This window comes from Chaetodon trifascialis, chromosome 22 (genome assembly GCF_039877785.1).
Source record: "Chaetodon trifascialis isolate fChaTrf1 chromosome 22, fChaTrf1.hap1, whole genome shotgun sequence".
Classification (NCBI taxonomy): Eukaryota; Metazoa; Chordata; class Actinopteri; order Chaetodontiformes; family Chaetodontidae; genus Chaetodon; species Chaetodon trifascialis.
In genome coordinates this window covers 10,006,234-10,294,591 of record NC_092077.1, presented here as the reverse complement: position 1 = coordinate 10,294,591, position 288,358 = coordinate 10,006,234, and the positions used below count along the sequence as shown (strand labels likewise).

The 288,358-nt window shown below is 43.9% G+C and overlaps 6 protein-coding genes across 10 annotated transcripts; 4 read left to right on the top strand and 2 right to left on the bottom strand.

The window, feature by feature from the left end:
- Positions 1 to 10,520: 10,520 nt before the first annotated feature.
- mdfic (MyoD family inhibitor domain containing) lies at positions 10,521 to 32,587 on the bottom strand. Its single transcript, XM_070992126.1, has 5 exons — positions 32,288 to 32,587; positions 31,829 to 31,988; positions 29,775 to 29,885; positions 17,311 to 17,700; positions 10,521 to 12,725 (listed from the first exon to the last, which is right to left on the bottom strand). The coding sequence occupies exons 2-5, from the start codon at positions 31,920 to 31,922 to the stop codon at positions 12,475 to 12,477; spliced, it is 846 nt and encodes a 281-aa protein (XP_070848227.1). The 5' UTR covers positions 31,923 to 31,988; positions 32,288 to 32,587; the 3' UTR covers positions 10,521 to 12,474.
- A 23,344-nt stretch (positions 32,588 to 55,931) lies between these two features.
- Positions 55,932 to 145,481, bottom strand: foxp2 (forkhead box P2). 4 transcript variants are annotated; one of them, XM_070992008.1, is made up of 18 exons: positions 145,440 to 145,481; positions 144,662 to 144,727; positions 113,099 to 113,285; positions 95,329 to 95,418; positions 86,120 to 86,257; positions 84,391 to 84,480; positions 82,111 to 82,300; positions 80,694 to 80,979; positions 78,877 to 78,981; positions 72,951 to 73,038; positions 71,122 to 71,205; positions 66,944 to 67,154; positions 65,781 to 65,884; positions 65,521 to 65,622; positions 62,870 to 62,991; positions 62,605 to 62,674; positions 61,383 to 61,690; positions 55,932 to 56,810 (listed from the first exon to the last, which is right to left on the bottom strand). In XM_070992008.1, exons 3-18 carry the CDS (start codon positions 113,273 to 113,275, stop codon positions 56,666 to 56,668), a joined length of 2,310 nt encoding a protein of 769 aa, XP_070848109.1. In that variant the 5' UTR covers positions 113,276 to 113,285; positions 144,662 to 144,727; positions 145,440 to 145,481; the 3' UTR covers positions 55,932 to 56,665. The 4 variants fall into 4 exon arrangements, with proteins under 4 accessions (XP_070848109.1, XP_070848112.1, XP_070848111.1 ...); XM_070992011.1 differs by lacking the exons at positions 144,662 to 144,727; positions 145,440 to 145,481 and adding an exon at positions 124,015 to 124,351 and having other exon boundaries at positions 65,781 to 65,857; XM_070992010.1 differs by lacking the exons at positions 144,662 to 144,727; positions 145,440 to 145,481 and adding an exon at positions 124,015 to 124,145.
- Positions 145,482 to 159,209: 13,728 nt separating this feature from the next.
- On the top strand, positions 159,210 to 165,082 carry LOC139350679 (uncharacterized). The gene is made up of 4 exons (XM_070992200.1): positions 159,210 to 159,910; positions 160,944 to 161,002; positions 161,103 to 161,200; positions 161,742 to 165,082. The coding sequence occupies exons 1-4, from the start codon at positions 159,222 to 159,224 to the stop codon at positions 164,976 to 164,978; spliced, it is 4,083 nt and encodes a 1,360-aa protein (XP_070848301.1). The 5' UTR covers positions 159,210 to 159,221; the 3' UTR covers positions 164,979 to 165,082.
- Positions 165,083 to 195,589: 30,507 nt separating this feature from the next.
- LOC139350693 (small integral membrane protein 30) lies at positions 195,590 to 197,758 on the top strand. The gene has a single exon (XM_070992228.1). The coding sequence runs from the start codon at positions 195,638 to 195,640 to the stop codon at positions 195,824 to 195,826; it is 189 nt and encodes a 62-aa protein (XP_070848329.1). The 5' UTR covers positions 195,590 to 195,637; the 3' UTR covers positions 195,827 to 197,758.
- A 319-nt stretch (positions 197,759 to 198,077) lies between these two features.
- gpr85 (G protein-coupled receptor 85) lies at positions 198,078 to 201,366 on the top strand. 2 transcript variants are annotated; one of them, XM_070992063.1, is made up of 2 exons: positions 198,078 to 198,317; positions 199,611 to 201,366. In XM_070992063.1, the coding sequence occupies exon 2, from the start codon at positions 199,762 to 199,764 to the stop codon at positions 200,893 to 200,895; it is 1,134 nt and encodes a 377-aa protein (XP_070848164.1). In that variant the 5' UTR covers positions 198,078 to 198,317; positions 199,611 to 199,761; the 3' UTR covers positions 200,896 to 201,366. The 2 variants fall into 2 exon arrangements, with proteins under 2 accessions (XP_070848164.1, XP_070848163.1); XM_070992062.1 differs by having other exon boundaries at positions 198,078 to 198,631.
- Positions 201,367 to 246,989: 45,623 nt separating this feature from the next.
- Positions 246,990 to 257,922, top strand: tmem168a (transmembrane protein 168a). The gene is made up of 6 exons (XM_070992013.1): positions 246,990 to 247,199; positions 247,568 to 248,528; positions 248,746 to 249,021; positions 251,050 to 251,192; positions 253,842 to 254,119; positions 256,257 to 257,922. Exons 2-6 carry the CDS (start codon positions 247,695 to 247,697, stop codon positions 256,805 to 256,807), a joined length of 2,082 nt encoding a protein of 693 aa, XP_070848114.1. The 5' UTR covers positions 246,990 to 247,199; positions 247,568 to 247,694; the 3' UTR covers positions 256,808 to 257,922.
- Positions 257,923 to 288,358: the final 30,436 nt, after the last annotated feature.

The window sequence follows — 288,358 nt, the reverse complement described above, 5'->3', positions numbered from 1 at the left end:
TCAAGTCACCGCCATGAATGTATGCTGTGTAGTACAACCCATCAGACTATGTAGCGCCATCTGGTCGACATGGCCTATGGGCTTTGTGAGAATTACTTCATGGAGAGAGTCCAAGTCAAGCAGGTGAAGCAGTGTTTCGGTTGCAGCGAAGCAGCAGGCTTTAAAGAGTGCGTATTTTTCTATGAGTTGAAAAATTTGTGGGTTAAGAAAAAAGGTTGAAAGAACACACTGCATGAGAAAACAAGATAAAAAAATAAGGTCAAACCCGAATGGACAGAGGGAGAAAGAGAGGAAGACACTCAAAAACAGCCAAGAATGAGCAACACAATGAGGTGTGGCTTGTAGCCAAGTGAAACAAATGACATGATGCAGCTGTCTGCTGTCTCCTAGTAACACAAAGCCCAAAGAAATAAATAAAGAAAAAAAACAAAACAGTGGATAAATACAGATCATTCCCGCACTGGGTTAATTTTTCTCCCACGACAGGAAAGATGACAGCAGTGAAGGGTACCTTTCTCACTGCATAAGGCTTGCTAACATGTTTGATGTTAGCTGTAGTTGTTAGCTAAGTTGTTAGCATCAAACTTTGGTTGTGAGCTGAACGAGTGAATACAACTGGACAACTGAAAGACAGCCGATCAAGCAGCGAGACACCGGCTAGCAGTAGAGACTAAAACCAGCCACAAAATGAATCTTTCTAGAAGACCCTGAAGGACAATAGGAATAGGGAAATATATAACATACAATGGCTTCCTCTTTGCTCAATAAGCAGACAGGAGGAGCACAGTGGGGATGACATGCAGCTAAGGGGCTATGGTTGGAACTGAACCCAGCTCACAGCAGCGAGGACACAGCCTTAGCCCATAGGGTGCATGCTCTACAGTGTACAGTATGTAGCATTTCCCCTCTCAGATGAGGGCCCTGTGCCAAAATATGCTGGTAGCTGTCTTCCACATTTGTTTTTCTTGTCACTTGAGCACCGAGTGAAGAAGCGACACGACAATTACAGTACAGTTTATGAGGCATGAAAGAAGCATATTTAAACCCTCCGCAGCTCGCTTTCTTAATAACTGCAAAATTGCAGGGTACTGTAGCACAAATGTCCTCGGGTCTAACAACTCACTGCAATGAGACATATTGAAATTAATGTCTATTTACACATGTATACCTCCCACAATGTCCAAAACTATCAAGTCATTACAGTGGGTAACATCACAGTTTGTCAGCTTGACTCGATAGGAGTTTAAAACTCTATTTGTGGGGAACAATATTGTGTGGGGAAGTACACTAAACAGCCTCTACTGAGACATTCAATTGGACTTTAAGCTGGAGAGTCCCTCATGGGTATGAAGGCATTGTGCCTTGGGGATGGAAAACTGCATAGCTGAGTGAAAAGCGATAGTGAGAGCTTGGTGGTAACATGTTGCAGCATACATGACTGTTTTTATGACATGAGATGCTCATTTTAAAGACAAGTTTCGGAGGCACGGTATGGTCACAGTGGAAGCAGAGCAACCCAATTCAATCATCACGATACGCTTTGATCATACAGCTCTAACAGGAAAAGTGTAATGTTACACACTGCAAATAAGCAAAAACACAGGGAAATATATACACTCCAAAGGGATACTGGCAAGACTGGCACAATTAGTGGAGCAAAGTTTGGTCAAATTATACAAGAATCAATCTCAGGTACAGTCAGAGAGGGGAAGCCAGCAGATGTTTCCTTCCACCTGTCACACACAGCCATTTCCTAATTTCCAGACTATCATGAACAAGGCTCAGGCTTAGAAACAAAGGGCCCGCTAACAAAGCTTCCCATGGAGAATTGACTGCGGCCTTGGTTGCTATTTACATACAGATGCATTGGCGAGAATTTGCATAATGTTTTTTGTAGCTGGGTGCTCAGGGGAGCAGCATTGTAACATATTGGTGCCTAATGAACTCTGAAAAAAATTGATTTTCCACAGAGTAAATTAAGAAATGCATTATAGCTGTTAAAGCAATCTTGAGGGAAATCGGAGCGTTCCTCTGCTAAACTACGCTTGATAAGTAATAAATTACATGTTACACTTATTTGCTTTAATTCATGCTAATTTTGCCCAATTAATGTATCACTGTAGTTGTGAGGGCAGCCACTGGAGATTTAATTATTTATTGGATTTTGGCGTGTGTGTGTATGTGCTTGGTTTGTATTGTTGGCAAATGATGTGTGTATGAATATAGCAAAGGATTATTTTTGGATACGGTGTTGTACTACATACAATTATTTTAGCAGCTTTCTGCTGTAATTGTAAATGTTTGTTTGTGTGTGCGCGTGTGCGTGTCTATCAGCAATGGAGTTAAATCCCCTGTCTGCCGGGACTTCCTGACAGAGGCCTGATTGTCTGTGGCAGCAGACTCTCAAGGCTCTCTCTCTCTTTCTGACTCGTTCTCTCTCTCTCACACACACACACACACACACGCACACACACACTTGGACTAGTTTTGGCTGTCTTCCTCCCCTTCCTTCCTCCCCCTCCCTTGCTAGCTCAGGGTGAGTCATTGTTTACAGGCCTTTCACTCTGCTGTCCTATCACCCTGCTCCTGACGCTACTTTTCCATTCAATCAGAGCCCCTGCATGTGGTGACACGACACCGGGCCTGGCCTTGCGTTTCCTCCCTGAGACATCTCCCGGGCCAGACTGCTTTGGTCCTCATGATAATCTGAGACTGCAGCTGGCTGTAGCTTTCCACCACTTATCTTGGAAGTTTACTTTTTAGCCTGCACTTTAGGCTGAGCGGCTCCTGATGCACATGCATAAGGAATTTTGTGCGTTGCTCAGACTTTTCAGTTGATTGAGCCTGTGCCTTCCACGTCCTCATAAGCCACCAGGCGAACCTCATAACCATAAAACACAGCAAATGTCTGATAAAATACGAAATAAGTGGAAAAAGTTGTTTTTCAGGAAGCGAAAGGGAAAACTGTGCCCTTATCTGACATCAGGACAAACACACATATGTATCCACACACACCTCACTGGAAGAGTGAATGGAATCTCAGGCCCGCTGCTGAATGTTCCTATGCGAACGTTTGGCGAAGCAGCTGGAAAAATTTACTGGTGAATTAGCCTTTTGTTTCGGCAGGCTGAAGCAGAGAATAGCCCTCTGTTTCCCTCCTCATAACATGCCGCTGAAGACATTTATCCCCTAATAGCAATGCACAGAACTGCTAATATGAAGTAAGTTCAAGCCGAGAACTTGATCCAACTCAGAAACTATATGCAAATTCAAGTTTCACTCAGGAGATCTGCAAGCACACCTGTAAAAAAAAAAAAAAAAAACACAAACGCAAACAAGGACGACATGATGGCCTAGTTAGCTATCAGCCTGCTGTCAAACCTAATAGGAATTAGAGGGAGTTAACGCGACTTTGTTTCTCTCCCCTTCAAGTACTCCCTCTACCCCTGCACTCACTTCTGAGGCATCCACTAAGTATCCACCCTCATCACACCAATATTAAAAAGCTTAGCTGACGATGGTTTTTCAAGTAAATTAGAGAAAACAAAATCTCTCAGATTAGTCAATTAAGTGGCACATTAGCCCAAGACTTAATTAAAAGATAGCAGGGCATACAGTCTTTAAGGATATTGAGAGGCGACGGGAGTGTTTAAACAGCAGATTGAACAAATGGCACTTATTAAAAACTTGACTGTGAGTCACTTGACACCTCACATATCCCCTGCACCTTGAGCTACATAAACAGAGTGTCAGCTCCCTGGTTTCCTGCTATGCAAATCTCGGGGATGAGGCGAAGAGAGGAAGTGCACTCGTCACACAGCATCCCCGCCTGGAACGTCAAGATGCCCTCCTACAATCAGCGGCTTAGCAACCACTGCAACCGGAGCGGAAACATAGCGTTTACTATCTCACACGTTTCTTCTCAACTCACACGCTACACCACTTCTGGATGGCGATTATCAACGTTTTTGATGGTGAAAAGCGAAATTAAGCTTGTCAAAAGAAAAAAAAAAAAGAAATTGAACTTAGGGTTAAGATGCATGTTGTGCCTTAACACAGAAAGTGTGTTAAGGTGGTATGGTGGAGAAAAAGAAAAGATGGATTCTCACGAACCTAAACCCCTTCTGAGATAATGTGTGTGTGCATGCTCAGTGTCAACCTCTCTTTGAAAAGCATCCTTAATTAAACCTTTTGTTCTTCCAAAATGACAAAAAAAAAAAAAAAAAAAGCAGAGCCCAGGCGAGCAAAAGGCAGTTATTGTGTCGGAGTGCTGAGACTGAAGAGCAAGGTACACTAAAACATCACAGTTCACTGCTCATGTTGCCATCGCAGCGTCACTTTCTATCCGGAACAATGCGACAGCTGACAGCTCGCACCCAAGAATTATCACGCTAAACTGAATTATTTCTGCCACGTGTTAATTTATTAACAACCTGTGCATGCTCTAATGTAGCCTGCATTTGCATATACATTTTTAACCTGCGAGCTCAATCGTCTTGAATATTCTTCCGGGGGATGAGAATATTTCAAACTGCCTTTTGTTGCACCACGTTTGAATTTTGAGGACTGGGGTAAAAGGGGTTGGGAAGAAAGACATATAAATCTCACACATGTCCGCAGGGCGCATATTCTTTAAGGGCAGATATCTGCACTTCATCACCTTGCAACATATGAGATGTGGCATCTCCGATCTGAAGCCTCCTCCTTCTCACTTGTTCTGCGCCTTGCTGGCTCTCTCGCTCTCTCTCTCTCTATCTCAAAGAGGCACCTATGACTGCCTTCAGATGGCTTCAAATACTGCGAGCTGGCTTGTTTAGATGGCTCCCCAGGACTTTTCTGTTAGAGAAGAGCAAACATACAGTATTAATAAGCACCAATGAACTATTCATATTTGGCTTCAATGCAGTGAATACTCCAGATATGGCTTATGAGCTCTAATCAGTGAACCTGTTTGTGTTTGTGTCACCTATATGGCACAAAAGACAGAATAGCCATGTTCTAACAAAGCATCCAATTATATCATGTCAATTATTACCTGGCAGACAATGAAGGTTAAAAAAAAACAGGTGTGGGGGGGGGGGTTCACTCTGACACCTTCCTACCTAAAGAACCACCTTCGCTTGCTCAGGATGCACCACTAAGCATGCAGAGAAAATGACTCTCCAAGCACCCTCATACACAAACTGTGAACAGCTTGGGACTGGAACTACTTTCTACCAAAGAAATAGTTCCAATGAAAGGAGTTTTAGGAAAGAAATGAGGACACACTGTCTGGGAAGAGATGTTCTTGCTGTTTTTTTTTATGTCATTCTTCAGTTTTGTGAACACTGTATTGGGGTGTACACAGAAATTAAACAGATATCTCATATACTGATGGTACGAAAACATGGAAGGTTACAAAATATGTTTCATTTTTCTGTAATGAGGATGTACAAATCCTTTAAAACCGAGTCAAAAAGCGCAAAATCGACCTACATCACCTGTATGAATGAATGGTGTGCATGAAACCTGACACTGACTGATACCAATCCCCTGTATTACACATGTTAATTTACACTTTATGATGTTCTCTTCCGGATGAGGATGTGAGCAGGTGTTGCCGATGCACACCTGCAAACTTTCCCGACATATCAAATTCCCTGCGGCGTGTGTACAAAACACCCTGCCAATGCCTAGTTACCCTTCTTTTAATCCGCGCTGCACATTGCATAGCATCACAAACAAACTGCGTAACGGCGTGTAAACAAAGATGCAACAGGAGATGTGTTTATTTGTAGCAGATGAAACAATTAAGGCCGCCTGACAGGCAAATAAAACACATTGAGGCAAAGCATCTGGTCGTATGGGGGGTTAACGCCGCTGTGTTGTTGTTGTTTGTGGTGGAGCTTGTGGAGACAAGCTTAACAGCCCAAGACGTACTACGTAGCAGAAAAACAATTTAACAGATCTGACGAACGATTAATTCTGCATTTTATGTGTTAAAGGAACAGGAGAAAAGGCGGCTTTGAGTAAAATACAGGAAACACTCGTGTGAGCGTTCGTTTGATCTTGTGTTTTTGACTGTTGTTACAAAGCATGTTAGAGCCAGCCTATTTGTGTGTGTATGTGTGTGTGTGTGTGTGTGTGTGTGTGTGTGTGTGTGAGGGGCTTTGCCTGTCACTCATGTTAACTCAATGTGAAGAGGCTGCTCCAAGCGGAAAGTTGAGTCCTATATATTTGCCACAATGGCTGGTGTTATTAAGACCTTGATCCGTGTTTTCTTTCTGCATGGAGGGAAGTAAGCTACTAGATGCTCTCCCTCTCCCTCTCTCCTCACTGTGTGTCTGGGCGGGGCGGCATGGTTGAGTCGGGTTAAGAGGAGACACACACAAACACACACACACACACACACACACACACACACACACACACACACACACACACACACACACACACACACACACACACACACACACACACACACACACACACACACACACACACACACACACACACACACACACACTTCTCGGCTCTGTAAACATCCCTTTTTTCAAGCCACCGTGAGGGAAGTTTTCCGTTTGTGCTTGTGTTGATGCCCAATTGGAAGCATTTTTGGTGGAAGCTGTGAAAAATGAATACGGTTTGATGTACAAAAAGGCCTCAATGGATCTCAAAAGAACATAAACAGCCTAATGTATAAAAAAAAGGAGTAGCGCGCGACGGAGCAACCAACTTTCTCTGCCACTGAGTCGAGCATCATGAACTGTTTCACTTGGCAGTACTAGAAAATCAAGGAAAATTGCAAAAGAAACCGACTGACTGAAACCCAAATTGCACAAGACGTCTTTATTTCAAAAGCAAATATTTCTGCGTTTCTACATAACAAAATTGAGTGTTTTCATAAACCAGGCAGCTGATTTGATCATAAACATACCCTGCTCTGTATGTGGTTGTACAGATAAACTGCAACAGAACAAGCACGCCTGCCAAACAACCTGCCAATCACCCGCGAGATCAAGATGACTGGAGGCCAGCGGAGTCCGCGTTCATTTAAGTGATGTTAAGAACAAACAATCAAAAGTGCTGCTCGGGAGACCGCAACACGTCCACATCAGCAAATGACATGTAACAATGGTGACATCTAATTTATAGCTCAAGGAGCACGTACAAGCAAATAAACAGGCATCCCTGGTCCGCACGTCCCTCTCAATTTGCTTCTCCCACGGTCGATTGCCTTTCAGATGGAAGGGCGGAAGGAAAATAGAAAAGTTGAAAGTGCACAACTTAAAGCTGATGTCTTCTTTACAGGTCCAAGGCCCCGGCTTCTGTTACTCTCTCCAGGAACCAGTGCATGCATCCGTAAACGTCCCTGAACACAAGCACACAAACAAAAATATTCCACTTGTACGTACAGTTCAAGATACCATCTCAACTGTGTGTGTGTGGGGGGTGGGGGGGGGGGGTGTTTTCAGCTCTGTCGAAGAAGAAAGGAAATGATTTGAAAACATCTCAGCGTCTCTTCCCTCCTTTCATTCCTCTCTGATTCTTGCGTTCTCCCAGGCAGATGTTGGCGGCGCTGACTTCACGGGGGCACGACGCGTGGCGGAAACTTTGAACCTCACCGTGCCACCCCATCCAGGAGGTTTTCAAACTCCAGTCTCGTGATCTCGCTTACCGTGACGCCTCCAGGTAACAAGGAGATTAGAAGCAGTCAGAGGCCCGTGTACCACAGCAAAGCTTTACCAAAAGGGGGTCTTTAAATATTTAAGGTACGAGTACGATCACACATTGTTACTCTAAGAAGAGGGAGGAACAAAGAATACAAATTTTTTCACTTGAAAATCATTTACATTCCATTGCTGAGACAATTTCTGGTAGCTGAATTGGAGTTTTCCTGCATAAAATGCACAGAAATTTTAACAGACATGCAGCACTTTCTGCTGACGTAAAATAAAAATCATTTCTTAACAGCAATTTAATGCACTGTTCATATGCAACCACATCGATAACTCTTACACCAAATAACACGTGGTGTAAGAAGGCAGGCTTCTTCGGCCTCTTGTCAAAGTCAATTAGACTCCTCAGGTAATGACCCTATTTGCATTGTAAACCAGGCCCTTGTGTGAGAGGGCTAATGGGGCCACTACCTGAGGAGATTAATTGAAAGTGACATTACTTGAACTCTCCTCTTTTTTTCTTGCGCAGCCCTCTGAAAGATCGTCTCATCTTATTTTAATGTCATGCCAAAAGTCTAAACAGCGAGGTCGAGCCTTTTCCAACTTTGACACGCGCAAGGAGGAAGAGGAGGAAAGAGAACATGGTGGTATGTTCGGGTAGCTGCTTCCGTTGAAAGAAAAGAAGGCTTGGATTTAAGATGACATGCTTTATGTAGTTTGGTATTAAACAATTAAGCGACAAACTTCTGGGTGAACTGCTTGGCTGCGTGACAATCACGCACAGTATCATGTTTACAACCCATTATGACACCATCATGCAACAATGCGTGTAATTTTTCTGATGCGCTCAGGATTCAAAACAGATGCTGCCAGGATCTGGATCATTATCTTTAATGACTCACAACACAATATCATAAATATATTCCAATGAACCAACCCAAAGCTAACAGCCAGGTAATGACTGCTATTATAGATCGTATAGATTGACAGAGGACTTCGAGGGGGAGAAAAAACATGTGCATGTGCTGTTTTCTGCTGTTTGACAAAAAGAGGCATTGATGTTCCATCTGGAAAAAAACACAGATGGTGAATAAAGAGAAGTGTCACACATTACTGCCACCCCCTCTTGTCCTGTCTAATTAGTCATATTATATGTAATTATAATATGGTTATAATCTTGACAATATACAACTCTCAGGTCTACCTCCAATATGAAAATGAAGGAAACAAAACACCATTAATGCACCCATCTGCTTTTTTCCCCTCATATAAAGCAACAGCAAAAGCAGTAATTTGTTCTCATGGCCGAGGGCAGGAGACTTTCATTTTCTGAGTGGAAGAGTTGTATCCCACCCAATTGAGCAGGAAGAGGGGATGGATGGATGGATGGATGGATGAATACACGGCTAGTCAGCGGAGGTGGCCGCTGCCACACTCTAATTTATTTAAAATTGTAAGAGAAATGACCTTGAGATCAGAGAAGTGTTGAATTTCTCCCCAGACGGCAAACAGAAACAATGGAGCCATCCTAATTGTGACATTACAATCCGACACACAGTGAGCGATCAGAGGGGGATTGATTAGAGGAGTGGAAAGGTGGACGACTTTGTGAAAAGGTCATTGCACACTCTACCTGGAGTTTCTAATATTTCTAACCTTCCGTCGCCTCTGTGAATGTGGAATAAAGTGAGAGAAAGACAGAAAAAGTACAACTCCTGTGTGATTACCGACTTTCTGGACAGTGATATTTTCCCCAACGCATTAGTGAAATAAGATGGTAATTTCCTGGGGCCAGGGTGTATCCAGGCAGAAAATGATAAAAGGAAATAAAGATAGAATGAAAAAAAAAGGGGGGGGGGGGTTTCTTCCTTTCTGCTCTTTCAGCAGGGGTGCTGACGTGGAGGTTAATTGAAGGGTTAACAGGGGGTGGTGTCAGCTGAAGGTCAGACTGCTGTTCCAGCCAGCAGGAGGTCCCTGCTCTCTGATGACCTCGCTGAGTGTTGCTGGCCATGTTCCCATGTTAGCGCTAACGCTGCTGCCAGGTGAGCACCTTCTCTAATAGAGAAAGGACCAGAGGAGGAGGACCGTGCGGCACAGAGCTTTGAGGGGCGCAGAGGGGAGAGGTTACAGATGTGGCCACCGTGAAACTCACACTTTCTGCTGCACCATCGAGAGAAAGAACAAGAAAAAACAATGCAGCGTTCAGAGCATACAAGTCTCCCGTGCAAGTCCGACTTTATAAGATTGCAGCAATTTGCTGCCATAATAATCCACACTGAGCAACGTCAACCAGGATTAGGATTAAAAAAGAACCCCACAAAACCAGCAGTAGCAGAACTATTACTCATGAGACAAGTGGAGGGAAATGGCAACAGCTCATGTAATGAATTGTCTTCCAAATGCATTTAAAATCAAGGCTGCAATGATTTTCACAATCAACCAATCTGCAAGATTTTCTTGATTAGTCAACTGGGCATTTGTTTTACAAACCATCAGAAAATAATGAAAAATGTCCATTATAGTTTCCCACAGGTCAAGGAGATGTGTTCAAATGTCTTGTTTTACTGGACCAACAGTCCAAAACCCCAAAATATTAAGTGTATTATCATATCTAACAGGGAAAAGCAACATATCCTTAAATTTGAGAAGCTGGAACCAGCATTTTTCTTAAAAAACATAACATTATAACATGTATCTCAAGATGCAAGATGCACAAGACTCCATATTCAAATGGAAGAGAGCTTTTCTAGTCTAACAACTGGAACATGATGAAGAAATGATGGCAACAACATGTATTGTTTAATGAATGCGCGCAAAACAATCATGGTACACTTCTTTGGTAATGTTTTATTTTTCAAAAATGGTTTTCTTTGAGATTGGAGATAATGTACAAAACTACTACAATGAACTCCTAAGTTGAGAGATGATGCATCGAGATGAAAAGGAGAAGGATCAAGTGTAAGGCACAGAATACAAAAAAACACAACAGTATAGCATGAGGACAACTACTGCAGTTACATGTATACACTTTGTCTTTTTAGATGAATTCTTCACATTATTTATATAGTGTTTTCTTGACACTCTTTAGCCCGTAAAAACTGGTGCGAGTTAATCATAAACATGAAAATGAGGTTGACTTTCTGCACATTATCTGCTGCAGAGGTGCCTTTCCAACCTCCTCACACACAATAACAGTGCGCCTTTAAGACGAGCTGTACATGACAGCACATTATCTTTGTTGGCGTTAGAAAGGCACATTTTTTGTTACCGTTTAGCAAGCAGTGCTAATGAGGGCCAGCATTAAGTATCATCACTTAAACAACATCAAAGCGGATCTCCAAGACAAGAAAATGACTCCATTGGTGATTCACCACAAACTCATCTCGAGATACACAGAATTAAGGAGCAGAAAAAAAGAAGAAAACTGCCTTTACCCTGCATTAGTTTACCATTTCAACTTGACAGTTCATGATTCCTTTTTTGTATTGTGAGTCACTGGGCTTGATACCCAAAAGCCGCTTATATGGCAACCAGGGTCACCATTTTTTAATTCCTTATCACACCCCTCATGCAGAGTGCAGTTCAACAAGTCATACTTACACAGTACGTATGCAATGTAGCATCACAGAAAAGACCAGCATATGCAGATGACAAAACCTTATCGTTGATGGCTGAAACTAGACAACTCTCCAAAAGACATGAACTGTACACATTGTTTATCTTAATGTTGCAGAAAACTGTACAGTGAGCTGGTCCAAACCTTTTTGTGTGTGTATTAAAAATATGAGTATCTGCACTGTATTCCCAATCAACCCAAAGCTTCAAATACTACAAATCAGGAGATGAGATTCTTTGGTACAATATGTTTTCATTGACCTTCCAGTATTTGAGTGAGATTTAGCAAACAATTCTGAACTCACCAGCAACTTTGTGCAGGTTTTCTGTCCAAAAAGCCTGCAGTAAAAACAACCCTTAAAGAGGCACAATCTATACCTTTGGTTTTAGAAAGTAGCAGATTGTGTGATGTCCTGATTCACCTTTGATATTTCACCAGTTTCAGCTGTTCTACAGTGCTACAGTAGATATGTGGAAATGAAAGTCTGTGTTGCAAAACTACAGTATGCAACTAATAATGTGTCACATAAACCTTTTACAGTGTTGTAAAGTACAAAGACTGCAACCTCATTTTTTTGAGCATCGAAAAAAAAAAACACATGGAAAAACAGGGAAATGGTCATTTTGTTTAGTGTACACAACACATTGATCAAAATGACTAAAAAGAGGGAAGATACAACTACACAGCATTCCTTAGGCAGTCTGTGATAATACTTCTTATGTAAAGGATAGAATACTTAACAGAAGCAAATGACTCTACACTGAAGATTTAACTGAAATGTTCATATATGTGAAGTTACTTCTAGCCCCTGCTGAGCTGGCTTTGATGCAGGAGCCCAGTGTCAAAATACGTCTTTCAAAGAATGCTTTACTCAACCACATCATACAACTGCACACACACTCAACAGTCATCACAGTCAACAAACATATGTCGACTATCACACACACACACACACACACACACACACACACACACACACACACACACACACACACACACACACACACACACACACACACACACACACACACACACACACACACACACACACACACACACACACACACACACACACACAAGCATTCCCCCTGTCTGTTGCTGAATTCAAAGTGACAGCAGCAGCAGTTTCCTTCAGTTCTTCTATCCAGGGTCCAGTTATCCTTCGCAGACGCACCGTGGTCAACACCAGCTCAGGCCTCCCTATGTGGGGAAGCAGATGCCGCAGCACTCCATACAGATTTCCAGGCAATCTGAGGACTCACAGCAGGCATCCATGATGCCACAGTCCATGTCACAGGGGCAGTTGCAGTCGTCGCCCAGGTCGTCGCTGCAGCAGCAGCAGCAGCAAGCCTCCGACGTGCATGCGCCGCAAGAAGCCTGCGCCACCACCATGTTGCAAAGTGTCAGGAACTCACAGAACAGGCAGGCCAAGATGCAGTGGACACAGCAGTCTGGGTCAAAAACGTCAAACCAGCCAGGGTGATGAGTTGTAAGCAAGTGAGCAAATCAAACCAATCAAAAACACAGACATGAAGCAAATATACAAAATAAAACGTGTTTGTAATATATTAATCTGTAAATATTCTGAATTCGATTTTCACCTAAATTAGTGCCTGTTAAAAAAAAAAAAGAGTAGAGCAGAGTGAGCGAGCGAGGTCTTGCATGCTCAGGAGGCCGACAGGTGGAACAGAGTAGGTATTTGGTAGAAGGGCGAGGGCTAACTAGGCAGGGGGGCAAAAGGAAATAAGAGAAATTCAAAGAAATGAATTCCTCTCCTGCAGTTTTGATTAACAGACGGTTAAATAATTGTGGCATTATCATGCAAACTGCCAGGTTGATCACACAAAGATGATTAGCAAAGTCCAGGAGTCTCTCCCGGTAAATAAGTGGATTAATGCTGGCAATGCTCACACCTCTGATTAACATTTAACCTCCTCACAGACCCTCGTTAAAGAGCTAGTGGATTGTTTCAGCTTGTTGTTCCACAGTAATCATGAGTTCCCCTTTAAATCACCAATATACCGATTAGCCATCACCAACCACTTCATTTACATGTTTTCCTTTTAAAATATGTATTAACTAACTCCAAACTTATATGTCACTTCATAAAAGCTGAAGTTACGAACAGTTAGGTTTGGAATAAAACTCTTTGAGGATGCAAAAATGTGGGAAAAAGAAGCGGGCAGTATACAAGGTGAGATTAAATACAGAACAGAGACTGTTTCTGCATGGCCCACAGATACACGACTGCACTAATAAGAGATAAATGTACACAATTTATTTTGTCATCAATCAAGCTGCTCCACATCAGAACTACTGTAGTTGGATCCAAGTCACTACATTATGTTAAATATCATTCGGTAACTGCGCCTGGCATGCACTCCTTGCAGCTGTCTCCTTTTTTGAACTAAGGCCAGAGCAGCGCCACAGCTTTGGAGTGTTAAAAAGACATGATGTGGATGTATGCAGAAAAATAGCATTACAAACAGGGCACATTTGCATAACTTTCATCAGCCCATCTTGAGCTGTCAGAAGGGGCTGTTACTGATTGGGTTAGAGGGAAAGCGAAAGGAGGAGAGTGTGGAGGACGGCATGGGAAGGCAAGCTGTGGACCGCTGGATGCTCATGTTTGATTAATCAAAGTAGAGGGGATTTTTTTTTTCTCTATTTTTGCGGTGCTCAGGGCTGCAGAGCTGACCAGAAGCAGCTAGCTGACTGTGATACAAACAAGATAGAGAAGGGAACATGAAACGAGCAAGTGTGTGCGGATGTGTGTATGTGTGAATGTGTGTCTGTGTGTGTGTGTGTGCATGTGTGTGAGGGTGCCTGAAGTTTGAATGCATCTTATTATCCTTATCTGAGGCCATAACACTGGCAGTGATGGAAGATGCATGAGAATCAATCCTTCACTTCTGAACATCACATGTGGACATGCAGTAAATTACCGTTGGGCAGGTTTGGGATATGTTTCATGCTGGCAAAACAAAACACATATCACTTTGTCTCGTGCCATCTGCTGCAGTGAACTGCCATCTGAGTGCGACAAAATACCATGCCAGTGAGGACAATAAACACCGCTCCGCCACAGCTCCGTGCACGAAACCTCAAAGTTCAGCCTAACAAACTTCGAAGGACCCAGAGGGTATAGCCATGCCAGCGTTCAGAATGTAACAGTAGACTGTGAATATGGTATAAACACAGTACATAGGCATTAAGCAGCAGCTGGGCATCTCAGCTATTCACTTGGATGTATAATTTAACACCAGCGATTAGTCTGGATCTTAGAGAAGCTAGCAAGGAGGGGGGGAATGAAAAGGGGGGGTCGTATACTGTACACAAGAGAGCTGGACGCAAGGCACATCTCCATGAAAACAGAGAGAGACAGATAGAAAGGTAGACAGAGACACAGAGTGAATCCAACCAACAGACAGACAGGACAGCACACACTGACACCGCTCCTGTTTAATGTCAGCGAGCGGCAATGAAGCCCGGAGTTTGTAGGGCCAAAACCAGCGTCCGGCGCCTCTGAGGAAATAGTTTGAGACATCTGGAAAGCGAACATCAAAAAAAAAAAAAAAAGGGAGCGGCATGACACAAAACAAGCTGGATGGGCCTCAGAGCAGCAAGCTGTTGCAAAACATTCAACCTCACAAAGGGAGAGAGAGGGCGAGATGGCTAGACAGACAAAAATAAAGAGAGAGAGAGATTGATCAGGAAAAGCCTTGGTGGCCATGGGAATGCACAGAGGGCACACATGGGAAAAGAGGGCAGAGGATGTGGGATGGATAGTAGAGGTCCACCACATGCACTTTAAAGCAGGCCTGTTTATAATGCATGACTGAGGGAAAAGTCAAAGCTGGAGGACTAGTGCTTATACACACGCACGCGCGCGCGCGCGCACACACACACACACACACACACACACACACACACACACACACACACACACACACACACACACACACACACACACACACACACACACACACACACACACACACACACACACACACACACACACACACACACACACACACACACACACACACACACACACACACCAATGTTTATAGCTTACACAAAGAGATGCTTGCGGCCTTGCCCCTAAATCTCTAAATAGGCTAAAGCAGCTTGGAGGCCTTAACTGATTACACACAATTAACAGAAAAAACACAAACTGGATGACAAGAGTTGAGGCAACCCACCCGGCTGAACAAAAGCAGTGTGGCAAATGACTCCTCAGAAGCTGCAGTGTTATCACAGATTGGCTACGGTGCCAACGGCATGTGCCAAGAAACACAGGGAGCAGAAAAATCCCAAGAGCTAGCTCCTACTAGCTTATGCCTTTTATTTCCAGTGTTCAGGGGGCTGTTTAGGAGGCTAATTTCACAGGCAAACAGATTATGTTAATCCGTGTAAACATTCAAACACCACAGCTTGGCTGTTTTCCGGGGGGAAATAAATAGTTGAGAGCGAACATATTGATTCTGAGAGCTCTTGCGTCTGCAAATAAGCAACACAAAAGCCATAATGAGACAGACTTGTTGAGCTGCTATTGTATTTTTTTTACCCTCTCTCTTCTGTTCTTTACCAATTGAGATGTTGAATGCATGACGTGTCTGGAATATCACTGACGGATGCATCCAACCTTCAGTGGAGATTTGTGTGCTGGTGTTGTGTGGATGTGAGCGCGTGCCTTCTTGTTTTGTCCGGCTTGCAACTCAATCTGAAGCACAATTCAAGCAAAGCACCATGAAATAAAGATCTGACTGCCCAATTTTCTTCTTCATTTAAACATATGTCTCAACCTGACCATTGTGAATCTTTTAAAATCACATCTTATTTTCCGTCTTCACCTTGGAGTAATAGCCCGCATAACAAGACAAAACAGCAAAGGCCTCGAGTTGGATGAAGAGGTGGGACTTGCCCCTCTGCTTTAAAGAAACATGTCTAAAGCTCTCATATCGTTCATGCTGCAGAACACAGAGAGAACACATACATGTCCACAAACACACGCACAGCCACATAGTACAACAGTTGGAGGAGGGATGCGACGGGGTCCTGTTAATGAGGGCCAGGGTGGTGCTGACGGGATGTAGGGAGAGCCAGAAAGGGCCCAGAGAGGTGTGAGGGGCCGTGAGGGGCCCGAAGAAGGTTGGACACGTCTTTTAATAGGCACCCCATGCTCTCGGGCCTCGTTAGACGGTCACACCTATCTCCCCAATGGAAAAGGACCAGCCAACCACCTTCATTACTGGACTCACCTCGGCCTTGCACCTGACAATGTGACGGCTTCCCTGCATGGCAAACGGATTCTCTGACTTGTTGTTAAAGAAAATAAAAGCCACAGGAGCAGGATAAGATGTCATTTGCTTGACGGGGGTGATAAATATGAGAGGTCATGCACTCCCATCATTAAAAGGTGAGAGAAGGCAAGAATTTATTATCAATATCTCATCAGGGATTTTTTTGGCAGTGCCTCCCAAGCATTGCCACTGTAATGGACAAATCGCTTTGATGGTATTTTAGCCTCTTGTATTTTCCAACATAATGCAGCTTCACAGTATAGAACTGATCATTTTATAAGACCAAGAGCTTGTTACATTCAGTCTTTTCGTTTTTGACTAACTACTCAAATTATTTTCTTTTCTAACTACTTAAATCTACCAATTTACTTATTGAATTTAGAGTGTGTTTCTTATATGCTAGAAAATGAGTATACCAAAAATAATGGACTGCAAGTTGGTGTTTTTGAACACTGACGTATCTGGAGGACAATTTCTTATGATACACTGGATCTGTCCTTTTATACACAACACAAATCATTTTAAAAATGCCCAGACTGGCCTCAGAGACATCCCAGTGACCGATGGAAGGAATTTATGACCAACAGAAAAAGGGATGCAGAAAAAGAAGCAAGCAGGCAAACGAATGTTAGAAAAGTTAGTACGAGTATCAACGTGTGCATGTGTGAGTGAGTGTGTAGGTGTGTGCTCTCTTTTACTTGCTATCATGATCGCCTGTGTGAATACTCACCCTCTGGTAGAGGAGGCTTCTGCGACCCCGTGGAACTGCCTTTGCTGCGTCTGCTGCTGTCACTGTTGACCGACAAGCTGGACCTCAATTTCCTCTGCATCCTCTGCGACACAGGCGTGGACGGCTGCTTCCTTGGCTGCTCTGTCGTTGTCGTCGCAGTCGCCACTGATCTCGTGCCAGGGCCAGACCCACCCATGGCACCCACGCCGATGTTGGCACCGCAGGAGCATGTGCGCATGGCCCCGGCCTCGCCGATGCCAGGGTGGATTCCGTTGCCGTTACTCAACCCGGGTGTGCCAGTGCTGTTGTGGCGAAAGCCATTTTGGTCTTTGCCAGCTTCTCCCTCGGCAGGCTCCGAGGACACTGGCTGAGACTCAGACTGAGGTTGAGCTGAAGGGAGACATGAAGAAAAGAGTTGGGTGTGTAGTTTCAGCACGTTACTTCAATCAGTATTTAAGGACAGTTTGTCTGGAGTAATATAAGCGAGCTAAGGCTCTTAAAACAAGAAAATCAAATATCAAATCATAAATGCACAAATGGACAAATCATTACCAAACAATAAAATACAACAACATGAAAATGAACAAGTGGTTTAGTTTAATAACTAACACTTGATAAGCCTGTAACTTTCTTTTAACGGGAGATAACTTTGTCTGCACTCTTTGCACCTAGCACTTCATACCTTTTACTCACATAAAGTCATTGCTGCTTGTCATGTTCAGCTCTTACACCCCGAACACACCAATCTCTGCTAAATAATTCTCAGCAAATCTTGCCACCATTTCCTAACACAATAAATATCGATCATATGGCAAATATTTCAACCCGCAATGACAGAAAGGAAGCAGAGAGAGACAGGAACCTCATATGTGACAGGTTCACAAAAGCCACTGCTGTAGGCAGACAGACATTTGTGGGAGCCGTACGCAGGTGAGTCAAGACAGTCTGCGAGAAAGAGAGATTAATGCAGTGAAAGAGAAAGAGAGCCTGTGATACTGTGCATATACAAAATAGCTGCTGTCTGCAACAGTAATGATCTCCTTTCCTCTGAAAGCTCAGAGATGGCCTCAACTAGTCTTTCTAAGTGCATGTTTGACAGCCACAGAAAGTCAGGAGACAGCGACCTGTCTGATAAGAAAGAAGGCGAAGGATGTGAGTGAGCAAAGGAGGTGGCATTTTACTGAGAGGAACACCTGCACATTCAGCTCTACTGGGAGTTACTCCTACATTACCTTCCCTCCACATCAGAGCCACTGTGCATGTGCACGCACTGCCAGTGCATGGTTAACTTGAGAGTTTGTGAATTATTCATCTCTTTTTAAGTCTGTCTGAGTGAACCACAGTTATTCTTTTTTCTGCTATTCTATACTTTCTGTATATACATTGAAAATGTGGCATCACCACAAAAGTTTGCCTTATTGAGCAGCTGTGTAGCACAAGCTGAAGACAACATCTGCAGCCCTGTTGAAATGTTTTGCAGCTGTCTAAATGTCAACAAATTTTCCAAAGTGGACGCAAACTTAATATAGAACTTGGTAATTTCTTTCCATCTCTATTTTCTTTCTGTCAGCTCACCAACAAGCGCAATTACGGTTAACAAGAGAGGGAGAGAGTGTGGGAATCAGGGCTTCATGCTTTTTAACAACACATCACCCTGGGAGAGGCCGGACGTGAATGTGGATGTAAAACAAAGCAATTAAATACACACACTGGGTTTTGCCTTCTCCTCATTCAGACTTCTGCATGCTGCTTCGATAAACAAATATAGACTTTAGGGATCAGGATTCCATGCAATTTGAATTAGACAACTGGGTAGCACACGATAGAATTCATTATGCAGTGATTTAAGACCAGGTTGATGGATTTTCCTCTCCAAAAGGCAAAAGCCTTGCAGCCTGCCCATGACAATGTGGGGAGAGGCTAAGGCTTGCTAACAAGGAGACTCAGAGTGAGCTACATCTGTTGTTGTTCCTCATTTTTACCCCTGACAGCTACAATTTGCTATATTTTTTCACTCCTTCTTAATATATGCACCTTGTGTTTTTTTTCTTTTCTTTAAAGCTTATTAAACCATTACTACAAAGAAAGGAAGGAACAGACACTCACACACACACAACCCATGTCGGGTGTTCTCCATATCAACACAGTGGGCTTTTCTTAGGTGGTCAAGGAGGATTTTTTTTGCCTTGGCAGGAAGATGTTTTCTTCCAAATTGAATCTCTAATTTGTCCAAGTGGTATCACATTATAGTGATCTGATTCTGCAGACCAGTGCTACATATTTTTCCCACCCTGGAGTCAGTTGAGTCAGCTCACTCAGTGTTATAATAAACAAGAATATCCAAAAGTTGGCTATTGTGACCTATTTCAAGAAACAAACTGAGCAGAAACTTCAATTTATTCAGTTAAATGTGTCTTATTTCCACTTCAAAAAGGTTGGATTACTATTGGAAATTCATGTTTAAACATTGGCAGAATCCAGAAATGAAAATCAGAAACTCTTTTAATCACACTACTCGTGTTTTCTCACGTTATTCGAAACCTCAGCTGTAGCTACAGACACAAAAAAACAGTGGCTGACATTAATGGGGCTGACGGGGGAAATCCCTCTCTATCGCTAATGATTAACTTGTCCAAACTCATTTGTAGAGACCTCATACACACACACAAACATAGCACAACTCACATGGAAAACTATACTGTGTGGAGTATTGTCCAGTCAATACCACACAGCAAACTCCGGTCTAGAGGATGACAGTTCCTTAACAAATCAATCACCGATAGTATCTCGCATAATAACAGTCATTTTTCCAAATTAGATTAAACAAACTAGCCACGCGAGCTCACACACACATTTAAACAAACGTTCATGCAAAAAAAGGGCAAAGCAGACTCGGAGGCATAATTACCTTTCCTTTTGAGGAAGTCAAGCTTTCAATTTACCAAAGTATAAATAGTTATTAAGAAACCACCACATAAAACCCAGATCACATAAGCGGCGACTCAGGTTTCTAACACGTGGCAAAGCCCTAAAAGTGGGTTCAAATCTGCAGAGAAGTGTGCAGTGGCAGGTTCCTGGATAGTCTTTGCAGTCTTTATTTTTATCCTGATGAACACGACGACTAAGATTAATGGACACAATGGAGTAATATTCATAATCATTGATCATGATAATGATGATACTGTCAAAGATGGCAATGACAGACTTGTACAGTCACCACGAGACAAATGAAGACGTAATGAGAGAAAGCAGAAATACAGTAAGTCCTGCTGAACTGCACTACACTGGTTAAGTTGGAGCATCAAAAACTTTCACTGTGCATGCAGTGCAGTGAATTCACACTTAGGGCATTTATCAAACAGCCATTGTGCATTTTTGTATTGTGTTAGTCAATCCAAAATAATCACAGTAGATGGGACTCAAAATAATATAATCTGGTAATGACAGTTTTGAACATAAAGTTTAATGCTGTACCTGAGGATTCAACTGATAAATGCAAAAATGTGTGCTGAGCCTGTTAATAAATCCTGACAGGGCAACACTGACGCACTGCTGCCGCATTGTTCTTATAGCGCAGCAGGAAAACACAACCTGCATCAAAATTTGATATGAACAACTCCCACCAAGTTTTTTAAAAAATCATACGAACTGTGCCACAAGCTTGAGGAGATGGGTAGGTGTCCCGAGATAACCGAATGCACACAACCTGACAGGTTGCATTAAAACACCATGTTTTGGAGGAAGAACTAGACACATACACACACACACACACTTCAAATTGGACTTGTAACCTCCCTATTTCCAGCACATCAACAACTGTTGAGAGTGTACATTTGTAGTTGAATAAAACATGGTATTCCCCTACACACGCTGTCACACACATCACAGGGGAAACTAGGGGGTGAGTGGTTCTTGAGTGTCTAAGCAGCATCCCAATTTGGTCCCAGCTACTAGTAGCTGACAGCCTCAAATATCTGGGGAGCATTTTTAAAAGGCCAGTGTTTGATGGATTCATGAAGAACACACAAATATAATTGCCATTTGTCACTGAGTCTTCAGTGGCTGCGCCACACAGGGACCAAGCACCGGAGTGCCTGGAGAGCGCTGGAGCTGCGCCAGAGCTGTGCGGGGATCGCTCTGTATGTAAAACTGAGTATATAAACACCTCCGTTTTTGTCACACAAAATAGGTCCTACAGGAGGAAGCTGGAAATTGCACCCAAAAGACAGAGAAAAAAAGAAGAGGAGTATATATATATATATATATGTGTGTGTGTGTGTGTGTGTGTGTGTGTGTGTGTCACAAGCCAACAGGATCTCACACCCACGCACAAACACACACACACACACACACACACACACACACACACACACACACACACACACACACACACACACACACACACACACACACACACACACACAGAATAAGACCTACCAGGAAGGAATATGCATGCATGCATGTCAACTGAAACAGAGCTGTATAAACAAGAATTCTAAAATAGTCAAGAACATGAAAATATAACACAGAGGTCAAACAGGGCAGTATGGAGATCCTCATTTGCACACTGCTATGCTGAGAGTCGCAGGTAAGGCAGGGAGCGGATTGAACAACCACACAAGCGCCGTGTTTCTAAAGCTCAGTCCTTTTTAATATTAATGCCCATGAGACAGAGAAGAAGAGGGAGAAGAGAGAGGAAAGGTGTTTGCCTAGGCTTATTAGAATGCCCATTCAGAGAGCATAGTTATTCAAATGTCACATCATGTCAGCCAAATAAACACAAGCCATATCTTGTATTTATCTCCTAATAGCTGTTATTACACAATGCTCTGAGTTTGTGAGTTAACACTGAATGAAATATGAGAGCAGAAGAGGAACCTTTATTTTTACTTATGAGTCCCAAACAGCAACGAGGAGAATACACAGTGACAGTTAGCTCTGAAATGCTAATTCCACTATCACGGTCAGTGTTTTGTTTATCTTTTTGTGCCTCGTATTAGAAAAACATGTATATTTTCTGCTCGGCTGGCCATGTACCTGCATGATTGAAATGCTAATTTGTAAATGTGCAATGACCTAGCCAGACTCCTCTTACCACCACCACCACCACCACCCCCTCCTCTCTCTGCCAAAACAGCCTGAGGTATCATCTCTCCTCCTAACAAACAGCAGTGTGTGGAACAGCCCCTGCCTTTCAATCCAAAGGGATATATTTTCTCATTAGAAATTATACATCTTCCCTGTCCATATTTATAGACGCAAAACCAGGGGAATTATACTGCAGAGAGAGTGTGAGGGACAGAGAGAGAGAGAGAGAGAGAGAGAGAGAGAGGAAAATAGTACAATGAATGTTATTACAAAGGGCTCTGATTGAAAATTTCCTTGGGCGTATCAAAGCCTCGTTTACCGTTTGACCTTCCAAACTACGGGACAAGGACTTCCTTTATTGTCTAGAAGGACGCATCAGAAGGAACAGACAAGCGACTCAGGGATCATCATTTGAGTGTCCCAGCACAACAAAACCCCCTAACTGTGATTAGCATCAATATAATGCAGATATCAGCAGTGCGAAATGAGGGTAAATTGGTGATGTCAACTGGCAAACAAGAACTAGCATCTGATTAGAAAATTAGACTGCTGTTAGGGCAAACATGTGGGTGCCATGCAAACTCTGTGGTCTTGTCTTGAGCGTTTGCACAGTGGATGGCAACCTGACACGGGCTAACAAAAATGTCACTTGTTCCAACAGACATGAATAAAAATGTGACTCCGGACATCACACAGCAATCCTGGCCCTGTCACTTCATACGCACGCGTCACAGTGTTTTGTATTTATCCAAGATAAAACGACGATGATGGCAGCGGCACGGACGGTGATGGCCGCTGAGAATTGCTAAATTACCTGCTCTGATATTGGATCCTCATCAGCAAAAGTGACGTGCTCTGTTGGTGTGCGTGGGTGTGTTACCATAACCTGCAACAAAACTCTATTAGCTGTCTTCACCTGTCAGCGCTGTAGCATCTCATTTACGCAGGAAACATCACATTTTTGTCTGTTTTTCTCTCCCATTTCAGGACAGCAAGCCTATAGTGCTCAGCTCGACACACTTATTTTCCACCCAGTTTTAATTCTCTGTGACAGTCATTCAAATTTGGCTCCTCCAAACCTGCTGCAGGAGAAGTGACACATGAAGACAGAGCTTAATATTATTTCCAAACCCCTCCTTACCACCGCCGCCTCCACTCAACAAAGAGAGAAGCAGGGCGTCAGGGATTTACTAATTTCAAATTTTGCTGCTGATTGAGTGGAAAAAATAACCCCCTCGGACCTTGTTCTGCTTAATTACATTTTACAGTAGCAAAGGCAACTTGAAAGACAAGAGCTTGATTTGACGACACAAACCTCTCAGCGTATTCAGTGCGTGAGGCTGGTTGAGGTGTGTGCGCACGTGTGTGTCCGCGCTGGGAAGGGGAGATGGTGGTGGGGGAGAGGGGGGGTCATCAATTATCCTTTGATTTCAAAACGGAACATTTTCCCAGATTAATATGTCTGACTGCTATCTAAATCATTGAAACTCCCAATGAGATGCCATTTTCTCTTACATGAATCATGTTGAGGGGAAGTCATTCACACTCAGCCCACCCCCACCACCCCCAAGCCTTGACCACAGAAGTCTCTGGTCTCTCCACTGTTTTGTGGAATTTGGCATGGTGCTAATTTGAGGTGCTGCTAATGTAGCAGAACGCAAGACATCAAGGAGTGTTCAAAGCCTCACAACCTGGCTGCTGTGAGAGACACTAAATGGTGTCTTATTCTCTTCCTCTCCTCATTTCTGAGATGAATTTGTACGAGCCTGTTTCTGCATTAAGCTTTGTCAAACGCCTTTTATTCTCCCTCATCTGTTACTTACCATCCAAGAGGGGAGAGAGAGGGTAGCAAAAACACAGCCCAATGCGCGAGTGCAGTATCTTTAAAAAGCTGCACATCTTGCACGGATTTAGACTTTACACGGCTAGCTACCAGAATTTCTAGAAAGATCAATTATGACGTGACTCAGAGCAGGCCTGAGGGAGCTGCCAGGCTCCATACTCCAAAAACGTGCTCCACCCTCTCCTCGCTGACGACTCAAAACAAAACCGGAGCAACAGAGCGGGAGTGAACGGGAGGAGAAGGGGGAGGGAAGGAGGGGAATGGGGGTATTTTCAGTTTCAGTTACATGGATGACTCAAATATTCCACCAGCTTCAACATCTCCTTGCTGAAGTAGAAGTTCCACAGGAAACTCATTTGTTTGAAATTCAACGGCAAGCGCGCAGACCTGCACATGCGCACATTCGAACTTGTGCACGTACACAAAAGACATACACATGCAGAACAGCAGACAGTCAACCACACGCACCAAATAAACACAATGCACACCTGCAGCAGATCCACTAACGCAGCCACTACTAGAGTCAGAGATGAGGATCTGGCAACCACTCCCTAAAAGCCAAAATACAACTGAGGTCTGTCTCCGGGTCACAGAGGGGATAGGCAGTCTATCAAAATACCCCCAGACCGAGTTCCTTTATTTGCTCAGTATCAATCTCAGCATTAACCCTCTGCTAATGGGACAGCTGTGGGTCAGCGCCTCACATCTTCGGGATGCCAATCAAGGTCTTAAGCTGAGAGATCAGCCTTTGGGACAGATGTGCTCGTCTGCCTCTGAGTGGCTTTTTAAACACGGAGACGCCCGCATCGATTTTAGCTCTAGCCTGAAAGAGAGGAGGGAGGAGGTGGGGGGTGTCTTGCACTAGTCGGGGCCTGCGTCAGCTGTGGCTGTCTGCTAGCCTGGACGGGAGCCATCCCCTGGTCCCTGGTCACCCTCCACTGATCAGGGGGCCTGACAGAATGACCTAGCAGAGAGGCACTGAACCTGCAAACACGAAGGGGGCAAGGAGCTGGAAGCTCGAGGGGGTCGGGCTGGTGGGGGCAACATCAGCTGAGATCTCAGTAATAGAAAAGGGTTTTAACCTTAATGTTGGAGCCAAAACCCTGTTAGAGGCCAAGTAATCCCCCCTGCGCTGCTCTCATTTGAACTGGCTGATTTTTTCTCTCTCTCCCTCTCTGTGAGTGGCCTGTGAAAGGGACTGACACTGTCGAGCGTGGCATTGGTGAGGGAGGCGGTAAACATGAGCCAAGCAGTCCACCTTACCTGTGCTTAACAGACAAAATAAGGTTCAAAGATAGAAGAGGGTAGGTTTATTTAGTCATCTACCGCAAGTATTGTGTATTATATATAAAATGCATTGTAAAACAATGAAAATGCAGAGGTGCAGCGGTAGGAAGTTCCTCATATATTCAAGAACTAAACCTATTATGGTACTTCTGCTTAACTTGGGTGTTCCCATTGTATACCACAATCAACTTCATTGATTTTTGCAAACATATGCTTATTCTGAATTTGACGCAGCAACACATTTCAAACAAGTTGGGACAAGAGCAACAAAAGACTCGTGAAGTTGCGGAATGCTCCAAAAACACCTGTTTAAAACATTCTACAGGTAAACAGGTTAATTGGTAACAGGTGATAGTATCATGATTGGGTATGAAAGGGGCATCCTGGAAAGGCTCAGTCTTGATGCGATGTCATAAATTCAACTGAACAACAACAACATAGAAAATAGTTGAAAGTTGCTCCACCTCCACCAACTACAACATTAAATTGCTGCATCCATGTACAGTAAATATACATGTTTTCTGTTAATTTTCCGCAGCTACGATTTGAAAAGCAGAACTTTTCTTTTAGGGACTTTTCTTGAGTAGTTTCATACTGCAGTGTTGTCCCTCTCATTTAAGTAAAAGATCTTAATATTTCTTCCACCGCTACAGATTCGTGCTGCACTAGAACCATTTAGACACGAAGGTCAATTGGTGTTTGAACGACTTGGAAAGATTACTCTTAATACCAAAATTCTTGGCAAAAATGCACTTTTCTCCACAATCAAAGTCCATATATGTCGCTTTGTATCTAACATAAGCACTTAAAAGACTGCAGTCCATGAATTGAGGTATGCATATCTAATCATTTGGCTCAAGTATTTTGAATATTAAAAAAAAAAAAAAATTAACAGTGAATAGGCTCGGGCACTTCGGGTAAAATATGCTAATTAACACACTTGAAATTTCCCATATGAAATCTATCTGCACCAAGACAATGAGAAAATAATTACAACAGAGGTAGAATTACAATGGCCATTTTAATCAACCCCTACACTAGCATTTCACCCTATTTATACAGTTTTTGATTCCATGACCCACTGGTAAGTAATCACTTGAAAATTATGGTTCCGTTTATAATAGGTCTATGCTTTTTAGACACATTATTTCTGCAGAGACAGGGCTCTGAGGATTACAATAAAGATATGAATCTTGCATAACAACAATCACCATGTACTTCCTATAGCAGAAGAAAAAAACATTCTGGGAAAAGAAAACTGGCATGAGGTTAAAAAGTCTCTTAGTACTTAAGTAACTTTGGAATATACATGAGGTGAAGTGTGACAGTCTGAGAATGTTGATTCCACACTTGGGCAGCAAAAATATTTCAGCACTGATGAAGAAAATGATGATGAGGAGTCACTTGCCCTTTGTTTCATCTCAGTCTAACTCCTCCAACTGTGTGGCATCATAACGTTTTATAGTTTTGAATATAAATCTTAATTGTTGCACTGTCAAGGAATATTTTCTTGCTAGAGAGGTGCAAGTATGAGATACTCTCCATTTAAACAATCCCTTTTACTGCATTTATTAGGGGTCACAAATTCACTTCCAAAAGGTCAATTCTGCGCACAGGTAATAACCTTGAAAGTGTGCCACTAAAGAGCCCAATCAGGGATTCACACAAAGGCCAGACTAATGTCTTTCTTAAAAAAAACGGGAGTCATGTTATTTGACCTTCCTTTCTCACTGCAGAATTTCACTGAGATTAAAAAAAAAAAAAAAAAAAAACAGACCTGTTCTTCGGAAGCTAGTAAGGTCATCTTTATCAACCACAGAAGCATTTAAAAAAAAAAGTATTTGACAATCCAGTGAATAATGTGACGATTAAACTCCTAAAACTGGTGCTGGGTGGTAGCAATTTATTCTGAGGCAGGGGCTGGAGAGCCGAAGCCCTGTTTGCAGGAGATATCAGCTGCTTGAAAACCCAGAACGGTCTCCTGAGGAATGTCTGTCTCCCCCACAAGATTCTCCCTCCTCCCCCAGGATGGCGCAGCCACAGAGGAACCGCTCTCTGACAACGGCCTTACAGGAAGGGCAGAATGGTACTTTTTTTTGTCTAACAAGCCACAGTGGTTGGCAATCCCGGGAACCACTGCGCTTCAACTTTTTTTTTTCCACCATGTGACTTTGTGAAACTTCGCTTCATAATGAAAATTTCAACTTTGTAGGTCACACGTGATGATTAATTGTGTGGTTACTCTGTTTCATGTACCCTCCTGAAAATGCAAGCTATGCTCCATGAGGAACAGTTTCAAATTAATACGGAACCGCTGCCATGTTTACTTTCCTGTTTTGAGGGGAACCCACTGGTTAAAAAGACAGCTTGTCATAACAATGTTATCATAACTGCAATAGGATATGTGCTGTTATTACAACATTACAATAGGCTTCCTCTTGTTGTGAAAAGTCACCGTCTGCATACTGTACACAAGCTTCAAATCAGACATCGGGGGGGAAAAAAAACAACAAGGGCCAGGATGTAGGCAGGCAGATGATTTCTTATTGATTTCCTGTTTCTGCAGTGGAGGGCTCTCAATTACCCGTACCAGCAAGCAATCTGATTGGTCACCTCAACAAACAAAACCACAGTGGGACTATGACATAAATAGGTTCCTTTGAGCCTCCGCTAAATGTCTGAATTTCCAACCTTGCTTTAACCACAAACAGACAGGCATAAATAAAGTAAAGAAACTTGGCGGTTTTGCCTTTATTTGACATGACCATTTCATGTTCTAACTCTCTCAAAAAAGAAGTAACATAGCTTCCTCTCACTAAAATTCCCTTAGCAGACAGTTTGTGTGTGTGTGTGAGAGAGAGAAAGAGAGTATGTGTGGATGTTGAGGGGGTGACATCAATTACAACACAAAACTGTTGTCACAGGAGCTTATCTGCTGAGATGAAAGAAAAGCATGCCTCCCTCCAGAAGCGCAATACTCCACACACCTGCCAAGGTAAAAAGATCTCTTGACAGAAAATCTTATTACTATTTTTTTTTTTTTTCAACTGAGTCTCTTTTCCTGGCTGATTCAGTAAACAAGCCACTGGCAAGTAATTAAGCTTAATACCAAAAAAAAAAAAGGGCAGGAAAAGGCACCCTGGAAAAGTTAACAACCCAGAAACAAAAGAGGTGTTGTTGTGTCAAATGCAAATGCAGTACTTATTACTGCTAGGCACTTCCATGGATGGTAGCAATCAATTGCTATTAGTCTTTGATGACACATCTTACTCTTCTTAAAAACAATAAAACACACACACAAAGCTATCAGCCAGTTTTCTTTAGTGATCTGCAATCCATAACTCAGTATGAAGTCATTTCACTGAACAAGAGTGCATCTACATTCAATTAGACCTGCTAATAAGTCCAGCAGTTTGATGCCATGTAATTGTTTTGTAAAACCTCCCTGTGTAAAGATTATTTGCAGTAAACAATATTACGATTTCAGTGTTACAATACAGGTTAACCAAGTTCTAAAATCAAATTATAGGACATGGAAAAAAACAACTATTGTTTTAACACTGAAAACATATGTTACTGGTATGGTTGATTATTGCTAAGGACAATACACCCCTGCAATGTTGTCTTAGCCTGTAAGATGAATGACACTGAAGACAGGAATGCCTCTAGCAGCTGGCACAGGTACTCTCCAATAGGTAAATGTTTGGTCAGGGGTCAAAACATTGTGGCTAAGTTGCAATCAGTGCATTAAAACAGGCAATGCCAGAACCACAAACAGGATTTCCCTACTTCCATAACAGAGGGCTGAGGGTTGGAAGGAGAAGCAAAAATGGAGGAACGAGCCAAGTCTCGGTCATTACGGCGGAATGAGAAAGCACGCACGTTACCACTCGCTCGCCAAAAGACCCTGGTGCTATCTTGATATTATTTTAATTGGAAACACCGAAGCTAATATTTTAGTTGGCCAACTGACCCTGCCTCATGCATGTACGCTGTGCAACTGTCATAACAGCTAATCTTGACAGTTGGAGCGTGTTCATAAAAAAAAGGATGAAATTATAACAATTTAGATTCTAAATAAAACATTCCTGAACAGCAGTTAAGCTGGACCATCTGACCAAGCAACCAAAATATGTTAATCATTTTCACTCTCTCCAATTAAACGGCTCATTGTTGTTTATCATTAAAAATAACACCAAGATATCCTGCTGTCCACCCACAGCTTTCCCAGGTCGTTAAAACTTACTTCTTACAGGCTCGCGATAATTAGGCTTCTCTTCGGTCACGTGACTTTGTCCTTCAGAGGCTGGTTTCCTGGGAGACGGTGTTCTTCCTGATGATTCACTTTCACAAGCATCTAGGGTCACAAGCATTAAAGTTTAAACATGGTCGAGAGAGAAAAACCTATTGCACAAACAGCTAAAGCAGCAAAATATTATGGTGTGTAGTGACGAACAGAAAGGGCCTCAGCTGCTTACTTTAATGTTATCCTATTATGAGCTCAACTGGTCTAAATTAACGCATATTAGTGCCATTCCCCCCAAAAACAGATGTAAACTTTTACTGCAGGGTCAGCCACAGTGTGGACAAAATATCAGGGACAGCTGGAGGAGCCAGAGGTGCAGAGGCCGCTCGGCCTATTTTTGCCAGAAAAAGCACAGGCCGCTGGCAAATGGTTGCACAACATGGCGGGGCGGTTCAGGTAAAGGCCTTGCCAGAGCTCTGGATCTCATTTTCTCTCCTTCTGTTCCCGGGTGTGCTCGACCTGCCAAGCTTCTTTTCACTGCCATAAAGGCTGCATTCATCTAAATTGGAAAAAGTATGTTGGTAAAAACTCTCGGCCTGATAGCTCTGCAAAAACACGAGGGACAGTTCCACTCATCTCTCTCTAAGCCGTGTCTTCTGGCTTCTTGACTTCAAGACTCACTGACGCTTTGCTCATTGCACACTGCTGCTTTGTTCAGTAAATAAACCTTCCACAATGACTTTATTCACTGGTTTGGTGCCAGATGCCTGCTCATAGCCCACAGTTTTTTCTCATAGCCTGTAAGTTTTACAGTAACACACTGTATCTTCAGCCACTTTTTGCTGTGATTCTTAAGAAAAAAAAAAATGGTGAAGAATGATTCAGCAAAACCTAGTAGCAATCACGTTTACCAAAGCCTGATGCGTTTGTTCCAATGCTACAAAACTCTCTGTTTGTACGCAGTGATGGATGAGAGGAGCCGGACAGGTGGGCGCAGGCCAGCAGCCCGAGATAGATGTGGCACATATCTCAGCTTGGAGCTGATGTATGGTAGCGGCAGTTGCTTTAGCAGCAGTGCTGTGTGATGCATCGCAGTATTTAGTGATCACAGTTAGAAATAAATTGGTCTATTCTCAGTACATCTATAGTCCCCTGAGAGGGGAAATCCAGTCTTAACTGCAAACGCCTTTGAAGGTCCAGCGAAAATCCATTCGCAATCCAGCAGCCCCTGTGATTGCTTACTTTGTCCTACTTTGCTATTTTTTGACAGTGCCATAATGATGCTTGGTATAAATAGGATGGTTAACGGTTCATTGCTTGTTTGAAGAAAAATGAAAAGGGGGTGTGGGGGTAAGCTTATTTTACATGTGATAATCTTAGGGGCAACTAGAAAGTTAATTAAAAACTATAATTGGCTGTGGTTGCTGTTAATAGTCACCAGGGCGTTTCTTCAGACTTTATTGAGGAAAAAAGCAAAAACATTATCAAGGCTTAACATTGGAGCACAGATACCGACGTATCGTAAAAGTCACATGAATATAATTTAAAAAGACAAGGCTGACATTGTCGCAAGCAGGCCAATAAACGCTGATACGCATCCATTGACTAATTTTCTATATGCAACTTTTCCCTTGTTTTCTCTCGTTTGATTGCAAGAACATGACTTCTTGACAGAATATGTCACTGATATTTATAGCTCAGTTTCATTGTCTGAGAAAAAAAAAACACTCCAGACATTCACATGAGAGAACTTCATGTACACATGAGCTGTGCATCTGCATCGCAGGGATTACTACATGTTTGAAAGTCACTGAGAGCTTAAACAGGCACATTTTGGCTGAATTACGTTGTTAGATGAGAGCCAGTGCAGGGCCAGACACATTTAGTCTTTGGGGGGGTAATGTCTTCTCACACTCCCAACACTTAATGAAATATGAGTTAAATGACATCTTGTGACCCCTGAGACACCCTCATGCACCCTGGGGAGCCCCAGAACCCATGTAGGTCACCCTAAATGTAACTTTTTCTCTCATGCCACTCTTGTGTGCCCTTACCTTGTGAGGCTGACAGCAGGGGACTTGTCTCTCGCTGAGGGCCCTTTCTTGGCCCTGCCGGCCCACCCGGAGGAAAGACAGTCTCCTTGGACATGAGACAGTCGTCTTTTTTGGGACACGCACGGCAGAAGAAGTTCCTCCCTTTCCTCAGCCCTCAGCGCTGTGAAAACCAACGTCTCACCATCAGCACAGGCTTGAAGACGCAAAGCCACACCGTGTAGCTCATTACTCAACATGAGTCGTCCGCTTATTTCACACGCCGAGAAAAGTGACGTCGAGCAGCAGTAAAACTTAGTGGAAATTTCCCTTGTCTCGCTTTTTACATAAACTTGCTGAAAGGCTCCATATGCAACCCATTTGTTCACACGCTCCCTTTCCTTTATCAAAAAGCGACGGACCCTTGCTCAGAAGTGCTGTTTATAGCGAAAGCGGACATGTTGTTTATATAGCATAACTTACCTTTCAAACATGTCAACTGCCCTGCTTCAAATCTGACTTACTCCCATCCTTCCTTCCTCCAACTCTTTCCCGGAGACGTTGGGACGAAACAAAAAGGGACACCGGGTGAAAGAGCAACTTGGAGCGTCCAGAAACTTTTCCGGTAACTTTGACTTGCCAGTGTGTCCCGGTCGCACTTTGTCCAGATGCCGTTGACGTATGAAAAAATATATATATATCAATAATAATCCTCGCGACGCCTCCGACGTTCAATGGCGCGTAGTTCGCTGAGGATTGTTGCGTCTAAAACATTTTCATCATATCCGGATTCCTTTAGTAAAGCCAGCCAAGTCGCTCTTCTCTCTCTTTGCTTCCCTTTGCGGCAGAGAAGTGAACAAAGCCCTCCCTGAACATATGTCCTCAAAATAAAGTGAGGAGAAAAACTGGAAAATAAAATAACATTTGTAAAACAAAACGTATTCTAGGGTTTTTAACTGTTGCTTCGACTGTACAGTAAAACATGTGAAAAATGTTATGAAAACAAACAGCTAAAAGTACACTGAAAGTAATAAATAATTTGACAAAGAAAAGTTTCAAACTTAGGCGACATGTGTCAACGTCCCTCGTGGGCATGGAGTTGCTCGGTTGTCATGGAGATGGTTTAATTGTTATCACGTGACTTAAGTATGAAATTTCGGTCACGTGTCTAAGAGGGACTTGATGCAATGATGGGAAGGCCATAAGATGTGCTTGAAAGCCGAGGAATTAGAGAATTGAACCTGGTGGTGAGATTTATTTGTTATTCTTCAAAGTCAAGAATAAAAATTAATGTTCAAAGTACTAATGATTTTTTAAATGTTAGTATACAAAGTGCTATTTGAGCATTTAGTAGTGACTTCAATATGGGATTCAGTGGATCAAGTTTTTACAGAATCTTATTGCATATAATTATTAATTTAAAGTTGTGGATGGTTTAAAAGAAATGGAATGAATGACTTCTAAACATCACAAACTAAACTAAGAAATGTTTCAAAAGCTTACTTCAGATACCCCAGCGGTAAAACAGTTACATACAACTGACTTTCATATGCTCTATAGCTGGGATTGTGTTGGCAGCACTTTTTAGCAAATCCTAGATACAGACAGTCCATTAGGATTTCTGTTATATGCGTTTTATACCAGTTGTTGTGGTTGTAGGTAGGTGTGAGGTCAGGAGTTAACCTCTCAGCGGTCCAACTGACCCCATAGTTATGTTACCATCCATCCATATTTTTTTATGCATAGCTCCTTTACAATATAAAAAATTACCTATTTCTTTGTTTGGTGCAATAACAATGATTCATGATCATTAATGATCATCATGATGAAACGAAACACAGGTCTTCACTCTAATTTTACTTCCCATAGAGCTGTGCGTCAGTGAAACCTCCTCTGTGTGAAGTGTTGTAGGTTGGATCCTTGTCAGCTTCAGTTACAAACCCAGTCACTGACCAACCTTATCTCTGTGAAGAACATGAACAAAACTCTTGGAAAGTTAGCCAAAAAGTGTTAAAAGTTGGAAGAACTAGAATTATAATCTAAACAACCTCATTGGTGCCAACATCATCTCACTTTTCTCGGCTTGAGTTCATGTATAATTCACTTTAAATAAATGGTGATGCAGCTGCACGGTGTGTCCTCTGCGTAGTCAGTAGGGTATTGTTTAGTTCAGTGTCTTGCTGATTGCCATCATAGCCATTGAACCCTATTGGTAACAGTATAAGTGAGATTTAAGCCTTGGTAACATGAGAGTGTGGAGGTGATTGATGTGAAATATGCCCTCCCTCATTGACTGGCTGAACTCCATTTTCTGCTCCTAATGCAGAAATCACTCCGGGTCCCCAGCATAATGATTTACGATGAATCTGTGTCAATGTTGAACTCGGCAAACCCCACATAATCCATCTTGCAGATATACCTACCCACCCCGCCCCACCATGCCTGCTCTCACCCACCCGTCCCCTTGCCTTCGTGATGGGAAGGTAAGGAATGCAGCTCTCTCTCTCCGTCTATAAGTGTTGAATCCATTACAGGGCTGATGTGTAATCACAGAGGACCTCTGTGCCCCCTCAGACTGTAATTACCTGGATACAGATACTCCCTCACTCCATCCCCTAGAGCTGCTCAAAGCCAAGAACTCTGTTAACCAGCATGCAGTGCTTTCAGTCTGCCTATCTGGGTGGCAATGTGGAGATATATTTGAGAGATGGGGCCTGTAAGAAAAAATCATGGATAAAATTGCATTTAAGTAATGGGATTTTGACCTTGCAGTGTGTAATGGCCATAGTTCACCTTAGAGATTGAATCATGCACAGAGCAAATCAAAGCCTGCACCTCAAAAAACTGACTCCCTCTCACCACACACACACACACACACACACACACACACACACACACACACACACACACACACGTACACACACACACACACACATATGGTAATCTTTTAAGGACTGTACATGCAACGTGACTGCACCGTGAAATCAACCCCCGTTGTCTGTCTTTGTCTCTCTTTCATAGTGACATTGCTGTTGCTGCTGACAAACATTATCTTGTGTGTGATCATGTGCATAGTATCATCCCCCACTCCACACCCCCCCCCCCCCCCCCCCCCCCCAACCAGCCCTCCTTCAAAATAAGTCAAAGTGGAGCCGGCTGTGTAGACACAGTAGGCTGTCACACTGTGTCAAGCGTCGGTGTCAGCGTTGCATCTGTTGCAGTCACATCTCAGAAGACACAAGGAAACAGATCTCTGTTGACTTCATCTGTTTGTTTGGCAGCCTGCCTGATTGCTGGAGTGTGTACTGCGAAGGGAAGCGCCGGCTCAGTCGGTGCACACGATGCCGACAAGCCTAATCCTCCTTTCGCTGGCCCCAAACAAACACGCATCTCTGTTTGTGGCTTTCCCTTCCACACACACAAACACACACAACCCAAAAACAGTCCCATCGCAAGCTCCCACACTGCAGTAATCCAAGTATCCTAAGTCTTTGCTGCTTGCCTTGAATACATTTTATGAACAGAATAACATAAAAAAAAAAAACAACTGTTTTTAAGCAGAAGTTTGACTTTTGGGGAAATATGCTTATTCACTTTCTTGCAGAGAGTTAGATGATGATTGATATCACTCACATCTGTGTAATAAATATAGTATGTACAGGTACTCTATATAGCTGGATCTAGCATCCTGTTATTTTATTCTAGCATAAGGCCTGGAAACGGGGGAGAAAGTGGACATTATTCTATCCGAAGGTAACAAAATGCACCTGGCTCCAAAGAAACTGACTGAGGTTCTTAATTAAATTGCACCTCATTTATATAATCAATATAAAACCTGAAGTGTAAAAGCATTTGTGTCATTTTTGGTTTTAGATGGGGATTATATGACAGACTATATTGCATAATTGGATTTACCATACAGACTTGGGAGTGGTATCAATCATCTCATCTAACTCTCTGCAGAAAAATGTTGAACTATTCCTTTAACACACTGATGATGGTGGAGCGCTGCAAGTGTTTAGTTTGCTGATACACCTTAATCATTATCTGTGAGCTGCTTGCTCACCCACATTTGTTTTTTGTTACAGAGTAAAACTTTTGCTGAAACGTTGAGTTGAAAATGAGAAATGACTATAACACAGAACATCTGTAATTATCTCTAATGAGCTTATTCCTCAGCAGGCTGCGATTCTAATAGAAATGCAAAAGTTGGCCCACATTGGCCTTTACGTCGACTTTAATGGCCAGGCGAAAGAGTTGAGGTGTCGCTTTGAACAGCAGGAACCGGCACCTGTTCCTGATCAAATCTTCAAAGATTTTACACACAAGTCCACACAGAATGAGTAGAACTTAATAAGTAAGGCTTTTTGAAGCTGACCATGACACCGGCTGAACTCCGACGCCCTCACATGATTAATAGCATTATGGTAACTCCTTTTTTTTTTTTTTTTTTCCTCCAAGTAAAGGATTGTTTGAGGCTGTCTGATCAAAACATTCAACCCTTTATTGGTCCAACTGTCAAAGGAAGCAGACTTTGTGTTTGGCAGTTTGACTCATTCTGTCTGGATGGGGACTGGACATGAATAGGGGGATGAATTGATGGGCTCATTAAAGAAAAACCTCTCTATGATAAGAATGAAGCCTGTTACTGAAATTGATCGTTTCAATGCGAACAAACACCCTATTCCTCAAGGAACAAGGATTTTGGGAGTTGAATGATGACTGAATTTCTGCTTATATAGCTGCACATCTGGATTCCAAGTTTGAGTGAGAAGACCGCACATAATCAGTTGCAAATGTTCACACAAAAGCATCAGACTTCATAAATATGTATCCCTCGGATAAAGAAAGAGAATAGCAGGTGATTGACGATTAACACTGACGTTAGAAACAAAAAAGCCCACTCGGCGGGTTATCACAATAACTTGGGCCAAGTGATGCGAAATCCACATGTGAAGAAGACGCCTGCGTCGCAGCCTGAGAGAGGATCCAAAATGGCTTCCACCAGCTCCTGGAAGAATATGAGATCAAAGTTGACGTCCATCTGCGATTAATTTAACTTTATTGACAATCATCCAAAGCCACCGAGACAGAAACTGCATTTGACCCATCATTCAGGCTCATTGTTCTGCCATATGCTGATGTTTTGATGATATGTAGAAACCAGAGAAAGGTGGAATCTGGCTTCAAACTTAAAGAGACCACTTGGTATGACGAACATAAATGCTCCCACATAATACACTCACGCGCATGCCAGCACCATATCCGCCCCTCATTAGCCACCCTTTCAATGTCTCCAGCATCATAACACATGGAACAAACACATCTTACATGATGACATTTTATTCTGTGGGAGTGAGTTATGACATGCTGCTTTACATTACATACATGCCACTCAAGCTTACAGAGACATCGATTTATCAGACTATATTGTGACAATTCATGCAATGTTACAAGTTCGTGACAAAGATGATTTGTGGCTGCTTATGTGAGCTGAACACTTAGTGAGAAACGCTCATGATTACTGCAACCATGAATTAGGAGTAGCAGCTTAATGCTCAAATGAAACATTATTCTTCTTTTTCATATTATTTTATGCATTTCTGACTGGAATTCCACTAACTGAATGGATTTAATCTCTGCAAATGTTATGTTTTTACTCCTGAAAGTTTGGCGTCTTCTTCGTCCTTTGCTGCCTTTGTTGTCCAACGTGGAACGATAATCAAAAATGTCAGACTGTTTGGATTTCTATCATCCTTCACAGATTTATGATTAGCATAAACCATAAGCCAAGCTAAAGCGACACTGGCTAAAATCACAGTGGGATCCTTATTTGTTAAGGCGTGTCGCCTCATAGCCTGTGTGTCCTGCTTTGAGCTTTCTCACATGGTGCCAGCATGTACCCCTGAGTCCTGTTAGTGAAACCCCTCGGGTTGAGGCAGATCAAATTTTACCCACAGACGCTCGCAGCCACCCGCGTGCACTTAAACCCAAAAGCACAAATGATACACAACGCACAAATATGTTCCCATATTCATGCAATCACTCTCTCTCTCTCTCTCTCTCTCTCTCTCTCTCTCTCTCTCTCTCTCTCTCTCTCTCACACACACACACAGACACACTTTCCTCCACAGTCTACAAACATACCTATTTCTTGATTAATTGGATGCCCTGCCTAAGCTTCCTACATTAGGCTTTGACATAGGTTATAATTAAATAAGACAAATTCGGGAAGTGTATGAAATCTCTCATTTCCTGAACAGAAATGGGAGTTTTAATTTACCTCATGCCGAGACGAGCTGTGGTCACCTGCAGAGAGCCAATTCACTGTGCATCGCTCGGTGCATGATGTCTGGCTTGGACAGAATGCGTCGTTAAAATAAACCCCCAATGCCAATTTATGGAACAGCGGTCAAATATTTATCCAGTTGATGAGCTGGGCTGTGTGTTCCTCCCCGACAATAATTAAAGACAAACCCAAGTTAAAGGTGAGCAGCAGCCATGACATCACTTCGCAGTGGCGCTCAGACGGCCTGGTTTGAGCAGGGAGTAGTGGACAATACAAAAGTGCTCTAATTTGTTTTTTTTTTCTTCTCCCTTTTGTGAGTCATGCATAATAAGTAAAAGGCGACTGGATGCGTGATGCAGCCTCGGTTGTTTTTATCTGTTAGCATGTGCCGATGCATGCTGGGTAAACATCCCAAATGTCAGAGTGACTGCTTATTCAAACTAATTTAACCTCCTCAACAGCTGTGGCGAGAATAAGCACAGTCTGGAAAATGGAAATAAATGAGTTTGCCTTGTTGATCTGAACCTCTCACCTCCACCAAAGCACAACAACCCCCTCGCTCAACATGACGCAGTGGAATATCAGTCTAATTCTCTCATCTGGAAAAAGGAGGATATTCCCCTTCTTCCACTGCACACACAATAGACATCAAAGATGTGAAAATGAACCTCGATGCCCTTATTCCCTTATGGTTGCCTGCTATCTCCTTAGCGGAAGCTATTGAGACGTAGGCATGAATGGGTATGAATGGGGCGCTTGGTTGTATGCTGGGGAAAGGGCCTGTTGCGAGAGCTGGGGTTTCTCAGACAGGGATCACAGCCTGAGGTGCTGCGTGTGTCCAATGAACAGTGCTCAGCACCCTGGGATAACAATGAGAGCAGAGCAGTTCTGAAAATCAATAAACTGCTGGAGCTCTCCGTAGTCTCCCTCATAGAGAAATAACAGCACGCCAGAGTCTATCAGTGTCTCTTTCTTTTTTCTTCTATCTCTTTTTACACCCTCTTTCTCTTCAGCTCTTGTTTTATATAAAAACACTCACATAAAATCACAAAATCAGACACATAAAGTGAAGTACATAAGGTCAACAAAGTGCCAGTGTGTGCACCACATACAGTAAACACCAACTCCTCTAAATGTAATCTTTATGCAGCGAGGATATTTTCTATACATATTTCAGTTAAATATGCCCTTATAAATGTCACATCTAATCCATGGACTCACAGCATTAACGTGAAGATTGCGAGACGTGCATGGAAACAAGTCAGGATGGGAGAAAAGGGGGATTTTGTAAATCTCCCATCAAAGTTGTCTAATTATGTTAATCAAGAATTCTCCAAATGTCAGCGTTGCTGAAGAGGATGAGATTTGGAGAGAGAGCACTGTAAATGATGAACCAACCAATCAGCTGGACCACAATGATAGTAATGACATTAATTAATCTAAGTTGGACATACAAAAGAGACAGGCTAAAAACATGGGCACACTTCAAGAGTGAACACATGAATTAATATCAAGAATCAATTTGTTGCAAGATAAATGTTTTCTTACGCTGAATCAGCATAGATTTCGCTCAGCGTTTATGGAAATTAAGAGTTTTGCTTCCGAATGAGAAATCTGCCATCTGTAGAGAGTGACATCCACAAGAACTCTCTGATAGAACTAAATTAATAGAAGCGTGTGTGTGTGTGTGTGTGTGTGTGTGTGTGTGTGTGTGTGTGTGTGTGTGTGTGTGTGTGTGTGTGTGTGTGAAACATTTCTCCCCACCTCTTCAATAATAAAATTGGAGAAAACTCTTGAAATACTATGTCTGAGCATGCATTCAAAATAAGGGATATTGAACGGAATTGCCAGATAAGATCACTCCGCAAGGCACGTGCTAGCCTGAGACCGATCTGACCTCTACACAAAGAAGTTTAGAGCTTTAACCCATTAATATTCAAGAAGGAGCTCAACATCTTGAGGAATACACTTATTTGCTTTCCAGCCCATAGTTAGATGAGAAGACTGATACTATACAATATGTTAAATATAAGCTTACAACCAGCAGCGGGTTAGCTTACGTAGCATAAAAGCTGGAAACATGGGGAAACAGCTTTTCTGAAGAACATCCACCAAGCAGCACCTCTGAAGCGCACAAATTAACGCTTTAAGTCTTATTCATTGTGTACAGTGTGTGAAAATGATGGCTATGTGCTGGACGGTTTCTCTGTGCTGGTGCTAACAGGTGGATGGTTACCTTTGAACCTAGCTGGATGAGCTATTTCCTCCTGCTTCCAGTGTTTATGCTATGCTAAGCTAAGCTAACTGTCTCCTGGCTGTAGTTTCATAATTATCACACAAACATGACAGTGCTATCATTTTCCCCCTTATTCTAGTCCTTACGCTAAGTAAGCTAACATGAAGACCTCACTAGCTTAGCTTAGCTGCTAGTTGTAGCTTCATATTTATTGTGCAGACATGAGAGCGGTATTGATATTTTCTCTTGGCAAGAAAGCAAACAGGCATATTTCCGAAAATGTAAAAACGATATCTTCAACAACTACTGCGACTATTTTGTTCTGAAAATATTCCCTATTTTTCCAGTTTTCTATAAAATTCTGTGTTAACACACAGTAAAATGTCCAGCTAGGGTGTAAAAAAAAATCATAGTCAAGAAGTTTATGATTTAGAAAATATATAAAACAAAAGAATTCTCAATTTATTCTGAGAAATATATATATAAAATACATATAACCATGCATTGAGAAAAGCAGGCGGGTTGTGTGGCAGGAAGGGTGCAGTAGCAGACATTAAAAACAATCAAGCTGTTTATTGTGTTTGCAATAATTAGATCTTTAACAGCGGGAGGCGTTTTCCCTCTGATTCACTAATGTGATACAGTAGCGTCTCATCACCATGCCACAGGTTAGCCACATAGTGAGAAAAAATTAATTTAATCTAACACTTTATTCAAAACTCCAGGGGATCTCTCCTAAGTGTTGCAATCTTTGACTATCAAATTAATGTTGCTGTTTGTTTCATGACGGAACAAATAGGATATTCTTGATGAATTAGTTCCTTTGCTGAGCAGGAAATTGGACAATTTAAATGATGCGTCATAATGGTTGCGGCATTATTAACATACCTGTGGGCAATATTGGATAACTAACAGATTGGAATTTAAATATAGTGTTCACTTAATATCAGTATTTATATCAATTTGATGAAGTGAATCATTTTGAGTCTCGGAGCTTTTCTGTGATATATGATCTTTCCAAAGACACATTTATAATTTGTCAGATCAGCTGCCAGCGCACTCTTGTAATTCTTGATTACTGACTGCACGTAATGAAGATGATTAAAGCTCTTGTTACATGCATTGTAGCTGGGTGACAGTGACAGATAAAATGATGCCTAAAATGAACTTTTTCATTTTAATGCTCACAATTAAATTTCTTTGTGGTTTTTAGCAATCCGTGATGGGTCAGCCATTCTTTAGGACACACATATAGGCTGTGATATAATTCCCATAACACCGCAGAACTCTCTGGAATGGGCTTGAGACAGAACAAAACATTACACCCTATTTGCATATCATTAGGAAAATGGAAGCCACCTCCCCCCGTGGGTTTAACCCCTTATAAATATATTTAAATATATAAATATCATGAATACATTAATTGAAATTGCCCTCACAACAGACCCACTAAAAGCACGCCACAGTCCCACTCTAGAGCTGCTTTGCCCCTCTTGGGAGAGGTCATGCGTGCCGACGGCTGCATACGCACCTGGAAACATGCACACGCACAAACAAAAATCATTACAACTTTGCTGCACATTTCACCCAACTTATCCCTGACCTTCTCATAAACACACACAGAGGGCCTCACACTCCACCCTCTGTAAAATAGTCACACACACACATCCATCCTCACCACCCACACCTCCTTGTCACATAATCCCAGCCCTCGCTCTGACTTTACAACACAGACTGTCTCTCTCTCTCTCCCTCTCTCTCTGTCTTTTGCTACTTTTTCTCCCTTGCCTTTCTCCCTGTTTTCATGGATCAGCGGAGAGAGCAATTACATCAGCGTCGGTCTGGCGGCCTGGAGATGAAGAGCTGTGTGGCTGTGGGCAAACACCTGGCCGCGGTTAGAGGAGCAGAGCAGGAGGAGGAGGAGGAGGAGGAGATGCAGTGTAGACAGATGTGCTGCAGGTTCTTTGGGCTGTGAGGAGGCCTGGAAGCACAGTGTGTGTTGGTGGTTGAGTTCTGATGGAGAGCGCTGAAGCACAAACGTGTGAACCAACAAGATGTGTGTGCGCGCGCGTGTGTGTGCCTATTTGTAAATCATGTGTGAGTGTGGTTGAGTCGAGTCAGTGAAGCCCTAAAACAACCCCCCATCACAAGCAGTTAACATTACAATCCTTCACAGCAGTCAAAACTCTGCCCCACCAAAGTTTCAGGCGATCCATTCAGCATGCGTCTGCCTTTCTGCTTATTGACAGAGTCACGGTCATTTGCATTACAAAAGGAAACTGTTTGAAAATATGCACAAAACATGTCATCTCTGATATAGCTTCAAAAATGCTTCAAACATGCCCCAAAACAGCGGAAAAACTGCACGCAAACTCAAATGTAAAGAGGACAATAGAATGTAAAACACCACCAAATGCCATTTCCTCTAATCTGTTGCTGAGGGATATTGAACTTTAATGTGAAGAGAGAGGGAGGAGAGAAAGAAAGAATGTGTGAATGACGTGAAACAAGGCAGAAAAGCAGCAGTGAAAGAAACGGAGCAATAAACGGAGTGAGGGTTGCGTGTCACTGATCAGCTCTTTGACCTCAGTCTAACCTCCAAGAGGCCGGAGACAGACATGTGGTTGCCATCTGGCCTGGCTTACCATGCTATTATACCAGCTGATTTATTCTTAAATGTTGCTTGGATCGTACCGCTATGGCTAATTTAGCTTTAGTTTTGTTTGTGGCAAAATTTGGTTTAGCTCGTGTACAGTACATAAAAACACTTGAAAAAAACAACTTGAATTTTAGTGGTTATATGAATGAAAGCAGTTTTCCAAATTTTGGTTCACCTCAAGCGTAGTATCTGTTTGATTTGATCTGATTATATTGTCGAAGCATATCAACATCATTCATTTAAATTTTCATGAGAAATAAGCTCAAAACTAGGAAGAGTGAAAGTGTTCCTTAACTACAAATACGGTGATGTGGACCTAAAACATAATTATTGGATACATTTTGCAGCTGGAATGACAGATCATGACAGCTCAGTATGTAAAAGCATTGCAGCAGCTGGATTATCGTTCTAGCGAGAGCCACTCTGCCCGAGGATGCTGACGCTCTGTCTGCAGCTCCAACCAACTCAGAGGCACTTGTTGCAGACGAGTGCAAAGCCACAACATGCCTCCTAGCCAATTAACAGTAAAATCAACCCAAACAGATTTCCAATTGATAAATCTTTAATGATACCAGGGATTTTACACCAATGCACACTTGACAGTGCTAATTTAAAGCAAATAGGAAGCTTGATTAAAAATTCCCCGGGCATGGTGGGGGAAGATAAATGTTTGAATAATTTATCAGATTTAATTGACACGACTGCGATGTTGTAAACAGAAATGTTTTGATGTTCATAATGCATTTTGACATGATGAGATTTTGGGATGGAAGGAAGACAGCAGTGGAATTTGTGAGATTTGGGGGGGGGGGGGACTCCAGGAAGTGAAACAGGCAGAGGAGGAAGAGAATAGGGCGGGGAGTTGTGGGGGATGAAGGGCATCCTTAGTTCTCTCTATTTACATATTATTCCAGATCAAGCTGCTTGTACAGCACTACTGGGTATTTTATCATAACGAATAAAAAAATAAATGAAAATATAAAATAGGCAAGGAAGGTGCAGGGCTATGATAGGCGGTGGAAGTGATCAGCAAACACAATGATACACAAGCCTGGGAGCCTGCCTGAGGCTACAGCACTTTGGTTTGACCCAAGCATGTGACACTAAACAAGGATGTAAATACGGTGACAACTGAGAGAGGAAAGAGGAAGAGATAGAGCACGCAAGGGGGGAGGACGGGGGGGGGATTCGTAGGCCGAGCACATATGGTGTTTGTCGCAGCGCTGCGCACAAAAAAATACAAGCACGCATCAAGATAGACAGAAAGGGAAAAGCATCAGAAAGATGGCGTGAACCTTGTCCTATTCCACGTGCTCATGTTCCGCTGGGGACCTGGCAGGGGTTACATGGCCGGCAGGTGCAGGGCCACCACTCGCCCGATAAGAAACCGATCTGCATGTGTCTGTCTGCTTTCCCGTCCGCCCGGCCCCTGGTAAACACCCTGGTTATCTGCAAACAAACAGAGTTTACCAGTGACTATGAATGAATACATCAAAATTTGATGGAATTGCCATGTTGGGCTCCCCCGCGCGCAGAATGCATCTCCGCCATGATACAATGTACACCTGAATACATGAATAGCCAACAAGGAGGCCCTCGCTGTTTGTAGGGGTAATGTTGACTGCATTTTTAAAGATGTTATTTTGATTTGACACGACTGCTGGCTCAGTGGAGTTTGGAGGGGGGGAGGGAGGTGAGATACAGACAGCCAGAGGAAGAGACTAAAAATCATACAAGGCGGCCTGTGTCTGGGGAAGGGCCAGGATAAACAGCAGAGGGAGAAGCTCGCGAGGACGGAGACAAAAGACAATCAGCAGGTGAGGGATGCAATCAGCATACTGACTGTCATGGGGACAGACAATATGGAAAGAAGGGGGAGACAAAGATACAGAAGGCAGCAGATAAACAGGCCCAGAGATCTCACAGTGACAGTCCTACACATAAAGACATGAAAGCTCTAACACATGAAGACAGCCAGATGCAAAGATATGTCGCAGAATCAGCATTACAGACAGCAAAATAAAGTCACCCAGACTGCCTGCAGGTGATGTAAGTAATTGCCACCATTTGTTTTTTCTTACACCTTCAATTTCTTCCCAACAATGACAGTAAGAGTCAAAGTGAAAGCCACAATGCGCCTCCGCACCGCTGCTGCATGCACAATGCAAAAAAAGGGGGCTAGGAGCGAAGCTGACACTACAACAAATGCATTTATGTTGCCTGACAAAGTATCGCTTCCACATCAAAGGAAGCCTCACCTTTTGCTAAGGAAGCGAGGGCGAAATAAGTGGAGGCCCTCGCTTTATTAACTCCCAATCAATAAACATGCAGTCGGTGGCAAGGTAATCAGGAAACACTGGCAAATGGCCTGACAATGTATCAAAGCCGACGCTCCGAGGCAACGGCACAAACTCTAACAAGCATTTTATTACCGGTAGCTGTTACTGACATTAGTTAAAAACCAAGAGAGATAAAATAGAATAAGGAATGCAGCGTGGCTGGGTGAGAGGGCCCCTCGGCTGAGAGTGTGTACCTCGCGCGTTTGATAGGCGCACGCCTCCTCTTTGATATGATAACAAATATAAATTGTTTAAAAACATCAAATGGCCAGCGAGCTGGAAGCAGACTTGCTGTGGCGGGTGTCTTGTCTAGGGGGCGATGAAGCTGCTCGTACACAGACGTGAGACGACGCTGCTGCAGCTCTCCACCTGAGCCGCGGGATGTTAGAGTGAGATGATGATGATGATGATGCAGAGTTTAGTTTTTGGCAGAAACAAAACCACCCTGCATTTGTGCATGTCTGCACTGGCAGGAGTATTCTGATCCTTTGCTTAGGTAAAAGTGCCAATACATGAATGCAAATTAAATACATTGCAAGCAAATGTCATGCATTCGATCCTTCTTGAGCAAAAGTGTATTTAAATCCCAAAATCAGTGTCCTCTTTCTGCAGATAAATGGCTCCTGTGAATGAAACATTATATATAACTTAATTAGATTACTAATTCTGATATACCAGTTCGGTGAGGGTCCCAAATAGAAGTAAAAAATTTTGGGAGACAAACTTTTAAAAACATAGTTGAGCAGACTGATCCCACTCTGGTGCTAGCAGACTGGTAGCCGCTTAGCTTAGCCTAGCAGAAAGAAGCAGGAGGAAACAGCTAGCCTGGCTCCATCCAAAGGTAGCCAGCTGTCAAATATGTATGGTGGAGTAAGAATTTAAATGTTTTCCTCTGAAATATAGCACAGGAAAAGCATAAAGCAGCATAAAATATACATAAAGAGTCAATTTAAAGTAGCTCAATATGGTCCTTAAATACAGTCCTTGAGTAAATGTACTTTCTACCTCAGCCAAGGTCTACCTCATCCCATTTGTTTCTAGCTTTGCTCTTACTGCTTGGGAAGCTTGTTCGGACCCTGCTTCTCACCCCAAGGATCGCACACACACACAGGTGAGGAGCCAAGATTGAGGCTCACTCCTCCCGTCAGCTAATTTGTTTGTTTCGTTCTGGGGGCATAGCTGATATTAAAAGGAGATCCTGAGCAGTGCGGCAGCGGGGGAAAGAAGGATGGAAGGGAGCTGGAGAAGGAGGGAGTCAGGGAGGGGAGGGGAGGGATGAGTTTACAAGCCCCAGGTACGGTGAATGGGTGAGTGAGAAGATGCAGAAAAGAAGGCAGTGAGGGAGAAAGAAAAAAAAATCTCATCCAAATAATTTTCACCCCGTGGGCGCTAAAATGCAAATCACAGATCAAAGAGGTTTGGAATGGAAACTAGCGAGATTGGGAGAGAATATCATCAAGCCGAGGTTATATATGTATGTTCAGGATGTGAGACAGACATGCTGGACCCAGGTAATGGAGCTGACCTGTACTTGAACACTGCCCCCCACTGCCACTATCATTTCCCCGCCTGCCTTCTCCCAGGATTATAACATGTACAGTACACTGGAAAGTAATTTACTTCCTCCTTACAGTACCTTTCTTCCCTTTCTGTTTCTCTCAACCTCTGTTTATAAAGGCTTTTCATAAGCCAGTGAATGTGCAGTTTGCACAAACCTCCCCTCAAAGCCGTGGCGAATTCCCCTCTTACATGTTGACACTGAATTGATGTTTGAGAACGGCACGGCGGCCTGTTTGCATGTCGCCCTGTGCAGCGAGATGCTTTTCAATCAGCCAAGCAGCCATGAGAACAGAACAACAGCCGGCACTGGTATCCAGAGAATGAAAAACTTTGGCAAATGCAATCATTCCAAAATGCAAAATTAAAAATGTTAATAGTCAACTTCACATCTGCCTCTATATGCACAGGCAAGGGACAACATGCAGTGGGTGGAGGGGGAGAGAGAGGGCCCAACTACAGCTACAGGCACGTAGTAGTGAAGGATGTGACTGGGAGAAGGTGAGGGTAGACTCTGTACAAAGAGTCTCCACATTAATGCCTAATTAATGTCTGTCTCCCCATTAATGTCTAATTCATTATTCATGTCCGTCTCATCCACCTGAAGCTGTCATAACTTTTCTTGTTTTCTGACATGAAATGTGACAATGTTGTCTTGCAGGGCATACTTTTGTTATCTGTTCCTACTTTTACTTCACAACATTTCAAAGGGAAATGGAATACTTTTTATACTTTGGAGCCTTTTTAGCTGATTATACTTTTGCATTCTCTCTGCTTAAATAAGGTTTTAAATGCAGGACTTTCAGTTGCAATTGAGCATGTTCACATTGTTGAACAGGTGCTTTTTCTTAAGTAAAGGATCTGAATACTTCTTCCATAACTGGTTCCTTCATTGTACAGGAAGTGGTGAGAACCTCTTGTCCTTCTGAGGGGAACAAAAAAAGATAGCGTAGTATCGTCTTTGCCACCACAGTCTATGTCACCTGACTCGATGCTAAACAAAAAGGCTACCATACTCTCGCGCAACGCTGCATTCTTCCACCTCTGCATCCAATCTAAAAAAATCCCCACACATCAAAAGAAATACCCTTCTGCCTGCACAAAGTGAAGGTTATTTCTCCGAAGCTTCAGTATCTCTTTTCAGAGACAGAGCAGGTATTCAGCTGCAGTTCTCCGTGTGCCATCCAAAGCCGTCCACTGATGTGGATTAGCGGTTCGCAGCACTTTGACTCTCCCTACCACAGGATTCCAAACGCAGCTGGTTTTTATAGCTGGTCAGCACAACCTGCGCCGGGCCACGCTCAGTCTTCTCCGTCTTCATCCAGCCCTCCTCAAAGACCCTGTTTCTTCAGCACTGTAGTCTCTTTCTCTTGTGGTATTTGCTTTTGAATGTAAATCCTCAATCCTCCCATCTTTTCTCTCTCTCCACCTTTTCCTCTTTTCTTTGTATTTGTCCATCCATCCTTCTGTCTTCTCTCCCTGTGAACCTCTCCTCCCCTGCGTTACTGCCAGCCGTCCAAATCTTTTGCACCCGGTGTCACCTGCTTTGTAATCTGATTACTTCACGGTGGAATTAGTATGTATATTTAATGCAGTTTTTTTCTTTTCTCCTCTGTGTCTTTTATTCTTTTTAAATCTTGATGACTGATGCGGGGAGGAACGGAGATGGGGTGGGGTTGCTCTTCTTGCATGTCTGGCGGATATGCCAGGGCCATGCTAATAAATGACAGCTGATTTATGCGTCTGTATTCTTTTATTTATAAAAAAATAGCAAGCGGGCTGATTTCTGATATTAATAATACAAGTGGATCCACTTTGATTAGGCTTCTGTGGAGAGCTGTGCATATTCAGCATTACAATTAAAGCCTCTGATGTGAAATAGGAATGACACGCTAATGAAGCGAGCTAGCGAGCCTGAACCGCGACTGTCCAACAGCATTACGGCCCATCTCGGATGAAGAGTAATTATACGAGGAACACTGAAATGTCATTAAAAATCTTCAGTAAGTGATTTAACCCACCATTCCTCACTAATGCTAGATATTTCTTTTTTTCTTTACCACCTCCCACAACCCCCACATGATCAACTCCCAAGGTTTTTCCTTTTTTGAAAAAAAAAAAAAAAAAAAGTCTTTCTTTTCCATGAGGCCAAGTCCAAACTTCTCCTTCAGAAGTTCCACAAACAAAAAAAGGGCACCAGACTCCTTAAACACAAACATATTGAGATTTGAGACAAAGACATACAATTGCATTGTCCTAATTTAATTGCAGAACTCAGTGGTGCCGGTGGTGGTAGGTAATTGAAATCATTCCATTATAAATTCCATTATGAATTGGTGATTAAGGCCAGAGGTGATTACCATGGATTAAAGATGTTAGTTGGGATTTTTTTTTCCAGCATAACCTCTTCAGCCACCTGCACGCTATCCACCTCAAACAGCTTGATTTATCTCAACCAACATGTAAGAGAAGAAAGCAATACGAGAGAGAGATATAATGTGTGAAAAAGAGGGGGAACACGGGCGATAAAGGCGAAGAGTGTGTTTGAGGGGAGTGTTGTTTCTAAGAGGATTTAGTTAATCTGATTCTACCCCTTCATTCTTGTTTGATGGGCTCATCTTCGCAGGAAAAAGCAGCCTAGAAGGGTTGTTTTTGTTGTTGCTAAAGCATGAAGAAAACAAATAATGAGCTATATCATGTTACCATATCATATTCATTAGAGCTATTGTCAAACCTGTCTCTGTGCTTGTGTGGGTGAGAGTGTGTGTGAGACAGGGGGGGACAGAGAACCTGATAGGATGTGTGTATGTGTGTGTGTGTGTGTGTGTGTGTGTGTGTGTGTGTGTGTGTGTGTGTGGTAGATAATGCCACAGGCAAGAATTCATGAATATCAGCAGTTTCTCACCATTTTGTTGGGTTAATCCCTTGTTTCAGTTGGAGAAATAGGCATGTCTCTTGCATACATTACACCGGCGCCTGCACATCACATCCACACAAAGTGAAAAGTACATTTACGTCAGGTGTCTCTGATGTAATGATGAGTGAAGTTTTATGTATCGAGGTCACAGCTTTTTTTGTCTATCTCAGCAGCTCCTTAGACAGAGTGGAAAATCAGACTTGTGGCGGTGGGGCAGCTGAGTTTGGATTCGGGTTTACACTAAAACAAAGTGACCAGTGGAAAACACAACACTGGAACAAGCATGAAAGAAGTCTGACCTCATGGGAATTTTTTGTTCTCATTTGAAAGTAGTGTCCTTGCCTTCTGATTTGAGTGAACATTTGCTGACTGTGAGGATGGCTTTTACATGAAAGCAGGCAAAAACATGACTTACTCAAACCACAAAAAGTGGACCAAAAACTCCACCGCTGCTGATGAGGCAAACACGTGACAACCTCTGATGGCATCTGATAAGGAGCACAGCGCCTTGTGGCACCCAACCAGGCACCGGCTGGGCGGCTATAGGAGCTGGGTGGGGTGAGGAGCAGGCACACGAGTCCCCTCGCCCACCACCGAACCGAGCATCATGCCTCCGAGCTATGCAATTATTTTTGCGCTGTGTCCAATATCAACTTGAGAGCAATGCAAATTATTTAAGACGCGCTTTTCAGGGCTCGCAATTATAATAATGATGATCTCAATTAGCGTTGCCATTGCCTCGGACTATTTAGCAGGCAATTTTGCAGCCTGGGGGCGAGGGTCTTCTAGGGAGCTGACATGCATCGTCAGGTCAGAAGGGGTGGAGAGAGGAAGAAAGAGACAGAGAGAGAGTCAGTGCCCTTAATCAATAAACTGTAAGACCGTGAGATATTTACCACCCAATCCCACAAGGCAACGGTACATAAATTGACCTAATTGGTCAGTGTTGGAGATGAAATGAATGATGCCAGGATGCACTGTCTGACTCAAAGGGCAGGCTGTACAGTACAGCATTTGGCTTCTTACCATTGTACTGAGATAAACTGAGATGTAACTCATGTCAAAGAGGTTCCAGGAATAGTGACAAACGTGCTCATGTCCTTATTCCCAAGAGTCTGACGAGAAAATTAATAGCAGTCTCTTGCCTGTACGGTAAATATGAAGCTACGACCAGCAGCCAGTTAGCTTAGTGTAGCATAAAGGCTGGAAACAAGGGGAAACAGCTAGCCTCGCATCTTCCAAAGGCAAGACAATAGACCCACAAGCAGCTCTTAAACTCATTTATTAACATGTTCTGTGTGTTTTTTAACCTTCGGACTGAGTCAATCTTGGTGTTTTCCTGTGTTTCCAGTCTTTATGCGAAGCTAAGCTAAGTCTCCTAGCCGTAGCTTCATATTTAACCTTACAGACATGAGTGTGGTATCAATCTTCTCATCTATCTGACGACAGGTTTCATTTCTATTTATTTGTGAAGTATTAGTAGTAGTTCCAGTCTTAAAGTGGGCCTACAGTCATTATTCAAGTGCCTGGCTAATGCTCGAAGTCCTGTGTGCTCTTAGTTTTTGGGCAGCACACACACAACTGTTCTGATTGGTCAATTTAAAACCATGATTACTACTGTTGAACTACTGTCTCAACAAGAAAGTTAACAAGCAAATTTCCCCCAAATTCAAACTGTTGCTGTAAAGCTTTCCGAAACGTAAATCCAATTTCATTGCATTCTCTGTTTCCCAGCCTCTCATGTAGTGTACTGCACTGCCACTGTATATTAGAGGGACTTCTTTCCCCCCACCATTCATGTGGAAAAGACTTGCACCACCAGCTACCCTTTCTTTTATTCATCGTACTGTAAATAACTCCACTTTATGAAAAGCAGCCAGTGTGACTCACGGATACCTCTCTAACCACAACCCATTATTATTTCATGGCCTTTGAAAGAAGGGTCTATAGCAGGCGCTCTCACACTTTAATGTCGGAGCTCCCTCTGATGTTGTGTAGTACACAGCGGCCCTTGTTGCACTCCGTATGCGATCCCTCACTTGAATTCACAAACACTTCCAAGTGCATAAATAGCACGGAAGACGAGTGCCTCGCGAGCTAGCTAATGCTCTGGAACGCCATTGCTGAGGAGATAACAGGAGCCTGCCATGGCTGATGCCTGGGACTGTCATCGGGGGGGAAGAGAAAGAGAAGTGTGTCTGTGTGCCTTTATGAAAGATGCTGTTGTTTTCTGACCTCTCATGGGACATCATATGGTAAGGAAAAAAGAACATGCATCAGCGTTACGACTAAATGACCAGCGGACATGATTCAAAGGGTCCCACGATGTCCCTGAGCACCCTTTGGAACGTGTAGAAGGCTCTCGGCATACAGACGAGCTAATGGGCAACCCATTGGTCATGGTAGATTCAGTTTGAATCTCAATGAGGGTGTCAGTGTGTGGCTGCTCCATGACCGACAAGGTGTGGTAGGCCTGCTGGAGTTGATTTAGCCACGCAGCCTGTCATAGCGTTTTACCAGTCAACATCCATCAATCGAGAAGGCTAAAAGGCATGTTTTTTTTCTTTTGAAGTGTCAAGAGGAAACTGCTGTCTTGAAGACGGGTGGAAAATAGAAGACGTCTGACGAAATTTCACATCATTGTTTTCTCGACACGGAGCAGAACCTTGATGGTAATAAGGCAGATATTTTTTACATGAGCATGACAACAGACTTAATAATGTGGTTTGTGCCAAAACCACTTTTGCAGTATGTAACCCAGAAATGAATCCTAGCTGGGTAATTCACTTCTTACAAAAGCCTTTCAAACAGATACACAGCAGTGCTTCCGTGTATACTGGGACATGCTTGTGGTACATGAAAGCAGTGGGCTTGAATCATACAAAGGCTAAACCCATTACAGGTCCAGAGGGGTGGGCAATACAGTGCCTTGTCCCGCTCTTCTAAACAAGACTCTAGGTGCTGCAAGCTGGAACAAAGCCTTGTAACATATACATTAAACTTTAATTGTTTTTTTCCAACCCCTTCCTTCACATCTCTGAAGCAGCAGCTCCTGAAACGTTAAAAGTGTAATGCCAGCTAGATTTTCATGGCTGTGCCTTTGTAGAATAAAAGATATATGTGTAACAGTGGAGGGAAAAAAAAATACTCTCTGATGCTGGAGGTAGACAGTTGCTTTTCAAATTCCAAGTTTTGGTCCTTTATTTTATTCAGCAGTGAAATGCCATGAATACAGAAAATAATAACGTCTGTTACAATTCTCAACCATGACCTTCTAATGTCAGAGAACCTTTAACGTATGGACACAGTACACAGTAATGAAAAGTATCAAAAAAAGTAGTTGGATCTCAATCAAAAGGAAATGAAACAAACAAAAAAAAGTCTTCACCAATTACATAAACATATGTTTGCTACAGTCCCAATTTACTGTATACATAGGGGGATCATATTCCCAATTATTAGAGAAGGATAGCAGTAGAAAGGATACATGACTCAACTGCCAGACATAATGCTTCATAAAGTATGCACAGAGGTACAAGCAATAAATACACACATTAGGTTAAGCCTTACAGCTACGCAAAGCAGATGCAGAAAAAGCAGGTTTGCTATTCTTAGCGAGCAATGAGAGAGAAACAGTAAAAATTCAGGTAAGTCAGAAAAGAAACACTGAGATTTTTTTTTTCCTCTTAGAAAAAAGTCTGGTAAATTTATGGGTCCACCAACATTTTTTTTACATAAGTATGCACAGTTATCAAAATACAGACAAAATCAACCCAGAAAATCCAGACAATCCTAAAATCTAGTGGAGGAGCAGATCGCAGTTCTGGAGGTCTTTCTGGTATTATGTGCAAGCAACTATTTTAGACATTTTTTTTTTTACTTAATTTATACAAAACCCATGCAAATCTACAGGTAATATGCATTCTGTGGCTGACAGGTTTTATCCCTCCCAAAACAGTATATCTGAGGTAATGCACTCCTATGCATTGTACGTACATTTAGGCCATCGTCCCGATGATTTTTATTATATTCTTTTTATTGGTTCTTGTTTCCAGTCCACCAAATGATTTTTAGACATGCATTTTTAAAACACAATATTCCCTTACAGGTAATCTATACATTATCATTCTACAAATGTTTGAGGACAACCTATTACAATGCAGATCTTCCATATCTTGACGCAGGGAATGTAAACGTTGGTTGGAGCCACGTCCTATGAGACAAGCGTAGTAAAGTGTAACAGCTCTTGTGGCATTCTAATAACTCGTGCAATCTGTCATAATTGTTCTGAATCTGTTGTGCAGAGGTAGAAGCTTTTAGAAAGCCTTTTTGGGTAAGTGGGAGAACCCTTTTTTTTTTTTTTGAAAGACGCAGCGTCCTTTTTATTTGGTGTGATAAGATTATTAAGAACGTCGTCTTCAAGTCGTTTTGCTGACTCCAGCTAAGTATTGAAGGGATAAGCTTTGTTCCTGGGCCCAGTACCCTCTTGACGTGGAACTGGCGTGTGTGTGTGTGCGTGCGTGTGTGTGTGTACAGTACTTTACATGCTGTGTGTTTGTACAGTACTGCACGTGTCTGCGTGTTAAGCTCTTACAGCCAATTCCTTGGCTTGGCACAACACTTGAAAACAACATATGCACAGTGTTTCCACTTTGGTCAAAGCAGGCAGACGCGTTGCTCGTTACAGCACAATACAAAGCCACTCGTCGGTTCTTTGACAGCGCACATTTTCTGCAGCTGGAGAGTTAACCGAAACAAGAAAGTTGGCAAAAGCTCGGGGTCTGTGTGTGTGTGTGTCTGTTTGCGCATGTATGCTAGTCTCTGACAGGGTGTGTGTGGTTGTTTTAGCATTTCTTTATCCCATACAAGAGGAGGCAGAATTTTGTGTAACTTTGGTTTACTGAAAACAGAAATGACCATTAAAGCAACAACACTTTTCTAGATGACATTAGCTGTGAGGGAAATGATGGGACGCAGTCTCCACGCTAACTACATCTCTTTAGTCTCTTTAGATACCGAGTGTGTTATAAAAAGCTGGCTACCTATACAGAGTACTTCAGTGCGGGCACCAGTTGTATCCATATACTTTAGATGCTATGCACCACACAATGAGTATTTGATGACAGGTTAAAGCAAATATCACCTAGAAAAGGTTAACTTCCATCCTTATCCTTAGATATCCTCTTCTGCAATGGCTATTATTATTTGCTTTTATATGGTAACCGAGCCACATCATTTCATGTCAACTTGAAATTATGACTTATTTGGCTTCACTAGATATTTTTCATGTTTGGTTAGCGATGTTTTCAGTTTCGGTTTCGACGCGGCTCGGAACAAAAAAACCGCCACGGAAATAAGACGTGACATTATTCTGACAGTCCTACTCAGAACATTACATATTCACCAGGTTAGGAAAAGAAATCGTAAAAATGAACAAAGAAATGACTTCTGATGTGTTCAATGCGTAACGGAAAGGAAAAAGGAAAACTTCACAACAACACAATGCTTCTGCACTTCCATTGAATACACAAATGTTTTGTTTTGGTCATAATCCACTTTTACAGTTAGCTGCTCTCCACCAGTCAAGTCACCAGCGCAAAAATGCCTGCAGTTCAAATGTCACATCACTTTTTACCTACAGTACGTCTGGCAGAAAATCTCCAAAGTGGACGCTCTACGAGTTATCAAATTACACATCAAAGTCAGCATTTATTTCCCCTCTCTCTTACTCGTGATCATCTTTGTATAGGGCTAAATGAAACAATCCCAGAGGTTATTCGAAGGTAGTTTGCGGAACAAAAGCTTCTCTTTGTACTAGTTTAAAGTCACAGAAGACGGACCAAGAGGAGTTTGGTGGCTTCTGTCTATAAGCTATTGGCCATTGCTAGTGTTGGCTTTGGTTTCTAGCTGTTGCCTGTGACTGTTTGCAGGTAGACAAAGCTTTAGAACGAGGAGGTAAGGAGAACAGCAAGAAGAAAATTATGCAGAAATGCATTTGTTTTGTAAATGGTGCTTTACACAAACTATTACTTTTTACCCAACTGAATTTTTTTTTCTTTTTTACTTTTAAATCACAAACAGATAATAGACTGGAAGCCAACTTTTTTTCTCTTTTTTTTTCTCTTTTTTTCTGGACAGCTGCAACAGTTTTGGTACCGTAGTTCCGTTACTGGTGTGATTCGGGGAATGGCATTTACAGTTGGTGGTGTCTAAAATCATATTTTGAAATTAACGATGGTTAAAAAAAAAAAAAAAAAAAAAAATCAAATCAAAATCAAATAAAAGCTAAAAAATAATATACTGGTTTTCGTAATAGTAGCAACATACAGGCAGTGACACAAATTTCTGAGACTACTCCTGTGCAAATGATAACAGAGCAACAACTTGAATTGAACCAGCAATTGTCTCTAGACATTAACAACTACTGGGGGTTGGATTATTCACAAACATAAAACGTCTTCCTTTTTGGCAGTATATGAGGCCGCTAGCTTTCAACGGAACATGATTTGCTCGTATGTTTCACGTTTTTTCCCCCCATCCATGAGTCCATCATCCTTGTACTGTATGTGGCCACGCCATCTCCAATGAAATAGGTCTCAAAGAGTTAATTTTCTTTTTTTTTTCAATCAGACATTTCATGCCTGTCGCGTTTGGGGATCCCAAAGGGCTGCAACAAAGAGTTCCTTTGGACCGGTCTCCATCTGGATGCATGCTCAATAAATAGTCCCAGTGGTGAGAGAGACAAAGAGAGAGTCAGCTGTGGTTGCTTGGACTGTGGAGTGGTTTCTAGTCTTGCAGGAGGTCTGTGTGAGAGAAACAGTGCGGCTGGGTGAAGGGATACGTCGACCAAAAACTGTATCCTAGTCACTCCAGTTCTTCTGATAAGTTCCCTTCCTCCAGCTCCCGCTCATCGTCCAGCTCTGGACTGTGATTGGCTGTCGTCACCAGTGACATCGGACAGTCGTCGTCATCCATGTTGAGTGGCTCCTCCTTCACGTGAATGGGTGGCCTATGGCACAGTCACATTGGCAGCAAATGTTAGATTTTTTTTTATGTGTTTCATGACAAATTCTTGCAGCCAATAGCTTTTATTTGACCAGGAAGTTATTTTTTGTAAATGACATGCGAAATGAACCGCTATCAGAAGACACCTGAGAATAGAGACAGCAATCAAATATAGAAATGGTAATTATTACCATGAAAATAAATATAATGCAAAAGAAAGAAAGGGTTTACGGTAAGTCATTCCCATCGCTGCACATGGAATACACAATGTGGTGTTCAGCTGAGAGATAAATATTGTGCCGCATTCACAAACAGGCATATAACAGCCATTACATGCATTATCTAGTGAAAGTAACAACCATGTTGTTTGCGAGACGCTAATTCGACATGATGCCTCACGTCTACTGTAAGTAAGCGCATGAAAATTGCATGAAAAACATGGCCTCTGTAAGGCCGATAAGCTGTGATGTTCCAGACATGTTTGGCATTTAAAAGTTTACTGATGACACCAGGTTGAAATACATGAAAAAGGAAAAAGGGAAGAAAAAAAAAAAAAACAGGCCACATGATAAATAATGGAGAATTTCTCATCCCTGAGCCCCCTGGAGCAAAGGCAGAGGAGAGGCTTTTTTATCTAGTTAATAGAAAGCGCAGCCACTCGTTAATATGCAGGGGCTGTGCATGTCGCTCCTCAAGAGGAAAAACCGGCAGCTAGGTTCTGCCATTAATCAACTTCAGCCCCGGCAGTTCGCTTGGACACCATGATACATGTTTTTAACTCTAAATGGATGAATATCTTTAGCCACTGTCAATAAGCAGGAAGCAGACGCAGCGCTGTGAGCGGGACGCCTTTCCCTTCAGAACAACAGAAGAGTGGGCGGAAAAAAAAAAGAAAAAAAGAAAAAGTGTTGGGTGACTAACAAGAATAATAATGCTGTCACACACAAACAAGGCATAACATGATCTGGGGCCCTAGTCGGGGAGAGGGGTTTGTGCCACGATGATAAATCTGACAAAACCTAATTATTTCTGACACATCGGATGCATCAGAAAATCCCTGCAGACTTTGAAAGGGGAGAGTGGGGAGAGAGAGGTAGACTTATCAAGTGGTAGTACGTTAGGACTCGTCTCATAGCCTCTCTCCTGGGCTGCCTTCATCAGTGGAAAGGGGGGGTTGGGGGGGGGCTTTGAATTTGAAAAGAATTTTAAAAGGTACAGATGACTTTAATATTCAGAGCCAAATACTGTAAATTAATATTCTGATGTGGTGGGATGAAGAAAGGAGGCTGATCTGAGCAGGATGCGAGCCGAGCGATGAATATTTCTGTTTCTGCCCCTCAAGATTCATGGAGGCAGCGGGAGGCATAAGAAAAACACGTCGGCCAGAGGTTACAGAAACAGAAAACACTAACTCTGCTCCCTCTGACCCGACAACAGGCTGCTGAATGCAAGGACTCAGCTGACTTTTAGCAAAATAAAGTGAAACCAGACTGTGCTCATTTTAATTCTTTAGTAGTTAAAGGTGCTAAGGTCTGAGATTCAGCTTTTCAAATGTGTCAGCTGGCAACTTTTTAATCAGTGTAAACTGAAAATATTTGTTTTGGACTACTGCACAAAAGCAGTGTGAAGACCTGATTTTTGGGCTATTTTTCCTGATTTATTAGCATTTCATAGCGTAAATGACAAAACCTTAATGTAGCTGTACGAACTAGACTTACATCTTTATGTGATTATTAATGCACAGATGTTAACAATTCTAACATCTCCTATGAAGACATAATATAGTATCACACCTGTGTTTTACCATCTCGTCATCTCTTATCTGTTTATGCAGCAGCCTCCACCTATGGGAGCCCGCAGGAGGAGTAGTTGATAAATACATGAATACAGAAAGAGCTTCAATTTATGAAGCATAAAACCTGGACAATGCTGTCACAGTTCAGCTCTCTTAAAAGATCCTGGTCGTCTTTTACTTAAAAATTGATGTGTACCTGAATGCATCACAACGATAAGTTGACAGGGCTGAATGTGAGATGTATCACAAACCGAAGCTCTCCGCTGTTATTTTAATATGCAGCTTATTAGGTGTTTGTGTGGCTTTGGAGAAAAATATGCAGGACCATATTCACAGGCCTGAGCTTTCTGACACTTTATTAAAATATGTGGATGAGCCATTTAGTGCTTAATGGCTAGCTGCCATTATCGAGTCACTCAGGAGTAAACGCCGGACTTTGCCGTGTAATAAATACGTGGCGCTTTGTGGTGTGTGCGTGCTCTCGAGATGCCTGCTCTCACATCAATTGGAGATTAGCACCAGCAATCATGCAGAGGTATGTCGGGGATGCAAATAAGGTCATTAGTCCACGGGCCTAATGGTAGGTTGGGGGACAGGAGAGGGAGGTGGGGCGGGCGAGGAGAGTGGAGGACGAGAGGGGTGGGGGAAGGAAAGGGAGGTGAAGGCAGGGGTGAGGACTGGGGGGGCAATCAAAGACATTCATAACATCTCACTATGATTCATTAAGTTACACCAAAGAGGGGTGGTCACCAAATTATTAGATGTGACAGCACAGATATTAAAGACGTTTTATTTGCTTTTATCGGAGCATGTGAAGAAGTTGGTTACCAGGAGAAATATTCTGCTCTGGCTTCTGTGTCAAGTTGCTAATTTGCTCACCCAAATTTAAGAGTTTTAGTCTTTCCCGGTTTACAGTACGACTTCTTTTACCCCTTAGGGTGTACATGAGTGTATTGCGCACACATACACACATGAGCAAACACACACACGCCTGGCGTGGCCTGGGGCGATCTGGTTTGCGGTTAAGCAGATAGCATTAACCTTTAGACGTTGAGGGGAAGGAGAGGTTTGTCTAATTGTTGGATTGCCTTGGCTGTGCTGAGGAGTCGCTCTCCTGAGAAAGGCCCTTCAAGGTGATGTACTATTTAGTTTAGTGCTACCAGCCACTCCATTATTTAAACAACATCCTGGAAAAGCCGGTCATGAAAAACACATTTCTTCCATTTTGAGGTTGTCGTGGCGGTGTAAAGGCAGGCGGGGATGGAGGGACGGGAGGGAGGGAGGGAGGGATGGATGAATGCGTCTCGTCCTCAGCAGCCACACATGTCGGTATCAAGGCTGCGTGGCCAGAGAGGAAGAGAAAGCGAGCAACAAAGAGAAAGTCAATGCTGTCCGGTTACTAAAAGTTAAATGACCTGGGGGAGTGGTAACACTGGGATTCTGGCTAGAGCTGGGCAGATTTGCTCCACTTAACACCCCATTTCAGAGAGGGGTAAACATGTCGAAATAGATTAATGTACAGACTTGTGGCTGGGCTAACCAAACACTCTTCTGCTCCCTCTCAGAGAGACGCATGGAGCCTGAGTGCATCCTTTATCCATTACAGAAGTGCTTCCCTGATGTCGGCTGACTTTGCAACACAAGCTCTGATGGACGGCGGATGAGAATCATTGATGTGTAATTTCTGTTTGTCTGAGAATGTGCCCTGTGTGTGTGTGTGTGTGTGTGTGTGTGTGTGTGTGTCCCTGCATGCTACCTTCACCACAGTGTGGGCTCACGCAGACCTGTGTGACACCGCTGGGTTCAGGTTGTTGCAGACATTCCTGAAACTCGCGCATCAATTTTTTAAAAACACACTCTCAGCTCCATTAACACAGAGATGGGGAAGGGGGAGATTTTTAAAGTAATTAATGCCACACTTGCTCAATATTAATGGGAACAGCCTTGCATAAAATATAGCAGCTAAACCCCTATAATGCAGACAGTGGTGTAATTAAAGACGAATGTGTAATAGAGCCTATTTATAGAGCTATCCAAAAATCTCACCTCAGGTATGAGGACCATTCAAAGCACCACAGCTATGACAAAGACGGGTCTGCTTATGATACAATACATACTAGAAATTGAACCTTGCCCCCAGGTCATGGCAAACCGAAGAACATACTGTTACTGTGGGTTAAATATCAGGCAATTAAGCTAACAAAGGGCATGAGGACAGCGAGTGAGTGCAGTGCAGGAGTGGAGGTGGTGGTGGTGGTGGGGGGGGGTTGAACATGTGCTTGCATTCTTAGATAGCAACTCATAAAAATGTGAGATGTGTGATACTGCGTGTTATCTCTCAGATACTGCTGTGAGTGAGCTGGGAGAGACCGTGGGTGTCAGTGGCCTCCATGGCTGCTGTGGGTTTAGAGTCGGTGAAGTTTGGTTGGTTTGAACACCATTCAGGTGCGTTATCAAGGCAGCTTCCTGGATTTTCCTAATATTCACCAATAACCGCATTATTTATAATGATGCAAATCACTTTAAAAGAAAATCAACCAGACTTTATGGAGCCTGCATCCAAAAACTGCTGACAGCAAACTGTTGACCAAAAAACCCAACGGAGTGTTTAAGCTGCAAATGATAAACTCTTATTTTCACTTTCAAAACAATTACAAACAGTTCATAATGAGTCCTAATTATCATGTAGTTATCATACACACGCATGTTTGTGTGCAGCTGCAATGCACACAGTACTCACACAGTACCAGTTGCTGGAATACTTCCATCTGATGAACTTACATGTGTACTGGTGGGGAGTATCCGGGGCTGCTGTGTCCGTTGGTGTCCAGGTGGTCGAGTGAGCCGTTGAGCTCCTCGTGGGCGGACTGCGTCAGGTTCGGGGGGCTGCCGCTCAGTGTACCTGGAGGGCTGCCGCCCAGCAGTCCTGGCGGGCTCCCGCCCAACAGCCCAGGTGGACTACCGCCCATCAGGCCGGACGGGTCTCCGCCCAGGAGGCCGTGGCAGCTGCCTCCCATCGGGCCCGTGGAGCCGCTGTTCATGAGGCCGGGGGTCCCCAGCAAAGGCAGGGAGGTCTCTGCCAGGGCAGCCTGCAGGAGAGAGGGAGGAGGAGATGTTGAGGATTAGAGTTTGAAGGGAGGTTGTTGGTAAAATGGTTCAACAGTGTAAAGTGCAGGCGGCAGGACAGGCGTACGGAGGGAGAGGGGAGGCATAAAGAATGATACAAGGGGAAGAAGTGGCAAGTGAGAGAATGATAAGATTTAACACAGTAATTATTAAAACACAGTTGTCTCATGCTTAAGTTTTTCATTCTGTTGCAGGCTATTTTCCCCCTGTGACGCCTTGCTGACAACTACCTCCCCCCAGCTGCCATTCACATGCCCTTGTGTGGTGTGGCTATTATAAAGTCCCCCCCAAAACTTTACCTCAAAATAATAAAAAAAAAAAAACTCCTGACACTTTCGCCTGCTGCGCATTAAAGTTATATACAGTGATTAAATTTTTAAAGTTTTTGCCATGAGCACCTCACCGGCGTACACTATGAAGCCAAATCATTTATGACAGCTTAGATAAATATTAATGCACATGCCCTTGCATTTGCACATGCTGCTATCAATCTGGGGTGGCTGCCGTAGCTGAAAGAAGGTAAAAAGAGTGGAAAGGAGGAGGGAGAGTTGCTTCCTGCTTCGACCACAGGGTGGCCTTCTGAGTCTGACTGCACAGGAAGGAAGGATGGAGGAAGAGAAGGAGAGAGGGAGGAAGAGAGGGAGAGAGGGAGAGAGAGAGAGAGAGAGAGAGAGAGGGGGGAGATACAGAAACACAAGAGCAGAGAAAGAGGCAGAAAACTGAGTTAGAAATAAAAAAAACTTATGAGTGTGAGTACTGTGGAGACCTATTGTTCACAGCAACCACACTCACTCAGTCATTCAATTGGTCAGTCAGGCCTGTCAGTCAAACACGCAGGCAGCTGGTGAGTCAGAGCTTCTCTGTGGCTTTTGGTTACCTGTAAGCTGGCGTTTAGTGCAGTTCCATAGCCAAGACTGGAGGGCAGGTTCTTGACAAGTGATGGGCTCCTGGATGCAATGTAAGGAAACACAAAACACATCAGGTATTAGAAACTAAAGAACAAAAGCAGGATGCATGAACAAAGAGAAAGACAGAGCAGTGTTTCAAACAAGAGGACAGAATCCGGCCACTGATTCTCTCTGATCCTCTCGATGTCATTGACCTTCAGATCTAGATCTGAGGCGAGGCGACAGAGTTCGTACCCTGTGATCTTCTGCGACCTGCGTTTCTGGTACTCCACCTCATCCACCGTCCACACCGCCCCCTTCACGTTCTCCACGCGCACAAAGCACTTGTGCAGGCTGAGGTTGTGGCGAACGGCGTTCTGTGGAGACACGAAACACAGGTCAGAGGAAAGAGGTAAAACGAATCATATTCATTCATTAACCGTCAAGGAAAAAGGAAAAAGAAAAAGAAAAAGAAGGAGGCTTGGAAATTGATTTTTTTCTTGCATTTTGAAGAAATTCTTAACATTCACGCACCATTGATTTAATTAGTAAAAATTGAGTGAGAGCGAATGCTCTTACAAGTCCTGCACACAGTACATATCAATCAGAGTAAGTAGGCTAAAAGGAGGTAATCAGCATAGCGAATGGCTTATGGTGGTGACAGAAGTGGTAATGCCGGCCTTGATAATGGTGATGTCAGTAACCCTTTCTGCTCCGGAAAAAGCATTTCTCTTAATGGACACATCGCTTTAAAGATGACAGCACTGCAAGAAGAAAGGCAGTCATCAGGAGACCCTTGTGTCAGTGTGTGCTTGAGACGGTGTGTGTGCAAGCCCGGATAAGGAGCATTAAGGTGAGCTGTATCTGACATCTATATGTCCAAATATTCTATATCTGGTGCTGAATATGTGCTTACACGACACAGCCATCTCTCAAATATATTATCAAAGCTGTGTTTGACTTAAAGCAGGGTATATCGGTCATACAGGAAACCAGTGAGGTGTTTTCATTAATTACAAAATAAAGAAAACCCAGAGAAAAAAAAAGCCTTCTCATATTAATATGACCATATGACCATAATTAAAACATGCATCAGACTCTACAAATAATAACCTTGGCTTTAATATCTCTGCCTCTCATATTTATCATCTCCCTTAGCCTGGTGTGTACTGCTCTTTCTCCAAGAAAAAGGGATTCAGAAAAAAAAAAAACCTCATAAGCAGATCTCGCATCTGACCTGAAAATCCCAGGATTTGATTGATCTTAATGCCCATGGCTCTGAATATGATAATTTTAATATTAATGAGCAAATGAGCAGTTTTATTATGCATGCTATATAGTTAGAACTAATAAGCTTCTGGGTGAGAGAAAAAGAGAGAGAGGAAAGTGGGGTGTGGGGGGGGGGTAGATCCCTCTTTTGAGCTGATGAGACCAAGCTGAGATATTAAACTACCTTTCATTTCTTTCTTTTCGCCTTTCTTTTTTTTTTTTAAACAAATTCTCTCCGTTAATCAAACGACAAGCCCGTCGCTGATCATCCCACTAATACTTACAAAGGGAATGGTGGAGCTGCAGCTGTAAATAGATCGCCCTGGTTATTGTGCGTGGTGGAGGAGACACGGAGACGAGATATTTCTAATGTCACTGTGATATCGCTGCTATCGCATCACGGGAACAAAGGGCCTTTTAGTTTTTTTTTTAAAGGAAACCAAGACCAAAAACATTTGACAACGGTGCATGCGCTTGTGTTGTTTCGTGCTGCAAAAGTATCAACAGCCACAAAACCTCTGAGAAACACATCTTGTCACAACATTATTACGCAGCAAAACATGGCTCGTACTGTACCGAACACACTGGAAAAGGGCACCGATCTTTTTTGCATGCCCTCCTGAATTGGTGATCACACGCCCATGTGCTTCATTTGCATCCCAAATCCAAATTAATTCACTTTGCTAAATCTAGTGCTAGCGCCATGTCTTGCATACTGATGAGCGGCTGGTTTGAGTTTTCCCTCCAGTCCTCGTCGGTGCAGCCACAAAGGCTAAAAGGCGGCTAAAGGATGACGCGCGGGGGCCACGGGATAAAATGCTGGAGACGCCGACGCTCGAGCGGGGCTTTCTTTATCAGCAGGCAGACACACTTCTGGTTAAAACATGTACTGGAGGAAAAGACATTTTTTACCATCTTTGTGGAGGCAGACAGGACAATAAAGTTGTCGGGACAGATATACAAATGGGCTCTTTTGTGTAGGTAAATAAAGAGTGCTCCCTCTATGACAGGCCAATTCTCACTTTCCTCCCTGCTTTAGTTCCACATGAACACACCCTTAACCCCTCTCTTACATGCAGTTTATGTGTTGGTGTGTGTGTACATGTGTCTTCAGCCTAGCCCCCTCACGTGGCTGAGAGCTGGTTAACAGGCAAACAGCCATCTTTCTTCCTAATTAACCAATGATATGCGAGAGAAGGTGGTTTCAGGAGTAGGAGGTGGGGTGTCTCTCCTAACAAAAGGTGCTGATGATGGAGTGGCTGCTGTATAATTAGTGCGTCAGAGCACCTCTCCTCTCCACGCCAAGCCTCCGCTATTAATTGCACCAAATTAGAAAACGATATCTGAGGCAGAATAATTCTTTCGGCTGTCATTTCCAAACAGAAAAGGCAGAATGCCGGAAAAAATAAATAAGAGACAGAATGAGCTCGACTCGAGAGGAAGGGGTGAGGAGCACAAATTGCTCAGGGCTGAGTAAATATGTGCTTTTCTTCAGGTTTTGTTTTCGACTTCAGCGAGAAGAAGGAGTCTCTTGTCTTAACTGTAAGAGGAGTGAAAGGGCACAGCAGGGTGCAGGTGGAGGGATGCATGTGCCTGCGTGTGTGTGTGTGCAGGGGGGGCAGGTTCATCAAGGTTACCTTCCAAGTTGCAGCATTGCGTCTGAAGTAGGCGAACGTGCGTGTGAACCAGCTGTAGATTTCATTAAGCGTTAACTGCATGTCGGCAGAGTCCATGATAGCCTGAAATGAGATGACATCAAATAATGGTTTACTAACGAGACCATGTAACTGACACACACACACACGCGCACACACACAAACGGATTGAGGAGCTGCCATGATTCATGCAGCAATTAATTTTAATCTAATCAGGCAAAGTTAATTTATTTCCCACTCACCTGTCTTATGAGGGTTGCATAAGTAAATGGCGGTCTGACATCTGCGTTCTTATAAAACTCGTAGTTTGGGGCGATCTCTGGAAAAATAAATACTGTGTCACCACCTGAAATAATTGGTAAATTTTATTCCTTTAGGTATTGAATTTACTCAAGGTTTCATCAAATTAAAAGGGGTTGGGGGAGAAAAAGGGGAGGGGAGAAAAAGAGGGTGGGGGTGGGGGGGGGGTTAGAGGGTGCACATCAAATCAGCATTTTCCATGTCTAACAAAATGCATTTTTAATTAATCTCTCTCGTGAGAGATCTTAAACACTAATACATCCATAAAATGAGATCCGTGTAGTTAGTTAGGGTGAAGTTGAATAATTTATGTGTCTTCACACTAAACACAGAGAGAGTAAATATAAACATCAAAGACAGACCGTTTAAAATGCAAAGCTTAACACATGGAATGTCTTAATGTAATAAATATTGTATTTTTTCACCATTATTTGAACTTAATTAACATTCATGTAATATTTATGCACAGACGAAATTCTTGTCTATTTACATATAGAGTGATTAAACACAGGCTTGCTTTTAGAAACCAACCAGACATCACACATCGGCTAGATCAACAAGCCTCTGTGGTTGTGTGCGTGTGTGTGTGTGTGTGTGTGTGTGTGTGTAGACATGCGTGTCTGTGTGTGTTGGAAAAAGTACTAGAACACCATTATGGGTTGAGTACTATTAATAGTGCAGTGCTCAGAGTTTAGGCATCACATGCAATTAGCTGCTTCAACACTGTGATGTCATTAAATGTGAACAGATTCGGTTCATTTTAAAGGAAAACAATCAAGTTAACAAGTTCTGAATTTTATTTTAATCCGAGTCAAATTAGTGACGCAATCTTGTGTCTTAATGCGTGTGTTTGTGTGTGGACGTGCATTACTCATGTTGTGGGGACATAAATCTGCTTACACAGTCACACTGTGGCAGTCCTCATAATGTAACACACTCAATTTTAGGCTCTACGTAATGTAATGGAAACATGACTGCCTGTGTGTGTGTGTGTGTGTGTGTATGTGTGTGTGTGTGTGTGTATGTGTGTGTGTGTGTGTGTGTGTGTGTGTGTATGTGTGTGTGTGTGTGTGTGTGATGTGCAGTGCTGAGTAGTTGGTCCTACCTGACGAAAGGGGCATGGAGTATTTGTCCGAGTGGCGTCTGCGCATGGCTCCCATACTGGGGACATTCGCTCCTCCCAGTACTGACGGCACCTGGGGCATGGCGGCCATGGGCGTGATCGGCGCGGTGGGCGTGGTGGGTGTCTGAGGTAAATTGGGGGGCGATGCCGAGGGCAAGTTCTTGGACATGGTGACGCTGGACACCAAGTTGAGCTGGGGCGGAGGAAGAGCGAGCGCGGGCGGGAAAGAGACAGATACAAATGGAAGTAGCAGGGAGGGGGAGGGCGGGAGGGAGAGAGGGAGGCATTATTTTGTGGTTTCTCTGACAGAGCCGAGTGTCTGCTCTCCTCCTCTCTAACACAGCTGTGTTTCCACTAACAAGGCTCGTGGAGAGGAGCCAGCCCATCTCCACTAATTACAACCACCAAATTGTATCATAAGAATTCTAATTAGAGCACGCTGTTCAAGATTATCCAACGATCAGCCTGCGTGTTATCCCGGCCCCATCTCTCTTTATCTCTCTATTTATCACTCCCACCCTCCCTCACCCCCGCCCTCCTTCTCCTGCTCCCCCACTGCAACCACCCATAATCCCTTCACGCTGAGGCAATGAGCCGGTAAAACCTTGTTTGCTGTAGGTGTGAATTGGTCGACCCTGGTCCAGAACCAGCACCCTACTCGTGACTTCATGTTCCCCTCACTTTGACTGCAGCGCTACCACTGTGACCCTGTTGCGTTGGCAGCAAATCTAAGCCACCTCAGCCAAAAATCCTGCTATTACAAGTGGAACCAGTGAGTGGAGTGTGCAGTGAGAGTGGAATTAGACCTAGCTGACCGACCATTCATACAAGGCTAATACTGCATCATGGGTGAGTGGCAGGTTTATGACTTCTTTCATGGCCTTTTGCTGACATGGATGATCTAATAAAATCTGTTTTTGTTATTTGGTTGCCATTTTTTTTGGTCATGCAATAGAGCTGTTTTTAAGCATGCTTGCTATAAACAGGTATTTATAGTTGAGAGGGCTAGAATCCTGACAAATGCGCAGTTTAAAAGAGTTTGCACAACACTAAAATACCCCTTGAGTTACTAAAGAAACCTGCGAGCCCCATTTCATACAAAAGCCCAGCAAGTTTTACAGACTTGGATTGGACAATTTATGTGGACTCCATTGGCATTACTTCCTCACTAAGAGAGCAGGTCCTGGTCCTGGATAGGACCACAAGCAATGCAAAAAGTCTTTGTAAATTAACATCAACTAAAACTAAATTGCTGTGCATGCAAAGCAAGTATTGTTTTCTTGACACTAAAAGCCTCAATTGATTGGCAGAGTTTCAGACTGTGGTCTAATTCTCTAATTGAATGGACACTTGTGAGCACAGAACTTCAATCATCATCAACAACACAACTGGAAATCCTTAATAATGCACAAGATTCCAGTTAGTTGATTCACAACCCCTAATCAGGTGAAGAATCATAATAAGCAGAAGTTCATGCTCTTTCTCAGAGTAAGGCTGAAAAGACCCTGCACGCACAGTTATGGTGACACACACACGCACACACACTCTGTCTTCGTCTCCTCCACTCCTTCAGCATCAGGGACCAGAGAGTGTTAGTCACCTCTGGCACGAATGCCGACTGTGCTTGCTAATCGTCCGGCTTTTCCACCACTTTCGCGTTTGCTTCCCAAATCTCATGTGAGAGGCTCTAACCGACTGGAAAATTCCTAACTGACCTTTTAGTCTCTGCGCTAATTTAGCTGGAATGGTAATGACATCGTTACATATTCAAACCAAATTGCCTTAATTGTGAGTCTACAAGTGGAATGCATCCGTTTGCGAGAGTTTGAATTAAAACCGACTTGAAAGATGGAGAGCCTGGGGGGGGGGCAAGGCGCTGGGAGACGAAGGAGCGAGGCTGAGGAGAGGTATCAGCGGTCATTTGTGGCATGTGTTGATAAATACGATAAAATGTCAAGTTTGAGAGACTCTGGTGGATGTAGAGGTTTACGGGTGATAATTATATACCATATTAGCTGTAATGAGCTGCTACAGTGATGTGCTGGGACAAGGGCTGGTTGCATACTCTGCTGAGGCGAGAATGAGGACGAGGCTATGGGAAGGGTATACATCTGCATATCTGTATCAATAGCTCTGATTGATTACATACAGCTAATTCTCAGATATATCTATTCTATATGACAGACACGCACCACACATGCACACACTTTGCCACTAAAACACAAATATTCATTAATTTCTCCACCAGTATTGGAGACATGGAGGAATATCATGTGCAAAAGGACATTTAATTCATTGTGCTTGAGGTCATGACAGCGTGCCTGCTGCTTTTACCCAAACCAGACACTGAACTGCGAAATACAAACTGCGTTGTCCTCAACAGGCAATCTGATAAACACTCACGTACTGTGTGGCAGCAAAACACCTCAAAATATGCAAACTAAATTCAAAATAAATGCCTTCATGTGTGCGTGCGGCCATGTATATTTAGAATGCTAAAACATAATTTCCCATCCTTTTTGCCGCCTCTTCACCTACGAGACAAGGCAACAAGCGTGACATGTTTGCAGGCGTGCAAACCCCCCTTTTTTTCGGTGAGAATAGAATTGATTACAGTCAACCGGATGGAGGAGTGAGCACTCTGTCACCTCTCGCTCATCTGAATACACACTCAAGGTTGTGAGAGAGAGATCTTATTATTCAGAACTTGCAGCCTTGCTAACTTTGATTCTCATCCATCCATGGCATGGCCAAAAGGTAGCATTTAATGAAGTGTGATTCAGGGAATAAATGGGGTCATATTGGAGACAGTGCACCGGCGTCTTGTATTTGTCTGGCTTTGGTTTGTTCGTGGGCTTCACTAATGAAAAAATAGGACTTATTTCCAGCCCTGATAGGCTAACGCAGCCTTCTCATATTTATTAAATGTCTCTGTGTGATGCTGCTGGGTTGGAAATCCATCCTGCCATTTGAAATCCGCCCAGCCATCTCTCTTTTGTCACCCACTTTTGCACAGAGGACACACACACGCCTTATTCCACGCACCGAATCCTCATCTTACCTCCCCTTAAAAAATGGGGGGAGCCTTAAAACTGAGGACTTAACTGTTCGTTTAAGAATTCTGTCTGAATTGCCCCCACCATCAAATGCAATTAGCTGCTCTTTCATGTGTGCTTTATGTAATGCAATACTTCATTAGCATCATTCATTCATATTCAGGCATGGATTATAGGCTGCAAACTCTTTATTGGACGAGATGGAACCAAGCTGCTGGAGTTTTGAAGATTAAAAAATAAAGCTACAGCAGAGAGACAGAGAGAGAGAGAGAGATTGAATAATAAAAAGGGAGTTTGATTCCTGATGGAATTATGGGATAATTATGCTATCTTGTGATTATCTACATTCTATGATGAGAGGTGATGAGGGAAATTATTCTATTGAAAGTAGGCACTTACTAAGCAGCAGAAACACGCTAACAATGTTTTGCTCTCAAATATTTCAAAACGTCTAAAACTGGGAGGAAATAATGTTTGCAAAAATGCATCGTCTCAGTGTTACATTCGAAGCATTGCTCGGGAGAAATGGATTCGCAATCATTCAATCGAAAAAGTAAAAGGCAAAGAGAAGGTAAATGTGGAATGACATCATTTTTCTTCTTCAGTGACCCCTTTCACAATTTTGGATTTTTCTTTTCTGCTTTTTTTTTTTTTTTTTTTTTACTGTCTCCAATTCCAGCAGCACTGTGGGTATTTATGTCAACATCACGCCGTCTTCACCACTCGGCTGTAATTTTCAGGTGTTTGTTGTTAAAATGACACATCTTCTCCTCTCTCATTCCACTTCTGAGTGCTGCTGCGGCCACAGAGCCAAACAGTCATCAGCAGCCAACAGGTTGTTTTGGCTATTATATCTATCACAAAGAAATGACCCTGCGTTTTAGCTGAGGACTCCACCGCTCTGCCATCTAATACACCTTCCAAACGCCATCGTCCTCTAGTGGCGCACAATACCTGATAAGAAGCAGATGTAACTCGGTATTACAAAATCCCATTCTCCCCTTTTCATCTTCTGTCACTCACTCGCACAACTGCCGGGCGGGTTAAACTGTTCATTTTCTGTGTGGGGGCTTGTTTACGGTAGCTGGAGCAATATGCACTCACTGGTTTGGGAGATGACTTGGGTTCCGAGGGCCGCATGTGCAAGTGGGCCATCATCGCCTGAAGACGCTCACGTTCTTTAGAAAGCTGTTAAGAGAGAAGAAGAAGAGAGTACATTAGAGTAGATTAGAGTGGAGGAGAGGAGAGGAATAGCCAAAAGGACGAGAGCGAAGAATATGAGATGTGAGACTGGGCTGGTGGAGTGAGAAGAAAGACAGACGGTTTGATATAAACCAAACAGTTTGGCTGGTGATGTAAGGAGAATATGAGGCTGGGGGGGTGGGTGGGTGGGTGGGGGGGGGAGTGGGTGCAGACAGGTCAGGCAAAACAAATAGCATTTCATCTCTTTGTCAATAGCAAAATTTAGGTCAGCGAGGCTCTGACAGTAACAAGCTAGTCGGGCCATAAATTAGGTGGTCCTGAGTGTCTGCTCAAAGTCCTGTGGACACTGTTAGGGGGAATGGAGCGCAGCCAGCAGCTGCTGAGAGGTGAAGGGGTCTTCCAAACAGGGTGCCAGGTGGCCCCGCCTCCCTGGTCCAGTTAGTGGCCCCAGCCATCGCCTATCATCAATCTAATTCACAGGGAGTGACAGGGACTGGACCATGTGAAAGGCTCAACTCACCCCCTCAACACACACCCTTAATATACAGACACACGCACGCACAAACGAGGACCAAACACACGGGGAAACAGGCAAGCAAGTAGGCGTACACACACACACAGAGCTGGGCCTCATTACTAGTGACGGCTCTCGTGGAAAAAAGAGAGGGATGGTGGGAGTAAGGAAGGAAAGAAGAGGCAGAGAAGAGAAGAGACAGGACAGACAACACAAGTGCACAACTGTAATTGGTCACACTGTAAAGCGCAGGCTTCGATAGCTTTGTGTTTCAATGAAAAAACAAAGGAAATGAAATAAAAATTAAATAAATAGCAGGAATCCTTTTTTTTTTTCCTCCTCTGTTCTTTTTAACATGCCAACAGAATCCATTTCGTTTTAAGACCCCACCAGATGCCGAACAATTAAATACAAACTGTTTATTGGACCAGAAAATAAGTATGTGCAGGAGGACATGCTTGGCTTTACGATTCTAGTGGAGGGAAGATAAGGGAGGGCGAGAGCGCAAGTTACAGTTAGATCTCTTAATAATGTGCATTCCACATGTTTGCCATCATATTCCTAATATATTTCTTTCTACATTGAGGAGAACTTGTCAACTTTGACCCAAAACACGCTACTATGCATGAAGGCCTGGTTTCCGACCGGCAGACTGAACATTTCCAGCTGGCACTTTGTTTGAACATACATATGTATTTGTTTCTAAAGGAAGAGGAGCGCTTGTCGGCAGTGCTGAGTAATAATGTCGCTCAATCAGCGCTCTCATTATCTAGCCAGCATGACTTCTTAATAAGGTCACGCTCCACCTACTGAAAATAGTTCCCTCCTTTTGAGCTTTCTTCAGGTGCAAAGTGCAGTTAATTAACACAGCAGACCGAGAGAGATGCGCTCGCTATTAATTGGAAAGAAAGAGAGAGGAAAAAAAAAAGAAAGCAGAGAAAATAAAGCACACGCTTAATTCAATTAAAAGAGCCATAATGGCTTTCGTTGTAAGGCCTCAGGATTCCTTTGTTTAGTGGCTTTGTTGAATTCAGCAGGTCCTGCTTGTCTGGAAGTATTAAGCAGACCACAGTATGGCCTTTCTCTCACTCACACAACTTTCAAAAAATAAAGTTTGGACCGGATGATTAGTGGCTTCAGAGAGACATAAGTTGACTATAGTAAAGTGTGACAATGGAACAAATGTAACAATACATATAGCTTTGTTCAAACTTACTTGTATTTCCAGCTGCTGTACGACTTGCATCTGGACTCTACACTGGGCTGTGCTCCGATCATCGAGGGCATGTTCACTGTTTAGGTGCCTGGAGGTGGAGGGACGGACAGATGGACAGAGAGATGTCAAACAATGACTTTAAACCAATCAGAAATGTCAAAGCTAGCGGGAGAAAGCGAACTGCATGTCGCCATCGTCAAAACAGTGGAGGATGATAATTACAGTATCATCTTCACCACCGTTTTGTTTTAATGATAATATTTCTATACTGGGACAATTATCTATAGGATCCTGTTAGGAACCATTGTTCCACCCTGAAATGAGGTAATTAGAAGTAACATGACGGTGTGCGGGGCCATGTTTAACATGACAATAGGCCCGCTCCAGTATAGATGGCTAACTTCAGTGCCACCCTGAGCGCTGCTGCTGCTTTCAACAGAGAATAAAAGATGCTAGCCCAGCAGAACGGCTTTGTCTCCCTCGTTTACCGAAAACAATACACACAATTTAACACCGGCAACATTTGACACACAAAAGCAGCTCTTCGACTGAAGGTGCATTATCCAGCGGCAGACATATTAAATGTATCTGGTGTGTTCGCCTCATTAGAAGAAAAAGGCAGCCAGACAGCCATAACAGTCAATGAGGGTTTTTGTCTTGATTGGATTTCGTCTGTAGGACACAAAAGAGCCTCACCATTAAGACAGACCTTTATTCCTGGTAAAGCACACATAGGCAGGCACACAGCCGCACACGCAAATATGGGGCGAAAAAGGGGTTTCTAAAGTGTTGTGATGCTGGGTAATGAGCCTCTATCTAAATGATCATTGGTGACAAACTCACAAAGCAAGCTTTGAGGAGGCATGCTTATGAAATGCCAGAGCTGCCACTTTATCTCCAGTAATTATAGGTTAGCTTGCAGACCCTTCAATGATCATTTACAGCGCTGCCTCCAGTGCATTAGAGGGAGTACAAAATCTCTCTCTCTCTCTGGCTTTCACTTTATCTAAGAACACACACACACACACTTACATTATCATGGTACACACACTGGTACACAAACACACAGAAATGCACGCTCCCAGCCACACATTCCTCCATTCTCTTCCCGAAAACCCCTCACTTCTTGTTTATCTGCAGCGTGCAAAACAAGAACTCATTGAGCCGGCTTCTCTTGGCCTGCCAATCAAAGGCTGAATGGAACATTTGTAATCACAATAGCTCTGTACCTTTCAATTACGCTGCACACATTTAAAACCATTCCATCTCATCTCTGCTTATACTTTTGTAAGCATTTCATTATAAATCAAGAATGAGGTAGCATTAAGAGGGGAGGGGAGGGGAGTGGGATGGATGAGGGATGGCGGCGGAGAGGGGAGGGACGGACTGGTGGGGTTCTCCAGCCCTGTGCCTAATTGCTGTTTCAGAATGCGCATGCAAAAAGGGGACATTACATTAATCATTTAATCACGTCCCTCGCAGGATGAGGGAACTAATGTTGCAAATACCCTTTTCATTTCACTGCCCATAATGCTATCTTATGCACTTGATGTATGGCGTGTGTCATGAATTACAGCTGCTTCAAAAGCACAGAGCGGCCTGCTCGCTGTCCCTGAAGATACCTCATTACAAAAAAAAGAAGAAAAAAAAGAGAAGGGGGAAAAATCTTTATTAAGTTTGCCTCTCATCGACAAGCAGCTGGCTTTTTTTGTTGTTATTTTGTCTTCAGCCCTCCAGCATACACATGCACATCTTCCACCACTGGCCAGTTAGCAATGTGATTACAGGCTGATTGCTACAAGCATTTATGAAATATTCAAATGGCAGCATGTCCTACCGTGCATTAATAATGCCACATGAAGACAAAAAAAGGAGGCTTGGAGACAGACGGACAGACAGAGATCAATAATGAAGGAACATCTTATTTACCTTCTGAGCTATAAACTGTCTCCTCTAATGACATAAAAATCCCTCTCTTATAGGCTGATCTTTTCTTCGCCTCGAATCATAAACAAATCTAAATAATTTGTTGGTGAAAGTGGAAACGGGAAAGGGAAAAAAAGAGTCAGAGTGACTCATCTGAACTGCAGCATCCAGGTGTAATCCTTCAGACCTAGAGGTGGAGGGTACGTGTCTCGCTGTCAGGCCTGGCTGGCTGCTGTTTATGTTTACTGTTCATGGCTCCTTTTAGAGCAACATTGATTTCTGACTCGAGGAGAGAATTGCTCCTGTGATGAAGGCCTTGTGAGAACGGGAGGGGTGAAGACAGGATGGAGATTGAGAGGAGTAGCAAAGGTAGAGAAATCAGAGCAAATAACAGCAACTAAAGAGACTGATAAATGGGGGGGGGGAGACACAGCCGTTGTTTTCCAAGATGAAGACTTCTCTTTTTATTGGATGCTGCAGTTTCTCTCTGTTAAAGAGAAGGGAGCTAAACATCTCAAAGGTCTCCCCCACAGCTGTGTATATGAATATGTAACGTCCACTAAGGGCCCAATAATAAATCTACTCAAGCCAGCGTATATGCATGATACACTTCTGCTAATTGTCTGTGTGTATTATCAAGGGCCACGGAGGCCCAGCAGAGAACAGCAAGCGAGGCCCCCCTAACTGTCTACATGTGACACACAAACACACAGCGACACCGGTTCAGTCAAACTAACACACACACACACAAAGAGAAGAAGAAGCAGCCATATGTGCCTACACACACACTGTACACCTACTAGCATGCATAAACAAGCACATATACGCACATGCTCTCTCTTCCCATGCTAGTGGTGCATGAGTAATGCCCCCCGTTTTAAAGGTCTTGTCACAGTGCAGCAGACATGTGGAGCAGTAGAGGGGAGCTCAGCCATCCAGGGGCCAGGGGCCTGCCTGCCTCCACTTTGTGTGTGTGTGTACATGATATAGAGACGAAGACACTTGGCTGCTGCCTTGTGGGTTTAATTAGCAGTGGGTTACAGACACCAACGTACAGGTTAGCGGCTGAGCTTGCCATTTTAACATGGAGCCTGCCTTCCTGCCAGTAATAAGGAGAGCAGAGTGGTGACAGTGAGTGGAAGGAGTTAAGTGTGCGTGTGTGTGTGTGTGTGTGGGAGCGAGCATGTGTTTATGTGTGGATGGACTGTATCTGACTGAGGTGGGAGGCTGTGATATATAAGGTGAAAGGGCAAAAGAGAGGGGGGTAAAGCTTGAGATTGGGGGTGATTTCAGTCAATAAGTGTAGCGTACAGACAAATACAGCTTCATATAACAATGCAAATGATGCATATGAAGTGGCTAAATGTTCAAGCGTTAATTGCGTTTTCTGTTCTTTATATTTAACATAAAGGCGCCTCACAAAAATAGCTCCAGAGAATGCACTAATAGCATTAATGTTCCTCCTACTCTCTTTCTCATGCAACTGACACAAATACACACACACACAAACCCCAACACCCACCACTCAAGAAACATTCCCAGCAATATTATTTCATTTTGAACTTCAGAGAGCTAATTCAGGGTGCCAGCCACCTCGCGGCTACCTTTTCCAGGTGAGAACACTTAAAAGCACACTGAAGAGCTATTAAATGCTGATCTTGACAAGTTTCTTCATGCAACAAAACAATAGATGACTAAACGTGTCACCGCCGCTGAGCTGAGCTCCTACAGCGAGCTGCGAGACGCCAGCTTGACTTGAGCCCCCCCCCCACCCTTCCCTGCTGCCTCCTCCCTTCCCCGCACACGTAACCCACACCCAACTACCTAACATCTAAACTGTCATCTAAATCTGACACCCGCTTTATGTAACCCCGTTTAAACTGTGCCTGTGTGTGTGTGCGCGCGTGTGTGCGGCGTGTGTGTGTGTGTGTGTAGCCGACTGGCATCTCCGGAAACATAAAAGGACTCCCTCTGACACCGACAATCACTGCTCCAAGGCACGCCACCGAGCAGCCATCTTTGTTCTGATGACGAGTCTGCCTTCTTTGTTGGTGCCTGTTTTCATGTGCTGGCTGGGTTACAGTATAGAGCCAGCCTCTGACTTGCAGGGATGTGTGTGTGTGTGTGTGTGTGTGTGTGTGTGTGTGTGTGTGTGTGTGTGTGTGTGCAGGGGGAAGCTGAACCAAGACAGTGCTCTGTTTTGTAGCAGCCAATGTTCTGGCAAGTCTTCTTACAAAACCATCTGCAAACCTGTGTTCTCACTTTCAAGTTTGAAATCTACCTGTTTTCTCTCCGTCTGTCTTCCCCGCTCTCTCAGTTTGCCTTTACAACCACGCATCCTTCTGCATTGGCTTCCCAGCTTACCGGATTCGCTTGATACAGTGCATCTCTGCCCCTCACCTAAATAACCAGCTAAGCTACCCAGACACAGTATCCTTAGAGCACACAGACTTAGGTTTTGTTTGCGTGTGAGCCGGGCGTAGAGTGCAGAGGGATAGGCTGATGTCTTCTTTAAGTAAGTGTACTGAGGTGGATAGGACAAGATATCAGAAAACCTGCTAATCCCACACAGACTTGCCTTCTCACACACACATTTGTTCCCAAGCTGCAAGGCAAACTATTCCACCTGGACTAGTGCACATGTAGTACAGGATGGACAAAGCATTGCAGGCGGGAAAGCTGGCTTTCCATTAGCATGGCTTCCAAAATTATACTGCATGATGCCTCTGGATTTGCACCGTCCTCTGTGGAAAACTGATAATGACAATGACATGTACTGTGCTGTATTCGTCGCGTTTTCCGCAGGGGATAAGCAAACGCACTTACAAACACACTTGTCAGGCTGCTGTTGTAACATATATTCACCTCTGATTCGTTTAAATCCAACGATGTCAATTATGGCTCCTTTGAGTGCATTGTATGCGCTGATAGAGTGTGAAAATCCAGCTTAATGTCACATCTGCGTGTGTCTCAAATACCCGGTAAACACTATGTTTATTAGAGTCATTTCATTTCACAGATGCACCTTTTAGCTTTAATTCACAAGCTGCTGTAGAATTAGTAAAAGCCTGACCTAAATCCTACAGCAGCTCCCTATGGGTGGACTAGTTTCTTGTATCAGTACTTTTTTTTTTTTTGCTTTCTGCAACTTATTACAGTCACTACTGTAGAGAAATGCATAATTTGGGAAAATACGCCAGAACAATGTCCTGATTTCAAGAGTTTATGCGAATTCACATGGACATTTACAGCCCGTGAAAAACACTCGCCAGATCGTTATTTCACAGTTAATTACAAATCTAATTAGAATATTCAAATTAAAGCTTTCCCTTTCTTTTCTTCTCTGTGTGAGAGCAGGGAGCCAGGGAAAGAGTGATAGTGAGAGAGAGAGAGGGAGAGAGAGAGAGAGAGCGAGGGGGAGAGAGACCCAGTGAGTGGCAATGCGATAACCTGTAATCGGCAGTGCTGCAAACACCTTCTTCCTTTGATGTCCCCCCGCTAACATCCTGGCAACAAAGCTGGCCAATTACAAATGAGCTAATTAACTAAATTGTTGATGGAGCATGAAGAGTTCATTCGCTCTGGCGCCTGCACCATGACAACAGTGAATGGGGGCCTTTGTTGTGGAGGTAAGTGTGCGGCCGTGCGAGTTGCCATTAGCTTTTGACGCTTTTTCACAAACCTATCAGGCCCCTCCACGCTGGGAAGGAGATTTGTTATGGATCAGAGTTGGTTTGAATCCTGCGCTGCTAGAGCTGAACCCTGTCAACTGGCTGTCTGGAAGGTCAAACTGTGCTCTTTGAAAGGCAGTGATGTTTTCTTTGTTAGGCCCCTCTGTACCCACAGGAAGGAGGAGGTGCTACGGTCTAAGGGGCTAACTTCTGTGTGTTTCATAATAAAATAGATATTAGCTTCTTGCACCGACATGTAAAATCCCACATGGTGTTAACAGGGAGAGGTGAGGAGGTGTCATCTGCACATCTGTGTGCCGTGCTCTTACTTCAAAAACTGTCCAAAGTCCTCGCAGATGTTCTCACAGCCGGGCCACTTGCACACGCCGTGACCGTACAGGGGGTGGCTGCCTCCGCTTTCTTCATGTAGTGAACTGAAAGAGAGGAGGGAGGTCAGCAGAGTGAGAAGGGGGTGGCAGCATCGAGTTCATCGCAGGATCTGCAGAAGAGGCTTGTGCGTGTCAGGCTACAGCCAGCAGGAAGCAGGAAAGGGGTCACAACAGGTCAGATCAGTCAATGCGATCACAATATGCAACTACATTCATTTAGAGAGAGTGTAAGCTAGACTTCAGCTGACATCCCCCAGTGGAAATCTACAGTGAGCTGTAGCTTTGTCTCCACCACAGCCACCATCCCATCTTGTAAAGCTATTAGGAGGGAGGAGGGAGGGGGGGCTTTCAAGTAAACATTAAAAATCCAGACAGCCATATAATTTTCATCAGGAGATTAATACTCTGTGTAACTTATGTTCTGTGAGGACAGGGGGAGCAGGGGTGCTCTGGCGTTTTTCAAATGGCACCCAAATAAGTTACGACCCTGCCTAGACAGCACATCCTATTAAAGATGACAGTTTAACCTTTAGGCTTGGCACTGGTGTGTGCGCGCGTCTGTGTGAGGACGTGAATGAGAGTGTGTTTGTCTGCTTATAGAATGTGCGCGCACGTGTGTGGTCGATGCCTTCGTGCGTGCATGCCCACGTGTGTGGCCCATGAGTATGTGTGTGTGTGTGTGTGTGTGTGTGTGTGTGTGTGTGTGTGTGTGAGTGCTGGCAGAGCTCACACTGTGTTTTACGGAGGGGCTTTCCCCGCATCGATCCGTGGCATGTTAGTAAGCAGTGCTCCTGACAATACTCCTTGTTCGATCATTATGAGACACCACACACCCCTCGGGATGCAGGCAGATAAAAAGTCTTTTTTTTTTTTTTTCCTCCCTTTTCTTCCTTCTCTTCTCATTCCCTCCCTACCTCTCTCCTTCTCTCTGTCTTCCTTCTAAAGGTATCTTTTTCAAGCCTCCTTTTAGTGGTACTGGAGAGATAGCATCTACTTTAAACCAATTACACAGCACTTCCACCTCCATCCACACACACACACACACACACACACACACACACACACACACACATACACACACAGACACACACACACACTGCTACCCTAAGTCCTTATTATAATATCGCCCAAGAAAAGCCTTTGAATAATGCATGGGCCAGATAGGCAGATATGTGAACAGTCAGTGTTTTGGTGCTGGGTGCATTTATAAAAGACGCCATCACAAGGATAAACATCCTGGAAACGCCACTCAAGGCATCATGTATTCTGTTTACATGACAAGCAAGCAAGGAAGGTAATTTTCAAAAGAGGAAAAAAAAAGAGAGAAAGCACTAAATACTTAATGTACAAGGTGGTTACCTTGTCTTGCCTGCCAGAGAGGCTTGTTGTAAGTGCGCCTGCCTGCATGGCTTCCTCTTCTTGCTTTTGATATCTGTGTGCAAGCTAAATGCGTTCAGTGGCGCACGTGGGCCCCCTGGGAGAACACGGCTCTTATTTTTTTTTTTATATTACCAAGACTCTAATAAACTATTGAACAAATAAACAAAACATCATGTTTCCCCTGTTGCAACAATGCTGTTATTTTAAACGAGGACAAACACTCTGGATGAGGAGTTCTGATGTGTTCCTGCGCTGAATGGTGGCACAAACAAGCTCGTGTGACGGGTAGCAGACACACGGCGAAACTTTTCATCTTCTCTGCTTCTTTCCCGCTGTTACAAAAAGGTGGGTGGATGACATCTCAATTATTTCTTTACCTCTCTCGCTCCCTTTCCCGTTCCCTTTCCCTCTCTCGTCTGTGGTTGAGGACGGGGGACTGTCCGTTGGCGATGGAATGGTGAGAGATGGGCGGCGATGCTTTGGCGGGATTAGAGGAGGAGGTAGTTGAAGAAGAGTTGTTGGTGGAGAGGTCTAGGCCGCCGCCGCCCCCGCCGGTGCCAGTGCTGCTGCTGCTGTGTTTGATGCTGTTGTCCTCCATGCCGTGACCGCCACCTCCGGTCACATCCTTCCACAACTGCTGGAGCTCTGCGGGGCTCAGGCCAGCTACAGAAACAAAGACAGAGCGAGAGAGTAGGGGACATATCAATACAGCTGCTCCACAAAAAGCAAACCCTTGTATCAGGTGTGAGATGAAAGCAGGAGCCTAAACTCTACAAACTTTAGAAAAGTAGCACAAAGCTGCATGACTCAAGGCCTTCCTCTCAGTGAGTGCGGACCTGAGCTTGACCTCACGCTGTGCTGATCAATGAAAAGAAGTGTCGTCTTATTATTCTTCTCTGCCCGGTAGGATACTGATTTTAACCTGTTAGCAGATGTGTGTGTTTTCAATGAGGAAGAACTATGAAACATTGATTACGCTGAATGCATGTTCCATCTGAGAAAAACAAGCTTTGTCCACTGCTTGTTTTCGGCTTGGCAACTAATTAGGAAAAACTCACTCCTTTGATTTCCTTCTAAAACCTCCCTGCCTGTTGTTTTTCGGTCTCCGCCATTTTGGTGGTAAACAACAAACATAGGTGTTTACTTGGCTCAGGGGAAGAAAATGGAGCCTGCTCTCCCCTCTCTGTCCTTTCATTCTCCTCTTTCTCCCCTCCCTGGCTCTTGGTGAAGACAGTAAACAACAACAACAACAACAACTGAGGCTGGAAGGAGGGGAGGCTGGGGAGCGGGGGAATAGAAACAGAGATGGAAAAACAACAAACACAAACATAGGCAGAGCGGAGCTGAGAGGGAAACAGAGGTAGACAAAAGAAAGCCACAATCAGACAAGGAGAGAGAGAGAGAAAGGAAGAATGGGAGACTAAACAAAATGATCATGTGTAGAGTTAGGGACAAAGTGGATGGCAGAAGAGCATACCAATGAGGGGGAAGCAGACAGACAGACACACTTAGAGATAACACAGGGGGGAGACAGGTGCATACCAATGAGAAAAACAAAGACAGGCAGAATGGAAAGACAGAAGAGGAGTGGGACAGACAGGCTTGGAGATCTGACAGCAGGAAGGGACAATGACGGCGACCTAAGCAGCAGCACTTACACCTGCAGACAACACACAGGAAGCACGTGACCATCGCCGTTGCAAGTCACGTGCTGCGCATTAACACGGCCACATTCCCCCTTCTCCCTCTTCCTCCCGCTACCTCTCCCCTCTCCACTTCCTCCCCTCCTCTTACCTGGCGGGGGCAAGGTCTGTCCGGGCAGGGCGGCTTGGCCGGGCGCGGGCCCGGGCAGCGAGAGCAGGCCCTGCCGCTGCATGTTGAGCAGGTGCTGCTGCTGCTGGAGCTGCTGCATCTGCAGGAGCTGCTGCTGGAAGACGAGCTGCTGGGCGGCCAGCTGCTGCTGCTGCTGCTGCTGTTGCTGTTGCTATAGAGAGGAGGAGGAGGAAGAGAGGAGCAGGAGAGGAGCGGAGAGGAGAGGAGAAGAGAGGAGGGGAGGGAAAATTACAGACGAATTAACAACTGAGAGAGATAGAGAGAGAGCGGTAGAGGAAAGAGAAGACGGAGTGCTGTTTGTGCTGTGTGTGTGTGTGTGTGTGTGTGTGCGCGTCTGCACTCACTCGCCTGTGCCGTGACCTTAGCTATACCTCTCTGCCTCTTCTTCTGTCTCCCTGCATGCTCTCCCTCTCTGTCTATGCTCACTTAGTCTTCCCTCCTGTTTTTTTGGGCTGTACCACGCTGCTGTTGCCTTCTCCTCTCTTTGTGTGTGTTCAGGTCTGTGAGCGCGTGCACACACACACACACACACACACACACACACACACAAACACACACAACGCTGCGCTGATACACCAGCTCTCAAGCCTGTCAGTGTATGTGGCTTGTGATTGTGTATGATACTAAGCCTCTGGTATAATCCCCCGTCCCGCAACCCCCTCCACCACCCCTGATAGTTAATTGTCTCGCCTTCACTGATGGTCTGTTACAGCTTATGTGGCCAGAGGGTGCTGGCTGGATGAGAGATTTACAGCATCACATGCATGTGAATGCATAGACACAAGTGCAAACATGTGCACACGCACAGCGCTTCAACCCCCACCCCGCTCTTTTCTCGCCTCACTGAGTTGTTTATCGCCGGGCCAGACAGCCGATTGCGTAAGCCCTGTGCCAAAACAACAACAAAAACAACAACAAAATGAAAAACATCAAACTCAGCCACCGCGGCAAAGAACAAGTCAGAGAGGGATGGAGTTTTAGGGAGAGACAAAAGCTTTGAATCTGAGCTGCAGCACGCTGGACTGTCATACAGTAAATTATGAAATGCACACAGAAAACTCAGGTAATAACTGGCTTTCAGTGCACAATATTAGATTCGGTGGCAGATATTCAGTCTTTCTAGTCAGTAAGAGCAAGTTTGTTCCCCTCTCCTCTACATATACATGTGTATGTGCATACAGCGTGTCATGCTGCTGTGTTTCTGTATGTTTGTGTCATGGTGGATCTGGAGAAGCATGGAGGTGGAGGGACGGGGTGGGGTAAAACTTGTGATGCGCTCACTGGAAAACAGGCTGCATAATGGAGTGATGGAGGGAGGTAGTTTGCCCCCTCCACCCTGCCTCAAGAGAAATAAGGGAGCAATTTCTATTCCATATTTGATGGCGGGGGCCCCTGAAAAACTCCATTCGCAAATCCAAACAGAAACAAAGCCGCCGGGAGGTCAGCGGCGGCTTCCTGTAGGGGCAGCATAATGGGCTGCTTGAGGAGACACTGAGAGGTGCAACGCAAGGAGAGAAAAAGAAAGACGAGTGTGTGTGTGTGTTTATGTGATGCCTTTTTTTTCCTGATCAATTTAACTGCCTCCACACGCACTGTCTTGCCTGGATGTGGCTCTGGACTGCCTCTCAGAGTTCAGCGCTGTGTGGCACTCAAACGCGGCTACGTGAACGTGGCTAAGGCTGTCGTGCTCATCTCCTCCTCTCCGATAGCCAGCGGGAACAAGACGGAGCCGTGTCTGTCGACCGGCTGCCTGTCACCGTGATTTATGAGCGCTGTGCGCTGTAACTTTAGCTGCGGTGCGTGTGTTCGAGCGTGTTTGTATGCCCACGGAAACAGTTCGTTAACGAGTTGGACCCAGGACCCTTTGTCTCTGGTCTTCTTTTTATAAATCAGTGAGAGACTGTGTGCGCGCCGCATGTTGTGTGTGAACATCACTCAAAAGAGTTCATTAATGGACTCAGTGCCTGTGTCTACATACTGTGTGAAGGTGGCAGGAACAAAAGTATATTTGGTGGTGGTGGGGTGTGTGCGTGTGTGTGTTTGGGGGGTTTCTTCCAATCACTAATACCAAATTAACCAGCTGATTTTGTTCAGTCATCATGACTACACAAAAGGAAAAACATGCGCTTGGGTGACAGAAACATGAACAGATTTACTGGCTTCACTTCAAACACGCATTTACAATCAAATGTTCTCTTACTTCTAATCTTCAGTGCGAGTGTGTGCATGTTGTGTACCTACCTCTTTAACCTGCTTGCCAGGGTGCTGCTGCTGGAGAAGCTGCAGATGAAGCTGCTCCTGTTGTTTCTTATAAAACTCCTGCAGGTGTTGCTGCACACACACACGCACGCACACACACACACACACACACACACACACACACACACACACACACACACACACACACACACACACACACACACACACACACACACACACACACACACACACACACACACAGACAGACAGACAGAGGATGAGAATGAGTTAATACATGTTTGAGCAGTCTCTACATTGTCTCATATATAACCCTTAATAATGCTGTAGTATTCACAGGCTATGAACCAGGGTTCCTCAAAGATTTATCTGATTTATTTTCAGTGCTTTAAGTGACAGAACTCTGACTTTGTGCCATTTTGGGGATGTATAACTAATTCTAATGGATTTACTTTTAAAAACCATCAGAGTAGATCCCTACAGTTAACTAGACGTTTTCTCTTAATCTCGCCTGCTTGCTCCAGCTGCACTTCACATGTTGGTTATGCAGCAACTGTTGCACATCATAAATAAAATCTTCTACTGCTTTTGGCATTTGTATCCTCGCTGTCTTTAACAGTCCTCTCCATATGGACTTTTAATCGTCCCAGAGTTCTGTAGGGGGCAACAATTCATCATATTAACTACGCATTTGGCAGCCAGAGTGCACTGGCTCCCTTTGGAGTGGCTGAAATAAACAGAATAAACCCTCTAAGGAACAAGTCCGCTACATTGAACTGATTCCTTTAACACACACACTGTGACAGCTATTTAGAAGATGATTTCAGTTTTATTTCATGCAATCTTCAGATGGCGTTTTGGCCTGGAAGAGAGGACCGTGAGGCAGGCCAGTGGAACGCATGGTCCAGTTCTCTGCTAACTGCCATAGAGATATCCACAGACACTCATATTAAAAATGAATGGGAGCCCTTGGAGCAATTGCAAAATGTTCTGCGTGTCGCTGTAGTCACTCAATCAACATAAATACCCCTAACTTTACTCTGTGCTGACTGTGGATGGGTTTTCACTGTGTGACTGCTGTTGATTTAGGATTACAAATGCTTAATGTGTAAAATTCTGTGACAGAATCCATCCAAAATGTTTACCTTTGCTGTGTTGACACTGACCATGTAATCCTTGTAGCACTGCACAAAAAACTAAAATGTGCCTTTAGTTGCTGTAAAAAAAAAAGTGGACAGACACTGCACTGAAATTAAATCTAGCGTCTGAGCGCTCTTAATGAAGAGGAATAATCAGAATGACTGACGCTCTTAATTAAACAATTCTCTTTCCCTTAATCAAATCTATGAATGAGAAATGCATTTCAACTCTGACACGCGCCGAGTGTGCCGAGTGTGCGCTTTCTCAAGCTGATTCCAAACATTACATCATCCATCACCTATCGCTCAGCCTCTAGTGCTCAGCCCAACTGTGCCCTACTCTCCCGGTCCCTGATGGATGCCTGTCAGGGAATTGAACCAGCGACACACCGGAGACGGTTAATTAGAGGTGACGTGAACAAGTGCGTCAATTTCTCCTCCTCTCAGTAAGCGTGTCAAGGACACAGGGCCGCGGTGAGCTGGCATCAGCGGCTGGTGGCTGCGGTAAACCAGTGCACGGGAGTGACTCAGGGTTGTGTGGGGGTATGTGTGCGTTTTTGTGTGAGCTTGCACACACATGATACAGCAATGCATTTCGGAGTGAGTGCGCGTACCTGCTGCAGCATTACAGCCTGCTGCTGCTGGAGCAGGGCCTGGAGCTGCTGGGGGGAAAGAACCTGCTGCTGGAGGATCTGCTGCATCTGTTGTGGCGTGATCACCTGGGGACTCATCATGGCCACTGACACTGGAACCTGGACGGGGAGGATGATGTAGGAAGGGGTGGAATCAGAAGACAGTAAGCGAGAGACGGGCAGAAAGGGGGGGTTGACAAACAGGTGAGGGTGGGTGAGAAAATTGGGAAAGTAGAGGAGGGTAAAGAAAACAGGAGTGAAATGGATGGAGGGGAAGTAAAGAAGGAGAAATAGATTATTAGAGACGTGCATCAGGCCTACTGGCATAGATCTACTGGGAGTGTGATAATTGGTGACTGAGAGGTAGGGAGAGCGGGCCTCCCATGGCCGTGACGCTTGGCAGCCTAGAGGAGATGCTGAAGGACAGATGGGTGCTGTGCCTTTGTGTTGCTCATCTTATTTTGCTCTGCCTCCACCCCGCTGGGAAAAGTAGGAGATTTAAATAGACGTAGACCTTAATTAGCAGGACCCTTGAACTCCCCCACTTTAGTGTGCCTATCAGTGCTGCTATTGTGAAAGAGCGTGAAAATGCACAACTCTCTGAAGTTGATTAAAGCTGCGCTGATGAAGTGGACTCCTCGGTAGGATGTGGTGGGCTGTGGTCGAGAGGTTGGGGGTTCGTCCTGAGCATGTTGGGAAAATGATCCCTGGTGCATTTTTAGCTTTGTGCAGTTTTTTTTTTGGCCTGGTGTTGAAGCTGTCAATTGAGCCCTGGTGCAGACCAAACATCCAGACCAAGACTCTTGAGAGGGCGATGAGCGGTTCTTTTGTGGTGGGAACATGATCTGACCACGATCCCATCCAACCACTAGACGTACTCTGCAAGTTTGAGCGAAATGGCTCATGCAGCCAGGTGGCTTTGCATTGTGGGATGCAGATGAGAAGAATTCAACAGCTGATAGCAACTAGCTGAAAGAATGAAGTGAGGTCGGGCCTGGACTGGTGCACTGTGATGTGTTGTATTTGGCCAGCGGACCTCCGTCAGGACCTTCTTTCTGAGTTTATACTCTTGCATTTTGGCTCGCTTGGATTTTCTCCATAATCAACTGATTTGAACCACAGCAAGCGAACTGTCCGTGTGTAAATGCTTCTTCCATACATGACCTTTAAAATATAATTTAAACAGCTCAAACACAAAATAGTTTGATGTTTCTAGCACCACAATGTACTAATGTAACATGTTTTAGGGCTGGATGTTGCATCTTGACAGACAAGCTTCACGCTACTGAAACACAGTTAAAATATCAACATGTAGTAGCACCTTCACGGACGCTAATTGCGACAGTGTCTGGCATGGAGCTGCCTTGACAGTAGCTAGCCTATATGGTGTGTCAAGGGGCCAATAAGACATCCCTGTCCTCATTGCCAGCTAATCAAGCTGCCTTGATTACTTTCCATGCATGTCTGTCCTCCCTCGCTCCCTCTCTCTCTCTCCGTCAGGCCTTGACACGTCCTTGTTTAGCTCTCCTCTCCTCGACGCCCACCCCCACCCCAGGTTTTCCCCCCTCTTTGATTAGCCGAGACATTTGCATGGTCACTACACATTTTTCATTTTAGAAGTCATTATGCATTAGTGGCTCCTGATCGCCCGCCTTGACTAATCCTGATGAACTGAAAATCACAGCTGAAGGTCAACTTCCAGCCGGCCCCGCTGCACATTCATATTCATATTCAAACAAATCCTGCCTCCATTGTTCATTAGGGTCTTAGAGAGAAGGGACTCCATCTAAGGTGGAAGAGGCAGAGGAGGAGGAGGAGGATGTTGTGGTACATCTCTTTTCTTCTCTGGACTCCTCTATGCAAGGGTGCAAAAAAGAAAACGCATTCACAATAAGCGAGGTGCTGAACAAAAGCCGTCAAAAGTTGCAAATTAAACAGTCCATGTGTAATTATGCAAATGCTCTGCTTACACCTTCAATGTTATTAACCCTTAAAGGTACATTTGCTAGGTAAGTAATTACCCCTGCAGTCACTCCTGGTTTTGTGTTGGATGCCATGACAATGGGACGAGTGCCGCTGAGAAACAACATGAGTGATGCACTCATTAAGACTATTAATTGGATGCCGGCTCAAAGATGTTTTGGTTCACAAAAGGGATGCAGGCTTAGACATGTAGGATTTAACACAAATGTATGCGCATGCATGTATAAGGTGGAATTAAACATAATTTCTACACTGCACTTCAAACAGTTTCCTTGTTGTGTAAGTGGGGAAATACAAGCATTCGTAGTCAGATACTTCAATCAGTGGATAATGCAGGATTTCAACAACAAGACCTTCAACAAAACAGCTAAACAGCAAACAACCAGGTTATGAAACTCGGAAGTTCCTTCTACACTTTCATTGGCTTTTTTTAGAGACGTAATGAGCAATAATCATCTTCATTGCACCGCTGCTCCAAACAAAAAGAAGAGAAGAAGACGGTGGAAAAGGCAGGAGGAAGACAGAGAGGGGAGAAAAGCCACTGGCCCACGTCCATTGTGAAATGCAGCACAATGCTAATTCCAGCATTTAACTGCATGCTTTTCTGCTTGACGTATCAGAGGCTCTGAGATGAAAGCAGATAAGTAATTGCTCTCCTGGTTCTTATTCTTCACTGACAACCCATAAATTTAATTTTACACACACGTTCATTTACATTTTCGAGTATATGACATGATAATTGCAGGAATATAACACCTCCATTTTGCAGGATACTGCACGAGGGCTTGATTGACGGGAGCGGTGAATTGAAAGGAACAGGAGGCTGAATTGCCTCTCCTAGAAATGATTTTGCCACGAAGGGATAAAATTAATGAGCATTTACTCGACGATGGCAGCGGCGTAAACACCCGCACACCGTGGATAGGCTCTTCTCTAGCAGAAGAGCCAAGATATCCAATTGGGCTGTGCCTCTGTTTCTCTGTAATCCAAAAGGATATATTTCCAACACTGGTGCACAAAAAATATTAATGGGATTTAGTAAATTGTTTGAAATTAGCTGCAGCTGATGTGGCCATTGGGGACCTTAATGACAAAAAAGGTGCTTCTCCTGTTTTTAATAGTGCAAATTTGGATGGAAGAGAGTCGCTTGCAAATGATTTTTCTGTCATTTGAGTGTAGCTCCAGCTTTGAAGCCATTTGTAAGAAACATGCAAGATTTTAACTGGCTTCACCATTTGAACCCCTATTTGTTTATGTCCCCTGTCTTAGAGAGAACGATGAGCTACGTTGACATGAACTTTGAAGCCATGTGGTTTGCCCTCAAAGTTGGAGAGCAAAACAAAGGACCTTTAAATTGGCTCCTGATGTGAAAACACTGATGGGGCCCTCACCAGAACAAGCAGATCATTACACCACTCTTGTCACGCCCGCAGCATGTAACCAGCCTCTCCAATGCCTCGCAAAAGGTCAAGCTCTTCCAGAAAGAGCTCAGGTATCTCTTCCAGGCAAAGCTGGCACCCAAGTCTCTCCTTATGTTTGATTTAAATGGGCATTCTGGCATTAAATGCAGAACACACGCATCTCCGCTGTATGCAGCTCGCTGGCTGGCTAACCCGGCTGCCTGCCTCGAACCATCTGGACCGATGGACAAATGCACTTCCAGCAATTATGTCCACTCCACTGTGTGGCACTTTATCTTCACAGCCACTCAAATTACCTAAAGCGGGAGATAAGTGCTGTATCAGAGTTCAAACTTAAACAATTAAAGCAGTCCAGCAGAGGAATTCCTTTTATTCGATTTCTCTCCATACAATTCACTTAGTGGTAATAAGCGGGGGTCTGGGGAGGGGGTGGTGATTAGATGCTGGACATAAACATTGCAGGGGCAATGAACACGGGGTTATCAACGACAGAGGTTGTTCCTGTAGCACTGGACAGGGGACTGTACTGCGCAACAGACGCTGCTGAGATAAATGCAATGAGAAATTGAAGGGTCCTAGTCGGTAATTACTGTGGATCCGTGGCAGGGAGAGTCACTGCTAATTAAGCCACTAGCTTCGTTTTAAACAGAGGGAGAGAGAGAGTGAGAGAGAGAGAGAAATCGAGAAAAAAAAGAAGGGAGAAACTACACCGCCAACCCCCGTCCCCTATTTCATCTCAATCTCCAGAGCATCCCAGGGGGTGCGGGGCCCAAACCCAGACCCCCACTCGTGGACTTCTGACCTCTCAACTCCCTTTCAGCTGACACTGCTCATTTACCGGCCAATTACTGCCAAATATGGCCACGCGATTATTGATAGATGTGACTCTCCACTCGAGGACCGCAGAGGCTACAGGGCGGCCGGCCCGGTGAGAGCCTCGCTCTGAAGTTCAAGTGCGCGGTCCGCGAGAAGCACGTGCGCATGTTTACCGTGTGAAACAACATAGGTGCGCGTGCACGTGAGGCGTGCTGCCTCAAACGCATGTCGTGTTTTCAGCTTAGGGAGATCAATACTCCAGATTGTCAGGACTGAAGCTAAGTGGATTACTGAATGTTTTCCTAAATCAATTTCCATAGCACTTTGGCAGCAGTGCATGGGAAGTGCAATTTATCATAACATAAAGACCCATCATGTAAAAGCCTCTAATAAAAAGCCTGAGGAGATTGGGACGGGCTTAGCACAATTTCCATATTGATTTATCTCTACATGCAGATAGTCATTGATTAAGCCTCTCCAATGTAGCGCACGCTCACTGCAGCCGCTCCTGCACATTGTTTGTGTCATTATCGGTACAAATTGTCACACCTTTATCATTAAACTGGCACAATTCAGCCCCGACTGATGCCTCCCCGCAGGTGCACATATTTCCAGAGCAAATGGGAGTGACAGATAGAGGGGGGAGACTTAAAAAAAGAAAGTGCAGAGAGAAGCGAGTGCTGAAATAGAAAGAAAGTGAGAGGGAGAGCACAAGTGAGAGCGAGAGGGGGGTAGACGCTTCCCTCTGATGTTGCAGGTAATATGGCCTCCACTGGATCAGCCTCTTCATCAGTGACACACAGTAAATTACAAGTGCTTCAAGCAGCTCAGTGAATTATAGTTCATCACTTGGAAAGGCTTTCCCCCTCACCACCGGGGCCCAGGCGTATCAGATCTGCCGGTTAGGATCCAATTAACACCCTGGCCAGAATCATCTGATTGCATGTGTAAGGGCTGGTATAACTCGTTTATTGCACCCATGTATCTTCTGTCACAAGGTAAATTTGTTGCTGCTACATCAAAGGTCTGAGCTACTTTTTTTTTTGCTATCCTTCCCTCCCTCTCACTTTCTCTTGATCCCCCCCCCCGACTCCAAACTCAGCTACCTCGCCTTGGGGTTGCATTTCAACTTCTTTTGCATCACAATGATGAACCTGCTCTGTCCTCGCAATTTAGCAATCTTGTCCTGTAGGTGTTGTAAATGCAGGGGGGGAAAAAAGAGAGAGGTGGGGTGGGAGATGGGGAGTGAAAAAAAAAATCTTGTTTTCTGGTTACAAAAGCAGTAACCAAGGGTGTTTGACTTAAAATGTGCTGACGTTTTTTTTCCCCTCTCTTTCTCTCTCAGAGTCAACAGAAGTTTTCCTCATGAATAACATAATATTTTCCCCCACTCTTCCCCCCCCCCCACCGCTTCATAGTGATAATTTTTCTCTATTTTCAGATCCAACCAGAGGGGATGCAGTGGAAAGATATATTCATAAATGTAAATGTGAACTACCATCCTTTAGCCACGCACGCTGGAGTCAGCTAACCTATGCTGAAGCCTAGCGTCGCAGCCCTTTTCCCCGCATCTGTGCGTGTGTGTGTTCCGGATGAAAGCCAATAAGCAGATGAGAGCTGCTATCGAGGTGATATTGGCTCATTGCTGAAAGTGTGGACCTGACCTTTAAAAGTGTGACACTTCCATGGATGGCCCAGTGCCCAAAAGCAATCTGACTGGGGTGGGAAGGAAGGTACAGAGTTTATGGAAAACAGAGCTAAACCAACATCTCTGCCAATCCATAAACCATAGAACTTTAAATATTTTCATTCATACTTAGAGCTGAGCCTTGCACAGATGGGACTGAGGTTATGAGGGTATTCGCAGCTTGACAGTGCACCAGAGTGGCAGTCACAACAGCTGCTCTCAGCGGTTAAGAAGTGGACGCTAACTAGTGGGAGGAGTGGTAACTTTCCCGCATGTGACACGCACACACAAGACAGAGTAAGGGGGGGGGGGGTCACTGTAGTCTCGAGGCAACATGTTAGGAGCCACCTAAATACCTGGCGGTGTTTGCAGATGATTTTGTGGGATTTCTGGAGAATCTTGAGTCATTCCTCCAAACACAGAGCACAAAAATCTGCTCACCCGCCACGTGTTAAGCTGCTTCAAGCCCGGCTCTGCCCTGTTCTTCATCAATAATGATCAAGGGAGCCACTCGCAAACAAAACTTTCCCAAAGTCATCATTTCTGGCGATGTGTGAACTTCATCTGTCACTGTGTTTGTGCGTGAGCGCGGGCTGTGTGTGGATGCATTACGTACGTGCACGCGAGCGAAACAACTGTCAGATTCGTAGGCCACTGTAATCCTCTCCGCCTCTCCTTGTCCGCGTTTCTTTATTTGTATTCCAAATGTCAGAGTATAAATGCCTTGCTGGGGGGGTGGGGGTGGGGGGTGGGGGGGTATTGCCACAGAGAAGAGGAGAGCGAGGAGCGAGGAGAGTGGAGCAGGGAGGAGAGGGTGTTTGTGTGCCTTGGGAGAGCCGTGTAAGCAGCATGGCAGAGGCAGGGGGGATTTACAGGGAGAAATAGGTGTTTATTGAGTGCTCCCGTGGGCTTACTGTGTAATAATAGACCTGTCACATTACGCAAATGTGGAGAAGCAGCTTGTGTGTGTGTTTGTATGTGTGTTTGTGAGACTGTTTTTTTTTTGTTTTTTTTTCTTAAACTTGTGTGTGTGCGTGCATGTGAGTGCCAGAGCTGCCTGCCTTCGCATCATCAACTACTGAGAGGCAGCAATGAGCGAGCGGATAGAATTAGTCAGGCGAGAGCCTTTAGCCGCTAATACGCGTAATTAAAACTGCAAGCTGAGGCACTTAGATGCTTGTGTACTAAATAATTTACATGCCATGATCTATGGATCATTTCCCGCTCTTAAATACCAAAGATGGGAGAACAAGAGGGAAAAAAGACTGGCAGAGGATTTATCAGTATCTCTACCATAAGCAGGATGTCATGGTAATATTAATCCTTCTCCCCACTTTCCACTGCGCTAATCATACAAGGGGATCAATCCGTGTGATTCCTCCGGTGGAAAATATGCAGCTTGATTGCCATTGACTCTTATCATTTCGTGAAGCTGACAAATACTGCACTATAGCACCCATTGTGGCCTCATAATCCAGGTAAATAATGCAGCGTTATTGGGTAAACTCCCCCCAAGACAAGAATAAAATAAAGCTGGTGCTGATAAAAGGGAATAAATAGAACAATAAGAGCAGCAAAACAAGGCTTTTTAATCAAGTAAGAGTTTTGACTGCTTTATGCTGATATTTGCACAATGTGAGTATTACAGCTAAAATGTCATTTGGAATGAGTGGATTCAAGGGCACGCAGCAGCACATTCCCACCGAAGAAACCAGAAAGCGCTGAGGCCCTGTTTGTGCTAATGTGCATCCCTGTGCCTCTGCCATGACTCTTTGCATGGAGACTTTTTTTTTTTTGGGGAACAAAGAGGTGAAGGTGTTAATAAAGGCTGGATCAACAGATGGATTAGCAGGGAGCTGAGGACGGGCGAGATCGGCAGGCCCCCTGATTCACATTGATTCATATCGCCAACGAGAAGCAAGGATGGAGTAAGCAAGTGTAAATATTCAATATTTACCATCTGCTGGTGTTATTAGAGACAGAGGCTTGGACATGGGCTGACGGTTATCAGGCACCCAACACTGCTCTCATTCAATATTGTTCTTCCTGCCATGTATGTATTGTACTTGGTGACTATGCAGGCATTTGTAGATCAGGATCCCATTTGTTTGAATCCATTTGCCTCGGCATACAGAACCCCAAATAGGAGAAGTGAAATGGAGCCCAACAGTAAGCTACAGAGAGCTTTGGGCTCTTCTTCCCCGCACGGCTACACAAATAAAAACAGCCTTTGAAAATAGGTTTCTAATTCTAATGCCATACACTGATAATCTTAACACTCTTGATGAGGTTGAGTTAGATTGCAAAAAGAGTTAGAAATGCAAAAAGCATGAGTGAGCCTTGGCTAACCTTATCTCTGCGCCAGAACGCACTGTAATTAGGTATACAGGGGTGTGACTCCAATTGAAGGTGTCGCCATTGTTAGACTCTGAAAATATCAACGGGTGAGGTTAACGCCAATTTCCCTGACATTAATGAAATGCACAGAGCCCCTAATGAGGTAAACCATTGCTCCTTGATAGTACTTATTAGCCGAGTGGAGGGCACAAACTCCCACACTCCAATTCCAAACGGCTAAAAATAAATTAAATTCAAGAAAGAAAAAAAAAATACTAATAATAAAAACATGGAGCAGATGTCAAGGGGCCTTACATAACTAACCGTCTTGTTGACTTAAACGAGCAGAATGAAAAGAGTGCGAGGAAAATCTTGACACCAGGAAGAAAGAGGATTGCAGGCAACGTGTTAATGTGTATTTACGTGTGTGTGCGCGCGCATGTGTGACCTTTTCCAAGTCACTGACAACAGAAATAGACAGCTCCACGAATCAATAAGGCAAATTAGCGTTGAAGAGTGGAAATGACAGGCGGTTAAAATTAGCCATCTGCGCGACCCACTCGTCAGGCTGATGTGTCTTTGAAATGATAGCTAACCTCTGGATCTTCAGCTTCTGGATCAGCAGCAGAGTGCACAGGTCAAGGAAATTGTCATGCTACCATAGAACCAGTGGACAGACTCCAGCGCGCATCAGGCGAACAAAATGTACACTTGAAACGAGACAGAAGGAGGAAACTTTGCTCTGAGATCTGCATCTGTTGTGTTTTTCTCGCGTCCGTGTGACGCTTAGCCTCCGGGGGACTGGCTCGCCTGGCTTTAGGATTCCAACGGCAGGTCCGAGGATTGCGTTGACAAATCAAACACACTTGTGGAACAGAGGAAATCTTCTTTTCGGAGGCGCATGCATTATGGATGGACTTAAGAGATTAGACGGGGAGCTGCTTTACCTGCAGTGGACGCTGCTTGTCCTGGCTCTTTGGAGATTTCAGGCCACTGCCTGGCTGCTGCAAGAGTAATTGCCTCGCCGCTTGTAGGGCCTGAGAAGAGAGGAGCACAAGACAAAAGGAGGCGTGAAAAAAAAAAAAAACAACAAGAGAAAGAAAGAGGAGAGGAAGGAAAAGAGACAGTGGGAATAAACTATTAGATTTCCCACAGTCGACAGCAGATATAATTCAAAAATTTCAGGGGCAAAAGCGCCATCGCAGACCGAAAAACCCTGCTGAATATCAGCTGGCATTTTCCCGCAGCACACCCTGACGTGGTTAACACTGCGTTGGAGACACGTTTTAGTAACAATTCACAGAGCTGTGATCAAGGATAAATACAGTTTGTCTGGAGCACCCATGAAGAAGAGTGTGGAGGGGGTGGTGCGGCTGGGAAATAAAAAAAAAAAAAAGGCAGAGCGTCAGTAGAATTGACCTGTCTAGTGTGTGCTCAACTGAAATACCCACTTCTCTCGGCAAATTACCGCCACATTTGCATATTCATAATATCAATTTGAAGTAGAGGCAGCACCATGTGAAGTGTCCCTAGGAGCTGTAATTAAAGTTGACAAAATCAACATCAGATTACATTTAGAGTGAATTAACCAGCAGCACAGGTTTTACACTATGCACAACATGTTGCTTATGAGCAGAGGATGGGAGAGAGATGGACAGACAGAAAGAGAGACCTTTCCCCGCCTGATGAAATTAGTTCACTGTTTACGCATGGCGCCGAAATTTAGAAAAATCTGATTTATAAGTTGTAAAAATTTGTCAGTGACGCCTTTTGATGTGTTTGCCAGACGCGCAGACGATACGAATCAGAGGGGCTGGGATGTGGCGTAATTTATTTCTCTGGGGTTTGATGGGATTACAGATCCCCTCCCGCCTGGCTGTGTGTGTGACGAGCAGGCTCCAGCTTCACAGGTACGGCGGCAGCTGGGCGAGCAGCTTCACTCCAATTCTTCAAGAGCAGATGGATGAAAGAGTGTGGCAGAAAAGAACATTGTGCACAGCTGCTGCTGCTGCTGCTGCTGCTGCTGCTCCACACAGCCGTATATACCTTGTATTCTTCAGGCCCATGAGCATCAAGTGGGAGGAAAAAAAAAAAACAAAAAATAAAACAGGTATGCACACTCACAACACAACAACTTCACAGGTGTCTCTTTTTTTCTTGATGAAAAAAGAAGAGGACGAGTAGGAGGAGAAGCAAGAAATCATCCCAAAATAAATAAATAAATAAATACTCGGATGGAGAGTGACACCTCCTCAGGAATCAGGGGTGCTCATTTTATTTTCTGGTGCTTGCCAGTATCCATGACAACAGCTGCCTTGACAGGGCGTGCATATGGCGCAGCTCTGCCAGCTGGTGGGAACAATGTTTGAACTAGTACATTGAGATCCTGAGCAAACAAGAGGAGGAGACGGGAGAGAGGGAGAGAGGGAGAGAGAGAGAGGGAGAGAGAGGGAGAGAGAGAGAGAGGGGAAAGAATGAGAGGGAGGAGAAAAAAAAAAAGTTGCCATGTCTTAACCCCTCGGGGAACGCAGCCACCCCCTGATCAATTATGAAAAGACGGAGCTGAGGAGGGGGGTGCTTGGAGAGGTGGTGCTGAGGGGCTGGGGGGGGCTGGGGGTTCTGTCTGTCTGGGTGCTCAGGAGGAGCCAGGCTTTCTGAACTTAAGTAAACAAACACATTACACCGGCACTGGGTCCTAACTGCATTGATCTGTCTCCTCGGTAAGAGGAACCTAGTCGCCACCGGTTTATGTGTGTGTGAGTGTGTGTGTGTGTAAAGTGACATCTGTAAGCTGAGACGCTTCTTCAGAACACACACATGCAAAAAGTTGCCTGTAGCACACACTTAAGCACCTGCATGCAGCTCTGTGTCTTCCTCAAAATGGCTGGGAAATCAAACATTGCCCGACTTCCTTTCACTGAAGGCAGAAAGACGAAACAAATTCCTTGAATGCAGCCAATCACTCTGCTAATTAAAACACAGGGCCTAATTAATCTCACCACGATTGGCGAATCAAAGTAATTATAAGGTTTATTGAGTCCCGCACACAGTAGTTAGAGGGAAGGCTGTGTGATGAGTGCGACCCGACGTAGCTGTCAGGAGGAAATGTTTATCCATGTGTGAATCAATAATGACTCGCTGCGTTATATCCAAAGTCAAGAGAGCCACTCAATATGTTACACGCAGTCAAGAGTGCAAAGAAAGAGATGTTTTTAATGGCAAGTCCAATATCCATGCCAGGTAAATATGGAGGGACGTGCAGGTGTTGCAGGGGTGAAGCGGAGAGATCAACTTCCACCCGGCTTATTAGAAAAGAAGGCTGCTCAGACTACATAAAGAGCGCTTCTCCAAACACAACACGGACCCCATCAACACCAGGCAAACTTTTCCAGAGCGGTTTATCGTTCCTGAAGCTGTCTGTCACCTCTTCTATGGAAGTGGGGTTAGCCATTTTTTTCTGAGAGTCTGCCACGCTGTGTGGAAGGTAAGGGAAGGGGGAGGAGGGGAAGTCCTGTCCCCTCCCTTTCACTGGCTCTGAGTATTCAGCCATTACAGTAAAAAGCACCAATTTGTGCCACCCACTTCCCACTCCAGAGAGATGGCAAGCTGAAGCCCATCTCAAAGCACAAAAAAGCACAAAATGCCAAGGCAAGTCATCAAAAGTTTGCTGAAGAGCTGCTGGAGCGCACAAAAACGCAGACGAGTGCAGGCGCACCGTCTATTTAACCTGGGTTGCTATGCAAGAAAAAATGACATCCCTGGTCTATTAATGCACACATTGTATAAACAGCACAATGTGACACATTCTTCAGAATGAGAGAGCGAGCCAGAAAGAGAGGGGGGAGGGAGAGAGAGAGAGAGAGAGAGAGAGAGAGGGAGAGACAGGGGGAGAGCCAGACCCTGCTATATAAATAACAAGGCACTCAGAGGCATATTTGATGTTGATATCCATCACTGAGGTTGGAAAAGAGGAAAAAAACAAGAGGAGGGAAAATAACACACAGAGTGACCAAGACCGCGACATGGGGATCCTTATGAAAATAAGATTCAGCCCAAATGGATCTGGTGTAATTGGTTTCAGATAGTGGGGTCAGGAGAAAGGCGATACAGGCAACTATTATGCGAAAGGGACTGAGAAACAAGAATGTTTACACAGGCATTCCTCTGCTACATTAATAGGCATGCAGAGATCACTGGAGAGGGAGAAAAGGAGAGAGTGAGAAGAGACTGACAGAGAGGGGGAGCTGGAAAAAAAAAGAAAAAAGAAAAAACATATCAGCCGTCCATTCATCCCTCCCCTCCCACGATCCTCCACTCTCGCAGCCCCAGTGTTTAGACACCATACAGAACAGGGTAATAAGGAACACCTATCACAATGCACCTTTGTAAGGAGCATGCAAAGATCTTAAACAAGCATGAAATACATTAGCAGGCGCAGGCAATACTGGGCCAAACCATTACAAATCTTCAGCTTATTGTGTGTGGCGGCGAGGGGGAAGAAATAAGCCATCCGCCAAGAATGTCTCTCTTTCAAATCCACCTGGAGACTGCACGATACGCAGCCATGACATTGGAATTGGATATATGTGAGGGGCTGTGACATTGTGTTTGGACAGTGCAGATCACTTCCTGGCTTGGGTCACATTGGGGGTTGTTGTTATTAGGGGATATGGCAGATATTGGAATGACGACACGGGTATGAAATAGGCTGCCCTCAACAGGTGCGTGTTCGCAGCGCCGTGGCCTCTCCAGGATGTTCCAGAAAGCAGCTGTAAACACGGCGTGTCAATTGCTGATCAATAAGAAATGGCTTGCATCACCATAACACAGGCTCAGTGCGGTGTGCAGAACAGATGTTTTGTGTGTATGCATGTGTGTGTTTGTTTCAGGGAGGAAAGGGCTGCTGTTCAACACTAGGCTGTCGGCCAGAACAGCTCCAGTCATGCTGACAGCTTTGACAACTCCCACACACACACACACACACACACACACACACACACACACACACACACACACACACAGCACCACACCACCAGGCTTATCTATCTTCGCTTCCAGGAAACGCAGACACAGAAGGAGGAGGGAAGGAAAAAAAAAAAAAAAGAGAGGCAAAAAAGAAAAAGTGTGACACTTTATCAAGCCGGAGAGAGTCGCACGCCACGGAAAACAAGGCACAAACAGTTTAAGCTGAACAAACAAACATGGCTGATTGGACTGAGGCAGTCGCCCCGCTGGTGGGGGAGATATGCGCTGACACTCCACACCAAAATATTTACACCCTATCTTCTTATATAAGTGGATTCAGGGCAGATGGATGGATGGATACGGATTTGGAGGGGCTGGCTGGAGAGGATAGACAAATGAGAAGGGGGGGGGGATAAGATGCCCCATGCAATGTCTGAATACAAAAGTGGGGCCTGAGTTTGTGAAAACAAGCAAAGTGTGACCAGGGAGCGGAGTTGGTAACAGTGGAAGCTCTAAACAGTCTGTGCAGGAATCAGAGGGTGGATGCAGCTGGGTGGCACTGAGATTTGAGAGTGTCTATTAGAGCTAATACCTGAGATTGGACGATGAAGGTGGAGCAAAGAGCAATATGATTACTCAAGTACGGGCGAGAACTTTATGTGACGATGCTTGGAACGCTCATGCAGCTACTACAATTTTTGTTTGGGATGGGATCAACGCTTGATGCGTGCGGGCTTCTGTGGTCGCCACTGATCTCATTCACCTTAAGTAACTCAGCCGGCAGAGAGCAGAAAGACTCCTATCCTTTTCTAAAGGTCAGAACTGGTGATGGCACGCCGGTGCCTCAACAATGGCTGCAGATTCAGTTCCCTTATCGCCTCCACAAAGCCCACACAGAGCACAATGCACACCTGGAGCCGGTCGCCTCTGCTTGGTGGAGCGCTTGGAAGGGAAATACTAAATCACAAGTCTTTTTGAACAGCAGTTGCAGGCGTTGATAGCAGCTGGAGGAGACGCGGGAATATAAATAAACACATGCAAATGTTGTCAAAAAGCTTGTTGCAATGTGACAAGATTGGATTTTTGGTAACACTTTAAGACACATATGTTCACCATTAACTAGTCGCTTGTTAGCATGCCTATTAGTAGCATTTTGGCTCTTTAGCAAGTACCCCACTGCAACCCCAATGGCACTGCTGAAAGTTGTACTACCAAAACATATTTAGGCTAAAAAAAGGGGGCACTGCAGCAGATATTTGCTTGACTGACAAATATGCAAACAAGTCAAAATCAGCCACGGTGCTTGCAACTTCCCCGTCACTCCTAAGGTCCACCCAGGCTCCCTCCTTATTCCCAAAATGTGGATCATCTGGCTCCAATAACTGCTGCGATGGTGGCAAGCGGGCCACCGAAATGCAGCGCTCCAAAAAAACAGAAACCTACGGATTCTCAAACGGTGCTTTCATGAGAAACTGGAGTGGGAGATAGACTGGAGAAAAAGAGATTTTGGAAAGTATGTAGGAGTAATGAGCATTTTAATGTATGACTCAATAAATCAACAGTGCGCAGTGAACAAGGGAGGGAGGGAGAGAGAGGGAGGGAAGGAGGGAGAGGTCCATGGAGAATCTGCCTGGGCCTCAGGATGGAGGTAAAACTATCCAGCAGAACAATGGGCTTCTGTGTCCTGCTCTGCTATCTCTATCTCAGGATTTTTCAGCTTCTTCAGCTTCCTCTGGCCCTACGTATGAAGCGCTTCATCCAAACAATGAAAATCTGCCTTTTGTTGTTGTTGTGCTCTCTTTTTTTCCAAAGTGGATAATAAGTCCATATTGATCACTCGCTCTCTTCCACCTCTTCACTGCACTTTGAATTCAACTCCACTTCTCTCTCCGCTCCCTCCCCCACTCATATCACATTATTCATTTCTTCCCCTCATCCTTCTGTCTTTCTTCCCCCTCTCTCCCACATCTCTCACCCCTTGTTTATTGATTCTCTAGATTAAGAATTCCTAGGGTGGAGGATTGTAACACACAAGCATCAAATTATTTTGGGGTGTGCTTATTTGCCTTTCCCTTGCATCTATTTGGCCTGTGTCTGTAGACAATTATGCCTACCCAGCCCCAGACTCAGGTGCTAATAATGAAGGACAAATAGAATCATATGTGTAAACTTCCCCCACTGATGAAAATTTATATTAACTTTCTGCCACAGTAAACAGAGCTGCATAGCTACACCCTCCCGGGAGGATTGACGAGATGAATTTGCTCGCTCCTACCCCAGGAAGAAAGCTCGTATAGGAGGGAAGAGTGGCGGTGGTGGCGGCTCAGGAGGGCTGTCTTGCTTCATTGTGTAACCTCACACTTATTTTTCCACTAACGAAGACAAAACATGGGCCTGCTTTGCTCATCACAGATAAAGTGTGTGTGTTTATGTCTGTGAGAGGGAGTTGAAGGGAGCATATGCGCCGATACATATGCGCCTGCTGAGACGCTGGGAGGCCCGTGCCAGCAATAACAAAGAGCGCGGTCTGCCGTCGGTCACCGCAGCCGCTAAGATTCACTGGCATCCCACCTCCTGCTGTTATCGCCATGGATATTCTGTGCAAATATAGTGATATATGTGTTCTAGCGAGGGGGAGTAATTGTTTGCAGCTACCTTCAAGCTGAACCCCCAAACTGAGGTTGAATTTGAAACAAGGACCGTCTTTGTCAGAGTGCAAAAACGCATTTTGACAATTTCTATCAGGCTTGAAAGTTGGACCATAATATCTGATGTGACATGGATTTGCATGCTAAATTCTTGCTTATTAGCTCTTAGTCATCCAGATGTCTGCAGCCATTCTTCGGGCCATTGTCTTCATCTCCTATGAAATTCAATTGGCCCCACAACACCCCTTTTCCCCCTCTCTCTCTCTCGCTGCTGGTGGCTCCAGCAAAGTCTTTACTGTGACCTGTGCTGTACCCGCTACATTTAGATAAGGTGACAGCAGGCCCATTCAGCTCCGCTCTTTATCTACTGCTGCTCTTAGGAAAGTCCTTTAGAGCCCGACAACAGAGAGCTACCACAATATACTATCACAAAGAGGACAGAGAGGAAGAAAAACAGAGAGGCAGAGAGAGAGAGAGAAGAGGTATTTGTGTGGGTGGAAGAAGGGAGAGCGTGTGTTTGTTTGACGTGGACAGTGAGTGTGTGTATGTGCGTGCATGCGCGAGGTCAAGTATTCTCTTTGCAAAAAGCAAAGCTGGCATGAAGCATGAGTGTTCAACTGTGCAGCCCCTCCACGAGCCTGCAGCCACACACACACACACAAAAAAAAACACAAATACACACATTCTCTCTCGATTACACACTCTTTCTCTGCCCTGAAGCGCTTGATTTCCTCTTCAGGTGATTATGATCCCTCTCCTTTTCGCAGTTCCAGGCGAGTGGAGGTCACACAGCTGGATGAATACCTGATATCAAATGTTGCTTCCAGGCCAGCCATAGTTCATTTGGAAAAAGGGGCTGAGCCCAATGGAAATACTGGGATCATGAGATTGGAGGAAGAGCTCAAAAGTCTTAGCTACTTATAAACTGTACGCAGACAATCTGAACATCCTGCAACACGCTGTTGATATGACACTATATAAAAAAACAAGCCTGCCGCAGCTACCCTGTGAGCTTGTACACAGCTGCATTTCAGCGCCAGCTAAGGTTTCCTCATCATTCTTGTCAGAGGCTCAGGCGCAGAATGAAGTTGTTTCTCATGGTGCTTGTGTCTGTCTTTGTTGACAAGAACTGATTAAGAGGCTCCCAATCCAAAAAACATGGCCAGAGGCGACTAGCAATGTGACTGTGGCACCGGAGAACAAGCAGCCTGTGTTGTGCAGGATGCCAATACTGATGGATGCTGGTGAGAATGTACGAACGCAGATGTGTGCATACGAGGCACATGAACAAACATAAGGAGCGGGGCTTTGGTGGTAAATAAAAGGCTGCTGCATCCTGGGAAGGTAAACTTCATTTAAGTGCGTTTACCCTCCAATAAACCGCTGATAAAGACACACACAGCATGAACACATCATATACACTCAAAGCCAACACCAAACAATGATTTGGGAAAACAGGAAAGCTTCTTCGTGTCGCCGTCATCCATCTTTATGCCAACCAAATTGAGCCAGAAAGGGGCAGCTGTTGTTCAAAATGCACACTGCGTCTGTGCATGCGCACCAGCACGACCATGCCATCTATATGCGGGTGCATGTGTGTGCATCAGATCCCGTCTTGGGGGCTCTGCTGTTGCGGGTCAATAGTATGAGTGTCTGTGTGTCTGGTCCTGCAGAGCTCAGGTTCAGTGCTGAGTCTGAGTGCTATCCGGCTCTGGGGTCGATGAGAGAGCGCCATGACCTTAGCTGTGAATGAGCGCGCCTCACCCGCTGCGTGGCGAACCCTGCAGCTGTCCTGCAGCTGCAGTGACACACCTAACAAAGCTGTAAACGGCAAATTTTCTACTGTGTTCATCTATTTTGAGCTTCAATGATTATGTGTTTTTTTTCAGCTCAACTGTAGTTTATGCAAGTTTATGTGACCACTTTGTCTCCCCATTAGCTCCCAGTTGAGGGTGATGAGTCGGCCTATGAACCCCACACTTACTCCTGCCCGTGGAAGGCCAATGGATTACCCCCCCCCCCCTTTGCTTATGTAACACCGATCTTTTCCTTTGCAGCTCCTCCTCTCTGTCTTCCCTCCATCCTGCATTGTACCTTGGTAGTTGTCTTGTGAATATTCCAATTACAGCGCTGTGTGTTTGACCTTTAAATGTCCTGTAGAAGATATAGTTATCTGCCTTCCACTCTGACACCCAGTGTCTATCAATCAGTGTTGCACACCCCCCACCGCTACCCTCACCAGAACGGGCTGAAAGACTGAGCTGGTGAAATGTGTGTGTGTGTGTGTGTGTGTGTGTGTGTGTGTGTGTGTGTGTGTGTGTGTGTGTGTGTGTGTGTGTGTGTGTGTGTGTGTGTGTGTGTGTGCGTGTGTGTGAAAAGTGAGAAAGAGATGGAGCTATCATGAGCGCAGACTGCTCAGGTAAGGTAGGCAAAGAGGCAAGGAGAGCCCCAGTGATAAAAAAGGCGAAATGAATAAGGTTTGTGCGTGAATGCATAAATGTATATCGCATATACACACAAACACAAAAGAGAGAGAGAGAGATGTTAAACATTTTTTTTTTCCTCTAAGCTGCCACCAGCCTGACTGAGCCTTCCTTCCATAAACAAAGCCTTTTTTCCAGCAGCATCCTATATCACGCTTCTAAGAGCAAGCAAGCGGGAGCAGAGTCATACTTCTTTAGTTTCGTTCTCGTTCCCCGCCCTTTTCCAAAGGGCTAATCTACATCTTTCATTGAATCAAGAATGGAAATTCACAAGAAATGCTTCTTTTTCAATTTCATGCTGAAGTAGCTCAAGTTAGTGGATGTAATTTCTCCTAACAAGAAAATTTATCACTCTGTCGCACACTTAGTCCGGCTATGTGAGAAAAGGGCCTCCTTTCTGCAGTTTTTTTTTTTTTCTTTGGGCTTTGATAAATGTGCCAAAAGCATGATCACTCCCTTCATAGCACTCAATACAAGGACAGAACAATTACAGAGGTTATTAAAAAAATAAAACCTCTAGCTGAAATTTGTATGAAAGATAAATTACATATCATTTAGGACTGTGAAGGCATTACAAAATTAAGTCAGGACTAAGCCAGGAGGGGGATGGGGCTCGCTTTGTGGGGACCTCAACTTCTGAGTCTGAGAATTATGTCATGGTGCAGGCACAGACTGGTTGGCACACTGCTAACACAAAGGCTATGGAGAGAGTGAAAAGGAAAACAGCTTTCATTGACTTTGAAAGGGATTCTCTCCTCACACATTTGAAACTTGTGCCAACAAAGAAGTATTTCCTCTCAGCGACACAAATTCTGGGAAAGACTAACGATGCACAAAACTCCTGCAAATCCATTTGAAGTTTTCGTGCAAATTATGATTATCGGGTTCACACTGAATTGGATGATGAAGTCCAAACAGGTGAGAGGGAATGCATGAAGAATAGCATCACTGAAACAATACCACGCATGGCCAAGCCACTGGGCTAATGTATATTTATCATGTAAACTTCTGATAAATGCATATGCAGAAACAATCAAATCTCCCAGTTTCAATTGGAAGATTTTTGCACCATGGACTCAAGCGTGAAACCAATATCAGCTTAGTGTCTAGTGGAGCTTGAAGTGCTGCGCTGAGCCCGCAAAGCATGTTCTGCATATGCTCATGGGCGTCACTTTTATCAGGGTGGAACAAGCAGCTTTCCAGTGCTATCGCTGATCAATTCGTGTGAGTTAAGTCCCCCAGCGTGGGTAAATAAGCAGCGGTTAGGACTTGATGAGGAATGGCAGGCTGTTTGAGCGCCCACATAGGCTGGAGAGAGGCGGGCCTGTCTGTCTCTGCTGCGATGGATTCCTGGTGTGACTTCCATCATTAACCTCAGAACTGGAGTACATCTAATTCTATCTGCCCGAAACCAGTTCAGATCACCCTCCCATAGCATGAGTGCATTTCTTCTTTCATAAATCTATACATGCCAAACTGTTTGCCCACATTATATATATAGCTAATATGCCTGACGGCGTTATGAAGTTGTAAATGATACAGATGTCAGTCCACCTTGACAGCCACATGACGACCCGACCTTGGCTGATATACTGGAAAACTCAGCAGCTTCACTTCTAAAGCCTGCAGTGAGGAGAGCCAAAGCCAGCGCTAAGTGACATGTCAGTCAGTTCGCCTGTTCGGAGCCTTCAATTCCCCACGGCCTGAGCTTATTTACTGCATTTGTATGAAAAGCTGTGAAGAGGAGAGGACTGAGAGCCCGGCTGGCTCTCTTACATATGTATACAGTGTTTGGAGGCAATGCGCAAAGAGCATCCCCCCGCCCACTCCTCTCGCAGCCTGGTAGCGTTACAACTACAAACAACTTGGGAGAAGGCTGGAGCCATTTATATATTCAGAAATGGGTCAGGGATGAAGGTAATCGCAGCAGCAGAGAGTGTTAACAAGTGCAACACACAAGAAAAAAAACTGTGATGATACCTGGAGCCCTGATTCCGGGCGCATTAGAGAACGAGAGCGACGGCGACAGTAAAGATGCTCCTGTGTTTTGCTAGTCAGCTTCTTAACCAGATTTGAAGTCATTTTAATATTAGTTAGAGAAGGGGAGGAAGGGGTACACACAACAAACCATCAGGCATGCGTTTCAGAGTCTGATTTGTTACTATTCATGGCTAAAGCGGAGAGGAACTGTAATACTAGACATGCTTGTTAAATTCACAACACTCCAAAGCTGCCTTCTAGCAAATCCTGTCTTTTGGTTGTCAGCTTAAGACACCCCGGCATATGCATATGTAGGATTTTTAAGCTCTGTTAAATGGATAGCGGTGTCGTGGCCTATCAAATGACTATAAGCCACTTGCCTTTTTTTTTGGGGGGGGGGGGGGGGCATTTACAGAAAAAAAGCAGACAGAAATGCGTTACCTTGCATGCATTGGAAAGCACCCTCCTTCCACACACACATGCACCAGTTTTCTCTATCCTCCTGTTAACTCCACATTAGAGGCAAACAGAGCCATTTACATGTATGTTTCCAGGCTGCGGGTGACAGTAACACTCCACCCTGCCATATTAACGACTGGTACTCTGTTTAAGCCGACGACAGGGGAGTGGCAACAAACAATGACAGAATGCCTGTTTTCGATTGTGAGGCCACGAAAGATGATACGCCATTCAGCACCGAGGCAGTTTGCAAATAAATTATTGTGCAGGGTATTGAGCCGAAGCAATTGCTCAGTCCACTCGGAGAATGTGCGAGTGTGTATTTGTGGCGAGTGTGTATGCATGTCTGCGTATAGGTGTTTGTGTGAGTGGACTTATAGATCCAGTGCCATTTATTTCCCAGAGCTGGAGCGGGGCAGTTAGGGAGGCGTAAAAGGAAATGAGTTGTGAAGTGGCCATTGATCCTGGCCTGTATGAGTTTGGCTAGAGACTGTAGGACGACCGGCCACAGTGTGTGCCGCTGAATGGCTGCCTCTTATTTACACTGAGGTGGTTAGCCCTGGCCTGGTTCACTTATCACCGGGCTAATGCACTGCGCAGGAAAAGAAAGTAAAGAGAAAATGTGCCAGGTGAAAAAAGAATGATGGCTTCCATTGAGCGAATTTATCTTTGCCATTAAAATATATGAAAATGTTGAAGCACATGTGGTTTCTGATTTACTTTATATTCAATTTCTTCTGAGCAAAAAAAGCTTTTCACAGCAAGTGACCTCTGTGGTATTGATCTGATATCCGGCATGCACACACATACATGCAGCGCAGTGTGTTTTTTTCCCACCTGTGCCGCCCTTCGACCTGTAGACCGCACCGCTTCCTCCTTAGCTCCCAACTGCTTGAGCATAAAAATACCCATAAGTGTTTATTTCCAGCAGACTTCACTCTGTCTATCTGCCTCATCCTCCGCTTCGCTTGCTCTCTCTGTCCCTTTCTCCTCGGCTCTCTTTCAAGCCTTGCAGCTTGACATTTCGCCGCGCTCTCGGGGGACTCCTGTGCGAAATGGAGTTACTGGGAGAGCGCCACTGTAAATTCCAGGAGGCCACATGTAATGTGTCTTAAACATAGATGGACAGCCCAGGTTTTGAGGAGCTGAAGAATGAGATGGGGGGGGGGGGGGGGGGGGGGTTGGAGAATGGGAGAGGAGGAGGAAGAGGTGGCGTCTAGATAGATAATAGAATAATACTGTGTTTTGTCTGGGGAAGGGTGAGCAAACAGTAGCTATGCTGTCATTCACACCCTATATCTTTAGTGTCATCGCAAAGGGGGGAACTACAGGCCTATATGTCACAGGCCTGTATGTACTATTCTGTGGGGACTGTCTGCAATAGCCAGGCCCGAAATAAAAAGAAGGATGGCTCTTATTGTAAATAAGTCAGACATGAGGATTGCCAGGGAAGAGCTGCCTTTTCACTGAAAAGGGGAAATCATTTTACAAAGACATACAGTACACGCCGCTTCCCTAATGCTCCTCCAGCCTTTGCAGAGGAAGCTTATCTTCGCACAGATGACGATGCTTCACAAAAGGCTCCTTTATGAAATCGTTCATATTTCAGGCGAGGTCTGTCTCCTGTCCTGAGAGGTGATTGATGCGTCAGGCCAGGGCCAGTGTCTTATTTACACAGTTGAGTGGGGCAATCTCAGGCCTGAAAGATAAACCTAATGAGCTTCTTTGTGTCAGGGTGCAAATGAGAGACACCATCCACGCTCCCTCCCTCGCTCCCTCCCTCCTTCCCTTTTCCATCCAAAGGGACAGTCTGGGTGATTAGGCCTTTAAATTATGCTCAAGGGCAAAGCCCAGATTTGCATCTTAGGTGTGTGTGTGTGTGTGTGTGTGTGTGTGTGTGTGTGTGTGTGTGAGAGAAGCAGGTGAAGGGCAGAGAGAGAAAGATGCTTGAGGCTTGTTTGTGAGAGGTGATGGGAGGTGAACGCTGTGTGTCAGTATTTTAAGCATTTACCGACACTAAACAACAAACCCGAGTTGTTGTATGAGGGAGTCGAGTCTGTCAACTGAGCGTGCACACACACATGCACAAACACACACACACACACACACACACTGTCATTTTGTCCTTTGTCTGTGGGGTAACTTTCTCCCTAATGACTTTCATTTTGGGGAGAATTTCATTTGCCCCTAAACCCTAAATATTACCCATCACTTGCTGTCAGATTTCTCATCCCTTCCATTTCCTCCAGCTAAACAGCGAGGAAGGCAGGTTAATTGCTGTCACTCTCAAGTTGGACCACTGCCTAACTCTCGTGTAGCGACAGGGGTAGCCTAGAAGTAAGATGGCACCTCGGCGCACTTATTGTAATTTATGTCAGAATGCTGCAGTCATTTAAATGGGGTTGGCTCGTTTGCATTGCGCTGCATCACGTGCTCCGGGAGAACACAGCAAATGCACACCTGACCAGTTTACCGACATGGAGACCGCCACAACACTCTTGTAAACTGCACATTTTTGTGCAAAAGTCAATTTAATCAAAACGAGTGCACCGCTCACATGAAAAACATACATGAAATAAACAGCCAACAGCAGATCCCCCCATTGTGATTAAGCTTAATGAGTCAGTGATCTGGATGAGTCGTGGGCTGCACTGACAGAAGGTTGTCCCCACGGCGATCCAGAGGTTAAAACGACTGGCCCGGCCACAGCAGATAAACCAGGGCCTCAATCTTGCTCTGAATATCAATACACTCCAGTGAAGCAGCAGCAGTCGTGGTGGAAGTCAGTTGGGGGGGGGGGGCGGGGGGGTGGGCAGTAGCCTTGCGTATTGGCTCATCAATCCCACTGATAACCCTGGCAGGATTAAGTCCACAGACCACTGTAATCAACTAACAGCGTCATTATGGGACATTATGGTATAGATCCAAAGATCAATGCATTGCTTCCATGTACATACACAGCAGCATCTAATATTAAAACATAAGCCTGACGATGGTCAATGATAAATTGATTGGTAATATAAGCTCAGCACTTTTTTTTTTTTTTTTAACTCTGGAGCTTTTATACTGATCATTTTAGCATAGCAATTAGGGCTGTGCAACATTCATCATTTGCTCTGATACATATCTGCAGCTGGCAAATTGCAATCAGATACAGTGGGTATCTAATCTGTGATCTCAAATCAAATTAGGTCTATTTAGACAACCTTGGGAATGGGGGGGTGATGAAACCCGGACAGAAATTAGGGGTTGAAAATTCAATTGTGACACAGTACTTATTATTCAGATGCACAGATAACATGGAGCTTTCACACTGAACGCACTGACCTGCATGAACAATATAGACTGTATGCAGGATTTGCAATCAAATATAAATAAGTGCATGATTTGTGCAGAAAGGGGGAAAAACTATCAATATTTGAATATGGAAAAATTCCTCCTGTGTAACTTGGTCTTGATCTGTGTCCTACAAGCCTTTGGCCGAATCTAAGGCGACAAGACCTTAAGATGCTGCTTTTCTATTATAGCTGCAGGTGGTATTTTGGAGCTGCTAGGTAATGGCAGAACCCACAGGGACAGTGGAGAATTCATCAGTGCTTATTATTAATCATCCCCCTAGCAGCATGATGAGAGACTGGAGCTTCTATACCCACCGGACCACTCAATGTCATTCCAAATATGGGTGGAAAATTACACCCACCAGCCTTCCCTCAAAATGGACTCAGAGCAGACGTGGACTGGAATTTTTTAGCTGCACACAGGTGGAAAAGAAAAAAAAAAAAAAAGAAGTGCAAGCATGGATGGACGCATGAATATATATGCCTAGATGACCACACAGATGGATGCTTCACACACACACACTGTGCAGGCGTTGCATTGTGTCACTCGCATCACCTACTTCAGATGTACAACTGCAAAACAGCTCTGTGCTAACAAACGCATTTAAAAAAGAAAGAAAGAAAAAAAAAACCTCCGTCTATCGCCCTCTCCTCTCCGAAGGGATGCAGGGTGAGCCCGCCACAGGAAGTGTGTGTGAAGTTAACAGCACAAGGCCCCTGTTTTAAAAGCCTCCAGAGACCTGTTAGCTGGACTGCTCATTTCAATGTGTCTGTCTCTGGGCTGGGAGAAGGCCTGGGCTGGCCTCTTTACAAGGCGCACACTGTCATACACCCCCACCCCCAACCCCCACCCACCCACCACCACCACGAAGCTCTTAGCCGTACGTCCATCTCAGACACTTAACTAGACACTTTATGCTTACGTAGCTTTTCTCCCTCTCAGTGCTGTGGCCCTGTTTTTAGACGTAGAGTTTACACTGACATGCACGCGTTCGTACACTTCATCCAAATATGTCTCAAATTAGACCTCTAAATGTTTTACTTAAAAAGTCAGAAAATATTGCACACATCAGTTAAAACGATTCCTTATTTCTGCTTTTTGTTTTAACACCATCTTCGACGAATTGCTATTAAAAAACTGTGAAATAAAATCGAACATAAAAGCGCTGAAAAACAGTTCCTTCATTGCAGATCCCTCTGCTTTGTGGAGCGACGTGATGCACTACGACACAACAGTTAAACAGGATCTTCTTATCCTGCTCTCCATCTGCAGAGACAGATAGGAAGCAGCCCTCTACCCAATACCTTCAAATGTAAAAGAGTGATGACAGAGAAGGAGAGAACTGACCCCAATCAGGTGTGTGTGTGTGTGTGTGTGTGTGTGTGTGTGTGTGTGCGTGCGTGTGTGTGTGTGTGTGTGTGTGTATAGGAGGAGTGGCAGAGTGGTGATAAATGGGGGGTAAGGCCACAGTGCTATGCTGCCACCGGCACGACCACTGGTGTTGTCCTGTGAATGGAGGATGGAGGGTGGGGGATGGAAGAGGTGGCGCTGAGGGAGGGGTGGCTGCAGGACATGCTTCTTTTTTTAACCCCCCCCCCCCACACACACACACACAGAATCACCATCTATTGCACTTGCCCTGACCGAACTGACCACAGGCTTTCAGCTGCCTCCTGAAGCACGCGTGCACATGGATACACGCTTGCATGAAAATTCCCATCGAACAAAAAGGACAGCACGCATCGTTACGAACCTGCGGCGTTGTCCCCCATCCACCCCAAAGCGTGGCCCTCTGACCTCGTCTCCCACTGCTCTTTTGGCGAACTGTCAAAGCCATCATTCACCGTGAAAAGACACGAGAGACACTTGACTCCTTTACTCTGCTGGCGACTGACTTTCACAACTCTAGCCCCCCCCCCCCCTCTGCCGCCCACTTGCAGTTCATGCACCCTCAACTTGCTCTGACTGAGAAGAATAGAACCAGCACAATAAAACATGGGTGTGGAGAAGGAAAAGTTAAAGATTTGGGATTACTTCGAAGTGCCTCCAACCGAAACAATTCGGTGCAACCAATATAACAAATAACAGACGGAAAGGAAAAGGGAGAAAATTATGAGAAAGTGTGTTTAAAAAAAAATCTCAACTACTTTCTAATGAACAAATGAGCCTCTCAAAAGTGTCCCGGTCAAAGGTTTGTGTGCCGCTGGTGGGTCTGTGCTTAGAGCGCCTGCATCTGTGTGTGAGCCTCCAACTAGTGCCGAGTTAGGAGGCCCTCTGGTGGATACAGCGCTGCCATGACACACACACACTCTACCCAAACGGGTCCATACGATGCTCCAACACACAAATTCTTTCCCTTCCTCCGTCAGTCTCTTTCTCGCGCACGCTCGCGCACACTCCTGCATGCACGCACACTCTCTCACACATGGCCTCACATGGCTGCTATACAATACCAATTGAAATGCCGACGTGAAAAAAAAATCCCAACAAAAATCTATAACCAAGTGAAACACTGCAAAAACACTCTCACCACTCTACAGGCAAAAAGCTTCAGGCGAAACACGCCGAGAGCACAGCAAACTACCGCGAAAATTTACCAACAACACAAACAGCCGATTATATCAACAATGTTTTCTCCCCCCACGTGCTAAAAAACACATACACACACACAAAAGGCAACATAATATTTCACTGTGCCTCCTGCCTATGCAGAAAACCCCAACGCTGCCTGAGAAGAGAGCAGAGCAGAGTGGGAGAGCGAGGGGAAAACAGAGTGAGAGAGAGAGGGAGAGGGAGAGAGAGAGAGCGGCAGAGAGACGAGACGGGGGAGAAACACAACTTACCTGCTGTTGTTGCAGATGCAGCAGCTCGACTGTGCTTACTTCGCTGCTCGTGTCACCAGCGCTTGATCTCCCATCTCTACTGCCAGCCTCTAATTGGCTGCTGCTTAGGGTGCTCATTCCATTTTGACTCATTGAACTGTTGCTTATTGTCTCTGTGGCCGACTCCTGCATCATCATGATTTAAAACCTAGAAGTGATTAAGAGGCACCGGTTAGGGCTCTTCTTGTTACAATTCCCCCCTTTTTTCCCTCCTATTTTTTTTTTTTTATGCTTCCATTATCAAGCCCTCAGTCCCCCTCTGCAAATTAAAGCATTTAAAGAAGAGGGAGGGGGGGAAGGAGAAGAGGGGGAGGATGCAGGAGGAGCAATTATGCATTCATTGTGTAAATGAAGCAATACAAAGAGATGCATGTCCTGGTGCTATTTAAAATGGGAGGGGTACCTAAATGTGGCTTTCTTTTTTTTATATATATATATCCACTAAAATTTGGGTATAAATCGAAGCATATGGCTTTCAGAAAAAAGTTCTTTTTGTCATTGCTGTTTTCAATAAAAATACATTTGTGGGGAATTCAGACAAAAATAAGCCTAAACAAATATGATTCACAAACGAGCATGTGCTTAATGCTCGACATCTCCCTCGCACTTTAGGACAGCCAGGCTGCACAGACATAAAAACAGACGCACAGGCAAGCACTCCTAAAATATTTGCCGTCTTGAAGCTGTCAGATTTTTAGTGTGTGTCGCGTCTGAATGAAGTTGCCTAATGACGCAAAGCTAATCATGCAAAATTAAAATTTGGTGGCGGGGGGGGGAGGAGGAGGAGGAGGGGGAGAAGGGGGAGGCACCCAATCACATGGTGCAGGGCTGGTGATGAACACTATAATGGGTTTGTCATCTTTGCTGTGGCTAAATAAAATCTGCCTCACAGGCTTCCATACAGGCAGGATGCTCATATGTCACTCATTGCCCCCCCCCGCCCTACCTTCATTAATCAAACCTCATATACTAATTTATTTTGCGACACTGAAAAAAATCATCACTTCTCCCAACAATTAAAGCAACACTGAGCTGCAATCAAACTTTGTGGTGGGAAATCTACAACGTGGACAAAAACAGTAAATAAACACAGGATTCTGAGTTAATTCTCTCGTCGTCTATTAGGTATGGAAAACTGGTGAAAGAGAGAGAAAAGGGACGGGAAGAAAAGGGAAAAAAAATCTATCACGAATATCACTAATGATTGTGCTAAAAACAGCATAAATTATGCATATTACCTCCTCTCTCTCCAGTAATAAATGTTTTATCATTTCCCCCCGCATTTAATGCTCTGTACCTTCACTGGGGCAGAGAGGAGCCCCACCAACATCAGTCGACACTCTCACAATAAATAAAAGACACTCGGCAAACCCAAAAATTCACTCCGGAATTACGGATCTTGTGCTGGCTCCATTTGGAAACTAATTATTCTTAATATTTAAAAAAAAGAAATTTGAAGAACATTTGAGACAATTAATGTTTTAAAGGATAAAAAAAATCTACATCACTGCCTGGTGGAGGAAGTTTGTTTTCGAAAGCTGGGTGGCACACCATTATTCCAATTCCTGTTTTGCCACTTTTACATTTAAAAACACATATTTTCACAGTTTCTTTAAATATAAAACAGCAACCTAATGCCACAGAAGCAACACTGGTGCAACAAAAGACGGACGGATGATGATTTTTGTGAGCATTTGTGCCCAGCCTACATGGGTCCTGTGTGTATTCTTTGGCCAGTAAATACTATTTTAATAGAAGTGTGTACATGTCCTTCAATGTGTTTGTGTGTGTGTGCTTGTGTGTGTGTGTTTGACGAGGGGCAGATACAGGACAGGCCTTAAAGGATGTCCACAGCCAGGATAAACAGGATCCAGGCAGGGAGAACAAACAGGGCTGAGCTGTTACACAGAGCAGGGCGACAGCTGCCCGGGACACAAGTAAATAGGGAAGAGGCCAGGACGAGGCGAGCTTGTGAACAAACAGGCCCCTGTTTAACACCACACCGCTCACTACTGATGGAGAGAGACACACGGGGAAAAAGACAGACAGAGAGAGAGAGAGAGAGAGAGAGAGAGAGAGAGAGAGAGGAGCAGAGAGGGTGGGGGGTGACGGAGAGAGACAGATGAAAAGAATGAGAGTGAAAGAGAGAGAAAAGAAGAGTGAGTGGGAGGGAGGAAGGTGGAGGTGGCGGTGGTGGTGGTGGGGGGGAGACTGGCACAATGTGACATCCAATCCGGTGATGAATCTCAGCATAAGAAACTCAAGGCTGCAGCCGAGATCAGCCGGCTAATAAGTATTCAAATTAGGCATAAATTTTACATGCCCGATGTTTAAAATATTCAGAGAAAGACTGTCTGATTGCCTTTACTACAATTTTATGAACATTCTAATGGAGCCTGGATCTCTCCCCTTTTTTTTTTTTTTTTTTTTTTTTTTCCCCGGCTTTCTTTCTTGGACCCGCAATGGATGTTCAGAAAACTTGGACGATATATGAGACAAGGAAATAAGGATTTTTAATAACATCTGAACACAATGCAAACCGCTGAGGAAGTCCGAGGAAAATTGCTGCTTTGATATTAACAAACCAATGAAATTTGCTTTGAGTGTGCTTATATGTGAATGCTGATGTATGAAAAATTAGATTTTTAAAAGAAAAGGGGCAAAATAAAAGAAACCACACATCATAGCTGGAGTAAATAAAAAAATAATAATCAGGAAACATAATTTGAATTTAATACACAGACTATAAAAACCAAACGCCCGGCTTAATCTCGCCGCCTTAATCTTCCCTCCCTCCTCCAAAATAAAGTCTGAGCAATATGTCTAACTGCAACATAATGATAATGCAGATGTATGCAAAGTATATTCGCAGAGATCAGATGGTGCTTTAACCTTAATGACAGCGGTGAGATAAATTAATTAGCCATCTAAAGGCGGCATTCAAATCTGCCAATTAGAATGTCAATTAGAAACACAGCCAGGCTGCAATGATGAGCCGGCTACTGAGCGGTGGATCTGACTGTGGGGGTGATGGAACTGTCACAAATAGACGCAGGCGCGCGCACACACACACACACACACACACACACACACACACACACACACACACACACACACACACACACACACACACACACACACACACACACACAATACTCAAGAGAGACAGATGTGAAAATACTCAGCACCTCAGGGTGTGACTATATGCACGCTTGTATCCGCATTTGTGTGTGTATATATGCATGCGTGTGTACCACCGTGCCCTGTACCCCCTCCCTGAGGGGTACCAGCCCTGACCCCGGCTCAGCCTGTCCTAAACCAACTGGGTCGGAAGGAGCCGCACCACCCCCAGCGACAGCGCTGACCGGGGCCCTTGCTCTGATCTTGAACGCCGCATGAGTGAGGGCTGCCGGCTTGCCCGCACGTGTGTTTGACATCCCATAAATTGCCAGTGTCCTGCATTTCAACACACCCGCTATTTGATGCCATTTCCTCGAGCCATAATCTTCCAATGAGGGGGAACCCAGACCACTTATTATCATGATCGGAAACAGAGAGGAAGGCTGTTATTGCCCTCATAATACGCCGGTAATTCTGTAGATGTATAGCTTTGGGAAGGAAGATGATAGTGATACGAAGTGTTTAGGTTGTGGGGTGGTGGAAAGATAGCGGGAGACGGAGATAACTCTGCGCTCTCTGCATTTACTGTTGCCAACCATTGCTGATGGCTCCAACATTTCTATTAAGGTGGAGGCTCAATGGAGGGAAAGGCATTTCCTGGTTAAGCAAAGATAGACAGACAGACACTTTATTTGCAAAGCTTCAGACCAACTCCAGCTTTTGTCTCATTCCTTGTGCAACCATACCCTTGCTTGCTATTCCTCTTCAGCTTGAGCAAATATTTACTCTCGAATCCTGCGCTACGCAAATCTGTCTCCTCCATCAGGTGCGGAATCTGAGAAAGGGTCCTGACGACGCATTTGGCCCAGAGATTGGGAGAATTTCTCCTCTTTCTTCCGAGAAGTGACATGACAAAGGTGGAAGGAGAATTGAGCCTCTCATTGCCTTGCGCACACACACGTGCACTCTCTCTCTTTCTCACATACACACACCTATCATTAAAGGGGAAAGAAGCAGCCCTCCATCTTTGTTTGCGAGCTCTAAAAGCCCTTAATGTAGCCTCATTACCTGGCCTGTCTCCCGCTCTATCATGTGCAGTAAACACACACTATGACACTGGCCATCCATCTAGTGGGAATACACAGCTGTCTGCGGTGCTCCAACACTGTCTGGGGAACACTGGGGAATTTAGCGCACACACACACACACACACACACACGAACACACACACACTCACGTTACGTTGTTAACACACAACGGGCTTGACACTGGTTTTCTTCCAGAGTCTCTGGGCGATCCATTTTCAGTGTGAGGATGTTCACCACTGTGTCTCTATCTGGAACACTGATCCATTCGCTCATTTTATATGCATGAGTTGCAAAAAAAATAAAAAATAAAAATAATGTTTTCATTAGGATGACAAAGAAGAAAAAGGAAGAAAAAAAAAAAGTGACCGGTAAATCTGTGATCCCAGACGTCCATTCATTATCAGCTCACATTTCAGGTGGCTGCTTGGAATTCTTTTGGTTCGCGAGATCAAAATAATAATAATAAAAAAATAATAGAAATTACATTTCACAGTCTGCTGACTCCTCACAGCTCTGTGATCGAGTCGAGATATGGTTACCATTTAAAATAATCACAGATTCTGTGCTTGAGTGAAATTAATTCATCATTGCCATAAGTTACTGTGCATACAAAATAAAGAAGTAACTGGGCAAGGGCTCACATATTCAATACTTCAGATTGCTTAATAAATCAAAATGCCACGTATGTGCTGACTGAAGAAATGGTGCATTTTAAAATGATGAATTTAATCTCGGAGCAAATAATGGCAAGCAAAAAAAAAAAAAAAGTTTAAAACAACTTCATCAGGAGCACAAATTTGTGCAAGTGGAGCCATGAATTTATGCCTTCGGAGAGCCTTTGATTATGATCACATGCTTGTTTGTACTTGGGTGTGTGCTGTAATCTTTTCTGGTTGTGAGCTGTCACAGCACAGCGACACCACAAGCAGTTTATTACAGCCCTCAGCTTCAAGCGAGTGACTTGAGAGTCAGAGATGGAAAAACGACCACTTGGAAAGCGACGTTCGACAAAACCCAGTCCCCCGGATTAAGGGAGGCAAACCAGGCTGCCGTGCCTTGGAATTAAAAGCTTCCTTTTTGGCACTAAAGGGCCACCATAAAAGAGCATTAATGACTACTTCTTCTAAACCTGTGTATGGTAATGGTTTCTGCTCTCAGATAGAGGAATTTCAAAAGTGGTTCACCGGCGAATAAAGATTGCTTTGGAAAAAAGGGGGCTGAAGAAATCATATTTACAAAATCAGGAGTGGGGCCAAATGAAAAGAGATGAATATGAATAATGGACTTTGCTTTTTTTCTTGGGATTAACATTATTCAAAGCAACAGAATCAAATGTGGTTATCTCCTGTCCAATGAGCCCTACATTGAGAAAACCTCAGTCACATTTCAATTCTTCATTTGAGCTGACAATAAATCGTAGTTCTGTGATAGGAGACATTCAGTCGAGAATGTTCAGAACTTAATTCTCTTCTATTTACAATAAGGAGATGAGACAGAATAAGATAAAAGACAGACTACTTGCCACAGTGTGTAAGTGTCCCTAAATGGAGTGCGAGTGTGTGTCAGAGTCAGTGTTTGTGGAGTACAGAGAGGGGAAAAAAATGACAAAGACAGCCAGAGGAAAGTGTGTAAAGTGCATGTTCAATTGTGCGATCTGCACAATGTCTCCTTAGAATCAAACGCAAGAGGCACTCATGAATAGTGTGATGATACTATGTTAATACAAATTCATTTTAAATGAATACAGCCAGCTCTGAAATGTGACAATGGCAAAACAGTTATTGTACATGTGCTATCCAATTACTCGTAAAAAAAAAAAAGAGAGGCCGACGTCAAAATGCTAAATTAAAATCGAGAATGACTCAGCCGGTGAAAAAGGGGGAGAAAATATTGAAAGATGAAATTGAATTTGCGGTTGATCCGATTTGCTTTGCCCGACAAAAAAAAAAAAAAGCGACAGCAGTAAACACACACTTGTTAAATGTCTTAGTGTAGCGCAGCACGCCCCTCACGGACAGAGAGGAAGAGGAGGAGAGAAACTAGTTTTCTCCTGCATTTAGGCTCGTCCCATATCATTTACGCGTTACCCATCAGGCACCTCATTCTGCTGAAGCAGGAGACAGCCCCGCCACTGTGGGCGAGCGAGACAGTGACGAAAGCTGATCAGTCGGCTCTCATTTGCATATTTGCCAATTCCATTAATTAACTCGGCCCACCTAATCAGGGCTAATTGACCTATAAAGAGGGGAGGCCTCATTGTCTCGTCCAATCATCTTTACCAAGAGCAGAGGAGGTGCGTGCTGATGAACGCAGGGTACTTCCGACCTAACTGTATTTATAGACCTCATGCGTGGAAGTGCTCCACTCAGAAAAAGACGTTTTATTCTCTCCCTGAACTAAAGCGATCAGGACTGAGCAGCTTTGACACGGAGCGAGAGCTGGGGAAAACAAAAAAGGAGAAAATGGACAAATCCTTTACGCTGGTCCGACGCCTTGTCGAGGGGAGAGGAGAGGTATCAGAGGAGCTAATGACAGTTGGATGGCCTGACTCTCCGGTCCTCTCTACGGCGCGGCACATCCAGCGGACAGGCGCGGGGAGCCAGCCGCGGCCGGCACAGCCACAGAGACATAGCTCATTGTGACGTTTCCAGTTATTTCTGGTTGATTAGGGCCATTATGTCTCCAGCTCTGATTTATGTTGTCATTCCCCCTCAGCAGTCCTGCATCGATAGATCTTAATGAATTGGTAAATAAGGGTGAAGATTGCAGTTGACAACACTGCAACATTCCTCATTCATACCAGACAAGATTTATGTAACCAATTAGGAGCATGGAGGGGGGGGGGGGGGGTGGGGGGGGGGGGGGATGGTCAGGAGAAAAAATAATCTTTCCACAGGAACATTACCAAAGTCTAACCCACGACAAAATAGATAATGGGCAGCCTTTAACACCGGCTTAGTCACACTTTCTCCATGCCCGGTTGGGGACTTTAAAACTGCGCAGAAGAAAGGCTCACTCCTGCTCCTCTCAGGATTAAGAAATTGATTTTACAAAAAATATACAGAGGCTGGCTGACAGCACGCACTCCCTCGCTGCACCTCTCCATTTTGAAAACGCACCCGTCTGTTCAATCAGCATCTGAATAATGTCCGGACCAAAGATGATGATGGAATCAACAGATTAAAAATTAAGCCCTTGCCAACAAAGCACCACTTTGATATGGAAATATTAAATTCAAGAAGCCACTCTCTCTAACCCCCCCCCCCCCCCCCCCCCCCCCCCACACACACACACACACACACACCCACAACCATCCAAAAATCAGAAGTGCATGTGTGTGTAGGTGTGTGTGTGGTGGGGGCACAGAAATCAGTCGCTCACTCAATGTTTGATACATCGACCAAGACATAATCAGCAGCATTTTTTAATGGTCTCATATTTCCATTATTTAATTTCCCCACTCTGCAGCTCTAGGAATCTGTTAGCAGACAAATAAAGGCCTCTTTGTCATTAAAAAAAAAATTCAGATAAAAGTGCTGATCATCAATAGCCAGCGACAGGCCAGGAAGACCCATAGGGCAGGAGTGAACAGAGGTGGAAAATTAAAGCAGAGTGATACGGGAGCCGGCTCCTTTCAGCCCCCTCTCCCTTCAAGCACATGCAAATGAGGCCGTGCTGCTTAACTGCATCATTTATGTGGATAATAGCGGCATCATCATTACGGGAACTCAAATTAAATTACATCACAATTAGCATAACAAAGTGATTGGTTAAACTTTCAAAACAAATAACGCGGCTCCGCTAATGAACGGTGTTAATTGGCCGGTGTGCATTCTAAATAAAACATGCCGGTAAACATGTGTTTTAGTTAAACAATTTTAAAATTCATTTCCCCCACTTTTTTTCTTTCTTTTTTTTTTTCAAATGACAAAATCAGACAGACGTGGAAAGAGGAAGAAAAAAAAAACAACAGAAGACTCAAAACTGGATATTGCCAGGGGGATTTGTAAGCTGAAATATAAAATGTGTAGCATTTAATTTTATTGCGCTAAAGAACCTATTATATGCCAGACTCTGGAGAACAATGTAAATTATCTGCCTTCAAAATGGAGTTTGGCCAATTCTCCATGTGAACTAATCACATAGCTCATTATGCATTAGGGTATTAAATTATGAAGAGGAGTCCCTTTCGCATTCCTGCACAAAGCCCTATGAAATGTTAATAATATGCCCACAATAGCCCAATACCATGCCTGGCTCACTCTCATCAATATTTAAGTAAACAAATTATCCCACTCGCCTTTGATAAAGATAATTAGTGCTTCACCGATGATCAGTCTTGTGACCCCTCTCCACTTCAAACTAAACATCTGCTCCAAAGAGTTTGGGATTCCCCCCCCCTCCACACCAACAGACGAGAGAAAAACAAATAAGTCAAACTTCAACTTAAAAGCTTTGCCCTCTCAAAACACACATCTGCAGCTGATGAATATTTGATTGTTATTCGCTTATGAAAGGTTATACAGTGGCTGTGCCCTTTTCTTCTGTTTAACCGTGGTGCTGAATCCCCGTCCTCTGATTTTAATGATCAATGATTAGCTTAGCAAGCAAGCAGCAACATCTGGAAAACACAGCAACGCCAACCAACTAATGCAAGAGCAGAACATACCACAGCGAGAGAGTTCACAGCCACGCGCAGCCCTTGCAACGGACACACAAACACAAAGCCGCGGCGGTGCGCGCGCCCTACGCACATGCACGCACGCGCGCGGGCGCACACACTGAGCCATTCATCAGCGCTAATTAAGCAGCAGATTAACAGAGCCTGCAGACCGAGGCTGCACGGTTACACAGTGGGACGAACCAGCGGGGGAAGGCGAGGAGACACAGCCCGGCAATAAAACACAACCATTAAACACAGCCAAGAGCCTGGAGTCGACTACGGATGACACAGGATTGATGGGTGGATGGTTGGATGATGGATGGATGGATAGATGGATGGATGGATGGATGGAGTCAGCCTGACTTTTTTTTCTCTCTCTCTCTCTCTCTTTTTTTTTTTTTTTTTTTTTTTTTACCTGAAGGTGAGGAGTGCCAGAGAGCTTGACCAGGGAACAGAGTGCTTGCCTCTACCACCGCCGAGGGTGTCTAGCAGCGACGGCCGCAAGTCGACTGGTGTCACCCCGTGGAGAGGCAACACTATCTGTGTCATCACTTCAGCTGTGTTTATGGGGGATGGCATCATAAACAAGCCAGCTCCCCCCTCCGCCACCCCCCCCACACCCAGCCCCCGCCCCAGTCTCCCTCTCCTCTCCCTCTCTCGCCACCTCACCGCTGCCGCCGTGCCATTCATGCATACTTAAATCACCCTTGCCCCATTAAAAAAAAAGAAAGCCCAGACGCCTCTCCTGACAATTATTCTATCATTTCCAGTTGTCACCGGGGCAATTACCGACCGGGGCCCCCTGTGCGGGTCGGACATGCAGGCCCGATAGGAGAGGCTTGAGTTGGGGGAGAGAGGGAAAAGAGTGGGAGAGGGGACAGCAGAGGGAGTGTGTGTGTGTGTGTGTGTGAGTGAGTGAATGTGTGTGTGCAGGAGTGTGAATGGGGGGAGAGGTGGGGGTAGTGTACAAAATGGAAATTTATGACAGAGACACGGTGGCTTCTTTCTCTCTCCACACTGGAAATAATTAGACCATCATTTCTTATGCCTGACGCTGATGAAATATATCACAATTACTAGAATACACCACTTATCATTTCATTCCACATTTTATTGGAAATGAGAGACGTGGCAATTATTAGTTTAATCTCTAGTTTGCTGCCTTTTAATCAAGCTTTTCAAATGTGATCACATTTATTTACATTGGTTACTTTTTGCGAGTAAGTGTAAAGAAAAATGTGTTTTTCTGGTCATTTGGGTGCAAATGTGTCGGCGCGACTGTGTGTAGGTAGCCTGTGTGTGTGTGGGTGGGTCCTGTGTGTGAATGAGAGTGTGTGCATGTGTGTGTGTGTGCGCACGAGTGTTTGAGGGGATCTTCACACAGGGAGAGCTGTGACTCCTCGCAGGATGCTTCGCCGGCTCTCCCCTTGCATCTCGGCTGCATGCATACCAGGCAGCTCGCGCTGCTCTCGCTCTGATCGCACATCTGCTTCTTTGAACGCCCTGGGTTTCACTCTCTCTCTTTCTTGTACAACTGCACACACACTCTTACACACAACCTGCCGGACTGGCTCTCCACTTTGCTCTATGTACCCAGCGTCGCTGAGACAAGAGGGAAACGGAGGCAGGAGTAGGGCTGGAGGACGCCGCTGCGAGAGGTGCATTCGCCGCAGAGGTATGTGTGTCAGGCTTTATTCTAGCGCAGTTCAGTGCTTTTCTTTTCAGCTCTGATTGTGTGCATGTCAAAGTGTGTGTGTGTGGAGATGTAAAGAGTCTGAATGGGATTAGTGAAGGGCTGAGCGGCAGTCGGTAGCCTCCACACCGAGCTCTGGCAGAGACAGCGTAGGGCTCTTAAAAACAATTAGCCATATCACATCCATGCATTACCCAATAACACGCAATCACCAAGCACTGCTACCATGCCACAAGTACACATCCAAACAAAGTCATAAATAGACCATGACTGCAGAGGAGAGAGGGAGAAAGTGACAGATAAAATGACCTACCTTTTAAACAAGGAGTGAGAAATCCACTCTCCTCGGTAAGAAGCATTTGAAGAAGTATTCTCAGAAGCCTGGAAGCATTAGTGTGTATCAAAAATGAGGAGAGGGGGAAAATGCCACAGAGCATCAAAAAGTGGGGGAAAAAAGGTTGAAAGGGAAAAAAAAAAAAAAAGTGGAGAGAAACTAGCTGACGCTTACTGTCAAAGACATCACCAGAGAAGTATTTACAGCGGTATTTACAGTAGTGCGAGGGGAGAGCACCTCTGCCTGGTCACGTCTGAGAGACAGTTGCCGTTTCAGCGCTGCCTAATTAAAACAAGTCAGGCAGCCCCGCTGGATTGTTTTGACGCCTGAGGACCAATAGTACACAAAAACCAGTGGCTTGATCGGTGGGGTAGGGGGGCTGGTCGTGGGGAGCAGAGAGGAGGGGGCGGAGGGTGGCGAGAATTGGCAAAGGAATGGTGGTGGTGGTGGGGGGGGTGTTGCAACTGTGTGTGTGTGTGTGTGTGTGTAAGGGGAGTTCAGAAGAGGCGTTTTGTAGAGGAATCTGAAAGGGGAGGGGGACCACAAAGGTTCAGAAGTGGGGAGACCTCCACATGCCGAATGCTCCCTCACTTTTTCTTGGGATAAAATACTGAGATGATGCGTTTTGAGGCTCTTTAGCCGACACTGTCTGCGCTCGAAATACCGTTTCAAGCATTAAACAACGCACCTGGCCGAATGAAAAAAAACTTCGAATGAAAGTGAAACGCACACTGACAAGCGTTTCCTAGCTCTTCCCATCAGCCGCGGTTTGTAAAAGCTTGGTTTAGCCACTTGATAAAAAGGCGAACGTGTCGGTGCAGATGTCTTACACGAGGCTTCAGACGTTTGAACAAGTCCCTCCTAATGAATTAGTTCAGTATCTCTGCCTGGGACCGCAGAAACCGCCGGTCCCCGCTGCGTGCTTAAGAAAGCTGAAACGAGCCGGAGGAAGCCAGGCTGGGCTCACATGTGCTGAATGTGACATATCAACATGTTTCCCTCCAATGTAAACAATGCACAACAGGCAATGAGCTGGAACATTTCGGGCTAATGTTTGCCAATCCTTTTGTCCAATTTCTTTTTATTCCCTCCTCTCTCTCTCTCTCTCTCTCTCCTTTCCTCTCTCTCCTTTGCATGCCACAGATGTTTTTCTTAGTCGCTCCAACAGACAGGAATCTACTGGCAAGAAGAAAGGCTCGGTCTTCCCCAGGAGAGAGGAGTACAAAGCCCCCAGTCTGCATACAGCAGATGCAGAAAGCCAGTCCATCTGCCACCAGCTCGCTCTGCCACATGGGCCTGAGAGATTTAATACAAGCGGGGACTTTTTTTTTTTTTTTTTTTTATAAGTTTGTGCCATGTACATAGAATCAAATGCAAACACACATCTAATTCTGGCAGAAATGCAACTCCAAATTTAAATTACACACGAACAGACACATGTGCAGGCATACAGGCAGCCGCAGCACGAGGTTATAGAGAGTGCAAGATCTTTTATGTTTTAGGGAGAGGCACCCTGGGCAACTATGACAGATTTATTTAGGAAAAGACGTAGCCCCCAATGCAGGGTAAAGACCACTTGAACTCGCAGCTCTGAGCTATGCACTGGCGTGATTTAACAGGCTCTGAATAGCACATTATCTCCCAGGCTCCGCTGGAGCATATTTCAGCCGTATGATATCATTATTTAGAGACCAGCACAGACCAAAAGATGCAGCATTTTCATTAGTGTCAACTGTCTGAGCTCTGAGGCAGAGAGGGTAAACACTAAACAATCATGGCAGAGAGAGAGAGAGACAAAGAGAGAGAGAGATGGTAGAGGTTGAAGCAAGCGAGGGAAAGAGAAGGGGGGGTGACAAGAGTGCTAAAGCAAGCAAGAGAGAGAAAAAAACACAGCGACAGGGAGAGGCAAAGGGGGCTAACATTAAACAACTGCTGTTAATTGCTCTAAGCATCCACATTATGCCAGTAATTTCTCCCATTTCTCTTTCAGCGCTCAGGGCTTCAGGCTAGAAAGCTCCTTCAGCCCCTTTAATAAACTACTCAGAGAGCCTCGCTGGAAAAGACAAACAAGAGGCCCCTGGCCTTAGAAACATTCGCTGCACTAAGGGGAACACTATGCCTATTCCTACACATCTGTGACAATTGTGTGCCGCCTCCCTTCAGGTATTTATTCCCCGTGTCTCTTCTTTCTGTGCTTTCTGCTGCCAAGGTCAACAGAGACGAACAGGCCCACCAGCGTCTTGATGTGGTGGCGGCAGAACAGTGAAAGGAGAAAGGGAGAGAAGGTGGGGTGCTGGGTGGAGTGGGGGGGGGTAGACGTGTGTAGTGGGTACAGTGGGGGGGGGGGGGGGGGTGATGGCAGCAGCTGGTTCCCAAGCCTGGCAGGAGCAGCAGCAGTGGGGGAAGCAGTGGATCTGTGATGCAATGCAACGCCGTGATGACGGCGGCGACGGATGTTGCTTCCCGTCTCCTGGCACTGCAAGCATTTTCACAGTTTACACACACACACACACACACACACACACACACACACACACACACACACACACACACACACACTACCACCAACTATTAATTTTCAATTAAAGCCACCATGAAGTGCACTGCCTCTGGGGCATTAGACAAAGTCAAGCGCCCATCATGGCGGTTTCCCTCGTCATTTCTGCCACCGTCACTTCAGTACCAACAAGCCACCGCTAAGCACATGCACCGCCATGAGGTCTGTCAGTCAGTCAGAGGCAGCCCAGCCTTCAGCCATCTGAATCACTCTATTAACCCTTGAACAACCATTAGCCTCGCATGCTGACGACAGAAACGAAAGTGCGTGTGCAAATAAAAGCCTGCACGACCTTTTACGTGCACACTAGTGGAACGAGCACAAAAAGACAAAGAGACCAAAAAAATGGTGCAGGGAGAAACGCTTGTGTGGCTTCTCTCTCACTGTTGCATTTACTGACGCCCGACTGCTAAGAGCACCAATGATGTTCACTTTGCGCTGGGAGGTGAGCCGCTCGACTTCCCTCCTCCCTCATCCGTTCTCACGTTGAAGAACCAGTTAGACAAAATGAAGCGATTTGGACCGTCTGCTAAAATCTGTTCAGCTGCCCCGAAAGCCTCCCAGACGGTGATAACTGATGTTTCAAAGCAGAGCGCAGGAAAAAAAAACGCATATGAAACAGAGCCCACACATCAGCACCATTCATTAGTTGTCACACAAGCACAATTCACGAGCCACTTAGTCCTTCCCGCAAATAAATAAATAAAAAGCCAAATAAGGCATAATGAGGGGGTAGGGCTCTTTTCAGGCCTGGGCAATGTTGATCACACGATATGTTGCTTATGGCCAGAGAGCAGAGACCATTACGGACCGGTGATTATATAAGTGGTTGGAAGGCAGCACCATTTTAATATACTGTACTTAAGCACCAGGGGTATCCATGGCAACTTGCCTTGTGCTGTGCGTTCAGAAAATCCCTAATGAAATGCCTATTAAGTGACTGATAATGACAGTGTCCAAATATATTTGCATATGTATTTCAGTGCAGAAAGATGAGAGCAGTGAGTGAAGGTAGAGAGGGGCCTGATTACTGCAATCACAATAAAAAATATGGTGATTTGGGTTTGTTTGTCGCTTAAAAAATTGTTATTTTTGGACATAAACAGTCTCTAAATGAAGAAGACAGATGCGAGGCTTGGTCATTTCATTGACAAAATAACTATTTTGTGCATAAGGATTGCTTTTAATGAAAGTTCTGCGAGGAAAAAGAGTAGTGGTGGTGGGTGTGAAGTGCGGCCCCTTCGCCTTCCTTTGGGAGTCTCCACATGTGACTTCCATTTGCGACTTTGGCTGAGTGCCCAACAGGACATCCCTGAGAGAGTGTTTGCTTGACTCAATATCAACAGCCCGAGTAAGCAGCCTGGGGGTGTGGGGGAGGTTGGGGGGCCTCAGGTTCCTATTGAAAATAAACCAGGCTGTGCATTCACTGGGCCCAGAAATATCAAGACGCGCTGCAAGGAGCCACGTAGCTCTCCCAAGCTTAATGATACCTGCGCCTCCCCTCCAGCTGCTTCTGCCGACGCCGCTGCTGCACACAGACAGCGGGCGGGTGGGAGTTAAAGTATACATTACAGCAGAAAAATAAAAAGAGATCGAAATGACAGAAGTCAGACAGTTCAAGCTGACCGGGCCTCTTGAAACGAAGGAGCTGGTAGACTAGCGACAGACACTCGAGGTTAAATTGGCCCTCCTGTGCCTCCTCTTATTTTCCCACCACCGCAGCTGCCTCCAATGCCCCCCCACCTTAAGAAAAAAAAAAAAAGCTTTTCTTCAAAAGCGTATTTGAATTAAACGGGTTGCCACAATCAAAGGCTCGGCTGTGCCGGGCAAATTTAAACAAGCAAGCGCAGCTCACAGCAGTTTACCTGTTATACAGCAGATTGGAATTAGATGAAAGAGTCGCGCATGGCAGACAACTTCCCTTTTTTCTCAGTAGTAGATATTATCATACAGTACAGACGGTTGCAGGTTAAATTACATTCCTTCTCATAGAAAACCACATGCTACTGAGTTGTTTTTTAACGTTCCTGGCCATGTCATCAAGATGAAGGCACAGGTAAAAAAAAAAAAAAATCTGTGAGATACAATAGCCGTTTCACGCATTCTGACTTCCTGTTAGGGATGAATCTGAAACCCATTTATGACAGCGATCTGGAGTGTCTGAGGAGCCCACAGCTCCGGCTCTGCCAGACATTGTCATTCCCAGAACTGCGGCTACACAGTTGAATGGCAGCAAGACAAGCTCCACTGGCAGTCAAAAGAGCACAACACCTGTATGTACTACGCAACAACCGCTATCTCAGATCCGAGGAATCCTGTCAATGCATCTGCAAGTAGCAATGAGAAATACTTGCCCGCGGGATGACAGAAACATTTAACACTGACCATGAATGAGATAGTGGAGAAAGTCTGGGAATCATCTCCAGAAGCTGTTGAGGGGTGGAGCGCTCTGTTCTTGTGCTGAGTCTTCTGATCGCCTCGGCCTTCTGACTTACTGCTGACACAGTGGCCACGACTGAAACACCACTCAACTAGACACCAGTAACACCTTAAAACCCCCCTGATCAAATTAATTCAAGAAAACGACATTCCAGCAAAGAATAATAAACTCATTATATGGAAATTTCAAACTCCTCTATTCTCCGCACCGCGGCTAATTCAAACCTAATTTTTACTAGCCACTAATTTGAGGGTGAAGGGCGGGGGATAGGAATTACATCTGGAGGTAATTCATTGTGTGGAACTGAGCCCAGTGGAGGCTACGATACCCCCCCCCCCCCACCTCTACCACAAAAAAAAAAAAAAAGAAAACAGAGAGACAGGCAAGACATAGAGAAGGAACTATTTAGGTGAGTGGGACTTCCGGAGCACTGAAACGACACTTTCCACAAAGATGTTTTCATTGTGCTGTCACCAGACACGGACTGGAGAGGTGCTGCAGGCGCAGACAGAGAGACAGACAGACACTGATAAATAAGAGAGAGAAGGGAGGAAGGTTTCCAGGAAATGTGGGGCTTCTTATACGACTGGGCTCCTCCAGACAGCTGCGCTGGTTCAGGATTTAGTAAATAGCCAAAGATGTGGAGTTTGAGGATGGGAGTGGGTGGGTGTAATTTTGAGTCTACAGTTGGGTGTTGTGCCCGCTCTAAAGGCTCAGAGTTTATGAGGACGTCTCCCTCTCAAGTGACCAGCTACAGCTGGGCCGACTAAGTGGGCTGCCTAATAAATGGCACACTCTTCCAGTGATCTGCAGTTTCAAAGCACTGAGTAAAGGGTATCCAGCTGTATCAGTTTCACTGTATGGATGCAAACTTAACACTTATGTGCAAGGAAGTATTTGTGAGGGAGAGAGGACTAAAACTGGGCATATTTGAAAGATTTTTCTTGATTACACTGAAAGAAGTCACGCCGATCAAGCCGAGCGAAGGAAATAGAAAGTTGGGCTCCCTACAATCAGGCGCAGCGAAGAATCCCTGCAGGAGGACATTAACATGTGATAGAGAAACTTGCCTCAGTCCCTTCCACATCAGAACCCCCTGCTCTCCACTTCCATCCTCTGCCACCCCTCCAACGCTAAATGTGTTTTCCAAATGAAAATAAACGGAGTCCGACCGGTTTGAGGCAGTCATACTCCGGAATATGAGATCAAATAAAGGCTTCTGTGGAGGCTGAAAGGAGAAATGAAATGGCTTCTGAGGGGAGATGTACCGAGTAATAAAATTACTCCTTTATATCTTCCTAAACAGCACATGTTCCCCTGGAGTGGGTGAAGGCTTCACTTTGGTCAAAGACAAGTATGCAAGTGGCAATTTTTCCTTCAGGGAAGATTCCCTGATACACTTCTTGAGACTTGGCGCACTGCAATTTTCTTGAAAACGAGAAACTATTTCAGCAACAAGTTAAGCGGAACTTTGGAAGTTTCACTTTGATGATGTGCCGGTGCACGCCGTCATTGAAAGGTATGTTCCATTAAATTGGAACAGCAAGATGACTCATAAGCCTATTGCTTTTCAGTGAGTTCAAACTAGGCTGAAACGTTCGGATGAACAGTTGTATTTTATAATAAAACATACAGTTGACTTGGAACTGACCATGATGTCACTACTTGAAATTGGTTAGCTATTCCAGCTATACAAGCACCGCTCCATTTGGCATTGGGGGAAATTTACAACAAAAATATGACTCTAACTACTTAAAATCATGCAATTGATTTGTATTCTCAAAAAGCTGGTCACAATAATATTCAGATGGACTTTTTTGCTACGGCAGAGGGGCTATATTAGAGAACATTTGCAATTGGAGAGAATACATTATAATTCATTATACAGCAGCTATTAAACCTTCAGTAAAAATGCTTTAGTACAAGGATTGAGCCACTTATCAGACCTACTCACTACCTTTAAAAGCTGTCCATGTTCAGTACTCTGAGTGGCAAAAAAGCAATCGCTGATGACTCTGAAAATAGGACTAGATGTACAATTTATCAAAACAGAAACGGCTGGCGGGGATTTCAGAGAATCAAGAGTTATAACTGTTTGTTCAAAATCGCAGGAGAAAGGACGGCTGCAATTTCCTGGAATTAAAAAAAATGATTTTTTTTTTTTTAAGTTGCCAATAGAGTGGTTTGGGTTATACTGACCAGAAAACGGCTTTAAGACGTGACGTGTTCACAAAATCGATTCGTCTCGAGAGATGTTCGCACCATGCTGCACGGACCGCAACCTTTTATTGAAAAATCTGTGCACCTTTGCAGCACTGTGTTCGAACATGTCCTCTTAAGGCAGGTTAATGAAAGAAACGGATGCAACAAATGAAGTGAATTGCATGCAGATCCGCAGCAGTGTGTCTGTTTCAGTGTGTTTCCTGCAGCCTTGGAATGTAATTAAGTGGTTTACACCGGGTTGATGATGTTTGTGCTGCGACTGCGAATTAATTTCTGGCGTGAGCACAGTTCGGAACTTTATTCTCAGTGACAACCCGTGAGACTGTTGTTTGCAAACATAAACAAGTGGAGAGCAGACTCATTAGAGATCTCGTAATGCTCGGTCTCAAAAATAAGGTGTCGAGCGTGCGTCTGCGCTTAAAACGCTTGTCAAGCGATCATCATGGGTGACTTTTAATTTACGAAAAAGGCACCCAATTACACTTGGAGGCAGCGTTTTCAACACTTTGCGAACTTGGAGACATCATTAACTTCTTCTCTGTATTTCCTTTTGCCCCCGTCGAAGCCTGTTGCCATCTGTTCCAAGAAGACGGATGGCAAAGGGGATGTTTCTGACAGCTTAAAAGTACCCATCAGCTGCCTGCGAGACATCTCCGCGCACATCCAGCCCCGAACCTCCCCAAACAAACAGCAGGCTCCACTTCAAATACATAGCAGGACTATTAGGTAATCTTCTCCTTTGTTCACTCTCCCTGAGCCTTGGTGACTAACCTCAATCTCTCCCTGTTCCACCTCAAGCTGACAACACAACACTTAATGCTGCCAGGGCAATAGGAGTGCACCATGATGAATGGCTAGGAATTATCTGGAAATATACACATGCTGTCTTATGTATTCAAAGAAGTTGTGTCTGTTGTGTTATGATGACAGTACCAGCATGGTTCTAAAGCGAGAGGGAATGGGAAGAGGAGGGCGGCAGCACAAGGGCTCTTTGTTTTTGGGACGGGACAAATCTGAGGTTTCCTTTTGGATATTCAATATCCTGCAAGGTACAAAACAGAGTTACAGTAGTCTAGTGTCTGGGTTTTTTTTTTGGGGGGGGGGGGGGGGGCAGTGCCTTGCTATGTGTGTCTGAATTGTTGCATGCTTCTTAGTCAACTGCTGTGTGGCTTTGCGTGAGTTGCTTCCAACAAAGCCTGGGAAATCAATCAATCTGCGAAGAAATACCTCTTATGCCAGATGTGGCACTTGAAAAAAAAGGAACTTAAAAAGACTTGCTTGTATTAGGGACTCTAAGGGTCCAAACAGTACAAAACCATGTTGAAACGACATATTTTTTACAAATGAATCAGGCTGTCAAAATGCTACCTGCTCCGCTGTGAGTTTCGGCTTGTTATTTTAGGTGGCTTCTCTGAGGCAAAGCATGTCAAATCTCTAAGTGTGTAAACGTCTTACTCAGAAATTTATCTCCTCTGTTTACTTAACAAGTTGCCAAGGAGAATGAAAGACAAATGTTTCATTAGCAGGTGACTTTTTCCTTTTTTTTTTTACCGTTTCTTTTACAAGTCTTCAGTAGTTCCGCTCCTTCACACATACACACGCACTCCTGCATACACCGAGTGTAATTATAAATGCAATGCTTGCTATAGGGAGCTGAACTTTTCACACCTTTCAAAGCCACAAAATTGGATGGTTTTGTGGTTGTGCAGCTGCCGCTCGGCGCTAATGCAAGGCGGTGTCATATGAAAAATATTCCTCTCCCCAAACCACAGGGCTGGTCATTAATGAAACACAGGCCGCGCAGTGAGGTCATACAGAGTCTAGATTTCAGCAGCCACACTTAAAAACCGCTCAGAGAGAATAGAGAAACATGAACACAAATCAGATTCCAGCTCCAAGGACGGGGAAAATAAATAAATAGAGAAAGGCACTGGCCCCTCTCACATTTTCCCCCAGCGCTCTGCAAACAACCGTCAACTGCAGCTCAGAAACAGCTCACAATGAGAGCAGACTAAACAATCTGGTCCCGGCCAAGGAAAATGCTAAGCAACTCTGCACACAGGATGTCTCACCCTAATTGCCAACTATCAAATCTCACAATGGAATCTATCCATTTGGCAAAATCTTCACAGCAAACTTGGCAATATACCTTTGCTTTTAAAAGCATCAACTTTTGCGATGAGACAGGAGGAATGAAAAAAAAAAGGGGGGAGAAACGCAGTTGTCAAGAATTTCATTTCTGTCTTGGATTTGCTGGGGGTTTATGGAGCTTACAGGAAAACTAGCAATAATGTGTGCTGAGAGGGAGATAAAAAAAAAAAACTTTGATGAGATAAAGGTGCTGGGGGTCTTGTAAATGAGTGATTAAAATCCTCAGCATTAAGATAAACAGGCTAAATAGGTCCCCAAAGGCGTGCATCCCAGTCAGCACGAGCGACTGACAGACTGTGCGCTGGAGGTGGGCATGGGAGCGTAACTGGAGCTTTGGGACTGGTATAAGAAACAGGGTTACCAGGAGGGACCAGGTTTTAAACAGGAAACTAATGGACAGTCTCCACCATCCACCATGTGGCATTGTATTTTCCAGCCAGTCAAAGCCGTGCTCGCGGAGACCCCATGACTTCAAACAGCCAAAATAGCAGCACATTCATGAAACAGAACAGAACTACTGGGAATTAAAGGAGGCAGGGAGGAAAGGAAATGCACACACACACGCACAAAAAAAAGAAAAAAAAAAGGTAGCAGGCCTCGACAGCAGATGGTAAAATTAACATTTCAACAGTTCCTTCCTTTCATGTAGGTCTCGGCAGAACTTTTTTTTTTTCTTTTTTTTTTTTTAAAGAAGGGCTTGGGTTTTGGTGAGATACAGTGGTGCAGAAAGCATCTGGAAAAGGGGGAAGAGGAATATTGGCTTATTGCTCCTGATGGTCCACCTCTATGAAAAATTAAATAGGTCTGTTTTGCAGGTTTCCCCTCTCTGGAGTGCCCTAAGCTGTGTTATGGAAACATCATTTGGTAATTTATACACCAAAGAACACCTGGTGATGAAAGAAAGTAAACTATTCCTCCCTTTCTTTCTCCATTTAAAACCCCAACACTCTGGCTTTGTGCTCTCCGTCTTTGATGTTTCTCTTTCCACCTTTTTAATGTCCATCCATTTGGCTTATTTCGCGAGAAGTTGGCATCTATTGTAGTGTTAAGTCGTTCACAAAATGCTTGTCAGATTTCATTTTGAAGTCTTGATATACACTTCAAAAAAGGTGCTGTAGAGATGTTATCATGGACAGACTGGGAGTCTGAGGCATCTCTAATAAAGACCCAAACAATGGACAGCCTCTCTCATTTCTAACCCTGTCCAATGGAGCGTCTCAGTAGTACCCATTAATTTGGACACAGTTCTGGCTAAATTACATGTGTTCCACCTCTGTGACATTTTAAATGCAATTAAAAGCTGGTTATGGAAGTGTGTGCGGACTTCCCTGTGATGAAGGGAAATCACTGACGTGATTAACATGCAAACGAGCTCATGCTGGCAGACTAGATTGGGGTTTGAAAACCTCAATTACTTTTGTGTGATTATCTATTTACCAGTACACAGATTTCCATTTCTCATCTCCAGCAGAGTTCCTCATGCACGAGCCTCAATTATACGTGGCACACCTTTATTTATGATGCGCACGACGCTGAAATACGAGCTGTAGTTATTTTTCACTGTGATATATTGCGTCTTTACGGGCTGCTCATGAGGCAGGGCCACCAGACCAGCGCCTCCTAATGCTGAACCATTTGCTTTGTGAGCACTTAATATGATCTTGATCCCCACCACCCCGTGCACCCAATCCATCCATCCAATCCCTGTTTAAACTCAGTTTAACCCCCCACCCCCCCTGCTCAAGACTAGACAGCAGGCAGAGTAATGCACAAAGGGCGATGATCTGCCGCTTTAAAGTGAATTTTATGCTTTAACACTTTTTATTTATTTCTAAACTACATGACTGTGTGTGAGTGTGTGCGTGTGGTTGGGGTGGGGGTGGGGTGGGGGGTTCCGATTATCTGGAGACTAATTGCAGGTGAAGATCCCACTACATCAAGTGGTGGATGAGAGGAAGGTGTGGATTAAAATGAACTGCAGAAACACTCCAGGCCTTATAGTATGTATCATCTTGTTGATGCAATTATTAAAGCAACGCCTGGCAGCACAGGAGAATTTAATTAATTTAAACGGCTGAGTAGTAACAGGATTACAGTTTGCTTTTCTTTTTTTGTGTGTGAAAATTTACATTAAAATATACATCACATTTTCTGAGCAGGTGAGATTTAAGATGCAGAATAAAACCCTGCAACTTTTTTTTAGAGGGGAAAAAAAGCAGAAAGCAGAAGAATAAAAATATTCCAAAGTGCAAAAAATTAATGAAGTACTGTACAGTAACTGTGCCAGTGTGTGCTCGCTTTTCAACCATTTTTATCTGAAGTGTAATGATTTATTTATTTTATTTTTTTTTAAACTGTACAGTGCGTGATTGTATTGTTTGTCAGTGTTCCTGCCTGTTCCTCGGTGCCCAGGGACGGGAAAAGAAAGGAAGACACACATATCTGGCACAGCCAGGCTCTTCACATTGTGCCCAGCATACATAAAACATGCCCTGTTGCTTCGGCTGGAGCAAAAAGGAAAACAGTGCCATCAAGTGAAATTTCTGAGGATTCCTCAAACGCCTCGGCAGATAGATCCATCACCTTATCAAACTCGAGGCAGAAGAAGAACTAAGTCCTCTTTGGTAAACTTCAATTCATGGCATTTATTCATCCATCGACAATAAGACAGACACCTCATTAAAACACTTATTAAAAAGGCCTAATTAAAATCTAATTGTACATCTGCATCTTTTCCTAAATAAACACTTCAAATCTGGATGGGGATATTAGACACGAGAGCACCTCCCACTCAAGTAGTGAGATGATAAGACAAGAAATGAACATGATGCTTCACTGACTTCATGTTCAGAATCCTGTTTGAGGTACCTCAGGAACAAAGGGAATCATTATTACTATTTGAACTCAGTTGCCAGGACTTGGCTACAACATTGGTATGAGGTTGCTAGAGTAGGTAGAGGAGGAAAAAAAAAAAAAAAGCAGTGGGTGCAGCATATTGAGTGAGTGAAACTGGTGGTGACGGCTAGAATTGTGAGTGAGAGAGAATAAAAGAGAGAGAGGGAGAGAGACAGAGAGAGGGGTAGAGCTTAGATAATAGTAGATAATGGACAATTAACTCGGGCTGGTAGTGCCGGCTGCAGTGAATAGCAGCTTGTGGTGCAGCAAGTCCCCCGATCACCACTCAGCCATATTCACATTGGGAATACAGGCGATATCAAGCTGCAGGCTACTGGGCCTCAGAGGTGTACACGCTGCATTAGCAATCTCCACAATGCCTTCAAACAATGCTCGATACCAACAAAGTGTCCCAAAGTGCGAACGCAAGCACTCTGCCGATGGGAAGTCTGTGGTGCCATAACCTTGTCCATTGTTTCATGTCCTTTCACCATCAAAATAAACCCAGGAGCCGTAAACCCATTAAAAAAAAGTGACATGCTGCCACTCCTGGTTGCAGACGTGGAAATTAGCATAATTAAACCTATATAAAAGCTAATTGCATAAGTAAATGAGTGTATGTCACCACTGTGCATCACGCAAACAATGCATGTGTTCATATCAGGGGTCTCAGAAGTGTTTTTAACTGCCCCATCCCCCCCGCCCCCCCCTTCAAGCTCCATCTAAATCTATTGATCTGTGAAACACAGGGACCCAGGGGAGGCAATTCACTTAATATCATACATCTAATGATGAGATGAATAACGATTATACCATTTGGTAATTAAACGTCTTACAAACCATTTAACTGACTGTGCGTCAGGAGGGGTCGCTGGAGGTCGGAATGATTGTTTTTCATTTCTTTGCTTGGCACGAAAGCAGGAGGTACAGCGGTGGTGGGAGAAAACAGTGCATGGCACAATGGCGGAAAACACACTAATGACTGTTAGCAGCTATGGCACTAATCCCTAATACTGTCAAGACTTTGAAGGGAAAACAATTGGGAGGGGGCCAAGGCAACGGAGGAAAGAGCCAGACAAACATCTTTGCTTTGCTGGATTTTTTTTCCCTTTTATTTATAAATCTCATCAGCTCGATTGTGCGCCGTTTCACAATGAGAGATGAGTGAGAAAAATAAGCCCATATTTACTGATGAACTGTAAACACACGTGAAAGAAGGGGAAGGGGGGGGGGGGGGCGTTTATGTACAGACGCCTTCACTCTTTGCAAGAATGTGTCTGATCCACACAAAGGTGTGTTAAACACGCTCTGAGAGCCCATTTACTGTCAACATCCACAACCCTAATCCCTACTTACAGGCAATAATTACCCAACATTGCCATGTCAGTGTGCTGCTGTATGGACAGGCAAACTCCAAAGGCCTGCTCAGAGGCTTATTTTTAACCTGTAATGTCATGTGTACAGTGAGGGAAGTCAGGTTAAAAAGTTTTCAGAGGTTTTAGGGGGGTTACGAACCCCACACACAAACATCCACTCACCCCTAGCCTCTCCCTTCCATGCTATCCTCAGAGGGTTAACAATACCTTTCTTCTGTATCTGCTCCTGGCACATTCGCGCAGCATTTACTGACAGTGGGATGTGTGTCACGCTCCCGGCTCTTTATTGAATGATAGCTGGTAAACATTGTCATTCCAAAGGGAGACAGGATTAAAGGCTGCTTCGCCCATTGAGGGGAACAGTGCGTGGAAAGAGAACCAGAACAATGGCCAAATGGAGGACGGTATCACAAGGGTCCAATGTCTGCCGTGATGAATATGTGGGAGATTATAACCCATTCCATCATTTCCATAATGTAAAACTCTCTTTCTTCTTCGCCCGCCGACTATTCACTAAATAAATGAGAAAACTATCACTCGCGCAGAAATATTCGACAAAAGGCAGAAGGGAGGTTTTGAATGACCCCAGTGCCTTTGACAATGCAGCCGCTGTCCGGACACATTGGGAGGCAGCAGAGTGAGTGAGACCTGGTAGGGTATTTATCACCGGGCACAATGCGAATGTATTACCATGTCACGTATACCACTTTACTGCACAGAATGGAAGCACGGCGAATACAACGGAGTTTTATATAATACCAGGTGGAAATGTGAATGCGCCCTGGCTCTGCTGCCTCGCTCGCGCTCTAAACTGAGGGATCATTCAGTGGACGCTGGTTTAAAAACCCCACAGCCACAAAGAGCCAGCCCTCGTATTTAACCAATATGCTAAGTAGCCTCGCTAATAAGTCTTTCCAAAAAAAAAAAAAAATCATTTGAATTGGACCGACCTGACGACGGTTTGAAAGAAGTTCTGAAAGGGAAAGTAGAATTACAGAGTTCAGAGGAAAGGGAGTGTGAATAAAAGGAGCTGAAATGATCAGGACTACCTTTGGCTGTGGGTGACTTAATAACTTTTCTTTTAAAGACTTTTTTGAACATCTGTGAAAGCTATCTGGTTAAGTACGGCTTCCGGGGGGGAAATTCAGCCAGCGAAAAACAAAATGTCCTTTGTGTTGTAAAGTTATGCCATATACTGCCTGTATACTGACAATATAAGCGACCACTTGACTGCAGGCCCTTGAATCCAACTGTTACTTTTCAAGAGAGCTCCTCAAAAAACATTAAACTTGTGAAATTCCTGAGCCATAGAAAATACCTCTCCTCTCCGCTTGCACCTCAACATCGCTGACACCTTTGCAGCCATTCACTTGATGTATGTGTGTTTGTGTGTGCGAGAGGTTACAGGCACCTGTGTGTGTGTGTGCCATCTGCCCGATCACTGCAGTCTATTCCAGAGATTTCTCCCATGGTAACCTAGTTTATTTACTTTATCTACAATATAATGCTTCAGTGAACATTAGCAACTTTGAGACACAAGTTTCAATCAGTCGTGTAGCGGCGGCGTGTGCACGCTCGCGCGTGTGCTCAGCCAGGTGCAGAGAAGAGATGAACACCGCCGCCAAAGAGACGGAGCGCCTTTAAACCGCAGGGCTGACAAAGAGGTCCCAAAATAATACAAAATAAAAAACGGACAGCGGGAGAGGAGGGAGAGGGGAAACAAAAGGATGGCAGGAAAAGAGAAGCAAGGAAGAAAGGCCAGAGAAAATAAAGTGAACAGGACAGAGGGGAGAAGAACGGCGAGGAGAGGCAGCGGTGGATTTAAAAAATAAAGGAGGGAGGCGGAATAAAAAGGGATATCTTGCAGGGAAAGTGCGAGAAAGACAGACAGAGGGGATGATAGAAACGGACAAAAATAAAGTGAAGGAGACGACATGCGAGGGAGACGGAGAAAAAGAAAAGGGAGGGAGACAAGGTGTTCTCCCTGGCTAGTGTGGAGCAGGTCTTGTCCAATAAACACAGGTGAGCAGCTCGACAGGCCAGGACCACCGAGCTGACTGACAGCTGAGAGCTCTCACTGACCGCCAGCTTTATGTTACATGACATGAGGAGTGCAACTCAACTGGCAAAGAGAAACTGCCTGCACCTCTCAGAGTGTGTGTGTGGGGGGGGGGGGTGGCGAGAGCGCACACACCCACTTGTGTGCACACGCGGTGGTTTAGAACGGCGTCCACGCACCGTGCTGGCTGCAAACTGAAAAAATGGCCACTCTGGCACACGCAGACAGGAGGAGAGCCGTGCCATTTCCCTTCACAGGTGAGCAGAAGAGGGAAACACCCTGGTGCATCGGTTACTTAGGGGGAGAAAGTGAGGAGTTGTAGGGTGGGTTGGGGGGGGGGGGGCACAGAATGTATGCTGTGTGCCGACTGAATCTTTTCCACATGACGGGCCTCGGGCTGTTTTTGTCAACTGCACTCTTGAGCAGCAAGGAGTCAGGTAGTGTGACCACATGATTGCCCAAGAGGCACTGTGGCGAGAGAGGGAGACAGAGAGAGTGAAAGAGAGAGAGAGGGAGGGAGCGAAAGGGAGGAGAGAGGGAGACGGATCGAGGGGCCGGGGACAGGACCGATGCAGCACGCATGATGAGGTGTAATCACAAACCCCATTCAGAGTGCAGTGGAGTTTGTCAACATACACACATTCACATTCCACTGTCTGTCAGCTCCATGACCCAAATCGAGCATGCTGTGTGAGTGTGTGTGTGTGTGTGTGTGTGTGTGTGTGTGTGTGTTCTTTCCACACACACACACACACACACACACACACACACACACACACACACACACACACACACACACACACACACACAAAGATGCTTTCTGCCCATTTCGCCTGCAACCAGGTAGTAACGGTTGCACTGTCTGGGCTTGTGGCTTGTGGTGGGGAAGTCAGATTCCAAGCTCTTGTAGGATTTCACTGCCGCCTGTATCCCTTTTCAGCCCGCGATCAAGTGATCATTATGAACAAAGGGCTTGGCTTGTTGCCTCTGGAGTAAAAGCTTTTTCAGTGGCTGTGACCGTGTGGTTTGATTTGAAACTTTTACTCAAAAAAAAAAAAAAAAAAAAAGGAGAGTGAAAGAGTGAGCTGCGGCGGTGGGAGGCACTCATCTCCTGCAGGAATGTTAAGAATGTTGCGTCAAAGACGATAAAATGTGTCATTTTCTCAATAGAAATATTTCATGAAAAAGTGCAGTTTGGACACACGGTGTGTAATTAAATATTTATGTGCAGAGAAAGACATTCTCTCTCCATTTGAATACACGTGACACAAAATCTCATCACATACATAACTTGGAGCAGAGCAAACAATCTCATTTACATCGACACACACCTTTGTATCTGTTAAGTTAAACAATGGAAGTCTTTTACGCCACAGGGAGCCGAAATCCCATTGTCTCAATGTCTTCTGAGGTTGATATAAAAGTGTGTTTCCCAGAAACCAATTTCTGTGAAAAGCATACACCACGTGACAATATTAACAGAATGTTTGCGTTTTGGAAATGTCTCAAATACAAAGTATTCAGCGCTGATTTGTCGGCAGCTCAACACCGTTCCATACACTGTAACTCAATGATATAAATAGAGATCATCAGAGGGTTAAAATACTGCACATTCAGTTTATGTCATAATGACAATATCCTTATAAAACACTGGACTGTGAAGGGCTAACATAAACTGAGGGCTGTGTGTGCAGGCTGAAAAATGAGGCCGCGTGACAGTTTGGTGATAACACACGAGTTCAATCTGTCAAGACAATCAGCGTCGAGGCCTCGGGAGAAGAATACGCGACTGTGTGCGACCGATTCATTGGACACGATCACCTGCGAGTGAAGCCACTCATAATTCTTCCCACCTGAAATAAGGAGTTCAAACTCGTGTCAGGCTGCTCTGATGTCATGCCTGCCTCAGGTTGGGTTTCACAATAATCTCGGGCTCTTGGAGAGATGCCATCAAGTCCGGCTTCCGCACCCAAGGTTTCTCCAATTAAATTGCGGGGAAAGAATAACACGTGAAACACTAGACCCTGGCTCGTTTAGAGAAAATAAGGTGGCGCACGCAGTATTTGCAATCAGTCATTTCTAAAGAATCGGCCATCTCTACTATGAGCGGTGCAGAAATACTGGAGCGGCCCCAAAGTATACAGAGGACACCTTTGCCGAGAGATTAACCCTTTTTTTCTGCATTATAATTCAAAAAAGCACATACTCTTCTGCAAAGTAACATGAAGATTTGGCATTTTAAACAACAGCTGGATAAAAGATAGACAGGGGGAGTTAGCACAGGCAGCCACAAGGATCAATAGACTCATTGGGCCTCTTGATCTTCTCCTTAAGGACTGATGGCAGCACTCATTCTGAGCTCCTCTCCTCCCTGCTTTCTGACTCCATTCTCATGGTAACTGTGCACTCTGGACAAACACTCTCCATGCAATCTCTTTTCTTCACTCCTCATCCCTTCATCTCCACATCCTCTCATTTCTTTTTTTTCTATTCTGTCCCTCAGTCCCTTCCCTTTGACATCAGACCCGTGCGGGGTAAATACAGGACGCTTGCTAAGAAAAGACATGTGAAATGTGCATGTGGAGTCAGAGATCTGGACTGATTTCAGCCTTGTTATATTTTCCAGCGCGTGATGGGTTTCATATGGGGCGTTCTCACCAGCAAAGGACCACAGGAAAAAAAAAAAAAAAAAAAACAAAGCCGGGGATATATGTATCAGGTGTGAAAAATACTTCCTCTGCGGATATAAGGTAAGCACAGTTCCGGAGTCTATTTAAAAAACAGGATGGCTGCTAATCCGAGGGCAAGACGTCATTGGTCCATTCACTTTTGCTCCAATTTGCTCACAGCACGACACTATCAGACCCCAAACCAAACCTCATTAAATCAAAATATGGACACTTGGGGAACTTCCAAAACTTCCAACTTCTCTCCCTCCCCCGTGCCTAAGAGTGAAGACAAAACAGTGGACCATAGAGAGAAGGGTGCACGAGGAGCAGCAGCAGATCCTTGGGACTGAGAGCGAAAGGAAGGAAGAGAGTGAAAGAAGAGAAAGTAAACCTTTGATGAGTAAGACTTTTTTTGTTAAGCGAGGGGGCTTAACTTTAAAATATTCTGGGTGGCAGTGAATGGGGGATTGACCAATGGCCCTGATCTCAGCCACACACTGGGGCACTGGGGTTAATGGTGGATAAAGATTAGGAAAAAAAAAAAAAAATGGGGGTTTGCTTTGCCTGATCTCCATCCACCCCCACGCTCCACCCTGCAGTTTTCACCTTCTCCACCAATCCCAAATCAGCTAGACAATGGAGGCTGCCAATGGGGAATGATCCAAGTCCCTTTGATTTCTGCTTCTACCCCCTCGACTGCTCTGAGTGCCCAGGGTAAAGACCCGTGGAGGTTCCCCCTGTTTGCCCACTCACAGGGACGACAGTTAGCAGGCTCAGAGAAACCATTTGAGGATTGGAAATGGAATGACAAGAGGTCTCTGATCTATGACAAGAAATCAATTTCAAACTGGAAATGTGAGCAGAGGGCTGTTCAGTCCAAACTGCAGCTTCTTTAAAGCAGCCAAAGATATATTTAATTGCTGTAGATTTTTATATATGTCTACACTGGAAGTACAGCTTGCAGTGTTCAGGCAATTACACTTTTTTTTGCAATGATTAGAAGGACTTTTTTAGGCCAGCAGATATGCAGTAAGAGTTCATCTTTGAAGATTTAACTGAACACTCGACAAATTAACAACTAATATTTAAATCTCTTTTAGGTGGGAAAGGAAATCTGGACTCTGCTTCACTCTGGAAAGATGGGACTCTTGGGAAGGTGAACCTGGTCCTGCAGCCAAGCCACCCTTCTTTGCTCCTGCCCATTCGCTTTAATCACATGGATACCTCAAAGGTGCTACGTCTCAGTGGCGCAAGATAAACAGCTTTTCTCCATTAGATTTGGGACAGAGTGTCTAAATATGTAGCCTGGATTCAGAGAAAATTAAAAGCAAAAATCACCTATATATATTTATATATAAAGTTATGATACATTTCACTGCTCTTGAGTTTTTCTGACAGATTGAAAGGATTCATATCATAACGACTGATGATTGAGTGACAGCACATGGAGCATACCTGTAGGTAACCCATGTAAACACTGACACGCCCGTCGCTGGACCCAAAACTTGACCTTTCACTGGTATGTTTACAAAACTAAAAGTAGTACCGTGTTTCCTCGCACTGTCGCTACCTGAAACTGTTTGGACATGTGAGCATGTGCGTGTGGCAATGATGCACGAGGACATATGAGATGAGATCGAATCAATAGAACGGCCACGTTGGAGATATAATTGGCGATTCCCAGTATGCGACTTGAGATTCCTCACACTCCTTTGTGGGCTGACCTGGTGACAAACACCTTGTTGTATCATTAGCTTGGAAAAGGGAGCTGTCTTTGATGGTGTCCGAGTTTTGCAAAACCACAAAGATGAAGGCTCAGTCAACGAGCTGCATTTATTTGATAATAACTGATCACCTAAAGCTAAAACTAAGCTAAAACAACATTATGCATGAGAAATGCGTAAAAATATCTGCAATCAGTCACTCCTGGAAGTGCACATGAATCTCCCACAACCTTTAAATGATGGCATTTTAACTGTAACCGCTCTAAATGATGTGAGAAGTTAGGTCCTTGACACAGCTTTTAAGACTTGAACTAATTGTGAAACTGGGTTTAAAAAAAGCCCAAACTAATAGGTTTGCTTTTCTAGTACCTGGCTCTGCTGTTTTGTCATTTCAACAGCCAGGTTTGCGTTCCTCTAAAGCCAAACCCCACCAGCAATTATGACTGATGTGGCTCATTACAATAGACGCACTAATCTTGGAAAAAAAAACAACATCAGGCATGCAAGGACAACGAAAACTGCTTTCACTTACCACTTTGGACTTTACAGTGTGCGTCGTCTGCCTTTTTCTACGGGCGCAGAGTGCGCATATTTCATCCTAAGAAAGAAAAAATGGGAAAATAGATATTTGAACTGAAAATGTGAGGAGTACAATGGACAAAGCTGCATTCTCTATTTTCTGTATGGTCAGCATAGCAACACATACCAGGTGCACTAGCATCAGGTTACGGCTAAAATAACCCTGTTCACGTTATTCTGCTATGTTCGGCTACAAATCTCAATCAAGACATCACCAAAATAAATAATAAAAAAACCTGATATCCAAGCTTGCCCACATTTGTCCACCATAATGCATATCATAACTTCTAAGTTAGGGTAGATTGAAAATCCTTGGTGTGTGAAAACCAAACAGGCACAACTGAAAGGTTGCCCAGTGGAGGGGGAATTCTATCAAGGTGGACAAGATGAAGATTTGTTACATTTGAGCGGGGGCAATGGGGCCCCCTTGACCTCCGCGAGCCACTACAATCACCCAAACACAGTGGGGCTAACAATACTGTAACACCACCACCGACAGTGGACACAGTTGGTGTCTCCATAAAAAAAAAAAACTACATGAGTTTCTCATTTTATTTAAACAAAAGAAATAAGTTTCACTCGGAAATATGAATGATCTTGAGAACACACTGTAGGTTACTGTTCATTTTAACACTGATCCTTGAAAAGACACTGCTAATGCTGCTCTAATCTCTCCCAAGGTTAAGGATTCTTTGACAGACGGACATGAAGGGCCCCTCTCAAACACTCACCCTTAGGGAGAGAATTTGCTGTTGTTGTCCGTCACAGGAGTGGAAGGAATCCAGCGATGTCAGCTATCTGAGGTGAGACAAAACAGCGAGTATACCATTAGTCCACATTTGCTCATGAAATGCGTTTCTCGGGCACATTCAGTGCTGGCGCGGACATGTGTGGGCTAGATTGTGTCTTGCATAACTATTGTCTGTGTGGTAGGTGAAAGCAATAAACTTTGGAACAACAAAGTGCACCTGGATTTTGAAGCATGAGAACATGTGTGTGTGCATGTGTGTGCGAGTGCATGCACAAACATGCAACGCGCTGTACATTACAAGATATGCTCGACTAACCCCCACCCAGTCAACCACACACAGGCGCACAAACATTTGTTTCCATCACTTGTGGGGACATTGCATAGACATACATCACCTCTACTTGTCTAACCCCTAACCCTAACCCTAACCCAAGTCTTCACCATAAAATGTTCAGATTTCTGTCGGTTGTGCAGGATTTCGGTCCTCACAAAGTTGTCAGACCCCACACTGTGAGTGGAACCCCACAAACATAGAAAATCAAGGGCACACACACTCCTCTCAAGTTAAAAGGTGCAGTGCCTGGAAGGCTCGAGCTCTCAACAGCAAGTAAATCACACTGTTAACCTGACACCATTGATTTCTCATGTAGGTCCATTCAGCTGTCTGTATCTAAGTACACATGTTATGCATCCGTATAATTTAGAGACCATCAGTATTGATGATTTTTTTTGTGCTAATCACAGAACTACTGCAAAAGCGTGTAACACCATGACTGCAGCTCTGGATGTTTTTACTGCACATACATCACATTTAGAGCATGAGTGGAAAATACTTAATTCCCCTCATTGCAGCGTGTTGAGGAGGCGAATTTCTGCTGCTGGGGGCACAAGGGGCACAAAATGGCCTGGATGTTCCTCTCAGATTTTTTTTTTCCCCTCTCTCTCTCTCCCTTTTATTCTCCCAGAATTCCAATGACCCCTACAGGCAACCAACGACTGCTGAATCCTAAGGAATGTGCTCTCTGAACTGTACAAAAAGCCCTCAGCTCAAAGAGCACAGCTGAAAACAAAACATGCCAACTGCTATAATTTTTCACTGTTTTGAGTTTGTGGAAAATGTTGCACAGATTGCCGTGCAACATTTCCTCAGAACGGGGTGAGAGGGCTTGAGGTGGGGAGGGGGGCGCCAAACAATGTACTGCATTGCTGGGAAAACAGACATGAAAAGGTTTGACAAGTCTAGAAGCAAATATGGTGTTGGAAAATCACATGATTGGAACTGTGTATATACATATGGATCATGTGAGAAATATATGTATATAAAGTAATAAGATCAATAAACCAAGCTGCATGGGACAAGCAAAAAACTGTCAACCTTACAATGAAGTACAAAAACCTTTCAATATAATTTAGATATAAAACATTATTTCAAGTTAATGCTCCTTTACTTCAAATTATTTGCTGCTGAGTGTACCTCTGGGCTGTGCAGATGTCATATTTTATTCACTGGAAAAGCATTAGGAAGGCGATTAGTCTGTATGACCTCCAATTCGTGGGGATTTACAAATAGCGCACATATCTTTATGCCAAATATAAAACCACGGGTAAATTCTATCAACTTATAAATATGGCAAATGCATTCAAGTATACATGAAGGCCTAATAATGCTATAGGCTGATATTTACATAAAGCGCACGTGCAGTAAGTCAAGATAAACTATTTAAGACCCGGACCACAAATACCTCCACGCTGCAGAAAAAGGAGGGTCCTGCGATGAAAGAGGACATTATGCTAACAAGTCAGATTACTGTACACAATAACTTTATCTTAAAAGTAAATACCATCCTTGGTGTTGGGAAAGAGGGGGCGGGCATTATGGAAAGTCACTGGCAATATTTCTGTGGGGACCAAATGTTCCTTATCAGTGTTAGTCGAGCAATTCAGGCCCGCCCGAAGAAAGATGAGTCTTCAAACTCATTCTATTCATGGTCAGACGTGTAATTACCCTCAGCTCACAGTCTAGACGTAACCGCTTTCACAGTATTTAAGACCCCCTATGCAACGTGCAGACGCCAGCTCCTACCACCAAGCCCTGCACGTTAAATCTGTGGGCAGATAAATTAGCAAAGAATGCAATAAAATAGACACAATGAGGGGAACTTTATCCTCCCCGCTGCTAAATGAGATTTCTTTGAAATGCAGATCAGTGGCTCTAGATTAGTGAATTTTAGCTGCTGTCAACATCATAACAAAATACAAATGCGATTGTTCGCCGGTGCCTTATCTCCTTGCTTCCATCTGTTGGCTGGTTATTTACTCCCCCCTGATTTACTATGCAGATCTAAATAAGTCGCATCAAAAGGAGGGCTTACTGCACAATGCCTTCTTAAGCTTCTACATCAAGGTATTTGAAAAACCGGTAGTCACATGAAAAGGCTGCCCATCAAAGGCACATCTCTAATGAACTCTCCCATATCAGAGGGGGCTTGTGGGGCCTGGCTTTAATGCCGTCTGTGTGGAGAGAGAGGAGCAGAGGAACTACAAATCAGACCTACCAAGCCATGGCGGAGAAGGGAAGGAGGAGGAAGGGGGAGAAAAGAAAGGAGAGGGAGGAGGAGGAGGAGGAGGAAGGCCTCAGTTATCAGATGAGATTAGCTCAGCACAGCACAGGGACTAGTCCTAGGGTCTTTCCGTCTATCCATCTAACTCTTGGGTCTCGGCTGAAGAAGGCACTCATGAAAAGACTACAATAGCACTAGATTAGAGGAAGTTACAATGGATTAGACTGGACTCAGGTTGGTCATACTGGACAAGTGGAAAAATCCCACATGCAATTTCAACTTTAAGCAACCACCTTTAGAAGTTAGTCTAAACGCAGCGCCCTGAAGGCTTTTTTACAAATCAAAGAGTATTAATAAATATCGATCAATCCAGTTCTCAGAGGGAGATTGTTGGACTATCAAAAAAAAAGGAAAGAAAAGCATACTCTGCTGCGCCCCAGCACCCCCCTCTTTCCCCCCCAGGTCTGCAAACAGCTTTGGTAATCTCGAACAGAGCTTTTGCATTACGCTCCTGCAATAACCTTTAATTTCATGGTGTATTTGTTGCATTCAGCGCACAGGCCGGATTACAACCGACAATCTTTAGACTTATACGGAGAAAATAAACTGCATGGAGAGATCATGATCTGTATCCCCCCCCCCACCACCACCACCCACTGCCGTCATCGTCGCCACCATCCTGCTTTGTAACAGTCTGTCTGGATGAAGGGGAGACCCCCACCAACAAGCATGCAGTTTACCAGTGAACAATTAGCCTCGGAGCAAGAGCAGGCCCGGCATTGGCACATGTGGTTAAGAGGCGAGCGCTGCGGGAGAGCGCCAGATGATGAAGGGATGAGGATGGGAGGAGAAGAAGGAGGCGGGGGGGGGGGGGGGGGGGGGGGGGGCATGTTGCGTGTGCCAGACACGCTTGTGCCAGTTTTTGGCTACTGGGCATGTCCTTCGTCATTCACTTACAGCTACTCTTTACAGAGGAGATAAAGACAGATAATGGGAGGGGGAGTCGCTCTCCTCTTCCTCAATTCCGAGACAACTTTGATCCGAATTTTAGGAGCCCGTCCAGATTGAGCTGTGCTGTGAAGGCATCCGACGGCTGAGCCTCTTCGTTGCGGAAACCCAACTTCTCGTCCCTCCCCTCACTCCGCCTCGAGCATCTCTCTGCTGTGCAGCATGCCAACTGGGCCCAGTGCCAGTCGCATTTGCAACCACAAGGGACCCTTGTCTTTTTGCCTTGCCTAATGAAATGACAAAACAACAGATTTGCATATGCAGAAACAGGTGTTGTAACAGGTTTGACTCCTCTTGACCCAGGCCGTGTTAAAGAGAGAAAATGCAGAGGAAAAAAAAAAAAAAAAACAAGCAGGAGAGAGACAGAGAGGGAAAAAAAAAAGTTTATGACCAACAGCTGCCTGGAGGTATTTAGGCTCTAATGGGCACTCGAGTTTGCACCATCTGCCCTGCTGCTCGCCAGAAGTGACAATCTAAATTAAAAACCACTCATCAAATATCATAAAAATAAACCATTGTTTTGCTGCCTCCATATGCTGTGGCCATTTTATTTCGTTCTCAGAGAGTAGCGTTGGAGCTGTGATCCAGGGAAAATCCAGAGAGCCGCACAGTAGCCTGTAATTACCCTCCCGCCGATCCGCTGTCTTCAGACCAGAGGCCTGCGTCATCCTACACATTATCCAAGTCCATCCTCTCCACATTACAGAGGAGAAAGCCTAGCTGAGCCAGTGTGGTGAAAACATGGTCATTGTTTAGAGAAGGATTAAGGGTTGCCATCCAAGAGCACAAGCTGGGTGTTCAGATGGTGAAAGGGGATAAAATCACCACACTATACTTGATAACTGCTATCATGTGTTCTGCAAATCTGTACTTGCCATACTAGAAACAGAAACTGTGGCTAAGTGTGTTGCTGTGAGACAACCCGAACCGAAAAGCGATGCGTTTCTGAAAATGTCAAACGTCTCCCCTCCACATTTTGACCAAATTTTGTCCTGACCCAAAGGGCTCGACTGGAAACATTCCTTTTGTCCTTTGCTGAAAGACACTGCTACTGTACAACACCCCTGCCCGCCAAACCCGCTCAACGCCGCCGCCACCGCCGCCCAACCCCCCGCTTCCATTTTCCCTCCTGTTTTTATTTAGAAGAGTGAGACAGAAGGAACAAACCTGAGACAGTCGTGACCCTGCGCGAGTGTTGTAACTTGGTCTGGAGCTACGCCGGCAGAAGGCAGCACCATATGCCCTCAGCCCCGAGCTGGATGCTCTTTCTGCAGCCTAATGTGCCTGTCAAAAACTGTTACTGTCATGATTCCCCCCCTCCATGTTTTTTTTCCCCCTCTCACAACATGTTTGAAATAAACATTTTTTTCCCTCTTGCTCTCTGTGTCTCTCTGGGTAAAGGTCCTTGGAGATGCGAAGCAGAACGGAGGCAGGAACTGTTGTGTTGGCGTTTCTGACCAAGATGCAACTCATGAACGCTTACCAGCACGCGGCTGAATTCCAATCTAATTATCTTTGCCTGTCAACTGACAAAAAGCAACTTTCTTTTAACTGTTCTTCTTATTACTTGTGCTGCAGCATGTCTGTCACACCACTGATAATCAAATGATGCTGTCATAACTAAAAGTCACCTTAATAGAAGGAACCTTAAAACAATGGCTGCGTTAGCTTCCACTGCTATCTCGCCGCTGTCTCACGTGACGCTCGACTGTTTGCGAATGACAGGCTGACGGCTGAGTGCGGTCAGAGCAGCGCTGACCTTGCCTTTTACCACGAGTGACCCTCTATCTTTAATCCCGGGCAAGACCCAAAAACCCAACACATTTCTTCACACCAGGACACTGTCCATCTGACCGTGACTTGAATAAAAGCCGTCGTGCCTTCACACCACACTGACCAGCGAGTAAACATGCAATTGTTAACTCAACAAGGAAGGAAAGAGGGGGGAAAAAATAAAAAAAAAAAAACAGCAAGGTCTGCGGCTGCTGTCGGTGTGCTGCGATTCAAACGAGCGCATAGTTTATTGGATAAACAGACTGACAGGTCAGCTAGTGTTACAGGCCAAGCTCAACGGGGGACTATTAACTACAAGGTCAAGGCTACGGTGCCGAGAGGTGAACTCCAAACTTTATGAAAAGGCATAAATTATTTTACACCGCTTTAAAGAAGCACTGTGTACACAAACCCGAATGTTTGTTTCAGAATCTGACACGCTGTGTGGCTGCGCACGGCAGCCAAAAGCTACTCGGCTTGTGAAAGTTAGGTCATTTGTTTGTGGCTTTACAATCCTTTGGGGGGGGGGGGGGGGGGTGATATTATCAAAACAATCTTTGCAAGGCATATTTGACACTTGATTGTTTCAGTGAGTAAATACATAACCGCATGGCCTTTATAACCTGGCCAAACACACATTAAAAACCCATGAAAATAAACTCAAACAAATTCTGCGTTGGACTGTGAGCTGACATGAAACAAAAGGCCCGACCGAAAAAAAAGCGCTGCCTCCTCAGATAGCTCTTAGCTCGGCCTTGTGTGGGCAGCCTGCAATCTCCTTTCTAATCCTCATCCCCTGACCCCACCCTGCACGGCTTTCTCCGGCCAAGGAGTCACAACGTCTCTCGCTCGCCACAGCGTCGAGTCGGGCTTAAGAAGTGACCCGGAGCGTAACTAAAAAAGTCTGAGCTGTCTCAAGACTCTTAGTAACTGTGGCACACAAAACATCATTACTGTGATGTGGATAATTACAGTGCGAAAGGGTGGCCTCTTAAGCATGTAATGCACTCTTTTATCTTAAGAAGTCAATCTCTCCGACTCTGACAGCTTGCAGCATATGATCCTGGTAAACAAATACTTTTGAGCGGCACAAAAGTGCCATTAAAGGCCAAAACTGTCAACACAAATTCCACTCTTGGAGAGGGAGGGGGAGGAGGGAACCGAAGTGGGAGGGGGAAAAAAAAAAAGGGACTTGATCACTTGTGGTTGCTTTAACTTGCATGGAGGTTGTCATGGAAACATTTCTATGAAGTTAGCGGGGATAAAACCTGAACGTTTGCCATTTAATTGCATTTAAGCTTAGGAACGGCGCCAAAGTCAGTTTACACGTGAAAACTGCGTGGGTTACGTGGGTGAGCTCGGTAAGATGTTTAGAAAAGTGAGGCTGGTGCAGCGCTCCCGTGATTTTCTTAGCCATGTCTCCCCCAAATGCAGCAACACCTCAAGGGTTGAGCGAGCAGTCTGTTTCATCACGGAGGTGCTGGGGGGATGGGCGACGGTGCTTTTCATAAGCTAATCCAAAAGTGAGCATGTGTTTCATTGCCTTAGAAGAAGCATGGCTCAAAACAGAATTGATGGGATCTGTGCATGAGAGCCACTTTCTGGACTTTTTCTATTCGCACCTCTCCTGCAGTGTGAGCAGCATTCCCAGCGACGGCGCCCTAAGTTTCCACAGGACTCCCAGAATGACAAACGCAGTTGCAAAGCCTTTTCTCCTTCAGCCCAGCTGGAAGCAACAATTTCCACATCGAAGATAAAAATCAGGCATCAACCGGTGTCCGCTGAGCTGAAAGCTGAATCTTAATTTTGATAAATGATTGAAACGTATGACAGGGTATACACATTAATCCTGTGGAGGACATTCATTTTCCTATTACCATAATGTGGAGCACGACCGCCCGATGATGAATGCAGCAATCAAAAAATGGACGCAGAGTGGGGAGAGCCGGGGTAATAAGTGCGCTGCTCCTAACAATGGTCAGTCTTGGAGGGAGACTAATAGCAAGGCAGCTCTCCTTTTCCTTTTGGGGGGGGGGCAAGCATCCTGTTTTACTAAATCAAGTGACCCTGCATGCATGCACCACCCCGCCAACAAGCAAACAAGAGAGCGTGGACTGTTTTAAACATGCTCTGAGAAATAATTACAGGGGCACTCCAACAAAGGGGCCGATTGTGCACTGTCGCTGACATATTTCACAAGGGGCATTTATTGCCGCCTGGCCTTTGAAGAGTGAGAGCTGCTGAGTGAGGGGGGAACTGGCCCACACCTGCATAACTGAGGAGGGAACACCTGTGCACCCTGCGGCTTGAACAAGGAGGGTCGATCCAGCTAATCCAGGGGTGAAAGCTGATCAGAGGACAGGCCTGGAGAGTTCAGCGGCTCCCACTACCTTGTTAGCCTTTCTTTACCCAAAAAAAAAAAAAAAGAAGTGACATCTATTGATTTTTTTGGGCCACAGTGATTGCACGAGAACAGCGGCGAGACACAGAGAGTGAGACAGAGGAACTAAGCAGAAGCTTTTATGAGCTTTAGGTTCATTAGCTAGAATTTGAGGTTAATCATTATGAAAAATGATATGCTACCAGCTTCCCTGTTTGTTTCATTCTGGACAAGGAAAAAAACATGGAATATAAAAAATGGAGCAAGGTAAGGCGCTGCTAATCACAGATATTGATCAGGCAGATATTGATCATGCAGATAAGGCATTGACAATTCTACTTTAAATCTATGCTTTAAATCTACTTGCATTTTATTTTTTACAAACATGGCTACTGCTGGAAAAACGCTACAGCCAAGCCCTGTGTCAAAGGTGATAAAACCACATCTGCAACACTGAAGGAATTTTAAAGACAGCAGTGATGCCATTTGATAAACAAGACAAATTAATGTGATACATCTATAACGAGTTGTACTACACACAATTAATTCACTGCTTACTTCAGTTTTTATTATAAATAAGTACAATATCGCAAGAACCAATAGATTACAGCAAACACCAGACAGTAATATAGCTTCCACTATGCAAATAAAATGTGATATGTCGTCAAAGGCGCGGATGAATTAAATAGAAATCTACAAAGGCAGTTAACAATATAACAGAGCCGAATTCAGCACATGTATGGACAGCACGCGCTTTAACATTACTTTTCAGATGCGTCATTAATCACGAGGTGGCACATTAAAATTTGGATGCGTTTAGAAATTGAGGTTGAAACAACGTGCACGCGGGGAAACAATAAGTCGGCTTTAGAAAAGTCAGCGTGGAGGCAAAGCCTGGGCAGCGCTGAAGCTCCTCACACGAACAAGCCGAACAGTCCGCGAGGTGAGACACGTTAACAGCTGCTCGCTAATTAAAAAGCACAACAAGCCCGCGCGCAACGTGGAAATAAGAACGTTGCAAGTCAAGTTGCAAAGCGCGAGACAACACAGGACAAAGTTTGTGGCCGGCGGACCACTTCCTAATTCAAGTGCAGTGGACAGAGCAGTTGGAGAAAAAAAAAGTCAAAGCGTGCGGACAGAAATAAGCTGTTGGGCAGAAAAACTTACCAGGAAAAAAAAAATGGCAGGTATATTTCCCCTCACGGTAAAGTCAAAGGGACACGCCGGGCGAGAAGTCGTGGTCCTCTACACTCGCGCAGACCTTCACACGTGACTGTCCAAGTTCACCATAACGCGGAGAAAATGAACAACAAGCTGCAGAGTAAATAAAAAGCTCAAATATTCCTCCGCTGGGCACCGCTGTCGGAGACGCACACACACGCACACACACACATACACTCTCTCCTGCTGTCTCCCGTCAGCGCCGCTGTTATTACTAATGCAACAGAGGGAAAAGCAGTACACCGAGTCCTGTTTGAATGACGCGCAATGCGAGGAAGACGCGGCTTGTTTTTTTTTCTTTTTTTTTTCGTTACGATTCAAACACACATCAAGCTGTATCCCAGCAAGCAAGTATATTTGGGACTAGAACCCCCCTCCCTCCTCCTCCTCCTCCGCCGACCCCCCACCCCCCCCAGGGGAGGCACTTGCTTGTGCGCGGAGGTGTGTGTTGTTATTTTTGGGCGTACTGCGACCCCGTGTGCCACCTGCTATCTAAACAACGGCCACAACAAGAAAAGTGGTTTGGGAAAAGTTTGTTTCCTATTTTCCGAACGTTTCACGGTCTCAGGCTGTCTTCGGCGTCTTGTGGCAGGAAGTGTCCACGATTGTCCCACGTTGTTGTTTTTGGAGCTTGAACCGGTAACCGGACGGTCCCTCCGATCGAAGGATGTGCGCCGGTTGCTCTGTCTGAGTCACTTGTGATCATATAAAGATTACCAAGAAGTTGCTTTATTGCAAATACATCCGCTCCTGGGAACTATATATATATAAAAAACTATATTTATTCCCGTAATGCCCCTGAAATTTTCCAATAACACCGATCACAGAGTGACGTCAAATATACTTTCCTCCTCACGAATCTTAAAGATATTTCTGCAAGAACTTCTATGTCCTTCCTGTCGGATGAAGGAAATGTATGTGAAAATTAAAGCGGAGGAATCACATCGGTGCGAAATTCAAGATAAACATTTGTGTAATAGTGTAAATATCATCGCCAGGGAACAAAATAGAGCGGAGCTGCAGCATCCTCCGAGGCAGAGCTGTGCGTTCAGCGTCAGTTGTGGCACTTTTGGTCACACATTTTAAATTAGCCTTAAATGTTAAATCCATTTTAGACGCGCCTCGTTCAGTCATCAGTTTGCAGAGAAAAAAATAGATCTACAAAGGTTGTCTGCAAGTGTGTGTACGCACGAAAATATGCAGACACTACTTGTTAAAATGGGGAACCTGAAACTGTAAATATCTTTCAAATGATTATCATTATTGTTATTATAGAAATACGAAATTTAATGACAAACTATTCTAAATGTCATCAAATAAAATCACTGCTGAATAAATACTTCATTTGCAAAAGAAGATATATTAAGATGCACAGTTTGACTGAAGGAATTTTTCTTACCCATTCTGTCACACCTTCACAAGGTAATTTAGCCTATTAATTCATTTAATAGTAGATCCGAAGCCAGTCGCACACTGAGCTGCAGTTAAAAAAGGTTTGCTTTAATTCTGCCTCCTCTTTCTTTTCTTCTTCTTTCATTTCAAACCGATGAGACGTTCACGGTCAAGAAATGAATGACCAGATTATTATCAGCTGAAGAAGAGAAATGGTGGGGGGGCAAGTTTTTAAACATGTAAGAGAGTCGAGAAGTGTGTCTGGTTTCATTCTCCCCGCTGTCAACATTTTAAAATGCTGTTTCTTATATGATATTTATATCACGAATGACTGATGGTGAGAGGTGTGTTTTGTGCGTGGATGATAGCTTGTATTTGTTTTGTCTTTTAATGAGAGAAACACAGTTTTGCAGCCCGTGTCACATTACTCGTGTGTCAGTGTGAATTTAAATTGCATTAATAAAGCGGAGATTTATTATTATTATTATTATTGACTTAAAACAAAATTCTCGACATCTCATTCATAATTATTATTGTTAATATTAATATTACGGGTAAAGCTCTAGTGCTTGTTCCCAAATTTGGTGGACCAGAATGGAATATGCTGCACTGGAGCCATACAGTACATCTAAAATGTCCTAAATCTGGCCCAACTTTAAAAAAAAAAAAAAAGAAAAGAAAAAAAAAAGTTTCTATTTCTATTTCATGTGGTAATAAACAAGAGCTGAAGTAGCTGAAAATATGGGGCAAGCATATCATATTGACGACTTTGCAATGATATTAGTCCATTAGCTTATTGCGTTTTTGTCCGTGTTACATATACTATTTGCTATTTTAAACACAATCCAACAAATATAAGCAGGAGGAGACAACATCTGGGAGGTGATGAGGATGGGGAGAGAAAGCAGGTATCACGGAATTGTGGTGGTGTGCTGCCACCTACCGGTCAACTGTAATAACAACCTGTGCAGCGCAATACATAAGACAATAGACTGGAAATGAGACATGGGGAGCCGTTTTGTCTCTCATTTCCCTCCGTGTTGAATTTTTTTTTCTCCGACACTATCTGCGCACTTGGAACTCATTGTCACTGAGGAAGTGCAACTTGAAAATGCAAACTCAGTTGGCTGAGGTGCAGCCTAATCTGACGTGCTTTAGTCTGATCACATAGTGCCATCTACTGATATGCATTAGACGTACAAGTTGTCCTCTGTTGTAAATTCAAAGGGTCGACAGGAGCAAACACATTTTTGTTAAGATTGCTAAAGAGGTGCTGATTCAGCTCATTTCTCTTATCAGCAGCTTGCTGTGTGAGCTGTCCCTGATATTTGGACCATTTCCTTTCTAAATGTGAACAGAGTAACACTTAAAAATGTTAGATTGTTTTGTTATTATAGACTGTTGATGGAATTTTAAAATCCTAAATTGATTAATAGATAGCATTCGTAGCACTTGGTAATTTATATCTGCCTTTACACAAGCTGTAAAAGAGAAACTGATACTATTTAAAGAGCAAAACTGAAATGAAAAGTAAAAAGAGAACTTCTTTGGCTTCAAAACGAAGTACAAAGGGTCCTTTGAGGACAGAAACCTGCTCACCTACCTGTGAGGGATTGTATAACCAACGCTAAAGTCTATTTACAAGATAAACTGGATTTTGGGGTATAGTTACACAGCATATCAAGGATTAGTCGAACTTCCCATCTGAGACGGTGGCACACACACACACACACACGCACAAACTGCGACAAAGAGAAGAATAATCTTCAATCTTCTATTCCAAGATGCACTGAACCTCAAAAATGAAGGCTGCCTCCACTGACAATAATACGAGAGGATCCGTAGATACTCAATCCAGATGCCACTGCTCACTCAACAGAGGCCTTTCAAGCACAGTGATAGAACTAATCATCATTTGAGACATAATTGATCTCAACAGGGAAATTATCTTTGTTTTCACTGCCTGCACCTGCAGGTCAGAATCAGCCCCCCTGCAGCAGGTACGGTGGCGTGTCTTGAGGCTGCTTCAGTACTTGCAGATGGGCTGGAAGTGCTTAATTTGTGGCTCTTCAGCTGCAGCTCTTCTCACAGCAGCATCCTACTTCACAACGTTATGTCAGTTCTCTCTATTGCAGCATTTCTAGTGTTTAGCAACCTGAGTGGTCAAACAGCTGCAAGGACAGCTCTGTGAAGCTGAACCAAAGCACAGCGGTACTTTGAGCTAAATGCTAACATGCTAATGTTCACATTGATGTTGACTGTGTTCACCAAGACATTTGCTGGTTTGCCTTAAGCAGGAAGTGCGGTTGAGGATGATGGGAATGTCAGTTGTAGTATTCGGCGCAACACCAAAATATATGACAAATGTAAAAATTTGACCTGATGAGGGCGCTAGATGAAAAGTCAGGGCATCACCAGAGTCCTTCATTCAGAGGTGGACCTCAATGCAAATTTAATGGCAATCCAACCGACAGCTGCTGAGATATTTCAGTCAGCAGCACAGTGGAGGATCCACTGACATTGCCATCCATGAAGAAAACATCGATTAGAAATTTTCTCCATGTGCATTTTTCAGACTTTAAAACAGACTTTTTAAGCAATTAATAGTTGAAAAGGAATCCAAACTTTAAATCAGAGCAATATGTGTATCTGTCCAGGGTGGTAAGAATGGCTGCTGCATTTTTATTCATTGTCCAGGTAAAGCAAATAAAAGTAAGCTTTCACTTGAGCAAATCCTGACAGAAGCTCCATCTAAATCTAGCTGAAAGCTGTCCAGATGTATGTTGATGTGCACAGATTAGATCAAACACTGAGTACTGGGATATACAGTAAAACACCTATAAACAGTTAAAGTTTCTGCTCACAGGTAAGTGCATGGCCTTAAAATAATGTCACACTCTCGTCTAAATTCACACCAAGGACAGAAAAGTTAAAATGCCGACTGCCAGTTTGGATTTTGGAACGTTTTCACATTTAAAGGAGAAAAATAAAGACACCCAGTCAACACACTTCCAATACAGCCTTGTTTGCGCACCAGTTTTTCTTTATTAAAGCTATAGTTTCATTTTGCAACTAGCGAACATATTGTGCGAGGATAACTGAGAGGATAACTGCCCTGCCCTGGTCTGGTTATATGTGTCCTATTAATAGGCCTGGCTAAGACTCACAATGTTCAGCTGTAACCGAACTCCATCTGTCAAGTCACGTCCTCTTCCCCACTCTCCCTTCTACAGTGTCACTGCAGCCAGGCTAGGGGCACTCTGGTCTGTGCCACCCTTCAAGCCAGACAGAAGGCAGGACGGGCAGACAGCTGCCTCTCAGCCCACTGCGCATTATGGAGGCTCTGTACATCCAACCCTGGAAAGAGGACGGGGTGATGGTGAAGGAGGAGGAGCAGGAAAAGAGTGCGGAGCAGGAGGAGGGAGGCATGGAGGCCTCATCCCCTGTGGGTTCCACTACGGACGAGGAAACGGATGAGGAGTCTGAACCGGAGCCCCTGCTGGCCATTAGGAGGAAGGTGTCATTTGCCGACGCATTTGGCCTCAACCTGGTGTCAGTGAAGGAGTTTGACAATGCTGAAGCGACAGAGTCAGAAGTCAGCCTGCCCCCTGAGAGGGAGGCAACCCGTCCCTTGGAGGAGTTCTACATGTCCTGTCTGTTTACAGTCCCCTCGTCCCCAGAGGAGCTGGACCGCAGGCTCCAGGCACAGATGGTGGAGCTGGAAAGCATCGAGCTCCTCCCGGGAACCACCACAATCCGTGGCACCGTCAGGGTGGTCAACCTCTGCTACAGTAAGTCCGTTTACGCCCGGATGACCCTGGATCGCTGGGCGAGCTGCTTTGACCTGGCGGCGGAGTACGTGCCTGGATCCAGTGACAGGAAAACCGACAGGTTTACCTTCAAGTACACCCTGGTTCCTCCCCTCAAGAGAGAGGGGACCAGAGTGGAGCTCTGTCTGCGTTATGACACTCCAGTGGGCACGTTTTGGGCTAATAACAAGGAAATGAACTATGTGCTGTTCTGCCACCAGACAGGACATGTAAACGAGCACGGGCCTCATGTGCAAGAGGAGAGTGCCAGCTCCAAGAGCAAAAGGAGCTGCCTCAAGGCTAGCAGGTGAGAGAATCTGATGCTGAGTCTTTTTTTAAACATGCCTCTGCTGAAGGAAGCCGCGTCACCGCCCAGTGTCATCATGAGATGTCACTACAGAGTAATCACTATTCAAGTAAAATGGAGGATATTTGGATCTATCAGTATGAACTTTTCATAGAAATAAAGCCATTACATGTTCTCACCAGGCAGAACTGAACAGACAAGAAATAACTGTTATTTTCTGGGCGAGGAAATTTTGAAATTTGACACAGTGTGAGTGTCTAAGCTGCGCAGCTCGTCTCATTAGGTGGAAGCACATGCTGGCATTGCCTGCCGGCCGGGCCATTGTGTGTTTACACTAAGCTGTTATATAACTTTGCAGTAATGGATGTTTGGACTGTGGAACACATATTGACCATTTAAGGTCAGGTGTCCTTGCAGATTTCCATGACGTCTCACCACAGCAAGGGAAGTCAGATATCCTCGCTTTATCCTCCTCGACACCGATTCACAAATAGCTTTTCTTCTTCCTCTTCTTCTTTTCTTTCTTCTTTAGGAATGGTAGGGCCTTAATGTGCACGTGTGCATGATGTGGTCTGACTTGCTGCTGTGGATGTTATGGAAATGTGATCACACAGCAGATAAACACATTACAAAAATTGAAAATGAGTCATTTTCAAAGGATGCTGGAACAGGTACATGCTGTCTGCATGGAAACAAGGATCAGAGCTATTTGTGTACACCTCTTGCTGTATAACATAATCACAGCAGGGCCAGTACTGCTGCTATTACAGCACAGGCCAGATGAAGAAGAAAACAAAGTATAATCTCCATTCTACAACCCTGACTCCAAAAATGTTGATGAAGCACGAATAAAACAGAATGCGATCATTTGCTCATCTTTTTTTAACATATATTATAGAACAGCACAAAGAATATTTGAATATTTGCAGCATTTTGTTAAATACTTGTTGAAACAAATCCGCATGTTTTAAATGAATCTGTGTTTAAAACACTGTAAAGCATATGTAGTGTTATTTGTACTTTTGAACCACAGGAGGGGAAGTGCAGAGGAAAAGACCAGGGACACCAGTAGCACATGTACAGCTGTTGCAGGTGTGTATACTTGATGTTTACATGTGTATGCACGCGTACATGGACATGAATGTTTAAGTGTGCAAGCACACTTTGACCCTTGTGCTTTTGTTTTTGGCAGGAGCAGAGGCCACAGATAAAGTAGAGGAGGCGGACAGAAAGATGATGGACAGCGCAGAGATACAATCGTTGCTATCCGGCAAAGAACACAAACCGCTGGTGAGGCTCATTTGATCTTTTTGACAGACTCTTTTTGAAGTCTGGGGAAAAAAAAATAACAACATCTCTGGTCACACAAGCACCATGTGTCGAGCTGCAGATATAAAGTGTAGATATGATGTGTGAAAGTTACAGCAGCCAGAGCAGGATGTCATACTGCACAGTGCTCTGAGAGACCCAGGATATGAAAAGTCAGCTCACCTGACACTCGGGCTCGTGTCTCAAATCACTCATGTGCAAACTATGAATAATAAATGCAACCCGCTTGTAAACATGCAGTAAATTTGATGATGTAAACAAAACTAAACTCATGTGCGGAGGTTGCAGTGCTGTTTCAACACATTGCATCATCGCGGTAATGCTTCATATCAAAGAATAGTCAGTGAATGGGTCATTATATTCATTTTTTGTCATCAGGCCAAGATTAGCATTTTCGGCTGATGACCCTTAAGGCTAACAAAACATCGCGCTGGTATCCTCTGGTTATACTTCAAGTAGTTCAAGGGTTAACACTTGGTTTGACCTTTGGCCTTTTTGACAGGTGGATAGCAATAAAAGCAGACACAGAGCAACACATCTGGCACACGTGCAGGACTGCCTCTCCCAAACAAAGGCTTCTTCACGTGACTCAGACGACTGCCAGAAAGTTTCTCCGCCTTTGCCATCTCCGTGGGGTGACTCTGCCGCCTTCCTCCACAAATGCCAAAAGAAACAAACTAGCGAGAGCCCACAGGTGCTCACCTACCACCAGATTCCTCTGCTTACGCTGGACTGGAACAATGACGCCTCCCAACAGTGGGGGACTGATCACATGGATGACATCTGGAGTGGGAGAGCTGAAATGACCCTGTCAGCAGCGGAAAATATAGAAGATACACCATCTGTTAATGATATGTGGGAGACCTTTCTTAACGGTTCAGATGATACCACTGATAGAGAAAGCTCTGTGTGCGATGCATGGCAGGCGTTTCTTAATGGGCCGAGCTGTACAGACCATTCTGGCGTTCCAGAGTCGGAATGGCTGCAGACAGCGGCGTCAGTGTCTCCCTCAAACGATAAAGAGCCCAAAATCCAGTATGCGGTAAGCAGTCGAGAGTATGAATTTCAGGTGGGCGCGGATACACCCACCACCTTACAAGCGCACACCTCAGCTGCATGTCAGCTGCTGCCAGCAGGCACTTGCGAAACATCGTTGGCTAATGTTGCCTTGAACACTGCAGACCACCAGCCAGCAGAGGCATGCATCAGCAGCCAGAGATATGACAACACAGCAGCACAAGATGCCTCCCAAAGGTCAGAGACAAACTCCGTAACAGACACTCCGCAGGAATTCAGCCTCGAGGGGGCAACGCCTGTGTCCGAGGGCCCTGTTGACGGTTCAGCTGAGTGCCACAAGCATGCGGCGTGGGTGCAAGAAAGAGAGGGGATAATAGGAGGAGCAGAAGGAAAAGGAGAAGATGAGCCCTTCACGCCACACACAGCTGACTTGGTAACAAGCTCAGGGGAGTCTGAGACAACAGACATGACAGCAACGGCAGAGTCTCAGAATGCCAGCGCTGTTGATAGGATCTCACAGGGAGCGAGGCTGGCTGAGGGTCTTTCTTCCAGCAGGGAAGGGCAGGTTACAGGCAGCACACACAATAAAATGGATGACACGCTGGCATTTAGGGGGACAATCAGGCAGGGGACAAAGCATGGGGAGAGGTTTGTCGTTCCCACATCCAGACAGGGAGCGGAGGAAGGGATCGCGAATAGCTGTACGGAAAATAAAGTATCTACAGGAGAGGAGATATTTAGGCCACAGAAAACAGAGGAGTGTGAAATCTCCCAGAGGTATGCAGATGAAAAGCAAGATGAGGAATTCAGGCTGAACCAGAACAGCGAAAATCCTTGGCAGGAGAATGAGAGCGATGAAAATGAAATAAGACCTGCACAGTCACCTGCCGACGAATTCATGGCAAACCAAGCTTGTGAAGAAGATTTCAAGCAAAGCCAAGTAACGGCACGCAACTTGAAATGGGAGGACTCAGAGAACAAAGATGTCGCATCAAATGATAAAGACTTGCAGGTATTCAGAAAGACAGAGGTGGAATTTTCCTATTGTGCAGGTGAAGAAACAAAGAGACGAATAAGTGCAGAAGGGGAAATCATCCAGGTGTTAAATGAGGAAGCCTCACAACTGGATTCATCACGGCAGAGCGGAAGCACATTAGTCATTTCAGAAGCACATAATAAACAATCAAGGCCAATCCAAGCAGGGGAAGAGCAGTGCATTCAGAAAGAGGAGGAGGACTCAATTCTGACACAGATACAGGAGAATGCTGAACCGAAACCTGGAACAGTTGATATTTTAGTCTCAAATCAGTCAGAGGAAGGAAAATGCTTGAGTTGTGATGGAAAAATTCAGGAGCAACAGGAAATAAACCCATCAGCACAGACAAGACACACGGTGGAATCAAGGGAAATGAAAAAGGTCCAAGACCCATTCAGACCTTTTCCAACAGATAAATGCAACCCAGGCCCTGTGGAGGTGGTAGAAATGAGACAGATTCATTCACAGGATAACATGAAGGGTCAGAAAGAGGATGTAGGCCACGAAATGAGCCCAGAAGAAGTTACGGTTAAGGAGGGCATTGCAAAGGAAAACACTTCAACAGAACCTCAATGCCAACCTGAGAGATCAGAGAGAATAGAGGAGGATGTGAGTCAAAGAGACAAAGATGAGAGGGTGAGTACTGGAAAGCTGAAAATAGAAGCACTGGGGGAGTTGATGGGTAATGTGGGGATCCCTCAGGGGGAGAGGCAGAAGGCTCCAGCTCAATTGAAAGAACAAGAGTTGTCAGCAGAAGTTGAGAGCTCTCCACGTGTTGAATATAAGAAATTGTCAGAGGGAACAAAAGCTATTATAGCCGAAAATACTGTAGCACTTGAAGAGATAGAGTCGGGATTGGAGGAGATGCTCATAGAAAGATTTGGAGAAGATTTGGTCAGAGGGGTTTGGGAAGAGGTGTTCGATCTGAAAGTACTGGCCTGGAACAGAGACGCAAATGTTGTTGACGGAATGGGGGGCAAGCTTTCAGATATACATGATGTTACACGAGATTGCCATCTTCTTTATGAGAGAGACTTCGATGATGCTTTTGATTCAGGTGTATTTTCCTTGACAGAATTACCATCCGATCCGAATCCAAGTCTCTGTCAAGGTCTAGAGCAAACCTCAGCGTCTGAGAGCAATGAACACTCGCCGAAAGAAAGAAATCAGCCACTCGCCACAACAGAACAAGCTCACTTTCTCTCAGAATCGCAGACAGATGCAAACTCAAGCGCTCATCTCAGTCAAGGCCTCGTCACCATTGTAGGCGCTCAGAGCGGGCGGTTGTCAACTGAATCCGGCCAAAGCTCTCCAAAGCATCAGGAAATCTGCGCTCAAATCAAAGAAAGATCAGTCACCCGTCAGGAGACAGGTAGACAAATAGAGGGGTGTGCAGTCGCCCACAAGGAGAGTTTTAATCGATCAAATCACTCATGTCCCAAACATCTGAGTCCAGCCTCTGAGAAATTAAAAGAGTCCAATAGTCTTATATGGTGGAGCATGTTATACATCCTCAGTCACATCACCCGACTCCTAATCTGTGTCTTCTTAGTTGCCGGGTTCTTCTTCATTGTTTTCCTGTGTGATTTCCCAGCATTCTTTGCGCTCTACGTATTTTCACTGAGCTGGTGGTTTTATAAGTGGAAGAGGCATCGAGTGACGACAAACAAGGGGATGGTGGGATAGGCCGAGCGTGAAGACGGAAGGAATGGCGTGAAAAACTGCAGTGTGGAATGTTTTTAAACATCAATCGTCACCTTCAAATGGACTGTAATGTCTTTAGCGTCTTCATATGGCGTACTCAGACCGGTGAGGCCATTGTGAAGATGATTGGAAGCTACGACAATGGGTACGAAGAATGGTTGTGTAAAGATGGATGACATGACAGCTCCTCAGAAGTGAAGCCAAACCACCTCAATCGCCCCCTGGTGGCCAGCTGCAGTATAGGTCATGGGATGGGACATGCAAATCAAAGTACACGTCAATAAATTGCGATGTATGTGCAAGCCTTCTATGATAATATTGGGATTAAATAGTTATTTGATGGTATTAAAGGAGGCGCAACATCATGTTTGGGCTGCATTCTGCTCCAAATAATGTCACCAGTGCAAGATGGCAGCATTCGTATCCTGTAAATTTCAGCTTCAAATCTGTGGACACGTCATCCATCTTTATTCACAGTTATCGGGTGCAATAAAAACAAAATGCTACACAGAGGGCTAGTAGCATGTTTCATGGAATTTATGAGAAAATTCATTTTTTTTGTTGAATGCCTTGGTGAATGCTGTTGTGTATGTGTGTCATGTGTGAAAGCTTTGCCGTGTTGTATGGACCCAATCTCACTTTCCAATGTACCAAATGGAACAAAGTGAATACAGTATGTGTTTGATTCATGTAGATGAAGGGCGCGAGAGTGGGGCATTAGTGATTTGAAATGTTTCTCTTTCTTTGTGTTTCTTCAATAAAAAAATTCAACTACATTGAACTTTTTTTGTCTTTTGACATTTTTAACATTCCATATTATATGTTTTACCACATTTTGGCCCGCACTTATGCAGACTGTGTTTGCTCTGTCTTTTTACTACATTACCTGCACAGTCGACCTATGCAGTAATTTTTCTAGAGAGGATGGGCTCTTTCAGTGTTACTCATAAGAAAACTCACTGACCCTCAGATAACACCTTTCACAGAGCAGAACAGTCAGAAGTTCTTTGTTCTTGCATTTGAAGATCGCTATAAAGGTAATTCAGTCATTTTGAGGAAGCTGTAGCATTGAGAAAAAGGTCAGAATTATGACGACGTTTGAAGTGCATAATCTTAGGACGTTTCAGCAGAATTACACGTTGATTATCAGATAAATCAGCTCTTTGAACCTTCGCAGTGGGTCTTTAAAGTGAAAACCATGCTCCCATCTTTGCCTCTCTCGAAGGAGTCATTTATCGTTTCAGTTTTAGAGCCTGCGGACAGGCGCTGGAATGAAGTCAAACTCACATGGCAAATAGTCCATTTCACCCCTCCTGCTCATGTGACTTAGTGAAGGCACTATGTTACAAGGTCAATAATACAACAGGATAAAACTCCCCTCTTCTTTCTTAAATGGATACACACCACTTAAGAACTCCTTTATATATACGCTTTCACAGCATGTTGAACATATTAACTCCATCCACAAACACACAAATGGCCATATGATTATAAAAAGCAAGTGCAACAACTGCATTGCACACACACTATATTGTGTACAGTGTATTGTATACTGTGTATATTATGATGTAATGGCTCATGGTTGTAATTTATAGTTACTGAGTGAAACCAAAATGTTCCAAATATGTTTAAAGGGACACATAGCCATTTAATTATGATAATTGATGCTAACCTTGATGATAATTAAGATGCTGGTTGTTCACTGTGAAGCTGGTAATTGAAGTTAATATATTTCACTGCTGTGGAGGAGTAATGGGGAAACAAATTACACACTTATATTCAGGTAATCTTTTGTCAGTGACGTAATACATCTTTTAATAGACTTTCCTGCAGCTGCAAAGACATGGAGTGGGTGGATGTAGTTCTGTATGTGTTTTGATAACGTGTCTATCAGTTGTGTGTACCTGTGTGTGCTTCACACTTCCATGTATTGATAAGAAAAACTGTCCAGCGAGCATTTGATAGATGTGCCAGATGTAACCATTCCCACCCTGAAAGAAGCATGAAAACACACAAAACATGATTATATGGTACTGGAGAAATACATGAAAGTATGTCTTAAGCAATTCCGACCATTCAGGAATGGATTTTACAATGTCATGCGCTTCACAGCTAATAATGTCAACAGGCATTGTGTCATCTTTCATTCTGCAACTATACTTACACGGATGCTTCTGTGCTGCCGTATCACTCTACATTTTATCTGCACGTCCATTGCAAGCAGAGAAGTCTCCCTGTGTGACAGAGTGTGCGATAAAGTGGCGCTTTGAGTGACACTGCACTTCAGTAGAAGTCACTTGATCCCGTCTGGGGTATGTTGACCTTTTGTAAGCTGGCTCCAGTCCCACGCTGGCACCGTTAACAAACTGGCCAAAAGCCAATGTTGGCACAGCAGAAGGATACTCTTGACAGGGCACTGCTCTGAGGAGGCCCAGCACCAAACCTGGCACACGTGACTGTAGTGCATGCAGACAAAAAGCAGCAGTGACGGGAAGAAAGTGAGATGCAAGGGCAGAGTCTTGATGAATTGAGGTTACCCAGAGGTGCAAGACTGCTTGTTATATTACTGACAAACATCACATACCTGCATGTGACATTAATAAGTCACTGCTTGGCAGAGGCATAGGATGCATGAGTACAAATCCAGATGGCAGTGAGAGGTACAGTAGCTATAAGCAGACTTTAATAAACACAAATAATGCAACTACAGTAAACTGTTATGCCTAATCTATCTGTTAAACTGTTTAGCCATACAAAAATATGAAAAAATATCAATATAAAAGTAGTTTACATGAAATAGTGTGATACTAATGGTAAGGCAATACCTTAAAAATGGGTATGATTCATATCATTCAGTGAAAGTTGTTTTTTCTTACTAAAAAATAAATCACCTCACACACAGTTTCTTCAGATACGTTGGATGCTAAGACTCACAAGGCTCATCTGGATTGAAGAATCTGTAACAGGTTTTTAAGTTTACCAGAAATAAAGCCTGAGATGGCTTGTGCCCTGGTTCTTGTCAGGTTGCCTAGGTTCACCAGGGTTGCAGAGGAAGAACGAGTTAATTGACTCCGTGGATCGCACCCGGAGCCTTGTGATTCAAGCCTCAACTAAATTGAGAGCCTATCATCATACATACTGTACGGTGATGCTCTCCTCATGCGCTGTGTCACATTACAGTGTGTATACAAGATTGTGTGTGTTGGTATGCGTTTCTGAGTACGTGAGCATGCCAGGACAGAGAAAGGCAAACTATAATAAGGACGGCGCTATCATGTGAGAGATATTCTCAGGGGTGCATTCCTGCATTAGCACTCGACGAGCTTCCTGCCGGCCAATATAACTCATCAAAGCTCAGAGGTTAGAAGCACTGACTGTTTCTTCCTGCTCTTGCCTTGTGATAATGTGATGATAGAAAGATAAAATGAGGAAGAAAGGCTACATACTGGCTTTAAGGGAGCTTGTTCATGCTTCATATTAAGAGAACACTACTGCGAAGGTTACCCATGACACTGGTGCACACTTTTGAGTACTCACCAGCAGCTTCGAGTGGGAAAATAACCATTTTTTCTAAAATCCTGCATGCAATGCAACATTTCTTCCAGCAGATGACAGTGCAGCTCCACATTTCAAAGAATCCACTCCATGATCTGTTGGTCTGAAATCAAAATCATGGCTATTGCTTTTGGTTGATGCTAAAATAATATAGGAATTCTGTGATCACCTCAAGCAAACATTTGGCATCATCTGCATAATCCTAAACTTCAGATGCAATTTTGCATGAAACCAACAAATGCATAACAATCTATTTTTCATGCCTGTGGCAAAAAAAATCACTGTGCAGTGAAGTGCACTGGGGGGGTGGGTAGGTTGGACAAGAGGGTGCGTGAGGACATGGTATGCAAGTGGATGAGAGCGCAAACTGAGGGAGGGCTGTGTTGTGCGGCCTGAGGGGAACAGAGGCGCTCTGCTGACAGATTGGAGACCTGACAGACTGCGTCGTCCACACTCTCTCCGTTTGGGGAACCACTTTTTATTCAACCATCTCTCCATCCCGCCTTCGCAGCCTCCCTTTCGACATCCCGTGCTCCTCTCCATCAACCTTCGACCTTGCCAGCTTCACCCCCCCCCCCCCTTCTCCTCGTCATCTCGGCCTCTCTCTTTCCCACCAAAGCTGCACGCCCTCCCTCCCCCCTCTGTCTCCGACTACCCTTAGCAACTCGACATTCCCAGATGTCTGCTGGCTCTTGCATCACTGAGACAGCCAGGCTTTCTGCTGTTGTCACTTGGCATTTGAAAGCTGTGCGTGCGTGGGACACTGTCACCTCCCATTCAACACTAATTGCAGTATACTGACTGCTGGAGGATTCATCTGAGAATGAAGCAGTGGAGTAGTACCACAAGGCTCAAGGCTATTTCTTAACATTTTCATGTGTTTGTTGTCACATTAAAGAAAGAAAGAAATACATGTGATTGATGGGGATGGGGAGTGTAGGTAGGCACATCAATCAATCTATCAAACAGTGCTGATGTACACCTGTGTTTCAGTCCATTTCCCCATTCATTTTAATATTCAATGCATTTGTTTACTTGTGAAATAAGTTACCTCTTTAAACAAAAGCAATTTGTCACTTTTCATGACGATGATCATCAAATTTTTGGGAAGAGTCTGCGATTTTTTTTCTGCGTTTGAAAAACATATATTCCACTTTTAGAGAACACAATATATCACAATATATCTTGTGCTTTTATAGCACTCATTACGGCGCTCCTGTTTCCTTTGCCTTCATTTGCAGAATTACCATGCGATGACAGAGCTGTTTGTCATCTTTAGTGCTGTCGGCTGGGTTAGTTTCATCGCAACGAGGAGGTGTGAGAAAAGAAAGAGGAGGAAGATGAGCAGCAGAGGAGGAGGAGTAGGAAGATGGGCAGATATTTCACTCCTAAGGAATGCTGTATAACTGTAACTGGAACATGAGCTTTAGTCAGATGCAGTCACGGTTTAGTTTAGGAGAGTGACAAGGAGATAGAAGTTGGGCGAGAACCTTTGTGTCGTCAGCTCCAAAATGAATCAAGAAGAAAGGGAACAATATTTTGAACCCTATTTATGTAACACAAAGCTACAAGGTGCACATTAAAAGAGAGAAAAAGGTGATGATGGTTTGACTGAGTACTGCGTTTGTCCTTCCATGTGGTTCTGGATGGCCGCAGTGGATGACAAAATGTTCTTTCTATTGTGGCCAAAATAATCTCACCTCATTTTACTTGAAAAATAGCACAAGGGCCAGAGGAAGTGGCTTATCAGGATGGACATTTTTGCAGTGCAGAGTGAATCATGTTGAGCTGTTTTTTTCCAATGCTGTCCTGCAACTCAGCCAACTAATGCAAGGAGACATGCCATTCCTGAGAAAATGTCCCCTCAGTGGCCCTTTCTGAACCTAGAAAAATAATGCGCCAGGCAGTTCTTTGTCCTCTGCAAGCAAGCGTGCAGACACTTACGTGGTTCGGCAATAATTTCAAAGCCAAAAACCCACTTTTCCTTAAAAGCTAACAATACAGGTGCTTTTTCAGCTACTTCAGGTACAGATCCTTCCAAATATACCCTGAAACTGAAGCAGCTAAATGGAATTCAGCCGTTACTAATTACATCATTTACATCTGTGCTTTTCACACTGCGATGTCTGAAAATGTCTTCTGTCAAAAAGGCCTCTTTACCTCAAACAACCTGCTGACAACAGCCCGTTGCTGGCTCTGTTTACCTCAATCTATAATTGATGGTTTCTGAAGGTGACGGCAGGGCCAGCAGGAAGAGTTTTAGCATGTGATTTGGAACAACAGTAATCATTTTTATATTGTACCATCTAAATAAGCAGATAATCGGCATTAATCAGTGGAATCAGGTGGTGGAGGCCTGTTATTAGGTTGGCCCTGTTTAAGACTAAAACCAATCAGGTAGTCCTCTTTAAGTCTTCTGTCTTGTAAAAGTTGAACATATGATTTGAAAATACATCCAGTAAATAGAATTCTTACCTTTAAGCAATGCGAATATGCTGTCAAGCTCTTAATATTTCATCCCTTATTAGATGTTGGAAATATGAGAAAAAAATTCTTACACACTTTAAGAAGACAAGATCCTGCTGCCGTTACCTGTTTGCTTTTATTTTGAGCCTATGGGAGAGACTGATGTTTGGACTAATGCGAATGACATCAATATTTGTATGTCAACATCGCTCAGACATCTTGAGTCAGTGGAAATGTTCAGACACAAACACACACAAAGCACCCTCTGATCTGCTTTAAGCTCTCGTCCAGTCCCAGCGTCCACAGATCACAGTTTCAAAATTAAACCGTATAAATTGTTCAAAGTTACAGTGTTTTACAGCCAGCAGCCAGTAAATTATACCAAAGCTGTTTCCATAGCAATGATTCTCCAATAAAAAAAGGTCTGTGTCACCAGCATCTTGACTGATGACTTAATGCTAATGAAGTGTTGCATGAACTGGGGTGGAAGCTTACTTCAATAAACAACACAAACTCCAGGACATATATCTCTCTGAAATGTCCAGATCTAACTTCAACTTGTAAACAACTTGTAACCTAAATAAGTAAAATACGGCTACACTGACAATAACAACTATTGTATCTCCAGACTAGCATCTTCCTCTTTAACATGCACCTAAGCTTAAGAGCATATTGTTTAGACAGAGAATATTTAAAAGCATGTGCAAATTGGTCACTGAACAATCTGAGCCTTGCCATAACCCTGCAGCTTGAACGCAAAGCCAGCACATGCTAAGAAACAGAGCATCCTGCTGTGGGAACGATGGGCCAAATGGAAATCTAACCTTGCGTTGTCTGAGCATGAAACACCAAAAATTTTTTCCATGATAAAAATCCCTTCATGCCTTAAAACGGCTGGGATGTAACTCACACCTTTGCCTTCATTTCATACATGCAGAGCTATGAATGTGCATAAAGTCCCTGCCTCTATTCAAATCTCCCTCAGCCCTCCGCTGCTGCCTGCAGCTCCATGATATTGTGCATACCCACTCACCTTTGACCCTGCTCACCAAACACACAAATCTCTGCTTCTTTTTTCTTTTGCCGGCTACTCTACACCGGACAGTTGCAAGTGGTAACATAGGACATATATAAGGAGTAGTTCAGCCATATATGTTCCAATCGAAACCTATTCCAAAGATGAATAGCAAATCATACAGGGTCACCTTCAAGTATCCTTCCATACAAGGTTAGAAACAGTAATAGATAACATGAGCCGTTAGCTTGACAAGGTTATCAAGCAGCTAACAATGTGTTGCTAATGTCAGATAAATCTGGCTCTCCGCTGACAGCTCTGACAAGTTAGCTACTTTGTAAAGATAAACATCAAGATGTGCCATTAGGAAGAAACATCACAGGTAATAGCATCGTTGTTAAAGTTATTACTTGTTCCATTATGCAAGTTAATGAGATTGGTTCCTTAGATATGTGACATATGAACCCATGCATGTCTGAATCAGTGTTTTTGAGTCATTGGTGCACTGTTCAGCCATGACTGCTTACTGTATCTCGCTCCTAATGCTGTAAGTGTTGTAGCATTTGAAAACAACACACGGGCATGTTAACAAGGTTAAAACTTCCTTTCATCGGAGGGGGTCTTTAAAAGCTGCAAGGTAAATGCGTACAATGCTTAAATCAAGTTTAAATTATGACAAGCGCATTCATATAAGCCAAGGTCAAAAAGACTTGTTTAAGGATTACACTGAAATGTTGGCAAACATAGCAAAGGGTTAAGAAAAGCTTTAGCGATGACCAGGCCGGCCCTGAGTGTGTGACAGTCAGAAGACAAGCAGCCAGCCCCTCTGAAAGCCCTCAGTAAATCTGTCTGCATGCCATTTAGAGCGCTGGCCTGACCTAAATGTCAGAGCAACATTTGACAGAACCACATAACTCTCTTTCACTCTCCCTCTCTCTCCTTCTCATTTCTCAATTGCTCTGTGATGTTGGTCTTGAAAAAAAAAAAGGGTTAAATCACTCAGACACAGCTCATGATGTCTGTTCATTTCGGAGGCTCTCGGGCTCCCAAAAGACTAGTGAAATGGGAGTGGAATGGGGAAAGGCCTGCAAAGCTATCGACATTCTTGCACGTTGCTGCCTCTTAACAAGCCTAAACATTGTTGATCTGGGAAAAAAACACTAAAAACTTTAATTCTGGCTCATATTTTTCTGTAAAAATGAAAATCTGATGGCGAAAATGGCACAAAGGATGTATCATTTATGGAAAAAGAAGAGTTTTTCCACAGCGTTTGTTGTATAATACCCTTGTCCTCTGTATGACAAGTCATAGAGACATGAAGCAACATTATCCACTGACATTGTTTCCTGCTCTTTACAGCAGAATAGGATTTTGAGGCTAAGAGTTTTGGACAGGAAGGACAGATTTCTGGGTGATTCACTCAGTGAGTCTGGAGCCAAGGTAAACTGTGTCATGTTTCGTGTTTGCGTGCTACACATGTTTTTGTGCATCCCCCTGTGTGTGTGTGTGTGTGTGTGTGTGTGTGTGAAGCCTCACTTCACATGTGTGTTTGGGTCCATAAATTAAGCCTTTGCATGTGTGGGCATGTGGGGGTATGGGTGCGTGAAATGCTGCAGAATGTGTAGAGTCCGTGTGTTTGTTCTGTGTGTGCTTGCGTATTGTATTGAATGCCCATGTGTGGGCAGTTAGGATTACACAAAGAGTGCACCATACCGAGAACCAGCATATTGTTGGCAGCCAGGCTCACACGAATGGGTTTCATCACGGAGCCTTCTCCCTCTCTCTCTCGATCTGTCTCTCTTTTTGAGGAAAAGGTCATACACTGAGCAGGATCTGTCTTTCTCTGTTGATTTGGCTCAGTCCTTTTTCCTCATTTCAACTTGAGTTTTCCCCCCTCTGTTCCATTTTTTTTCCCTTGCATTTCGCCCCGATGCTGATCTTCATTGCACTCCTTTTCAGGCATTTGACTAATAAATTAAGCAACAAGCGTTTTAGCTGTTGCAGGAGTCTTCAGCTGTGCAATTGATATTACGTTCATGAAACTTGAACACTGCTGGAGAGATGTTATTTTCATAAAACTGGGCTGTCGATTCTTTCTTTTAGTAGAAAACATAAACATTTTTTTAATTGGTGCTCCGTGACCAGAGACCACCAGACCACTAAACGCTCCCACTGGTAGGTGACATACTGTGAGTTGGGCGATGCTTACTTTTGGCTCATCCAGTTTGAAGCCATGGCGGACTGGTCATAAATTTTGTCTATTACAGCCGAACAGTACACTAGAATCCATTTCTGAAAACATTTGAGGCAAGAAATAGGCAATATAGTAAGAAAATCTTGATTTATATTTGATCATACACTACATTGCATACACTGCCCACACTGTAATGAGACAAAGCTAGTTGAAAATAGCAAAGTTTCCCTTTAACACGTTCAATTTCCTTCTTTTGAAAGGTAATATTTTGTCCACTTCAATTTACTCTCATAACTCCAATCATGTCTTTGATGCTCTTGCTGCCAGCCACTTCCTCTCATTTTCCGGTCTGTGTTCCTATTTCACCTCCCCCTCGCCTCCGTCTCTCTTCAGCTCCACTGTTTCTCCCTCCAACTTTCCTTTTCTCCCACTGATATGCCCAGCAGTAATCCTCTTGACTTGCCACACAAGACAACTATACCTCCTGTAAACACACACACACACACATGGAATGTGAGGTTAACAGCGTACAATTGATGAGAGTAGACACAGATGCAACCAGATTATAAAGGGTTAAGGAGATGGATTAAGAGGGCAGGCTGGGGGGATAGAGGACTGTGACAGAAGGATGCAAAGAAAGCACATAATTTATGAGGTGCTGCAAGCCGTGTGGAAACATGTGGTTAAGAATAGGCAGGTACTGGGAACGATAGTAAAAGAAAGGACAATGAAAATGCTGACTGAACAACAAAACTGAATGGACAAATCAGGGGGAAAATGAGGGAAATGTGGGGTGTTGAACAGATGGATGGCGGGATGTGGGATTCTAAAGGATGTAAAGAAAGGAGGATAAGATAGATAGACGGATGAGATATGTACATTGCCGCTGCGTTTAAGGTGACCCTGAATCCGATCGATTTTTACAGCTCTGCCACCGTAAATCAGTCACTGTGTCTGTGGGTGTGTATGTGAGTGTATTTACATGACAATATGTTTGGTGCATGTGTGTGTGTGGCTTAAATCACCCGGTTAACGTTGCCCTGTGTTAAAGTCCTCGGTGCAAGTTGTCGTCTGTGACCTTGTGTTCACTCTACATGGACTGTATATTCTTTATCAATCCACACACACACAGCTGTTCTTTGTGTTTAGTGCTTATTAGCTAACGCCAGCAACACACTCAACTAAGAGGGTTAACATGTTAAAGATTAGGCCTTCTAAATATCAGCATGTTAGCATTGTTACAGCGAGCATGTTAGCGTGCCATTTTAGCATTTAGCTCAAAGCGCCACCGCAAAGAGCCACGAGCGTGGCTGTGAACTCTCGCTATTTGTTCACACTGTGAGCGACAAAGCTACAGAATGAAAAAAAGTTGAGGCCATCTCAACATTGATTTACGGCACGTCACATCCGTCATGCAGGGACGAGTCTCAGCCGTCTCTTTGTACCTTCATGTCGGCGGCCTCTGTCGAAAATGACTTGTAGCCTGTTGCTTTGTCACCTGTCGCCTGAACACACCATTAATTTTGTTGATCAATGGAACAGAGGCAAGGAAAGAGCCGCTCACTTAAAGGAGCTGTTGGCCCATACCGTGATTAGCTTACACGTTTTGTGACAATGCCCTTGTGGGTTAAGTTTGTCCAGCTGACACGTTCATCGTGATCTTGCTTTTCTCACTGTGCGAAAGCATTGCCAAAGCAATTGTAACACTGCGCCCTATCCTGCATCACGCTCACACCCAGGCACACACACAAGCCTTGTAGAAAGCCCTGTCTGAACCCCGGGTCCCCTGAGTCTGATTAATGCTCTCTCTACAGGACTCCCAATGGGAGATCACTCACACAGCACACATTCATGTATGCTCTGCTTTGGTGTATGCACACGCATGCTGCCACATACTGAGAGTGCAGCATGAGAGCGGCTAATAATGTATTTGCTCCAAAGCTAACAAGGCGATGGGAAAGGGCATTTTCTAGTCACAATCATTCGTTACCTCATCAGTGAGTGTGTGTGAGAGAGATTGCACCATACTTTCAAAGCTCGTGAAAATAATATGGTGTCCTATAACACACCAGCGGATAATAAAGTTACTGTTTTTCTCGAACTTATATTCTTCACAAAAAAGCAATTTCTCCACCACTGCCTTCACCAGAGTTCATCACAGTTCATTGGATGTTATGGAAGTCTGCGTTTCAGCTGTGGAAAAATGATTTAGCGTACAATTGCACACAGCCACTCGAGATACAAGTCTTGCTTTCCAAATGCTCCAGTGCACCGTGCAAAGCCAAACTCCTGGAGCCTCATCATCCTGTTCATTTTTTAAGCTCATCTGAGAATAGTTCATCTCACAAAGTGATGTATAATTATCTCGCCCAGGAACAATCACACTCAAAATCAAATTCTCTTTGTGTCTGGGTAATGAAAGAGAGTTCAACACTAGGTTTCTCTCTCTCTCTCTCTCTTTTTTTTTTTTTTGCATCTCTGGCATTTTAAAATATCTCAGATTGCCATCAGCTTTAAAGCAGGTTGAAAGTTGTGAGAGCTGAGAGACAAAATATTTATTACACCTTATTTGAAAGTATTGCACACAATAGGGAACACACTGCTAATTTTCCTTTACTTAGAATTAAGATAAATAAATAGGAATAATGGGAACTGGCAAAGATTTGAGCCTGCGATGCTGCTGGGAAGCCCTTGCAGTCATTAAAATCTAAATATTCTAACCACTTGGGAGCAATGTGCTCGAGGCAATGCTGCATGGTGCTGAGGAAAAACTGATGCAGTGTCCAAAGCGGAAACGGCAAATCATCTGGGAGGCATAAACACTGTCCACAAATTTCATGGCAAATGGCAGGGAAATGTTAGCATGTTAACACACTGAACTACAATGGTGGACACAGTACCTGCTAAACATCAGCATGCTAATATTCTCATTTTGAGCTGGAGCTGAGGTGCTAGAGTGGCTCACGGTCTTGTTGAAACACTTTGTTTGGGACCAGAGTGGGTTCAGTGGGAAATATTATTCCACTGTAGAAGTAGATTAAAGGAGGTTGGCAAAATCACAAGTAATCATTCTCTGGATATAAATATTTAAGACAATGTTAAAGGCCTGTCATTGTCAAGATAGCTTCATCTCAAAAGCCTTGGATGGGCTAACTTCATTATCGTTTGGCACCGCCGTTAGCATGGCAAAAAGAGATGAGGAGAGAAGAACCCAAAGAGATATCGTACACACTCTTACACACACTATCACAGGTGGTGTAAATACCATCGTGTTGCCTTTCACTTGTTGTAGTAACACTGGGGATTTACATGGTGTGGATGACCCTGATAGCATTTCCTTTATCTGTTTTGTCACCTCATGAAATATTCAGGTTCACAATCATTATCTGGCATCTGCAACTGCAGCGAGCAAACTTTGCCAATATCTCTATAGAGTATATATATATATATATATATATATATATATATATATATATATATATAGAAAGAGAGAGAGAGAGAGAGAGAGAATACAGTTTTTTTTTATCAGGGATATCACTTTAAGCATATAAAGTCTCTCTTCATTGAGCTGAAATTATGTCTCACGGAAGCATCTATTATCCTTCTCCTTGAGGAGCATGAACTCACATGCTGCTCAGTCTCTCTGTCCGTGTCTTCCTCTCTCAAAAATGTACAGCAGTGCTCATTCTCTCTTTCTCACTCCTCTTCCTATACCCCCCCCCCCCCTGCTAACAAGCAGAGAGGAAGAGGAGACAGGCCTGTTATGGTTCACTAGCTACGAGGCTAGTGAAATGTGAGAGGATGGGTGTGTGTGCTGCACTGTAAGTGGGGGAATGTGTGTGACTGTACAGTCAGAGAAAAAGAGAGAGCTGGAATGAATGCAGTTTGTGTGTGTGTGTGTGTGTGTGTGTGTGTGTGTGTGTGTGTGAGAGAGAGAGAGAGAGAGAGAGAGAGTCCAGCTTCCCTCATTGCTTTTTACACCAATTGATTTTACTTTGAGTGGCAGGCGAGAGGAAACAGCACCTCAGCCTGCTGCTGTCAGCTTATGTGAATAACTGCCTGTCCACTCTCTCTCCCTCTCCCTTCCTTTATTTTCCTGCCCTCACACACACACACACACACACACACACACACACACACACACACACACACACACACACACACACACACACACACACACACACACGCTCCATTTTCCTCACTGACACACAAACAACACAAACACACACATCTTACCTAAGTTCCTCCTAACCTTTTCTGAACTTTTCCTCCCGTCCCATCAGGCATCCGGTGTGGGTTGGAGGGCGGTTTAATAAGAGAGCAGACACCTGTGCTGAGGTGGAAGTGGAGGAGCAGTGCATTAATGCAGACCAACTTGGGGAAATGAATGGAAAGCTGTGGGGCCCACTTGTCAACGCTCCATCAGAGAAAACATATCATAATCGCTCGGTGTTGGCGGGTGCCTGTATACCTTGCCGGCGAGCAGAGCAAGAGGGGGCGGAGAGTGAAAGCCGCTTACAGCGGGACTGCTGTGTTGCCATGGTGACTGTCTTTGCATTGAATCGATAGGAAAGAGATGCTTGGATTTTGCACGCTTCCCCTGCTTTTCTTTCTTCCAGTCCCACTTTATTTATTTCTTCCTGCTGCCTTTGTCGCTCTCTGTCTCTTTGCCCGTCATGTGTGCACAATCAGTGCAGCATTTGAAAAACAATGCTCACACATGCAGGCATAAACACATTGTGGGCATAATGGACAGGGGGCTTTTCCTGAATCCTGCCCCTAACACCATCCAGTTGTCCATCTATGGCACAGAAGGAAAGATGCATGGGGATAAATCAGAGTTCAAGTCCCTTAAACTGTAGAGCGTTTCTAGCATAGTTAAACGCAGGTGATAATGCAGAACGGTGATGGAGGAATGTGAAGGTGGCAACGACTTCTGACTTCTCCTCAGGTCGCCTTTGAGGATTGGCAGGTCGAGTCTCAAAGCCTTGCATCAGAATCAACAAAGACCTCAGGTTCCCTTTCATTCGCCGCACTACAAAAACCTCCTTTTTTTTTTTTTCATTCTTTTTCTGATGAGTAGATAATGATAAAAGTGTAAGGTCTTGTATGATGTGTCATTCCAATTATCCTTTGATCAAATGTGCCTTTGATGCAGAAGTAAGACGGGAGATTAGCAGGTTCGCATCACAGAATTAGAATGGACAGAAAGGATCATGACGGTTTTCTTCTGCAGCGGATGCTTCATCACTGGGAACGAGTGTGTTTTATGTGTGAGCAATGCTATGAGGCAAACACTTCAGAGCGCTTCATGATTAACAAAACGAGGGCTGGCTAAATGAAGCCTTCACCATGGTAACGGAGCAGTTTTAGAGTCTCATGCACTGTATCCTTATTTCCATGACAGCGTTGTGTAGCATGCGACAGTCATCACCTGAAGAGTGCCAGCTAAGTGACCATTTTAGTCGACTGAAATCAGTTTTTTCAAACTCTATTATCAGCTCTGTTTTTGTAGCGCAGCGACTGAAATACTGCATGTTCATATTTTTGCAAACGGAGGAGGTGAGGGTGAAACAGTTGGCTGCTTTTGTCTTGGAATCTGAATGTCAGAAACACATGTTTAGTTGTATAAACATTACACATACAGTACACAGAAGGCACCTTCATATCTGCAGCATATAGCTGGTCCAACTCAGACCGCCCCTACAGCAGGTTCAATTCAGTCCGAGCTTACCAGGCACTATCTGTGACACTGGAGATGGGGGAGAGTAATGGCAAGCCTGGCAGGCTGATAGTACTGTATGTTAACACAGGGGAAATGAGATGTGACCACCGTGGTAGTGACACCAACAGAACACATTTACCTACACAATGAGCCCCCAGAGGACTGGCAGGAGAGAAGGTCAAAAAAATAATCAAATATATACATGTATTAATCCAACTTCTGTTCTCAAATCTGTCTTCCTTCCTCCCTCTCTTGTTCTTTCTGCCCTCAATTTTGAGCGAGTGTGGGGGGGTGGGGTGGGGAATCCATTTGAACAAGCAAGCCTCTGCATCGCTCGTGAGAGACAGCTTGACTCAGAGAAAAAAAAAAGAGAGAGCGAAGGAGAGAACGTGAGAGGTGTCTTCCATGCACCAGGCGATGCAATCCTTAGCAGGAACACGGCGAGCGCTCCGCCAATGACAGCTCACGCATGGGCCGACGCATGGAGGGTTTCCACGGCTACCCCCAACCTTCCTTACCATCAGTCCATCCCATCACGCCCCTCCTCCTCCCCTCTCTCTCTCTCTCTTTTCTCTTCTCTTCTATCCTCCTCTCCTCTGCCTTGGAATAAATGTCAAACGGCTAATAAACACAGCAGCGCATGCGGCTGGTCAATTGGTCACCCACGCAGCTGCAGATGTAAGACAAGCACACATGCACGAATACACACAGACATGCTCAGTAAGGTAGATTACACACTCATGATTGCATGTCTTTGGAAGATATTACATTTTGTGTTTGTTTGCTCCTTGCATCAGCATCCAGCAACCACGATATGGTGTTAAAATGTCAAATCTGGATCTAACACAGACAAACCCTATATATTGTACATTAAAATCAAATGCTAACCTTCATCTACAGTGTGTATTGTTTCATAAAATAAGCTTTCAATGTACATAGTGGAGTAAATACAGCTAAAAAGGTCCTCTACATGTCACTCTACTCAGTTACGCTGTGTCATGGCACACTGGTCCAATGCACTGTTGGACAGTCGCCACCCCCTCACTCTCCAGCTGCTTCCACTCTCTATGCCAAGCATCCTGAATCAAAGAGATTTAACGCTCGATGTGTTTTTATAAAAATTACACGTATCTGTTCAGTGTGCGGTATGTCCTGCGCTGTTCTCCTGCCGTGCATTTGAGCTTACGCTGCCCCTGACTATGTCGTATGATGCCGCTTAAGCAGTGTCAACAGGAACAAGTCACATTCAGTTATTGTACATGGTGAGTAAAGTGCCTCGGCTCCTCATTCAGAAAATGTTTCATCCTCTCCAAAGTCTGGTTTTACACGTAATCTTCAAGCTGTTCATGTCCTCAACGGTGCATTTTCTATGCACTGTAAGGTGAGTTGCTGAATAGCAATGGCATCTCAATTACTGAGCCATGACATCCTTGAAGAAGTCAAGTGATCACATGTTGATAGAACACCATTGTCACACAGCAACTGTGAAATTTACATTGACCTATGTATATCTTCCACGCGCCTTGTAAATATAATTTATTTTTCCTTTTCATTTCAATCTTTACTACTATTTTATTGTTTTCTTCTAATCCAATTTTGAATATTTGTTGACACATTTTCTGTGTATGTGGCGCGCAGGGGGGCTACAAGTGCATTTCATTGTGCAATCCTGTGTGATATTATGATGGTAAAGCTGATTCTTGAACCTTGGGTGTGTGTTCAGTCAGATATAAAGTGTTTATTCATTAGTTTCTCTTATCACCAATGGAGAAAGCACAGGGATGAAATATACATGCTGTGAGATGTACAGCATGTACCTGCATGGCTCACAGAAATGTGTGTGCATTGATGCCTATGCATGAGTGTGTGTGTTCATGCGTGTGAGCGTATAAAAGTGCATACATACCTTTAGATACTGTATTCTTGTGTGCTTGCATGCATGTGGGCAAGCATATGTTTTTGTTGTTGTAGCAAATGAAACTCAAAATTTTTGCCCGCATTTGGATGTTTGATGTGAGAGCAGGCAGGCGGTCTGCTTGGCTGCTGTGAGAAGTGGCACACTCGGATCATTAATCAGACTCGACGGCGCAGCGGGTAGAAGGCAAGCCACGGGAGAGCCCTAATGCATGCAAATGTATACTCGTTTTGGGGGCAGGTTGAGCCAAGGACAGAACCTAGCCAGTAACAGAGAGGGAGAAAGAGTGCACAGAGAGAGAACAGCATATCACAGTGTCAGTGTGCGCCTATTCATTCTGCTGTGGTCGAATGCAGCTGCTGCATGAATGTGCTCTATATCAACGTGACAGTGGAGAAAAGGTAAAACAGAAAAATCATGCAGGTAATACAAAAGCTAGCAGAGGCAAGTCCAGAACGGGACCATTCGCTGCTTTAAAGGCTAACAGCAGCTATGATGCATTATGTTGTGAGATGCAATCACAGTAACATTTGACTGGTCACATCCAACATCAGCGGCTATATCATCTACCGCCACTGTCTTTACACATGATATGAGGATTGTCAAACAAGCTTCTTGAGCAAGACATCACCGAGCGTTGCAAATGTGGCAGTAAGAGCTGATTTACTGTCAACTGAGGGCACAGCTTAGCATTCCACTCTTTATTATTCTGCTCAGTGCTTGAGCCTCATTATGACTGGGATTGTACCTTGGTGGAGATAACCTTACTTGACTTTTTGAGATGAAGCTTTTACAACGGAGCTTAGGAAAGTGAATGGAGTGAAGATATCGATGCTGGTGGGCGTCAGCATCATCTAAAGTAACAGAGGCACCTTTAATCCTCCTCACAGTTTTCCTCCTTGCCAGGTTTTGTCGTCATTTCGGCTTATAAAACAGAAGGTTTAGGTGCCTGAGGGTATTTCTGCATTTTGCCATCATGCTGTAAGGCTTGTAAAATATTTTCGTGATCATTCACCAACCAAAGCCCAATGACCGTTTGCTAATCCCAGCCCACTTAATCAATACACCTGTCAGCTCTTTTCTCAACATGTGCACTTTACAATGAAAATAGTGGCAGATTAGGGTTAAGATTAAAAATACACAACAATTTTTGAAACGCAGCCTTCTCGTTTCTGTGGATTTTGCAATTTCTTGCAGATTTTGTCAGCTGTAGCTAGCTCGCTAACTCTCCAAGTGATAGAAATCTTTGTTTGCAGCTGACATTTTAATGTGACGAAGCCATCAGAAATGTCACATCGTGGCTACAAACATGATATAATGCCAAAAGACTGAGGCTAAGGCTACATACAGCAGTCAAAAATCAGCATTCTCACCAGCTGACGATCCATTCGGAAGACATGGAATTAAGCAGCTGCATTGTTGATGGACTGCGAGGTAGAACCAACCCTAGAATTATAGTACAGTCAGTAAAAATGTAATTAATATGCGTGTTCTCACAAAAGCTTTGGATGGTTTAAAAGCTTAAGCAAAACACAGTGTGACGAGCAACACTTCAGTTTGATCCTTTAATGTTCTGATTTTAATCAGGAAATTGCATGAACAATGAAAGCAATACTGCGTTAAGGAATAGTTAATATTACAGAAGGTTAATGTCGCATGTTCCAGAGTCCCATTGAAGTCCCACTCACGGCTGATGAATCAAGGTTTAACTCTTTCTTTTCCCTGGATAGATGGACGGATGGAGGTAGGGATGAAAGGATGGAGCGAACAAGCAATTGTTCTGCTCTTGCAAACAGGCCATTCAGGGAACTTCCCCAGGGAACAGAGCTTTTTCAAGGTTGCGTCCTACTCCGCTAGCTACCTCTGCGTGTGTGTTTGTGTGCATGCCTGAGTGCATGTAGTCCTCTGGGTCTCAATATTCAGTCAGGCTGATCTCTCTCCACACACAGAATAAAAAAAGCGCAAACCATGGATGCATGTGTCTGTGTGTAAGTGCGTGCGTGCTGACTCGGCCAAGTGCCAGAGGTTCACACAAGTCTCCCAGGTCAGATGGAGGGTCAACAGCTGTTGGCTAGGAACGTTCTCTGCGTTCATTTTCCCCGGCATGTGAGCGAGGTCCAGACGTGCGAGAAGACTGAAACGCATGACAGTGTCATTGTTCTGCGCAGAATGGATGACTCCTGGAAGGAAAGTGCCACTCTGTGAATGCAGACCCTGCTTTGTGATTTTACATAACACAAACACTTGCCATCAAAAGATTGCAGGCATTCAGGCTGTACAATGACTTACGTGATAAGGCTGTGTTTGTCCGCATAATTCAGCCGAGCTCGACAATGTTTAATAAGGTTTACTTTCAATTTTAATCATTGCATTCCAGTTTTAAAGCAGACAAATGATAATGTTTCAGTGCCGACACAAAACTATATAATAAGAAACATTACAGCAGCTTTGTTATGGCCCTTAATTTAAGAGGAGGTTAACGCAATCGTCATTTCTGTCCACAAACTCTCCTGCATGGCATTGTTGAAATATATTATTCCATTCCCCACCCGTTGTTTGCCCTTTTTGTTATTTGAGCAAGAAGTATATGGAAATCGGCCTGAAGAATTTCAGAGGTTGGCAAATTGCATCTCCAATCAATGCCAGGACTTTGCAAAAATGTAAGTCTTGTGTGCAAAATCGTGTTTTTATAGATTGGAGCAAGAGCGCTTACAAACAAACCAGACAAAGCAAAGCAAAAGCCATTATTTCTTTGCATTGTAAATATTTCTCGTAGGCAGAGATGGCCATACAAATGAAGGCGCAGTAACGTCAGGGGAAAATTAATTAACAGGCGAGAGTGGGGGGAGAATAGCGTGGCTTCATTTTATGTTGTTTTCAAATTACACTCCAAAGACATCTCCCCTGCTGCTATGATGAGGTTGCAGAGATTATGTTATGAAATCTCTGACATCATCTCTCTCTCTCTCTCTGTGTTCCTGGCACCATCTTAGGGAACCTTATGTAGCCTCAGCAGACACACAAACACGCGCACACACCCAAACAAGAATGCCAGCACATGAGACACAGACGGCTGGGCGACCCCGGCCTGTCCAATGTGAGGCAGAGGATGGAGGAAGAGTTATGTAACGCTTTGCCCCTGGATGAAAGGTTTGAGCTGAACTGAAGCAGTGACCCTTAGCCGTTGGCTCTTTATCCAAGAAAGGCACTAATGTTTAGTTAATAACTCTAGTGTGAAATTAGTCTTGGAAATTCTGCTCTTGGAAATATTTGGATATTTTTCCACTTATTCAAATTAGATCAGTTTAGATATTTTTTTTCTTTCTTTCTGTCCTTCTTTTTTACTCGTTCTCGGGCCTGCAGTTGACCACATCTGGAGCTGGTCGCCACTGTTCAAACACTTTAACATGACACATTTTAGATGAAACGCTGGCTTGAATGAAAACATTATCCATACTTTATTAACATGTTTTTAAGATAAATGAGATCATGCATGATTCTAATGCTGCCAATTTATGCATTATTGATTATTTATTCCTTGTCTGTTTCTACGGCTCGCTATCCCCAAGGAGCTCATTACAGTAATTTGTGGTATTCTATATAATGACGTTCAGGGAGAAAGTACGATTGTGAAATATGTGCCATTTGCTCACACATTTGGATCCACAAATAATGCTTCACAAATTTTAGCACTCTCTTGTTCAAAGGGTACATTGCTTTACTTGCAAGAGAGCTAGTGCAACATCAAGGACATAAAGCTCTTCCTAATGAACCAAAATCCAGTCCAATGCATTCATCCCTCTACCCCCCACCTCATACCTGTTCTACTCAGGCCAGTTGCTCCTAGTTTGCTGATTCCATGTTGCATCTTTGCCCACTGGTTAATTCAAACTATTTGTATGTATGTATGTATGTTTTTCACAGGACTGATATTGTCACATGGTATCATAATGATTGTATCAGGCTTGAGCAGGAGAGGAAGCTGCATGTTAATGTGCACATGCAACCACTTTCAATGTTCCCTGTCTTAGGACAACAGTGGATGTGCAGAATGTGTGCATGCACTGCGTAAAATCCACGTGTGTGTACTAATAAATGGATCGGCTGAGGACAGTTACACAGTCCCCTTGTTGCCTCTCTCTGCGAGATAGCCCTGTTAAAAGCCACTGTGGAGGCTAAGTGGCAGGGTCATTTGCTACACGCAGCTTTATAGACTGCTGCGAGAACACTTAAACTTTATTCAGTCCATGATGCTGCCCAGTTTTTAAATAATGTTCCCTGACTAACTGGGAAGATTGCACATGCAGCTCTTAAGTGAGTCCTGAATTAAAGAAAGGCACATGGAACTTAAAGGTTTAGCAGGCTACTAAGCTGCATTTTAGAAATTCTGAAAGAGAAGATGCATTGAAGATTCATTACTCTATGGTGTAATAATACAATCTGTGTCCAAATTTTCTCTGTGAATGCTACCCGATCCACCGTGTGATCTGATATTTTGCACATGCTATGGAAAGCTAGTAAGTATTAATTGTCTGATCCACAGTATGCAGCACTCGATATATGTACTGTATCTCTCTTAAAGGATCTTTCACTTGTTGCCTTACATGCAAGTTTCCTGTGCCACTTGGCATCCAGCCTGCTGCAGTATTCTCCAGCATGACACAAGCATTATAAGGATGCTAATCTGCACTGATCCTGTGATGTGAGCTTCCTGTGCAGAGGAGCTAGCAAAAAAGAGCCTCTCCTTCAGGGATCAATAAACTGCACAGTTACTTTATCACACTATTATTAGGGATGCGTCATTATAAGCATTTAACTAAGAATTACCAAGGGTGACTTGGGTGGCAGGTAGAGTGCAGCGTCCTGCTGAAGGACACTGCCAGATTCACTGCAGGAAGTGAACCTATGACTTTCTGGTTATGGCACCGTGTCTCGTAAGTACTAGGCACTCCTGTTGGTTACAGATATCGCCTGCGGTCAGTCAGCAGCCTTGAGCTGATTCTCTGTAGAGCATTACTTGACCTAGCTGTTGGGAGAAAGGACAGACGTAAGCTTAAAATATCTCCCAGGCTCGACACAGCACTGCTCCAGCTGCACTCTGTAATTACCAGCAGTGTAATCAGCAGACTCGTTAATTTCCCCTGACTGACAGCCGCTGACGGCTCAATTGCAGAAAATGCACTGGTACAACTTCATAAGTAAATGGAACTGACGTCCTGAAGCATTCTTCAGCCAGAGAGGCTGCACTCAGACAAGTGCATACTATTATGAGCACATGAAGACATACGGTATCTTATGTAACATGTTTAGAGCGTCATGAGAGCGGATGCTGAGAATGGAAGCACTTTCTGGTTCTGCAGAAGTATTGATTTAAGTGTACACCAATGTGAAGCAGTCCAGAATACACATTCCACGAGCAAAGTAATTGGGGCGAATGAGCCAGCAGAATTGTCCCAGACAAAGCGGTCACTTAATAGCTGGTTTATGGTGGTGATTTGACATGATGCACGAGAGAGCAGGCAGTGCAGGGGTCCAGCTCAAGTCGTGCAACAGCTAAAATAGAGAACAAGAGGCAACGCTCAAGCGGAATAATTTATTTCTAAATATATAAGCCACATATTTTTGAGCAGAGCAAGGCTATATCTGACGTGGGCGCACCTTTAGAAATGTTTTAGAATCAAAATGAATGCCACAATATCTGTTCACACTGAGGTTATTTCTCTCTTTCACTCCGCTCTAATAACTCCCTCATACTGCTGAGCCATCCAGGTTATTCATCTCTTTTCTCCTTCGCTTTCACCTGGTGTCGGCGTGCTCTTCCGCGGCCTTTCACTGCAGCTGTACCGCGTCCCTCTTGAGGAGAATGTTCTTGGCAATGTAAATTTTGTACTCCTTTGAGTGTTAGCTAACATCAGCATGCTAACAAACTAAAAGTGACAATGCCAACAAGGTTAAGCAGGTATAATCTTTTCCGTGTTCGCTGTTTTAGTCTAGCGTGTTAGCATGCTAACATCGCTAATGAGCACTAAACACAAAGTACAGATGAGGCTCATGGGTGCTGGACAAATGGAAATTCATCTTGAAATTAATGCCACAAGCATGACTAAAAATGTAATGATAGGTCCAATATTTGGATATGCTTTTTCTCTTTGTTTGGTAAAGATACAAGAGAAGTATTTATGGCTGTATAGTAATGGCACAAAATATTATGCTGAGAAAGGTTTGTTTTTTCTTTGTTCTTCCCTCCGCTGTCGAAGGGCAACAGCCAAGGGCATTGTGCATGAGCCTGCTTGATAATGCACTTATCAACAGCCATGAACTTTAAATGGGTGAGTGAAGCGCATCCACTAAGGACGCAGCAGAAGTATTTTTCCTTTCATCGCTTTGCTGCACTCATTCATGACATTTTTATTTGGTGGAGAAAAACACACACATTATATATCTCATGTCTTGCGAGAAGTAGGACTCACAGGCAGCGCTCAGACACAGAGGCGATGGTGGTGGAAAATCAACAATGATTTTTTTAATGATCAGTTAAAGAATGTGCATTAGATGATTTCAGTTAATCCAACTGAGAGCTTGGTAGCAGAGCGGGCAGGCGGGCAGGAAATCCACACAGAGCTCTCACAGCCAACAACAGTGGTCCTTGGGAACGTGTGGCAGATAAACCTGGGCAAATGCACAAGAAACAGGTGAACAGGCAGGCAGAAGAAACGCTCACACTGACAGACTAGGTTACACGTCACGTAACAGGCAATTCAACGAATGCTGGTAGGAGCTTATATACTGTGGACGGCAGGTGAGTCTTGATTGATGATTGAAGTCAGGTGAGCTCAGGAGGTGAGCAGGTGGGGTGAGTGTGTGGAGCAGAATTGCTACCTGCAGAACACACCCCCAGCGACAAACAGGGAGAGACAGACGAGACGCAAAAGGGAAAAGGAAACCCAATGCACTAGGAAATGAGAAGGGAGAGCAACTGATCCTAACACACTCACGCATATGTATATTTAGTCTATATTCATATATAAAAATCTCCCTCTGACCCCCACTAGGACTTCACTCTTCTGGACAGAGACCTCTCAGTCATCTTGGGTTCCTCCTCTCTGTTGTTCCTGTCCTTGTCAACCCCGACAATGTTTGGTTGGTTAGCCAGCAGCTGCTTGTTAATCTGGAACTTGACGTCTCACAGGATCTTAGCTCTGCTGTTGTCAGCAACTTTCGGCTACTTGTGTCCCATTGGGACTTGGGAACTTGGTTTTAATCCTTACATGGCACAGATGTTCTTGTTCACTGTCCCAGTCACTTGGTTATACCTCTCAGTGTACACAGCCCCAGCTTGTATCTTACACCCTGCTACTTTGTGCTGAACTGTCTCAGGAGCATCTTTGCACACCCTGCACCTTGGGTCTTGTCTGCTGTGGTAGACCCCTGCCTCATGATTACCAGGCTTAGACTCCTAATGCCCACCTCAGAACATGAGGTGTGTGTGTGTGGTGTCTTTTTCCAACAGCAAATCCATTTCTGCCTCACAGTCCACAATCATGTTATAGCACCTCTGTGGCCGTTACTATGGCAGCAATAAAGGAGTTTGACACACTGGAAACACACTTACTCACTTTCTTACCCAGAATTAGACAAAATGATTGACACCACTCTGATATCTGTGTGGAAAATATGAAACTTGTGCCAACAGGCGATTTCCTAGCTTAGCATAAAGCCTTGAAACAGCTAGCCTGAGGTCCAAAAGTTAAAAAAAAAAAAAAAATCTACCACCAGTACCTCTAAAGCCCACAAATTAAAACAGGTGGAGAACCTTTTTTCTATCAAGGGCTGCTTCAATTTTTCATACTCAGTGGCGCCCCCAGAAATCTTTCATGGGGGTGGTACGCACGCTAACCTCTGCAGTGGCTGGCACTGCTTCTCTTTGGCGAGGCGTCTGATGTCAGATGGTAACGATGATGATTAAGCTTTTGTTTACTTTTCATGTCCTGAAACCTCTCGCCAACTGCCTGAAGGAGCTTTCACACTCCACACCATATTCAGATGTCATAGCAGGCTTTTGTTCTTGCAGTGTCGGAAAATGCACGGCGCGCTCGCTTTAATTTCACTCAGAATGATTTCACATTTGAAAACAGAGAGCTGAGAAGCTGAGGTTCAGCTCTGAGAGGTATTTGGTAACGTCCGCCATGGAGGTCAAATCACACAGACACTTGCTGGCACGTAGCTTCCGACTCTCCCTTCGTCTCTGTGAATTATTCCAGACAAACTGACACTTTGGAACAATTTTACTTTGTCCAGCACTAGCAGGTCAGCATTAACAACAAGGCACTCCTTGACAAATTATCCTTCTGAATGAGCTCAATCGCCACAAAACTTGCCTACATAACACTTTCTCTGTCAGAATGTGGTTTTATGAAAGCTGCTTGTTGGGCATCCAGACACTACTGAAGAGTACACGGTACTTAATATGTTATGTAAGTTAAGTACGTAATGTTGTCAATATTGCAAACAGCTGCAAAATTCACATTGTTTTTGCACAACATGTTCCTGCTCTGGAACACAGCCGCTACCATAGCTCCTATCCTTGCAGTCTTAATGCTAAGCTAAGCTAGCTATCTTCTAACCAAGGCTTTATATCTATTTAGTGGTATTGAACTTTTCCTTTAACATCGGACGCACGCATACTGAAGCATCAGGAATCATGAACGCACTCTGTCTTTGAACACGTGACACCTGTGACTTTTTTATGTGTGTGTTTGGACAAGCATTTCCATGGAAATGAACACCGCCGATGACCGACCAACCACATGATTGCGTTCATCATTGCGAGCGACAGAGGTGACATTTACTCTATGACAGGAAATGTGATGAGCTATCAATCTCCCATGCATATACATGTGCATAGACGCACACATGCTGTGAATGACTGTGATGCTCTCAGCTGTTGGCCATGTTTGAAACAGGGTACACATTAGCGTGCAGCTGAGGAAGATTTGATCACCTTGAGGAAAGCAGTACTGTACTGCTTTCCATCTGCTCCATCTATTTTGCTTTGGAGAAGCTCATCAATCAGTTAAACAGATGCTAAAGAAAAGAAACCATTTGAACAGTTCTCCAAAACACTATAAATCCATTATAGAAAAAATAGGAAATACATCATTGCAGATTCATCACCTGATATATGAAAAATGTAAAGGAGCGAGCCATTTAAATAGTTTTCATTTTGTAAACTAAAACTCAGAGGTTTCCTCCCAAGGTGATTTGTTTTTATGATTAGTTTTAAATATTGGGCAATAAATCACTTTTATACAGTGGTGGTCATTGTTTCCAAATATTTTATTTTTGAAATATATTTGTGGGCTGCACGGTGGCGCAGCAGGTAGTGCGCGTGCCTCACAGCAAGAAGGTTGCCGGTTCGATCCCCTGTTTGAAGTTTGCATGTTCTTCCGTGCATGCGTGGGTTCTCTCCGGGTACTCCGGCTTCCTCCCACAGACCAAAAACATGCTCATTAGGTTAATTGATGACTCTAAATTGTCCGTAGGTGTGAGTGTGAATGGTTGTTTGTCCTTACATGTGGCCCTGCAATCGGCTGGCGACCGGTTCAGGGTGTACCCCGCCTCTCACCCATTGTAGCTGGGATAGGCTCCAGCCCCCCGCAACCCCGAAAGGGATAGGCGGTATAGATAATGGATGGATGGAAATATATTTGTCATGTTGTTCTGTTAAGCCCGAGGCACACATCCTGTACTGCAAACACTGACGCTGCTTCTATTCATTTCCGTTAGAAACTCCATGAGGGAAATCTGAGGGAGCTACTGCCACTGTTATATCGAACCACTTAGTAACTGTCTTGAAGCTCGGCAGTAGTGTGACGGATGAGGCTTTATTTGATTGCATTTACTGATAAACACACTAAATGAACTAAAACTAGACAGTGAGCTTTAAAGAAACAATGAGAAACATCTATCTCTAATGGAAAAGAAGTTGCTTGGAATGACGTTTCTACAGAGAATTATCTGCAGTATTTTAGCATTTTTCAGCTAATTGCTCAGGTTTTACTTTACTGTTTTAATGAACTCTCATGTGAAATGTTCTGTATTCCTTTCAGAACCAAACTGACTTGCTTCTTTGGCCCATTCACTGCAGATCTACAGAAACATTAATGCCAACTTTTTTCAAAAGAATGCCAATAATGCTTTAGACTGATTTCCCGCTTGAAGAGGATGCTTGAAAGAATTTCCCTGATCAAAAGCTTGCCTCAATAAATATTACACAGATCGGAAAATTATTCCCCAAGAATCCCGTTTTTGGTGAGCAGTGATCTTTATTCAGCACTGTAGATTTATTTCCTACCTTCCATTGCAGGCATTCATTTCCATTCATGTCAGTAAATGACCTTGCAGAAACTGGAACTTTCTTGAGGTTGGAAATCAATCAGAGCAAAAAAAAAAAAAAAAATTGGCAGGTAGTGTTTTAGCTTTCTTCCTGCTTCTGGGTAACTGATACCGAAGACTTGGCTCTGAGCAGCTGAACAGTGACCTTACTCAGCCAAAAAGGAACAAAGACAAAAACTCCTATTTACATAATCCTTTCTTATAACATCAGTGGTTTATTCTGGGTTTGATATTCTGACAACTAGCTTCTGAATGCGATGCCGTTTGGCAGCTCTCAAATGTCACTCGAATACGCCGAGAAGGAAGGTTAATGCTGCGTACCACGTGACGATAACGTTACATCGACAATAAAGATGACTAAATATTCACTGTGACTAATTATCTCAAGCAAATTTTGAGTCTCTGCAAAAACAAAGCAACGAATGCAAGGATGAATTGATTACCCTTTAAAGCATTATACAACTGTCAGTGTAACACTCAGATACGTGATTGTCAAGCATCCACCCTCAGACTCCCTCTCAGCTTCCAATATGAATAGATAATTATACTGCGTCATTCATCTTTTTGCAGGTTTGCAATGTTTTAAAGCTCATCCCACGTCCCTCGACAGAGTGTGAGTCAGTGTGGCCCGGCGCTGTGTTACACAGAAACAAGCTGCCCTTTCTTTTTCTGGTGTTGATTCAGGCCCTCTTAAGTATTTCAACATCTCGAACACTGACACAAAAGACACGGGAAAATCCATTTGTCATGTCCCTCACACTACAATTCATTATGGATGGTGCACTGAAGCACCACAAAAGCAGCAATTGCTTTAAAGGGTCCGCTTCTCAGTGTTTTCTGAGAAACCAATTTCAGAACATAATTAATCTTCAGGGAGAGATGTTTTGTGCTGGTTGGTAAAGGTGAAACTCTGTCCTCACTGTTGTGGAAAGTAATTGAGAATGGATGAAGCTTACAAAACAAAGAACTCAAAATCTGGCCTTTTCAGTTCACCGTACCTCCGAAACATTTGAGGACAGATAACGGCGGCACGGTGTCCTTGGTCTAAACAAATAAGATACAAAACAAAACTCAGGCGACATGGAAATATTTCAACTGGAGTGCTGTAATCTGTAAAATTGCTGAAAATGGTCAAAGAGGTGGAGAGCGGGTGGAGCTGAATGAAGCCTAGCAAATAACTATCACTCAAAGCAGCAAAGCCCGTAATTATGCATAACTTTAAGCCTTAATATAATTTAAATGAGTGAGTTATCTAAAAAAACACCCTATATATTATTTTGTGTACCAGGCAGTAAACATGTTTATTTCTGACGTAAAGTTTCTTTTTGCATTTTCCAGCTCCACACATGCACATACGCAAGATTTAACATCCTGCTACTGAATTAAAACACAACTTAAGATGGACATTGCCAGGTATGCCACCGATTCCTGGAAACTTTAACTTGACTGAAGGGGAAGGAAGAAATGTCCCTTAAAGTCAAAATAGAGGGGATAAGAAATAAGTGGAGTTGCTGGAAATGCAGCCACAGAAATGTAAAGTTCAGCTAAAATTGAAATTAATTTTTGCTGAGAAATTCAAACGTATATCTTTGCTTTGACTTTTTCTGTCAAAAAATGTAATTATCAGAAAGAAAGAAAAAAGTTTTATTTATCTAACTATTGACAACTGATGGCATGCTTCCTTATAATGCAGATCATGTCCACGCATATGTGCGAAAAGAGTTTTTATAAAAAAGCTGCAGTATCATTCTCGTTATATTTCATGACACAAACAATGAGGACAATTCAGCTTTGACTGTGACTCCTAAATGATTAGCCTTGAAAATACTCACCGGTGCACATAATGTACAGAATAAGTCCTTTTCAGCCTGTTCGGTGTAAAAATTTACTGAGGTGCAGGTGCTGAGCAGCACATTACGATGCAGAACACATAAGTAGGGAAGATTAATGTCACTGTCCTGGCCTGTTAGACAAACACTCTCATTTCTGGATATTCTCTCATCCTCCCACTGATCAATTACCAACACCGCTGAGATCCAGGCTAAGTGCCGCCGCTGCTGCTGCTGTGTTTATCTGCCAGTGCAGCTACCAGGGTGTGAATCTGGAGGACATTTCTGATGGCTCAACACATTAAAAACACCCCTTAAGTTGGATTTTTATGTTGCTGTCCGGAGGTAAAATTTGCATTAGATTCACCTGCTTCATGATTAATGCTTTAAACAAGAAGCTCTTTGAGGGGCTTGTAATGGCCATGCGGTCCACCAAGTGCGTCCACAGAGATCAGACGGGGCTCTAGAAAACTTGTGTCTATGAGAGACAAATTGCCAAACAGACAGCAGGAGCAAGAGAGAGAGTGTATGATGAGAAAGTGAGAGGAGTGAGCGGAGGGAACGTGTGCCCATTCATCTCCTCGCTCGGAGCAGGCAGGTACAGAGGTATGGCAGACTTACAAGGTCAATATTTTACTTTGGCTTGTGCGCTCTAATTAAATTACAGGCAAAGTGCCCCAGGAGAGCACACAGAGATATAGACCCTGCGACCCCCCGACACACACACACACAACTCTGCAAGGCAAACAATTTGTAGCATGAGCAGAGAAGTTGCCGTGTTTAGTCATCGCCACACGGCTGATTTGAAGCAATTTCAGCACGTTTCAGGAGATCAGGGGTGTACCGAGGCACAGCGGAGCAGCTGGGTTGGAACTGGAGATAAGAGCGCTTTTCCAGTCAAATTCTCTCCCTGTCCAAATTGAAATAGTAAAATGGACCAGGGCTGTTCACAAACCATGAGCTTAATGTGGAAACTTGTCTTGTGGCAGTGTGAGGCTTTTTTTTTTTTTTTCTGGCCTGACCTTGACCAACAAGTGTCTCACGTGACAAACAGCAATAGCCCGTCCATGTCAACACGTGTTTGTCTTCGGAGGGGATATCAAGCTTCAGACAAGAGCTGTTGATGAGCCTGACTGTTGTAAAATAATCTCCTTTGTTTATAGCAGGGCCCGAGGGACAGAGATATGAAGCACTGACGACCTGTCAGGCTGATCGTCACGAATAAGAGGAGTGATGTCACACATTCGCTCACTGTAGAATAATGACAGTTTGAATGAGAAACACTTTCCATTTTTATTTGGTCTTTGAAAAACAATACAACTGAAAAGTGCAATCGTTTCCGTGCCACGGGACTGATTCCTGCTCAAAAATAACGCGAATCTTCTTTAAAAGAAATAAAAAACATCCAGAAGGCGCAGGTTAGAATAAAGCAGCTCTGCCATTGGCTGAGCGCACCAGGAAGTGCAGCCGCCGCTGCTGTCATCTGACTCTGACGCAGGCGCCTCTCGGTTTCCCGAAAGTCAACAGCAACGGCGGAAAAGCTCAACATGGCTCCCAAACTTGAACTTCCAAACGCCGCAGCGAGCTTCTGGCTCATATTTCTCTCTCTGATCCCCGCGGCGGAGGCTTACGATGCGGGGGACGCGTTAGCCCTGCTCCTGGGCACCGTCGTGACCGTGGTGGGTTTCTGCGCCTGTCTCGGCTGGTACGCACGGAGGCGGAACGGACAGCTGTGAGAGAGACGATCGTGATCGTGCGCCTGTCCCGTTTTGTTATCATCCACCGCATTATTTACCTCCTCGATGAGCTCACACGGACCTTCTGGCACAAGGTTTGTGTCGAAGCGACTGATAAGAAACGTGCCTTATCGGGATTAACGCGCCCAGCCCGACGGAAACCACGTGGAGGGAAACATCCAGGAAGTCCAAAACCGGGAACTGTTATTTGTTGCACTGCTGAGATTAAAGACCAAACCCTGTTGCCTTCTACATGAAAAGACTGCTGCAGCTATAGTATCTTCTCCTGCGGATGCTTGCATTGCATTTTGCGCATATTTTCCACGCTTGGGGTGCTGATCACTGTGATTTCCTGATGTGTTTTTGTCTGCAATGTGCAACACAACATTGCCATTGTTGGAAGCACAATATCTCAAGTGTGGGTACATGAAATGAATGATGCTGTTGCGATTTCTGCAGTTAAAAATATGTTAAAGTGGCTTTGAGAAGAATAAATTGATCCATCTGATGCTCCTCACAGCTCGTGGTTTGCATGATATCTGAGTGACCTGCTGCATACTCACAGTCCCCCCCCCCCCACTCTTCATTCATTCTGAGTGCCCAGACGTGGAACAGATCACCTCCTGAAGAACTGTTTTGTTAAGTTTTTGAAACATTCAAGCCACCGTCCGTGCAGTAGGGCCGCCTCTCTCACATGAAGCGTTCAGAAAGTTGACCGACTGACCCTTAAACGAATTGGAGGTGGATGATCTGACAGTGAAGTGGGGATAGCCACACTTGAAAGCGATACACACGAAACAGTGGAGGAAGAAGTCGATCCTCGACTGGAACAAATGCATCACAAATAGAAGCCCGACATATTAAACGTATTAGAAGCAGGAGAAGAACTGCTAGTGATGCATAGACACCTGAAGCATGACAATTTCCCCCAAGAAGACTGTTTTTTGTGAGGGGTCACAAGACAGAAAGACTGGGATCCACTGGTTTAATCTCTGTTTTTTATGTATGTTCTTTATGTAAAATCAGAATCTGCAAAGGAACCAGCTGTGAGATGAATATCGTGGAGTAAAAAGTACAATATTTCCCTCTGAAATTAGCAATTAAAAGTAAATACCTTATGAAAATGCACATCATTCCACTACTTGAATAAATCTACTCAGCTAATTTTCAGCTCACATAAAATTTAACCCATATTCTTTTTTTTTTTAAACGAAACTCTCAACTTGGAAAGAAAAAAAAATAAGTAGCTCGTAGAACTTCTGATTAAAAATCTCTATTTAACCTTGGGATGATCATCCATCAAAATGTTTACAAGGTCTGTGCCAAAATGACTGATTGTTCATTAGAGAATATTGGGACATCCACAAAATCATGAAGGCCTTCGCTTTAATTTAGCTGCAGGGCAGTAACAGTTTCTTTTGGAGTAATTGTTCAGTCTCTAGGTCAGCATGTCTGGGTTATTTGGTTTGACTGCGCATGTTAGCTCGAGGCAGCATTCGTTTTTTTAATCCTAAAACACAGAAATCTCCACAGTACACATTGTTCCCTGCTGTGAAACTTCTAGTAACACATCTCCTACATGTATGATCATAAATCATTCATGCCTGATAGCACAGGTGGACACAAAGCAACCTTTCCGTGTGTTTGTGTGTGCGCATGTGGATGAGTCGCTGTTCACTTGTTACACTGCTCATGACATCACGGCTCTCCATACATGTTTGAGAAATCAAATCCTATGAATTTATCATGCCGCTCGGGCAGAAGGAACAACAGTGCGCAAAGTGCTTGTCAATTATGCATATACAGTACAGGGGAAGTCATTCTACCCTGAGGTGAACCAGGCTGCCTGATTTAACCCTTCACTTTGTACATAATGGTCGACATTTCTGCAGAGTGAAACATGTATGAGCTCAGTGAAAAGAAGACACGGTACATGGTAAAAAAAAAAAAATTAAATGCCATAGCTGAACAAATGGAATGAGGGCACCAGAAGGTACAACAAAGGATAACACATAAGAGATATGATCAGCCTGCACTGAACCCCATTCAGCTTTTGTATTGTTTGATTTATAATATAAGTTTAAAAAAGTAGGTCTTAATAAATGTCAGGAGAGTTATAAAGATGTCTGTTTTGATCTGGTGTCTATGTAAAGCTGCTTTTTTTAAGCAATCAGTTACATCACACGTTACCAGTAACGAGTACTGCTGTAACGCGTTACCGGCCAGCAGCGGCCCCGCTGAGCAGATGTTACCGTGAGAGAGAGGGAGCCGCCGCTGCTGCCGCTGCTGCTGCTGCAACAAGAGACAAGACGCGTCTTGGATCACAAATAGGGATGCAGGGCGCATGCGCACTGGGCTCCGTTTACTGTAGGATATTCACCGTGCAGGAAAAAGGGGGCAGGCAACAAATCAGGCTTTTTAAAACAGCTAAAACCCGACTCGTGCAATGTAAATAACGTCCGGGAGGGAAGCGAAATCGGATTATCAACAGGTAGGATTTTGATTGATCTTGTGATCGGCTCGCCCCCCCTCCCACCCCTCTCTCTCTCGCGCTCTCTCTCTCTCTCTCCTTTTTTTTTTTTTTTTTTTTTTGGCCTTGTCTTGTGTGGTGGCTGCGATTCTGAGCAATTCATAGCGGGGACTTGGAAATTATTCTAGTCTAATGGACGTACGGATCCATCCAAGCGATCGGGATGCAAGGACGGTGATTTTAACGTGCTGTGTGTTTTTTTGACTGAAATCTCTCGGATTCGCAAACGCGCGTAAAATAGTCGGCTGAGAATCGGGAGGACGCATTTAAAACACGTAAGTAGACACATACGCCTGTATTAATGATAGCAGATATCACCACAGTCTACATGTAATTATCTCAACAATCAAAAAGAAATAGCTATCCAGCGGAACATCCCATAATATTACCACCAGCACGCTTGTTATTGTCACTTCCAGCCATCCTTTTCAATCCATCCCGACTGATAATCACACCCGCGCATTAACAAGTAAAATGATGTCAAAATGCGGCTCCAGTGTCAGTATTACACCGTCTATTCTCTTAACTCTTCCTAATGACTAATAGGAAAGATGATCTGGAAAATGGATGCTGGCTCAATAAACGCCCTAATGAGAACACTGCTTATTAACCCGTAATCCAGTTAACCTTTAATCAGACAAAAGCACAGATGCTTTATTATGTATGCGCCCGCCGTCGATTTTCCACAATGCATAAAGGCTGGGCGAGTTTATTCGAGGCATCCGCCGCTCCAGAGAGCCGTCCTCTGTTCTGCAGGGTGTAGGGTGTGATCAAGAAGAGCTTATTTTGGACTGCAATTCTCTTAATGTTGCACAGTGCGCTGAAAATGTCCACATTAATCCCAAACCAAGCCTTTTTTTAAGGGGGGGGGGGGGGTTTGGGTCTAACCCGGGTCTTTCCGAGAGACACGGCTAAAAAAAAAATGCGTCGTTTCTTAATGAAGGCTGTGCTTTTTGCCGTCAGTGCTTTTGTTCAGGGAATTCTCAGATACTGTAAGAGATGAATGCGTTAGTCTAATCAAGCTCCATCACTGTCTGTGTGTCTGTCTGCGTGGAGACAAAGTATTCCGGCTGAGGCTGAGCTCCGCACTGAGCCACTCTAAATGTTAAAATGTAAAGCAAATAAATAAATAAATAGAAGGCAGGCAGAGGGAAATTATCGCTTTTCACATTCTGGCTTGTGCAAGTGCAGTTGAAAACAATGCAGCTGTTGTATGGGACTGAATGCTGATGGGTGGATAATATTTTTTTTTAGGTGTGATGAGACAAAGGAACAAAGGATGCCTTAGAGGAGAGGTTGCCTATATGCCTGGAAACCTCTTCAAAGCACACCGCCAAATGGATCTAACGCCTCCCCCTGCCACCTCTAGATCATGATACTTGGCTGAAGCTATTCCGCTATCTTTATGATCCCTCCTCCATCTATGGCGAACTATAGCCATGCAGGGGACCACACCATCTTGCAGAATGTCTCTCCTCTCGCCACGTTCCTCAAACTGACCTCTCTGGGTTTCATCATTGGAGTCGGTGTGGTTGGAAACCTCCTGATCTCCATCCTGCTGGTTAAAGACAAGAGCCTGCACAGAGCGCCCTACTACTTCCTGCTGGACCTGTGCGCCTCTGATATCCTACGCTCCGCCATCTGCTTCCCCTTCGTCTTCACCTCGGTCAAGAATGGATCTGCCTGGACCTACGGCACGCTGACCTGCAAGGTGATCGCCTTTCTGGGTGTCCTGTCCTGTTTCCACACGGCGTTTATGCTGTTCTGTGTCAGTGTCACACGCTACCTGGCCATCGCACATCACCGTTTCTACACCAAGAGGCTGACCTTCTGGACCTGTCTAGCTGTCATCTGCATGGTGTGGACGTTGTCTGTGGCTATGGCGTTCCCACCGGTGCTAGACGTGGGGACGTACTCTTTCATCCGGGAGGAGGACCAGTGCACGTTCCAGCACCGTTCCTTCAGGGCGAATGATTCGCTGGGCTTCATGCTCCTGCTGGCGCTCATCCTCCTAGCCACACAGCTGGTTTACCTCAAGCTCATCTTCTTCGTCCACGACCGCCGAAAGATGAAGCCTGTCCAGTTCGTGCCTGCCGTCAGCCAGAACTGGACCTTCCACGGGCCAGGCGCCAGCGGGCAGGCGGCGGCCAACTGGCTGGCCGGATTTGGTCGAGGCCCCACCCCGCCTACTTTGCTGGGCATCCGGCAGAACAGCAACGCAGCAGGCCGCAGGCGTCTGCTGGTACTGGATGAATTCAAAACAGAGAAGAGGATTAGTAGGATGTTCTACATCATGACGTTTTTCTTCCTGGCATTGTGGGGGCCCTATCTGGTCGCTTGCTACTGGCGGGTGTTTGCAAGGGGCCCTGTGGTCCCCGGGGGCTACCTGACGGCCGCCGTGTGGATGAGCTTTGCCCAGGCTGGGGTCAATCCTTTCATCTGCATCTTCTCCAACAGGGAGCTTCGGCGCTGCTTCAGCACCACGCTCCTCTACTGCAGAAAATCCAGGTTACCAAGGGAACCCTACTGCGTTATATGAAGGTTTTTCCTGTGGGTTTTTTTCTCAACTATGTCTCTGTTTCCCTGATTGATCTTGATCTGGGCTCGTTCCCATTGTACAGCGCACTCTCTCTCTTCTATCTCTCTTCTCTTCATCCTCCAGTTTTTCTCCTGTTCCTCCTTCTCCCAACCCTTCTTTTCAGAGGTAGAAGGTGGACTGCCAATCACGAGGCTCCGCCGGGGTGATTGAATGTGAAACGTGTCAAACATGGAGGCTGAAGGGAATGGGAATACGCAGGAGGTCTGGATCCCCTCCTGTGTTTATGTTCTAGTAAACAGACGTTGCGGAAGGCCATGCAAATGCAGAGAAGCAAAAAGCAGAAAAGAAAAAAAAAGAAAAAAGAGTCAAAACAGTAAAAACAAAACCTCTTGCTTTGGATATTTTGAAGATGCGTTACTCTGTGAGGTGTGAAATACATACATATGAAAAGAAAAAAGAACAAAAAACAAAGAAATGATACCTCTCAAGGAATCACTGGAAATGTTTTACATTTTAAGAGTTGCACTAAAAAGAAGATGTAAAGATGCTTTTTTTGGTCAACAGTTGCCGGTTGCATTGCAAGGACAACTTTTTTTCCCCTCCCCTTTTTTTCCAAACTAAACAATGAATGCTTTAATTTGCAACAGACTACACAATCGCTGTAAGTAAAGCAAAACTTGGTGACTGTTGGAATACACCATCACAAGAGGATAAAATGGTTTTAATGTAAGTGATACCTTTTTCATTTCCCGGGCGGGGGCTTTAACGATGGGGATTTACAATGTGTGGTTTTGAAGTTGCAACTTAAGACTAGAAATGATTTCTTGTAGTTTTACGATCCATATGTCCATAGTGTCTGGCATTGTTATTTTCTTATCACCTTTTACAAAAAAAAAAGAGGAGAAAAAAAAGATGAAATGATGTTTGGATTTTAAAAAGAAGTTGCTTTTAAGAACAACCTTGTGCTTAAAAAAGACATTGAAGAAGTAGTTAAATGTTTCATCATATCCATGTACCTAAACACTATCATATTGTTACAGTATTGCTGATGCCACTCCAGGTGTTCTTGCCTTAATGGTTATGATATTGTCATGTTTCTTGGTTGTTGGGTTCTATTATTTTTTTGTTTGTTTGTTTCATTCACTCCTAAAAAGTCTCTTTTTTTTTTTCCAGATGCAAGGGGAGTTTTTTTTCTTTATCACATCAATGTGAAGTGCATGTTCATTTTTAAAAGCTGGTCCACTCCCATGAGCATCACAGGCCATACACTGAGCAGCCCATTTTTATTCTGCAATGGTTTGCTACACCCCACAGAGTGCTCAGAGCACAGGGAGTGTGTGTGCGCGTGTGTGTGCGTGTGTGTGTGTAGGTGGGTGGGTGCGTGCATGTGTGCGCATTTCAGAGCGTGTGTGTGTGTGTGTGTGTTGTGTGGATCAGACAACAGTCACTTCAAGACCAGAGCCTTAGTATGAAATCTTGCACAATTTGTAAAAAATGTAAAAGGAAAAAAAAAAAAAAGAAAAAAAAAAGACATTTAAGGCACACCGTCTTGTTTCTACTTTCCCTACATTTGCTCTCTACTGATTGTTTTCAATGACTTACTTTTTTCTCTTGTGGCCATTTTAATATTTATTATGTATTCTTTTTTGTATATTATAGATAGATTGTGTGTAAGTATGTGAGTCTTTCATTTTGAAGTCCCGAATGTGAGTACAGTTTCAGTTAGGATTGCATTTGCTGAAAGTTAACTGTGTAATCTGTTGCTTTTTGAAAATAAAAAGTTTCCATTTTACAACATTTGTTTTTTATCCCTCTCATTGGGTGGACATTGTAGTGTGTACGGCCATGCTAAGCAGCTGGAAAACATCTGCAGAACCCCTCAGAATGGGTGCAGTCATGGTAGTGTTTTGCTTGGTCGAGTGATTTGCCAACATCTTCACCCCTGCAGGTCAAAGATGTCCATTTTTATCTCTAAAATGTCTTTCTCTCACCTGAATTCATAAAGCTTTATTAGAAAACACCCCAAAACAATCGACACTGGGGTAAAATCATTGCTTTGTGATCACTATCTTAAAGCTTTAATGTCCATATTCTGTGCTCAAATGACTCATGGTGGTTGGCATTTCTATGAGGATTTTCTATGTGTCATTTATGTTCATGCTAACTGGCTCTTTATGCGAGGAAGTGAGGCAATTTTCAAATGTGTCTTCTCTGGAACACAATCTTTTTCTGTCATTGGAATCCTTGGGACAGCTCGTCAGAACAGAATGTATGCTAAACCATGTCAGTGAATGTGAAGTGTGTTTGACATTTAATGGGCATAATCTCCATGAATATATCCATGGGCGCACTCACCCTTGCAGTTTTTCATTCCGTGTTAAAGGGGAATACCACTGAATTTCAGATGTAATATATGCAACTCCTGTGTGGAATCATGGCAAACCACTCTGGATTAATGAATACCCTGTGGCGACAAATGACATAGTGGTTTGTCCCTTTCCCTCACTTTTTAAGGTCACGTTGATGTGCAGCTGCACTGGAAATGAATTAGGGAAAAAAATGGAAATGAGAACTAAGGAAATGTGAACAAATGAATAAACATTCTCAAACGCGTACCCATTTAGGAGGAAATTTGCTTCTTCAAATGCTTCCATCAAAGCTAATATAACCAAAGTCTTTCTAAATTCTTCATACATTGCATGAAAGGATTCAAGGGTAAAGAATGGACAAATTTGCTGATAAAATAGGGGAACGTAAAAAAGCCATCAAATCCAGTAGAGCTGCTCTTGCAGAACAGCAGAGTTTAACACTCAGGTTAATAAAGGCCATGAGGTCAGGGCATGTTTACTCTTAAATTGAGTGGTATTTCTCTATAAAAGACTGTGATTGCCTCAATGACAATGTGCATCTGGTAGAATCGAGTGTGAACTGAATAATATGTTTTGTAACTGCCAATTTTTGTATGATTCATTGTAGCTTTTTAACCAAAAAAATGTGTTTCGCTGTCGTATTTTACCCCCAAAAAAATCATTTAATGAAGCAATGACCTCAGCCTATGTGCCTGAAAACAGAAATGATGCTGAAATGGCTTGTAAACACTCCAGGTAAATGCATGCCAGGCTGCAGGTTCTGCTGATGAGAAATATCTATTAGGGATCCATTTTCATTACCAGGTTGGCAATTACTGTTTTATTTTGGACATTGATCATTCCAGTTTGCATCCAGAGGGGCCCTAGTTAGAAGTTGTGAAAGCATTTATTGAAATTTAAAGGAATGGTTAGATATCTGAAAATGCTCTGTTTTTTTTTTTTTGTTTTTGTTTTTTTTACCCTTTTCTTGCTTTATGCTGTCATGAAATCTGTATAATGCTTCTTAATGCTTGGGAAATAGATGCCAGCTGTTCAGATGGAACAAAAAAAAAAGCTATTTTGTGGGGTTTAATCTTGAAACTGGGGCTGAAACTGTGCTACATGAGACCAGAGCGGGAATGAATATCTCACCTACGTATGTTTTAGCCTCATTCAGCATATGCAAAAATCACAAGCGGTGTCACTTGTGAGCACTGGCCCATTTTCTCGCATGTTCATTTGAGCGCCCCAGTAATTCTGTTTCTCTCCACGTCTGAGGAGAGATGACAGGCAGAGGTGGTCGGCTTGAAAGCGGTTCATTCTGGCAGACAAGCTCTCACGCTGAACTCCTGAGAAACATCGAGAAACATATTGTTCACAATCAAAGCAATTAGGGTGCTGTAGTCTACTGTACCATCTGACTGGGATTGGTTCTTTGCACTCGTGTTTAGATCACGGAAGAAAGGGGGAGAAAAAAAAAAAAACGGCTCATTTTTGTGAGGCAATTATCCTGCTTTGCTGGAGATATATTTCATTTAACGATCAGAAGACTTTTCTATTGGATTTTGGCTGGCGATGAATCACGCAACCATCCCTAATTCCGTGTCACTCTCCTTGTATCTCGGTGGATTTGCGCACACAATTTCTGCTTTCTAATGGACTGCCAATGGGCTCTGAAAAAAGGCATCTCACCCTAGCCCTCATTTGCTGCCTATAATTTGAGTAAATACCATCTGTTGACTGAGAAACATTGTTTTTTTCTCAAGGGGGGAGGGGGGCTTTCTGCACTCGTAAACATTTTCTATTTGTATAATGCACACCAGACCTTAATTAAAGTGCAGTAAGGGTCTGTGCCGAGAAGCACTCAGATATGAAAAGCTGCCTTGAATGGAATGGAGTGGACGACTCAATCTTCTGACAAGCTACTCAGGAAAGAAGGAAGAATTGCTTTCCACCTCTGCGTCACCCTGCTCTGCATATTCGTTTGATTGTGTGACAGTTCGAGAACGGAGCTGGAAATATAATGGCTCAACATGCTTTGCGCAGTTTCTCCAGGGCATTCATGTTGTTTTGTGAAATGACATTTGCTTACCATGTATGTTGTGGAGTTTTCCTTGGGATGTTTGGTCAAATGATTTTTTTTTTTTCCCCTCCACGCTCTTTGTGTGTAAATGCGCATGTCGTGTGGTTTAGTGGCCCCACTAGTGACTTTGCGGCTGCGGGTTTTCATGCATTGCAACATGTTTGTCCTCACTCACAGGTCAGTCCCGCGATCAGTGTGTCAGAGCAGGCTGTGAGGCCAGACAGTTCCTCTTTTTCGGCTGCAGACCACATGGTTAATAGTCATCAAAGTGCAGAGCTGCAGTAGTTTCTCTCTAATCTCTCTAGTCTCTCTAATGGCTTTGCAGCTTCATGGCTAATGTGCCACAGCAAATTGGTAATGGTCAAATGAGCGATAATGCGAGGATCCCAAATGTGTGGCTGTGTGTCTATGTGTGTAGGTGTTGCCTTAAATTTCACTATTTTTGCTTGTTTTTTTTTTTGCTGCTGTTAGAGTTTAATTCAGTCATGCTCTCTGCCCATTCACAGCCCATTGTTTCTTTTATGAATAAATGCCTGTCATTTTCCAAAGCTATTAGACAGAACAACAAGAGGCCTGTGCCTGTCACTAAAACATGTTGGACAATGTAAGCAAATCCTTTTACAAACAAGAGGTTCTTAATTTGGGCAAACGCACGTGCAGAATTTGAAACGACATACATTTCGCTACGTCCCAGCTCATGCAAACAAAATCCAAACACGTGTAAACCCCCAGCTGCACTATACCGCCTGATAATATCTACACAAGATAATGAAGAATAAGACGTTAGGTAAAGATGCAGGAGGAGAGAAGGTCATAAAACGCAACGTAATGATGATTTCTATTCCCCGGAGGGAGGGGGGTGGGCGGACCTGGGGGAAAAAAATGTTGCTGCATTTATTGTCTGACAAGCTATTACAGGCGGTGCAGGCCTCTGAATACCAATGATCAACGGGAAGCCCGATAAAAAATTTGCAAGTGGATAAAGATTCTTCCACATAATGTCCCAGCCTTCATGTCTTCATTTCCAAAAACCACCCCCTCACTCTCCTTCAGCCCCATCATGCAAATGCCTTATATAAAGAATATCCCTGCTTTAAATATTAACTGATTAAATTGCGGATGGAGCTTCAAAGGTTCCGTCCTGCATATTTAAACAGTATTTTTTTTTCTCGCTCCTGTAGTGTGAGATTCAGTGGTTGGATCATTTCTCTGGAAATTTGCTAGGAGCAAGTTTTTAGAAGGAGGACTTAGTTCTATCTTTGGCGTCGCACCTGTGCGCACTGGAAGGAACCTCTGGGCTATGCTGAGATTTCTTCGCATGTTCTGTACATTAAATGTAACAGGTGGCAGTTCATATGATTATTTGGATGATGCTGGACTCGCGGACAGATTTCTCTGAGAAATGCAGCATGGAAGTTTGTCATTTTTAGGCATGGTTGAGTGTTTGTGCTACTGTAGAATGAATAAGAATTCACCTTTTTGATATTGCACTGTTTAATTCTGCAACTCCTCTTATTCACTTTCTTGCCAAGAGTTAGCTGAGAAGATTGATACCAGTCTTATGTCTATACACTAAATATGGCTGGCTACATTCGCCTAACACAAAGACGAGAAATAGGGGAAATAGCTAGAAGGTAACAAAATCCACCTACAGGCACCTTTGAAGCTCACTAAGCATCGTATTTGTTTCATTTGCAGAAAAACATGAAGCATTGTTGGACAATGGGTGATGTGGGGGACTTTATCTTGGCTTGGAGTTCTTTCTGGAGTTTCATGGTTGCCTAGCAACTGGTCCCAGCCAAGAAATGGTCCAGAACATAACATGTTAATTATTGAACTTTGGAGGCTCTGGTGAGTGTGTGTTGTTACCTCTGGAAAGAGCCAGGCTAGCTGTTTCCCCCTGTTTTCAGTCTTTATGCTAAACTAAACTAGCTGACACCAGCTACATGTTTTCTGTGCATGCACTAAAGTGGCATCAATCTTCTCATCTAACTCTCAGCAAGAAAAGAAACCGGCATATTTCCCAAAATGTCGAACCATTCCTTAAAGCTGAGCAAAAATCTTGGTAATGGCTGCTACGCTGTGACTGCTCTGTTGTGAAAATGCTGCAGGGTTACCAGTGGCTTGCATGTGTGTGGTTATTCCTGCAAATGTGGTTATCATGGCTGCATAGCAATGGGAAAGACAGCTTTGATATCTGTTGGTACATTGTGTTGTGCAGAACAAACCTTGCAGAACTGAGCTGTTCATAGGAATCTAAATGCATAATGTCATTACGCTGTGAATGGACGGCTTGAGTAGCAGAAACTGCCGCTGCAGTGTGTTTTGAGTACAGGTCAGGATGTAAGCTTGCGTAGGTTCTGTTTTTTTACTCTTAAATCCTCTTGGTTGCGGTGGGAGTCAAGAGTAAACACGTCCCCTTTGCTGCTAAGACTCTGGATGAGTGACGGAGCCACGGATAGATCACGATTGGTGGGTTAGTACTTAAGCACATGTACACCAAAGTTGGAATATGCGAAGAGAGTACTGGTCGGGAGTAATCCCCCAACAAGGATTACCCGTGTCTTTCATGCTAGATTAAAGGGTCCCATGATACCCTGCTGTGCCGTCCAAGTCCTGATGGGGAATCACTGCACTGGATGACAAATTATCAGCGTCATCATCTTTGTCATCTTTTGTTATCGTTGTCTGCTTGATAATGAGTGCGATTTGATTCGCTTCTGTGCGGGAATTCTTCAGTACTCCGGATTTGGGGAGGCTGACCAATCGCGAGCCAAGTGGTCTCTCGCTGTCTGCGTCTCTGTGCAAGTGTGTTGAGATAATCATCTTATCCACTGCACACACATGCACCCAGAGTCTGAAATGAGGAGATCTGGATGACGTACCTACAGTAGTCAGCAGAAAGGAAGAGAAATATTTGGGTCACATGAAAATTGAAAAGAGTGTTGTGATGATTTGGGTTGCTGGTGGTGGTAAAATGCCTCTCCACCAATGAGCTACTCCTTTTATTCCACTTTTACTGTACTCAAATTAGAGCAAGCTTGTAGGATAAAACTGACAAAACTAGCAGGCACTGCAAACATTTTCCTAACAGACTAAAATATTCAGAAGCTGCTATCTGGCTTATGGGGGCTTTCAGAGCATTATGATTCGCAGCGAGGAGGCTGAGACGACCATATTCTCATAGCACTGCGTTTGCAGAGGGCAATCTGTCATGATGAAAAGGCAAACATGTACATTATGGTGTCTATTTACAACATGCAACTGACTGCTTACATCTGCTCACAGCGGGGCACATCTGCCCCCAGAGGAGCAAAGAAAATGAACATTAAAGAGACAGGAGCCAATTTTGATGTCGAACGTATCCTTCTTCAGCTCAGATCCTTTTGCAGTTCCCAGCTCTTAATAATGTTGCTGTGAGGATGGCGTTATTATTTATTTATTTATCTAGTTTTTGCGTCACGGCAATTGGGGAAAGTGTTTAGGGGTGTTTAAACAGGCGATTTGTTCCCACTAATTCGGCATGTTTTGTGATGAATCCAAGGGCTTTTGGAAAAGGGAGGAGGGTTGGGGGGGGGGGGATGGGAGATGGGAGTTAATCCACTCGTTTTCTTGTGTTCCAGCCTGTTCAGCACATTCTCTCCCCTCTCTCTCTCTCTCTCTCTCTCTCTCTCTGACTCCCTCCCTCCTTTATTTTTGGAAACATCTCATTCTCGTGAGTCAGGCCCGTCATGCTCACAAAGGCTCGGTCTAGCGAGCTCTCGCCTCCTCCTCCTCTCTGCCCGTGTCTCTGCTGTTTATGATATTAGACGAGAAGAGGGGAGGAGAGCAGGGGGAAACAGGACTCTTCGTCCCTCATTCTCAGACCAGGAGGGAGAGGGGAGGGTTCACGCTTTGCAAATTTTTAATTCGGCGTATTTACATAGTCGGCAGGTAACGATGGATGCGTTCGCGAGCGCCGGTGCTATAACAGGCTGAAAATGGGCCTTGAGAAGGTGATGTGCGGCAATTTCTAACCTGAGACTGCACATTTAAAACCCACTTCATTTATGCTCCATTTGAAAATCAATGTGATGATGCAACCACATTTTTGGCATCCATCTTAATTTGCCGTGCAGTGCTGATGCCTGTGTTGATTGATGATACCTGACTTGACTGATACTTGTGTCACCTGCACTTCTGTTGTCCATTTGTTGTTTTATCCGCATACATATATATATATTTACTTTTTTTTAACAGCAGTGGCTCCAGAGGGGCAGGCTAATTACCATGTTTGCAATGCAGTGTCACTGCTTTGAAGAGTTTTCTCGCAAATAAGGCAGATCACTTCCAGGGAAATCTGCTAAATGAAGTTGCCTTGGAAACACCAAATTGTACAACACTTACATCATCCTACTGGCTGAGTTTGGGCTCTGAAAACAGGATTAAACTGCTCGTTGAGATGGACATTTTTTGCTTGTTTTATGCTTCCCATCATGTGCAGAAGAGTATATTTGACTCAGACAATGTTTCTGTTATCTTTTATTGCGTGTGGGAAAGGGATGATTCATCTTTTTGCTGCTAATTATAGAGATAACCTGCTGTAACAAATCAAACATTTTCTGCACCGCACAAAATAATAATAACAAGGACTTTTGTTGTGCTGGATAAGGATTTAATTTGGCCACAGGCAAAAGCAGAATGTTAAACTGTTGTTTGAATGGGTTGATTTTCCTGCAGTTGCTGCTCCGTTGTTGCCTCTGCAAGCAACGTTTTGATCAAGAGAATGAGCCTTCATAGGTGAGCATCCATTCCCCTTGAGACTGTTTATAGAAACTTTCTATGGATTCATATCTGCAGGCATCGCCTCTGAGTCTGTGCTACACCCTTAAGGCGGCGCGGGAAGGGGAAATAAGTTGCATTAGTGTCGAGGCTTTTTTGTGCTTTTCCATTGTAATCACAAATCTCGAAAGTCATGTTTTGGAACAAAGTGGCCCAGCAGCTTGCCTAGAAAATGTTTCTTTCTACTGTAAACATGGTCACCACGGTGAAAAAGTAATTTTCTACCTTCTGTTTCCAATTTTCCTCTTGAAGAATTGTATTTGCTACATAGATATAATAGCTTTCTTCTCAGACACTGATTACACGGTTGGTATTTGTACATTTTATAGGCTTACCATACTCCAGTTCACATGCAGTGCATGCTGTATAAGTCAGTGCTTCATAGCGTGCTTTATTGTGTATTTACCTTTGATGTGCGCTTAATTTGCATTATACACAAACATCTATTTGCCCTGATGCATGCATCATGGATGGCAAAATCTACCACGTTAACTGTGATGAGGTGCACCAACTCCCTGTGCATTGAACAGCCCCTGATGCATTTTGCATCTCTGTATGGTGTTAGGAGAGCGGTGAAACAGTCTTGAAGCAGAAAAAAGCCCCTGAGCAAAAGCAGAGCGGAGCCATCGTCATTAGTCATCAACAACAGCGCATGGCCCCTCAAAGTGCAGTGCTGTGAAAGTTTCCTTCTGAGTCACTGCAGCCATTCCTCCAGCCGCTCGGTCCCAGGCCTCTGCGGGGCAAAATGCTTTCAGACACTTCTTGTAGTGCAACAGAAAAACCTGCAGCCCAGATAAATCACTGCACCACTGGATCTGCTTTGGTTGTTTACATGATGTGTGCGCGAACAGGAATTCAGGGTTGGAATGATATTCAGCTGATATCGATTGAGTCACACTCTGCTTGTATTAGCTGCTTGCTGTGCACACCTGAAACTGAATATACTATAAACAGCTCTATTGTTTGTATGTGATACGCTGATTGTTCTGCTTGCATGCTACTTTTTTTTTAAAATATGCAATTCTGTAATTGGATTATATTGTAAATGTGGCCCATAAAAATGTTAAGTGCAGCCTCTACATCCTTTTAAAATCCCAGCCACGCGATGCAGGCAGATATGAGCTGTCATCTGTTTTGACCTGCGCTGCCCCAGGATGAACATCCATTTATCAACATGATTTTTAAGGTTTAAGTACAGTGAACTGCAAGTCACCTCCCTTGTGATCTGTTTTTATACCAAATGTGTCATCCGCTTGAGTGTAAATTTTGTTCTGTTTCCCTGCTGAGCCTTTCCCAATCCGCATCACCCCTGGAAAACACCAGAAAGGGGTCATTTTTGGTCTCTTGATGTACAAAGATAAACCTTACATGGCTTTTCCCAAATCGTAATTATGCATGCAGACACAGCGCTGTGAACTATATGATCATCCTGGCAGACCAGCAGTTCATGTCTCCCTCATTACTTCTTCAGTCTAAGATTAGTTCTAAGAAGATGCTACTTTACAACTTTGCCCCAAGCACAGGAGAGAAGCAGCTGAAAACAGCAAATGCTCAACTCCAGCTAAATCCTCTCCAGCCAGGCTGCCTCTCTCCACACTCTTGTGTGTGTGTGTGACATTTCTGAACTTTGCGTGATGTTTTAGAAACAACTCCTAAAAGGGTTTTCTTGCCAGGATTTTCTCCCCCTGCATAAACAGCTCACCGATCAAAGCTTCCTGGTTAGCACATGAGTTAGCATAGCTGCCACTTAAAGCAGTGGAAGCGCATCTTTAAGCAATAAGATCGCTTCTCTGTAATTACGCATTATATAACCCGTGTTACAGAGCCATGCATGCATGGCCAGGTTTGGCATAAATAAAAGCACATAATTGCACTGGATATACATGGACAGCACTTGAAACCGCATGTTGGGATAGACTGCAGCCTCCTGACCTCAAATAAGAAACATCTATAGCAAATTGATGGATTAATGTGCTTTACAGTCTTTTCATAGCAGGAAATAAACACATGCATCTCTTTCTGACAGACCAGGTCAGGCTTCTTTGTGTCTGATATTATGTTTTCCATTTGGTAATGACTTACACTGGCTTCTTAATATGTAGGGCCTATTATTTCATCAGAATATATCTCCTCGAGTGCTTCACGCTCTACATAGGGGTTGCACTTATGGTTGGTATTACAAAACACTGTGGCTATCATTTAAGGAAAATCATTCAGTGTTCATTAAAAAGAAATTACAGACTAAATAAGCACAGTCATTATGTCAGCAGTGACTTTCATCTATGTGTTTTAATCCTTTTTACCTAGTTGTTGTTATTAATCACAGTACAGTCATCTTGTGTTTATTCAGCTTTCTCGGTTATTTCAACTTAAATCAGACTTGGCCTCCATGGAGACCCAGAGTGTTAGGGATTAAATAAATAACTAAGACAGTATGAATTGAATAATCACACACAATATATATCAGTATTTTCTTCAGCAGATTACATTCTGTGTCGTTCTGTGTCCAACGCCATCTTCACAATGGCTGCTTCATTTTATAATGCCACTTTTCATGACTAAGCCTTCTGTCAATCAAGCTAAGTGATTGGCTGGTTGGCCTGACAGCAAGAGGACTGGAATAAAAATGACCTGCCAGAAACTCTTGTTGTGAAAAGAATCCAGATGAAATAACTTTTCATATGAGTTTAACACATTTCCAGGATTGTCTTAAAGTTTCATGCTTACATTAGATATTTGTCTGCATTTAGAATGATGCTAAATTTAAGATACATCAATGCAAGTAAAGTGAAAATTTCCAGGCTGCTCTTTGTTTGCAAATTTGCCATTGTGCAAAACAAGTAAATGCCAGCCTAATGGAGTCAGAATGTCAGGGAGGATGGAGTCTGGACAACCTCCCTACATTCATCCTTACTTTAAAATGGTGGATAAACAACTTCAGTACAAACATTATTATGAATCATGGATCACAGGAAATTTTGCCCATCACTGGACCAGGATCAAAGCAAAATCATAACATCTGCAATATCTGAGATAATTGTTCAAACACACATTTATGCAATTCAACACACAATCTATGAAGCCTGTTTTTGGTGTGTTTTCTCTTTATTTCTGCTCTTGTATCACTTGAAACGCGGAAGGAAAGAACAAGAATAACTGCCTTGCTTTCTGTCCTTATATGTTTAAAATTAAATTAACTGAAAATCCTCTTTATGAGTTTAAAGCACGATGAAGAATCTCACAATGATCAGAACTGTTGGACTGTTTCAGACAGAGTGCAGTAATATTTCTTCCAAGAGGCCCTTTTATTAGCTCTTTCCTCGCCAGTTAACTGAGCCGTCTCCATGGGTGCAAAGCAGTGCTGCAGCCTCACTGCATCTCCAGGGTCAAGAGCTCTCCCTGGATAAATTAGATCAGAAATTCTGATCACTCACTCCAATTATTTCCGCGAACACTGGGTCACATTGGCGTTAGCAGCCAGCAAAAAGCCAATGTGAGATTCATTTTGGTGAAACTAAAAGAGAGAGCAGGGTGAGCAGCTGAAGACTGACCTTTGTGCGGATTGTTAGTTTATTTTATTTAATTTTTTTTACAAATCATGAACATCTTATGTACATCTAAGAATTGGCCTTTTGTAAGATGTAGTCTAGTGTGCTGTTACGTGGCAGAGGCTAACAATGGCAATGTCAGCCAGTCATGTCTGTCCATGCAACACTGCGGTCCAGAGCAAGAGGTTGGCTTGACTTTTGTTCGCAATAGCAATGGTGCACATGTTGCTGAACTTGCACAAATTAGCTTTGAGCATTAGCAATTTGCTCATTCCCTCTAATTGTATCATATAGTGGGGTGTAATGAACACCAGCCTTTAGACTATTAGTCCTGCAAGTCCTGGAAAACTGCAGTTTTCCAGCTATGTGTTTGGATAGCAGAAACATGTGATGATGAAGTTTTCCAAAGTGAAGTCAGTGGACTTGTATGTATGAGATTAGTTGGGAAACATTACATAAAATACTGAGGGGTTGTAGTGTTAATATAATCAGTTCCATCAGCAGCTTTGCTCAGCAGCTGAGGGCTGTGGTGTGTCACTGATATGATTACCTACTCATCCAGAGCTCTGATCTCATTGTTCCCTGACATGGAGGTGACTGGATAATACATGCATGATAATGTGGGAGTGTCCTGCAGATAAAGCCTCTGTGGCTGCAGTGAAAACATCTGAGATCAGTTCTAAAGGATCAGAAACGTCTGATCTGGTGCATTAATTCATTTCATTTCGCATAGCTGTCACTTGACCTAAAAAGACGAGGATTTATAATCAGCTTATGACAGAGAAGTTGGTAGTTTGAATCCCTGATGAGAAGTGCCTGATTGAAGTGAATAAGCAGGTGTGTTTAAACCCTTAATAACTAATATTCTCCTGAGCAACACACCAAGATTCTTTTGTCCATAAGGGACCTGTTTTTAAGCTAACAGCACCAAACAGGGGAAGTGCTGTTCTTGGCTCTTGTTGTTGCTTAGCAACAATTGAAAACCAGTTTGAAGCGTGCCATCTCTTTGCTGAAATTTGAAATATTTTTATCTTCAAAGCACCACGCGCTGTTGGAAATGCACAACAGCACATCCTTTCAATTGCACACATGAGATAAAGGGGTCAGCGTGGTAGAGACAGAATCCTCAGTGATGTGTATCCTAATTTTCCCAGTGGTGTTGCACAGTGGCGAGTAAGAGACAACTGCAGCTCAATTGGAAAGCTTCCAGATTTAAAGATGCATTGCATGGCCTGTTGTTGCTGGAATATACTGTAGCATGGCCTTGGTCAATCAGCCTGAACTGAAGGCAAAGGAACGCATACAAAGCTGGTGTCACTTCAGTCCGAATTTGCAAACATTCCCACTTTATTCTCTAAGACAAGTGAAAATCTTTGAGGAAAATGATGAACCCTGACCTAAATCTGATCAACCTGCATAGCTGTGGACTTCATATTCTACAAAGAAACACCCAAATGAAATATATAAACCTACCTGTCATAAATGGTAACTGGGGCAGCTACAGACAGGTGTGTCAGAGAGCAGATCAGTAGTTGTATTTGTGTCATCAAGATGGACGTGAAAAAACTGTACTAGCATAAGTCATTCTAGTTTAATCAAAAAAAAAACAATGCACAGTAATGGCTCATTATAACAGTGATTTGGGGTAATAACTTTAAACTTGAAAATTTGTTTTCATTAACAGCTCTCGCACTTAAACTGGGCCTATCTGGCTCAGTGGCATTGGAAAGTTAGGTCCCAGTAGAGCGTTGCCTGCGAGTCACATTAGTTTTCCCCCAGCCGGTCTAATAAACTGGGCTTAAAGAACCTTGACATAGAACTAGAGCTACACAGCTTTGTGGTTTATTGTACAGTACGCTGTACACTGATAGCACAGATAATGAACCCTGGACTAAATACGGGGGGATTCCTCCCAAGGCGATTACACTTGCTTGCTTCTGTTTGGTACTTGTCTGGGAACACTGAAGTGGTTGAGTGAGGCATCAGCCCTGTCACTTCATTCTATGCTTTCTGATTGTAAGCCATCTGCCCTTACTCGAACCCACTGAGCAAACACTGAAAATAAAGCCCATGCATAATTGAGTCATCTGGACTGAAATAACAATTACCAATTCAATGAAAAAAAAAAAAAAAATCCTCAGAGGAACTGCGAATGCGATCACACAGCATGGACAAAGGGAGATGTCATGTTGGCTTATGAAGTGATAACTCTGGCTTTCAAAACATGGTGTGGAGCAAAACTGAATTATGTTTGTGACAATTCAGTCACAGGGCAGGGTAATCAAAGCAAGGAGAAAAGTGTTGGAGTAAATATGTGAATCTCAAAGGCCTCAGGGATGGTTTTTCTATTTATTTGCTACTGGGGTTTTCATTAGGAGAGTGGGGTTGATACTCAAGCAGGCAGTGGCTGATAATGCACATTGGCACATTGGCACACAATGGCTTTGAAAATGAAACTGTCGGGCTGAGGTAGTGTGTCGATCAGTGGGAGAGAGCTTGAGTATTTCTGACTAGTCTCATCTGGTTTCTCTCCCTCTCTATCTTTCTCTCCCCACCCCACCCCACCCCACCCCCACCAGCCCACCCCCTCCTCAGACAGACATATTCTCATCTGCAGTCTTACTGCATTGTGTTGTGCAAGCTATAAGCTGAGGCTGCCTCAGTGTCTCCATGGACTTTTCTCGTTTGACTTGGCCTCGCTTTCTCTTTTCTTGCCAGGCTGCCTCTCCAGCATCAGGCCAGCTCCAGAAGCCGGCCTTTGCTTCATTAGCACAAAGCAATCCATAGACCCCCTCTGTCAATGTTGTGTGATACATGCAAGTCTGACTTCTTGTGATCACGTTACGGTCTGATGCGTGGAGGACGGAACAAAGATGCGTTGCGTACGCGACATCACAGGGACACACCCGGTGGGTAAGACTACATGTCCCCAGCAAAAGGTCAGCATCTTCATCTGATGATGCTCCATGTAGAAGACATAGAAATAAAGGAGCAGCATTGCCCTCGTGCAGAACATTGTAGACAGGTTTTATGCTTCATTGTTAATGTTTTCAAACAGCAGGCTATATTTCACTTTCACAAGAGAAGGGGCTTTTACAATGAGGACGAACTGATGAGTGTGGCAATATAACACTTGAGTTTGGCTGACAGAACAGCTAACATAACCCCACACTCTGAAATGGTATCATCAAGGACCACCTCTCACACACTGGGAGAGAGCGACTAAGCTAATTAGCTGGGCATTCTAACGTTTGCAGCTCATGTTAGGACAGCTGAACACAAATAACACTGTCACTGTTATACGCTTGATTTTGGAAAGGCTAAGGAAATACCCTCCACCCTCTGAGCACTTTGTATACAAAGTATGACCCTGAATCACTCCCACTGGAGTCCCATGCAACACGATTTGGCATATTGAGAAATCCCAAGCCTAACAAGCCTGCTGTGCCTCATTAAGGTTGCTATGCTACTGGACAATTACTGTGCAGGGAGCGGTTTCAGTGAATGGTCAATTCTGAGAAGGAGGTTAGTCAATGAAAACTAAAATAATGCTGACTTTGACTACATTAAAATAGAACTTGTTAAATAAATGTGCTTTAGGGAAATATAGGCACAGCTTTTAATGGAGCACTTGAGTTAATTTTCTGCATCCAGATATGTGGAGGAATTAATCCTGCATCCAGATCTGTGCTGGTATTCCACACAGTGGCTCTAAAAAACCTTCCCTTGCCCTTTCAAACAAACTGTGCCTTTAAAGAGGCCTGTAAGACTGCCTTCGCAGCTGTGTGATCCTGATCCGATCCATCGAGCGCAAAGAGGAAGCTGTTTGATTGTGGAGCAGGCTCCATCCATTCCCACCCTGACCACAGACACACAGGTTACAGTGTCCCTGTCTGCCTTATCTCCTGGTGCACCGGCTCGGCTTCAGACCCACGGCTCCGGCCCGGCCCCTGCTCAAGATAAAGCCCAAAATAGACCACTCTCGCTGACAGCAAGGCACCGCTAGATAAGACTGTTGTGTCCACGGCTTTGAGCTAGAAATGGGGAGGGAGGGGAGGAAAGAGATGGTGTGCACGAGAGACACCGTAAGCAAAATCGTGTTGTGGTGAATGCAGGGTTTTGTTGCCAGTGCTCGCCCTTTGACCCTCTTATTCAGCCACAGATAAGAGGAGTCATGGTTATAGAAATGCACAAATCTGTTTCCCCCCTTTCTTTTCTCACAGTTGAGGCCATTGATTGTGCTTATTGACCCATGTAGTTGAAGCCCAAGCCAATTTGGTCATCATGGCTTACAGCGATAAGAAAATTACCTTGCTCTGTGTGCACACATATCTGTGCGTGCATATGCTCGTGCTCGTATGTGTACATCTTTTAATGCTCGCCTATTGCTTATTATTCAGCCTCTGCCCGATGGCAAACTGCAAAAGTGCATCTAAAAAGGTTTTCCTCCGTTGGCATGCAGAAGCCAATCAATAGCTGTGTGTCTTAGTAAATTAGATCATGTAGACAAGAGGCAGCAGTCAGCAGAGCCATCCCAAAGTAACCCCTTGCCTGGTTAGTTCATTCTCCATTAGACAAAGGCCTGGAGTAATTGAATTGGCCTGTACAATCTCAGGGCTTGGCCTTCGCTTTTTCGCCTTTGACAGCATATATTCAGGTCCGATAACTTTATACCCCAGCCAAGTGCCGATGTAGAAGTATTTTTATGTGTCTAGAGATAGTGTAGTGGTTAAGACCCTTACAATTTGAACCACAAGTGCCCTGGCTACCCTTCATGAGCTTGCACATTGTCCTTAAGGCAAAATAACGTGGAAAGGGGCCTGAATGTGATGCTGCAAGAGAAACAAAGCTTTACACAACCTTAACCTAAACACCTCCAAAACCCACTTCTTCATACACGTGTCACTTTGGTGTTGAAAGATTTGACGAATAAATCACAGACCTTGAGCTCTTTGGGCTGCCAAACGTAATGAATGATGTCTGTCTTCTCTTGTTAAATAAGTCATTGTGGCAAGGATAAGATGCAAGCAGATTATCTGCTCCAAGCCAATCAATGACAAAGCCTAGTGTCATTATAGAAAGAGCATTTTAGTTCGAGAAAGGGGGAGGGAGAGAGAGGGAAAGAAGCCCTCCTTCATTCCCTCATATAGGAAATATGCACATGAAGAATTTTTTAAAAGGACTGCTGATGAAGAGTTTTGGGGCCTCTCAGTTCACATCGTTATACACTAATATTAAGCATTCAAAGCATAGAGGCTAATTAGGACACCATTAATATACCCCTGTCTGCCCCCCACCCCCCACCCCCAGCCTCATTATTCCATAACTTATGTATCTGTTGCTGGCAGGCCAAAAATGCCATTTATCCATTTTTTTTTTATCCATTACATGCTGGTTACTCTACTGAAGTACTTAGATTTACATAATTACAGAAATACAGGATAAGCACAGGCTTGAAAACTCTACCTCTGAAACCTCATATTGTCCTGTAATCAAGCACTACACTACAACCTGTGTTGGTACAGCATTGCATCGAATGGTTTCATTTCTACACTGGCATGCATTAATGCTGTTTTTCAGTGCTTGCAACACATTTAAGCAGATATCCCCTCTACAACGCATAAATACAGTCCTCCACAGTGTTACGATGACCAACTCCATGAGAGCGTTGGCGAGCAGAAGCAAACAGAAGTGTTTGAAGAACATTTCACATCATCTTTCCCCTCACAAATGCTTCAAACTGCCAACCTTTCAGTCAGGAGGACATGCATTGTTTATCTTTTTTGTTCCACTTGTCATTTTTTTTTTTTTTTCCACTTGTACGCAAGGCTTGTGTTCTTGTAGTTGCGCTGAGGTGGGGTTGATGCAAGCTCAGATGGAAAACAAGCGAATGTTTCGTTAGGAGAGAGCATGATGAAGTATTTAGGCCTTTGTTCTGTGGACTGAATCTGTGAGTGAAGCGTTGTGAGTGGGCTTTTCGTGGTCTAACACGCAAGCAGTTGTTTGGAAGTGGTCTTTAATTTCTAAAGAAGGATTCCTAAAAGTTCCGTCTATATGTTCTTACTTTTTTCTTTCTAGATATTTACTCATCATCATCCCTTAAGATACAAATCAGTGTAACAAAGCACTAGAGTTGTTTAAACCCAGAAAACAAGGATCAGGTGGCCTACTTCTTCCTGTTATATAATCACATAGTGGAAATTTCCATCATGCAACATAATTGCTTCAGGAGTGTCCCATCACGCAGCTCTAAAACGGGAACAACAAAATCTGCTGTCTCAACATGCAAACCAGGGGAAAGTATGAGCTGAGTATTTTTCTTCAGCAACTGTGAGCGTCTTTCTGCGACAAAAACATCCAGTGGTGTATGTGGCCATAATCCCTTGTGACATGGCCAGTCAAGGGGAAGAGGATTGGAGGGCTTGGAGAAAAAGACAGAGGATGGCAACTCTGAGCAAGAGAGGGGGAGAGAGACAGACAGAAAAAGAAAGAGAGACTTCCCCCTGTCCTTTTTCCTCGCAGAAAGTCACTTGTGTCGGATTCGAGCGAGTGCTCCCATTTATATCTCCCTCTAAAAGGCCCCTGAAAAGATGCACCAAGATGAGGGAGGGGGGTTTTCGGCCAAATTTGTTTAATTTATTCTGCTTTCCATTTGATCCACTTTGCTCATGTGGCAAGCTACTACCTGAACTCGCAGAGACAGTTGGACAAACACGGATTAAAGCCGAGCACCGCAAGGGAACACAGCTAATACTGGAGCTTCTCTCTGTCAGAGTGGCTGCGTGGGAGTTTGGTTTATCACGTCTGGGAAACTGTGTGCAGACAGCAAAGTGTGATGATGGAGCTGTGGTATCTCGAGGTCAGGATCAGCACATACAGTATCATTTCAGATCTTCTCCTAAATCTCCATATAGCCCAGCTGTCACACAGTATCTCTTTGGAAAGAGCTGAATTTGTTGCATTTATAATCATTCATAATTACCCCGACTCCTTGCTTTTCAGCCGAGAGAATTCACTTCAATCAAAAACTCCGAATTTTTGACAAATTAGAAGATCGCAATAATAAAATAAACGGACTTGGGTTTTATCTCGATCTGTTTCTTTTGATATTCTCTCCTTTCATTACAGTTTCTCCTTTGCTCCAGTATCTGATAATCCATTTTTCTCTCCCTCGCACTCTCCATCCTCCTGCCCTCCATCCTTTGGTCTCTCTTGCTGTCATCCTTTATACCCGAGCCGCTCTTTTGTTTATCCCTCCATCTCTCCCTGTCTCTCTTCTCCCTCCATTTCTCTTTGATAATGGCGGCCTCGGCGCAGGAATCCGCCGCCATCCATTCCAAGCAGCAGGTAATGGATTGAACACGGGACCTGATCTGGCTATGGATGAGCCATCCCGTAGGTGTCTGAGTGGGCGTTCAAATGGATTCGGAGAAGCTCGCCTAGAATAACACACTTTGTCACCGCAAGCTTTGTCTTCACAGATCCTCCATGTTCACTGTCAGCGCCGCCCCCCACCCCCGCCTCAGTCCACCCGACCCAATCCCTCCCTTCAAAGACAAAAACTCTTTAAAACAAGACAGCGTTGCGCCAACGTCTCTCTGTCTGGCTGGTTAAGGAACATTTTGATATTGTCAGGATGTGTCTCCTTAATCCCAGCAATGTTGCACAAGCACACTGCTGCACTTCTCACTTTGATCTCTGTTTTCTAACAAAGGGACAAAGAAACAGATGAAGAGGATTGCAGATCTGACGCCAGTGTCACGCTACTAATGCTGAAAATCAGAAATTGTCCAAACAAGAATGCTCTCAGTGGTGATTCTGGCAGCTCATACATATTGTGCTGCAAGCGGTTGTGCGCCGTCACTGAGGAGCAGAGTAAATGACTCCAAAAACCACAGGGATGTTGCAGTCTCCACAGAGTCCTTGCAGATACCTGGAAACCAATATAAACCAACATCTGGTAATGAATTATGGATGGAGATGAAATGCATGTACTCGTCCAGGCTCTCTACAGGGGATGTTATTTACAGTCTCATAGAAATATGCTTCCCATCATAGCTGGTGGAATTTGCTACATGACATGTGGTATTGTGTGCTTTGATATACAGTTATGGATTCTTCTGAAGCCATAAAATACATAAACTGAGTTGATATGTTCTGGAGGAATATTTCTAGTCACATCCTAACATTTATAAAACTTGATTATAGCCTAATACATCTTTTTCTTCTGATATAATTGCATATGTTTATTTCATCTGCAACAGGAGCCCAGGTAATTAAAATGTGTTTATCTGCTGGAATAACCTTTGTTGCCAGAAAAATATGGCCTCATGCCAGATGGAGAAATATGTTTATGAGTACTTGTGTAGAGGTGTGTGCATGCACGCATGTTTACATATTTGCATATGGGTGTGCATACTGGCATTGTTCCTAATTTGTGTAAGTGTGCATGTGTGTTGGAGCATGTGTGCGTGTGCATGTGTGTGTGTGAGAGAGAGATGATGGAAGCGCGGTGGCTTCGCCTAAAGGCAGCAGCCACCCCATTGTGGGGGGTGAACATGAGGCCAGACACCTGTTTTTCCCGAAATGAATTATGGAACGAAGCCAAGCGCGTGTTATTCTCCACACAACTGACAACAGAGGCCAAGGCCAAAGACCTGCGGAGAGACAGAATGAGGCTGGCATTACAGAGAGTGCTGAACAATAAGACATCCAGAGGAAGAAGGCACGAAGGTTATGAGTTCTTGTTTACTTTAATAGACTCTCTTATAATGGCGAATGGAATTCTAATAGACTCTTGCATTGCGTACTTTGCTTTGTGGCTGATGCAACTCAATTAAAATTGCTGGAGAGCCATTTAAATCTTATGAAATATTCATTGTTTATAGGCAGTTCTGTTCAGACAACTCACAAAGCAAACATTATATTGATGACGGAGCTGCTGTTGTAATATATCATGAGTCATATATGCTTTGTTCCACGCTCGCTGTTTTAACCCCCCTAACCTTTCCACAACAACCAGCACCGCCACCTCCAGCACAACACAATCAATGAATCAGCATCAGAGGATTTTCCAAACAAAATTGCCCCACAACAACTGCAAATTGGCTCTGTGAGACTGACAACTCATCTTCTTCTTGTTTCATGCAAGAAGCAAATACATTTATTTGGCATTATCTTTTCATACCCGCGCCCCGCTGTTCATCTTCCTGTTGCGGTCTGATTTCCTAACTGTATTTGTACAGTTGCCTCACCTTGTCGGGCTGCAACGACTTATGTAAAATTGAGCCACAGCTCCTGAACAGAGAGAGAGAGAGAGAGAGAGAGAGAGAGTGTTACTGCAGTGTGTGGGCAGCTGTCAACTGCACCCGTGCACTAACCTGTGCCCGTCTATGTCACACACACCACCCAAACGTTGTGTCAGATGCCACTTTGATAAGCTAGCAAATGGCAGGCCTTCTGTGTTGCGCAGGGCATTTAGTCGTTTACTCTGATTTTTGGTCATTATGGTTTTCTTAGCATCCGTAAAATGCTCTGGAAATGTGCAGAGATAGTTCCACTTATGACCAAGTGATGGCTCTGATTTGCAAATCAGCTGTTTTAAATGATTGCATGCTCCCCACGTGTTAAAGCTCTGTCAGATACCATACACAGCCCACATAGACATCACATATAAATCCTCCGAAGAGACAACAGACCCTTCTCTAAGCACCACCTGCTTTAATTACTGCTGCTACTGCTGCTATTTTTGGCAAATCTAGCACTGCTTCTGGTAGTAAACTGGTAACACTGCAGCTCTCCTGCAGTCCAATTTGGGTTTTTCTCCTTACCTCGAAAAAATAAAGTAGTTAGCATCAGCGAGCTAATCTACCAGTCACTGTACATTAAATGAAGCTTCACTACACCGAAGCTACCACCAGGGAAATTAAGCAAGCAAAGCTACAGCAACGTGGCAAGTAGTTTACCACATCAAAGCCTTTTTTTTGTTTTTGTTTTACACTGAACCAACTTCATTCTAAGCCAGTGGTTTCTCAGTGATCAATCAAACTGTCAGTCAAACAGATAGGCAGGCCAAAAAGTTCAGTTGCTGATTAAACAATAAGTTGTGCTCTCTGCTCTCACTGCTCCAAACCAATATGGCAACAAAAACAAACAAACAAACAAATGTGCTGCAAAGAATCACAAAAAGCAGGCGTCGAGAGTGTGTGTATGTTCATCTGTGGGTGTGTGTGTGCGCGAGTGCAACTGTGCTTGCTTAGACTCAACCGCAGCACAAACTGTTAACTCAAAATTTAATAACCCAGCTCAAACCACTGTAGAAAAGGAATAAAAATCCGACTCCCTCTGGATCAATTCCTCTTCGTCCTCACCCTCTGCAATATTCCCGTCAAGTAAACTCCAGCTCAGGCGTTATAGGCACGGGCCCGCGGATCGGTACATGATGTCACTGTCATATGGAAGTGCGTCTGTCACTTACACATATACGTCTGTGTCTGCCTGCAGCGTCATTCACTGATCCTCAGCTTTATTTCAGACCGCAGCAGCAAGCTCCGCCGCATCTGAGCTTCAGAAATGCTTGGGAAAATGTAACTTGTGTGGACACTACAGCACTACTTGATCAATAAAAGAGCTAGGCTACTGAAAAGCTATTTGATTCACCACCATGCTACTGAGACATGTAACACCGCTGCTTGTAGCCCTGCTACTGCTCAGCACTGCTGAGCTTATTCCTTGGCTTTGGAGGTAACAGTGGGTTACTCTTATAGGTAGTAAGCTAATTAACATGGCATGCTCATGTTTGTATCTAACAGTAGAGCAGAGAAACACAGTGAAATCCATTCCTCACGAATTTTCTCTTGTGCTTTTGGGTTTCGAAGGGCTAAAAGAAGAGAGACCCCAACTCAAGAGATACCCAGCATTGCCCCTTAGATCTGTGCCTTAGATTTGCTAAAAATCGATTGGTCAATCACAGTTCAGGCGAGGCGTTTAAAGAACCGTCAATTTTCTTGAATACAGCAAAAACATTACACAATTTAAGATGTATATTTTTGCCGTGTGGTTTGTCATCAAAATGCGCTTCAAGCAGTCAAAGTGGATACAATCACAAACGGATCCCTGAGAATGTGAGTATGAAGTGATTTCTCTTTGCAATCGTGTGGTATGGAAAGGGCTACACGGCGAGGATGTTAAGCTGTACCATCAGGAGAGTGTCTGTGGGTGGATGCCTATGGATGCAGTGTGTGGTAACAGTTCCACATGTAAAGCTCTTACTGAGTAACCTTGGGGTCAATTTAGAGCAGATAATCTTGAGTGGAATGAATGATGATCCAGTGACTGGGTCTACGTGTCAGGAGTCATAAACGATCAACACATGACAGCTGTCTCAGTGACACTGAAATACATCGTAGGATTTTGTCTTTAAAATGCACTGTCTGCATGCTTTGTCACTTTATGACAGACATGTCAGATAGCGCCTGAGGTATGTCCCAAGTTTTCAGGAGAATTTTGTTTTACAAAGTAATTTGTTCCATCGAGGGTACAAGGATGTCAGGCTCTAAGAGAGGTTAGCACTGTCCCTCTAAATACCATCGTTCACACCTGGAGGTCATAGGCTCCGCGCTGTCTACTCAGAGCACATCAAAAGGAGAGACGGCAGCTCAAAATACCATTAGCATTTCATCATTAAGTCTATTATATACACAGAAACGTCAATTTGCATAGAGTGTCATGGCCAGCCGGAGGGCGACAGAGCGTCTGTCTCCCTGTGTATTTGTCTAAAGAGAGAAAGTGGTTGACATACTCAGGAGGTGTGAATTTCCTACCCGTGATTAATCTAGCCCTTCCTGTGGCGGCAGCCTGCCATGAACGTTTCCTGGGCTCAATTTAACTCTGATCAACACGTTCACAGTGAATGCCATCTGGTGATTCGATTCTGACAAATTACCCCCGTGTTGTGCTTGATGACGCCTCGAAAGCGGCGTGTTTGTTTTCCTTTGGCGGTTTTTCATTGTGTAAGTGGGGGGAAAATATTGACGCGATTTGCCGCTGAGCTGATGGTGGAGTGAAACCGGATCGGCAGCAAGGCTAAATAAGTTTGTCGCTCCCGGTTCCCCTCTTCTGGGGGGATTTATGCTTGATTTGTGTTGCTGATGGTGCTGAAACTTCATCGGCTTTGTAGCTCCTCACCTGAAGGTTTCCCCACCACGCAAGTCAGGCTGGATTGGAGTTTCGCGACGAGCAGCGGTGCTGAGTTTTAGCCAGGCGCAGCCTCTAGTGTGCTGTTACGTCGGCCTCTGCCTTTGTCAAGCAGCACCAGCCTCCAAGCCAGTTCAGCCTTCCTCCCTTCTCATGTCGTTGTGTTCTTTGAAGAACGAGGAGTCTTTGCTTCACAGAGAAAAAAAAAAAAAAAACGCTCTGCGGAACATACAAACATGCGTGGGCAAGACAGATGCGCTCATATAGTTCACAACATGTGCATACACACACAGACGTGCCCAAGCTGAGTAAATTGGCGGCGGTTTGCTTTCCAGGCAAAGCTGAAATGAATATTTTCAGTGTGCATTTTCCAACAGATCGCAGTAACCTCACTGAAGGTAATCACCAATTGAGAAAGAAGGCACTGTGAGTGTTGCTCCTGGTCGCTATCAAATGCCTGCAGGGAGTTAAATTGCAATATCTTTTGCTGTAATGATAAAACATTATAGACTGCGTGCGTGTGTGCATGGCTATTAATTTTACCACCAACCCTCTGCACACACACTAACACACACCAGCCAGGCCATGCACGGTTGGCTTCTCATGCATGGGCTACCTATGTTTAATTTCCACTCTCCTGCAGCACTGGCTGCCCTGCAAATTAATTATTAATGTCCATTGGCGGCAGCGGTAGTTCATTTTTGAAGCTCTGTATTTGTGTCGATTGAAAAAAGAAACAAACTGAGATAAGAAAGCATGAAGAGCGACAGCGGGGGGGGGGGGGGGGGGGGGGGGGGGGGGGGCAAGGCGATGCGAAGGGAGTCTTGAGAGAAAATGAGGGGTTTGAGATGAAGGGAAGCGGGAGTCATCTGTGCTGTTTGTCATGCATCATAAACTAACAGGAGGACAGGAGGGGAACTTCTGCTCATTTCAGCGTAATACAGAGACAGCAGCAGAAGAGGTGACAGAGTGGCAGACAAAGGGAGAAGAGAGAGGTATCCAAACAGGGGAGCAGACCCTGACCTCCCTGTTATTAACGCCACACTCTGCTTCAGGTGGCCTCTTGCAGGTCAGGGGGCGCAGCGACAGAACATCCCCTCCACACACTCTCCTCTCCTCACCTCCCTTGCCTCCAGCACCTCTCTGAAGGCTTGCGTACAAAGGGAAATGTTATATTTAGCTGAGACCAGTATTTTGTTTGTTCACTAGAAGCAACACTGCCCTTGGAAAGCAGCCAGAACACTGCAGCATGGCCTCCCCTGCCTCCTTCTCTCTTGCTGTCCCTCTCTTCTCCTCTTTCCATCTCCCCACTCTGCTTCCTCTGTCCACCCCCCCCCCCCCCCCCCCCCCCCCCCCCCCCCTCGCTTCTGTGCCTTTCTCTCCATCCCTTTTCCCTCTTATCCTCCTCTTCTCTCTCAGCGAGTAGCCGGCAGAACAACCTCCTCCTGCAGCGCACGGGAGGAGGAGGAGGAGGAGGAGGGGGGTGAGATTTATTGTAACACTTTTTGGAGATGTTGACAAGAAAATTAAAAATTCAAAACTGTCTCTTCTCCTTTCCTAAAGCAGTTAGAGATAAGGAAGGTGCAGAAACTAAACAATTGTTTTTTTGGTTTTTGGTTTTCTAATCAATAAGATACATGACGCATCTATTCCATGCTTGCTTGTGTCTTGTGAAAACTTCAACACAAAGGCAATCAAAAGTTGTTTTTTTTCTGCAGAGCTGAAAATATTTAGCTGTTCTTGTTTTCCCTGTTTTTTTTTTTTTTTTTTAATCTTTCTCTGATTCATCACCTCAGCAACAAAGTGATCGTGATGGGAGAGTGGGAGTCGTAATTTGGAGCGCTTGGCATAAAAGCTCAATATTATAAAAGAGCGTAAATGTGTTACTGACCTATATTCTCAGCCCGCATATAGAAACCCATCCTATGAACCAGATCCCTCCTGTATCAGCCCATCCATCTGCTGTAAGTCCTTCTCCCCAGAGCCCAGTGGGAGGTAATGCCGCGCTGTTTCTGCGCTGTGACAGGTGGAGCCAGACTGTAACTTGATTCATGGATAAATTGTCACAAAGTGATTCTTTGTGTCTTCCCACGTCTCCCTCAGGTATTGTATCATGTGTACGTATGTGTGTGTTTGCATGCGTGTTCACGTGTGTGGGTTTTTCTGAGACACAAACCATCAACATAATTATATTCAGAACAACGGTTCTGAGCAGCGTCAGTCTCAATTACTGCAACCGCTGTGATTCACCGTGAGATCGAGGTAAAATCCACACACAGCCACACCAACATCGAGGTAAAGAAACTTCAAAGTGGGTCAGAAGTAACTTCAAATGTTCAACTTAATAACCTCAAAGATTCTTCAGAATACCTTAAGGCAAAAGTTTGTTTTTTGAAAACATATTGCTCTTTTCTTCCAACAGAATTCCCCAAACCAGGAGAGGTAAATATTGTGAATAGTGAAAGCATGAAATGATTCAATATGGGATTTATTTGACCATTAAATTTTTTATTTTCTTTTTTTTTTTTTAGCGTAGTGATGTAGCTTATCTAAGCTTTTTGGAACAGTCTTTACTGCAGTGTTCCAGCTTTAAAGTACGTCATGGTTAACTTTATAAGAACAGTCATTGAAGTGCACATCATTGGATTTCCCACATAACCATTATCTGAAAGAAGTGACATCTTGTTTTCTGAAACAGCTGAAAGTACAAAGCGATATCCCCACAGTAGCCAGTGTTAAATTACGGCAAACCTAGAATAAGAAATTAGCCAGATAAGGAGGTGAAATTATGCCATTTTTGCTTTAGGCAAATGTCTCGGACTACCTTGCACACTGAAAAATGACGCTGAAGGGGTGCCTTAAAAAGTGACGGCAAGGGGTTACAAACGTGTGCATATGTGATGAGTTGGGGGTGAGAACGGGTTGGCCCAGCAGCTGAGGTAGTGTTAGCAAGAAAGAAGCTATTATCTTTGCATGTGTGCAGCATCGTGGGGAGCATTAACATTCTACAGTCAGCCTTCGGTTAGTGTATCATAGAACAGGTTTACTTCAATTTGACTACTTTCACCTTGAAACGAAATGTGGACCTTTCTGCTGGGAAATAAATTGCATCACAAACATGGTCCCGCACTAGGTGCAGGTGTGCAGAACCGAAAAACTCTTCAGTTCACAGGAATTAAGAGGGTGAATTATTTTTCATTCAAAAGAGCTAATTTATGGGAAGATGGCGAGTTTCCAGCTATGATTTATGTATCCATGCAAATTGCAGTGTAGTTCAATATATCTTTTGTATATACTTTTATGGATTATCTAAGCCTCTTCTTTCCAAGGCAGGAACACAAAACTAGAACGTGAATCTAGCCTCCCTGTAGTGATCCAAATACATTACCTGAAAAGGTCAACAATGTATTTACAGTTTCTTGAGAATGATTATTTCTAAACTGGATTTTTGTGGAGATCTCTTAAATATTTGTCAGCTTCCCAGCACCTGTTTGACATGCATCTTTATACTTGAGAGCCTAACATAGCTGGACTGGACTCTTATGAGAGTCACATAGGTCATACAGTGGATTTTCATCATTATCTTTATCCTGAACCCCCAGGATTCCTGTCAAGAACAGAATCCTTCACATTGCAGAAGCATCTCATGATGAACCTTAATGTTTTTTGATTAATTTCTCAAAATGGACATACAGCTTCTTGCATGGGAACCTCATTTGCATTTGAAGCTGCAACACAGTTTCCTCAGGCTCATCAGAACAATCTGCCACCGCTGTTCGCTAAAGACATCGATGCACATTGGGGAATAAATGTTTGCAACAGCAAGACACACAGGTTGATAATACAGAGACTAAAGACACCGGCACATGCACAAACACACAAAAACACACACATCAGCAAAATATGTTATGTGTCTGGATCCAATATCTCATCAGATGAGTTCCCCTCAGTAGAGGAGCCAGTTGTGTGGTCCATGATGATGACTAGCACTTGGAAAACAAATCAAACAGCTGGCAGGAGAACAGCATTGTAGAAAAACATTTCTCTATAGCGCCCATGCAAATGGAATATTCTATTTATTACAATGAGTGACGAGAATCTGATTTCACGTCCAGTCTCTGGCAGGATCTTGTGTATTTCTAACAGCACACATACAGTAACACAGTGCCAGTCCCATATGTTCCACACATATAATCACTGGAAAGAAAGCCAGCAAAAAAGATTTGTCACCATCTCCATCCTGTTCCCTACTATCACTATTACTGACGTAGAACATTTTCTGAACAGTTGGTAATTGAGTTTGGTGGACTCATGGCCTCCGGTGCACTCTCAATAGATGCAGTCCAAAGCCATTATTCAGATTTTCTGGAAATGAACCATCTATGAACATGGCCAAAGGATAAACAAATGGATTCAGAGCTTTTAAGGAAATTCCTCTCTCCCTTTCTCTTCCTCTTTTGGTTTCTTTTCAGAGAAAAAGAGCTGGCCTCAACCTACGAGCTGCAAGCTTGGTAGTTTGGTGGTGGTATAATGCTGCAGAGCCAACAGAATTTCACTGTGTCTCTTTAACCCAAATGTTTTTTGTTCTGCTGAACTCTGCCTCAGCACGCTGAGTTATTTCCTCTCCCTCAACCCCGGGGTACTGGCCAGCACTAAAGCAAATAGAGAGTCTAAAACTAGATGTGACTGAGATGGCATGGCACTGCAGGCATGGACAAAGATGAATACACAAACAGGTTAAAGCACATTTTTCTTACCTGGAGACCATTGTGGACGTCTTTAATGTCAATTCATTATAATTATAGGCAATTCTCTGTGCTTATATACCAACAGTTAAAGGCTGTCATAAGCCGTGTTTCCATCAATGTATATACTTGATGAAATAAGTCCTAGCAATCGCAATGATAGTGGATGGAAACAAGTATTCATTCGCATTTTCTTTTGCCCATTTTCTCAAAATTCTGCAACTACATACAGTATGTTGTCACTTTACAGATAACTGGCAGTTAAAGGAATAGTTTGCTTCTCCTCTTTTTTGCAGAGAGTGATCAATAACACTCAAATTTTTGTACTTGAATTGTAAGACGAGAGCCAGCCAGTTAGCCTGGCTTAGCATAAAGACTGGAAACAGAGCCTAGCCTGGTTTTGACCAAAGTTAAAGCTCACTAGTTAACATGTTGCAGCGTTTTGTGGTAAGCATACTTTGTTTTAGCTCTTTGAGATTGGATAGCTAGCAGATCCCTCCGAGATGCATGAAGGGACAAAGTGTAAACAGAGTCCAACTCTCGGCAAAAAAAAGCCAATAAGTGAATTCCCCAAATTATGCCTTTCATCAAGAATAACCACAGAGCTCCTTTAATTGAGTCGCAAGCTTTTGAGTTTATGGCTCATTATGGATAAGTGGTATGGTAAAAAGAGATGCACCCATACACACATAGAAAACTACACTATGTGTATAGCCTACACACACACACATTATCTTATGTTTTTCTCCACAACTATAAGAAACAAGACTTGACATGACAATGTTAGCCTATGGTGGTGAAGGAAACACAGGGAGCAGATCTGCTGCATCCTTTATGCCCGGGCTCTTTTCAGCTGGCTCTGAGGTCTTCCACCTAAACATGCTTATCGCCGTCAACAGACAGAAAAGACTGTGACACATGCTTTTGTCTCAACCCACGTCCACCACTCCTACCACTCTGCCTCTCTTTCCATAACCCCTCCCCCTTTTGAATTCACTTCTATAATCACAGATGCTTCCAGAACAAACAAATGGGCTATCCACCAATTAGTGCTGTCAGCCTGTGCCCTCTGTGAACCTTCCCGTTTGCTAGAAAATATATCAGCCTTAACAATGTGACAAGAAAGGGCTGGCACTGGAGCCACGCTCGCTGCAAAATGCCCCGATCCAGAACATCAGTGTGGCAGTGTAGCCTGGGAAAGCTTCCAGTGACACCAGAGCCACGATAGGACAACTTCAGGCTGTCAGAGCTGAGAGATCTGGACTGAACATTCTGGGAGCCGTTTGTCAGTTTGCCTGGTCCAGCTACATCACTGCAGAGTCCTTGCCCTGAGAGCAACTTAATGCAGCCTTCTGCAGTCTGAGGCATGCAGCAGATCCTCTCTAGCATCATTGTTTCCTCCCCTCTGCCTCTCGCAGTCCATTACACACACACAGCTTTTAGAGGAGTAAAGAATTAATGTAAATCATCCACAAAATGTGTTAATCCGAGAAGCTGAGATTGCAGAACTGAGACTTTTCCTGCACCTATGGAAGGAAACGCTAATGCAGAGTGTCACGTGAGGCTTGTATCCTTCTCCGAATTTGATTAATGAGATTGATATGGTGCGCTAATGCTGATTTCCATACATGTGTTTAATGTATGGTTCATTGTGCACCGTCATCATTAACAAAGTCTTGGTGTGCCACCTAATGCGCGAGTCAAGACTTCCTGTCCTCCCCCTAAATGAAGATGTATAATCACATATGGAAGTTAAATGAAGGTTCTAACCCTTATCTGGCTGCTTCTCTCTAACACACTTATCAGAGTGCTACAGAGCTGTCTTCCCACAGCCTGCTGAGGAAAGCCATTGGATTTGATGCCATGTTTTGGAAATTGACTGCTAAAAAAGAGCAAATAATTTCAATGATTATGCTTCAAAAGTTCTAGAATCTTGATTACTTTGGTGTTATCCATCAATTTTTAAAAGCAAATGTCACTTTCTTTCTCTCATTTTGGACGAAATCTTACTGAATGCACACATCTGACCATGCTGAGGATTTTTATAATAGCCTCCTCTACCACGTTGATTGATGACTGCTGAGCCTAAACCTGCATTGTAGCTGACTTGCAGGATTTCTTTACATACTGTACAGTCGTGGTTTGAGTTGTTTATGATGACCAGCTGGTATATCTGCATTGGGACAGTTGGTCTATTTGTCACAGTTTGCATGCACGCAACAGAAAGGAAGTGGTTAATCATAATAAATGTGTAGACATAAGGTAAAACACTGCAAATTCATTGGAGGAAAACATGCAGGAGCTACATAAAAATTGAAGGTGGTGGCAGCAGCAGCAGCAGGGTAGCGGTGATAGTCGGTTGGCTTGCGGGGTTCCAAGGGATGGCATAAATTTTTTGCTGTATTTGGTTAAACTCCCACAGTGTGAGCCCACCCACAGGCGAGTAAACAATCTTGAGGCATTTTGAAGTAATTATAATAGTATTAGTACCATAACAATCTGGTGTGAGCAGCAGCTGCATCAGAAGTGACAGAGAGCAGATGACCATTAGCAGTTGTCAGTTCTAATGCAGGGATCAGAACAATATCTCAACAGTGCCACGCGGCATCCTGCCCTCGCCTTCGTCCTGCTCTGTAGCACCTCAAAAATGAAAGAGGGAACACCAGCTTTGTGAAATCATCTGCTGTCTAGGCAATGCCAAAAAAAAAAAGTCTACATTTCTTTCTTCATGCAACAGCCATACCAGTAGTGAAATGTGCTAAACTGGTGATAGTACATGTCTTTTCCTCTCAGCCTTCTCTTCGACTTAGGCTCATCTTTATCGCCATCGCAGCTGGGCGTAACAGTCCTGCTTTCACTATATCTTCTCCTCAGCCCTTCCTCACTTCCCATCATGCTTCATTTCCCTCTAGATAGCCCCTATACACACTCCTCTGCATCACAGTTATCCACTTTTGAAGTCATTGTCTCAGCCAATGTTGGGCTTATATCGTTTTATACCCAAGAGCCTCTACAGGAGGATTCTTGCATAAAGGGCCCCCTTTTCCGAGCGGATTATTCCCCCAGATATTCCTCAAACTATCTGTATGGAATTAGAGTAGACACTCATACATACCATACTCTCAGAAAAAGAAAACTCTCAAGTTCCTAGCAACACATGGCTGGTTTTGGTTCTGAAGTATGCTAGTTTTAATGCACACCAGCAGGGAATCCAGCTTCCTCCATGTCTCGCATATTTTCCTTGGGCACTGCATTTAATCATGACTTATCGGAAGCCACAAATTCAAAATTATGAGTGAGAGTAGCCAGAGTCGCACCCTGCTCCACTAAATCACCTAATTTCAATATCACACCACAAGAAAGAGCACAGTTTGACAGCCTCAGACAGTTCTTTATTGGTAACTGGGGCACTGCGGGGGGAGAAAAAGTGTATTTCTCCAAGCCATCTGTGGGTGAGTCATGACCAGAGTACATTACAGATTGATATGTCATTATCAAACACTGGCCTTCTGGCTGCGAAGAAGAAGAGAGGGACGGGCGGATGGGTGCCAGGGATGGAGAGAAACTAGGATGATGGAGGGGGTGAGGGCAGTTGGAAGGATGAAGAAGCACAGAGGGGAAACTGGAAAAGATGGAGCTCGGTAGAAAATTCTAAATTTGCCAGAGTTTTGGTTGTGAGACCCAAATGCACACAGCAGGATACCATTCAAATCTTTTTTATATCTGTGCCAACACATGCACGAGTTGCAATACTGACACCAAAATTGTATACTTTTCTCCATAGCTCATTATAAATGCTTTTCTACAAAATAAGCAGCTTCGGTCGAAACATTACTTGAAAAATATGATCGCCTTTCTCATTATAAATTACTAATTGAAAAAGCAATTATACTACTTTACTAATAAATCAACAGCAAAGTAATTCACTGACACAACATGCAACTTGTCACATCCATTTTGTTCCTCAGCACAGCTCAAAGCACCTTTTAAACAGCAGGCCTTTTTCACAGCATTTATATGCGTCCCAGTAGGAAACACACAGGCGTCCTCTGAAAGCAAAGCAGTGAGATGGAATTGAGCAACCCTTAATTTTATTATTTACACCTGTGTGTGTTTTCCCTACTGTGACATGATTCCATGAACGAGGCACCTTAACAGTTTAAGTTTGAGGTCATTTCAACTGTTTTACTTAGTGTTGGACTGTTTAATTTACAGCATCATACACAACAAGATCGTCATGTCTGTAGCGTTGCTAACCTGTGAGAACTGCATATCTCTCATTTTCATGAGCTCAGAAAAACAACCTTGTTTTCAGCTTTGGACAATACATTTCCCGACTGGTTAAATAGAAAATAGTTCAGTTGACTTGAGAAGATTTAGTTTAATTGGCAGGGGATATTTTTCAACCCATTAAAGGAACACTTCATCATTCAGTTTATCACAAACACTCACTATGTTAACATGCAGTCAATATTCGGGTTATGGTCAATATTCCGGTTTCTAAAAGATTCAGAATAACCTGTTTACATGCGTGAGCAAATAGGGGTAATCAATTTGGATATCCCGATCAAAACAGCGACGCACGGACAGCGTGTCGACGCACGGAGAACATCATGACGCAATGCGCGTCATTTTAGCTTCATCTTCCTGTATCCAAAAACAACAACAACAACAGCAGCACGGCAGATAATGAACAGCCCGGGGCTGGTGCTGACCCACCACCAGTATTTGACACTATTCTGTCTCACTTTCTTCATTAATGGAAGGCGAGAACGTGAAGAAATAGGAAATGGAGCCGGAGCTGTGCCATCCATATCCATGCTACCTGCACTCAAAAGACCAAGATTCCTTGTGAATAGAACATGCGCAGAACACAAATTAATGTTCCGTTCGATGGGGATATTCATGACCAAAAACTCAGGTTAGAAAAGGAGTAACCCAGGGGTCATATTCGGGTTTTTAAAAAGGGTTTCAAAAGGGTTATTGGTGTTTACATGGCCGTGCGCAACCGGGTTATTGCTGATATTCCAGTTATGAAAGGGTTACTTAACTGCATGTAAGTGTAGTGACTGGGATTCAAAATGGGCAAATTTGGAGATACATGACTTTCACTGGACAGGAAGGGTATAACAATTGGGAAAGTAATTTGTAACTAATAGCTGTCAGACAAATGTAGCGCCGTAAAAAGTACAATATTTGCCTCTGAGATAATGTATTATGTAAAAAATGTAGATACACAGCAGCTTTAAAAGAACTTTGTCTTTAATAAAATAGCATAAATCTAGGTAAATTCATACATTAAATCAGGAAGTATCTAATCAAAGAAAGCGACCAAGGAAAGATGAAAAACCAAGAATCCTGCCAAGAATGTGATGCCAGTTTTTAGTACTTGGACCGGTTTTGATATGCCCTTTTCATCAGGTGCCCAAAAAAATGATTTATGATCAAAACCGTGCCAACCGCTGGAGACGAGGCAGGCACAGGACCCTTGGCCATTGGCGTGAAAAAGTTTAAATTCATAATGAAACCGTCCTTTTTCATACCGTTGCCTGTATCAGGAAGACTCTGCCAATGAAGCGGCGGATAATGCTCATATTGCTTTTCACGGACAGGCTTGTGGATCTTGCTGTTGCTAGTTCATTATACGGAACGGTATCTCCACATAAAAAGAGAGAGCCGGGTCTGAATAAACACTGTGCTGTTTTACGACTGAAAACTCGGCAGCAGATGAACCGTGCCGGTGATGGCTCTGCCGGGAAATGTAGAGACGGAGAGAAACAAAAGGAGAGAGATGGCGCTGAATAATGGCCAGGCTTGGTTTTACTGTTTCACCCTTCCAGAAAAGACTTTTCACAAGGGGCTGTTAATGCCACCTCTCTTTCTCAAAGCCCCCCCTGCCGCCCCTCTCAATTTTTATGCAGACACAAATTTGCTTTGTGCCTTTTTCTGAATGCTCCGACTCAGCAATACAGTCGAATGTAATATTCAAAGTACCTTCAGCATATGAGGTAATACACCAAGCATTCTATTTTAACTGCACTTTCTTATTTGCTCACCGGGGTTGGACTTTGTAATAAATCCTCATATAGCTTCGGGGCTTGTCATATATTTTTCTTTCATTTCTTTGCTTTTCATTTCTTCCAGACGCCCCCATCCCTCTCTTTCTCTCACACTCTGGCAAAAATCCCTGTTCTCTTTCAAGTGTTCTGCTAATCTAGTTTAAGAGAAGTGATCTCTCAGTTGACGCAAAAAATGTTTCTCCTCTCTCTCCATCCTCCTTCTCCTCCTCCTCCTGCTTTTTTTTTTCATTCCCTCTGCCTCTTGTCATTAGGCTGAAAGCTCACAATGACTAAAACACATGCTTAATCACACAATATCACAACAACTGTTCCAGGAAGGTTTTTCGTGATAGAAGGTTGCTGTGGCGACAGCTCGACAGGTCGCTCTCTCTCTCTCTCTCTCTCTCTCTCTCTCTCTCTGTGGTGATTGGCATCCCTTTTCTAATGCCACTCGAAGCTTGGGAAAGAGAATGACTCAGGACAATTTCGTGTGTCGCTGCAAATGGCCCTGACAGCACATCCAAGCATTTATGATGTGCTGGTGACTCAGGGGAGTTCGGAGAAACGGAGGTCACGCAGAGGTCCAATGGAGGCCTTCAGATTACGCACATGGTGCTTGAATGAATGCACACGACTGATTTAAGTTAAAGCCAAAATTAGAATGACAGCGGCATTGATGGCTCAATTAAAGTCAAAGGGTGCCTTTTTTAATTCTCAATGATTCATTTCCAAAAAGGAAGTAGTAAGAGAGCATGAAGACCATCTTGTGTTTGTTTACAACCCAATGATGCCTGTCTGCAGATGATCACTACATGTTGTATCAGACTGCACACGTCTAGTAATTTGGCGACTTTAAAAATGCAAGTCCTCTTATGAAATGATTACACTCGGTAGCCCGTTGCCAAGCCTAAGTACCTTATTTAGCATTCCCTCTGAATCTTCATGATGTAAGGACAGCCTACAGAGAGCAGTAAGCATTTTTGTCTATAATGAGTTTCCACAAAAAGTGGAAAAATTGTGCACTATATGCATGTGTTAGAATATTTAGACATCAGACCTAAAGGGGGCTGAACTCCCTTGATATAAGTCAACTAACATTAATCTTGTTTTCAAAAGTAATCGCTCGCTGGCATGTCAAGATTCAAGCAAAGCATGTCTGGAATTCAAAGAATTACGTACAAGCTCATTTTCTTCAGGACAGTAGGATCAGAGAAATGCTGATGGAAAAGCTGATGGAACGTACTGAACCTAAGTTTTGAGTGAATAGCTAATATTCGTGTGTTTTTCAAACACTAGCCTGGTATTTCTGGATATTACATTCCTGTCCGTGTGCAAGCCAGGTGCTCTTCCAGTCAGTCAGTCTGACATTAAATACATAAAGTAATACATTTGTGATTCTACCTGGGATATACAGAAAATATCAAGCTGCTACAGAGTGCGGGTTTTTCAGACCTGTCTGTTGCCAGGTTGCTGAACAGTTCGACATTGAGCTATAAATGAGTATCCAGTAGATGCAATATTACTTTTAGATTACAGCTGAAGTGTGAAAACGCATGCAATACATCTTAGTATCATATAGTGTAAGGGTAAATTTTCACAATACTACAGCAGCGTTATACTAAAGTCTTTACATTAAAATGATAATTGGTATCAAAAGAAGATACAACTGTCAGCAGATGATGACTTTGCCGGGAATGTTTACAGAATTGGAAGCAGGTAATTGAATGATGTAGCTGTACATCAGCGGCAGTGTCTCGGACTGTATAACTCAGTTTATCACTGATTTGATGGGACTTGATGTTCCATGGCCACAGCAGAGAGGACTATTTCTGTAGCAGAGCAGATCACAGGTGCTGTCTACATTTCTGTCTAGGTTTAAGCTTTCTGTGTACAGTACAGTATTAACTCATTTCTGGAAAAAAAGAAACTGGAAAAACTAAAAAATGCATGCAAGAGTCAGCTTATGTAACATCCAAGCTATAATTTATCACATAGGCTGCTAAAAGGATGTGAGGATACATCTGTGTAAGTCTTGTTGGACCTGTTGTTTCACCTATGTGGATGTCGATAGCAGAACATCATGAGACACTTGACTGAAGCAAGTCTGGGCGCACTTGGGCCAGGTGTATGATACACCGAGCTGTGATGATATTCCAAGTGAGCTTATTTTCCTTTGGCAGTAGTAACTGAAAAACACAAATATATGTAGATTAGCCAATTATTTATTTTGTTAACAAAAATGACTGGAAAAATAAATACACAACCCGAGTGTCGAAATATCATCACTTGAGAAGGCATTTTTAAAAATCTGTTTTAGTCACCAAAAAAGCTGTTTGCATGTGGACAAGAGGCCCAAATGAAAAGGAATGTTTTGCAAAGTATCTGCGCATGTGTGGTCGACACAATCACCAGGATTGTAATTAACTTCATTAGTTGCACCTGTGTTTAGCAGATCAAATGCCTTTATTTTGAAAAAGGTATGTAACCTGTTCTTGTCTTAAGGGGAAACTACACCCTCTAATTCTGTTAGAGCCCCCTCTTGACGTGTGTTCAAAAAATATAGTAAGGGTCAGAGGACATGGGAGAGACTGACTGACCGCTACACAGCGCAGCCTTGATCAGCTGTTGACTGACACTCCATGCCTGCACTGGAAAGACATCTGCTGGAGCTTTCACAGTCACTAGAAGCACATTAATGATCCTTTGAGAGAGTTATTGTGTGGGTACGTGTTACAGCTGGACATGGGGCTCTGCCATGAGAGGCTTTAAAGGTGCGTTTGTGGGGAAGGGTCAGAACATAGCCACAGCCATGCCAAGGCTGAAATATCTTGTTAAGGTGGTCCCATGTGTTGTGCTCGCTGCCACAGCAAAGGAATAGATCTGATTTGTTTTTGATGCCGTCTCCCTGTGAGCTTTTGAAGAATTGCTAATGATAGCAGCAGCTAAGTGTAAGAGGCACCGCAGGGCAGCTGCAGCCACAGCTATTTGACATTTCCCCATAATAATCCATTGAGGTAAATTCATTTTCGAAATTATTTTCAGACCAATCAGGCATCTCCCTTTTTCTCTGTGTGCTGCTACCACTGCTCTAATGATGCATGAAAGTGCTTAACTCACTCACCTATACGTTGCGTAAGCTCGTGTGCGCATGTGACCCATTTCGAAGATGGAGAGAGAGCAAGCGAATGATCTGAAGAGCGAGACGCGAGCGAGAGGAGTGACACAGAAATGGCAAGAGTGACACAATGAAGGAGAGAGAGTGGGATAGAGAGAGACAGAGAGATGATGTGTACTGCAAGTATCTTCTGTGAAGCTGCACTTGGAGAAGTGAATCATCAGCTAGTGCACAGAAGGTGTCCAAACCCCAATGCTGCCACGAGTTGTGGATGACACATTTACAGCAGCGTTTTCATAGCATTTCATTTGCACACAAAAACAACAACGTGCGTCTATATCTCTGACAATAAATTCCTGTTCTCTTTGGTCATTTGTTTGCAGACGATGTGTTCCAGTGGTTTGCTTTCTGCCATGTACAAACAATACTCATGTTTAGCGACAGTCCCGAAAAGCACCCCCGTCACACCAAGACAAATCCTGCCAGCGTGTCAACACTTAGTCAGTTCTCTGTCTCTGAATATGAGCCACTCATTGCTCAGTTATCACATTTCAGAAGATCGGGTGAACAGTATTTGCTGTGAAGGTTTGCGTAACTGTCACGGAGGTGAGCGTGAGGCAACGGGATGGACCCAGAATGTAGTCGATCCGGGCAGGCAGGTAAGATTTTCATGGACAACCTAACAGGGAATGAGTGGAAATGGGCTTGATATATACTGATGAGGGAAAGTGGAAACAGATGAGCGGGCGGATGAGGAAGGTCCAGTCATGGTGAATGAAAGAAAGCCACACTGAGCATCGACTACTAACAGGGCTAAGAGACTCCAGCCATGCTAGCAGCTCTGTGAGCAACAGTTAAATGCTAATCCATCCAAAGGTTGCTGAAGTATTTCAATTTGGACCAAAGCGGTGGGATGAACGACCAACATTACTGTTCTAGAGAGCCACTATAATGGCTGCAAATAAAAAGCTGAATCAAGATAGGCCAGAGAGAATCACTCCTAGGCCAAAGGTGCAGTGCTTCTTTTAGACAAAATACACAGAGTAATAGTCAGATAAATGGTACCTCAACCAGCTCTAATGCTGTAGCCTAAATTTCAGCAAATAACATTCAGCCTAGCTCTCAGGCTCCTCTCCTCCTCGATCTCTGTTATCTAGGTTGGAGTCAGTGGGTTTTTGGCTGGCGGACCAGCCAACAGATGCTGATTTGTTAAACCTGAGAAAGCACAGTTAGACTCCTGAGCGCTGCCCCATTCTCTGGCATATTTTCCTCTACAAGCCCACTTTGTGCTGGTGTGGGTGTACCGCAGAATGTGGAGGGAAATCAAGTGACCAAATCTTTGCCTCAGATCCATCTGCCGAGGGAAGGCGAGCGCAACTGGACCGCGTTCACACTTGACAAACCGCTGACTAATCCAGGCCAATTACAACACAAGCACATTAAAGCGCCGTGATAGAGATAGAAGTCAAATCCCTCATTTGTGAAACCGTGTGTGTTTAATGAACAGTGCCATTATCATCAGCACCGTTGATCACAGACTGAAAATCCATTCAGCCAAGGTGCACAGTCGACTTTACAGGAGTGTACAGCATTTCTCACAATGGCACAAACAGATTCATTATTTGAATTGTAATTTCCCCCCCGTCGGCACAATTAATGAATCAGACATTTCTTCGTCACAGCTCAGTGGGGGTGAACAGGTCGGGTTATTAAAAAGTCATTGCCGCTTCACTCGGTGATCTCATGCAAAGGACTAAATTAGATTGGTAATGTATGATTGCCCTCAACTGGTCATTATGTTCGAAGTTCATGTTCATGGAGGAGCAAAATGTCTGTGCTTTTCAGGTGTAAGCTGTGTATCAAGATGAGAAATGTCCATAGAGAGCGACAGTACATCTATTCTTTGAATAACAAACTTTCCCCTTTGTCAGATTTTGCATGAAATCCTGCTTCGTCCAAACAATTTCCTCATCTGCTGAGCCATATGACATGAAGAACGTCTTCTCTGGGCCTCTCATCTCCGCTGCTGGCATCATGTCTGCGCTGTTGACAGGGGATAAAGCAGCGTAATAGCTGTTTGAATTGATCCCCGCAAAGTGACACAACGTCTTGGCAGATGAGGCATTGTACTTGTCCCGTGAAGATGGTTTGCTTTTTGAGCAGGAAGTGACTGTGAGTGGTGGATTTCACTTCCTTTCAACATTCATCAGCAGAAGGGGGGATTTATTTTTACATCCTCTCTGTGAGATACTGAGCGCTTCCTGTCCTTATTTCCCAGGAAATGAAAAAAAAAAAGTCACAGGCCCTAATGAATATTGCTGTCGGGGAAGAACGAGAGACAGAAGGAAAATTAGTATATTCTCAGATCGCGTCTCCTTGTTCTTCTTCTCTCCTCGTCTCCCTCATAATGTCTTTGACGCCACCATCCAGCGAAACTGTCTTTGAATCTGTTTAAAAGCAAATGGCATTTCTCCTCAAGGGGAAGCAAAAGTCAACAAGTCTTGCAGCCTTATCAGCTCACATTCCTCCATTCTTGCTGTCTCTCCCTCATCGACCTCGCCTTTCCCCTTTCCTTTCTGTCTAAGTCACTGGCCTTTTTTTCTGAAATTCATTTCAGCCTTGATGGATATACTAAGCACCGACGGCTTTTGATTTAGGCTTCTGATGCTGTCTGCCTCTCCTAACATCCACTTTGGGTGCAGCGCTCCATCACATTGATTTCTCTGAAGATGAAACTCTGATTGAAAAGACCTCTCCTGGCGGCCGAGGGTCCCCACGTGTGTCTTGCGCTGTTACAGCATATGAAAGATGACGTGCCCAACCGCCTGACTGGCAAACGACGGGAGGCCAACAAACCGGTGCACCTTATGCTATACGACCTACATTTAAATATGACTCTTTCATGTAAAATTAGTTCTGTCTCAGTTCCTCTGAAGCAAACTCTGCACCGTCAGGGTAGAGGATACAGAAAGGCAACGCAATTTAATGGTTATATCTGAGACGTTTGCTCAGCGATGCTTACAAAGTCTGCTTGGTAAAACCCCAAGTGACCCAAACAGTGGATGTAGATTTTTTCATTTTGTCCTCCACTCTTTTAAGGCTTTTCAAATCACACTGCATGTTTTCACACAGGACTCTTTGCACATGGATGATCGACAGTATTCACACAGCGGCTATTTTCCTCTGACAGGATAATGTTCTGCTGCGTTCCAGGTTGAAAGTCGTATAAACATTTGTACGGGAATTGTTATCAATGTATTATTAATTGTCTTCTGTCTGTCTGTCTGTCTGTCTACTTCCAGGCTTAAAGGCACTTGATATTGATTGATATTTCCGAAAATTTTAACAACACTGTAACACCACAGTAATGTAAGCAAGGAAGTGGTTGAATGCTAATGTTAGCTGTTGCCAAATGGTAGCTAACGGGGTATCAAATATGTTGTTTTACTTTGAAATATGGACTGATTCCCTTCTGGATTTTCACTATCCATTCTCTTTTCAGTTGCCGATCGATCGGGAAATGGTAAAATGCTAACGATTTGTCAGATTCCCTACGCTGATAAAACTTCCAACCTGGAACACAGCAGTGCGACATTATCCTTTTGATAACAGCATCTGAGCTCCCCAGCTTGGGTGTGACATCAGAGGAAAATGGCTGCCTTGTGAATATGGTCGATGATTCCGCTGCACACGATTTATCTCCAATGCCAACATTCAGTGCCAAGGCAGGAAGCCGCGTGCCGTCTATATAATGAAGCAAAAGTGAAGGGTTTCAAGGTCGGGATGCTGGATTTGTGCTTTTGAAAGCAGAGCCCAGAATTCACATCTGATCTCAGACCAACATCAATGTTGTTTTTTTAACTGTGATCTTTCCAAACCCACCTTAAAAGTAGTTACCTTACCCATACAGTGAAGCTTCTAGATACTGATTTGACATTAAAACACCAATGCAAATCAATATTCCGAGCTCAGGCTAGCCTCGTGTTTGAATTTGCCAGTCTTGTGCAGTCAGGTTGTGTGGATGTGTGTCTGACATTAGAATGAAGGTAGCTTCTGCATAATTCAGATGAACCTGTCTCCTTTAGTCTCCTATATGCCTCTGCTCTCTCTCTTCCACTGTTATCCACATGTAACCCTGTTTTAAATGTACCTCTCGCTTTGTTTCTCTGTTTGTATCTGCGCTGCTTCTTGTTTCTCTGAAGGTCTTTCAGCCCTTTAACCTTCAAAAGATCATAATATATCAGCTGCACCATTCATGAGCTCAGATCAGGTGATATGCCCTTCTTCTTAATGATGGCTCATTATACCAGACCTACGCACGCATCACAGTTTTGGGAAATTATTTGATCACTGGATTCTTTAATTATGCATAAATGCAACGATGAGGGACTAATTAAATAAATGTGGTGACTTCTTCAGTGTATTACTTATCTTGTTCTTTCTGCAGAAATAAATGGATGTTGGAAGGCATTAACAGAAGCTCTAATGGCCTCTTGGTCATCATCAACAGAGAGCTTCATTTACAAGTCGCTGCCTTATCTTCATGAGGAAAGCTTCTCCTTGTGGGAAGTTATCCCCTGCTCTATATCTCAGTGGACGAGCATATACACACATACTCCAGACCTTTTCTTTTGTGAATAAAGTGGCAACTGCTGGCGCATTTTCACAGTTCAATAGATGTTTTTGTAGTCTTGGGACCAAAGGGACTACATTTCCAGGTTACCAACAGGCACAGTACTGTAATATTGCATCATTTATAAAAGGGATTGGATTAGGATCAATCCACCAGTTCCACTCTTATTCTCTTTAAAAGCATTAGTGGCATACAAACTTCTATAGCTGCACAAAAAAGCCTTTCTAAAGAGGAAAGTGGTCTTGTTGTGCAGGAGGCTGCGCTGTTTAAAAGCACACATTTTTAACCATTTTCTCCTCACGGTAATGTGAACTGACAGAAGCTGGTGTCACTGAGTTGGTTGAAACATTAATATCAAAGCCGTGCAGAAGGCTTTCATACATAAATGCCTTTCTTAACTGGGGTTTGACATAAAAACAGCACTGCCCCATCTGAGTTGTACTACAGTATAATTTTTATTTCAGTATTTGCCTCCCCTGTCCATCTCTGTGCAATAAACAGGCAAAAGAGCTTTACTCTTTAGGTAGTGAGCATTATTCAGTGAAGATCCTCCATTTAAAAATTCATTTCTCTGGTCAATTAAAATTTAAAGATAGTTGCTTAGGACAAATGTATCATTGTACATTTCAGTGTTTAGGTCGTACTCGCCGTCATAAACACTGCATGAAATGAGGGCTGTATATGTAAGCAGTCGAGGGGGCTAAGCGCTGTGTGCTCCCAGTTGTGCCTTATGTCACCATCTGATCAAAGCAGCACGCTCTCTCTGTCTCCCTCACAAACACACACACATTCACACACTAAGGGGCAAAAAAAAAAACAACCATAAAAAAAAATGCACACACATGCTGCATTGGATTGCTTTGGTATACCCTCAGGGTATTGAGTAATCCTGCTTCTTGATGTTCCCCTGATCGTTACATTTATCACATTGCATCAGTAGAAAATCCTAAATAAACCTTTTAACAGGCTTCTCCTCAGTAATGCAGTAAATAGGCTTCTTATCCTAGAGGCCAATGGGTTTATCTTGGTCTACAAAGCCCATGATACAGACTTTTGTGTAGCAAGTTGCAGAATTGGAGCAAGTAAAAGGTTTTTCAGCAGTATAAATAGGGAGAAATTTACAACAGTCACAAAAAGGAATTTTACTATTGTGGATATTTTCGAGCCATTTTCATCCTGATGTAAGGATTTTTTTTTTTTATAGTGGTGTGTTTTAAAGCTTCATCCACAAAAACACATTTCAGGAAGTACAACCACAAACGCAGTGCAAACAAACTGAAGCTCCTCATGCAATCATGCAGTCATGCATGACTTATTATTGTACATTTCTGAGATGTTGAGTCATGAATATTGCATTGCCTTCATAAATTCATGTGGTTTCATTCATCAAAAACAATCAGAATCATAATTAAAAAAAGAAGAACTTTTGCAATATATATTTTGCAATCTGTCCAAATCTTGAGGGTCTCTGACATAAACATTAATTATTTCTACTGCTGTGGTAGAAAAGGCACAGGTGTAATTAATAACACTGATTATTGTTGCGTTTCATTCCACCCACTGGCTCACTGAGAGTCTTCAGTATAGAGAAGAGCCCTCGTTATTGTTAGTCAACATTTGCTAAATTGAATTTGGGCCATCCCCTGCAGAATTGTAGATGTACTCCGTTTTATAATACGGCCTGACGTTTGTAAAAAATTTTGAATCCCATTTAAAATTTTTCCTTGCAGTTACAGCACCATTATTTGACTATAAATACTCTCTAATATGGTTCTATAATACTTTTGGTGTTGATTTAGGGTTTTCAATCTCACTAACTACTATGAAACAGACTTTCTTTAAGTTCTGTCATCTCAGTGTGACCTCTCATTAGCTGTTGAAAGCCCTGGGAACAGCTCTAACCCGAACCCACTAAACAGTAATTACAAATAGAGGCATGAAATGCACATTATTTTTCAAACATCTAAAACTGAATAGTTTTGTTTAGGAAGTTCAGACAGCCTATAAAGAGATGATAAATGCTACCTGACACAGTGACAGAAGATTGATTTTTTTTATTTTTTATTTTATGTATTTATTTATTTTTTTGTCTGTTTAAAAAAACAATAATGCTCGGACTTGTAATTGCTATATTATTGAACTTTTTTTTTTTTAACAAATGCAAATTAAAAAATGTACTAAATGTACTAAATCGTACTGTATTAAAAATAGGCCTACAGTGTTGTGAAATATATCAATAAGCTCTTCTGATAATTGTATTTTATTTCTTTATATATTCCATTTATTATTTTTTTGTCCATGTTGCTTGATCACGTTCCATACAGCATCTGTTTCCTTCACACGTGGACTCTTGCAATCAACAAAAAGCATGATGTCAACAAAGCCAGCAAAACAAAAAAAGACATTTAATTACTCGCCACATTTTGGAACAAGCTTTGCGTTTCTACTGTTTTGATCACGTTACCTTTCGGTGAACCGTTGTTATTTTCTATCATTTTTGTCCCTGAAAAGCGACCCCTTTGTGTTTTGACGCTTGCTAGCCGCCGTACTTTGGAATCCGGAAGCAGAGCCGCTGTCACCCAAACAAACAACATGCAAGCATCATTTTAACGCTAAAGACGTCACCTGCTATTAATTTTCACTGCACTCACATCGACGTTTGTGGAGGGGCTGCTCCTTGTTCTGCTGACAGCTGAAGAGACAGCGACGTCAACCAGCGAATGAGCTAACCGGAAACGTAAAGTCAGAAGCGGCTATGTAAGTTAGCAAACTTCCCGGCTGCACTGCCACATCGTCACAAAATGACATCAGGGCGGCAGCTAAGTTGACAAGCTTTTGACACGTTTATATCGGCTGTTTAGCTGCGTACCACTGAGTGTTAACCACATTATTATAATTTCATCTGGTAAATCGTACTAGAGCTTATTATTAGCCACTGTATCCTCCTGTTAAACCATTTTATGTGGTAAGGAAAGTAAACATGGCAATAAAACTTTTGGTAGAACAAAAAGGAAGTTCACATTTGCAGTAACAGATGACTGCTTAGTGTTTCTAACTCCTCTGAACATGAGTAACTGAACTATACTTGTTAGCTTGAGTAACACTGCTCTTTGAATTGTTCACAGGGGTTGATTTTGGAGGATGCCATCAAGAGGCCTCAATTTGCATCCCGTCTGTGCACATCAAAAGAAGGTGACCGGGGGAAACTGACTGACTTCCACTGCGTTTGGACAGGTTGATCCCAAGCCAGCCATGGCTCGGGGGGAAGAGGAGGAGGGGCTGACAGTGGACGGAGCCAAGGAGGTGGACATGTTTACATCAGTGCGTTGCCTGGGTTACCTGTCCAGCCTGAACCTCCTCGTGGCGGTATGCGTCGGCATGTACGTACGCTGGGAGGTGACGAGCGAACCAATGATTCTGGTCATCTTCATCCTGGGCCTCTTTGTCCTGGGGATAGCCAGCATCCTCCATTACTACTTCGCCATGGAGAAAGCCAGTCTCAGCTTGTTTCACTTGTGGTTTGGCTTCTTGCTCGGCCTTCTGTGCTTCCTCAACAGTCCCGCCTTGGACTCCAATGTCAAAGAACTGGTTGCCAACTATCTCCTCTTAGCCAGTGTGATCATGAAAACAGTGTGGGCTGTGACTGAGCGAATATGCAGCTCCATCCGTTACAAACCCACCTTGCTAACATCAGCTGAGCTGCTGGAGCTCTTGGGATTTGGCATTGCCAGCACCGCCATGCTTTTTCACAAGTCAGTGGCCATAATAGGCTTGGTGGTGGCCCTGGGGGCTCTCATTGTGGACCTGAGGATGAAATCCCTCCTGGCTTTGCCCAACCTGGCCAGTTTTGCCTTGGTTACCTCTCTCGTGTTTTTCCAGGCCTTGGACATTACAGCCAACCCTTACGCCTTAGGCTGCTACCTGGGCAGGCAGCTGTGTGAGCCAGTGTTGGATGTGTACTTCAGTGGGCTGGGGTCCAGCGAGCGCTGGACACCCGTGCTCTCCATGGGGAAGGTGTGGAGGAGGCTGTCCCTGCTGCCTCTGAGTCTGACCGAGCTGGCCTTCTTTGTCCTGGCTGCCTTAAAGGTACACTCAGCATTTTGCAAAAATTGTGTTGTCAGAAAATTGACATTTCCATTATGTGAGTCTTCAGGGCTTCTGCGTGGCTTTAAAACTCAATCATTTGCAACCCTGATGAAGCAGTTTTGGTGGGTTTTTTTGGAATGATGACACAGCATTTTGCATCGCTTTGTTACATAACTTAAGGCTGTGTTTAATGACACTTTTCTCTTGCCTTGCGTAGCTTGGTCGCTTGGAGCTGTGGTATCTGGTGATCCCCGGCTTCTGCCTGTTTGGCCTTTTCTGGTCCATCTGCCACATAATTCTGCTGATCACAATATGGGGCTTCCACACCAAGTTGAACGAGTGTCAGAAGGCTTGGCGGGCCCAGCGATCCAGTAGCCGGAGTCTCGACCAAGTCATGGCCTCCAGGGGCATCCGACACTTCTGCCTCATTTCAGAACGTCTGGTGTTCTTCAGTATGCTGTCAACGGTCATACTGGGAGCTGTGTCCTGGCAGGTAGGACACACAGGACAGATTACTACTGCTTAAGTCACATTAGAAACACTGCCATCATCAGAAATTATTATAACCAAGTTTGCAAAACATCTAAAGATTATATTGCTGAGAAACCTCTTGGGTGCATTGAGCAGAGTCTGAAGACCTTCAGAGAAAACTTCATCGATCATGGCAGTGATCCTGCTCTGTTTCTTCCTCTTGCAGCTACAACACTTTCAGGACAGCGCCTCTATAAACATCATACACACTCATGTTACAAACACTGGCGAGAGATGCTGGTGGCGGTGTGTCGTTAGTAGTCGCTCCCCAAGCTGAGGCGCTTCTGCTCTCATGCGGAACCAATTTAATTAGCACTTTAATATCCCTATCTCCTTGCATAAAGAGCAGCAATAACTTATTTAGCCTTATTAGACGTTTACCCCGTAAGAGTCTCATGGGCCTGAGTCCTAATTTGAGATCCGCACATTGTTGATGTCAGTTGCAAATTTGCCTGTGAAAGTGGGAGCTGTCTGCACTCGCATATGAGGAAGTTAGCGTTAAGCTCTTCTTGTGTGTGCGCGCGCGCACGTGTGTGTGTTTTACAGCTTTTTATTTGCTTGTGCTGTTAAAATACAGTAATATATGGTCAGCCACTTAAATCCACATGCCTCTTGCACACACACGCGCGCGTGCACACACACACACACACAATAACATCAACGCTGGTACAACTTAATGCAGTCTCAGCAATAAATACAGCCTTTGTTGAAACGAGGAATATTCTGAGAGGTGTTGATTCAACTCTATGCAAATGTTTAAGGCCACAGTTTGCGGCGTTACATTGGATTCACTGCTTTCCATTGAATTTACGTAGAAGAAAAAGAGTGAAATAAATAAATAAAGCCAAATAAATTTGCCTTTTCGAAGACATTATTATCCATCTTGTATGCGTTGTATCTTCCTTTCAAACGCCTGCCTGGAAATGTGTTTGGAAGTGTGGATTGACGGAAAAGCAAAATCATGCCTTTGTGCAACTGTATAGAAATGACTTCCCTAATCGGAAGTCAGCTTATGAATGCAGTGCTGTTAAGCGCAGAGCTGCTCATGCACACACACCCCCCTGCTCTCAGAGTTTGGGGTTGACTGCTGCAAATCAGTTATCAATCTGGGAGAGCATGATATTATAAAGTCCTTCTTTATGCTGTATTGTGCTTCCTTTGCTTTTGATGCCACATATTGGCCCTGCAGAACGTAGTATTGTACAGTTAAGGAATATGCAACTTCATAAAAGTTCAGTGAACAAGTGGAACACATTTTTCAACTCCGGCGTACCCGAGGCAGTTCAATATATTCTGCAAACTCAAGTGTGGCTCCACTTAAGCATGCAGGTATTGATTTGCATTCTCAGATACATCGCCGTACTATGAAATCAAAGTGGCTTTTTGAGGATGCTAAATAGCACTGCATTATACCATCGCAGCGACTCAAGGAATTGATTGCACTTAAAGCCAAACAGTGGTCTATAGCACAAGATCTGCTTTCTGTCACTACATGGTGTTATGTATCAGCGTGGGAATATTTAGGGGATGTGCAATTTTTTGCATGGCCAGTTGACCTTTAAACATTAAAAATCTAGAGAATCTTCAAATTCAGAATAAGCATGTATTTATAAAAATGAGGTCAAACATTACATATGTTGTCTTTGTATCATTTTCAATCGCGTATATTATTATTAGCAAGTTATCACATTGTGTTTGTTTTATTCAGCGTCCCAACTTTTTCCTGCACAGACTCGAGCCAGAGTACGAGCCCGTAGTAAATACTCTGTTTAGAGTGGATCCTTGTAATGTATGTTTAGTCTGCTGTCATACACTGCTTTGTGTCTTCATTTAGTTTGGTCTTGTCATGTTTTGTCCTGCGATAATAACACTGTGTCAGTCCCGTACTGTATAACTGTCTTGCAAAGTGTCACCATCAATTAAGCGGGTCTGAGTGCTTCGGTCCAGGCTGGAAGTGGTGAGTAAAAGTGATTCTTTTGCTCTTCTGCAGCCGTCCAACGGTCTCTTTCTCAGCGCTCTGCTGGTGGTGCTGCCTTTGGAGTCTCTGGCCCACGGCTTATTCCACGAGCTGGGCAGCTGCCTGGGGGGAACCTGTGTCGGCTATGCCCTGGTCATACCTACTGCTTACTGCAGGTACTGAAAGGAGGAATATAAAGATGCACACAGACGAACTTTCACTAGGATTCGCTCAGTTGTGTGTTGTGGCGGCTGGGATGCAGGAAAAGAGTACAGAGCACTGACGACTGAAGCACAGCGCCATGATAAGAGTGCGTTGGATGTATAATGCAGTGAGACGAGTGCGGCGTGCGAGCGTGACGGTGATTTGAGATGGGCTGAGGTTTTTTTGTTGTTGTTGTTTTTGAGTGCATGCCAGAATTTCTCAAACTTAAAGTAACTTACATGAATTGCTTGTTTTGTCTGAATCCAAAGATGTGAAATTTATAATGAAACTTTTTTTTTTTCAATTAATAATCAACAATGTAGGAAGTAAATTTTAAAAAGACGGCAGTAGTGAAATAATGCCTGTCACATGTCATGTCACAATTTCATAAAGGTGCTGTCCTCAACCCCAAAATGTACATTTAATATTACCTAAGACAAAGAAAAGATCAATCATCACAAATAGCAAGTTGCAACCAGAGAAAATTTGGCATATTTGCTTGAAAAAAATGACTTCAACGATGAATCGATTGCAGATTCACTTTTCCATCAATCAGCTAATCAATGAATCTGTTCTTGTTTCAGCCCTACTCTCAATTGATTAAATCAGCTCGGTCGTTTTCTCAAGTGTTTCATACTCGTCTTCGGTCTCTGTACTTCTACCTCCTGTAGTTGCAGCTGTTTACTTGCCAGTCAAGCATGACTCTGTTTGACAGTCTGCATACTCGACGAATCATAACCTACGCCGAGGCAAAACACACCACATTCACACACACAAACACACACTGGACTGACTTTGCCCCACGTCGGAGCCTTTCTTGGCATCACAGGCGCTGGTAAATACGATCGCTCATTCCAACTCCCTCCTCAGTTAACACAAAAACCAACTGGATAAATAGGCCAATAACTATGCATAAACATGCCGCTAATGTTTGGGCCCTTAAGGGATCATTCCTGTGCTCCCTCCGTAGCATACTAAGTCGTTCAGCTGGAGCAGTTAGCCATTAGCGGCCGCTGCCTCTCGCAGTGCCCTCTCAGTCGGCGAAATAGCCCAGATAGTTTTGATGATGCCGACGCGTCTCCTTCAAAACAGCTGAAGCTAGCCATCGGTTATTCATTCGCGTTTTCATATTCAAGAGTCTACTGGAGGTGTTGAAATCTGGCCTCTGGAGGCTTTTGGCTGGTATACATATTTCTGACCACTCTCTGTATATTGAGCTGAGAGTTTTCTAGCATTCAGAAGGGATGCCAGGCGCTGGTGTTTAACTCTCCAGGTGATTTCGGATGCAGGTCCACGTCCTGCTGGAGCTGTGGGCGCTCTGTATGCGAGGCTACATGTGCAGGGTCCGTAGGGAGGACTGAGAGCATGATGAGAATGCAGCAGTGTACAATCGGCTGTTTGATGGCTGCAGATCATGTTTTCGCAATGACAAGAGCCCCACAGGGAGATTAGAGAGATAGGGGTGAGAAGGGGAGGCGCGCAGGGTAAAACGAGGAGGGTGAGACGATGGAAAGAAAACACAAGGAGAGGACTGAGGTTGTAAACCGTGAGGGAGGGCAGCGGTAAAAGCGAAAAAAAAGGGAGGGACGGGTGGAGTTCTGAGAGAGCTGTGGAGAAAAGGACAGGATTTTTTTTTAAGGATGAAAGGGAGAGTCTAACAGGGGAAGATGCGGTCTGAATCCCAAACTACAAGACTTGACTCCTGCGGGCGCCGCGAGATCTGAAAAGATCAGACGAGTTCAGGTGAACGGCGCGTTTGTGAAGCCATGAAAAGGTCACAGCATGTCACTTTCCGACCGAGCGTAGTTTGCATATGTTTCATATATTTGTAGTCTTTCCTTGAAAATATTGAAGAAGATTGCAGGATTCTCAAAAAGCACAGAGAAGGAGGGAACACAAAGATAAACTTTCTCCTGTTCTTGCCAAGGTGAGGTTGAAGGTGATCGCAGGGTATAATATAATGGCAGAGTGATACAGATGTCTAGAAGAGTGAAGTATGACTTTGCCGTCCGCTTGGCCATGAATTACATCAAGTCCAGAGATGGATAGAAAATATATGACTTCGCTGAATAGCTGCTAGCCTTGACTTTGTGTGTGTGTGTGTGTGTGTGTGTGGCCCCTTTGTGTTATCACCCACTTGTTATCATCAGGCAGAGCTTTGTGCCACATGCATCCACACGCTTTTCTAAAATCACTTTGCTCTCAGCTATCTTTAACCTCAATTCTTACTCTCATTTCTTGTCACCCTGCTCGATTCTCCTCTCTGTACCCCCTCTTTCCTTGCCATTTTTTTTTTAACTTTCCTTTCATTCTCGACTCCCTTTACATCCCCGAGGCTAATGTCATTTCCTTCAGCAGTGATCCACCTCTCCTGCTACTTCCATATCCTTTCCCCCCATCTCCTCTCATCCTCTGCTCTCTGTCTTCCCTCCCCCCGGTGCTGCAGACAGCTACTCCACCCTGCTATGTGTCAAACTATCAACTTCTCACTCACTCATCTCTCGTTTGCTTGCGCCCCGTCTCTCTCTTCCGCCCCTGCTCTTCACGAGCCACCTCACCCAAGTCTCCCGATGAAAGAGAAGTTTTCCTCACGTCCTCTCCTCTCTCTCTTTTCTGCCCAGCACTGACGGCCAGCCCACTCTCCTGCCACCTGAGCAGGTGCAGCAGTTGAACCTGCGCTCTACAGGCATGCTGAACAATGTGCAGCGCCTCTTCTCCCACCACATGATCCAGACGTTTGGCTGCGACTACTCCACCAGTGGCGTTACGCTGGAGGCCTTGCAGACGAAGCTGCGCAACTTTCTCGAGCTACGTACAGACGACGGGCCCCGTCACGACACATATCTGATTTTCTACAGTGGGCACACGCACAAAGGCACCGGCGCTTGGGCTCTGGCTGGTGAGAACCCCTGACATTTTTCTCTTCTTTAACCTTCTTGGAACATTAGCAGTCATCCCCGTTAAATCCCCTCTCATGCATTTCATTTCTGTGGATGTATGAGGGATGCAATCATGAAATGTAGCTGAAATAAGCATGAAAATGATGAGTCTGACCCTTTTCATTCAACTGCAAGACAGGCAGTTTTATGTATATAGCACGTTTCATTAGAGTTAACCGCAATGTGCTGTGCATTAAAGCGCAGTAACGTGAAATTATGATGAATAAAATACACTGACAATCAACCACCAGACCCTGATAAACCATTCTACAGCTAAAATATATTTCAACCAACAGTAGACTTGGCTTATTTTTACAGTGATTGCAAACCAGAGGGCTGTTCCCCAGGGGGTGCTTTTTGCAGTTGCCAGGGAGTGTGCGGAAAGATAGGAACTCTTATATGAACCCGAGGCAGTAACAAAAATAATTGCAAGCATGGCCACTCTCAGCTTCCGCAGCACTGACAGTTCAATTGAAGGGAGGCGGACAAAAAAAAAAATCCATTTGCTGTGTGTTAAATAAAATCCAGTTTGAAATCGGTTGAAATGGACACATTTGGAACATGATGGGTGGCGTTGATGAGGGAGTGCTTGAGTTCACCTGACGGGGCTGTGGAGGCGCATGAAAGATGAAAAAGGTTGAGCGCCACTCTATTATGATACGATAACAGCGACATTTGGTGCACGTGTCTGAGAAACACTGCTTTATTAATAAGTGTTAAGATGTATTATTGAGCATTACATGTTCCAAGTATCTTACTTGACTACAGAAAGTGAGCACAGTTATTTTAACTTTGCTCTTCTTCTTGATCTTTGCTGTTGCCTCTGCAGCAGGTTTATCTATGAAAGCCTTCCTATGGGATGCTGACAGTCATCATGTTGCATCTCTTTAAAGTTTGTCGTAGTTATCGCAGTTGAATACAACAACATACAACCTGAACACAAAGTATTGCAGAGCTGTTGTGTTGGATGGCGTTCCGTAGATGTTCTCCCTGCAAACTGGATTTGCATTACGCTCTGATGTCCATTCTTTTCAATTTCCACTCATCTCGGTCAATCAGAGCCCGATTTGCGCGGATCAGACGAGCGAGCCGAAGGAGTTAAAATAGCTGTGAAGGGCGCGGCGCCGGAGCCTGTCTGCGACACGAGCGCTCCCTCAGCAGGTTAACGCCGTGTCAGCTGCGGCTCTCCTGTTCAGAGATTACTTGACACATTATCTCTGTGTGCTGCTGCAAACAAGAAAAAATCCCAGTGAAAAGATAATCACTACCCCCGTGTCACCGCCCTGAAGAGACGTTTACAGTCGCTGTTCAGTGGATAATTGTACGCACTTTGGAAGAAAAAAGCGTGCTCGTCGCTGATTTCAAGTCATATTTTCACTCTGATTCCTCCAGTTATAAAGACTGTTTGTGGCAGTGTTGTCCAGTCCTAAATTATATTGTCATTACTCTGTTGATCACTGAGGATACATGCAAATTGCTTTAGTAATGCAACAGCAGTTTCCCTAAAGCGGCCTGTTGTAGATTTTCAGGCGTGTGGAAGGAGCCCAATTTCCAATCCAAATATAAATCACTCGCTCTGCGGCCAGCAGTAGGAGTCATTTTTCTCCTCGGCTCTTATTTACTTTGTACTTTCCTACAATAAATGCTGATTTTGAAGTAACGGAAATAATTCGGTACGTCTGTCGGCCACAGCTCTGATCTTCTGATCCGCCATCTGGAAAACGGCATCTCTGTGCAATTTCTGTGGTTGTGATGACAGCAGTTAGACAGCCAGACAGTCCCGCAAGTGCCAGTTGACAGGTCTGATCCCCGAAAAGCCACTGTGTCCATCAGCGGCCATGTGTCTTGTTGAAATGTCCTTGAGCGCGACACTGAACATGGAGCAGCTAGCAGCCACTGTGTATGTCTGTGAGTGAGTTGGTGAAGAGGGTTAGCGCTAAACATAGAAATGCAAATGAACCGACGACATGCCAAAACAGGAATTTATCATACTTCTTCCTCTTCCCCTCTCTCACTTTCCTCAAACTCTTCCTCCTTCCTCACTCCTCTTTTCCTGTTCTTCTTTCCCTCACCCGCTTCTCCATCCCACTGCCGCAGGAGGTGAGAGCCTCCACCTGGCCCAGTTGCTGGAGCTGTGGAAGGAGAAGAACGCCGGCCACTGCTCCCGTCTCATCCTCGTCCTGGATACTGAAAACTCCCTCCCTTGGGTGAAGGAGGTGCGCAGGATGGAGGGCGTCTACGTAGCGGTGCAGGGGGCCGAGCTGTCCGCCATCGGTGTGGACCCGGAGGCCGGAGACATCCCCTTCCTCGGGGACTTCACCTCCGAATGGGTGGAGTTCAACTGCAACCCAGACAGCGACACCCAATGGTCAGAAAGGGGAAGGACTGTGACCGCCGTCTACGGCGTGTCCAAACGCTGGAGCGACTACACGCTACACCTGCCTACTGGAAGCGATGTGGCCAAGCACTGGAAGACCCACTTTCCAAAGGTTACCTATCCCATGGTGCACCTCTCCAACTGGTGCTGCGGCCTCAACCTTTTCTGGTTATGCAGCATGTGTCTGCGCTGCTTCCGGAGGTGTAAGCTAGCTTGGTTCCCCCCGGCTGTACTGGACACTGGGCAGGGCATTAAACTGGTGCACTCTTAGAAATGAGGGAAGCTGATTTGTTGATTTTGACTCTGGCAGATTATGTTTTAACAGCTGGGTATAAAGTGTCTATAGAAAGGAAGTAAAAATACGCCTACGTCTATAATACAATGCTACCGAGAAGAAGGGGTGAAAGGCCAAATAGAATAAACTCTTGCATGCTTTTTATGGCGATCTCAAAACAATGAGATGTCCCAATTACAGCAGATAAAACCATATCAAGTACATAACTATGTTTACTTTAAGAAGTGGGGAAAAAAAGACCAAATTGTGTATTTCTTTATGTTTTTATATTCTGGGACTGTGTGTTTTTTAATACTATTTTTCCATTGCTGCATAATTATTTCTTTTAAAAGATCTTTTTCTTTCCAACATACATTTTTTTTCAGCATATTGCCTTAAAGTGCCTTGAAAAATGGATTTGGGGGTCACCTTTGATATGGATTTAACTGTGTGTATGTACATATACCCTTGCCTTGCCTCTTATTTATATCCAGAGGATTTAGCTCGCACTCTTAACTTAAACTGTGTGAGCAGGGATGTCTTCCTCAAACCTTTAAGCAGCACTGACAAAGTTGTCGTGGGACTGAACTCGGTGACCCTCAGCTACAAGGCAGTCCAACCAAGATGTCGCTGTTGCTGTAGCATCGTTTCCTCATCACTTTCGAGCAGTTCACCTACTTGTTTATTCCCGACTTGAACAGAGGAAGATGCGTCAGCTGTGAGACGGTATATCATCGCTCGACACTTGGCCTGCATTGTGCCTCATTCTGTTTATTTACATTAACGCAAGCAGAAGAAGTCATTTGCGCTGCACAAACACAGCAGGATTCAAGCTGTTGTCCCCGGCATGCTGTGAAACACTGATTTTTCATGCAAATCGACTAATCAAAAAGATGCTTTTTATGGTGCACTGACCTCATGTTGACCATCCTTTTATTTCGTGTTGCATCTCTTTCCCACACGTCCCTGAACTCTGGAGCGGATTGCTGCCTTAAAGTTTTTGTTTCACTCTGATGTTTCCGATTGGTCAAGGGGTGCTTTCCACATGTAATTCTCCATGGGCTTCACTTGAGTCATGCCGGAAAATGTCAGAATTAAATTAATAATAAACCAAATTGCTGTCTGTTGTAGTTTTGTGACAATATGAACACATAGGAGTGTGATAAAATGGAAGTGGCCAGGCTCGTTTATCATGGCCGGCTATACAGACGCTGAACAAATAGGAACTCTGCTCTGTGGAAAGGCTGGAATTGCCTGGCAAATATTAGGATTGTGAGCCGGAGAAAAAAAATTATAGAGGGTGTAAAGGGAAAATGAAACAATACATGACACAGTATCTCTGAGGGATTTGCTCGCTGAGCTTTCACCTCAGTTCGTCGCAGTGCCTGGCTGGACATGTGTCCAAGGCGCTGCTGGGTATTTCACTGGCCTCTGAAAGCTGGGCTGGGGCCCGGCTCGTGCCTGAAGGGCGCTATTAGGCACAGAGCAAGGTTTGGGGAGACCTTGGAAAGATGAAAGCTGACATTAGAAGCAACATTTCACATCAGCTTTCATCCGTAACACACAACGGGCATAGAAGAGGGAAAAATGGCATGAACCAGAGCAACCTTTCACCACTCTTAACTTGCTGTGCTTAGGTGCTGTAAATATCAAACCATTATGCAAGCATGAGCAATAAGCTAAGTATTCACAGTGCAATTAGTGAAAAAGAGACAAGTACAAATGCTGTCTTGCGTGGGCGTTCTTTTCATCGCTGTAGCCTGCGAGCTGTGGTTATAGCTAAAGTCAGGGACTCATGTATATGGCGGGAATCATTTATGAGAATATTAGATTACGGCCCGGATTCATCTCCTAAACTGGATTAGGTAATAAAAGAGCCAGCCGCCTCTGAGGCCCATGTGGATGTGCTGAGTCAGAGCCCGCCGCACACACTCGCAAACCCGCTCGCACATCGACACAGATCCATGTGTAGACACGACGGCACACACCAATTCTCTCCCCGCCTGTCTGTGCTCCTGGTTCTCCGCAGCTGAGTCTCTCGTCTGTTGGTAATTACAGCCTGTCATGGGGCGTTACCTTCTAATACAGGCAAAGTGATGTGCCTGACGCTTGCCTGCAATTTATTTGGGGAAATAAATGTGCTTTTAAAGCGCAAGTTCAATCTCGGGACAGCGACTGGAGCAGCGAACACATCAGCTGTTCCTCCATTATTGTTTATTCAAATCAGTCTGAAGGCACAGTGGGAGGCAGCATGGTTTAACTGCTTTAAACCATGTTTTGAGCAAGTTGTTTAGTATTTAACCATTTCTTCTGTTCATTATTAACTTAAAGAATGTTTGAGCTCTGCAGGGAAGACTTGGTTTGATGAGTAATAATTGACTTTGAAGGATTTTTAAAGCTAAAAGGAGCTCAGTTTGTTGCCTTTTTTTTCATCCCAGGCACCCTCTATCACTTCCGCACCTCGGTGACAACCAGCAGGCATTCATTTTAAGCTAAATGTACTAGAACCAGATATATACATAAACGCTGAACGTCCTCTTTTCTCTTCCTCTCCTGGAACAGAAGGAGTAATGGGATGAGAGATTACAGATTCAGCAGCATCGCCGTTCCAACTTTTTGTGCCCTGCTTTTCAGGAGGCCTGCTCGCTGCGGCTCGCAGTGTGTCCGACATTGAAATGTCAAAGCCATTATCTCAAATTACAAGGGCTGAGGATGCATTTAGTGGCCGTTTAACCGTGCAGCGCTCCCTACTATGCAGACAATCATTTGGAAGAGGCTGCCAAAATCTGCCTGTTTTCAGGCTTTTCTTTCATCATGGCACTTTCTCTTAAACCCATATGGTCATTTAATATCAGATAGTATGCATCAGACACTACATTACTTGGCCGGACCCTGCACATGATTAACTTCCTGCCAGGATGATGGAAGAGAAAATGTGGTCATTTTGGACCGCTATCTGCCTTCTGGGGAGAAAAATGTTTGTGGGTGGTTCAAGGAATAGTAACTAAGACATTAGAGATTTTGGGAGAGTCAGAGAATTGATATCACCTTCATGCATGGATGGTAATTATGTAGCTGGAGCTTAGTTGTAACTATAACTTAGCTTAAAGACTGAAAACCATTAAGACTCCAGGAAGTTACTGGCCTGGGCCAAGAAACAGCCCTGCACATACCCCCCTGTCACTTTAACACAAATGATTAATTGTTTCTAAGTAGTGCTAAGCTAAGCTAACCAGCAGCCAGCTACAGCACATATTTACCATACAGACACGAGGGTCGTATCAATGTTCTCATCCAATTCTTGGCGGGAAAGCAAATAATTATATTTCGAAGACCTGCTTTAACTAGAAGCCAAAAGTTTTGATCCTCTTAGCGTTCACTGCCAAGATAAGAATATCAGCGAGAATGTATAGATTTTCAAACTCAAGGCAGAGATGTGAAGAGATTATTCATGCTACAAGGACTGGAGTTACTCTGGGCAAGGATTTAGAAGCTGGTGCAGGGGGGTGGGGGTGGGGGGGGGTGAAACACACAGTAGCCACAGTTATTACACATCGGCTTTCTTGTAAAGTGAAGGTCAAGATTATGGCAGGATAAAGGAAGCAAGTATTATGTGGGCAGGCATGTGGGCTGTCTTGTCTTATTGTATTCTTGGCCCCATTAACACATGAAAATCTCTTCACTGTCTTATCTAAATTTAAAAAAACATGCTGAACGGATGTCAGTGGAGGAGTGAATGGGACCTCTTCCAGGTGTGTCATCAGTATGGATTGTTGATTTTGATCTCATCCTTAATCAGACGTAGCTGCTCTGGATATTGGCCCTTAAGCAGCCAAATATATTTAGTATGAGCCAGATGATGCCGATACACTTGACTCAATTAAATGCGTAAATGGGAGGCTAACAAGACTGTCTGCGCTGTGGGATTGGAGGTTTGGTAATTAGCTTTTTTTTGTCACAGTTGGGTTGAGATGGGACAGGACTAGGCCGAGTTAGGCTAGTGAAACAGATGAGTTTCCTATTCTGATCTCACAACTGGGAGCGCAGACATCTTCAAAGCAGGCTTCTCCCGCTCAAGGGAAATATCTTTTTATGTCACCTGGGTGTTGGATATGGATGGTTGAAATTTTGCAACACTGATAAGAGTTTTTTATATTTGGAGGTAAAGTCAAGAATCATCAAAGAAACATCACATTTCATTGTGCAAACAAGTCATGTAGGCTTGCTCTTCTGCTCTTTTGAAGACGAAAACCTCGGCGAGATGATTTTAAGAAAAAAGCTGCGAACAACGCCTCTCACCAAAGGTTTGATACTTTTGGAAATTTGCTTATTCAGTTTCTTGCCAAGAGTTAGACGAGAAGATCGATATCACTCTCATGTTTGTGCGATCTTTATGAAACTCTAGCCTGCACTGTCTTAGTGCTAGCTTAGCATAAAGACTTGAAACAAAAGGAGCAACTAGCCCGGCTCGTTCTGGGAAAGTTTTTTGTTTTTGTGTTTTTACCTTACAGACGTGAAGGTGGGATTAATCTTCTCCTGTCTGAAAAGAAAACAAATAAGTGTATTTCCCAGAATGCCTAACTATTCCTGTAACGCGTTTAATCTTTAGGTACCAGCATGTTTTGATCGATGCAGGTGGATCGAGGCAGAGTGGAGTTTACACTTTGCTTGAATGTCCTTATGAAACCCTTTATTGAGCAGAATTTGAAGTCAGACAGAGAGGTAGCCCAGCTCCCTGTGCTGTCTCTCTGCAGACTCCCATTCTGCCTTGAAATTCTCTCTCCAGCTAATGCAGTGCTGATGCATGACTCACCTAAGCCCGCTCCTCCGATCTTCAGTCTGTCTGGCTGCCGGTAAGTGGGTTATGGAGCCGCACCGGGGGTCTCTTCTCAACCATGACATAACAATGCACTCAGGCACTGACTGGAGACATACCTGTTTACTGCCTGTAACAAGCAGTCAGCTGGCTTTAAATGTGGCTCAGGCACAGAGATAGGTTGGCTTGAAGGGGGAGTAAGGGGTGGCTGCTTCTCAAGATGATAGATTTACAAGAGGTCTTTTGCTCTCCTGCATGTTTATCAGGGGTTGTGTTTACTTTTGCGCTCATAGGCAACTGTTTGTCTGCATGCGTGGGTGCGTGTGTGTGCACGCAGTATTTTGCACATTCAGTTTATATCATTTCAGCGCAAGAGATGTGACCTTTTCCCAGTGGCAGGGAAAATCCTAAAGGTGATCCGAGTGGAATTTGTATTTAATAAGGGAATCCTATTGTGAAAAGAGCCGCAGCCAAATCACTATCAAAATTCTGCACAGTTTTGGACAAGGATTCATTATTGGTGCACATATGCTTGTCCTTAACCTGCTGGTTCTGTGATTGTGTGCGGACTTGCACGTGAGAGCGTGCACAAATTTCTCTCTTTTTACTGTGTGTGTGTGTGTGTAGTGTCAGCAGAACCCAGGGGGTCTAGCAGGAGCTTGTTTGATTGCAGCCTCACAGCTGGCTCAAGACGTTAGCCAGCCAGGCTCTGAGCGAAGCGAGGAAAGAGAGAGGGAAGGGGAGGCCAGAATTTGAGGAATGGAAAGGAAATCATGGCGAAAAGAGAGGGACAGCTCGTACGGCGTTAGCTTTTACTCTGGCCTCCTGTGCAGCCAAAAAAAAGAGAGGAGTGTGAGAAAACTAGGGATAGGAGAAAGAGAAACAGAGTAGAGGAAGGATGGATGAAGGAGGAGGGATGAAGGCAGGCAGGTGTGCCCATGGCTGTGTATCAGAGTAGAGTAGCAGAGAGGAAAGAGTACACCTGTCCTTCAGTGATCAAACACTGAATCAACGCATATTTTTTCGCGTATAGACACATATGTGCTGCAAGAAAAAAGCCTAGTGTTTGCCCACACAGATGGTATTGCCAGGGTTTGACTGTGGGATTTAAAGGCAGGCTGAAGCCCTCGCTCAGCGTAACTGCTGCGGTCAGAGCCTGATGCTGTTGGGCAATTGGGCAACGGCATGGAATAGCCTAATTTAGAGGCAGATGACTGGATGTCCCTGAACAGAGGAAAAATAGAGACAGAGAGACAGGGAGCTGCTGTGGAGACCATGAGATTTTGTGTGCAAAGGTGTTGGCATAAAGGAAAAAAAAATGAATTGCTGAAGAGAGGAAGAAAAAGAAAATAGTCTCATATAGAGGCAAGAAAAACACACACACAATCCCATTGAGGACTGCTGTCATCCATCGTTGTGTGCAGTGTGGGAACGCTCCAGACTCATCTGTTTTGTCTGGAGTGCGACTGCTTGGAGAGAGAAATTCACTTAGAAAGGAGACTGAGAGAGCGGGTTGAAAGAGGCGGAGCGGCAAGAGAGAGGAGAAGACAGTGAGGAAGAGAGGAAACAAGACAAAGAGACAGATGAGAGAGAAAACAAAGAGACAGAACAGTAGACTGGAGGGGGGGTTGGAGGGGGCTGTCAGGTGATGCGTTCGGGGGCGAAGGAGAATCTGTTGCTACTTCTAATCCACTTCTAGTCCAGCTGTTGCATTTGGATGAAAAAGCCTGTTTTCAATTACTCGTCTGTATGTGTACAGAATATGACATACGTAAACAATTAAACCACTGTCTCCTGAGACACGCTAATATTTCTGTATCCAGATCTCCGTAATCCTTTTGCTTCTTTGATTGACACGGAATAGAAAATGTAAAAGAACCTGCTTTTGATAAAAATGAGCCGTCATGTCAAGGTGTCACATCGAGAAAGGGAAATGAACAAAAGTAGCTTGGCACTAGTTGCCCCACTGATCATCATGAATGAAGCATGAGACCAGTCAAACCGTCCCATCACCTGAAGGGCTCATTGCATTTTAATGTACAAAATGTGCAATACAAATGAAGTTTGTCTGAATAATTGAATCATTTCTTATTCCAAACACTGAGGAAGATTAAAACCTTTCCAAAGTAGCCTTCATGGCAGCGCTTTAACGGTGCCTTCAAGGACACCGGCAGGTCCAAAATGTTATGTGCACAGTTTATTTTTTATTATTTTCTTGATAGGTCTCTTTGATTACCTTCTTCCTTGACCATTAATCTGCTGCCGGCCTTCCTTTCCTCTTTCCCCATAACTGCTGCTTCACCTCCAGTTGCTAAGCTGCTGTTTCAGGTTGAGCTGTTTTAACGCCCAGCCGTTGATCATATTCGGTTTAATTACCTCTGCGTGGTCCGGAAGAGCAATAGAAATCACGACCTGATGCATTTTCAATAAATTGACTGAAACAGCGAATGGAAATGGCGAGCCTAGGACGCGTATTCATCTGTGCACTCAGAATGAGAAGAATGACCTTCAGATGTGGTCTCTCTCACTTGCAGGCAAAAGAAATCAGGAATCTTATTGATATTAGGTTTTCAGTGAAGGAAGCCTTATGCATGCTGAGGACTGCTTGACACCCTATGTTTGTTTGCAGCTGCATGATATTACAGAAGCTATAAATAATTCACATTTGTGCTCGAGCTGTATACAATGGCTTTAATATGTGTTATACCATGTCTACACCACAATGGAGTCCCAGAAAGCCATTTTTCATGCATCTCTGCTTTTTTAAGCAGCGCTGGAGCGCCATATGTCCAGGAAGCAGGAAGCAAAGACTCAAATTAAACGTGACAGAATCACATAGACTACAAGTTGAGATGACCAGATATGTCTTGGCCTGTTGCACCAGCGAATAGAAAACAAAAAGTCACGGATCACGAGGGGAGCAAATGTGTCGCTGCTCTTGTTTTCTGAACGTACAGGAGTCTGTATTTCTTTTTAATGTGACGGCCAAGAGGCTTGCCTGACAGAAAAATGACAATATAGTCTACCTCACATGACACAATTCCAGAGTTTATGCTTCTAATATTGCTGCAATTCTTCCGCACTCCCCTCAGCTTGTCATGATAAGGTGCACATTTGTTACCAATGGTTCACGTTTAATGCCTACTGAGGTAAGGCAGACATGTTTTCATTCTTGTTTTATAATCAGGGGACGATGAATTAAAGCCGAGCGCTGACCTGCAGAGAGAGGTTTACGCCTGGGCCGCTTCATGTTTTGTTTATTTACTCATCAGTGACGTTTACCAGTGGCTAAGAGATTGAAGTTGCGGCATCAGGGACTGACTTTTATTACCCGTGGGTCCTTTGTATTCCTGGCTGTCCGTTGCGGAAAAAGCTTTCTATTGATTGTCTCGGAGCAGGAGAAGTGGGATTTGGAAACATGTGCAGGCGCTGAAAAGACACGGCTGTGTTAGCAATCTCTGTGGAGTGCATCAAACTCTTTTGCTGGACGTTAATGCAGGAAATGGCTTAAACGATCGTTTTCTTTTTTCTTTTTTTGTCACTGCTCGTCTTTGTGTCCCCTCCAGCTGTGCACGCTGCAGATATGTGCATGCGCCTGTGTGTGCATGCACACATACAGTAGACAGAATGTGCACAGGCAGACGTGCGTTTGCATGCGTGCACAAATCTGTATATACACTTCACTCGGGTGAACTGTGTGTGCATTTATTGGCTTGTGCTGCATTACAGAGAATTAACTGACTGAATAACTTACGCTCTCGCTGTGCTAATTAAAACAGCTTGCACTCAAAGTGATGGTGCAGCCATGGTAAGACTGTAATTAATTTCTGAATGGATGCTTTTTGGACACGACGATGTTCTGAGGACTACCAATGTCAAAACACTCTGTGTAGTTTGGCGAAGGTACCATTCTTAAAAGTGATTAATTAACGTTGAGCAGAACACAAATTAATTTCTAGCCCAGTCAATACCACTGCAGGCTCAGTGTTTATTGTCCTTTTGCTCAAAGAGAGTGTGTTGGCTAATGAGTGATTAGCAGATTTCCCTATTTCAAAGGCAGGAAACATAAAATATCTCTCACAGCCATCTCCAATGGCATTCTTTAAAGGCCTGTAAACGTATTCCCCATAGTCTCACTGTGATAGTTAATTAATTCAGAGGCTATATCATATTCCTGCATAATTTGGCGAGGAGGCAAGATGTTGCCAACTAGTTGTCCTTGCCAGCGGCCTTATTATCAGTCAATAATGAATTTAGACATCTCATGTGATGCTGAACGAATGGCCTCACTCACAGAATGCAAACTGATAAATCTGTATCCACCCATGCCGACCATGCTGTATGTCTGTATGCTTGTTTGGCTATCTTTGACATTCCTGCTTTGTGAGGACATTTTATCAAATCAAATCAAATCATATCAAACTTTATTTATATAGCACTTTTCATACATAATAAAATGGAACATAAAGTGCTTCACAGGAGCTGAAAAACAATAGAAATCAAAATAAAGCAACAATAAAAACCCATCCCTCCCACCCTCCGTATGTACAAACACCCACCCTCAACTACATGCACGCACAAACACACACACACACACACACACACACACACACACATTCTTACTGCAGAGAATAGCACGGGTAAGGAGACATGGCACGGCACTAATGATTGAGGAGAATGCCACCTTTGGGGTCGTCCACACCGAGAGATATCAGGGACTGTGAGCACAGGGGGCACCCGCACCCGGGCCCACCCGAGCCCGACAGACCGGTGGACCCCACACCAAGGTAGGGAGTCGCCCGACCAGCCGGGCCAAGAGGGCCCGAGGACAGCACCCCCTGCAACAGATCAGACACATCTCTCAGTGTGGAGGACCCGCCGAGGAAACACTGGAATTAAAAAAAATAAAATAAAACATTTAAAAGAAGAAAAGTTCATAAGATAATAAGTTAAGTAAATAAAATAGGATAAAATAATACAACATATAAAACATGAACATTGAATGAAATAAAATGAGTAAAGGAAATAAATAATAAATAAACTATAAATGAAAACTTGAGATAAACTATAAATAAAATGAGTAAATGAAATAAATAGTAAATAAACATGTCGTTAAAACATACAACTAAAATATGATAAGATAAGAAGCCTGTTTAAGGAATGAGATAAATCAAACATATCAATTGAAAGCCTGATTAAAAAAGTGAATCTTGAGCCTCTTTTTAAAAACATCAACAGTCTTTCCTCGGAGGTTAGGCCTTGGCTATAAGGTAAAAGAATTAGGGTTACATTAGGGTTAGAGGAAGGGGTGGGATTAGGCATTTAGTTGTGATAGTGAAGGTTAGCGGCGAGGTAATGCATTATGTTAATGAGGCCCCTCACAACTATATGTGTGTTTCCAGTCCATGTCTGCCTGTGCCACATGCGTCAGGGAGTGTTAGGAAACGCTGATCCAGAAAGCAGTACAAGGAATGTGAGGCATTACCCTGTCGTGCTCTCCACACCACCATTCATTTCCATCAAGACCTATAATAATGCTTGTACTCTCGGCTGAAATTGCTTTCTGCCTTTCGGGTCAGCGCAACCGGACTGCGGGATGGGGGAGGGCGTTTGCTTCGGCGTAAGTGTTTTCTGCTTCTCGTCGTAGTTAGCGGCTCGGGCCTGTGGTCAGCCACCATGCTACGGTCATATTAGCGAAGTGATTTATATGTGCAGAAATCCCAGGCAGTCCTCGTAATAGAGGTTTACGACAGCATGATAGAGTGGCCTCCTGGTGGATTGCGTTTTCCACATTCCCCCTCTTTCACATTCTCTTTTTTCTCTGATACTCTCCTTTTGCCACGCACAAAGCGTTGAATTTATTAGTGCTGTGATGTGATGAATAATGCACTCTGTCATATTTTTTTCACAGGGTGCTTTTCACTCTGAGCAACAGCATGACATAGCCGAATACACTATATATCTCTCTTTCTATCTGAGTAGCCAAACAGTTCTGTTTAGATACAGGAGGGAGACGAATCCTTTGCTCCCTCCGATGACAGCAGGGCGACGGCGTTGAACAAGAACCCATACAGTTTCTATGACAGCGATGAATTTTAAAAGTACCAAACATTAGCTGTCAAAAAAAAAATTATAAAAAATCTCCCGTGGCTAATCTGCATGCAAACCTGCACACAGCGTGATTGGTTGAGAGGTAATTGGTAGCTTTCATTTGACGGCGTGCTGATTGACCCGCCTTGACATTCTCAACAATGTCGCACCGGCTTGTCAGCCGCTCGGGGTTCTGCTTGAGAAATCACAGCCAATCACGCCGAGTTATGCAAAGAGCTCTTAGAAATGTGAAGAGCTGAAACTGTAGGGGAGGCAGCTCGGGATCAGTTGAATCCCATTTATCAAAACTTAGAAATATTCTTCCTCTGAGTCGACACTTGAGGCATGACTGCATTGATTTTCCCAAAGAGCTCGCTGATGGGAGCGGCACACTTACAGTTCGTGCTCACACCCTTAAAGTGCTTTTTGATCACAGCTAAGGGCGAGTGTTAAAACGGGTGATTAAGCAGAAGCTGATTGTCCTCTCCCTTTTGAAATATGTATAGGGAAGCTATGTGCTGTATCAGCTCCCATAACAGCGTTGTCATCAACATCTATTTTATCATTAGGACACTACTGCCCTTACACTGCACTTTACTCATCTTCTTCACACTGAATATGGCAGATGTGAGCAGGGGCCAAAAAGTTGTTTGACATTTTGGGAAATATTGCCTAGAGTTAGATGTGGACATCAATATCACGAAACATTATTGTTAATTATTAATCTGAACTCAGGAGATGCTTAGCTTAGCTTTGCTTAGCATAAAGACTGAAAACAGTTAACCTGACTCTCTAAGGTAAAGAAAATCCACCTACAAGCTGATGCTAACGCTAGTTGTTATAAATTAAATTGTTCATAAACTAAGTTTTAAAACCATACATTCAGGTTTTATGGGCTATTCATTAGTTAGTGAGCCTTAGAGGTGCTGGTAGGCTGTTTTTAACCTTTGACCACAAGAGTGGTTCAATCTTCACATCTAAGTTCTGGCACGAAAGGGAATAAGTGTATTTCTATTTCTATCTATTCATGTAAAATACAAATATAAACACACTTCGCATGTAAGAAAAAAACTTCTTCTTGGACTCACTGACAGGAAAAAATGAGGTCAGTTGGTAGCTGTGGTTCAGGTAGGTGGGAGGTGGGCTGGGAACTGGATTCTTGGACATGGATAGATGGAGATATTGCTCATTGAAGCACACCTACACAGATGTTTTGAGTTGTCTGATTAGACCTCATTCAGGCTGAGTTTGGTCCTGCTGGTAAGGAACATTTCTGACGCCTCTGTTCCTTCATATGTGGGAGAGTAACTGTGCATGTGCTACGAAATCTGTCTTCATTTTTATCCAGATTCTGTATTATTTTTCCCAAGAGTCCGTGTTTAATCATAGTGCCCAAAGCAAGGTTAGCGCCAGAGCTACTCCACGTCTGTGGAGCTAACTGCGTACACTCAAGCAAATGAAATAATGGCATGCATGCTGTCATCAAAATTTTCCTGTCTACACGTCAACACTACAAAGAGTGTCTTAACCTCTTCACCCTGCAAGGAGTTTTGCAAAAGGTCAGGTCTGAGTGACCTAAAATCAGCATTTGTGTGCAGACATAAGGCCAAAAGGCATAAAAAAAAGCTACATTTTAAAATACCCATGTACGTGTGGACGTCACCCCCCAACAGCAAAACACGAGAGTGATGTAGATGCTAATCAATCAGTCTGTACGTGCCCACACAGTCCTGAGGGGAGGTTGAATCAAGACTAATAAATGAAAACATCTGTGTGGGTGCGTCATGACTGCGAAAAAGAGCCTGGTCATGGGGTGCTTTTCATTACGTTGAATTGTGCCTCCTTGTCTCCTCTCTCCTTCGTCGACCCGGAAGTCGTTTCCCCTCCGCCATGATGAAGGATCTTCCAATTGCTTAAATGCACCTGAAGGAGACGAAGAGCGAGGAGAGAGGAGGCTTCTGAAGGAGATCAGAGTGAGGATACACCGGTGTAGCCTACGCGGAGGTCTTTTATTATTTAAGGGGCGTGTCGTATGTGGCACACGTTTGAATCATGGCGGGAGCAGGTCTTCACAAATGTAATCTTGATTCTTGTTTCAACTGTGTCCTTTTAACAATTGTATCTGTCACCAAGAAATTAATGAAAATTCTTGGTATATTACGGTTTTTTAAAGCAAGGCTACAAGGCTGTTGGTTTAATCTACCACACACCCGTCCTCTGTTACGCCTCTAACGGCATATAATTGAAACCTCATCAATAGCAATCAGGAGTAGAACAGTCTGACTGCAGATCTGACCATAATATCACGTTTTACAGCTTTTACAGCTGTGCAAACGTCATCAGTAATTGACGTCGCTTCGGACTGACGCTGTGGAGCGAGGATTTTGGAGCTAAGACGCGAGGAGAGGAAGCGAGTGGAGGAGACGAGGAGATGAAAGGAATGAAAAGCACCCAGTGTGTTTCAGGCTCAAACTCATCTCCTGATCTGTCACCTGCCTGCACACCTGCTCCCCATTACTCATCAGCTCCAGCACATACAACCCCCCCCCCCAGGCCAGGAAAGCCCAGGTGCTCAGGACACATGTTTCATTTCTGTTTTATACTATGGGCCATTGAGGTCTCTGTCAGATAGGAAATTTGGATTTCTTTTGTGATTATTGAGGGTCAGAGCAAAACAGTTTGTCTGCAAAACAGTGATTCAGATATTTGGCCCCAAGGTCAAATCTGGTGTTGACATTTGATAGTGTTTGAGAAAATTCAACTTTTCTAGCAGCTGCACTGTAATTACTTTGACTCCAGGTCATGTTGTCTACATTAGGTCCATCAATGAGAACACCAAACAATCCAGCCTCATGAATTTAATACAGTCCACTGACGAATGCGTGTTCTTTTCACCAATTGTTAAAAAGCTTCAGGGTGGATTTTTGCCTTTTAGCGCAAACTGCGGCTGAATTACTTGAGTGTCAACTGAAGAAGACGCTTGCCTCTGGGAAAATTTTGAATGGGTGTTTCTGCCTCCGTCATCCATAAAACTGCACAGAATCGAAAATAAATAGCTAATCCACTATGATATCCAGATGCTATTGAGTGTTAGACTCCTAGCTTTAGTTTTTATGACTGAGGAAGCATCTGTGAGCAATGGAAAAGGTCTTCACTGCAGAGGCTACAGAGTTAGAGCTGTCCTGGGCCACAGGGAGTGGATTGCCTATTTGTTGCATCAGTGGTTTAGCAGTCGCAGAGGCGGGTAGGGGGAGTGGATGCAGGGCCCTGGAGGAAGCCACAGTCTCCAAACTTTTTGGGAACAATTATTGGATTTTTACAAAGTGGCTCTGTGGACATGTGAGACAGTCACAGAGACAAACAGATGGAAATTGTGTGCATTTGTGTGCAAAAAAAAAAAAAACCTAAGAGGCATGAATTCAAATGGATAATTAAAGTTGTAATTCTTAATATTTCAATCCTGGTTGATTGGATGACACCTGTGGTTACTGTGGGGAGAGCTTGTGCAGTTCAAGACGACAGCAAACACTTGCTACGCAGCTGCAACAATGAGTGCATTTTTTATAACCGTTCGCAGTGCAGTGACAAACACATTGCATTTCCTGTGGCTGCACCGCCTAAATCCTTTTAATGTGAAGCAGTGCCAGGAGGATGTTTGAATTTGTTATGACTAGTAGTCTAATAGTTTTGGATCGGACCCAAAAAAAGGCAGAAACAAACAGCAAGTGAACCAAAGGAGCCGCTGACACATGGTTTATTACGATCAGACAGAATACTACAAATACAACCAAAACAATCCCGAAGTATAGAACCAGAAAAACAGAAAACAGACAAACTCTAAGGATAAGCTAGCTAAGGTAGGAACAACTGAGGGAGCTATGCGAGAAAACGAAAATACACACACCAAGAAACAAGCAAAATCAGCACAAGGCAACTAAGAAACAAGCTAGAGATCTAAGGACGCTAAGATAACTACTGTAGGACAAGTATGGCTGGAAAGTCAGGCAAGAAGCATAGATAATCTGGCAGCGAGGTGAGGCTGCCACGCTGCTTAAATGGAGGTGACAATCAGAGGAATCAGCCTCAGGTGCGGTGAGGTGTGGTCTGCCCGCAGCACTGCCCGCCAGACCACACCTCCACTGCAGACACAGGAGAAGAGAGGAAAACATGCACAACGCCACAAAAAACACACTCACAATAATCAAACCATAACAGAATTACCAGTAACCACCGGTGCACTGGCTATCTGGCATACTGGGACAAATCCACAAATTGGTGCGCCAGCGCAGTGTCAAAAGGGCCTCATTAGAAGCAGTGTACAAACCCCTGATATTGATTAAAATTCTGTGTGAATGGAGAAAACTGATGAGCTGCTGATGCCTGAGGAGCTCTGACCACTGGTGCACACAACTTACCTCTGTGGCCAGCAGCCAGCTTTCATCCGGGCTGCAGCCACAGAAAATCTAATACAGATGACTTCATCATTTTTGCCTAGTGACCTTTCTGGCATCCTTTCCCACTCCGCTCCTCCCTCTCCTCCTCCCCTGTTCCTCCTCCTCCTCCACACAGACACATACACACACGCTCCTCCTATGCAACCTTCCCACAGTCCCTGCAGCTCTTTAAACGCACACCCTGCCAGCGTCTATCTCGTTGTATTTCTCTCTCACCTTGCCTTCCCTTCCGCCACACCTCCTCTCATCTTACCCACCACACTCCCTCCCCCTCCCCCCAAGGACATTATTCATAGTGAGGTTGAACACAGCTTCAAGGTTAAGTGCCAGTGCGTGTGCCACTGAAAACTCTGCTGAGTTGCACCCGGTGTCGCCGCTGTCTCTGCTCTCATTTGGCAGCTGCACTGATCGCATCTCATCCCAAAACCAATGGGTCCTTGGCCGCCGACGCCACCGCTGCAGGGGAGTGTAAGCGCAGGCAATCAATAGGTTTCAATATGTCGCCTGCTGGCGACTGTGAACGAAACTCAATTTTATTTTGCAAGATTGTGCATTTATTAGATGAACAGATATTGATGACAGAATTGGCAAGCCACTCTTCTCCAATACACACACGCAAGCCAGATTTGGTGTAACGGCAAAGGCTGTAATGGATCAACTGTAGATGGATCAGTGTTGTCATAAGGACATTACCACTGTCCAGGGTCCAGCCAGGTGAGGAGAAGGCTGCTTTCTCTTAGTCTGATTACTGCTTGCTCATACAGGCTTCCTTCCACCATCTGACACATTTTTCTTAATCCTTTTAGTCGTACTTTATTATCATCTACATGAGCCAAATCTCCCTTTTTGGCTTTTTAACCCTTACATTACGTTACTCCCTGCCTGTCATGTAGGTCAGTGATTCCTAAACAGGGTACTTTTACCCCAGGGGGTAATCTGCAGTTGTCAAGGAGTAGCCTACTTGGAGAGATTGATGAGAACTAAGTTGTGTGTGTATATATCCACTTACTGAGTCACCTGAACACTACATAGCTAGCAAGCAAGCAAGCAAGCAGAGAAGTCTACAGATAAGCACTGAGAGGTTGAAAAGGTTCGCTAATGAATGAACGCTTGAGATGGATAATTGCCTGCTTACTGTATTTGAACTATTTATCCATAACTTCTAATCATAATACTTAAACAGATTGCTGAAAGTCACTGATAAATAGTTGAAATGTTTATCTTAAAGTAATGGATAAACAACTGAAATAGTTAATTAGAAATCATGAAAGGATAAAATACTGTAGATTGCTTGAAGCAATGAATGCATAGTTGAAATAGTGATGCTAAAAGCCTTTGAAGAACATGGTTGAAATAGCTAAAGGTAATGGATAAATGGTTGACATAGCTCAAAGTAATGGAAATGGCTGAAATCACCAGTTTCTACTATGTGAAATGAAAATGAGTTTGTTATACAATGGTTTCTTTGACCTGGATGATTTTGAAAAACTTGAATTGTGTCTTGGAATACAGCTAACTTTATTTGTAAAGCGTGGGAAAAGAGAAAAAATGTGCTGTACATTTGATTTGAATTTAGTAATATATGCAGTATGTAGCCCATATGTGCAGGTACAAGTGTATGTATGTTTTTCTTTATTTTTGTTTATTTGTTGTTGTTGTGTTCATCTGTTTACACACTATGCAATGCTGTTTGTCATGTTTAGTGTCTTATAAGCCCATGAGGGCTGGGCACCTTGAGTGCACGACACTTAAATAAATAAATTCATTCATTCATTCATTCATTCATTCATTCATATCACTTGGAATAGTAGAAACTGGTGATTTCAGCCGCAGTGTAAACGAAAACCTGTCCAAACTGACCCAAACATCCAAAAGTGACATGAAATTCAGTTACGTGTGCGTGCGTGCGTGCGTGCGTGCGTGCGTGCGTGCGTGCGTGCGTGCGTGCGTGCGTGTGTGTGTACGCTGATAGCCCGAGTGAAGGCAATATCAGAGGATCAGGTGTTTTCCTCTCTTCACTATTTGATAAGGACCACTTCACTGGCTGAGTAATCAAGTAATCAATCCATACATAAATACACACACACACACACACACACACACACACACACACACACACACACACTAAACATAAGCCAGGTGAGCAGTCAGAGCTCGTTCAGCAGAGGCCTCTGTCTATCCACTCTATCGCTCTTGCACGTCTCCACAGAGATGAACGCATCACTCTTCTTGTCTTCTTGACTTCCACCGAAAACACACTTGTTTAAATTTACCCAGTGCAGCCTACAACCATCCCTGCCTTCCTTGACTCATCCTTCTCCTCTCAATTTGTCTCTCTCTCACACACACACACACACACACTCTGTCCTCGTCAGCCCTGGGGATGAGGTCGGGTGATTTCAAGGTTTTTGGGAGCAGATCACCTATGTTTACTGGCCCCACCGTGCCAGGTGTAAGGCTTTACTTACAGCTCCTGAGGCTGATGTCCACTTCGGGGAGCTAGCTGTGGAGAGATTTAGTGGGATTATTCGAGGGAGGGGAGAAGCCATCGGAGCATTACAGCAGCCGCTGACGAAGAGGAGCCATGCGTTACTACACTGAATATTTACGGAGCAAAACATGCAAAGACATGCACACAAACACACCTCCTACGTGGCTTTAGCTGCATTAATCGCAGCGGTTGTGCTGAATTAGACACAATATACTTTTGGTCGTTCTGCACAGTTTGCACTCATATAACATGCTGGGAAATGGACACATTGCCCGGTTCGGTTCGTTTGTACTTGATCTTCACTGCAGGTTCCTTGCAATATCATTTTTTATTAGATTTCAAAGCGGAATAACAGCTGAGCAGTGCTTGCAGTGTGAGGACTGTCCTGCAAATGCACTGCTGTGTAATTTTACCTGAGCAGAAATGTTGCCAACTGTTTTTTTGTTTTTTTTTTGATGTGTAAATTTCTCAGCCTGGCATCCTCGAGAGCTCAACTGTTATCCAACAGCCATCTGTCTTTGGCTGAGATATGTGCAGATCAATTTTATCGAGGCTCATATTCGGCGCTGAGGACAACCTTGAGACCAACATGCCTGGCAGTGCAATGCTCTAACGAAGGCTCCGTCGTCAGCTGAGGACACAAAGACTGAGTTATTACTTTCATATGTGGGAGGAGGAAGAGGAGGAGGAAGTGAGGGTTGAAATGAGTTACAGACTCAGAACTCTCCTCCTTGTCCTTGCTCATTTTCATCGCCAAATTACCTAGCCTGGCCTGGGCACACAATAACTGTAAATCACACCACGAGAAGAAATTATTTTGCTATTTCCAAAGGGCACGGAAGCCATGGCGATGAATAACAAGATATGGGATCAAAGAGAACCAAAAGACTAATTAGAAAGCATCAATAATGGGTTGTGAGGGTCTCGGGTTCATGGCCACCCGTTCAGAGGTTAATAGATGAAGGGAACCTCGTCCCACTGACATCCCACTGACACTGATGCTCATTGTCTCTGAATATGTAACGAGACTCCTTATTCATAAGCTCTCCCTCTCTGACAAAGTGGAAACAGCTGATCTGAATTACATTTACAAGCTCCATCATCCCGCAGAACGGACAGGCATCTTTGCAGCCGTCTCTCCGTTTGACGCCAAGACTCGTTTTTTCTAGACATCAAACCTTATTTCCCCCTGTCAAGAGCTGTTGTCATAGCGACTCATTGACTGGCTGAGAGGGGCACTCGCTCTCATTGGATGCGGTTAACGTCTCAGGACTGAATGAATGAGGCAATGTGACAGCAGAGACTTATGATTCGCTTCATTATATTCCACGACCGACATTTCCTGGCACCTGAAATAGCTCATCAGCTGAGTTTTTATTTTGTCAGGGAGCAAATTTTTCTGACTGAAGCACATCCTCCTGGGCTCTTTGGCAGTGAGGGAGAAGCACCTCATCAACCTGATTTTCATAATGTGATTATCCTTGTTGATTTATGCATAAGACACAAGATATGCTCCCCGGTTTGTGTATTAGTCAGGGAAACGCAAATCAATTGGATGTGCAATTGAGTAAACTTTGTTTAAACCTGTTTTTCTCTCTCTGTGTGTACGGCAAAGACAAACTCTGACACTGTGGATTAGAACAGTTTAGAAAGAATATCTCACATTATGAGGGATGAAGACAGATCAGTGTGTTGCTTTGATGCAATGTGGGTTTTCTTTGTTTTTACATCAATACATCTTCATCATCTCAAAGTGACTGTTGGGCAGTGTAATGACGATAGAATAATGACACACAGGTTGATAATGACACCACTGGTTCCCGATAAGATCATCATGTGTTTGTAGCGTCGCTGTCCTGTGAGAACCACGCATCTCTAAAATGTCAACTTTTCACGAGCTCAGGAAAACAGTCTGTTTCCTGCTTTGTGATGCTGAATTTTACAAATAACCCAAGAGGGTTTTGCAATGTTTTGTTTGATTGTCATGTGAAAAGTAATTAAGATGGTTTAAGGTGTCAGACAAATGCAGGAGGAGTAAAAAGTACAATATTTGCCTCTGAGATGTAGTGGGATAGAAATACGAAGTAGAATATAATGCAAATATTCCATAAAGTAAAATTACCTTGAATTTGTGCTTATTGTAAGTAGAGCACTTGGGTAAATATACTCAGTGACATTACACCACTGCTGTTGGGATTCCTTGGACTTCCAATGCATCAAATTTCTCTGATTCACCAATCACGCTGATTGCACCCGCCCCTCCCTGACCTCTGTGACAGGTGTGATATGAAGCTGACCCCCACCCCGTTGCGGTTCACATGAAACTAGAATTACCGCCTTGCTGTTGTCAAGTTGCAGCTTACATCCAGACTCATATAACACATGTAGTGAAGGAATTTGATAAAAGGTATTCATTGTATTTTTTGGTGAAATTGAAGTTAGAACTATATCGACTGCAACAACAATCACCTGAAGCTCAATATCAAAGAGCTTGTGGTGAACTACAGCGCTTTAAATATGAATGCTGCTGCACAGAGGCTGTTCCCGTGTTGAATAATGACCCAAAAAATATTATGTGAAGTTGACCTTTGACCTTCTGGACACAAATTGTCATCCCTTCATCATTTTATCCTGTGAGACGTTTGTGTGAAGTTCTGTCATAATCACCATGTGAATTCTTCAGTCGTGTGTGGATTTCAGCGACCTCTGACCATTAAAATCCACTCAGTTCATTCTTGAGTCCAACATTTCCGGCAAATTTGAAGAAGAAAAAGCCCTTCCATTTTTGCACAACTTCTCAAAACAGCGTTTCAGTTAGCCTCAGCGTGACGGTAGCAACAAACTTTAGCACCAAACAACACTTTTAGACAAAATAAAAGTTCCGTCTGCTCATTTTTCTTTAAGTTATTGCATTTTATTTCTCCAACCTGGTGACACAAAGCACCCTGCACTAAACCGCTGTGATGCAATTAACATTCAGACAGTAATCCGTTACCTGTTTGATTAGCACAGTTGTTCCACCATCATTATATGATTTAAAGATGTAGTTAGTGTACAATAGACTGACGCTCAGGTGACACTGATACCACTGCTTATTAGTGTAATACATCTGGTTTAAAGTGTCCTGTGAATTTCCTCTGTATCATTGTCTAATGACTTGTGATAATGACTATTGGCCCTATTTTGTGCAACAGATGTGAGCCGCTGTCTATTAGCATATTTTATTTCCCCCTCCGTCTGCTTCTGAAGCTCAAGATATTGTCATCCGGAAAGTATTTTTCACTAGGCATTATGTCTGTGAATAAACTGCACCAATTTAATGCAGAAAGCAGATCACTGAGGTTATTATTTGTAACAATTCCTGCAGGGTTTTTTTTATGTGTATACACAGTTTATATTTTAATTTGTTGCCGTGTTTGTTTAGGCTGGTTTGTGCAAGCGAGGGAATGTGTCACTTCAGCTATTTCTTCAACAGTATAATTGAGAAATTCTTTTGCTTTGCATCTTTAAGACTGACACAGTGCTGACCCCGGTGCATGTTATTTGCTGAGTGTCGTAACATGCTGTTGTTTATTGGCTGCCAGTTATCAGAATCTGGAGCCCTGGAAAATAAATTGCCACGAAAACATTAGAGTTGTCTTCAATTTTCAGCTGTTGGTGAAACTGACATGTAGCATTACAGGATATGCTACATCCACATTTCTCCTTTCGTGTGTGTGTGTGTGTGTGTGTGTGTGTGTGTGTGTGAGAAGGTAAATGAATGTAAGTCTATGTGCATGTCTGTTTAACATCAATAGTAGCTGTTTCATTCTAAGTTTCATATTCTTGACCAACTCCACCCATTCTTGATTGGTGCATCTGTGCATTGATCTACTGTAAAGGCAGACAGTGGCCAATGTGGCCTCAGCTGAGATGATGGTAGCTGCTGAAAAGCAGTGTCGCTGTAATTAACTACAAAGTGAGCAAAATGACTGAATCACTGAAACCATAACACAACAAATGCTGGGGATGACTCATTTTTACTCCTGCCCTCTAAAGAGTGGCAAAAATTGTCTGAAGTTACTATTTTTTTTAAGTTACGTAACACAGAGACATTTGCCGCAAACATCTTGAAATCTTCTGTGAAAACTTCTCACTGAAGGCTGTTTTTGTTGTTCTACGCTGGAGCAGATCTCACAGAATGAAAGGTTCGCTGACAAATCTGCCTCATTTGAATCCATGCCATGATAACCTGAACTGCTTTAACTGCAAATCAAAATCCCCAACAATGCCAAATGTGGTCTTCAGTAGTCTGCGTTGAATATCGGGCCAACACAAGAAAATTAAAAATTAGAAATTCTATTAGATTTCTTTAGCGAATAACAAAGGAAGATGAGCAACATGGGCAGACGTTATGATCTCACTCGTCCTGGTCACTCTTCTCCTTTCCACCTTTCCTTCCTCGCTCTCTCATCTTCACTCTTCAGAAGATGCAGAAAAGGTTAAATTCATATCTTATTCTCTCACATCTGCTCCCGACACCTCTGCTCTCTTTCCTCCTCTGTTCTTCACTTTCTTCTCGACACATTTCCACGTCTTGTCCCTCTTCCTCTCATCCTGCTTCCTCCTCAAGTCTCATTTCCTATTCTCTCCATCATCCTTTTCTTCATTTCCTTTTTCACTCCTGTGCCCGCTGTTCACTGGTTGATGGGATATTGCTCATTGCAATGTTTGGGCAGACCTATGGATAATTCCCCAATGACATACACACACTAATCGACATATAGCTTTAACAATACTGCCATATTTTACTTTAGATCTGCTTTTGCAGAAAATCCTTTTGCCTTTCAAGAATTCCCTCATGATAATTTCCTCCACTGTTTTCATCGTACCCTAATTTAATTTCTATCAGCATGCACTTCTTCAACCATGGCTTTGTGATTTCTCCCTTCATATCTGTCACTGTGTGTATTGGAGAGTTTCATTTGTTGTCTTGTACCAGAGTTGATTGAGTGTGTTGTTGTGTCGTCTGCCGCGTTCACACTGTTGCCAGTCTTACTTATTTTTTTCCCTTTTAGAAGTAAACAGTGCTCATCTGATTATTTACCCCCTCTGAGTTGATTCCTTCTCTAACCGTGAATGTCATCAAACTTTTTAATTCTATGCTCTGCTTCAGACACTAATTCATCTTGTTTTTCCTGGATTTTCTTTAAACACTTCAATTTCATGTTTCTCACGATTCCAAAAAAAAAGTTGGGATGCTGCCTGAAAGCATCATCATTTGCGCTCACTCGTTTGGTTTAAAGAAAAATAACGTAACCTTACCTTTGGCATTGTGCGGCCTCTGGTCCTGATGAATCAACACAGTGATATTGAGTAGGTTTTGGCCTCAGAGCATAACTGTAACCTAACTGGAGTTTCAGGTCTTCTTCAACCTTTTGTTTCTTGCCACCTCTTTTTTCTGCTGTTTCTTTACAGCTGAGTGTATGTGGAAGAAGTGCAGAATAATGAGGAGGAATTCGGCTGTGAAATAAATACGCGGACTCCATCATCCTTCTTGGTGCATGAGGATAGCAAAGCCAGGCACTGGATGATGCCAAAGATAAATGTCCAGGAAGTTACAAAACCAATGCAGATCCTAGAACTGCTTGTGAGGCAAGACAAGGAAAACAAAAATAGAAATCCATCATGGATAAATTGGAAATTGGCTTTGCCAAACCTGTTTATTAAGTGACAAAGACTTATAATAGGAAGTCAAGGAATTATGACTCATGCTGGTCTGGGGCACAGGAGTAAATGGTGATGATGTTGTTACAGATATGTGAGGTCTGCAGAGGGAGGATGTGATCGGATGGGTGTATCTTTTCCCACAAGCATTGCGAGTGTGAAATATATGACTGGAGAAATTCTAGACGCAGAATTAAAGCAGACTCGTGCAACGGTTTGACCCTGAAATAACAGCTTCAGAATCATCGCGATGGTACACTGACTTGTAATAGGGAGAATGTCGCCTCTTTCATTCCCAACCCGTGTCCTAACAGCTTGATCTTGCGTCATGTAACGTTTGAGCGGGTACAATCTCCAGCGAGAAGTGTGCAATGCTTTACGGCGCTAGGCTAACTATGGGTCATCAGCCAACTGCAGTTTTCCGCAAAAGTGGTTTCGCTTTTGTCTGTTTTAATTGCGTTTATTGTCGATATACGAACAGAAGTCTGCACTGGGCGTTTTTTACTCTCAAAACTGACCAGATTCTCTGAGCCGATCTGCTCTGTGCAGCTTGACGCAGCATCAGTCAAAGACTGGGCGCAGGGGGAGGATCTGTATTTATGACAGCGGTGTAATTTCTTCTCTTGAATCATTGTTGGTGTAATTTCTGCCTCTGTTTCTATGGGGCATGTTTCAACTGTGCACAACCAAGAGCTTTGTTTTTACAGGGTCTGAACTGATCACGGTCGAGCTGTAAAGTCTGATATGAGGTTATCTGGCCCATCTGCTGGCAGAGTGTTGTGCCTCGAGCTGTAAATCTACATGTACGTGGAAAGAAAGACAACAAGGGTATTAAAGAGACAAAACCTCTAAAATGGTGTGGTGTAGCTTTCACACATTATTCTGCTTTGGATTCCGCTTTGGTGTCCGTACCTAACACCAGGATTCATTTAAACAAGCATCTGCAGTTCTCAATTGTAATCATCATGACAATATCCAAGTAAAAGCACATTTTTTGATATCACTGTTTAGAGAGACATTTTATATCTCTATAGACGTTGAATCTACATAGCAATGAAGCCATTGTTCAATGTACAAAAGAGCTCTGTATTGCTGAATGTCATCTTTTTCTTCAATGACTGAAACCAGAACATGTTGTTGGCGTACAATTCGAAGTGATATAACTCCATCGCCCTCCGTGCAGCATTCCACAAATTCCACTTGACTTTCATTCATCAGTGTGTGTCTCATTGGAGATGTTATTGTCATTCTGCTGGATAGGTTTTATTGATTGGTGCTGATGATGATTGCTCTGCGTGACTGCGAGAGACACAAACACAGAGAGAGGCGTGTGTTCATGCATTGACTCAGCTTATGGGTGCATAAGACGACTACTGCGTCTCCAGTGTAAGAAAGGTCATTTCTTCCATGGTGTGTTCTGAATTTGTGTTCTACAATGCAATGTAATGCAAATGCATACCCGGGACTCTATTACCCGCTTTGTCTAATTCATTCATTTCATTCAAAATTCAAATTATTTCCTAAAATGTCCAACTATTCTATGAATGGAATCATGCAATTACCAAAGCTAACATTTGTCCACAAGCTAACCCTCTCAAGGAATGAAAAGATATCAAAGGAGCATCAAGTTTTGTCTCATTGTCCCGTAATCGCTGTGTGGTTGAACAGCTAATGGTCACATAATTTCTGTTTACCACATTTCATTCTTGTTTGACCTAATTTTTGAGACTGTGCTGCTTTCAGGCTTCCACACAGACATGCTGGAGGGGCAGCTGTGCTCCTGGAATGAACCCATCGCATAGGTCTTGCTGTACAACAGGCGCCAAATTTTGTATTTTGCACAGTTTCTGCTTTTGGCAACAAGCAGACCATGTTGTCAGGAAAAACAATCAGATTTATTTTTGTCAGCATTGCCTGGTGGGAGTGCAAGTAAAGGAGATTGGCAAACCATAAATGCTGAGGACAAAAATACGTGATGATTCATTTTCAATCGCTTGGTGACCACTTTTGTCAGGGAAAAGATGTGATAGGAGAGTGTGTGTCTGGGGATTTTAAGTGTCTGTGGTTCTAATAAAGAAGTTATTATGTGACCAAAGACAGTGACCTCCTGCGCACGACAACACTGTGAGACAGCCAAGAGACATGTTGACTGGGGCTGCCAAAAATGGAAGGTGACAGACAGAGAAACCAGGTTTACATAGAAAAGGGACTGCAGTGACCTCTTTGCCTCTGTGAAGCCCTCTTAACTACATCTGATAGCAAGACTCAACAGCTGTCTTTGGTCAACAGGGCTGAGTAACACCACCATCCTGAGCTGTTACTCCAACCAAACCATTCTTTTGCCTTGAATCCACTGCCATGCAGCTCAGCTCAGTTCAGCTCAAAGCCCTTTTGCTACCAACTCAATGTAGGTGGGACTCTTTAGCCACATGAAACAGCCATGACACCATCCTCAACGCGACACAAACACACAGGAACATTGAAGGATATCCTTTCTTTTTGATATCCTGCAACCAAACAGAGGACCATCTGCACTTCATCGGTTGACCACGGCATGGTTTTCTGGGCTGTTTTCACTCCATCATTTGGTATTGGCTCAGCTCACTTGGAGGTGAAACCAAAAAAAGTACCAAGTACTATCCACAACTTTTAACAATGGAAAACGAGTCGAGTCGAGCCGAGCTGTACCATGAACACCTTCACAGTTGGACTGTGGTTTCATCAGTTCAGTGAGGAAAGTGTTGTCGGCCTGAGGCGCAATACTTCCAATTAGCTTATGAAACAACACAGCTCCGCAGTCGTTAATTTTAGAGCAAATGCCTCTTGCATATTTAAAGCCAGTATTTGAAGTTATCAGCGCACATATTTAAACATGCCAAAAGTTGTGGGAGCATTCCTACAGAAGCCCAGTATTCATGTTAAATGATGTATCATCAGGCTCTGTGCTGTCATAAGTCTACCTCTGAGAGGCGACACCCTGACTTAACATACCTTCAAACTGTCCTTGAATCCTACTTTTATCCAAGAAAAGAGCAGACACTCTGCGGCCCAGTCCACTGAGGGGTTGTGAAAGACAGGAGAGGCTTCAAAGCAACGGTTTCAGGTCCTAAAGCTGGAGTTTGCAAAAAGTGAGTGATGCAGAAACAACAATAGTGTTGTTGAAATAATCAGATGCTCTCTAAGGACAGAACCAGTAGTCTAGTCCACTTTAAAGGCGCAGAATGTTGGGTCCTGCACCCCACGTCTCATGCTCGTCTGTCTCCCTGCATGGGCGCGGCTGACAGGTCGAGCTTGATTCCCTCCCCTTCGAGCACAGCTGCATTCAATCATTCAATCAAGGCTCACCTGCCATCACTGCACATAAGCCCTGGCTCTCCACACTCCACTCCCTCCAGTGTTCGTCGAATTGTCCGTTCACCTCTGTGGTAAAGACTGAGGCCCAGCAGATCTGCTAAGTGCTCTTTGATCCGTTAACCTTGCTTGCCTGGCTTCCTGACTCTGTGTTTCTGTATGTGCTCAGGTGCCTTGTCCTCACCTGCCCTGTCAGTCCGTGTCCTGGAGGGAAACTGACCACAAGTCTGATTAAAAGACAGTTAACTTTTCCCAGTCTCTATGTTTCTGTTCAAGTGTGGCGTTTGGGTCCTGTGTTCAGTTAGACTCACATGACTACCTGATGGGTTTTATATTGAACAGCTGCCTTCATTGCACTTTTAACCCTGATGAACACTCTAAGCCAAAAGGTGTTGGCTTATCCATGATTTAATAAAGGGATGCCTCACATTCCTCCTGACTGCCAAACAACTGCCATACCAACCATGGACTGCCATTGTTACTGAGCTGGACGATCAATGGGGGATGGGGGGGGGGTTGTGTGTGTGTGTGTTTGTTTTTTCATTTTTTACAGACTGTAATATCATTGGACAGAGCTGCAGTACATCTGAAATCTCTGGTCTGTGACATGTCTTGTATTAGACAGCAAGGATGTTGCTATTAGACCAGTTTCAGTACCTTTGCACTAACAAAGCAATCAATTCAAGTCACACAGGCTGACAAATATCCACGAGTACAGGAGGCATAATAAATCAGGCATGAAATGCAGCTTGTATGTGATTAACATGTTTGCCTGTGCACAGCATGTTTTTCCTCTCAGATGTTAATTCATTGACTGCCTGACAGGTGTGGCAGATGACAGGCTGGTTCTTCATTTAATTTCTCCTTTACAGCCATATGTGCGAGTTTTATAGATGTTGTATCTATAAAACCAGTATGTTGAAGTTTAATTTGCTGGTATAACATGTAAGAATGTATAGCTGCTCCATGAAAGAGCTCCAATGGGATCTCTTTCTGCACATCCCAGCACTGACGAAGGAAAAGAAGATCTACAGACGCTGACATTACCTGTACAAGTGAGAGTGGAATGTTTCCTATCGCTGAACCCCGCTTCCTGTCACCGGAGAGGTGAACGAGGAGGTGCAGTAAACACGCAAGGGGTGACAGCGCTGATGGAAAGGAAAACAGCTGCCTATAAATAACATCAACGCATTCACTGGCCCCCTGTAAAAAATGATGATGGAATACATTTGAACCCTGAATGCCTCGTAAAAGGAATGACAGATATACAGTGCACGGCTAACGGATGATAATTGGCTTCGTCTTAGCTTGTTCATTTTTTACTGGAGGAAGTGATAAAGATAAGTTTACATGTTGAAGGGGGGGGTGATGGTCAAGTGGGAGGTATGTGCATCAGGTAGTTTTTTGAATCGGAAAAGTAGGCAGTAAACCAGCACGCACAGTTGGCTGATTTGCAGGTGAGAAGGTATTGTGTCAGAACAACTGTATGTATCCTAGCTGTCAAGGCGAGGCGATTAGCTTAGCTTAGCACAAAGTCTGGAAGTGAGAGGAAATCATTTTTTGCCTGTTATCACCTGCTGGCAGCTTCTTTTGAGGAGTGGCAGACCACAGAGATATATGCAGAGCATTCAATAATCATATTTGATTTGTCACTTGTCAATATTCAGGATATGTCCTTTTATCTCTGCTCTTCGAGAGGCGGGGGGACGTAAACCACTATACTATATCTGTACATGGAGAGAGTCTGTCTTGTGGTGACTGTTGGGGGGGGGGGCGCTGCCGGAGCAGTCAGCCTTGTACTGAGTGACCTTGTTTAATTCAGCACATACATCGCGGCGTTCACACACGCACAACCAAACACAGCCAGAGGCATGAGGCACGCAAACACACACGGCCATGCACACGCACACACATGCTGAGAGTCATGCACACAGACACACAACATGGACGTGCAAACACACACGAGCATGCTCACCCTGAGGCCGAGGACATATTTTGTCATTGGTGCTTATCAACGGATATAAACCAGAGACAAGGAAAGTGTCTGTGTGTGCTGCTTATGCTCGCCAGTCTACAGGATTTTTATTCTGTTCCATGATTATATCCTCACGCTTCATATACAGTATATTACCACCTCATACAACATATATCACTCCCCCATGTGCGCTCTTCACCTCATCCTGGGAAAGACTAGCAGAAATCAATATATTTCTGTGATCATTTCTTCCTAGAATCATCATTCACATGATAATGTGGATAGTTCTGCACTCAGAGAACGAACCCACCCCTCCCCAATTCACCTCGGCTGCTACAATAAAGGCAATAAAGGGAAAAAAGGCACCATTATAAAGCTGAGCTAATTAAGCAGGATGAGCAGTGTGTGGCAATACTGAGAGTAATGAGAGATCCAGCGGTTGGTACAGGAGGAGACGGGAAAACATCCTGAAAAGCCTCCTCTACAGAACCGGCCAATCCAACTGGTGAGTTCCTACGGTGATGAGCAAGAGGCGACCAATCAATTCGCTCATGCTGAGCCTTGGCAACAACCTCCCCGGCAAAGCGAAACAGTCGTGTGATGTGTGAGTGTGTGTGTGGATTGGGGGTTGTCTTCACATCTGTGTGCGTGTGAAAAGTGTGTATTTGCGCAGCCTCGCTCCAGAGCGAGCGTGCGGCTCGTATCACCTCCTATAAAATCTGTCTCCTCTGTATTCAGGTCTTGTGCGGGAGCTGCCGTGTCACATGCACGCTGCCACGTCTGTTCTGATATACTGTGTACATTGAAGACTAAGGCTGAGCCGCTTTCATCCCATGAGTGACAGATTAATTGATGACCTCATGAATTCATTATTACGATCTCCTATAAACACACAAGGCAGACACTGACCTAATACACACACACAGGTGTGTGCCTGCATAAATAGCATCGAGCGGAAAATTCACTCAAGTTGGGTCAGGCAGAAATTGATTGTAGAACAGCTGATGTACAGATCGAGGTCCTCAGTGGGCAAAGTGAAACCAATATAAATCCAGCACAGGGCTAATGGGAACTTTTGGCTTTCTGAGTCAACTCAGATCAACATCAGATGGATGATTTGATCCAGCCAGGACAGACATTTCTCTGTCTGTGGGATTATTTAACTTCAGTTTTGGTTTGCTCGCACATCAGTGAAGGCCTGCTTTGTCGATGAGTTGAAAGATACAGCGTAAGCACTGTGGCCATGTTCAAAGTAGCTGGATAAGCTGTGAGACTAGTACCGCAGGCCATAACACATACAAATATAACAGAATCACCATAGATACTCCAATCCATTTCAAACTTGAGTGAGCGGCTGTTGAGGGATCAAACAAACAGCTCCGGCTGCAGCTGAGGCAGCGTGCGTGGTTCATATCGTCTCCACTGTCGTGTGTTTGAGCCCTTATTCATCTGGAATTAGCCGTCATCCTGAGTGGCAGCATAGTTTACAGCACATGAAATCTGGGCATAAATGTTAGCATGTCTATGGATAAAATGTCACACAACCAGAACCACTAAAATTCACTAATTAAAATGTAAATATCTTGTTTTGTTCAAGTTTAAAGCAACAAAGGCTCTGATTTTACCGGATGTTACTGGACTAGCTTCAATGAGCTCCTCATAAAATCTGCCCACCAGTGCCTTTAAAGCTAAGCTAACCGTCTCCTAGCTGTTATATTTAGCATAGCCACATGAGAGTGGTATCCATCTTCTTATCTAACTCTCAGCAATAAAAAAAAAAAAAGGAAGCGTAAACCAAAGGTCAGACTAATCCTTTAATTCTCTGTTGAGCTTAACTGTGTACTAATGCAGAAGTTGGTCAGGGTTAAAAAGACAAAACCGTACTCCAGTTCTTGACTTATTTTAGAGCTCTACAGGCTGTAGCTTGGTTCTGAGCAGCTGATAGTGGGAGCTAACAGGGAGGGGGACTCTGCTATCTCTTCCCTCCTGTCAACGAGGTGCTGCCTGCGATCCAGGCTGTGAGTCAATGCTTTAAAAGAGGAGATAAAGCCTCGGCCTCCCACATGTGCAGACTTCAGCTTCAGATGCCAAATTCAAGTGTGTATTAACTCTATTGGTTCAGGAAATCTGGGAGGGAAAAGATCCTTTCGAGGGCCCGCGCTGCGTGTGCGGGGCTGATGCTGCTGCACACAGGAGACAGGTGTCGCCCCCCTTGCCGTGGCCTCTTGCCTCCTCTCTGTGGCATCATCCGGCAAACAGTTGTCAGCACTGACGGGGGTCTGCGCTCATCACTGGCCCACATCACAGAGAGAGAGAGAGAGGACAAGGAGGCGGAGGAGGAGGAGGAGGAGGAGGAGGAGGAGGAAGGGAGTGTGACAGTGTTTGTCTGTGCACATGTACATATGTGTACTTGTGTGAGTGCATTTGTGTGAGTTGTACAGTAGCTATGACTCACACAGCGTGGGGGCTACAATGCATCTGCGCCCAGCACGACAAATGTGTACCGCTTGACTCTATTTCAAGTCTACAACCACATTCCATATGGTGTCAGCTTTGCACACTATGATACAGGGCCCGCTCTGTTTTGCCGAGAGATGAATGAAAAAGTGTGGAATTCAGCGACCGGATGTTTAATTGTTGCTGTTTCGCGGCCTGTGCCCTGGAG

Bases quoted from the DNA above. Each gene is read 5' to 3' on its own strand.
- mdfic (XM_070992126.1), bottom strand. From the start codon at position 31,922: ATGTCCAAGGAGACTGTCTTTCCTCCGGGTGGGCCGGCAGGGCCAAGA. The intron at 29,886-31,828 runs GTAAGGGCACAC...TTGTGACCCTAG, and splicing joins CCTGCTGTCAGCCTCACAAG to ATGCTTGTGAAAGTGAATCA. The intron at 17,701-29,774 runs GTAAGTTTTAAC...GTCTCCCTTCAG, and splicing joins TTATCGCGAGCCTGTAAGAA to CTCAACCTCAGTCTGAGTCT.
- foxp2 (XM_070992008.1), bottom strand. From the start codon at position 113,275: ATGATGATGCAGGAGTCGGCCACAGAGACAATAAGCAACAGTTCAATG. The intron at 78,982-80,693 runs GTAAAGAAATAA...CCTCTCTTTCAG, and splicing joins CGGGAAAGGGAGCGAGAGAG to TTCACTACATGAAGAAAGCG. The intron at 62,992-65,520 runs GTAACCTTGATG...GTGTCTCCACAG, and splicing joins GCAATGCTGCAACTTGGAAG to AACGCCGTTCGCCACAACCT.
- LOC139350679 (XM_070992200.1), top strand. From the start codon at position 159,222: ATGGAGGCCTCATCCCCTGTGGGTTCCACTACGGACGAGGAAACGGAT. The intron at 161,003-161,102 runs GTGTGTATACTT...TGTTTTTGGCAG, and splicing joins CACATGTACAGCTGTTGCAG to GAGCAGAGGCCACAGATAAA. The intron at 161,201-161,741 runs GTGAGGCTCATT...CCTTTTTGACAG, and splicing joins GCAAAGAACACAAACCGCTG to GTGGATAGCAATAAAAGCAG.
- LOC139350693 (XM_070992228.1), top strand. From the start codon at position 195,638: ATGGCTCCCAAACTTGAACTTCCAAACGCCGCAGCGAGCTTCTGGCTC.
- gpr85 (XM_070992063.1), top strand. From the start codon at position 199,762: ATGATCCCTCCTCCATCTATGGCGAACTATAGCCATGCAGGGGACCAC.
- tmem168a (XM_070992013.1), top strand. From the start codon at position 247,695: ATGGCTCGGGGGGAAGAGGAGGAGGGGCTGACAGTGGACGGAGCCAAG. The intron at 248,529-248,745 runs GTACACTCAGCA...TGCCTTGCGTAG, and splicing joins TTGTCCTGGCTGCCTTAAAG to CTTGGTCGCTTGGAGCTGTG. The intron at 251,193-253,841 runs GTACTGAAAGGA...TTTTCTGCCCAG, and splicing joins ATACCTACTGCTTACTGCAG to CACTGACGGCCAGCCCACTC.